General features: G+C 40.7%; 1 protein-coding gene across 1 annotated transcript; it reads right to left on the reverse strand.

Moving 5' to 3' along the window:
- Positions 1-36,278: 36,278 nt before the first annotated feature.
- LOC122797904 (gastrula zinc finger protein XlCGF57.1-like) lies at positions 36,279-164,984 on the reverse strand. The gene is made up of 2 exons (XM_044066423.1): positions 164,734-164,984; positions 36,279-37,422 (listed from the first exon to the last, which is right to left on the reverse strand). Exons 1-2 carry the CDS (start codon positions 164,982-164,984, stop codon positions 36,279-36,281), a joined length of 1,395 nt encoding a protein of 464 aa, XP_043922358.1.
- Positions 164,985-288,358: the final 123,374 nt, after the last annotated feature.

Consider the following 288,358-nt stretch of genomic DNA (forward strand, 5'->3'; position numbering starts at 1 on the left):
CCGTCTGTACCTTGCTGGTGCCAGTGTACACCTGTAGGTTTGCTGTTCATTAGCAGGAACTAGGCCGGTAGACAAGGTATTCTGAATTTGGGACACTGCAAAATGACACTCGTGGCCCATAGTTGTCAAGCATCTGCAAAAAGGCTGAGGATTTGGAGGGGTGTCATCCTGAAACACAACAGTGAACTGAAGCATACAGCCAAAGTTCACTAAGAATGGCTGTATCTGAACACAGTCAAGGTCATGCATTGTGCCACACATAACCTTGACTCCACAGCAATAGTGAAGTACTGTGTGACCTCCAAGGGCTGTGCACATGAGCTGGCCTTGCAATCTAGCAGAGTTAGGGGATATTTGTAGGGCAGAGTGACCAAATAATGGCAAGTGAAGATGAGCCATGCTAATATGCACCTCCCAGGAATAGTGACTCCTGTAGATCACTTAACAGGTATGCAACAAACCATCATGTTAAGGGTGTGCACACTTATGCACCCCATATATTGTATGCATCCCAAGCAACATCTGCACAACTAACACATTTGTTTGATACTGCATTTGATTGCACAGGTCATATGTCACATATCAGGTGTGTGTAATGTTAACATTTGCAGTATTGTGGTCCCATGGCATATCGGGGAAGAGGGTGGCATGTCAATAAGGGTTTGTACACTCCTCACAGCCACAGTAAGCTTTGTAGGTTGTCAGTATAATTGGATTTTATTGCTCATACATACACTGCTAATGATGAGATCTGCAAATCGGATTTCAGGCATTCACTATTGACATCTGCCCTCATATCAACCCAGGCATGTGTCAGACAAACACATAGGGTCTGTGAGCAACAGAGCAAACATAACTGCCACACATATACACAGTCAGCAATGGTGTATACACTTGTGAAGTATGGTGCACAGTACATGGCAGGGTGCTGAACAGGTGCACAGCAATACTGTGTACATGGGTGCAGTGTGCTCCAGGGGAAGGGGCATCACCTAACACAACTTATGCATCACAGAAATGTATAATGTTGGTAACAGGGATTGAATATAGCTGCAGTGCATGCTGTTGAGTGCCATATGTCATGCATGTTGACAGTTGGGTAATATGAGTTCTGTGTAATATCTTTGTGCCACCTCACCTGTAAGTGTGTGTGTGTGTGTGTGTGTGTGTGTGTGTGTGTGTGTATAGAGGTAAGCAATGATGTACAGGTCTTAAAGTATGTTTTCTGTTTTCCCCTCACAGGTGGCGAGGTGGGTCAGGGTCCCTCCTGCAGGCAAACTGATGTTAGTGTCCATATAGACTCTGACAATAATGATAGGTATGGTGAGGCACAAGCGGGGTTGTCAGGGGCTGAAGTTGTGCCATCAGTTGGCATCCCACTGTTAACCACCCCATCCCTGCACGCAGTCACATTGCCTATACATACCCCATCACCAGTGGCCATAGATGAGGGACAGTTGGCGGGTGGTGGCATGGGACAGGACAGTGTGGTGACTATGGCAAGTGTGTCTGTAAACAGCAGCCATAGCCGGATGAACGGTGAGGTACCACACAGGCAGATGTACAAGGGTGCTCATAAAAGGGCTGCTGGCCATCATGCCCCTGACAGAAGTGCCACAGCAGGTGTCACAAGACACATGTTTTGGGCCATCATGGAGGCACAGGCATGTATGGAACATTATACCAGACAGGGTCTGAAGCTCCAGAGGGCTACCCATTCTGCTGCTATTGACAACATCCGTGATGTCGCAGGTGCCCACCGTTATTTTGCAGAGGTCCTGGATAGATGGATGAGATGGTGGGAATCCTCAATCGTGCAATTTCTGTGTTAGAGCATATGGTGAGAGTAGGGTGACAGCCACGTAGACCTAGGTCAGCAACACCAACAGTTGGAGGTCTATGTGGACGTGCAACGAGTCAGAGTCGCTCTTGTAGTGGCAGTACCAGCACCAGCACTGCAGGGGGGTGCTGTCCACACCACAACACAGCAGGCCACGTGCACGTGGCCCTGGCCGGTCCCAACAGGGACCCAGATCCAGCAGACATGTGTCATCATCAGAGGAGAGTAGCATATCTGGCCTTATACCTGGCAGTGCCCATGGAACACCCTGGCAGGCACAGTTCTCATGTCTGTGGCCAGAGATGGTGAACTGAACACCCTGCCATGTATGGTCTGCAGCTGTCTAACAAACCCCTGTATAGGGCTGCCACTTGGCCGAACTGTGTGCATACATACATACACACATCACCAACACAGCTAGGGTGCCTCCATACCTACACACACATCTGCACAGACCAATTAATAATGAAACCCCCTAACACACACACAATGTCAATCAAACAGCTCAGCCTAGGTCTCTGGCAAACCCACAACACACCCTGTGCATATGATACCTGTGCCACATCCCTGTCATCCATACCATCGATGCAGGGACAGGCTAATATGGTTCTGATGCACAGGGTGAATGTACTAAGGTGTAGCAATGTAATACTGTGTAACATGTTTTCAGCAGGAAAGTTTAATGCTTACATGTCAGGATGTGTAGCTGTCCAGCAATGATGTATTATAGCTGTTATTAACATTGACTGATTGTGGTCCCCATAATGTATTCAGTTTGTGTTCTAGGTGTCTATGTGTCAGCACGATGTTGGTCTGCTGTTGTTTCCTACAAGGGGTATGGCACTGTGGTGACGTACTGACTGTGTCATATCCTGGATATAGCTGAACACAAGTAACAGGCCTGTATAAGAGTTACTGTATGTGCCACATGGCTGATAGGTCTGAGGGGTGTATACAGGTGAGTGCAAGATGACTGATGTTAGCAGCTCTTCTACAGTGGACAACAGTAAGTGTACTGGGTGACACACACCACATGTTTGTGTATAACACACACAGAGGCTTTGGTGTTGATGCAATACACAGAGAATATTGTACACATGGATGTACTTAATTTTGCAGTGAACCCATTTTAGCCAATGTAATTCCACCAAGACACAATAGGCAAAACATCACATCAGTAAATAATCAGTCTGCTACTTTAATGTCATCGACGATGGTACTGGCAGGGTATATGTCCCCTTCCCAAATGTAGTGCAATCCCAGCGTTGGTAAACATAGGTGTGATGGTGTGGGTGGCACAGCCCTACACTTTGGAGGGTGTGGGGTGGTGTAGAGCCGCACATAGAGTGAGTGACTACCTAACCTGTTAACATACGCTGTACAGTATTACAGCAGATTAACCGTGGGGATATACACAACAATAACCCCAATGAGGGTGGATGTGTCTACAACATCAACAGCCAACTATATATACCAACTCCAGTATCGCTGTACAGCTATACAGTGGGGAAGAGGGCATTTACACATCTACTACTAGTTTTAATGGAATGAATTTCCATGACATGATTCCTTTGAAATGTTAGCATTTGCCAGTCAGCTCTCAGAGAGATGACCTTCTGGGACATGTATATTCTGCAAACTGAAGTAGATCCCTTCAGTTATACACACACACACACTTACTTGGTAACACTGAGAGTAGAACCCCTATCTAGGTACTTAGTGCTACTAATGTGTTTGGCTTTAATTGCACACACCACACAGCTTTTAAGATGAGGTGTGTCCTGAGTCTTTTGTTAAGTGAGGAACATCACCAGGCCTTGTACAGTATGGTAATGGTGGATGTACTGGGTGTTAATGGACAATACATAGTATGCCATACTATCATATATGCACTGACAAACACATAACAGTCATAGACACATCTGAGAGACCTGGGTTTATCAGTGCTAACTACCTTGTCAGTGAGTCCATTCTGTTACAGATAATTTGCACACAGCACATGCATCATTGGGCTGGATAGTGTACTCAGTTGTCTGTATGGTTGATGGTGACAGTGGTCCTCATACAGTGGACCTTGGGACATGTACTGGGGGTACCATGATGTAAAGACAGTATACCTAAGTACCCACACCCCACACTGGATATTTTACTCACTGAAACCCATGATAATACTCTGACATACCCACAATCACACACTGACCAGGACTGCAATACAACCCCTTGTATATCTCATCAGCGCTACTACAGGCATATGCATTTATTGCACATGCCACAGGGATAGTAGGGTGATGGTTTGTCATGGCTCTCCTAATGTTAGCAACATCACTATGCCTTAGACTGTATGGCCAGGTGTATTGTATTTGGAGAATATGGCCTCAGAATGCTGTATCCTACAAATATACACACTTGCACACATACACATACTTGCCAGGATTCAGAGGGTAACCCATGCCTATCTAGCCATTTGTACAACTGTGTTGTGCTGCCACTGCAAGCTCCAGGTAGCCCACAGGTTGAAGAGTGTAACAAGATACATTTAATGTGCATTACAGCAGCAGACATTTCTAACTATGGCAATGGGGGTTGTAGTGTGTGAGATGGTCCTCAGGGCATTATCAACTGCAGATTTACAAACACACAAACACTGTTGTTCTCAGCAATGCACACTGACATATTTGTCAGGACTGGGGTCCATACATGCAGGTGTTCCTAGGTGTGTACCAGGATATTGTCCATGGAGAGATGAGAAGAGTAGTGGATGTGGGTACAGTGGCATCATGCCACCTGACATTTGTCAGCAGGCCATCTATCAACTAATGCCACGTGAGTGATCCTCAGGGTAACTGTTAAATGCAACATCCAATCATCTGGTTGTCTCTTGCAGAGGGGCAGTTAGGTGCTCCAAATGACATGTATGCAACATATATTACATAACATGGCCAGTTTCTGGGTTGGAGACCTGTACTCAAGCCTGTTCTGTTGACTGTGGTAGTCTAGTTGAGAAATCTATGGCATTTGGTGCATACAGAGTGGGGTTTTCTAGCTGTGGCATTTATAACACAGCTGGACAGACATGTCAGTGTCAGTCAATCATAGATTGCCTGTGAGCAGCCCAGATGGATACCTGACAACCGTACATCTGTACAGAGGACATACAGAAATAAGCTAGCCAACAGGTTATGCATTAGGACTAATGTTTTGCCAGATATCTGACATTGATAGGTATGCCATTACTACATGACAGCAGCCCTCAATAACATGTCCTATACACATAGTAGTCTACAGTTAATATCCACATATCAGATCAATATCCAGTAGAAGTAGTTAATAACACACATGGTAGTCAGTACTCACAGGGGTGTATGGTTCCACTACTACAATCTGCATTCTACTCTTAGTTGGGAAATCACTGTTAACAGTAGTAACGTAATGATACAATACATGCAAGTGTGATTGCATATAACCTGGAATACTACCCATGTATGAAATACATAGAAAAGGGAAAGATTGTTCTACTAGCCATATATACTCAGGTGTCCCAGACAGTATACTCACACCCATTGCTACTGTAATGACAACACTTAGAAGCATGTTATGTACATGGAATTAAATACTTATTAAAGATGTTATTTTATCAGACTGGAATGTGATCACTGGTTACCAAGGCAAAGATATGCTTAACAGGTGTAACCATTGCTTAAATGTAAATGCTAAGCTGATTTGCACACTGGTAAGCGAAGCCTACATGGTGTAAGTGCCTATTTGTTTAACCATACATTAGCAGCGCTTACCATTGGGCAAACCCGCGCAAACACGCTTAAAGCTCCTCAAAACTGCTTTAACCACTCTGTATCCAACAGTCCTTGTTCTGCCTAGCAACAAAATAAACAGCCCTTGCAGGTCTTGAACCCAGGACCCTGTACACTATAGTCACAGCAGTTAACCACTAAGTCATCACAGCTGTGAAGATGGTTGTTTTTTCCAATATATCTGTCAGTACAGATACAGAATTGTATTGAACAACTGCTTTGACTTCTACAATTGTGTACTACTTGTTAGTGATATTAGTGCTGAAGCAAGTATATTATATCTAAATATACACATATCAGATAAATATGGTGTGATACATCTGGGAAGGTCTATACAACAGTCATGTCTACACATAAGGCTACATCTATATATATATATATATATATATATATATATATATATACACACACACACACACACACATATGTATATATGTACATATATATCTGTATATTGATTTATATAATGTATATATATATATATATATATAAATATAAAATGTGTGTGTGTGTGTGTGTATATATATATATATATATATATATATATATATATATATATATATATATATATATATATATATATGGGTTTCCCTCATTTGACTGAAAGCTCATTTCACTGACATTTTAGTCAGACCAAATGACTGAAACTTCATTTCACTGACAATTAGTACTGGCAGTGTCTAGAGCACTGTAAGGCAAGTAAAAGGAATATGTCCTTTTCCCCACTGTAGTGCAATCCTGGAGTTAGTATATATAGTTACGGGGAATGTGGGGGCACAGCCCTCCACACTGGGGGGTGTGGGGGGGCAGCCCCACTTTGGTTTTACTAAACAATATAAAACCAAAAGCAGAGAATATAACATGTGCCCCCCACACCCCCCTAACTATACATACTAACTCCAGGGTCGCACTACACTGGGAAAAGGACATACTTCTTTTACTTGCCTTACAGTGCTCTAGAAACTGCCAGTACTAACTGTCAGTTAAATGAACTGTCAGTCAAATGAAGTGTCAGTGAAATGAAGTTTCAGTCTTTTGGTCTCAGTCAAATGAGTGTCAGTCAAATGAGCTTTCAGTCAAATGAAGGTAACCCATAAATATAAACTATATATATATAAAACATATGCGCATAACACTGTACTGGAGTCATACCTCAGCACCAATAGTCACAACCTCTTAGTGCAAGGGGATGTCTGTAAGTAATGCAGGTATAAATGTGGAATGTTGCTACAGTTACAGGGGTTGTATTAACATACATGTTGTGTGGGAAGTCACTTCTGATATTGGCATGTATGCCATCAGTTAGTGACAGACATCATAAGATCATCATAGTGAAGTACCACACAAATCACAGTAATGATCCTGTGTAATACAGCAGAGATATGACCAATAAACGTGGACAGTCTGACACAATATGGTCAGTGCAGAGGTATACACAGAACTCCTTAGTGCAAGATGTGTGGACCAAGCCTGACAAAGTGGATGTTTACAGCCATGTAAATGGGAATATCACAAAAATACTGGAATAGATAAGCTCACGCAGTTGATGCATTCACACACTCCTGTCTGTCCTAACACATATTAACTGGAGGAGCAGAGGTCCCAAGCCCACGTAATTTACACTACTTAGTGACATACATCTTTACACCATCCCACTGCTTTTTTAGCCATACACAAGTTATGGGGGCCAGGCAACATTTCATCTGACAAATATCTGGACATAACATCACACTAGGTAAATACACTGAGCTGTTAGGCATGTCACAATGCACTGTGCAAACTACAGGCAGACTGCCACAACACTGACCCAAGTTTCCTATGGGGGATACACATGTGCTTGCAAATATAGCAGGCATGTAACAGCATGGAGTAACAGACACCAGTGTGAAAGTGCATACCCACAACCAATCTGAATACAGTCACATTATGGCAAGCCTAAGTAATATTACAGTATATGTACTATGTGAACAACACCATTCTCATATGAGCCACTCACACAGTAACCCTACATATATCTGGCCAATACACAGTGTAGTCTGATGCCAGACTGTGGTATGGGACATGTGTCAGTCTGGCCCTACAAACATGTACGCTGATAGGGTAGCATAAACTGGAGTAGCATGCAACATTAGATAGAACAGGACCAAGAACAATGACATTTACCACAGTCTGTACACAGGCCAAGTAACATATTCACAATACACATACTGTCAACAATCACCATAAGTACACAGACTTCACTACTGTACACACTACAACAGAATGTCCAGGTTTTGTCCTCAAATATGAGACCTACTATGCATAACATGTCTAGCAGTCTGATATATCACTGGCTTGTTACCAGGTATGAGGTAAGTAAATAATGATGTACTGTACTTATGCACCTCTTACTGCAGGATATATGGACAGAGGATTACAGACTTGGGGGAACAGAGGCACAAACAGCACCAATATTGGCATATTGCTGTGATAATCTGAGAAATTTCCTGGTGTAACAAGGTTTGTTGTAACATATCTCTTCTGAGGGATATGAAGTCAGTAACTCACATGGATGTCACCATGTACTGACTGCAATCATCAGAGTATGCTACTGCATATCGAAAGATAGGAAATGTGTGAGTAGCACAACACATTTAAGACTCCAAACTCTGGACAGTCTGCAGATAGCCCTACAGGTGAGAGGTTCCTCAACCACATAACACTGTCATGCCAGACTTTAAATCATGCAGAATAGCCATATCCACACAAACCCTGTTAAACCAACATTACTTCAAATGTAGAACAGTAATAGTAGATAAAAAACACAAGTGAACCAAGCACAACGACTACTGCAGTTCAATCTCCACAAAGGCAAAACTCAGTCCTGGATAAAATAGCTCCTTCTTTATTCCAAAAATATAAATTGTGAAATGAGATTTCAACATACATAGTAGCAGCTCAGTTTTTATAGTGTGAACATTCATCTAATTGAAACAATTAAAATACTAATTGAAAACAGCCATCTCTTTTAACTATCATGACTAAATCTTAAAGTTACAAACCCCTATATACAATTGGATATATTGTGAACCAGTTAATATATAGTATAAACCAAAAAGAAAAAGACATAGAAAAATAATAAAAATAAAATAGAATAAAATAAAATATATAATAAGCAGAAACATTTAACAATATACAACAGACATTGTCCAGCTATGTATTTAGAAATAAAAACAGCTCAGTGCCTTCCTATATTTCTACCAGTCATTAATATTAAATGACTCATTGGCTACCTCATAGTAATAAAATATCATAACTACAAATACAAATATACATATATCATAACTACCTATATAAATAACTAAATAAATACATATATGTACCTAAATGCTGGAATACAGGGTATCTATAGCTCTACATATATAGCAATCCAATATAACATACAGATCCTACATATATCTACATATAGTATATGAATACCAGCATATATGCATATATTCAACCTATTAAAGTGCATAGTGCATATTTTCATTCCCACCTAACTATAGATTAAATCATTAGATATGTAAACAATTTATCATAAACATATAAGATATCTAATATATAGGTGCTACAGTATAATATATCTGTCACCCTAAATGCATAATAATTCAATATGTCCTATATATTATATACATATTGTCAAATATATATATATATATGCATAACGCCATAGATGCGTGTATACAAATAATAATAATAACTAATAAAATGCATTGTGCATGTATTCATTCCTGACTGGCTATGTGGCAAAATATTAACTTGCCAACCTCTTGTCATATACCCTTAAAGTGCCTCATGCTTATCTTATATAGATAAATAATATATATACCTCAATTCAACATTTCATAGAATATTGAACAATAATATATCTAAAAACTACCTACCATGCAAACATTAGTATAAATATATAAAGTGCAACGTGCCTATCTTCTATACATACATTTACCATTGTATATCATGTGTAAATTCTTCATAAAAATCAGAGGTCATAAAAACCTTTGGTAGCAAACCACATGAAATGTGAATAAAAACCATGCACAGATATTATATCACCCAAACATAAAGTACTAGTTATTGTCTACTTGAAGTGTTGAATGCTATATATAAAGGAGCATCCAACATTGTTGCTAGTACTATGTGCTATCTATATACTTCTACATTATGATGTCATATAGATCAGCATACCACATAATGTAACAATCAATATATGTACAGAAATAAAAATGAAAATACAAAAATATAAAATATGCATATAAAGATATATTTAACCATATATAAATACATAATCTAAAAACTGCATACAATATTAATATCTAATTGATATATTACGATGGTCACAAAAATCATTAACCCTTTAATGTCATCTAAAAACTCATCATCAAGTATATTAATTTATTAATTCGCCAACTTCTATAGTATAGCAAGGCTCCTACCTATTATCTTATAGAATCTATATGAATCTGAAAATATATCAACCAATAGAGCATTCCCTATAGGAATCATCGTAATATTGGAGCCATAGGGACACACTGGTTTAACCCAGGTGGATAATGTGCTCTCATTTTTAGAATCCAGTTTAATTCCTTTCTTTCAAGGATATTTGTCATCTCACATCCATTGCTATCTTTTTCCAGCACTTGTAATATTCAAAACCTAAAACTATGTGATGTATTTAGTTTTACATGCCTAGCCAGTGCATTAGTTTCAATATTTTTCTTTATGTCATGTGTATGATTGTAGATTCTTTTCCTAAATTCTCTTTTTGTAAGTCCTATGTAAAATGCTGTACACTTTACACATGTTGCTAAATATATCACATTACATGTATTGCATGAGAGAGGTCTGAATTCATAGTTCAAAGTTGGATGTATGAACTCTTGGACAGTTGTAATAAATCGGCACATATTGCATTTATTGCAAGCAAATGTTCCCATCAAAGCCAATTCTGGAACTATATGCATCCCTTCCTTGTGTGTCTTGCAAAGTAACCTTTTCAAATTTTTATTATTCCTGTAGATGAATCTTGGTGTTTCTCCTATCAGCTTCATTGTTTTCTCATCTATAGTTAATATCGGCCAATGTTGTTCAATGATTCGTGTAATGCTCTTATTATCATTCGTATATGTTGTCAGGAACTGTATCTTTTCCTGATATTTATAATTGGACCTTCTTCCACCATCATTATAGTATCTCCACCCCCTACTTTCCAATGATGGCCCTTCTATATTGCCTAATACCTGATTTTTAATCTCCCTCACCATTGTCTTCTAAAAAGTTGTTCCATTACATCTGCCTCTATCTCCAAATCTGTTGATTTCTTGCACAGTCTGTTAAGTCTTATAAATTGACTTTTCACGATTCCTTTGAAAACATGCCTGGGGTGCATGCTGTCATAACTAAGAAGAGCATTTTTCCAGCAGCTCTTCCTATAAATTCTGGGGATAACTCTACCTTCCTCAATCCTTAAGTTCAGATCCAAGAAATTTATTTCTGTAGGGGATACCTCCATGGTGAATCTAAGGAAACTGGTGGTACTTTCCATATATTGTAATAAGGTGAGAAAATGTTCCCTTTCTCCTTCCCAAATAATTATGATGTCATCTACAAATCTTGAATATAAGATAACATTCTTAAACATGGGATGGTTAAATAAATATTCTCTCTCCCACCTGTTTACCACTAGGTTAGCGTAGGTGTTAGCACATGGTGTGCCCATGGCAACACCCCATTTCTGAAGATATAATTGGTTCAGAAATGAAAAAACATTATTTGAAAGAACCATATCTAACAACTGGCAGATTAATATACTTTTATTAGTACTAATTTCAGGATAGAGTTGCAATAGCTCCCTAACGCTTTGTATTCCTTGCTCATTTGGGATGCATGTGAAAAGATTTTTAATATCTAGAGTAATAAGCAGATGAACCCCAGGAGTTAGTTTCACAGTAAGCTTATCTAGCATTTCCAACAGCTGATAGCTATCTCTTAATATAGTGGGGATTTGATTCATGATCGGTCTTAAACTTTTTTCTAAAAAAATAGAAATGTTTTTAGTGGCCCATCCTTCCCCATCTACTATGGGCCTAAGTGGGGGTGGAGATATCCCTTTGTGCATTTTGGGTAGTGCTTTTATATGTGGTATCTTTGGTGACTCTATAGTAAAGTAGTCATACAATTGCTTGCTGATTTGGCGACACATCAACATATCATCATATTCATCCTTAATACGACTAAGTATTCTTTTTAGGGATGTAAGAGAGATTTCTGTATTTGTATCCTGATCACTCAACATTGATCGCATTAGTGTATTATACTGTTCAGTATCAAATATTACCAAACCTGTGTCAAAATAATAGAAGGTTCTCTTGTCAATGCTTGTAATGATAGCCTCTCATCAGTTTTCATATTGAAATACATACATTTCCTGTTACCCTGATAAAAATAGTCATAGAAACTCTTTTCACACAGTTTGACGAAACATTCTACATGGCGGCAATACATACTTTTCTTTCTGTAGCATGTTGCATCATTCTTATTTAACTGATTATTATTACCTTCATTGTAAAACAACAATTTAAGTGCTATCTTGCGACTAAAAATTCTAAGATCAATTAAAATATCTTGGAGGTAGCTGGAAAGATAAGCCTCTATTAAGTAGGCTTATATCAGATTTACTCAATACATAACTAGACATATTAAAAAATAAATGCATTGATGGAAAGTTTTCTGTAGAACAGTAATACTTACATTCTGTCCCCATGTCTGGAACATCCCCCTCCTGTTTATTGGCCTGTCTCCACAGTGTATGTTGTAAGAGGTATTTCCAACTACCCTTTGTGATGCTGTTTGTCAAACACCCACATGAAGTCCTGCTCACAGTGAAGGAAAAGGGCCAACACCCACATGAAGTGCTTAGTTATAGGAGTGTGTTTCCATGCAATTGGCTATAGGAATGATACCATAGCTGCTCCACATGCAATTAGTAAATGGGGGATTGCAATTTGTGCACAGGCCATCGGCTGATCATGAACATTCCTTACAAAACTCAAGCTGCTGCCTATGCAAAACAGATGTACTCTTCCACATCCACCAGAAAGGGGCAGAGAGAGAGACAGAGACAAAGTAATAAAGTAAGGGTGTAAGATAGCAAGAGCCAAGTGTGTTTGTGTATGATCTGTGGGTAGAGAGTGGTATCTGGGTATTATAACAGTTGTTTATTAATCCATACTGTCACACAGTAATTGCACATGACTGTACACATTTATGGCTGAGGATTGTCTACAACAACCTCTACAGTATTTGAAAACTATTGGCTTTGTAATATGGACAATGGGACATATAGGTCCTCAATATAATGATGTAGCAAAACCCACACTGCAGTGGATCCTGTCAGTACCCACTCACCCCAACACCCACACAGGATACTAATGACACATGCACAGACACACACTTACCAGTACTGAGTTTCAAACCCCTACCTGACTATGTATTGCTGTTACAGTGTTATGCAGTTATTGCATGTGCCATGGAGCCTACACGTTGGAGAGTTGTCCAAAGGTATCTTTGAAGGTGAGTGACATCAGCAACAGTGCAAAGAAGGGATAAGGGAAATGAAGTACATGTGAATGTCCACAAAAGCAGGTGTTAATGGAGACACGCACACACTCTGTCAGGGATACACACACATCATCACAGTTGGCAGGATCAAGATTAGAACCCCTACCTAACTAGTTTGCTACACTACAGTATTACACAGTTATCACAAGTGCCACAGAGCTTATATGGCTGATACATGGCCAAAGGGTTACGTCAAGGTGAATGACATCAGCAGGCATGCTAAAGTAGGCCAATGGGAGGTGTAGTGATTGTGAATCTCCGCACACACACACACTTGCCAGTACTGGGATGCATAGGTTCATTGCTTCGCAGGTGTGTAGTAGGTGGATGGGCCTGACAGCTGTACAAGGCTAGGCAAAGGGAATCACTTGGCATCAGGCCACATGACAATGGTCTCCAGTGTGGCCCAGGGGTGTAATCCCAGGAGTGGTCCCTACAGGTGGGTATTGTATTCACTATCCACTTATCTGGGTTACTATTGTGGGTGGCCAGTGATGTGCACTGCTTCCCATGTATGTGACCTATATTCCAAAACATGGACACTGTCTGGGTTGTGCACATGTCCCACATGCATATTCTTTGACATGTGGATGTGTACTTTAGGTCTCTGGGGCATGTTGTGTGTACAGATTGTTATCTTCTGATGTAGCATTCCTGACCTCATTTGGGGAGACTTGGCTATGGAACTGAGGTCATGTTTGCACCTACACTGACAGCATGATACAGGTATTCAGTGGAGTTAGTGGCATCTGTCCATACAGGGCATGTGTATAAGGCATGGTATACCCTTTGTGGGTTACATTTGCAGACTCTACAGTTGTTGCAATTGTCCAGTGGGGAACATAGAAAAAGGACCACTGTAAGCATTTATTTGCCTACTGTAGGGATAGAACAGGGTGCCATGTCCTTTTACTTGCTGGATAACACACAGTCAGTAGATGTTACACATTACAGTACTTTCTGATGTTAGTGGCAGTGTTGTGGTCAACAGACTTGTAGTCCACTGCAATCACATCATGGTTGCTATCTGTGAGACAATATGCAGTGAACTACCAATATAGTGGTTGTTGCCTAGCCAAGTGTGTTTGTGTATGAGACATGGGTGAAGAATGTTCTCTAAGTAATACAAGGGTTGGCTATATTGTTCACCTATTCATAAGGTCACATGTAGGTCTATGGATTGTCTATACCAGTCCCTCTGCTGTTTGACATCTGTTGTCCTTGTAAGGTGGACATTGTGACATATAGTAGGTCCTCAATATAATAATTTAGCAAAACCCACCCCAAAATGCATCCTGTCATTACACAATCACAGCAACCCCCACACAGGATACTGATGACAGTCAGACACAGAAAACACACTTGCCAGTACTGAGATTCAAACGCCTACCTAGCTATGCATTTCTACTACAGTGTACCACATTTATCTCATGAGCCACAGAGCTTATTGGATGAATGTTGTCCCAAGATACTTCTAAGGTGAGAAATATCATCAGCCCTTGGTAAATACTGGCACTGGGTGATGTAGTGGGTGAGAGATCTCAAAAATAATTTTACCCTAATCACACATTTACATTTGTCAGGGGTGTGGTATGTTACACTATAGCATTACGCAGTTATCGCACGCACCACGGAGCTTATAGGGCTAGCCCTTATCCAAAGGGGTATTTCAAGGTGACTGACATCAGCAGGCTTGCTAAAGTAGGGCAATGGGAGGTGTAGTGACTGTGAATGGCCTCAAAATCATTAATCTCCACACACACACACACACACACACACACACACACACACACACACACACACACACACACACACAGAGTTTCACAGTTGCCATGTCTGGGATTAGAACTCCTACCTAACTAGCATGTTACACTATAGCATTCCACAGTTATTGCATGTTCCACGAAGCTTATAGGGCTAACCCTTGTCCAAAGGGGTATTTCAAGGTGACTGACATCAGCTGGCTTGCTAAAGTAGGGCAATGGGAGGTGTAGTGACTGTGAATGGCCTCAAAATCATTAATCTCTACATACACACACTTTCACAGTTGTCATGTCTGGGATTAGAACTCCTACCTAACTAGTATGTTATACTATAGCATTACACAGTTATTGTACGCCCCACGGAGCACGGAGATTATGGGGCTGATAATTGGCTAGAGGGTTATTTCAAGGTGACTGACATCAGCATGAGTGCTAACATGGGCTATGGGAAGTGCAGTGTGTGTGAAAGGACCATAAACCATTCCTCTGGGAACACACACACAACACTCAGTCACACACAACGTTACACTTGATAGGACTGGGTATACAAATGCTAGATGAATACTGATTTGTACAAACATGTTACGCAGTTATCACGAGCACCACAGACACTATAGGGCTGAGTGTTTCCAAAAACAAATGTGTACAGTGATTGACATTGGCACATCATGTGATATTGGCTAATTGGATGTGTGGTGGGTGGGACAGGACTCATGATGGCAATCTCTTTGTCACTGTCTGCCTCTCTCTTTCCCACATCTGTGTGTGCGTATGTTTGACCTATTATAGTGTGTTGGCCTTGGATATGTGTGAGTATTCCTATCATAGGTAGGTACTAGGCTATCGGCCCTGGGACCTATACAAGCCCAACCAAAAAGGTACCCTGGCTTTTGCCACCCAAGAAAATTATTTTCCTGTGCCACTGTCGAGTAGAGCCAAAGAAGTGATCCCTGGGGTGAATTTCCTATTTCTCATCCAACCATCAAGATTTTTCTTGAAGAGTGCTAATGAGGAGCTTTGTTTGATTTAGATAGGTAGTTTATTCCAGAGTATGGGAAGTCTCTGGGACAGGAATCTATCCCTCAGGCATGTTCTGTTTATTGTGGTGACAAGGTTTAGGTCCCTAGAGCGTGTAGCTCGGAAGTATTGGGATTTCTTTAAGTGGAGTATGTCCAGCAGCTCTGGGTTTGACATAGCTTTGTATGTTAGGCAGAGATCACCTCTGAGAAGGCGATATGCGACGGAGTAAAGCTGGAGTTTTTTGAGACAGTCTGTGTAGAACATCTGTTTGAGGCCGGTAATCCTCTTTGTGAGGTATTTCTGCGGCCTTTCCAGTTGTTGTAGATGTCTTGTGAGGTACATACCAAAAGGGGCGTTGTACTCTATAATGGGTCTAATGAGTGATGAGTAGAGGGGAACAATTACCTCTTTTTTTCTGGATCAGAAACCTTTTGTGGTGAGGTGTGCCATGTAGAAAGATTTCCTGACTACTGTGGCGATGTGATTATCAAAGGAGAGACTACTGTCCACCTGTATCCCAAGGTCTCATCACACTTTCGGTGTTAAGTATACTACCGCCTATGTTGTAGTTCATGGGTACAGAGTTTTTACCAAAGGGGATGACAATGCACTTTTTGGCATTGAGCTTAAGGCCATGGCTTTGACACCAGGCATCTGTCTCAGTGAGGCCCTTTTGTAGAATGTCCACATCATTAGGAGTTTTGATTATGGCTCCTAGTTTGCAGTCATCTGCGAACTTCATTAGCCAAAAACCTTCTGTGTTAGCCTGTACTTCAGAGAAGTAAATACCAAACAGGAGAGGACCCAGGACTAAACCCTGTGGTACTCCACTTGTCACTGGTCTGAAGTCGGATTAGGAGTCTGCTACTTTCACTGTGTGGGTTCTATCAGTGAACCAGTTGGCAACCCATCTTGTGGCATAGAGATTTATACCTAGTTTAGTGAGTTTATCTATAATTCCAGAGTGGGGGGATGGTGTCGAAAGCCTTGGCAAGATCTAGATAGGCTGTGTGAACCACCTTACCCTTGTCTACGGCTTTGGTGACTGCTTCAAAGAAGTCTATCAAGTTTAGGAGACATGATCTACCTTTTACAAACCTGAACTGGGTTGGCTCCAGAGATTGGAGATTACCAATGTCTTTGTAAGTTCCATGATGATACGTTCCATGGCCTTGCAGACCAGGCTCGTCAGGCTAATGGGGCGGTAGTTCCCGGGGTCCGTGGTGGCTCCCGCCTTGTGGAGTGGGATAACTGTCACTGTGCACCATTCAGCAGGCACAAAGCCTGAGATGAGGCTATGATTGAACATGGTACTTAGGTGGGGTGCCAGTTCATTCTGTAGTTCATGTAGAACGCAGCCTGGGATATCCAATGTTTGTGCAAAGCATGAATGGTGTGCAGTGTGGTGTGTGTGTGCACAGACATCTGCGACTGACAGATATGTATAGTCCACTGTTGTTGTCAGACATTGGCTTCATTTCTCTAAGTGTTGGAGCATGTCCAGTATGACCTTCTGTAGTTTGTTGTCAGACATGGTATTCATTTCTCTAAGTGTAGGAGCATGCCCAGTATAACCTTCTGTACTGAGTGTGTGAATCCTTTTAGGCTGTACTCCAGTGCAGGATTTTGTGTTCTACACCTACAGCTAGCAACCTGTTTCTGCAGGATATCTGTAGATAGGTTGACAATATGGAGTCACAATGGGCAACAGATAGTGGGATACTGTAACTATTGCTGTCTGTGCTGCTTGTGTTACATGGTAGGTGTTAGAAGAGATAATGAGACATGTACTGTTTTACACTGTGATGTGTTATGTCATCAACTGCCAACAGATATACTTATTTGCTCACAGTTATTTCCAGGGGAAATACAAGATGAATGAAGGTATATCCAGTATTGTGGTCTGCAGCCTACATATTCTTGCACATGCATGCCATTCTGAAGGAATACCTGCAGGCACTTGCAGATGGATCTGTGTAAATGGTCCAGCACCTTGGTAATGTGGTGGCTGAGGATCCCCTGCTTGTTCATCTATCAACATAACAGAATGGCCATATCCTGCTGTGGCCACACCTCTCAGCTGTACAGATTCACCCAGGTTACCCAGAGGCTGGCCTCACATATCTGGCGAGTTCCCCTTCACATTGTGGTTTACGAGCGGGTTTGTAGCCACCCATTACTGGGTTTGCAGGCAGGGGTAGCTACCTCACTAACAGGCAACAATGCATAAAATTGCAAAATACCCTATCAGAATACCAAACCAACCAAACTGGAGTACCACAAGCGTCCATTCTTGAACCTTTACTCTAACATATTTACCAACAACCTTCAAGCTGCTTCTCCTCTTAGCTCCATTATCCAGTATGAAGATGATACTACCATCATCTCCTCCTCAAATAACCTGCAACACCTCTAATAAATAACCCAAGATACCTTCACCATAATCAAAACCTGGTTAATCGAATCACAACTACTTCTTAATGCCAAAAAAAGCTTCTACTCTTCCTAGCAAAACCCCTCTCATCTGACTCTCACTTTCATATTTTCTCCCAAAGCAACACAGAAATTAAAATTGTATCCCATTGACAATAAACTTACATTTGAACACCATAATGGTAATGCCATTAAAAAACACTGTAAATTAGGAGCCCTGTACAGACAAACATTTCACAGACAGCACCACCAAGAAAGCTCTTGCCAACACTTACTTGCTCCCCTCCGTGTTATACGGTGCCCCCATTTTTACTAACCTGCACTCATCTCTATAAAATAAACTCTAGTCCTGCTACCATAAAATGCCAAATTTGCCACAGGCAGCTCATACCACTCACATTACTGCCAAGCCTTAAATTAATTAAACTGGCTGCAATTTCCACATCACCTTAACCTCATTCAACTGTCCATAGCACATAGTATTGTCTATAATCCAAACAACTGCTCTGCCCTTAAAAACATTTTAATACCCTATAGCCCTACCAGAATGCTTTTATCTGAAAATAAACAACTCATAACTGTACATGTACCTAACAAAAGAGACGGACCTTGTCTTTACACATACACTGTCGCTAAACTACAGAACTCACTTTCAGTCAGTATAAACACCATTAGCTGCTTCAATAAATTTAAACTCACCCTAAAGAACTACCTACTAAATACTAAAATCTGCCCCTGCACATATCCAAATACATAAACATCCTACTCTCCTTGAACTTTCTGCTAGCTAACCCCAATCTTTACCCATCAAAACAAGTGGGGAAACTCTTTTTAATCTAGAAGTTATTTTAAACAACTCTATTCTTACTATAAATCTCACTAACCTTGGGTCTATATTATGTTATCAAAACACTAAATGCCAAAAGGCTAAATACTCGTAATGGTCGTTCACTGAATTGTTTGTTGTGGGGGCTGTGCCCCCCACTAATTATATATACCAACTCCAAGGTCGCACTACAGTGGGGAAAGGGCAAAGATTCTGTTCCCCACTGTACTGCAACCCCACAAAACACACTTCGATGAATGGCCGTTTCGAGTATTTGTCCATTCGACATTTAGTGTTTCGATAATGTAATAGGAACCCCTAACCTATTAGGGTCCCCTAATGATAATGAACATCAGCTGTGTATAAGCCCTGTGTTTCTAATGCTTAGTCAAACACTCTGCTTGTGCTGCCGAGATCATAACAAGGCGAAATATGCATAGCCACAGCTAGTGGGGTTTGGCTTTATTGGCCTGAAATTGTCCATTAAAATGATGAAGCAAGGAATGCTCATTTGCATATATCCCATGTGCCTCTGATACAAAAGGTTTGGGAGGTCACTTAGTGGAAGTTCTAGCTTTGCTGGAGTTTTCATTTTGTTTTTACTGATTAGTTTTTCAGTGACCATTGTTTTAGTTTGTTGTTTGGGATATTTTTGCAGTGACCCTAATGATAATAGACATCAGCTGGGTATAACAGCCCTGTGTTTCTAATGCTTAGTCAAACACTCTGCTTGTGCTGTGCTGATGAGGTCATAACAAGTCAGAAATATGCATATCCACAGCTAGTGGGGTTTGGCTTTATTGGCCTGAAATTGCCATTAAAATGATAAAACAAGTCATGGGCATTCAGAATTGTCAATGAGCTGAAACACCTGATGTTCTTAAGGCTCATTTGCATATATCCCATGTGCTTCTGATACAAGAGGTTTGGGAGGTAACTTAGTGGAAGTTCTAGCTTTAATGGAGTTTTCATTTTGTTAATACTGTGAACTATGGATCTCTTTTTCATAACAGCAGGAGGCTGTGGTACTACAAAAATAAGTGTTCCACTTTGAGAAAGAAAAGGCTAGAACTAGGAAACAGTGGACGAGTCAGGTTTCCTGCTGTGAGCTGTGAATCAAAACAGCAGCAGCTGAAATTACCTTTAACACTTTCACAGCTAGGGAAATGTGAAAGGGGAGGCAGATGATTTGAAGAACTACAACACAGGCATCACAAAAGAGTGCAAATTAAAATCTCTGAAAAGAAGCAGCAGTAAAAAGTACTCAGAAGGTCTGTTCTCGGGCCTTTATCTGCCTTTGTTTTTTTAAGTAGTCATTGAACAGCAGGAAATGTTACTTCAAACTGACTGGCTGAAAGACACCAGTATATGCATGTAAAATCAAAGCAGTCACTGTAGCTATGTAACAAAGAAGCCTGTGTGATGAAATATATTAAAGACTAACACCGCATTGTGGGATAATGAGAGGATTAGGAAACAAAGTCTCTTCATGATGCTAGACCCCAAGAGGTTAGACTCTGAAATTGCATATAAAAATATTTAAAAACCTATAAGTAGTCCCAGACTGGTGTTAAAGTGTAGGAAACATCATGACTTGATTAAATAAACATGTTTATTTGAGTCTGAGGGTACAGTTCTCCTTTAAGGAGGAGTACAGTTTTTAATGTTAACCAGGTTGGCATCCATTTCTTAATTTTGTTGCAGTTTCTCTGTCTGTCACTTGATCACATTTTATAACCCCTACATTAGGACTCCTGTTTCTTTTTACATTTTCTATCCATTCAGCATCTTTATGTTGCACAGGGTCTTTGTAAACATTTCTCAAAAATGTGTCCGTGTCTCCTTTTTTGTTGCTGTTTATATTCCTTTGCTTTGTTTTCAGTTTTCTATACACATTTTTTCTGGGTCATCAGTGATGTGCTTACTTTGTCTTTTTCCTTTATATTTATCAGCATATCTTCTAAGTTATTCTGTCTGTGTTGCTATTCATAATTTACTATTGGCAATACTATATAATAAATCCTGGTCTGTTTTGATACTGTTCATTGCTTTTACCACATCTATTTTTCATAATCTGTTCCCTCGTCTATACTCTTCTAAAAGTGATACGTCTTGTCTTAATTGCTGTATAGTTTTCTCTATTCTATGCTTCCATTGTGGTATTTTATTTCTTCGGTCAGTTTCCTTAATTGCTCTATGTTTTGTGGTAACACTTTATCTGTTAACTTAGCTGTGCAGTAATATATCTTATTTAGTTCTGTTATATCACATGGATTTCTCTTAACAGTCCTAATTAGTGTATCCATCTGTTTTATCAAACTTTTGAAATGTTGGGTTTTATTTACTTTCTGTAACCTATTTCCTTCATTGATCAAAATATAGCTACCCATCTCTACTGAGTCAAGCAGCTCTTTCCTATATGATTTTCTTATAAACTGAGAGTGCCTTCTTTGCTCTCCATTTCCTGATGGTATTCTATGGAAAGTAGAACATCTTGTTGTGACATATTCTTTTCTGTTACACCCTGCTTCATCTACTGCTCCTACATATCAGAATTCATTGGCCCAAAACTCAACAATATTATCTGTGTCAAAGTTGCCACTAATTTCTTCTCCTTCCTTTGCTATGTAACTTCAAATGGACTTTTGTACTGGTCTCCTACAGAAGGCTCCAGGGCACTGCCAAAAAGTAACAAATTGTTAGATGCCTCCCACTCCACCTGCATCTCCTTAATTTGGGGACTTACTGTTTCATTATGCTGTGATATTACTTGTGTTGAATTTTCTATATTAAACCTTTCATTTCACAGATACACAAATAGAAACTGACACTGTGGATTATCTTCTCCCTTACCAATCCTCTTTTTTCTACTTCACAGTTTTTCTTATTTTCATACTGTGAAATTTTCCATATCCAGATGCCTTTGCCTGTACTTCTCTTCAGATATCATTGGTGTTGATTTTGCTAATATTAATTAGCTTTGCTTTCTCCTTCACTTTAATAGTGCTCCACAACAGATCTCTATTTCCATGTCCATCTATCTTCTTCAGATACTTCCCACTCCACTTACTTATCCTTAGTGTGAAAACGTATTGTTCCATCATGTTGCAAAACTGCCTGTGTTGGATTTTCTTCACTAAATTCTTCACTTTGCATTTAATTCTTAACCTTCAATTTGTTTAATTAAATTGTACCTTACTAATCCTCTCACTGTATTGCAATTTATCAATACAAGGTATACATCTGTGAGCACTCCTTTATCCATGAATGTAGGTTGCTCTCAAATGCTTTTTTGTAATCTATCCATACTTAGCTTCTTTCCCTTTTTACAGATTTGTTTATGGCTTTATTTAGCAACACCAAATAATCTTTTATTACATATGACTTCCTTAGGTTACACTTTTGCGCTACTGCCATAACTGACCTTTTTTTTCTAAATGACTTAAACTCTACATCAATTCTAGTTCAGCTTCTAAACCATTTAATTCAACATAACATACATGCTGAAAGCCAACATGGCTTTAGGCCATTCCACAGTACTACTACTGCCCTCTTATCTTTTACTGACACCATAAACAAAAACCGCAATGACAATGTTCTCTCTTCCTCTCTATTTATTGATCTCTCAAAAGCATTTGATATGGTAAATCACTCTCTACTTATAAATATTCTGAAATCACTCTCTCTTGATACTTTGGCTGTACAATGGTTTTCTTCTTACGTCAGCAATAGGCAACAAGCTGTGCTTTGGGAGAATAAACTATCATCCCACCTTCCAGTCTCACTCGGTGTCCCTCAAGGCTCCATCCTAGGCCCTCTCTTATTCTCAATATTTATCAATGATCTCTACCTAGCTATTCCTCAGGCAACATGCATATACAATATGCAGATGATTCAACTTTAATCTGTGCAGCTGAATCTTCATCAGAATTACAACCCTAACTCAGAAAATATTTAACATAGTTGAGACTTGGTTCATAAAACGTTGCCTTCTCCTGAATCCCAAAAAAACAAAGCTCCTTCTCTTCACACCTACCCGTATATCCATGCCCTTAGATTTCTCTGTCATTTCTAACAATGGCACCCTCATATCCCCTGATTCTACCACCAAACTCCTAGGAATAACTATAGACAATCACCTCAGCTTTGATAACCATATTAACAATACTATAAAAACAGTCAGCAGAAAAATGGGCTCCCTATACAGGATTAAATATTTTCTCACTCCAACCGCCAGAACTACTATTGCCCACTCTCATCTAATCTCAACACTCCTCTATGCCTCACCTATTTACACCAACCAATCAAAGAAGAATCTTCTTAAACTCACTACATCTTACAACAACATTGCCTGATTTGCTACTGGTAATCACTTTAGAACTCATCACTGCCAGAATCTAAAACAACTAGGATGGCTTGAACTGCAAAATCAGCTTCATTTTAACCAACTAACCATTGTTCATAAGATCCTCAACCAGCCCAACAACACTCCTATACTCTCAAACCTCATTACCCCATATAAAAATCTTAATTCCTTACGCTCAGCTAACAAACCTCTACTTAGTATTAATAAGTCTAATAACATGGCAGGAAACTCAATTTTTTCTAACACAACAGGGAAATACTGGAATCTTCTACCTAGTGATCTTATATGACTTCCTTCCCTACCTCATTTCAAACAAAAACTCAAAATATACCTTAGAACACACTGGTTGTGCCCTTGCACTAATCCTGACTAACATATAACTTCAGTGACTAAGTTTCTCCTAACTCCTCTTCAATTATAATTTAATGCTCTTTCTGCAAACTTTAGAAAAATAGCAAACACACTTTAGTGATGTTCTACCTCACATGGATATCTCATTCAACATGTTATCAATACTCTTATACAACCATTCTCATGAAATTGTAAACCTTAAATTTAATCTACCTCACGTGAATATGTTATCCCATATTATTGTAAATATTTGTCTTGTAATAAACTGTAAAATGCTTGTATCTACTGCTATGTTAACTTGATTGTAACCTGACAAACACTTTTTGTATTTGTAACCTTATACATTTTGTTATAATGTATCTGTCTTTGGAGCTTTTCTCCCCCGGCCTCTATTGAAAATGGACATATATCCAGTTAGACTAGCCCGGTCAACAAATGTAAAATAAAAAATAAAAATTTGTACATCATTAGAAGACAAGTTATTTGTCCACAGTTTTAAGATGGCTTGTAGGCTAATGCTCAAGAAGCATCATCATTTTTTTTCGGTTGTTAAACAGGCTGGTGTCTCTTCAAGATGCGCACGTAAATAATTTTTACCCAAGGCTAAACATCTGTGTAAAGATGTTAATTTTAGCCAAAGGTTAGGCATTGCATTTGGACCAGAGTTTTTTTTTTCTTTATTAGGAGGATTTCTTAATTTTGCTTCAATTTCTCTGGCTGTTACTTCATCCCACTTCATATCCTCTACATTTGAAATCCTGTTTTTTATTTTTTCTATCCATTCAGCATCTTTGTTATGTTCCACACAATTTTTATAAATATTTCTTAAAAATGTATATACTTCGTTTTTGATGGTGTTTCTACTCCTTTTGTTTTATTTCCAAAATTCTCTATAAAACATTTTGGGTCATCAATGAATTGCTCGTTTTGTACTTTTCATTTAAAATTTTCAGCATAACTTTTAAGTTTTACTGTCTGTGCTGATATCTTGAGTTTATGATTTGCAGCAATGTATGACAGATCCTGGTCTGTTTTGATACTGAGCATTGCTTTTACCATGTCTATCTTTCTAAGATATTTCTGTGGCTCGTTTCCCTCCTTCCTTTTCTTTTAACAGTGACACTTGTTATCTTATTTGCTTTACAGTTTTCTCTATTGAATGTTTCCATGCTGGCATGTTATTTCTTCAGGTCCTTTACCTTATTGCTCTACATTTTTGTGGTAACACTTTGTTTTAATTTAGCTGGCCAGTAATACATCCTATTTACTTTGGTTATACCCCATGAATTTCTGTTAATTTTGACTACGGTATTCATCTGTTTCAACAAACTATTAACATTTTGGGTCTCATTTACTTTCTGTACTCTAGTTCTTTCATTGATCTTAACATGCATATCCATCCATATTAAATCAAGCAAGTCTTCCTTTAGGTCATTTTCTTCTAAACTGCGGACACATTCTTTGCTGTCTCCTGCAGTTATTCTACGGAAAGTTCCAGCATGCTTTCCTGAGACATCTTGTCTTCACTGCATCCTGCATCATCCATTGCTCCTTCATATGTGAACTTATTTGCCCATCACTCCACAACACACTGAGTCACAGTTGCCACTATTTCCTCATAATTCCCTTGCTGTGCAACTTCAACTGAACTTCTTAATGATTTCCTATTAAAGGCTCCACAGCATCATCATGAGGCAAGTGATCACATTTTTCCAGTTACACACCAGTTTCTCCTAAATGTGGGGACTCATGTTCCATCATGCTATGTCATCACCGGAGTTGGATTTTCTACACTAAATCCTTTACTTCCCAGATAAACCATAACTTCAGTTTCTATTTCTTTAACTTCTCCGTTACTAATCCTCTTTTCTACTTCACCTTTTGTTTTATTCATTTATTTGTTGTATTGTGAAATTTTTCATATATGGGTATGTTTGCTAGTACTTCTCTTCAAATGTCTTTGCTACAGTCTTTTTTGTACTGATTACTTTTGCTTTCTTCTTTGCATAAATACTGCACCACATCAAATCTCTCTTTCTTTCTCGTTTCCATATTTCTTCTTCAGATAGCTCCCATGCAACGAGTTTCTTCTTAATCTGGGGACTCACTATTCCATCATGCTGTGACTTCACCTGTGTTAAATTCCTGTACTAAATTCTTCACTTCTCAGGTACAACATAACTCTAGAACCTCAAAGCACAGCACGACACAACCACTGCAGGGTCCAAAGAACTTTATTTCACAAAGGTTTAGCTCTTTCTTCCCTCCTGTAGGGACATCCTCAGAACAATGCATAAAATCCCACCCAGCCTTTATATAATGAACATCACACCCATTAACTAATTAGATAATTAAACAATGAACTAGTCAATAAACTATTAAAGCTATCCACTAAAAATGCATACATAAATACATTAACACAAATGTTAAAAACACTAAAATACTTTAACCCACAATATTATTAAACTTTAAGATACATGTAATGGCTGTAGTTTCATTGATTCCTGGAAACTCAGTGGCATTTAGCCATTTAAGTTCACATATATCCAGTACAGGGTCTATAATTCTACCCTAGACATCTTTGGTTACCTGCTGTATAACCAATAATTTAAATGTATGGTCCCTATGTGAATGGATGTGTCTACTTAATGCATTGGTTAGCTTGCCATGCCTAATATCTAGAAGGTGTTCAGCTATCCTATTTTTAAATTGCCTGCACGTTTTTCCTACATAAAAAACAGGACATGATTGGCACTTGGCCACATATGCCACATTTTAACTATTGCAGTATATATAAAGGGGTAATATTCAATCTATACCATTCTGCAGTTTCTAAAATATGTGAGCAAAATGAACACACATTACATTTAAAATTACCCTTGATCCTATGTTGATGTCCACCCAACCTATAAGTACCAGCTTCCAGTATATTTTTCAGAGATCAATCCTTCTTAAATACCACCTTGGGCAGGGGCCCAACCTTATTCCCTATATTGTTATCACTTTTCAAGATTTCCCAATTCTTGAGAATATCCACAAACTCAGACGCATCCAAATTAAAGGTGGTAATGAAGCTAGTTGAATAATTATTTACTTTCCTAACTTCCCTGGACTGCATACTAAATTTCCATCCCTTACCATTTGCTAGTAAAGGTTGGTAAAATCCAGATTCACGCTTGACAATTATCTCCTGTTGGACTTTATTTAACAGGTCAATGAGGTACCCACTCTTTAAAAATAATGGGGATGACGTCAGATGCCAGAGCCAATAAATAGCATCAATGAAACTATCAACAGTTCCAAAACCAGGGCGGTGAAGGAGTCAGAAGATCTGAAAAATTAAAAGGTAGAGACCAGCAATTTCACTTTTTGGAGAGCAACTACAAGGATTTTGCTGCCCAGGGTGCAAGGCCAAAAACCAGGAGTAGGAGTCGGAGGTGGAATAACTAGCTAAGAATGTGGGCTTCACCATTTAAACATGTAAGTGTTTACAATGACACCAGTGAAATCATTAATGGCCACAAACAATTAAAAAAAAAAAAAAAAAAACTTTAGATAATGTTAGATTAGATACAGTGAATAAGACTAGTAATGTTTCATCTTTCTGTAGTATGAATGCCTTGTTTGTTGACTAATATACAAGATTCTGTGCCCATTTTTTCTGTCAGACTTTGCAGTAACATGAATCAACAAGTCCCTGAAAATAGTGACATTGGTATAGTCAATGAAGCTGTGAATGGTCTGTTTTCTTGTGTTTTAAATGATTCAGTTTATGCAGAGTGATTTAATAGTGACTTGGCATCTCAAATGAATGTTGGTATTAACTCCAATGAAGCACCGCAAATTGGTGCTATGTCCTGTCCTCACGGCATGAACGTCAAGAATATAAAATTACCATCGGGCGTTTTCCGGACTAAATTTTGTCCTGTTTATGATAGTATGGGTTTTAATGAAAATAGCAATTGTGTCTCAAATGTTTTTAATGAAGTAGATGCATCAAAAAGAGCAGATGCTAATGTTTTGGAAGGTCTAAACATAAATAGAACTCACTGTTTGAGTAATGTCAACACATCTATGGTTTCGAGTTTTATTGGTGATGATATTGAAGTAAATACAACACAACATACTGTGCTTTTTTTAAATGACTCGTTATCAGTTTATTCAATGATGGCAGATACAGAATCTACCAATGGTAGTGATTCCAGTGTTAATATTGAAAAGTTGTGTGAGTTTGGCTCATGCTGATAAACTTAATATGGTTTTGAGCCCTGCAAATTTTGTGGAATGGCCAATAATAATGTTGTTTTAAGCTCAAATGAAGTTAGTAGTTCTATTAGTCATGTTGACACAACTAATAAGTTAAGTAGTAACACTGAACAGGATTTTGATGTTTTTAGTGTTTTAATGCATATTTACATGACAATATAAATTTGCAGGAAGTATCTAATAATGTTGGGTTCATAGTAGATGAAACGTTAAATATTTTTAAACCTAAAGTAATTTTAAATGATGTCCAGGATTTCAAGGTCAATAATTATTCTACTAAAGATATAGGGGTTAAACATGCCAACATTTTAGCTAAGGAGTTCACCTATGTACCTAGTCGGAAGGGAAATATAGCTGACACTTTAGTGTAAGCTTTACTTGTAAGCTTAATCTGAAAATGTGGTTTAATGATACTGATGCCAATGTAGATACACAGATAAACAGGCTTAAAAAAACAAGTATTTTTAATCCCTCCATGAATAACCAAGTTAAAATATATAAACAAATTTGTGAAAAGGAGATTAGGTGAAAATGTAAACAGAATAATCTTACAGAGTATGCCTCTAGCCTTACTAGTGATGAATGGATTTTGTTAGAAAGGTTGGCTGAGGACTTAAATATTTGTGTCATGAAGCCATACAAAGGAAGTGGTGTGGTTATTATGGATAGGAGTGTCTAGTTGAATGGGATGAATATTATATTAACAGATGGTATTTATGAAGAGGGTTCCCTTAACGAGATACATATAGCATATAACAAAATAGACGTATTTCTTGAAGATATGCTATATCAAGGGCAAATTAGAGAGGATGAATATGCCTGTAGGATAAACAAATTTCCAGTGATATCAAATATATTCGCCATTCCCAAAATCCATAAAGGACTTAGTAATCCCAAATTCAGACCAATAGTGAATGGGAAAAGATCCAAGACCCACTTCATAAGCATATTTTTGGATTTTCATCTTCAGAGGGGATTAAAAGTATTTACATACATTACTAAGGACTCTTGGCAATTTTTGGAAGGTCTGGACAAAGTTAAAATCAATGGTGACATTATTATGGTCACCACTGATGCGTGTAACCTATTTTCTGTGATTCTGCACCCAAAAGGATGCGAGTGGCTCAAAAATCAACTCTTGAAAACTGGTCTTTTTGACCAGGATGAGATAAACAAGTTTGCTTTGTTACTGTAGGTGGTACTTAAAAATAATTTTATATACTTTGAAGGATAGTACTACAAACAAATAACAGATGTGGCAATGGGGGCAGCATGTGCCCCAATATGTTCGAACTATGTCATGTCATATTGGGAGCAGGTACACATAATAGATGATTATTTCTATAGTAAAATTTTATACTATACTCAGTTTTTGGATGATTTGTTTATCATTTGGAAAGGAATGGAGGTTGAACTCCAATTTTTTCTTGAATATGTGAGCAATTCAGATGAGTTTTTGAAGTTCATTCACAACTATAGTGACACACATATCACATATTTGGATGTGGATTTGAGTTATAATAAAGATGATAAAAAATTAACATCAACCATCTATAGAGAACTAAACTTTTCCAATTCCTATTTGGAATTTAATAGTTGGCATCCTGCTCATCATAAAAAATCCATAGTCAAAGGGCAGATAGTGTGAGCTGCCCGTATGGTTCCTACGGATAAAGAGTTTTTGGATGAACTATTATTTATTAAGCAGTTATTTTTAAAGAGAGGGTACCCCCATTGACCTGTTAAATAAAAATCCAACAGGAGATAATTGTCAAGCGTGAATCTGGATTTTACCAACCTTTACTAGCAAATGGTAAGGGATGGAAATTTAGTATGCAGTCCAGGGAAATTAGAAAAGTAAATAATTATTCAACTAGCTTCATTACCACCTTTAATTTGGATGCGTCTGAGGTTGTGGATATTGTTCTCAAGAATTGGTAAATCTTGAAAAGTGATAACAATATAGGGAATAAGGTGGGGCCCCTGCCCAAGGTGGTATTTAAGAAAGATCGAGCTCTGAAAAATATACTGGAAGCTGGTACTTACAGATTGGGTGGACATCAACATAGGATCAAGAGTACTTTTAAATGTAATATGTGTTCATTTTGCTCACATATTTTAGAAACTACAGAACGGTATAGATTGAATAGTACTCCTTTATATATTGATGGTCACTTCAACTGCAACAGTCAAAATGTGGCATATGTGGCCAAGTGCCAATCATGTCCTGTTTTTTTATGTAGGAAAAACATGCAGGCAATTTAAAAATAGGATAGCTGAACACCTTCTAGATATTAGGCATGGCAAGCTAACCAATGCATTAAGTAGATACATCTATTCACATAGGGACCATACATTTAAATTCTTGGGTATACAGCAGGTAACCAAAGATGTCTAGGGTAGAATTATAGACCTTGTACTGGATATATGTAAACTTAAATGTCAGTTATGGCTAAACACCACTGAGTTTCCAGGAATCAATGAAACTACAGCCATTACATGTATCTTAAAGTTTAATAATATTGAGGGTTAAAGTATTTTAGTGTTTTTAACATTTGTATTAATGCATTTTTAGTAGATAGCTTTAATAGTTTATTGACTAGTTCATTGTTTAATTATCTAATTAGTTAATGGGTGTGATGTTCATTATATAAAGGCTGGGTGGGATTTGATTCATTGTTCTGAGGAAGTCCCTACAGGAGGGAAAAAAAAGCTAAACCTTTGTGAAATAAAGTTCTTTGGACCCTGCAGTGGTTGTGTCGTGCTGTGCTTTGAGGTTCATCAGTTTATCAGTTGGTTGAGGACAATATAACTCCAGTTTCTATTTGCTTAGCTTCTACCTTACTTATCATCTGTTCTACGTTCCCACTCAGTGTTCTTTTTGTATTGAGAAATGTTTCCATATCTGGGTGCCTTTGCCTGTATTTCTCTTCAAACTTCTTTGGAATGACTTTCTTTATTGATTAGTTTGGCTTTCTGCTTTGCATAAATACTGCACTATATCATAGCTCCTTTTTTTCATGTCCATGTTCCTTTTTATACGTTTCAAAAATCTCTAGGTTTTGTTTTTATATTTTCGCACACCCTCTGTCATTTTTTTCCAGGCGGCGCAAATTTCTTTGTCTATGTAATGTTTCTCATAGATCTGTTGAATTAATGAACACAAATTTGCATTTGAAGCTTTTGACAGTTTTTCTTGTACAAAAATGTTTTCCTCTAATTTTTCTCTCAAACTTTTTGAACATCTTCAATGTGGAAATTATGGGCTTCTTGTACAATAGTAACAGTGCATAATTTTGTCCTTATCCTCAATAGTCCACTCTTATCATCCTCATCATTCTTTTTTCGTCTGTTAGCTTTTGTGGTATTTGTGGGCTACTTCCTTCTATAACTGCAGAACCATCCTTCCCCTACCCAACACTATTGTAACAATGTTTTCTTGTCTTGAGAATTCTACACTATTTTTCCCAGTCCTGGCACTACTGCACATGTCAGGATTGGGCAATTATTTTATCTGGAGACTTGTACACTCAGCTGTCTTTTTAATTTTTTAACCTACTTCTCTCTATGATATACTCTATATAAATCACTGTCTATATATGTCATCTTGGTGAAATTTTGCAAAAAAAAAAAAGGTTTCATCATGTGAAGGTACTCACCAAGAATTGAGGATAAGTTCAGTCTGAACAATACTACTCCTTACCCTGCTGATTTTATCATCTCTCCATTTCTTGCCGTTTAATTTCCCCAACTGGGTTTCTAGTGCCACGCTGGGAGTGGACCACATTGTTAAGTCAAAGTATGATTAAAGTTCATGAAATCAGTATTGTTTCAATCTTTGATTTTAGCCAAAAGTGCTTTTTGCAGCACCCGCTGTGTGCCCCAACCTGACTCCGTCTGTAATTGTCAAAGAGTTAAACATATTGGTAGCATATCTAAATACAATGGTAAATTATTTTTTATGAAATATGTTGCTCTTACTACTATTTGGACTCTCTGGGTATCCTTCCACATTACCCTCTTTTTGCCCGAAAATCCTGGTTATTTTATGACTTTGTGTCTCTCTGTATGTAAGACACTAACACTGTAATCAATGGGCGTAACAATTTCAATGACTGATGCTACTATTGTCTTATTTTCCTGGACTACTATATCTAGTTTCCGAACCTTTGGTAATGGGTGATCTCGTGACAAACTACATAATTCTCTATAATGCTTTACGGCTCATGTTTCCAACGCTTCTCAGTTACTTCAATACTTGAATGCTTGCACGATCCCCAACGCAACACTCTTGCACATTACGCCTTTCAGTAAAAAGGCCCTCTGCCATTTGTGTATCACACACAGTTACAAGATGTGCGACTGCTTCCAATTCTGTATTACAAAACCTGCATTTGTCTATTTCTCCATGTTCAATGGACTTTGTAAACTAATGTGTACGTAATACACTATCCTAGGCCACCGATATTAACTTTTTGTCTTTTGGTTTAAATTCACTTCTCCTTAACCATTCATGCTTCAGATCTTTATCGACATGAGGTGGTTCCAGGAATTTTCTGTATTTGCAACTATACTTATGCGTTTTCCACATTTTTTGCCTTAGCACAATGGCACTAAATATAAAGAACACACTGATATTGCCAATATCCTGGCAGATAGGTTCAGTGCTAACTTTACCCCCCTCTCACCCTCCAAAGGGCCCATCTTAATACTGGAAGAATGCAAAGCCCCTATAATCATGGATGAACAAGTAAAGACCACACTCTCCAATACCAAGAACACAGCATCCATGGGTCCAAACAACATCCCAGGCTGAGCACTGCATGAACTACAGAACAAACTGGCACCTCACCTAAGTACCATGTTCAGTCATAGCCTCACCTCAGGATATGTGCCTACTGAATGGTGCACAGCGACGGTTATCCCACTCAAAGGAGGTGTCACCACAGACCCCGAAAACTACCACCCCATTAGCCTGATGAGCTTGGTCTGCAAGGCCATGGAACGTATCATCTTGGAGCTTATAAGCAAAGATATAGGTAACCTCCAAACCCTGGACCCCACTCAGTTTGCATTTGTAAAAGGTAGATCATGTCTACTAAACCTGATAGACTTCTTTGAAGGAGTCACTAGAGCCATAGATGATAGTGCACGCAGCCTATCTTGACCTCACCAAGGCTTTTAATACCATCCACCCACTCTGGAATTATAGATAAACTCACTAAACTGGGTATAAATCCCTATGTCACAAGATGGGTGACCAACTGGCTCACTGACAGAACCCACACAGTATAAGTAGCCGACTCAAAGTCCGACTTCAGACCAGTTACAAGTGGAGTACCACAAGGTTCGGTCCTGGGTCTTCTCCTGTTCAGCATCTACTTCTCTGAAGTGCAGACTGACACAGAAGGTCATTGGCTAACAAAGTTCACAGATGACTGCAAACGGGGAGCCATAATAGAATTACCTAATGATGCAGACACTCTACAAAAGGGCCTCACAGAGACAGAAGCTTGGTGTCAAAGTCATGGCCTCAAGCTCAATGCCAAGAAATGCATTGTCATTCCCTTTGGTAAAAACTCAGTACTCATGAACTACCACATAAGCGGTAGCTCACTAAACACTGAAAGTGTGATAAGAGACCTCAGGGAAACAGGTGGACAGTAGTCTGTCTTTTGAGAACCACATCACCACAATAGTCAGGAAATCTTTCTACATGGCACACCTCATCACAAAAGGGTTCTCCTCTAGAAAAAAAGCGGTTATTGTTCCTCTCTACTCATCCCTCATCAGACCCATTATAAAGTACAATGCCCCGTTTGGCATGTATCTCACAAGACATCTACAACAATTGGAAAGACCACAGAACTACCTCACTAAGAGGATTACCAGCCTCAAACAGATGCCATACGCATACCGTCTCAAAAACCTCCAACTCTACTCCATCACATATCGCCTACTCAGAGGTGATCTTTGCCTAACATAAAAAGCTATGTCAAACCCAGAGCTGTTGGACATGCTCCACTTAAAGAAATTCCAACCTCTTCGAACCACATGCTCCAGGGCCCTAAACCTTGTCACCACAATAAACAGAACATGCTGGAGGGATAGATTCTAGTCCCAGAGACTTCCCATACTCTGGAACAAACTACCCCATTCATGTCAGGCAAAGCTCCTCATTGGCTCTCTTTAAGAAAAATCTTGACGACTGGATGGGAAATAGAAAATTCACCCCGAGGATCACTTCTGTGGCACTGCTTAACAGGGGGCACAGGAAAATAATTTTCTTGGGTGGCGAAAACAAGGGAACCTTTTTGGTAGGGTTATATAGGCCCCAGGGCCAATAGCCTAGTACCTACCTATGAACCTACAAACCTCATCTGATCCTGCACTTTATAATCTTTCTTTTGTTATATCACACATTCAGTTACTACCTGATTTTTGTTTACTTCTGGTTTGATTTCCATTCCCTTGACACTGAAATGCTTCCACTAAACTAAGGAGGGACGTCATCTTGAACTTTTTCTCAAGTTTTAAAACTTTCACTACGTTTGGATCTTGTGAGGTCAGCAGTTATGTATGCAGTCCTTCAATTGCAGATCTATACATGTAATCATTTTGAAGAGGCCCATACGTCCTTCAGAATGGGAATATATAATCCTGGTATGCACTGATTTTTATAAATCATTTTATAAACATGAAGCCTTTTTCTTGCTTTGCTGTCCAACTGATTCAGTGCCTTGTAAGGCCAATCACCCCAAAAAACTGCAAGTTAAAACAGGAATAACAAGTTGGTTTACAGCTTTTACGTCATTCCTAGATGTCAGGACTGTTTTCAGTATTAGTCCTGTAAAATATTCCTTGTTAAATTTTACCTGAAGCATTTCTCCCAGGGCCTCCGCTGAAAATTGGCTTCGTTACAAGTTGGACTTTCCCGGTTAACAAATAATAAATAAAATAAAACAATTTGCATCTGTTCATGTTTGTCTATCTTTCATCAATTCCAAAATATTTATACATTCCCTCCTGGTCAGAATCATTTATAAAACATTCCTATCCCAGATTCATATTTTCTCACTGTTGCAGCCTTCCTGCTTTAAAGGTTACTTTGCACATTCATCAAGACTAAATGACATTCTTATATCATATGAGAAAGGTTATACCACTTGCAGTTGTGCTTTCAGTTCCTTATCTGATGAACTATACTGTTTTAACTCATCCACAAAAGGATGATGAGAAATCTTTCAACTTTGTTGTTTTCTGGGAGCCAAATGTAAAAGTGAGCTAATGTGTTAAGTAGACAGCTTAATGGGGTAAGGGTAAGACAAAAGAACAAAAACAGCAGCGGTGACAGAGTCACCATGGAATACCCCCCTTTGTATTTTTATCCATGGGATAATAATCTGTTCTTTATCATGGCTTAGCTGCAAAGTGGTTTGTCATTGTTTCATGGTCACTATAATTTGATTGATCAATGTAGGGTGTATCTTATACATTTGTAAGCATTCCTTTATCCATGAATGTGGGATGCTGTCAAATGCGTTTTTGTAGTCTATCCATGCCATACTTAGATTCTTCCTCTTTTTACAATTCTCTATTATGACTTTTAACAACAAACAATCCTCTGATCCATATAACTTTCTGTTTTTTACCCTTCTGTTCTATTGCCATGACCGAGTTTTCCTCTACATGACAAACTCCATCAGCATCAATTTCAGTGTACAGTTTATACATCGTTGGAAGGCAAGTTATTAGGCTACAGTTTTTAGGATATCTTGCAGGTTCACTCTTAAGGAGGAGTATCATTTTTCCTGTTAACCACACTGGTGTCTGTTAGGATTGTGCATATATATATAGTTCTTACTTGGGGCTAAATCTTTGTATAAAGATGTCCTGTACATTTGAAACTCTTACTGTTTCTTTTACCACTTCTATCCATTCACCATCTTTAAGTTACAGAGGATCTTCATTGATATTTCTCCAAAATGTGTCTTTCTTCCTGAACATTATGCTTACTTGTAAAACCCTTGTCACACATGGGACATTTATAGGGTTTCTGGTCTGTATGAACATTCTGATGCATTGTCAGATTCTGCTTACTTGTAAAACCCTTGTCACACGTGGCACATTTATAGGGTCTGTGGTCAGTGTGAATACACTGATGCAGTGTCAGGCTGTGCTTACTTTTAAAACCCTTGTCACACGTGGCACATTTATAGGGTCCCTGGTCAGTGTGAATATTCTCATGAATTATCATATGACCCTTCATTCTAAAACTTTTATCACACAAGCTGCATTTATAGGGTTTTTGTGCAGTGTGGATACTATGATGACTTATCATATTACTTTTCAGTCTAAAACTCTTATCACATGTGGTGCATGTATAGGGTCTTTGCCCAGTGTGGATAGTCTGATGAATTATCATATAGCTCTTTCTTCTAAAACTCTTATCACAAACGTTGCATTTATAAGGTCTCTGTCCAGTGTGGATAATCTCATGACACATCATATTGTATTTAGATTTAAAACTCTTCTGACATATACTGCATTTATAGGATTTCTGTCCAATGCTGATGCTGTTATGTACTTGTAAGCCTTCATTTGTAAAATGCTTGTTATATTTGGTATAGTCATGCATTACTCGGTCAATGTGGTTCAAGTGACATTTGTCCTTCCTTGACTTCTCCACATATGCCTTGTCAGAAGTTGTGCATTTAAAGGTTTTCTGTCTTGTATGAGTACTTTCATGTACTTCAAAACTTTTATTACCTATAAAATCTTCATCATCCGCTGCATAGCTGTATAGCCTCTTCCTGCTGCATATCTGTTCTTCTATTAAGTTATTTTGTCGTTTTTTACTGTGAATTAATTTATCAGACTGGCTGCTACAACGAAACACCAAACTGTTCCCACCATTACTTTTCAGATGCATTTCAATATTATTGATAAACTCATCACTGCTTTCCTTATAGTTATCATTTCTGGTTTCAAACGTCACGGTTTCTTTCCTTGTCATTAACATCTTATCTGGGAGAGCTTTGTCATGTTCAGCGTCATGGTGTTTCCTGTGGAATGGCTGCAGACGGTGTATCTTGGTGAAATCTGCATTCCTGTTGACTTAAAAGAAAATAAGTTAGAGTGTTAGAATATGACCGTGCACAAATGTAGACAGAAAATCATGTAAACTTTTTATTAATCTCTAACTGTAGCAAACAATGGACTGTTGCATAAAATTTCAGTAATGAATGTTTCTTCAACAAGAACAAGCCTGTTCAGTTGTCCCACTGTAGCTTCAAACTACATTTAACAATGAAAACAAGCAATATGCTTTTGTGCCTGCAGTGAATTGATTACCATTTAGTAAATGACTGCTTCTGGCTGAAAAAGGTGGGTTCTTTACTTTGCACAGTGCTTTACACTTTTACCCACACTGTAGTGCAATGATTTACCTATGCAACTGAGGAGCAAAAAATGGTCTTTACATTAAAATTGATACCAAAAAAAAAAATTACAACTGTTACAAGCAGCTACTTACAAATGTAACTTGTTACAGTTACAATACCACAAAGTAACCACTTCAGTGCTTCACGTGTGACTAAAGAAGAAGCATTAGCATTCATAAAACTCTCAGTTTGGTAAAATAGCCCTGGTTTTGCCTTGTGTTTTTGTCCTGTCTCCCTGCTGGGAAATAACTGAAAATAACTGTTACTCAGAAATGACACAGATTAGACTATCATATGTCTTGTTGTTCAGAAAATGGATGTTGGTGCTGTTCTGTTAACTTTTTACATGAATTTAGAGTACCACATAAAATTGTCACCAATTTTAAGATGTTTTCCCCTATTATTTTTTGTTTGAGCAAAGAAGTTGAGAGCTGTGCTCCAAACTCAAAATCTAGTGGCTAGACTGCAATACCTACCTTACCTGTCAACACTCTTCCTGATTTTCATCGGCATTTTCCCTGTATCCTCTTCTGGGAAATAACTGAGGATTTAAGTCAGTCAGTTATACTACTCATCAAAATGTTATACTTATTGTTTAGAAAATGCATGTTGATACAAAACCAGCGTTCCCGTTCTTCTATGCTCCCAGACTCCCACAATCCAACCACTTGATCAGCAAAAAAGGCCAAAAAGGAAAAAAAAAAAAAACATTTTGACTTTGAAACTATTGAAATCAGCTTCATACAAATGTAAGATGTAGTTTTGCTCATAATTAAAACTGTCATGCACAGAGAGCTTCTCCAAATACAGTAATGGCATTCATTAAAGAGTGCTCATTCTGCACTGCATACCACTGTCACCTGCAGATTGCACCCCTCTGACAGCTGCCCCTTTTGCCCTACCTAGTTATGGTTCAGCAATTACCTCTTTGTGCACAAGGGTGCTTTCTAATAATTCCTGTAACTCCACCCTGATATTAACAAATGTCACCTTTAGTGCATCTGCATACACATACTGGTGTTGTTATAGATTATATATGCTCATGCCATTGTGTTACCCAGACAAATAAATAGAATTTACATCCTGCTGTCCTAGAAAGGTGACAGCCTTGATGCAGCACGATGTCCTTCTGAAGGTTTTATAGTAACTTACAGGCTCTAAAAGTGCTCTTGGTCTAACTATTCCCTTGTTTCAGTCTGTTTTTTGCTTTAGCTTCCATAATAAAGATACCTTCACAGATACTGAATATTTAAATACCAGTCTGGACCTGCCCACCATGTTAGCAATGCAAGTTCTGCCTGACTGCTATTAATTTAAGGCTTTTTCATGTGGATAACATTGATGCAGTGCATGGAAAACCACAATTATGCTCTGAAATGAGAAGAAAGCTAGGATTAAGATCCAGTCTCCAATGATAACCAGCTTATTATGTGTTTGAGATGTGGTTGCCAAGAAATTCACCTCGAGTGAAAATCTGGAGGTGAATCTTGGCATCCATGTCAGGAACACATGATACAAGTTTATGATTGGTGCCTGCTCATAATGGCATCCATGTCAGTAACACATGATACAAGTTTATGATTGGTGCCTGCTCATAATGGCATCCATGTCAGGAACACATGATACAAGTTTATGATTGGTGCCTGCTCATAATGGCATCCATGTCAGTAACACATGATACAAGTTTATGATTGGTGCCTATTGGCATCCATGTCAGGAACACATGATACAAGTTTATGATTGGTGCCTGCTCATAATGGCATCCATGTCAGTAACACATAATACAAGTTTATGATTGGTGCCTGCTCATAATGGCATCCATGTCAGTAACACATAATACACGTTTATGACTGGTGCCTGCTCATAATGGCATCCATGTCAGTAACACATGATACAAGTTTATGATTAGTGCCTGCTCATAATGGCATCCATGTCAGGAACACATGATACAAGTTTATGATTGGTGCCTGCTCATAATGGCATCCATGTCAAGAACACATGATACAAGTTTATGATGGATCCTGCTTCAACATGTATTTTGTGAACAATAAGAAGCATGAAATTCTAATATCTGGCATTACTGACTAGCTGTTATCTTCAGTGACTGAAAAAAAAATAAAAAAATATGAGGGGCATGGCAAACTCACAGACCTTTTACAAAATCAGGGACAGTTGACAGGTATGGAAGGCAAACATTATTATATTGGAGGCCTGTAGCACAAGAGATGTAGCCGGCTCATCTAGTGCACAAAGCCATTCTTCAATATGGCACCCCTCAACATTACTGAGGAGCAAAATAAAAATTGTCTCATCTGAAAGGCAATTAAAAAAAAAGTCTCAAATCAAGTACCTGACAGACCAGATGGCATAATGGTTAAGGTCTTTGTCTCCCATGCACAAGGTAAAAGGTTCAATCTTGACTTTTGGCCAGTGCCTGTTCGGAGTTTCCATGTTCTCCCTGTTTCTCTGTGGGGCTCCTCCATGATAGAATACGTGCTGTTTCCATGTCAAACTCACCAATGAATGGAGGTGTGGGCAGCAGTACATCTGTACATGGTGCCCTATAGAGGGAAGAGTTGTACAGACCAATCACTTTGGTACTCTACTGTGGTGAGCAGTATCCTCAAGATAGCAGAACACGGATCACATACTGCGTACCGTGGCAGGGCTGGCCACTTGACAGTGTAAAATATGGCTCCAGGTGATTTGATCATGTTGACCAATATCAACAAATGGGCATGGGTATTGGCCAGTGACAAGTGGGCTGAGGACCCAGCTTACTCCGACCTACAACAGGGACCCATGTTAATGGTGGGAGGGCAGTATGTGCCTTTCATAAAGCCTAGCAGCCCTGAGTCAGTAAGCTACTGGACGGCCAGTATCTTGTTGCCCAGCCTGGGTTATCGGGAATAACTCTGGACATAAAACAATCAACCTGCAAAACACGAACTGAGAATTGCTACACTTAATGTAGGTTCACTGACAGAAGACAGCTTGGAAGGGGTTGACATGATGATGATACGGAGGAGGGTGGACATCCTATGTATCCAACATACAAGATGGAATGGCAGTGCAGGGAAGCCACTTGGCTTGGGATCTGAGTCTATGACTCTGGACAAGGACAGGCTAGAAATGGTGTGGGAACTGTAGTGAGAAAAAGTCTTCAGAAGGCAGTAAGGGATATCATCAGAATTAATGACAGATTCATGGCAGTCATATTTTAGTGTAATGATAGTACAGTATTCATAATCTCAGCCTATGCCCCACAGCAGGGTTGTGATAGTGAGGAAAAGAGTGCATTCAGACAACAGGTGTAGGACCTACTAGATAAAGCAGGACAACATGAATTGGTGTTGATAATGGGGGACTGGAATGCACATATTGGGACAGACAGATATTAGCACTGTCTGGGTCCATGTGGGTGGGGTAACAGGAACAAAGGAGGAGAGGCCATTCTAGACTTCTATCTGGCAAATGGCTTGATAGTAGCCAACAGATGAGACATGAGACAATGAGAGACAGTCACAAGAGCATGTACATAAAGTGACCAACATGCAACTCCCGTTGACTTCCTCCTAGTAAGAAAAGAGCACTGGGGTAGAATTAATGATTGCAAAGTCATTCCCAGTGAAACAGTCGGCCCACAGCATAAACCACTGGTTGCCACAATCAGCTGCAAGCAGTGGTCAGAGAAGGCTCTAAGGTCAACAGAGACCAGGCTGACGACCTGGAAGTTGACTGAAGAGAAAGTACAGCAGTTCAAGGAATTACTCAGGGCATTAGCACCCCAAGAAGAGGAGTAAATAAGTGGAGTTGAAGAAGAATGGCAGCGCCTAAAAACAGCATGTGCAAGGACTACAGAACAGATATGTGGCCGAGCCAGCTATGGAAATAAGGTACATAAGGAAAGCTGATGGTGGAATGTAGAATTCCAGGAAGTCATCAAAAGAAAAAAGGATTGCAAGAAAAAGTGGGAGTCAGAAAAGACCAACCAAGCTAGGAAGGAATATGGTTGACTAACAAAAAAGCTAAGAAAGGGGTTGCAATAGCACAGAACAGGGTATTGGAGGCACTCTACCAGCTTTTGGAAAGTTACTCAGTAGGTGGCACAAAGAAACTTTATCAGCTTTCAAGGCAAGGACAGAGAAAAAGAAGATAGTCAGAAACCCTTCATAAGGGTTGCCAGTATCAACCTGCTCACCAGTCCACAGGACACCACAGACAGATGGAGAGAGCATTTCCAGCAGAAACAGTACTGCCCCAGACACAGCCTACAATGAGAGACGAAGATGAGCCCACCCAAGAAGAAGTAACAAGGGCACTAAGGAAAATGAAGTCAGGCAAAGCAGCAGGCTCAGATGAGTCACAGCAGATGTGATAAAGATGCTGGGTGAGACAGGGGAGAAATGGTCCTGAGAGTATTCACAGCAGTTTGGCATGAGCATGCTTATTCTTCAGACATCTGGGATAAGCCTTTCTCTCCAGTGTACAAGAACAAAGGGGACATACACAATTGTGGACAGTACAAAGGCATCAAACTCCTGTCACATTGCTTGAAAGTTCTGGAGAGGGTGACTGATGAATGGATACACGCAGGAGTAGAATGCAAGATGGGAGATGAGTAGTTCAGATTCATACCAGGACGCAGCACAACTGACCGGATGTTTGAAGTGAGACAGATACGTGAGAAGAAGCTAGAGATGAGGACAGAGTCCAACTGGACATTCCTAGACTTGGAGAAAACATATGACAAGGTCCCAAGAAAGCCAATTTTTGGCAGTACTGTGGTTTGAAATTCATAGGATGATACTAGGCTAATGGCCCGGAGGCCCTTGTAAGCCTAGCCAAGAATTTTGCCCATGTTCCCCCAAAGTCAGGATCTGTTTCCTCTGTCCATCAGGAACACAGGTGGGATCTCAGGGGGTGTATTTTCTGTTTCCCATCCAGTCATCCTGGTTCTTCTTAAAGAGGGCTAGAGAGGTACTCTGCTTGACATGGAGAGGAAGTCTATTGCATAGATGGGGAGGTCTTTGGGACACAAATCTATCCTTCCAACAAGTTCTATTAATATCACAGACCACACTGAGGCCTTGCTTGCAGTTTGCGTGAGAGGAGCTTGACTTACAGATATGCAGCAACTCCATCAAGGCTGGGTCTGAGATGTTCTTCTATGCCAGACACAGGTCACCTCTGAGCAATCTGTAAGACTGAGGAGAGGGACAGGGCTTTTAGCCTTTCTGTATAAGATAAGTGTTTGAGACCCTGGATTTTCCTGGTCAGGAACCTCTGTGGTCACTTCAGCTGCTGCATGTGCTTGGCAAGGTACCTGCCGAAGGGGGCATTGTACTCGATAATGGGCCTGATAAGGGAGGAGTACAGGGATGTTATGAACTCCTTGTTCCTGGATGAAATAACCTTATGACTTGGGCCATGAAGAAAGCCTTCTGTACAACGGAGGCTATGTGGTAGTCAAAAGTCAGGTTGCTATCAACCTGGGTGCTCAAGTCCCTCATGGCAATCAATGTGGTAATTAGTGGGGACTTTATTTTCCCCAAAGGGGATAATAATGCATTTATTGGGATTCAGTTTGAGGCCATGCTTCTGGCATCAGTCATTAGTTTGGGAAAGGCCCTCTTGGAGGATGTTCACATCGTGAAGGGAATTTAAGACAGCACCCAGCATGCAGTCGTCTACAAACTTGGTCAGCCACAGACCACTGGCTTTGCCATGCACCTCAGAAAAGTATATCCTAAACAGTAGAGGCCCCAAGACCGATGCTTGGGGAACATCGCTCATTACAGGTCTCCTACTAGAGGTGGCTTCCCCTATTTTGACTAAGTGGGTTCTATCAGTGAGCCAGTTAACTACCCATCTGGTAACATACGGGTTGATGCCTAGCTGGGAGAGTTTATCTATTATGCCTGAGTGGGGACAGGTGTCAAACACTTTGGCTAGGTGAAGGTAGGTGGTGTGCACCATCTTCCCCTCGTCCATGGCTTTGGTGACCGTTTCAAATAAGTCGACCAAGTTGAACAGGCATGATCTCTCTTTGACAAAACCAAACTGTATGGGGTCAAGCATTTGGAGGTTGCCAATGTCCTTGTTTATAAGTTCCACGATAATGTGTTCCATGGCTTTGCAGATCACGCTAGTTAGGCTGATAGGCCTATAATTGCCTGGGTCAGTGAACGCTACACCTTTGTGTAGAGGGATGACAGTGGCTGTCCTCCATTGCAGAAACATTGATAGAATTAATGCAGCAATGTACAAGGACCCAATGACTCAAGTATGAATATTGTTTCATCTCACACAGGAGTTCCCAGTGGGTGTGCAACAGGATTCAGCTCTTAGCCTACTGCTGTTCACACTGGTGATGGATTACATTAGCAAACAGGTTGGAGGGGACAGATCAACAAAGTTGCTGTATACGGATGATATGGCATTACATGCAGACTCTCAGCAAAAACTTCAGGAAAGGATAGGGGAACGGAATGCAAAACTAAAGGTGCATGGGTTGAAACTAAGCACAGATAATACAGTGGTAATGGCAGCAAATTGGGGAAATTAGAAGAAGCTGAAAACTGAGATAGAAGGGGAAGACAGTGGAACAGGTTAATAACTTCAAGTTATCTGGGAGGCGTGGTTGCCAAGAAGGGAAGTCTGAATGAAGAGGTCAAAGCTAGAATCAGATGGACTGCAGCCAATGGGCACAGAGTGTCAGTTGTAGTGAATGACAGAAGAATGTCAAAGAAGCTGAAAGGTAAGATGTACAAGACAGTGGTGCAACCAGCACTACTGCATGGTACAGAAACCTGGGCAGTAAAGGCAGAGAACATGAGCAAGGTAGAGTTGATGGAAATGAAGTGCCTGAGAAGGGTGGTAGGATGCACACTGTGGGACAGACAAAGAAATGAGGACATAAGAGCAGAAGCCAAAGTAGCTCCAACTGTAGAAAAGATCAACGATAACGGATTACAGTGGCTCAAACACATGTGCACAAAAGCAGAAGACAACCTGGTGAATATGACTTGGTTAAGAGAAAATGAGGACACCCAGCAAAGAGGTGAAGAGATTGTGTAACAGAAGATCTACAACAATCAGGCAGGAGTGCATCAGTGAATTGAGAGAGATGGTGACAGTTAACACAATACCCCAACCCCATGTAGAAAATGGAAGAAAGGGGGCTGATGATGATGATCCAATCAGGTACCTGGGGGCTCCTGAAATGCAGGAGCCAATTAGGTTCTGTTTCTGTACCCTGCCTCCAACCCTCTTTCGTCAGATTATAGATAAAAAAGAAATAAAATATATTTTTTTACACTGTAGCAAACAGTTTATACCATACACAGAGTGCTACAGTGCTCAGCTTTTAATGAAAAAAAGAAACTATTTTTTTTTTATTTTCAACTGCATCAAACAGCTTGCTACAAATATAGCAAGTATTTCATACAGTTTAGACTACACAGAGAATGCTGCAGCACTCATGTTTGACTATAAATGCAATACTAGCTTTTAAAAGCCGGTATGCGCTACAGAGTAATCGGGATAAAATGGCCAATCATGCCCCCCAATGCTCTGCACCCAGGACAGTTCCCTCGTTCACCCCACCCTTGCTACTCTACTGTGTAGTATTAATGACTTTAAAAGCTGTTAGACACTTCATTCTACTACATTTTGTGTTTGTATGTGTAGCAAAATAGTGTCAAACAGCTTCTTACTGCTGCTTTACCTTCTGCCACCATTCTTTGCCAGTCAGTATTATCTGCTGTTAGTCTCTAGCACATGACAAAGATTTTAATCACCCAGGGTGCTGTTAAGATCATATCTCACGTTAAGGAAACATTTAAGTTTAGACTTTTTGCAGTTTCAGAGCATAGTCAGGGGACTCCATGACCTTCAAGCTTATTAAGCACTTCTCCAACATCAGAAAGGTGCTTAAGCTTTTTGTTATGCAAGTCTGACAACTGTTAAGCTCTTTTCTCATGGTAGAACATGTCTCTGCCCAGTGATGGCCAAGATATAACCATGGCTGAAGCTAAAACTGCTTTAAAAGCTGTTAGATACTTCAATTTACTGCATCACATTTAAACAAAAAGTTGGCAAAGCAAAACATTTAACAACTTTTAAAGCTGTTGGCTCCTCAAAAGTGCATTTCACCTAGACTTTTTTTTTTCTTCAACTGTTAGTACGTTGAAATGATGAAACCAAATGCACCAGAAATAATTATGACTGCGTGTCTCTCATGACAATTCTTATATGTTTGCAACATGGATACCAAAATTCATCTGTTGAGCTTCGTTTTATTGCACTTTTGAGGCTACTTTCTTTACATCCACATCTCAAACAATTTGAAAATTTGTGATGATCAGAGATCTGATCAGATTCCTCACCATTTTGCCTGTGTGCTTCCTGCTTCCCGATTTTAATCCACAGCTTGCTTGAACTCTTTTTAATTTGATCTGAGTTGATTAACTGACCAGGTTAGCTTCTCCTTGCTTTGGTTTTTACTTTGATCTGAGTCGATTAAATGACCAGGTCAGCTTCTCCTTGCTTTGGTTTTTACTTTGATCTGAGTCGATTAAATGACCAGGTTAGCTTCTCCTTGCTTTGGTCAGCTGTTTAGCTACGTTAAGTATAGCTGCTATGACATTCTGATCTCCGATTATATCACCAATCTAATTTAAAGACTTTGTTGTAAAGTGATGGTTCCCTGCATTACAGCACTCATCTGACATTAAGAGAATGCCGAACTGCTGCATTAATAAAACAGTTATTGGATCAGCTGTGAAGAGGACGGGAAAATATTTCACCTTGAGCTTTTGACATTCTTCTGCATTTGGGAATATTTAACATCTGGAGTTTCATATTAAACAACCACACATCATAAGGGACTAGAACTCCCTTGTACATGTAATTCTAAAGCATTTTATTTTTCATTTAGTAGCCTACTTATCCAAGTTTAGAGTTTTTATTCACATTATGTTCAGCTACCTACAAAATGTAGTAAATACATTGTAACTGTTAGCATTTACATTACTGTTTTGTTTCATAGGGTGGAAGATTGGCTTAATGGTTAAGGTGCTTTCCTTACAAACACAAGGTGCAGGGTTTGATTCTCACATGGGGTAACTGGCTAGGCTTACAATAGCCTGAAAGAGCAAGGTAGCCTAGTATGAACCTATGAATAAGTTTGCATAACTACAGATTGTCTCAATACAGTAGCAATGTTGATCATACATACCCCTTTTCACTGTTACTCCCTTATGTAGTACAACACATTTTTATTATCTTAAACAAGAACACTGATATAACTTAGGCCTCTGGTGAGGAATTCTAGCAAATTTAGAATACTTAGAGCAAAACACTGATGTGTACTGTGACTTGTATGAGCTGAACAGAATGGAAGTGAAAAAAAAATGGAATTTACTTAAGGATAAAATATCACAACTCATAATTGAACTTTCATTTCATTAGCATGTTACAAGTGGTAAAGTTGTACATACTTCCCAAAGTGCTCTATATTTTTCACCATTTCCCACATGCAATTTTTCTGACTTTAACAAACAATGCCAGGGTTTAACTGGCAATTTTCTAAGGGACGGCAACCCCCCCCCCCAAGAGTAAGCAGAGAAACATTAAGGATTTCTAGATTTAATTTTAGATTTGGCCTAACGAATCTGCAGGCATATGGGGGGGGGGGGGTGGCAACTGCTGGATGTTTCTATGAAAATGAAAGATCTTGTATACCCCCCATTTGGACCTCCAGAGAAACAAGATTAGCAAGCAACAAACCCCCAATCAGCTTGAAGAAACATTCATACAAAACATATGACCCTACAGGGTTATACCTGTGATTAGAAATTAATGTTTGGAGTCCAACATGCATGGGTAAGCATGTTCTGTATACTCCCTATTTGGAATAATCCACATCTCCTGACTGATAATAAACCCATATTATGGGCAGACTGAACAAATGCAGGGGTATGTTTTTGGAATATATGGCATCTAGAAGCTGATCAGTGTGCATTTTTGGAAACTTTACTTGCTCAATACCCACAGATTAAGATACAAGTCTAACAGTACCTACACATAGGTCTTGCCTGCTGTAAGAAATAATGGCAGAGTGTTTATAATCTCCAGTTTGCAAATAAACAGCATAAATCAGTTGGTGCTAAAACACTCAAAGGCCTATTTTCCCAAGCTAACACACAGGTGGGAGACATACTCTAGGAAATGTTTGACAGAGACACAGTGGCAGTATCATTTAGATTTTATGAATGCAAGACTAATTTTGCTGCTAGCCTGGTATACATATGGTAAGCTAATACAGTGCTGGCATGTCACTCCAATTCAATTACGTGGAATCCGGGTTCTACTTCCCAGTGCTGGACATGCAATGCAGATTGCAGCCACCTTGTACAGACCTACCCCAAAGTGGGTAAACTCTGGTCTACACTGATTTACAACATTACTCTGGTCTATACTAATTAATAACATCATTCTGGTCTATGCTGATTAATAACATAAATATGCTATCATAGACAAGGATACCAGAAACTGCTGAAGCATCTTTCTGGCTACTAAATGTTGTACTTACATGGATCAAATACAGACAATGCATTACTTATTGATCTGCTGTGTATCCTTAAACATGCTGTCTCTCATTTTTCAGTGATGGAAAAACATTACTTATGATTTGTTAAAGAAATTCCACATTAACCTGTCAAGTGAAGAAGTGAACTATAGACATTGACAGTGAAACTTGTAATAAAAAGTGGTCTGCATATCTATACCTATTGGACTTGGCATATCAACAATCAATTCTTAATAATGCATACCTTCCCTTATGTTCTGGAGAGTCTAATAACACTGCTTTTTGGGTGTTTGACTAATTGATAATTATAGTACAAAGACACCATTTATAATGGCTTAAATATTATGCAAAATAATATGTTCTTATAGTTTGAATAAATTTGATTGTAATACAAAAAAAAATAACAACAAGCTACATGTGAAATCAATTCATGCCTATCAAGGACTGCTTCAAAATCAGCCCTACTTACATCACAGAAAAGAAAAAAATACCTCCAGCAGGATAGACAATTGGAGCCTTCTAAAACACCAAAATTCCAAGCAAAAGTAAAAAAAAAGTTCCAATGACCAAGGTGCTAAGACGTGGTGACTTTATAAATTTTACGGAAGAGAGGGAATTAGATTTGTAAGTTTTGTGCTGATAGGAAATCAGGGTTAAATGACAGGGTCTTGAAATCTAGAGATTTGCATAAATAACTGTTCTAATGTTTTTATTGGCTGTATAACTGTTTAAATTTTTGATTACAATGATGTTTTTGTATTCAGTCTGACGAAGAACCTTGTGTTTGAAACACTAAATTCATTTTGCTACAACCGCCTTCGTCACTGGAAGTTTTTTTACTTTTGCTTGCTACTTACATCACCTTTAATCTTCTCTAACACAAAAATTGTTAAAGTCTTCGTAATGTAGGCATTCTTGGCATCTCCCTTCTTTATAGCTCTCGTGTGTTCAGCAATTATTCCAGTCATTAAGTAGTTTGGGTTTTTCTGTTTTACAAAAAAACTGAAGGTTATATAAGAGGAGTGATTTTGTAGCAGTCCTTGACAGGCATGAATTAATTTTTCAGTTCAGATTCAGTTCTTTTTGCCATCCTGGTTTAAATGGCAGCCTTTAAATTAGTGTACTTCTTAAATCTAAATTCAGTGCATTGTGAGACAAACAGGACTGGGCAAATTTACTTATCTGACCTTTCTTAAAGATAAATAATTTGTGTGTGGGTATTGCATCACTGTTTGCTGAAGTTCTTATTACATCTGTATAAAGAAAGTGCTCATATTTATTAAAAGTGTTGTGTTCCCTTACCATCTGTTGCATTCTATTTTTGTGTGTTGAATTTTACATTACATGTTGGTAGCTCTTCATTTTAGTCATTTATGATTTAAGCTACTAGGACTTAAGTTTCATCTGTTTCATTTATTTGCACACACCAGGGTATGACAAATGAAGGAGTCACACTAGAAGAGACTAATGACACCATGGAGGCTCACTCAGAACAGGACAGCAGACACACTAATACAAACTATACTAACGTATTTGATAAGCTCAAAGTTTTAGTTAAATTTTATACCTCTCCATTCAAAGTTAACGATGTTGATGAGGACCCAGTGAGTAATTCTGATTGTTTTTTGTGGGCCTTTCCAGTGTTGCAGCTGGACTTCACCACATCCACGTATGTAAGATTTGCCTTCATTTTCATATCCCTTAAGAATTTTTTGTTTTCAACACTAAAAGCTTTTATCTTTTTTGTTGGCTGCCTCAAACTCACTGTCTAGTTTATCACCAGGAATGGCTGTAGAGCAGCACTTAAGCTGTAAGGCTTCAGGTTCACTTAATAGCTGTTCCTTCTGTATGTCATTATATTTAACAAGCACCTACACAAGTTCTTTGTTTACTCTCTAATACATTTGTGATCACTCTTTAATTAAATCAGAGTTATATTCCTTACCAATGCTTTTTTTTTTTTTTTTTTAATAGCGAACCCCTTTCTTTAAAGTATACATTACCCCACTGGAGTGCCTTGTGTCATCTCAACTTTTTTGATGGTCAATGCTTTGTGATTCACAGACTTTAAAAGAACCCCACTACATTTAATCCATATAATAATTTTACCTCCAATACTTTTCAAAATTATGTGAAATGGGCTTTATATAAAACATTTTAGTACTACAAATTTTCACAGTAGGACGTTTTATAACATTTAAATAAAAATGAAATGAGCTTTACAAGGACTAGCTAATAAAACTTTCAGAGTAATAATTTTCATAAGGGTAGTAGTACTGGCGTGATGAGACGTGTAGAGTCCACTACAAGATGTTAGCCAATGTACAGCAATATTAAAGGGTCAGTCACAGTCTTGTCAAGCGTAAATACAAGGCTATTGATAACTTAATGGTTAAATTAAATAAAGGCTTTCAGTTTCAAATAGTTTGATGTTTTAGATTCAAATAGTTCGATGATTAAGATTCAAATAATTTGACTTTCTAACAGTTAAGAATACTAGACTGCCCATAATCTCTGGTACACCTAAAACACACAAACGCCTAATCAATCCACCTTTTAGACCTACTGTGACAATCCGAAGTTCCAAAACCAAACCTTTGACAGCCATGGCTGAGCATTTTTTTGCAACCCTTGCGTCGCTCTCCTGTTTTGGACACAATAGAAGAGTCTTCGTGGGTTCTATTCAAACGGCTTTATTTTATACAAAAACATCACTATAGAAGTTTACTGACTTTAACTTAAGTAACTTGTATACAAGCTAACAACTGCAATCATATATGCTCTCTCAACAAGGCACTAGGGATTGCACGTCTGGAATTTATACGTGTACATACAGCCTTGACATACTTCTTAAAGATACAGCACACATCACTTGTATTCTGATCTACATTCTCCCTCTTTGAGAAATCGATCATACAATGCTATGAGTCTATTTAGCATGCAGAAATCACAAGTAATTCTTTGTCATGCATTATGCTATACTAAACATATATATATATATATATATATATATATATATATATATAAATACACACACACAATGAAGTCCACATATTTCACACTTGGCTTAGATACTCGTCCATATCGTGTGAAATAAAACTGGGAATTAGATTTAGCATCTGTAACTGTCTCTGCAAAATGACCTGTGGAATGTTCGGAACATTTTCTGGAATGGAATCAGAATTTTGAACACATTCTGGTATGGGAACAGTGTCTGATTCACTCTTAGATTTGGAGTCTGCCTATGCCTAAGACCGGCCGTGTCAGCGTAGTGACTGTGGAACACCTCAGATGAAAAAGTTAGGTCTGAAAGATACAATCTAAATAAGTAAGGGCCTAGGACAGGGCACTGTAACACTCTGACTGTAACTAAAGATTTCACTTGTCCAGTTTGCTGTATCATACTTGCCATGTCCTACTTGTAGACATGTAGTTATCCATCTTATCATCTTATCAAAAGTACATCAGTACCTAGTCATACTAATTTATTGATTAGTGTTTTGTGTATGACCCTGTCAAATGCTGAAGTCTATATAAATTACATCACAGCACAATTTGTCATTCATAGCTATTATATTGTTATAGAACATCATGTTACAAGTGGCAAAGATCTGTTTTCAACATATGCATGCTGATACATGGTTTCAAGTCCCAACCTATCTAGTTCTGACAATAACTTATCCAATATTACCTTCTCCATTATTTTTCCACACCATGAAAGTAAACATAAGGGTCTAAATGACTCTGGGTTTGTCCTACTCCCCTTTCTCTTAAAGACAGGTTTAATAAGTGCATGTTTCCAATCCTGAGGAATCTCCCCATATTTATACAACCTAGTGAATAATAGATATAATGGTACTGTAAATTCTTGCTGAAGTGTTCTCATGTCATTGTTACTAATTCCGTCTCCACTCTCTGCTTTGGTTGAATCCAGTTTGCGCAGTTCTTTCTAAATATACTCTAATTTGATTCTAGTATCTGGGGTTACCTGGATGTCACTAGGACAACTTATCACCCCTTTTGTGGAGCCAAACTGTTTTGTGTAAGATTTTGCAAATATATCTATAATCTGTTGTGCCTGAGAATAAATTTTAAAATCTGTACAGTCAATGTGTGTATCTTTATTCCTGCCACATCTTATGTATCTATAAAAAGGTTTCCTATTATGTTCAATATCTTTATATAAATTTTCTTCAATTTTTTCTTGATCTTGTCTCATACTATGCTTAATCTGTTTGTCCAGGTTGTTTATCTTAGTTTTCAAAGTTGTAGTTCGACCTCTCTTAAATTTCTTATTTTTTTTTGTCTCTCACCTTAATCAGATATCTTGTTCTAATGGTAATATATCCCCCTGATGTTGTATGCCTACATCCTGATGTTAAACTTTTTTTTGATTTTTTTCCACTCAATTTCTCTTTCAAAACTTTCCACATTCCAGCTGCAGTTTTCCACTGCACACCTCACTCCAATTAGTTTTACATAGTGACTGTTTTGCTTCCATATAATCTGTAATTAACCTTCTGTGCATTGGCTTAGATTTCAGTTTAGCAGAATTATCTAGCAACAAATTAACCTTTATAACCCCATGATCACTGCACATCAGTGGTGGTAAATGACTTGAAGTTACAGTAATTTCTTTGGGAACACAAACAATGCCTAGTATGTTCCGTCACCTGGTAGATTTTTTAACAATCTGAAGTATCTGTTGTTCCTGAATATGTGTTGTGAATAATTTCCTTACTAATGTTGTTGAATCATTATTCCAGTCTGTTTCTGGTAAATTGAAGCCCCCAGCTAATATTATTCTCCCCCCCTGTGTTTCATGCAAAAAATGTATGAATTCCTCTAGGTCATCTGCACTTGACTTTGGTGGCCTATAAACTCCAACAATTGTTACATGTTCCAGGGTTGTCTTTATCACAGTTACACAGTCTATGGTATTGGTGTGATCATTGAACATGCAATAATCATGCATGCTTCTAAACATGCAATAAACACAGGTCTCATAACCATCTTTAATCCCTATCATAACACCTCCACCTGTTTTTTGTTACAATGTGTTACAGTGCAAACATTTATACCCTGACATAACTAGTTTCCAGTCATTGTTCTTTAACCATGTTTCACAAACAATAACATCAATCTTGTGGGAAAGTAGAACATTTTCCAATGAAAAATAATATTCCTAGCATTAACATCCATCAAAGATACATCAAATATTGATATCTGTGAACTGTTAAATTTTTGACCTGGCAAAAATCCTGTCTACTGTTTGTCAACTACTGCAAAATATCTGCTGCACAAATTCTCTTCCCTGATCATGACAAATGCACACCATCCTGTCTGAACACATGTGCCCAAAACTATTCTTGGATGCTCTATACATTTCCATTTTTTTAAAAACATGACATTTTTTCCATGTAGGTATTTACCCCTAAAATCTTTTCATTCACAGTAACCTGACTATCCTTTCTCTGGGTGATTTGTGAAAAATATGTCCTAACACCAGTACTAGCCATATTTGCTTGAAAAAAAATGAATTATCTTGGCAGCTTCATCTTAATTCAATATATTGGCCAGGTTTGAATGAAAATGTGTCAATTAGTAGTCTACTAAAGATAAAAGCGTTGAGTAGACACTAATTTTTGGACACTAATATTTGAATATTTATGATGTATTTGCATTCATGGGTCATATATATATATATTTTTTTCCTATTTTTACAATTTTATTCATATTTATTTCATATGTATTGCATTTTTATATATTTTCATATGCATTTTTAGGGTATTATTATGCATTTATAGTATGGGATTACATTACTCTGATTTAATACATATATCTTTTTACTATATTTATTTAGCTTGGTTTTGCCTATTTCCGTTTAACCACATATATATTTATTCAATTACTTGCTCATACATTTTATGTGCATTCATCATTTTTAGTATATGTATTCTATATACTTTATAAGGTAGCGATTATATTATAGGAGATGAAGTTCTTGTTTTATGCTTTTATAACTGGTATGGTACTGTTTTGGTCTCGGCACTCTATTTTAATATTGTCACTTTAAAAATGGTTAATCCTGTTAGCAGGAAATTATGTAATCTGGGTCTTGGTTCTTGTTTTTAAATCTAGTTTTGTTTTTTTCTAGCTTTATCTGATGAAGTCTCTTTGATTGTCAAAAATTGAGACAAAAGCACTTATCTTGTTGTTTTAACAATAAAGGATTTGGTTGCCCTAAGGAGAAGTGTTCGTGGTCATGTTTTGCCTACCTGCCTTCTACCTGGCTTTCCAAAACTAGACTTGGATGCTCTATACATTTCCATTTTTTAAAAACAGGACATTTTTTCCATGTAGGTATTTACCCCAAAAATCTTTTCTTTCACAGTGACCTGACTATCCTTTCTCTAAGTGATTAGTGAAAAATATGTCCTAACAGCAGTACTAGTTATGCTATCTAAGAGGGCTGTCACTTCCTTACTGACAGAGAATCCTTGCAGGTGACATCATTTCTACCAACATGAATAAAAACAGAGCTGTACTTCCTTACATTAAGGCATTCCAAAGCTTGGCTCACATCTTCTGTTTTTGTTCCTAGCAAGCATAACACTATTCAATGTTCATTATCGTCTCTGCAAATATAAGTACTGGTTCCTCTAATAAATGAATCTCCAATTACAATAATCTTTGCTGTCCAGCTCTGAAGAATCTTCAACTTTGAATACAGTAATATCTGCTCTATCAATCATTACGAAGGATAGATCTTCATCACCATTAGTCATTAATCCCACTGTTTTCATTGTGTATTAAATTCTCACCCAGCTGGTATTGTAAATCCCCAGCTTGGGCCATGTAGTCAATATCTGTCTTTCTCTTCTTTTTTCTTACAGTAATGTTCTTCAATCCTTCCACGTTCAATTTTGATTTTTTCCTTTTAACCTCCTCCTTGCTTCTTTTTTCTATCTTCTCCATTGGAAAAATTATGCCTTTTTCTGTAGACTGAGGGTTTTTTGATAGAAAAATATTCTTCCCTGTAACATGTGTGTAACAATAACAAAGCAGTGTCCTTTTTACTACATGTTCTTTTTCCTTTACAGTCATTAATCAGTTTCTTTTTCTGCCTTATTTGTTGTGAACTTCTTCCTTTCTTTGTTTTTTGTTCCCTTCTAAACAAACTGGATCCTCAGATTGCTGAATACTTGCATCCAGAATTCCAAAGTTATCAGGGGCATCATCTTGTTTCATATGTGCTGAATGACCTTTGCAGAAAATAGATGTATTATTTCCTAAATGTGTTCTATTTGTTCTACGCCTAATATTATTTAATTCATCAGTCCAGTCATTAATAAATAAAACAGTTCTCCAAGCTATGCCAATTGCACAAGTGCAATCATCACCATTAAGTCTAGATTTACTTCTAACAAAGGTAAGCAAATCATCCACTTTTTGACACGAGGAACACAGATCACCACTGTTTATGCATAGCATTTATTACATTGTACAAGATATTTGTGCTTTAGCAAATCATTAATTGCACTCATTTAAGGAATCCATATTCAGCTTCTGATGAATAAATATTGCAAAGGAAAAGAATCAAAATCAGTAACCACAGAATTCAAAGACAACGTAAATCAACTTCTACGACAAAAAAAAAAAATTAGCCCAGCAATATCCAAGTAAACAATTAAGTACGGTAATGTTGTTCTAACCATACAAGATCTACAAGCCAGACAAAAGTTGTGATTCCTTTTTCGCTCACAGTAGCACTTCTTTTTAAGAATAAAGATAAATCACAAACCAAGATAGGATTGTTTAGATATGCTCAGGATTTTCCTCTCTGCAGTCTGTGTAAATTTATAGCTGTTTAGGCCCCTTGGGGTGGCAACAGCCTGCCTGTATAAAACGTTCCCTTTCTAACAACCAACAGTGAACTTGAATGTAAAACAAAATATGAATCAAAGTAAATCTTCTTAACAAGAAGTCCCTTCCTACCTACAAACAGTGATAAATACAAGAGAAATTCAATTAAAACTTCTCTTACCAGTCAACCCCACAGTAAATCACAAGCCAATTTAGGATTGTTTAGATATGCTCAGGATGTTCCTCTCCATTCTGTGCAAATTTATAGCTGTCTAGACTTCTTGGGGTGGCTAGAGATTGCCTGTCTAAAACCTATCCCTTTCTAACAACCAACAGTGAAATTAAAGGAAAACTCCAGGCTCAACTACAATTTAACTCAACCCCAAGTATTTTTCTTTCCCTGTAAACTCATCCCAGCAATCAGAAGTTAGCAGAACACAAAAAGAAGTTTGTCAGTTCTACATTTCTGCCTTTCCGTAGCATAGGGCAGGAAAGCCCATCCCCCATCCTTTGGTATCGCATTCCTTCAGGTGGAGTTGGTCTCTACCTTCCTGCCGTACCTTTGACACAATCAGGTCAGTAGTCTTCTCTCATCTTGATCCTCCCACAATGTGACATCACCATTATGTAGCCTGGCCCACTTATCTGCTACCATAAACTACTGTAAAACTTCTTGTAGAACTGTATTCTGTCCCCTATTTCCATCTGGAGCAAAAACATCATTGTATCAAGGCATTTTTCCAGCAAGACAGCAGCCAAAGTCCGTTGAGCACACACAGAATATCCTATATTTGTTTCATTAAGTTATTACCTAGACTGCATAAAACTATCTTCCCACAATTATGCACAAAAGTATAAAAAATTATTTTCCTTTTGTTCTCTGCTTCTGCATTATCATGTTGCTGCAAATGTATTTTAAGTTATTTACAGGTTTTGTGATCCAGTTTGTTGGTCTCCGACTATCCTGTTGTAGTGTGTGCATGTATGTGTTTGAGAAGTATTTCTGTCTGCATGTGTGTGAGTGAATGCGTGCCTGAAAGCAGTATGTACGTCTGTGTGCATGCAGAGCAGGTTGTGTCCGTGAAACCTGTGTGTGTGTGTGTGTGTGTGTGTGTGTGTGTGTGTGTGTGTGTGTGTGTGTGTGTGTGTGTGTGTGTGTATGAAAGCAGAATGTCTGCTTGTCTGTGAGTATGAGAGAAGGGTGTGTGTGTGTCATGTATCTGGCAATCTACTTAGGGTGCCAGAAAAAGGAACATCTTTTTTTTTTCTTCTAATAAATGATGGAGCGGAGCAGGGGGATGTAGATCTAACTGTAATAAGCCGATTGCTTACAGTGTATCGATCGGCTTACTACTGTGGGGTCTGTTTGTTTTTTTTTTTTTTTTGATTTTTATAAATTTTAAACAATGGGTACCTTGGGAAGTTTAATAACACAAGGGGGTCGGGATTCATAGACAAATACAGCATAGCAAAGTGCTAATAAGCTCGTGTACTGGCTATGTGAAGAGTACGGGTAATTCTAAGGTAATGAGTAATAAGCATCTTTTTAACTCAGAGCTACCCAGTGCAGGAAACTCAAATAATACTGGTTCGCTACGCTTTAAATCCCAGTCCTTAATGAAAGGAAATTTTCTTCAGAAAGAACTTTTAAAATGTATTACCGCAGATTGTTTAAGCAATAAAGAAAACGATCTGACACTTTTCATCACTGTTTTTCTTTTATACACACAGTTTAACTTTTGCTTTGTCCTAATTAAAAAAATATATATATGTATGTGGATAATTTTTTTCAAAAGAAGGTGTGGTTAGCGTAATACTTCATCATCTTGCTAGCTTGTGATCTTTCACAGTGCAGGGATATAAAATACAAGGATATCCTTCCATTATTGTAATATTAGTCCTAGTAACTTCATGCTGTTTTCTTAATTCCATTTAAAATCTGTATAAATAAATGAATTTGTTAGGAAAGAAAAAAGTCTCATTGCAAACTCACAAAAGTCCTATTCAGAAATAGCATAGCAAAATGCAGAAAGATGTCTCTTTTCAAGTACCAATTTATCAGGAAATTATGGGAAAGGAGTATATTTCTCCTGGCAAAAATAACAATGCTTTGGCACTCTACGATTAGAAAACACAGTGGCATGCATGTCTTGGATAATGTATCTGGGTTAATAAGCTGGACTCCACTAGACGTAAATGTATGTTTTGGCCCTATTATTATCTTATTCATTTACTAAAAGTGGAAAATTTGACTTGTGTTCTGAAACACTTACCTTAACAAGAAATTGCTGACCGCGGTGGTGGTGGTGCTGTGGTAGTGTTGTCGCCTCTCAGTTAGACGTTGCCCATTCGATTCACAATTAGAGCGTCTTCTGTGTGGCGACATGCTTGAATGGGCATTCCTTCGTTGAAGGTTGTGCGTTAGGCCCGGCAAGCCAGCACGTAAAACTCTACTGCCAATCATTAGCAGACCGGAGTTCCGCTCTGGCGACCCCTAACCGGGAAAAGCCAAAAGACACAAACAAATAAACAAACCTTAACAAGAAATTGCTCATGTTATAACCCAAGGGGATTATACCAAATAATGTGACAAGCAACAGAATAAACTTCTTAAAACAGATCCAGAGGACTTGTTACTCTTTTCTCAGACTTTTTCTGTCTTTGCTTGTGTGTGTGTGTGTGTGTGTGTGTGTGTGTGTTTGTGTATTTGTGTATATATATGTATGTATATATATATATATATATATATATATATATATATATATATACACACACACACACACACGCATATATTTTATATATATATATATATATATATATATATATATATATAGACAGAGAGAGAGAATCTTGCTTGGTCATCTGTTGTAGAACTTTTGCTTTTTTATTTCACTTAATGTTGCTTCATAACTGTGAGAGAAGGTAATGCAAGCAGACAATGAATGTCTTACAAGTTATACTATGGTTAAGAATTATCTTGACTTAAAAGATATGAATGTCTGAAATTTCCTGGGAGCCTTGCATTTAAAATGAATGCATCACATGATTCCAAATTAAAACCTGTTGACACCCACGCATGCAAGGCTGATGTTAGTAACACTTTGCTGTTAGTAGAAATGTAGCTGTGACCTGTATATAAAAAGTTAACTCTGCTAAACAAAATATACCCTCGCATGTAAAATGTTCTTAGTTGGAGCTTTAAGTTAATTTAAAATAAACAATTTAGAAAAGATGGAGGGAGAAGAGTTCTGTAAAATAATGGTATTTGGGAGTTAAGTGACTAAGCATGGTACTGCTTACCTAATTAATATAAGGAAATATTACATTGATAGGAATGTAGAGCTATTTTTTTTAATGATGGGTTTCAGCCAGATGAAGAGGATATCATATTCATGGTCACAAAAATTAGAATTATATGCTGTATATTTTAAACTAATATTGTAGACTAGAGATGGAAATAATAGTGGAATGCGTTCAGCAGAACAAGTTGTGAGATTCTAGTTGTGGCTGTACTGACTCAAGCACCGTATATTTCTTTCTAAGTGTTCAAAACCTAAGATTCTGAGATCATGGTCTTGGGAAAAAGGAGACTTCTCTGGTTACTTCCATAACAAGGTTTAATAAATTGGTTCTATCTTAGTAGCCTCGGCTGTAGAATGCAATAAAAGATTAAGTGGTAATGGTCTGTTACGCATCTTTGACATTAATTGAGATAGTAAAAAATTTAAATATTTGGACCCAGAACAGCTGAAAACTTAGTTTTAAGCAACTGCATGGTGGAATGTGCAATACAAACAGATGTCTTCGAAGAGAGTTGGGGCATAATCGATCCCAGTGATGCTGCCTAGGTGTTATTAGAAACAACTTTATATAAAATTCAAAAGACTAACATTAAATCAGAAAAGTTTATGTCTAAAGCATTCAAGAGGGATAGCGTAGTTGGTGAGAAGCTTCATGACCATGTGGACATCATTTTGGCAACACGGTGGGAATAAAAGGCAGAAAAGGATTGCCTTGTTATTCTGAAAGTGAAGTTAGCAATGTCTGGATATAAACAAATTGAGCAAGAGAAAAGGACTAGGAGAAATAATATGCATGTGACTGGAGTTTCAGAGAGAGTGGAAGAGCATGACTGTATCATGTTCATGAAAGGCAAATTAACAGCCTGGACTAGCTTACAAGAAGACTGTATTACAACTGAAAAAGCACATCAGCTTTTTTTTTTGTTTTGTTTTTACTAGAGCCAGTGAAAACTGCTGAGAAGTATATGGATAGTGCGGTTTTAACCTGTGCGTCTGATTTCAGTGACTTGGCATTCTTCCGTTATTGACATGGGCCCTTTAGGGGGTGAGAGGGGGGAAGTTAGCACTGAACGTATCTGTCAGGATGTAGGCAATATCAATTGTGCTGTACCTCAAAGCAGATATGACTGTTGCCATTGAGATTCTTGACATAACTATAGAATGCCTGGTGGTTGTCTTTACAATCGGTGGTGATTTTTTTATGCAATTAGCTTTGGAGGATTTTATGAGGGATCTCAGATCCTCGCTGAGGCTGACAAGGGAGGCTTTCCAATCATGGGATTTTACTCTTTTTTGCAAATGTTTCTTTCTTCTGTTGTAGAGTTTGTTTATGGCAGGGGACCACCAGATGACCTTCCTTTTTTGGAGGATAGCATCTTTGTTATATTTGAGATGACATGAACCATGCACTCTTCTATGCAAAACCCATTACAAGAACATTTTGACATGAGACTGCATTGAAAGAGGAGTATCCACAGACAGACATTCTCATATGGTTGATAAATCAACCCTGATAGAGGAATAAGAAAAGCCATAGGATAGTAACTCAAACAAATATTGTAAAACCAAGGAACAACTAGCCCCGAACGGGTGCTGGTTATGTTGTTGGCACTAACTAGAAAACCTTTTCCATTTGCTAATATATGGTTTTCTAGTAACAGGATTTCTTGCCTCCATTAGTGCCTGCTGCATGTCCTCAGTAAACCGTTGCCTAAAAGCAGTTACGACTGCATCATGGTCCAGTCTGTGAGGAAGCTTGTGGTAATTGCCCTTGGCCATTTCCAAAGGAAGGGAGAACCATGTCTGCCTGGAAGGGAGTCACCACCATGATCTTGGGGGATTCCTTCTGAATGTTTTCAGTTACTTTACACTAGTTTTAAAATGACAGGAAAAAACAAGTGATCCATTTAAAAGAAAGTTACAGTCTCGAGATAGTTCATTACAAGTCAACACTCCTAAGTTTCCTGGAGATAAAAGTAATAAAGCATTGACAAAATTAAGAAGCTTTTTTCCCCAAGGGAAATTATTTTCCCAGCAAAGGGAGGCAACGGCCCATCATTGATCCCCAAATGCATCTGAAGAGTGTACCCTTCAGCAGAAGAAATCCTTTTATGTGTCACATTTTTGTAGAAAGCCCAGATTTTTGTCACAACTTTTTGGTCTGTTCCTCAGAAAATGTGTGTTTTTCTGGTAAATCAGTGGCATGATCTAAGGAAGGAAGTCACTAAATAATGACTAATATTTGCATTTCATACTTCAGATCCTTCAGAAAATGTATGTTAGAACAAACACAATTACTCTATCAACTTTCTAAGTTTACAACAGCAATAAATATAATATGTCCCTGTTTTTAAGCCTTTGTTCCCCCATTTGGATGGCATGTGTCTATATTTCTTACTGTAAGAGGTCGAGAGGTATGATCATCCCTTATTTTTTCATTATTTTCATGTTTTTAGACAGAGCTGAGGCGATTCTGATCTAACTGTAAGAAGCTCGTCACTTAGAATGTATCGCACAAGCAAAAATAAAAATAACAAGTTATGCTAAAGACCTGTTGTACCAAACCAGATAAATACGAAAAATAAAGTACAGGTCACCGCTGAATTATTCTTTGTAGAATCTCCTTTATTAAAAGTAAGCGCTTTCGGAATAATCCTTCATCAGACATAATGCAAAGTAACAAAAGCAGCCATATTTAAAACACAGATCATCCAATCACTTACTCCTAAAAGCCCGCCTTTTTTGTAAAGCAGGTTTAATTGGTAAAACATCGTTAAGACCAGATGGTCTATGTGCTCTTAAATCTACTATCCACTTGGATTCAGCTAATGCTGTTCTCTGCTGAATGTCCCCCCCCCCTCTCATTAGTGGCAATATTTACAATGCATCTGAACTTAAAAGTGTGTGTGGGATTAATCTCTATATGTCTGAATAAAGCATTGCTCGCTTGACATGTTCTAATATTACTAATATGCTGTAAAATCCGAACCTTCAGCATGTTATTTGTCATACCTACATAAAAACTTTCACATTGTTCACAATTGGCCATATATACTAAGTGTTTTGTCCTGCAAGTAGCCCTCCCTTTAAATATGAAAGTTTGTATCTTATCAGGATGTCTAAATTCAGTGTCACTATTAATATATTGACAAGCCTTGCAGTTACCACAGGGATATGTACCTGCTCTAATATCTATTGTAGGTCTCTTATTCAAGTATGTCTCCTTACATAACAGGTCCTTGAGATTGTTGTTTCTCCTATAATTAAACATAGGACGTTCTGCCACTACGTCCTTAAGACGAATATCACTTCTTAGGATATTCCAATTGTTCTGAACTATATTACATATGTCTTTAATATTACTACCATACGTTAAAAGTATTTTAGGTTGTTCCTTCCTGCTACTACATAATCCTGTATCTATTTGTCTGCCAATAACAGGACCTTGCATCCATGGCCTATTCTTTGTCTTCCTATGTAATACATTGTTACTAACCACCTTACTAACCATATTCCTCTCATAACCCCTATCCAAAAAATGTCCACTCAGCCTAGAAAGTTCCTCATCACAGCAAGTATCTTCAGAACATACCCTAGATATCCTACCACTTGGCTCTTGACAATATTGGGAAAGATATGCCTCGGGTGCATGCTGTCATAGGATAACAATGCATTTTGCCAACATTGTTTCCTGTACAATTTCGAGGTGAAACCAAGGTTACTCTGTTCCACACAAACATCCAGGAACTCTATCTGAGTAAAAGAAGTTTTGGCACTAAAGGTCAAAAAAGTGGTGGTGGTGTGGAGAAAGGCTAAAAGGCTCTCAAAGGTAGAAGTGTCCCCATCCCACAAAATAAAAACGTCATCCACAAATCTGACATACAAAACTATGTACTTATTCCATTCCTGATTATTAAGAATTTCCTTGGTTTCCCATTTGGACATAACCAAATTTGCATATGTATTAGCACAGGGGGTGCCCATAGCTACCCCCTGTGCTTGTCTGTATATGGACCCTGGTCCTATAAAGACATTGTTGTTCAATACCAAAGCTAGTAAATTCTCCACAACCAGTCGCTTATGCTCAGTTGCTCCCAATCTACTTATTACTTCACCCACTGCTGTTATCCCATATTGTTGTTCAATAACAGTAAACAAACTGTTGATATCCAGTGTAGCCATCAATAATCCACCATGTTTGAACTTGGTGGCCGCAGCTAATAGCCCCAAGAAATGCCCTGTGTCTCTTAGAATGTTATCTATCTGTTCTAAATATGGTTTAAGTATAAACTCCAACCATATAGAAATATTCTCAGTGACCCACCCTCTCCCCGAAACAGCTTTTTTCCCCAAGGGAAATTATTTTCCCAGCAAAGGGAGGCAACGGCCCATCATTGTTCCCCAAATGCATCTGAAGAGTGTACCCTTCAGCAGAAGAAATCCTTTTATGTGTCACATTTTTGTAGAAAGCCCAGATTTTTGTCACAACTTTTTGGTCTGTTCCTCAGAAAATGTGTGTTTTTCTGGTAAATCAGTGGCATGATCTAAGGAAGGAAGTCACTAAATAATGACTAATATTTGCATTTCATACTTCAGATCCTTCAGAAAATGTATGTTAGAACAAACACAATTACTCTATCAACTTTCTAAGTTTACAACAGCAATAAATATAATATGTCCCTGTTTTTAAGCCTTTGTTCCCCCATTTGGATGGCATGTGTCTATATTTCTTACTGTAAGAGGTCGAGAGGTATGATCATCCCTTATTTTTTCATTATTTTCATGTTTTTAGACAGAGCTGAGGCGATTCTGATCTAACTGTAAGAAGCTCGTCACTTAGAATGTATCGATTGGCTTACTACAGTGCAGTGCTTTTTTTTATTCTTTTAATTTATTTTTTTTTGGCTGTTGCTGTGAGTCCAGTAATTGTTAAATCATTAACAAGAAGGGTATAAAGTAGTATAATTCACAATTCAACTAATCTCTTAGAAGACAGGAAACTTAATCAGTTACTGTAGATTCAGCTCATTGTTAACTGCCAAATTTGATTACTGGACGGGTATACTTAGCAGATGTATCACCACATCATAATAATAAAATTTCAACAACTGACATTCTGTGATGAATTAAATTGACAAAATATATCCCCATGTTATGATTTTATTATAAAACAATAAAAGGTACAAACTTTGAGACCGAATATGTCCTCCATCTGCAAATTAAAAATAAATTGTTAGACAGATACAGGCAATAATGTATAAAAAGGCAAATGACATTCAGTTTATTTGAAAACTCCCAGGGGGCTAGTACTAATGACACCACTGGCAAGTAAAAAACAGCTAATGATTCTGCACATAGTCTTCTGTTAAAAATTGGTAACTGTTCCCGTTTTTAATATGGTTTGAAAACAGTATGATATTTAAAACACAACTTTTCTTCTCATTCAATAACAGTTGCCAGTGCATTTCACATAACAATTGAAAGGAAATAATGTCATTTGATGCTCTTTTGAATTAGTTGCAGTATGTGCTGTGATGGCCGTGCCCTCGCCCAGCAATCAAGGAGCCACAAACCTCACCACTAACACCAGGGAGGGTGTCTCATATAGGAGAAAGGATAACAAATACACACAGTAAGGTACAATTTCCCTTAAGTGCACACAGAGATCACAGTCAGTCTGGGGCTGGCTGCTTCCTTGCTCCCCAGGTCCCCAATAAGACTTCCCACTGGCACAGCTATAGCATCCAGATCTCAACCTAGCTGGCAAGCTAACCTCCAGCACCCTCTCTGTCCCACCAGTGCTTCGTGTCCCTGCCCAGGTAGCTGACACACACCCATACTTTGAGATAAGTATTTATACAACTTCACAGACACTCCTGGTAAAGGTTGACACAGATTCTCTAGCTGTGCCCTTTACCCAGACTATACGGTAATAATATATTACTATAGTAATTACTGCCACCACCAGCTAATACTTATCAGCTACCCAAAGGCCCTTAAAAGGGTGTCCAATTATTACTGTGCAATATTACTATACAACTGGTAGTATAGCCCAGGGCTAATGCTATAGGACAGGCATAGACAGTAAACTCTATAAATATGCAATGTACTCTAGAGCTTAACTTGTCTCTACACAAACCAGCCACAGTTGAAAAGGGTTTAAAAATATTTAATAATAAATACTAAAAACACAAGACAATACTACTACACCACGGTGCCCCTCAAGAGTTCAGAGATCACACAGAAACTTAAAACAATACAGTAGAAAAGTTCTGATATAACAGAAAAAAAACAAGTCTAATCTTTATAGTCCTAGCTATTTCTACAAGAAAACACACTTCTAAGATAACTTACTTAAGAGCAAGGAAGTGCTGAGTTAGATGGTCCAAGATCAAAATGCTTAATAATCTCTGGTTCTCACTGTTTAAATTGAAACTGCAGCTCTGATAAAACATTACATCATTTGTTTACACTTTCCTGGTTCCCAGGCTGACAGAAACTGTACTTACATTCTTTTACACTTACAGCAATAAAGGGCATTCCATGTGTACATTCTGGTCATTAACTTTAGCCTTAAAACAATAGGCAGGATGCTTACTCCAGACTCATCAACTCTAAATTCCAACTTCAAAGGACATACAAAACATAATTTTAATTTCAAAGAACATTTGAAATGCTTGGCTTAGTTTTCCTTACAGCAGATGGCAATGTTTCTACAATCTTGAAGTTCATATTTTACAGTGTTTTCTTTCATTTATCAAACAAGCCTGTATTTTATATTTATATTTACAAATGCCAGAATTATGTATAAAATTCTATTTGACTAGGCTGGCAGCCTTCACCCATCAAGTTGTGAAAACCAAGTCTGTCGTTTTCACTGGCACTCAAGTTGAAAGTGAGCTGCTGTTCTTTCAAATCTGAATAAGTTACATTCCAGTTTTTAAGCAAAAAATGGTTCAAAGGTTCATCGGTTCATAGTTGTGTAATAGCCTGATGGCCCTGGAGCCTTTACAAGCCTAGCCCTTAGAAGTACCTTAGCATCTTGCCTCCCTAAGTTAGTTCCCAGTGCCTCTATCAAGTAGAGCCACTGCAGTGATTCCTGGGATGACATTTCCATTACCCATCCAGTCATCACGATTTCTCTTTAAGAGGCACAGCAAGGTGCTCTGCTTGACATGTATGGGAAGTGTATTCCAGAGCATGGGCAGTCTCTGGGTGAGGAATTTGTGCCACCAGCATGTTCTGTTGATTGTAGTAATTGGAAGCCAGGCAAAGATCACCTCTTAGTAGGCGATATGAGACAGACAACAGCTGTCTGTCCGTGTACGGTATGTGTCTAATGACTAGGATCCTCTTCGTGAGGTACTTTTGTGGCCTCTCCAGCTGTTGCAGGTGTCTAGTGAGGTACATGCCAAATGGGGCCTTGGACTCAGTGTTTGGTCTAATGAGGGAAGAGTAGAGAAAGAAACTCCAGCTTTTCCGAATTTTGTCAGAAGCATGACCCTAGCTTACGTAGCTGTGATGCTATTGGTTGTACAAATGTGCCAAAGGTCCATCATGGTCGGAGCTAAGCATGCCTTGTATAATAGGCACAGATTACCTCTCAGCAGTCTGTATGAAATGGGATATAGACATATGTTTTTGAGGTAATCTACGTAAGACATGTTATTTACATCCTGTACTTTTTTGAGAGGAGCCTCTGTGGACATTCTAGTTGCTGCATGTGCCTCAGCCAGTACATACTTAAGGGAACATTGTACTCAGTAATCCATCTGATACCGGAGGAATACACAGGAACTATGCCCTTGCTGGACCTAGATGCCAACCCTTGCTTGTAACTGAGCAACACAGAATGGTTTCCTTCCAGTCAGACACATGTTGGCCAAAAATAAGGTTACTGTCCACATATATCCCCACATCCCTGAGTACTGTGTCTACTTTTAGATGGTTGTTAGGAGTAAGTTAGTTTTCTGGGGGGTGATTTCCCTTAAGGGTACCATTATGCAATTTTTGGACGTTCAATTTTAAGAAATAGCTTTGCCACAAATTATTTTTCTGTGTTACCCCTTCTTATAGGATGTCATCATCTTGGGTGCGGGTGGCAGGAGCGGCCTTAGGTCAACTGGTGCCCTAGGCAAAAGGGCTCCACAGTGCCCCCACCACACTTCTCAGTGCCCCCATCCTGGTCTACCTGCCCCAAATAAATACTGGAAAAGTGCCCCTGATAGACCGGCGTCCTAGGCAGATGCCTAGTTGGCCTATGCCTAAGGCCAGCTATGGCGGGTGGATTATGTGTATGATTCTAGTGTTCAGTCATAGAAGTATACTAGGCTAATGATTACCATGGCCTTTATAAGCCTAGCCATGCAGTTCAGCCCAATTGAGTCCCTATAATAGGTATCAACTGTCCAGATTTTGGCTTCAAGTTTTTGGTCCGCTCTTCATAAAATCTGTGGGTATCCGACAAATAAATGAGGACTGCAGTCTTTGAATATTGACACATCTTAGAGTTTCTGATTTTATATCCTCCAGAAAAAAACATACTAACACAAATTGTTTTGTACTGTCTACTTTCTAAGCATTTAAGTGTAATACTTATAATCTGTTCCTATTTTTAGGCCTTTGTGCCACCCTTATTTTGAGCTCTCTCCAGATTTCTTGAGCTAAGAGGTATGGTCCCTATGTATCATGGGCATTTAGTTGAGGGGTATGTTTGCTAGGAAGATACTGTGTGCCTCTGTCTATCACAGACATGGGGGCCAGACCTGGTATGAATTTTCAATTGGCCATCTATCGCTCAAGGTGACGTTGAATATGGATAGGGGTACACTCTGCTTCACATAGAGGGGCATCTTGCTCCAGAGCATGGAGATTCTGTGAGACACATATCTATCTCACCAACATGTTTTATTCATGTCATAATCAAAATGTAAACCCTTGGATCTAGTGGTTCTGATACTGTTTGTTAATGCCATGTAAAAAAAAGTCCATCAGAGCTGGATCGAAGAGGCCTTGTCTGCTAGACATAGATCACCTCACAGTAATATGTGGGAGACTCAGTATACAGATATGGCTTTAAGGTGCTCCAGACAGGGCAATGAGGGCAATGTGTTTATACCCTGGATTCTCCAGGTAAGGAACCCTTTGGGGGCATTCCAACTGTTGCATATGTCTGATCAGGTACATGTCAAAGGGGGCATTAAACTCAATAATCTGTGTGATAAGGGCAAAAAACGGTGGCACTATAACTTCCTTTCACCTTTTATCTTGCATTTTATTATTTAAGGAATTTCAAATTGCATTTACTCTAAAGCCTCAGAGATGAACTCATGCTAGGCCACAGTCTGTAGACACAGGCATCTTCTTGACTTGCTATCAGTTTCGTGCTATGAAATACTATTTAAAAAACATTAATTAGCTTAGAAAGCGTTTAATACACATTAGCATTTTACCCTAAGCTGCATATGTAAAATTGTCAAGAGGTGTTAGCTCTCCCTCAAGCCCTGACTGTGCTGCATGCTTTGAAGTGAAGAAAAGAAAAATGCTCCTCCTTTCTTTATTGTTGTCTGTCTCCAGTTGAGTATTTCCACATGAAAGACCTCTCTCACCCCCCCCCCAAAATGGCTTCCTGGTATTCAATCCTTTCTGAGTCACCTGGGCTTGATAGTTGTCCGTCTCCGCTATTCAGTCCTTTCAGAGTTATCTTGGCTTTATTGTTGTCTGTCTCCAGTTGAGTATTTCCAAATGAAAGACCTGTCTCACCCCCCCCCAAAATGGCTTCCTGGTATCCAATCCTTTCTGAGTCACCTGGGCTTGATAGTTGTCCGTCTCCGCTATTCAGTCCTTTCAGAGTCATCTTGGCTTTATTGTTGTTTATCTCCAGTTGAGTATTTTCACATGAAAGACCTCGCTCACTCCCCCAAAATGGCTTCCTGGTATTCAATCCTTTCTGAGTCACCTGGGCTTGATAGTTGTCTGTCTCCGCTATTCAATCCTTTCAGAGTCATCTTGGCTTTATTGTTGTCTGTCTCCAGTTGAGTATTTCCACATGAAAGACCTCTCTCACCCCCCAAAATGGCTTCCTGGTATTCAATCCTTTCTGAGTCACCTGGGCTTGATAGTTGTCTGTCTCCGCTATTCAGTCCTTTCAAAGTCATCTTGGCTTTATTGTTGTCTGTCTCCAGTTGAGTATTTCCACATGAAAGACCTCTCTCACCCCCCCCCCCAAAATGGCTTCCTGGTATTCAATCCTTTCTGAGTCACCTTGGCTTGATAGTTGTCTGTCTCCGCTATTCAGTCCTTTTAGAGTCATCTTGGCTTTATTGTTGTCTGTCTCCAGTTGAGTATTTCCACATGAAAGACCTCTCTCACCCCCCCAAAATGGCTTCCTGGTATTCAATCCTTTCTGAGTCACCTGGGCTTGATAGTTGTCTGTCTCCGCTATTCAGTCCTTTCAAAGTCATCTTGGCTTTATTGTTGTCTGTCTCCAGTTGAGTATTTCCCCATGAAAGACCTCTCTCACCCCCCCAAAATGGCTTCCTGGTATTCAATCCTTTCTGAGTCACCTGGGCTTGATAGTTGTCTGTCTCCGCTATTCAGTCCTTTTAGAGTCATCTTGGCTTTATTGTTGTCTGTCTCCAGTTGAGTATTTCCACATGAAAGACCTCTCTCACCCCCCCAAAATGGCTTCCTGGTATTCAATCCTTTCTGAGTCACCTGGGCTTGATAGTTGTCTGTCTCCGCTATTCAGTCCTTTCAAAGTCATCTTGGCTTTATTGTTGTCTGTCTCCAGTTGAGTATTTCCACATGAAAGACCTCTCTCACCCCCCCAAAATGGCTTCCTGGTATTCAATCCTTTGTGATTCACTTTGGCTTAATATTTGTCTGTCTCTGCTTGAAAACTTGATCATTAACGCAATATCTCACATATCAAAAGGCTTTCTCAGCAGTGACTCATTTAGTAAGGGACTCTAAGACCTGAGGAAAGTTTAAATTTCAACAAGAAACAATACTAAAAGTTTTCTATTTCAAATGCACTGCTGGTTAGGTGAACCTATACAAAAATTTTAGGACCGGTTGAAACCTCAATGCATCAAATTGCTTTTTTTTTCTCTCAGAGCACCCCCACCCCCCCACCTCCATAGAAAGAGTTTGTTTTCAAGATATTCTAAAGCTTGGTGACACACAGACAGAGAAGACTGACTGTGTGGTGGACAGAACCAACAGAAAAACATTTCTTCAATTCAAAATGGAATTGTTTGCTTGCCTAAAGTACATGCTAATTTCTGCAACCAGCAACTTATATGTGACTTAATCGACCCCCAAGGACATAACGTTAAATCCACCTGACCATACCATTCTCAAGCAGCACAACTAAAAAGCATTTAGCTGTATGCATGTGTATGAATATGCACACAACACATTATTTATTTATATCCAGTTTGATAACCGGGGAGGTCCACTGGGCCCTTTTTCAGTGGAGGTCCGGGGAGAAAAGCTGCATATTACATAAAAGTAAAGAAAAAGTAATATTACATAGTGAGACTTAGAAATGTAGAATTGCAAAATGGAAGAACGTTAGTTACATTACTTGCATACTAGATTAGAGAACAATTTGTACAGCATTTAAGTTGGACAGAGGCAGTAGATCATCTGCACTTGGTTATAAAAACTAACAAATTGTAAATAGGTTCATACATTACCACCTGGCTTTCTACCCGTGAGGGCCATTTTAAACCTAACCAAGTATCCCATGTGAGAATCAAACCCTGCACCTTGTGTCTGTAAGGCAAAAACCTTAAACATTAGGCCAGCCTCCCACCCTTGATCTGTAAATAGTTATAAGAACTAATCATTTGAAGGAGTGCAGTAAATACAATTCTCAGCAGAATAGGGGAGAAATAAAGGTAGAAAGTACCCTCTTTGCTATGTACACATTTATGGTATTGATGTATCGAGAGCGAGACAGTTGTACAATAGAAGAAGTGGCGTGCATAAAGTGTGGAAAGTACAGTATTTGCTATGTATGCATTCATGATACTGATGTATTCAGAAAGATGCAGTTGTACAGTAGAAAAAGAGGAGTACATACAAGGCAGTGTTGATTTTCTTTGTAAAATAGCATCAACATTTACGTGTCAGCAGTAATGAGAATTATTTCTAGATGGGACAGAGAGAAGGGAGATAGACTACTATGTACAACATTTACAATATGTACATTCAAGGTACTGATGTTATATTATGTTGTATTCAGAGAGAGGCAGCTGTTTAGGAAAAGAGACTCAAGTAAAGGCACATGTATAAGAGGTACACGTGGAAGTGTCATTAGTAGGTTAGGCATTCAAGGTACTGATGTTATATTATGTTGTATTCAGAGAGAGGCAGCTGTTTAGGAAAAGAGACTCAAGTAAAGGTACATGTATAAGAGGTACACATGGAAGTGTCATTAGTAGGTTAGGCATTCAAGGTACTGATGTTATATTATGTTGTATTCAGACAGGCAGCTGTTTAGGAAAAGAGATTCAAGTAAAGGCACATGTATAAGAAGTACACGTGGAAGTGTCATTAGTAGGTTAGGTAGGTAGAGTGCATTTACATTTCCAATTATGGGAGAGGTAGGAATGGAGCTGGGTTTTTAAGTGTTCAAAGTTTTCAGAAATTCTTAGAGAGGGTGGGAGAGAGTTCCATTTTTTGGCTAAGGAAAAGGATAGGAGAAGATGACCAGTGGGACGTTTTGGCTTGTGTACAGGAAGTAGATTTTGGTGGGCAGGTCAGTTCTGTGAGGGGAGTAAGATGATATCATGTCTGTTAGTGCTGGGCACGTAGTTGGTTTAAAAATTAATTTATGGGCTGTAATGAGTTGGAGGTAGTCAAGGTGGTTGGGAAGTTCTAGTCAGTTTAGCAGGTGGAGAGATATACAGTGGTGGGAGGAGTATTTAGATTTAGTTGCGAATTTTGAGATTTTGTTGTAACAGATTTCCAGTTTGGAAGACAGTGGAAGATAGACTGGTTAGTAGGGGAGCACCATACAATAAAGATGGCAGTAAGTTTGTCATTGTGAGTGTTTGTCTTGTAGGAGAGAGAAAGTGGGAGTTTCTATATAGCATGCCAAGTTTCTGATGTGTTTTTTTAATGTACAGTTTAGCTGAATATGTGTATCACGTTTCAGGTGTTCATCAATAGTAACCCCAAGAAGTTTAGCAATAGGAACAACTTCTATGGTGGAGTTGGCATGGCTGATAATTTTAAAAGAGCGTTTGTCAAGGGGGAGGGATTTGGAGGGAGAGAAAAGTAGAATTTTGGATTTGCTGGCATTTAGACAGAGGTGGTTTTGAAGCATCCAGTTCTCAGTAGTTGAGAAGGCAATTTGAGTTTTTGTTTGGAGCTCTTGGAGGTTAAAAGCAGAGCAGACGAAAGTTGAGTCGTCTGCATATTGCACTATCTTAGTGTTAGGAATGGCGGCATGGAAATCATTAAGAAATACATTAAAGAGCATTGGACCAAGTATGAACCCCTGGGGTATACTGGTTGGGGTACGTAGGAAGACTGAGGTGCCAGTTTCCCATTTCATGGCCTCAGATCTGTCAGAGAGGTAGCTGTTGAACCAGGTTAGGGTATTTTGTGATAGAGTAAGGTTAGAGAGGTGGTTTAGAAGGTGGGTATGCAAGACAGTGTCAAATGACTTGGAGAGATCTAGAAGGTCTGTAGATACAATCTCTCCAGAGTCAAGGGACAAACACACACATATATATATATATATATATATATATATATATATATATATATATATATATATATATATATATGGCGGCCATGGTGGTGCAGCTCTGGTTCGATCCTCGGCTGGGGTGCCTTCTGTGCGGAGTCTGCATGTCCGCCCTGTGGTCGTGTGGGTTTCCTCCCACATCCCAAAGACATGCTGTAGGTGGATTGGACACTCTAAATTGGCCCTAGGCATGAGTACGTGCGTGTGCTTTCTGTGGAAGGTTGGGTGCCAGGCTGGCAACTCGACACTGTAAAACTCCACTGCCAATCATAAGCGGACAAGTGATCTGCTGTGGCGACCCCTAACCGGGAAAAGCCAAAAGAAGAAGATATATATATATATATATATATATATATATATATATATATATATATATATATATATATATATATGTATGTGTATGTGTGTGTGTGTATTTTATTAGCAATACTAAGATATATATATATATATATATATATATATATATATATATATATATATATATATACACATACTGTGCGTGTGTGTGTGTGTGTGTGTGTATATATATATATATATATATATATATATATATATATATCTATATATATATATATATATATATATATATATATATGTGTAGAGAAAGAGATTGCTAGATATAAATACATATTTAGATATACCTTACTTTTACCACAAGTATGATATGTAATACATGAAAAAATATGCTTGTCAAGCAATATATGTGTGAGATTTTTTCCAACTGCTTCTGTTTGGGTCTGTTTACTTATGAGCACGTATATACGTGTCAATATTTGTATGTATATCAGTATTTATGTATTTGAAAGGTGCTTACTGCAATAAATGTGTGTATATATATATATATATATATATATATATATATATATATATATATATATATATACACACACACACATATATATATATATATATATATATATATATATATATATATACATACACATGGGTTCAGTTCAGAAACTCAAAATACTGAAAGCTCGAATTTCAGTATTTCGAGCCCAAGAAGCCAAATCCACATTATAGCGAAAGTTTAGAAGCGAGAAATTCAAAACCTCGAATACTGGAGGTTTTGAATTTCACGCTTCTAAATTTCCGCTACGGTTATGTATTCAGGTAAGTGTGTGTTAAGGGGTTTGGGTAGGGGCTATGGTGTGTGTCAGTGTGTTTTGTTGCTGTGGTGTGTGTGTGTGCGAAGACAAAGTAGCTTATGTGGTGGTGTTTTGTGTGTGTTTGTATGTAGTGCGACCTCGGAGTGTGAATATTTAAGTGGGGGGGGTATGGGGGGGTGCAGAGTGGCTTGCCCCCCTGCTTTCATGTAGTAGAGTGATTGTGTGTGTGTTTGTGTGGTGGATGGTGTGTGTGTGTGTGTGTGTGTGTGTGTGTGTGTGTGTGTGTGTGTGTGTGTGTGTGTGTGTGTGTGTGTGTGTGTGTGTGTGTGTGTGTGTGTGTGTGTGTGTGTGTGTGTGTAGTAAAACTGCAAAATTCAAAACTTCCAGTATTAGAGTTTTTGAATTTCGCGGTTTTTAGTTTTCGTTGTTTTGTGGATTCCACTTCTTGGGCTCGAGATACTGAAATTCGAGATTTCAGTACTTTGAGCTTCTGAAGTGAATCCATATACATACATTTACAATGGATATACATAGTGTATACACCCCTGTTAACATGCCAGGCTTTTGGTATATAATAAAATGAGATCACAGTAAATCATGTCAACACTTTTCCAACCTGTAATGTGACCTACAACATGTACAATTCAAGTGAAAAACAAATCTGTTGATTGGCAGAAATATAAAAAGTAAAAATGTACAAGAAGCCAGTTGCATAACAGTGCACACCCTAAAACTAATACTGTGATGAAGCACCTTTGGCCATAATTACAGCATTCAGGCTCCTTGTGTACACACCTGCCATCAATTAAGGAGACTCAGATTAACCAGAAATAAAGTTCATCTGTCCTACTAGGATTTTTGTGACATTTATCGATCAATTTATTCAACTGACATTTGTTACCTGTGTTGGTCCAACAGGGCACAGCCCTTTTTCAGTATTGACCAGAGAACAAAAGCTCCAGTATTGCAATGCATAGCACCGACAAAAGTTACAAGTCAAAAATGTAATCGAACAAGATCAAGTATTAATTAACCAATGAACATAATAAGTTCTTATTTATTTTTAACACATTCCATAGAAACATTAGAAAAGTACAAGTCAGAGATATTTCCACTGATGACTATCCAGGATAATTTATTTATTTTATTTTATTTATTTTACATTTGTTGACATGGATAGTCCGACTGGATGCATGTCCATTTTCAGCGGAGGCCCGGGGAGAAAAGCTCCAAGGGTAAGCAGATACAGCATTACATATTACAAACAGACTATTTACAGAGATTACATAAGTAAACAAGTTAAACAAGTTCCACAGGCAACAGTTAATCCTGAGCGCAAGTCAGGATTAAATTAAATTACACAGTAAACTGGTTAACAGATTTTTACACATTCTAGAGAGAGTTAGCCAGGCTTGATACATTGACATAGCCAGTTATGTGTTTTAGATAAGTGTTTATTATTAACAAAGTAAGAGCAATGTACAGCAGATTTAGGTCGTGACTGTGTAGACACGAAACGGGTATATAGTAAAATAGTATTAGTGAAGAATACGTGAGGTGAAAAACTACCAAGATATATAAGGTTGATAGGTTCATAGGTGTGTACTAGGCTAATGGCCCTGTAGCCTTTACAAGCTTGGCCCATAGGATTACCCTGGCATTGTGCCACCCAACCTAGTTCTCAGTGCCTCTATCAAGTAGAGCCACTAAAGTGATCCTTGGGGTGAATTTTCTATTTCCCATCCACTCAGCAATCTCTCTCTTGAACAGGGCCAGTGAGGTGGTCTGTTTGGCATGTATGGGAAGTCTATTCCGTAGCATGGGCAGTCTCTGGGTTATGAACCTGTCCCTTCACCTTGTTCTGTTGATTTTGTTAAAGAGGTTGAGGTCTCTGGAGTATGTGTGTGTTGTGGAGGGTTTGGGATTTCTTTAGATGTAGCATTTCTAACAGAGCAAGTTCAGACATGGCTTTGTAAACCAAGCAGAGATCGCCTCTACGTAGGTGATATGAGACAGTGATTAGATGGAGTTTTTTGAGACTGTTCATATAGGACAATTGTTTAAGGCCTAGAATCCTCTTTGTGAGGTACTTTTGTGGCTTGTCCAGTTGTTGCAGGTGTCTAGTGAGGTACATGCCAAATGGGGCCTTGTACTCGATGACTGGCCTAATGAGGCAAGAGTAGAGGCAGACAATGACCTCTTTCTTCCGGGATGCAAATCCCTTAGTAATGAGATGTGCCACATAGAAGGACTCTCTGACCACAGTGGCAACGTGGTGGTCAAAAGAGAGGTTGCTCTCAGCCTGTGTTCCCAGATCTCTTAGAACGCCTTCTGTGTTCAGTGGGCTACCATCAATGTGGTAATTCATGGCAACCGTTTTTTCCCAAAGGGGATGACGCCACATTTGGCATTGAGCTTAAGGCCATGATTCTGACACCAGTCATTGGTCTCAGTGACATTTATCTGTAGGATGTCAACATTACTTGGTGAGTTAATAATATCTCCCAACTTGCAATCATCTGTGAACTTTTGCAGCCAGAGTCCCTTCGTGTTGGCCTGGACTTCAGAAAAGTAGATACCAAACAGGAGAGGACCCAGGACTGAACTCTGTGGGACTCCACTCATGACAGGTCAGCAGTCTGACTTAGAACACACAGTGTTAAAGTCACTGAATCCATCTGTGAGCCAGTTTGCAACCAACCTAGTGATATAGGGGTTGATGCCTAGCTTACAGAATTTTTCTAAGATTCCCGAGTGGGGAAAGGTATCAAAGTCCTTGGCCAGATCAAGGTAGGCTGAATGGACCACCTTGCCTTCATCCACAGCTCTGGTGACTGACTCACAGAAGTCGACCATGTTGACCAGGCATGATCTACCCTTCACAAAACCAAACTGTGTGGGATGCAGAGTTTGGAGATTCCCTATAGCCATGTTTATTAGGTCCATGATGATGCGTTCCATAGCTTTCTATATTAGACTCTTCAGACTAATGGGGCGACAGTTCCCAGGGTCTGTAGCTGCTTATCCTTTGTGGAGAGGGATGACTGTAGCAGTGCACCATTCCTTAGGGGCAAAGCCTGAGATGAGGCTGTGATTGAACAGGGCACACCGGTGAGGTGCCAGTTCACTCTTTAGCTCATGTATAACGCAGCCAGGAATATTGTCAGGTCTCAGAGAAGATATATTCTTGGCATTGGACAGTGCTGTTTTAACTTGTGCAGCAGTAAGACTGGGTGTCTGGCAATCTCCTGCAACTGTGACAGGTCCTATGGGGGGTAAAGTTGTCACTGAATCAGTCCACCAGCATATTGACGATATCTGTTGGCTTGGTATAGAAGGTACCATTATGCAGTAGCTCACAGCAACTCTGGGTATTGCCGGGGAGATTCTTTACATAATTAATAAAAGTCTTGTGGTTGTTTTTATTATCTGCTGCTAGTCATTTTTTCATACATAGCTTTAGAGAATTGGATGAGGGTTCTCAACTTTCTGCTGAGCCTGCGAATGGAATTTTTCCTTTCTTGGGACTTCCCGTTATTCTGCATCAGTGTCCTCCTTCTGTTGTATAGTTTGTTTATGCCAGGGGACCACCCTATTGGCTTCCTTTATTTGGAGGAGAGCATCTTTGTTCTTTTGTCTATGGCAAGATCCATGCATTTCTGTATGTGTTCGTACAGTCCCTCGGTGTATTATTCGGCGGTCATGCAGCTATTCTCCAATTACATGGGTGCCGTGAATCTAGCCACCTCTGCTTTTACGAGTCCAAACTTACCTTTGGGGAAGTTTTTCACAGTGGTTATCTTTGTGGGGGCTGGGAGGGATGTTGAATTCGAAGGTAATTACTTTGTGGTCGGATCGAACCAGGTAGGAGTTGACTATTGGTGTAGAGCAATGGTCACCCATGTTGATAATGACCAGGTCAAGATGTTGCTACCTCTAGTGGGGTAGGAACAAGTTTGTCCTGGGCATTGGAATTAATGAATTCCCGGCAATGTCGGGTAAATGTATTGGTACATGAGGGGCAGTTTCAGTTGCCAAGTGCGAGTGTTAGGTTGGACCCCAATATTCTGCATGAGTGCTTAGGAACGTGGAGTTTGAGTCTTGGAACATGGTTGGGGACCTACAGCAGGTTAAGACCTTAACTACTGTCTTACCCAATGTTAGCTGCACCTCTAGTATTTGTGATGCATTATGTTGGGCTAACAGTGTGGAGGTCTGCGCATCCATTATGAATATGGATACACCACTGCCTTTGGAGTTTTGGTCCAAGTTCTGTGGCTGAAAGGTCTGGAATGAGTTACTCCCTGGTAGCGCAGGGGTGCTTTCTGCTGCCTTCAACCAGGTCTCTGTTACAGCACCAATGCCGATGTTCTCCATTTTAAGGAGTGCTTCAAGCGAGTGAATTTTGACATTTAGACTTCTAGCATTGGGCAGCATGACCCTTAGATTGCATTTTGTAGCTGTTACGGTGGTAATTTTGTCTTTGTAACACCGCCTAAAAAAGGCACTACAGGGGTGGCAAGAGCCTTAGCCAGTATCCGGAAGCCCTGGGGTGGCAGATGCAGGTCATCTCTGGCAAAGCATCGAGTTCTGTCAATCATGCCATACCAAGGAGACAGACAATGGATTCCCTTAGAATGACACGAGAAAATTAGCCAATTTTTGAAATCATAGGTTCATAGGTTGACAGATGTTTGAGACCCTTTATCCTTTTTTGCTTGTACTATGGTAACATTCTGGGTGATGGTAGGATGCTGCTCAGGGCTAGGATCCAAACTGCCTGGGCTACATAATCCAAGAGCTCCTACGTGTTTCTTTTAATGTAGTCCATGGAGCTACGTCTCTGGACATTCACACCCACATGCACAATGACCGAGTCATATTTGTACCTGTTGTTGAGGGACCTGAGTGCATGTGTTATGTGGCAGATCTTGTAACCTGACAGGCTGCTGGCTGTTACTTACTCCTTATTCAGCCGAGTGAGTGGTACATCACTGTGCCTCACTAGTGAGTTACTTATGACTAGCGTTTGGGCATGTTGTTTTGCCTTTCGGGCTGTGGTTGCATGGCACACTGTTTAGGAGAGTAATGCATCTCGTGATTAGTATTATCTTTTGGTGGTTGAGTGCATTTCAGCCTTGGAAGTCACTGCTACTTGGGTAGATTTTGATTGAGAGCCTCCACAAAGGTGGATGTGTGTTTTTTTAAACAGCAGATGTTGTAAACATTTATGCTATCTTGAATGTGTGTATATGGACGGGTGGTATGTCATGGCTTGGAAAATTTAATTGATTTATTTATTCCAGTTTGATGACCAGGGAGGTCCACTGGGCTTCGGGGGCCCATTTTCAGTGGAGGCCAAGGGAGAAAAGCTCCACAACACAAAGTTTACTTACATGAATAGTTTCAAAGACAGTTTGCATTACAAATAACAGGTTGCATTCAAAAAAGAAAAGAAAACAAACAATTACAGTTTTGTTCAGGAGAAAAAGACAGGCATATAGCATAATAGCTAGATTTTACTGTTTAGTTACATATACAATCTACATTTGAGAGCGAGGTTAGGAAGGTAAGAAGGTTATCCAGGAGTAAAGGGGGAGGAGAGCTTGAGAGGTATGGGCTGAAGAGTACAGTTGAATTTCCTGTTTAGACAGAGGTAGGAATGAAGTTGAGTTTTAAAGTTATTAAGGTTGTCACAGGTCTTCAGTGTGGAGGGCAGAGCATTCCATTTTTTAGCTAGGGAAAAGGATAACAGAAGCTGACCAGCTGGGACGCTTGAGTTTTTGTGAGATATGCAATATTTCCATTAGTCAGGGGAATACAGATATAACCCAGCCACAAGGGATGTACAAGCCAGTGCAGTTCTTTGTGCCGGTCCCAAGCCCGGATAAATGGGGAGGGTTGCGTCAGGAAGGGCATCCGGCATAAAAGTTTGCTAAATTATATATGCGGATGACAGTACAGAATTACATACCGGATCAGTTGAGGCCGGGTTAACAACGACTGCCACCAGTATTGTTAGCCAACAGGGTGCTGGCGGAAATTGGGCTACTGATGGCAGAAGGAGAGAGGAAGAAAAGGGGGAAGCATGCCCGAAGGCAGGAAGAGAGGAGAAAGGTTAGGAGTGTGGTAGTGAGAGTAGGAACTTTGAATGTTGGCAGTATGACTGGTATAGGGCGAGAGCTAGCTGATATGATGGACAGAAGGAAGGTTGACATATTGTGCGTGCAAGAGACCAGATGGAAGGGGAGTAAGGCTAGGTGTATCGGAGGCAGGTTCAAATTGTTCTATCATGGTGTGCATGGGAGGAGAAATGGTGTAGGGGTTATCCTGAGAGAACAGTATGCCAAGAGTGTTTTGGAGGTGAAAAGAGTGTCGGACAGAGTGACGTTTATGAAGATGGAAATTGATGGTGTAATGATGAATGTTGTTAGTGCATATGCTCCGCAAGTTGGGTGTGAGATGGATGAGAAATAAAAATTTGGGGGTGAGTTGGATGAAGTGGTGATGACTGTACCCAATAGTGAGAGAGTGGTGACTGGAGCAGATTTCAGTGGGAATGTTGGTGAAGGAAACAGAGGGAATGAGGAAGTGATGGGTAGGTATGGTGTTAAGCAAAGGAATGCAGAAGGTCAGATGGTAGTGGATTTTGCAAAAAGGATGGACATGGCTGTGGTGAATACATATTTTAACAAGAGGGAGGAACATAGGCTGACATACAAGAGTGGAGGAAGATGCACACAGGTTGATTATATCCTATGCAGGAGGGCCAGTTTGAAGGAGATTGGGGACTGTAAAGTGGTGACAGGGGAAAGTGTAGTTAGGCAGCACAGGATGGTGGTCTGTAGAATGACATTGGTGATCAAGAAGAGGAGGAGGAGTGTGAGGGCAGCACCAAGGATCAAATGGTGGAAACTGAAAAGGGTGATTGTGAGGTGGAGTTCAGGGAAGAGTTAAGACAGGCACTGGGTGGGAGTGAAGAGTTACAGAATAGCTGGGTAACTACAGCAGAGCTAGTAAGGGAAACGGTTAGAAAGGTGCTTGGTGTGACATCTAGACAGAGGAAGGAGGACAAGGAGACCTGGTGGTGGAATGAGGAAGTACAGGAAAGTATACAGAGAAAGAGGTTGGCGAAGAAGAAGTGGGATTGGCAGAGAGATGAAGAAAGTAGAGTAGACAGGAGTATAAGGAGATGAGGTGCATGGCAAAGAGAGAGGTGGCAAAGGCTAAGAATAAAGCATATGAAGAGTTGTATAAAAGGTTGGACACTAAGGAGGGAGAAAATGACCTGTACTGACTGGCTAGACTGAGGGACCGAGCTATGAAAGATGTGCATCAGGTAAGGGTGATAAAGGATAATGAGGGAAACGTACTCACAAGTGAGGAGAGTGTGTTGAGCAGATGGAAAGAGTACTTTGAAGGGCTGATGAATGAAGAGAATGAGAGGAAGAGAAGGTTGGAAGATGTGGGGATAGTGAATCAGGAAGTGCAATGGATGGATTAGCAAGGAGGAAGTAAGGATAGCTATGAAGAGGGTGAAGAATGGAAAGGCTGTTGGTCCAGATGACATACCTGTGGAAGCATGGATGTGTTTAGGAGAAATGGCAGTGGAGTTTTTAACCAGAGTGTTTAATGAAATTTTGGAAAGTGAGAGGATGCCTGAGGAGTGGAGAAAAATGTTTTGGTACCAATTTTTAAGAATAAGGGTGATGTGCAGAGCTGTAGTAACTACAGAGGGATAAAACTGATCAGTCACAGCATGAAGTTATGGGAAAGAGTAGTGGAAGCTAGGTTAAGAAGGGAGGTGATGATTAGTGATCAGCAGTATGGTTTCATGCCAGGAAAGAGCACTACAGATGCGATGTTTTCTCTAAGAGTGTTGATGGAGAAGTACAGAGAAGGTCAGAAGGAGTTGCATTGTGTCTTTGTGGACTTAGAGAAAGCATATGACATGGTGCCTAGAGAGGAGTTGTGGTACTGTATGAGGAAGTCGGGAGTGGCAGAGAAGTATGTAAGAGTGGTACAGGATATGTACGAGGGTAGCGTGACAGTGGTGAGGTCTGCAGTGGGAGTGACGGATGTGTTTAAGGTGGAGGTGGGATTACATCAAGGATCAGCTCTGAGCCCTTTCTTATTTTCAATGGTGATGGACAGGTTGACAGACGAGATCAGACAGGAGTCCCCGTGGACTATGATGTTTGCAGATGACATTGTGATCTGTAGGGAGCAAGTTGAGGAGACCCGGGAGAGGTGGAGACATGCTTCAGAGAGGAGAGGAATGAAGGTCAGCAGGACTAAGACAGAATATATGTGTGTGAATGAGAGGGAGGATAGTGGAATGGTGAGGATGCAGGGAGCAGAGTTGGTGAAGGTGGATGAGTTTAAATTCTTGGGATCAACAGTTCAGAGTAATGGCGAGTGTGGAAGAGAGGTGAAGAAGAGAGTATAGGCAGGATGGAGTGGGTGGAGAAGAGTGTCAGGAGTGATTTGTGACAGACAAGTACCAGTAAGAGTGAAAGAGAAGGTCTACAAGAGGGTAGTGAGACCAGCTATGTTATATGAGTTGGAGACAGTGGCACTGACAAAAAGGCAGGAGTCAGAGCTGGATGTGGCAGAGTTAAAGATGTTAAGATTTGCGCTGGGTGTGACAAGGGTAGACAGGATTAGGAATAAGTATATTAGAGGGTCAGCCCAGGTTGGACGGTTTGGAGACAAAGCCAGAGAGGCAAGATTACATTGGTATGGACATGTGCTGAGGAGGGATGCAGAGTATATTGGGAAAAAGATGCTAAGGATGAAGCTACCAGGTAACAGGAAATAGGAGGGCTTAAGATAAGGTTTATGGATGTGGTGAGAGAGGACATGCAGGTGGTTGGTGTGATAGATAAAGATGCAGAGGACAGGAAGAAATGTAAAACAGATGATCAGCTGTGGCGACCCCTAACGGGAATAGCTGAAAGAAGAAGAAGACGACGACGATGGGTAACACAGATATAGTCTTGATTGTGCTAGGAACAAAGGAGTGTGTAACCAAACTATTCACTCACATTGCTAAAGGTGCCCTGTTCATTAAAGCATTACTGTACTATAGGGTGAGGAAGGGTATGTATTGCAGTGTCATGGTATCCTGTAGGGAATGACATTCTTTTCACGTGACTCTTACACAGTTCAACTCTGTAACTGTTCTTAGTTTCTGCAATGTCCTGTAGTGTTTCCATTCATCACCACCATTTCTGTGGAATCAGTTGTCCTAAGTGTGTAACAGCTGTGAAACACAATGAAGTTCATCCTGCTCCCAGTTTTTTTTTCCATAATAGCTTTTTGCCTGTTTGCTGACTATGACTAACTCATGTAACCAGATGGTGTTCTTTGCTTACCTGTTGTAATATGCACTTGTATTTAGTGAATTTACTGTTTAACAGAAATCCTTGCATCTCTTTTGAGACATCCTTGCCCTCCAAATTGTTTAGTACACTGAGCCCTCCTGCTCTGGTTTCTGTTCTTTTTTACCAAATATAGAACCAAAGTAAGGTTAGTAGCACAGTGGTGCAATGAATAGTGCTGCTGTCGTATATACTTGATGCAGTTCACTTATTGTATGGGCTGTTTCCTGTGTATAACCTGCATGTCTTTCCTGCATCGGTACCGGTTTCCTGTTATGTTGCTTTGATTTCCTCCCACATCCCAAAGACATGCTGTAAGTTACTTGGCAGTTGTCCGAACTGCTTGGCTGAGACACTGTGTGTGTGTGTGTGTGTGTGTGTTTCTTGGTTCAGTTCAAAGAAATTTTATCTACGTAGTGATTTTTTGCTTGAGTTGATTGCATATAGTCTTTCTGAATCTGATGCTGTACCCCTCAATTTACAGATTGGTTTGTAAAATGATATCCTGGACAGGAATTTGTACACTATGGTTCATGTAACATAATTTTTCCTTTGATGGCTATTTATCCTTTCATGTGTCTCACTATTTGGATCCATTTACCTATCAGGGTTCTTGTCTGCCGAGATATGGAAATACTCCATATCCTACTCATTATTAGGTCACATGATCAGTTTGAGTACATTACGGTGATATTTGGAGTCATTTTATATCACTCCATTTTTTCAACTCTGTTTCTGACTGACAGCAGCCTGCAGTCCTAGTGAAGTTGGAGGAGTTAACAGGTATTCAAATTTCCCAGCCAAGACTTTTTGGTAGGATGTATCTGTTCTCCAAGCACCTTTTTCTCTATTTGCATGGCAAAGCACTGTGGGAATCTGCCATTATAACCACCACAGTCAAGGGTAAGGACTGACATAACACTGGCTGAGGGTTGCCTGGATAATGGCCTTCTACAATCAAGTACTGCCCCATTGGGGAACAAACCATCTGGATTTTTGGTAATCCGACTGGTGGGTGAAATTAGAACTGTCAGGCTGTGATTGCCTGAGGTTCAACTGACTCATTACAATTCCTACAGTGAGTTGATCTAGAAGTGATCATTTTTTGGTGGGATTTTCTCCTTCAACTTGCTGCAATGATGGATATGGTATATAAAAATTGGTGGGGTGGGCTTGCCACCCACATAGGGGTATGTTGAGGCCTTGCTTCTTGTAAAAAGTCTCAATTAGTGTTTTTGGTAAGTTGCTTTTGCAATTGTCAGTTTGGCGCTTCGGACTGTTGGTACATATGCTTTTGTCCACCAGTGGTGGAAGCAGGTTTACTACAGGAGGGATGATGGCTGTCTGGTTGAAAAAAAATTATCTAGAAAAATGTCAGATCGACTTATTACGAATACTATCTGCATAATAGATCTGAAACTATCTCCATATTTATTCCAAGCTCCGACACCACATACATATATCTACGAGTGTCCAGTACCACATCATGCTGCTACCTAGATGTCTGTTTTTTATACGTCCTCAAATTCTTTATGCTAACTCCTTTACTTAAATTCTGTCAAAACAGTATTTCTGATTCTAGCACTACAAATGCGTATATGTCCTGAATTACATGGCCCACAAAAAGTATGTGTATATACATTATCGGAAATACATACCTGCATGTGTTAATGTGCGTGCTGATGTGACATATGTCAGTTTAACTTGACTACACAGTATCTTTTAGAACTATGCATTCGGCATGCATGATAAGGGATCTGTTGTGAAGACAGTGACTGCATTCATATGGAATCATATCTCACTAACTTACTTGGTGAGCCTAGAGAGTGTTTTGGCTGTAGCGGACACCTGTTTTTGACAACTGGCTGTGACCCATATACTGCTGATAAATGTTTCTTTGACGCATAACCAGATTATTACTACTGTGGGAAGCAGTGTCTAACTGCAGTCTCTGTCTGATGCTGGTTTTTGGGTTTCTGATTTTCCGTTTCAACACTGTGTGCCAACAGCTAATGATTTTCATGCGTAGGAATGCAGCCTGTATTAACTCTAACTGAAGAGACTGGATTTTTACGTTGAGAAAGCAGTGTGCCACTGTAAGTATGACGTAATTTGCCATGGACAAATACAGAATGCATTGTAACAGTATTCATTTCAATTCTTTTAGTGTGGGTACTGTAATGGAACCAGATCAATGCACAGTGCAGCAAGGCATGCGCTTGCAAAGGAGAGGGAATGGGAGGGTTCACTGGCAGTCAGCTGATTACATTTTGTGGTGGTGTAATAGAAACACTTAGTTGCAATGGTCATAGTCTGGTGAATTGGCGTGGGGTGGTGTGTGACACCCAGCTACGTTGGATGTTGTAAGGGAAGGAAAACCCAACAGTTATGGTCTGCTGACTTGAAGTCATAGCAGTGTGAGACTATTACGAATGTCTTATGTGCTTAGGGAAGGGAAACGCAATGATTGGTGGACGGACTGCTTGTAACATTAAAATGAGAAGCAGTGGTAGGTCAATGCTACTAATTAGCGGACGTGCAGTTGATGAATTACTATATCTTGTAGCAAACATTCATGCACATAGTTAATGGCATTAAAAATCTTGTATCCGAATTTTGGCACACTGGATGCAAGCACACCCGTAGGATAGGTACAGTGCTGGTCGAGCATGGTGTTGCATGTGCAGAACTATTTCGTATATGCAGCTGCATCATTATTTTTATTTGAGAGACTTTACTTTTAAGGAGAGTTTGTTAGTTGCAGGAGGGCACTGAATTTCATAAGGCCATGCACAGAGATAAAGACCAGAATCAGACTCAGCAAAGCCGGTGCATGTATGAAGCATGTAGTGTAACCCAAAAATACATTGAGTTTATGTAACTAGCAGGAAGCAATTTTCATAGACACTCTTGCACAATCACTGAGAAGACATTGATTGTTAAACATTAGTCCCTAAATGATGTGGACATCCTACAGAAGGGCCTCGCTGAGACAGATGTCTGGTGTCAGAGCCATGGCCTCAAGCTCAATGCCAAAATGTGTAGTGTCATCTCCTTTGGTAAAAACTCTGTACCCATGAACTACCACATAGGCAGCAATCTACTTAACACCGAATGTGTGATGAGACCATAGGACCCAGGTGGACAGTAGTCTCTCCTTTGATAGTCACATTGCCACAGTAGTCAGGAAGTCCTTCTACATGGCAAACCTCATCATAAAAGAGTTCTCATCCAGGAAAAAAGAGGTCATTGCTCCCTTCTACTCGACACTCATTAGACCCATTATAGAGTACAACGCCCCTTTTGGAATGTACCTCACAAGACATCTACAGCAGCTGGAAAGGTCACAGAAGTACCTCACAAAGAGGATTAGTGGCCTCAAACAAATGCCCTACACTGACCACCTCAAAAAACTCCAGCTTTACTCCGTAGCATATCACCTACTCCGAGGTGATCTCTGCCTAACATAAAGCTATGTCAAACCCAGAGCTGTTGGACATGCTACACCTAAAGAAATCCCAATCCCAATCCCTCCAAGCTACATGCTCTAGGGACCTAAACCTTGTCACCACAATAAACAGGACATGCTGGAGGGATAGATTCCTGTCCCAGAGACTTCCCATACTCTGGAACAGGCTACCCATCTATGTCAAGCAAAGTTCTTCATTAGCACTCTTCAAGAAAAAATTTGACGAGTGGATGGGAAATAGGAAATACACCCCAGGGATCGCTTCTGTGTCTCTGCTCGACAGTAACACAGGAAAATAACTTTCTTGGGTGGCATAAGCCAGGGAACCTTGTTGGCTAGGCTTACGTAGGCCCTTGGGCCAATAGCCTAGTACCTACCTATGAACCTATGAGCCTGATTAGCAAGTGGGTGATGACATGGCACAGGCATCACAATGTTCGAAACCCTGTGTAGCAGTTATGCCCTCCTAACAGTGTTAATAGTCCAAGCCTTTGTGTAGTGTGATCCCTGTCACCTGTGCAGACGATGATGGCTGGTACCCTTGACACATTGTAAGTTGTGTGACCATGTACTAAAGTCTGATGCACAGTGTGAGACAGCGTAACATTATGCAGCAGTCACAAAGTCGATGGCAAAGGGGTTTGTGTGATGTTATACATGTATTTTAGGTATCCTTAAGTAATTTGTAGGGCCTACACACATTTACACAAAGGGGAGAGCGCTATGCTTTTGGATCTCTGGTGGCAATATTTAGGAGAACTTGGGCTAAGATGTGCAATATTGCCAAAAGGCCACACAGCACTGCCTGGTACAGTGAATTGTAATAAGGCAGACAAGAAAATTATAGAGGCAAAATTGTCATTCTGTACTCATGACACTGACAGCAATATTTCACTTCTGTGTGCTTACTGCCTGACTTGACAAGTTTAGTTAGTACAACTGCAAATTGGATGCTGCAATCCTTAATTTACTGAAGGGTGTAAACCCTCCTACGTGGTGTTTTGTGCAAACTGCACGTCTCTTTTGTTGTTTTAAAGAGACCGAAGCAAAATTAGTAATGTGAAAAATATGAATAACTGTGTTTGGCTGAGTAGAGTCTGCTGCCAATTAACAGCTCAATATATGACCAGTGTAGCAGTAAGACTGGAAATGTGCACAAAGACAGACAGGGAGTGCCTCAAAGTAAATTTACTAATACGGGTAAAGGAATAGACTAGGATTGCTAAATAGTTTCAGCTGAATTAGAGAAGATCATCTTAAGCTCCCAAAATGCATCAGTTATCTGCATTACGCAAGTGATACATACATGCACAACATAATTAGTAGCCCCCCCCTTGGAAAAAAAAAATCACTGGATGGAGTATAGAATACAGCAAGTTTTCAGTACATTCCTTTGACTGTGCCAGCATCATAGACACAGGCTTGCAATCTGCTGTTTTGCAGTCCTTTAAAATATGTGGAGATGATGCAAATGTCAGGAAATTACAGAAACAGTATGTCACTAGATTGGTGTTCCTCAAAGAGATTGGAAAGCAACAATAAGTAAACATAATAATGTCTTGTAGAAAGAGGGGGAAATAAAAAAACACAATGAAATACTCAAAAATTATCTGAAACTGGCTTGCGAAAATTAAATTGAAATTGTTTAAATAAATCTGTCTGCTGCTGCCAAACAAATTAAATAACTAAATGATTCTGCAGGCAGAGGGGAAGACATTTGAAATGGCACTCCCTTCCTTTCAATTCTGAGCTGTCAGTTGCAGTGACAGTTTTCACACCTCTGCAGTAGTGCGGGAGGAGGCGACTGTCAATTCATGGTTGACTACAAAAGAACACTTAGAACAAAGGCATCCAGTTTAGCTACAACTCTGTCTGCTGCTAGATAACTTCAAATTATACTGTAAAGCAAGCTCTGAGCTAAACATAAATGAGGGTGATTAGCAGCAGAAAAGAAGCAGGCCTAACACAGAAGGAATACAAACTGACAGTGAGTCAGATATTTCCCATTATATGTCAATGGCATGGGATTTCAGTACCTTTCCTGTCTGGCATGAGAAACAGAAGAAGACTTGAAATGCTTTTAATTTAGAAAGGGAAGAAGGAAAGGAAGAAAGAGATCATGATATAGCAAGCCCCATCGGTAGCCATATTGTGGTAAACAGACTAAAATTACAAATAAAGCACTTAAGAATCATTTTTAGGTGTTAAAATAGGTCTGGAAACAAAGATAGACTGAAAAAAAAACCCATATTTTTTTTAGTTCTAGGGTGGAGTTTTCCTTTAAAGGTTGTTCTTCTTTCGGCTTTTCCCGGTTAGGGGATGCCACAGTGGAACTCCGGTCCACTAATGATTGGCAGTAGGTTTTTTACGGGTGCCAGCTCGACACCCAACCTTCAATAAAGGCACACCCATTCTACGCATGTCTGTCAAATGCCACTTGACCGCGGGGAGGACATGCAGACTCCACACAGAAGGCGCTCCGGACGAGAATCGAATGGGAGAACCTCTTGCTGTGAGGCAACAATGCTACCGCTGCACCACCACAGCTTGGAACAATAAAATATGAATCAAAGTAAATCTTGTCAACATGCAGTCCCTTCCTACCTACAAACATTGAAAAAAACAGTGATAACAAATGTAATATAAATTCAAATAAAACTTCTCTTACCAGTCAACTCCACAGTAAATCACAAACCTAGATATGATTTTTAGATAAGGTCAGGATCTTCCTCTCTGCAGTCTGTGTAAATTTATAGCTGTCTAGGTCCCTTGGGGGTGGCTAGAGCTTGCCTGTCTAAAACCTATCCCTTTCTAACAACCAACAGTGAAATTAAAGGTAAAACAACAAAATATGAATCAAAATAAATCTTGTTAACAAGCAGTCCCTTCCTACCTACAAACAGTGGTAACAAATACAATATAAATTCAAATAGAACTTCTCTTACCAGTCAACTCCACAGTAAATCACAAACCTAGATACGATTTTTTTAGATAAGCTCAGGATGTTCCTCTCTGCAGTCTATGTAAATTTATAGCTGTCTAGCTCCCTTGGGGTGGCTAGAGCTTGAATGTATAAAACCTATCCCTTTCTAATAACCAACAGTGAAATTAAAGGTAAATCGATAAAATATGAATCAAAGTAAATCTTGTTAATAAGCAGTCCCTTCCTTCATACAAACAGTGAAAAAGCAGTGAAAATAAATACAATATAAATTCAAATAAAACTTCTCTTACCAGTTAACTCCACAGTAAATCTCAAACCAAGAGAGGATTGTTTAGATATGCTCAGGATTTTTCTCTCTGCAGTCCATGTAAACTTCTCGCTGTCTAGGCCCCTTGGGGTGGCTAGAGCTTGCCTGTCTAAAACCTATCCCCTTCTACTCAAGCTGTTCAAAGCTGCAGTGCTCTGCTGTGATATTGGAAAAAGATAAGTGCTTATTTTCAACTGTTTCTGCGCTTCTGTTTTACTGTATATCTGTGTAATCTGTGCAACTGTTTTTTAGCCTCCTTTTTTGTCTGTTAGGGCTGAATATCTGTTGCTGTTTGTGACCTTTTGAGCATGTAGTGAAATCTTTTGTCTAGAGAGGTGCAGCTGTTTTCTTTGTGGCAGAAAGAACCAGTCTAGTTTAATCTAGCTAAAAATATTCCTGCAACACTCTTATTTTTTTGAGTGGATAATTGGGCTGGTTTCTGTTTCTCTGCCTTTAATAGCCAGTGTTTTAAATCAGTTGTACTTATTTGCTCAAGCTGTTCAAAGCTGCAGTGCTCTGCTGAGATACTGGGAAAAGATGTGTGTATTTTCAACTGTTTCTGCACTTCTGTTTTACTGTATATCTGTGTAATCTATGCAACTGTTTTTTTTGTCCCACCCACCCACCGAGCTGTTGTGGTGGTCTTAAGTCTTGGTGGCTTTGAGTTGCCCACCTCTTGTATAAAGTTGATACTGGACATGTCCTCCAGTCACATTACATCAGCTCATCCTATTGTTTATAGTGAGAACTTAGTAAAGGCCCACCCCTTTAGCTTCTGAACCTTGAATTATTTCATTATCTTCCGTCTCTTCACTTTCTACTAAAAACTGTACCTCTTTCTACTTCATTTTGCTGCCTGTGCTTAGGAGTTCAACTGCATTTAGTTAGCTGTATTTATTACTGCTTGTTGGTAGCCTCACTAAATTGATGACAGGATTCTGCTGAATCGCTGCTTTATTTGTGCTGTCTGTTAGTACTGTGCTTTGTGAGCTACTGTTTCAAGCAGTCTACTGATTAACTATATTTCATTGCTATCTACTGCAATCCATTACTGTTTAACTGCATTTTACTGCATTTCGTTGCTGTTTAACTGTGTTTTTTTATACTGCAAAAAGTGATTAATCTGTGTTTCATTGTAAGTTTTTTTCTTGTTGAGTTCTTAACTTTAAAATTCAGTAGCAAAGTCTAGATACAGGTCTGTGGCATTCAGAGCTTCAGCTGCACGGTTATTAACCCTTTTGAGTTATTCCAGCTACAAGTTTTCCCTTCGTAGCACTTGTGTTATCATCTAGTAGTACGACTCGTAGACCTTCCTCCCTTTACCCTCTTAGCTCTTTCAGTTTCTGACAAATATGGATGGACAATTTCCTACATTTTCTCCTGCCAGTCTAGTCAATATGGACATCCTGAGACAGTGTAGCAACTGCCTCATGTACATAGGGTTGCCATCTGTCCCACTTTGCAAGGGACAGTCCCTCTTTGGGCAGTTGTGTCCTGCAAAAAAATTGAAAAAATGGCAAATGTCTTGAGATTTTAGGAGAAAAATATTTCCTATATTTTCTTTAATGTTGTTGTGTCTTTCGGCTTTTCCCGGTTAGGGGTCGCCACAGCAGAACTCCGGTCCGCTAATGATTGGCAGTAGATTTTTACGTGCCGAGTTGCCAGCCCTGACGCGCAACCTTCAACGAAGGTACACCCATTCACGCATGTCCACACAGAAGACGCTCTAGCTGAGAATCGAACAGGACAATGTCTTACTGTGAGGCGACAATGCTACCGCAGCACCACCACCGCAGTCTTCCTATATTTTCTTTAATAGTTGCATAAAATAGTTATTTTGTATCTGAAACACCTAAATGTTATAAGAAACAGAATAAGAAACTTAAATGCTACAAGAATAAGCTTTTATTCTGGCAAAAAAGTGAAGTTCTGTCCTTTGTACTTGACATGGGTATGTTTTGCCCTGCAAAATCTGATGTTTCAACAAAAAAATGTCCCACTTTGGGCATTTGAAAAGGTGGCAACCCTACATGTACACAGACAACCCTCTACTACTAGCATCTAGGAACACAATTTGTGAGAGATGCAAATACATCAAGCACCTAGTGTCACTGCTCTCTCCCCCACAAACCAGTATATCTGGTACTGAGAAGGTTGGCAACATAAGCACCACACCTCAAACACCATCCACACCTACACAACACACTCCCACATATGCGGAGGCCCTCAACAAAAGCATACTCAAACAAAAGAGACCTCTGAGGCATAAACGCACTCTAACTCCACTGCTCTCCACACCACACCTAGTCCACACACCTGTATCTCACAGCCACTAAGGCCTAAACATAAACCCAACATATTAATCATAGGAGATTCCATTGTAAGACACACAGATGTGCCCCTCACCAGGCTGGATAAGGAAAAAGTCATGGTTAGTTGTCTGACGGGAACCAGAATCCACTATATCACCAATGCACTCAAGTATCTCAACAGGTACTGTTATGACTCTGTCATAGTCCATGTTGGGCTGAATGACTTGAGACGTACCCCCCCCCCCGGACTATATTAAGAGAGACATGGTTGAGCTCGCTGAGTATGTGCTCCAGGCAGGTATGTCCCTAGCCTTAAGCAGCATTCTACCATCATGCAGAATGATGCCTCAATATAAACAGAAAATGCTTGGGAGGTCACGTCCTTTCGTGTTTTTCAACAGTTTGTGTACGTTTCTGTGAAGAGAAAATGACTGACTTTAACAATTGGCTTAGTTTCTGATGTCATTCCAAGGGGATCCAGTACCTGATAGCCTGGGATGACATGATTGACAAGCCATGATGCTTTGTCAGAGATGGCCTGCATCTGTCTCCTGGATCTTGCCTACCCCATAGTGCCTTTTTTAGGCAATGCCATGAGGTCAAAACTACCAACATGAAAATTTCATCAAAATGTAAATTAAAGGTCATGCTGCTAAACGCTAGGAGTCTAAACATGAAACTGCACTCATAGCAAGCATTCTTAACCCTGGAAGAAGCTGACATTTATGCAGTCACAGAAACCTGGTTCAAAGCTAAGGAAAGCACCCCAGCCATACCCAGGCTACTTATCCTATCATTCATTCAGACCCCAAGCCATGGGCAGCAAAACAAAAGGAGGTGGAGTTGCAATATATAAAATATATACACACCTCTAGGCCGGTCAAACAATATGATGCACAGGAAATACTCCAGGTGCAGTTAACAACTGACATGACCCCTATTCAAATCATAGCTAGCTACAGGCCCACAACTCTGACTCAAGATGCCCACTCCACCTATCTGGACCTTTTTGAATCTATCAAGATTCAACCCTTTACCCTGCTCCTGGGCAACTTTAACTATCCAACCATAGATTGGAAGAAATACTCATGCCAAAACACAAATGCCCAGAGATTCCTTGATTTCATCAATGTAAATGCCTTGGAGCATTTGGTTGACACTCCCACAGGAGGTGAAAACATCTTGGACTGGGTATTAGCCAACATGAGTAACCACTGCAGCATCCCTACAGTGTCATCATCTCTGGTAAGATCCGACTACAAAGCAGCCACTTTCGAAGTCACCATCTCCCCTTACCCCCTCTAGCTAGGGTCAAACAAAAAAACTTCTCCAAAGCTGATTACACCCTCCTGAGGGAAGGTATAAACAGCTTCACAACCCCCTCCCCCTCTACAGAAACTGGCACATATGTCCAAACTTACACCAAAGTACTATATGAGCATTTATACAGCTGCATGGAATCAGGAATACCAGACAGGACGAAATCATCCTACTCAAGGAAGAGTAAACCTGTCTGGTGGACATCTACAATAAATAAATTCTATAACAAAAGGAAAAAAAAATTGCTGTCCAGGACCAAGAAGGAGCAGGTGTCTAATTGGAAGCAATCTCTCCTTAGCCTGAACAAGCAAATAAGAGCACTAGTGAAATCCTCCATAGCAAACTTCGAGTCCAAACTGTCCATATCTACTAAAGACATTCGTAAGGCTTTCTTCACATATGTCCACAGTCTCAAGGGAGCCACCCAAATCTGCTCAGAATAGGTGGTCAAGGACACCACATACACAAACCCTGTAGATATAGCCAATCTGTTGGAAGACAGGTTCACTGAAAACTTCACTCCTCTGTCTCATCAGTAAAACAGGGCATCCCCAGTACCTGACCCCCCTCCCCTTATCTCTAGGGAGCAAGTCATCACTGCCCTCTTAAAGGCAGAAACTACAGCCTCCATGGGACCCTATAACATCCCAGGTTGCATCCTACATGAACCCATGCAGGAACTTGCAGCACCATTAGGCACCCTATCCAACCAAAGCCTGAGTACCGGCTTCATCCCAGCCGAGTGGAGGACATCTACTGTCATCCCTTTGCACAAAGGTGGAGTGTCCACTGATCCAGGAAATTCTAGACCCATCAGCCTAACTAGCCTGCTCTGCAAGGCCAAGGAGCGGATTATCATTAACAAGGACATTGGCAATCTCCAGACACTTGATCCGACACAGTTAGGTTTAGTCAAGGGGAGGTCATGCCTGTTAAATTTGGTCGATTTCTTTGGGACAGTCACCAAAGCCAGAGACAAGGGGAAGACAGTGCACGCCGCCTACCTTGACCTGGCCAAGGCCTTCAATACTATTCCCCACTCAGGTATAATAGATAAACTCTCTCAAATAGGCATCAATCCATATGTTACCAGATGGTTAGCAAACTAGCTCACTGATAGAACCCACCTAGTCAAAAGAGGGGAAGCCACCTCAAGTAGTAGACCCGTAAAAAGCAGTGTACCCCAGGGATTGGTCTTGGGGCCTCTGCTGTTTGGGATATACTTCTCAGAGGTGCGGGCCAAATCTAGTGGGCTACGGCTGATCAAGTTTGCAGGTGAATGCAAGCTGGGTGCTGTCATCAGTTCCCCCTAGTGATGTGGACATCCTCCAAGTGGGGGGCACCCAAACAAATGACTGGTGCCAGAAACATGGCCTCAAACTGAATGCCAAAAAATGCATCATCATCCCTTTTGAGGAGAATGACGTCCCCACAAATTATCACACTGATAATAAGGCATTAAGCACTCAGTCAGTCATGAGGGACTTGGGAACCCAGGTTGATAGCAAACTGACTTTTGACTACCATATTGCCTCCATTGTACGGAAAGCTTTCTACATGGCCCAGCTCATTAGTAAGGGTATCTCATCCAGGGACATGGTGGTCATAACATCCCTGTATTCTTCCCTTACAAGACTGACTATTGAATACAATGCCCCTTTCGGCATGTACCTTGCAAAGCACATGTAGCAGTTGAAGACCACAGAAATTCCTCACCCAGAGAATCCAGGGCCTGAAACATCTAACTTACACAGATCGGCTAAAATCCCTGTCCCTCTACCCAGTCTCCTACAGACTCCTCAGAGGTGACCTCTGTCTGGCATAGAAAGCAATCTCAAACCCTGCCCTGATGGGACTGCTGCATATTCGCAAGCCAAGCACCACTCGAGTAACCCACATGCGAGACCTCATCCTGTTCTGCGACATCAATAGGACTTGGTGGGACAGATTTGTGTCCCAAGGACTCCCCTTTTGGGAAGTAGACTCCCTCTCCACGTAAAGCAGAGTACCTCATTAAACATTTTTAAGTGAAACTTGGGTAACTGGATGGGGAACAGAAAATACATCCCTGAGTTTCTACCTATGTCCTGGCTGGGCAGTGGCATTGGGTGCTGACTTGTTGGAACATGGGCTAAATTCTTGGCAAGGTTTGTAAGGGCCTCAGGGCCAATAGCCTAGGAACTTCCTATGATCCTATGAATAGTGAAATTAAAGGTAAAACAACAAAATGTGAATCAAAGTAAAGCTTGTTAACAAGCAGTCCCTTCCTGCTGACAAACAGTGAAAAAACAGTGATACCAAATACAATATAAATTAAAATAAAACTTCTCTTACCAGTCAGCTCCACAGTAAATCACAAACCAAGATAGGATTGTTTAGATAGGCTCAGGATTTTCCTTTCTGAAGTCTGTGTAAATTTATAGCTGTCTATGCCCCTTGGGGTGGCTAGAGCTTGCCTGTCTAAAACCTATCCCTTTCTAACAACAGTGAAATTAAAGGTAAAACAACAAAATATGAATCAAAGTAAATCTTGTGAAAAAGCAACCCGCTCCTACCTACAAACAGTGAAAAAACAGTGATAACAAATACAATATAACTTCAAGTAATACTTCTCTGCTTCTCAGCGCTCCTGTTTTGAACAAAATAGAACAGTCTTCGTGGGTTCTGTTGAAACAGCTTTATTTTTTACAACCACATCAATATAGAGGTTTACTGACTAACTTAAGTAACTTATTTACAATCTAACAACTGCAATCATGCATGCTCTCTCTGTAGCTGCTCTTACAAAATGGCACTTAGGATTGCACGTCTGGAATTTTACGTGCATGTACAGCCTTGACCTGCTTCTTAAAGATACAGCACACACATCACTTACACTCTGATCTACACCTTGGTTGGCAGAATAGAGCATTTGGTCAAAGATTACTTTGTTAATACAATTAGGATGCTGGAAAGGGTTAGGAATTATTTGTTGGCAACATTAAATGTCTTTATACGGTTATCCCCAAAGCAGAGTGATAGGATAATGCTTGAACTGTTTTAGATAAGCAAAAAAGTTTAGCTTTAAACGTAGATTTATTATGTACCTTATTAGAAAAGGTGGTGAGCAAGATTTTTATGGGTTTGGAAAAGACATTTGCCAGTAGGTTACAGTGATGGCTATGGTTGCCTTGATGGTACTTACTTATGTAACTATTTTTCTCACTGCCTGGAAGATTGAAAAAGTTTGACACTTGACAAATTTAAGTTCTGTAAAGTATATTTATGCTTTATAGATGTTACTTCATTTTAATGAAAGAACTGAGTTTGTTCGTATTATGAACAGCTATCAGACTGTCTAAAATTTAAAGTAAAATAGGGGCATTTTGAAATCGATATTTTGGATACAACAGTGTAACAATGAGCAAGATGGACTCTACACTATGTTGTTGTACAAGAAGATCAGGTGAACAAATACTTACAGTAGTATGCTAGCGCATTATGAAAGGAATAGTGAAACGTCAGCTGGTCAGTACCTATAGGCTAATCAGGGAGGATTCGGTATTTTGGAAAAAATGTCAAGAATTATTTATTTATTTTGTTTAAGACAGGTGTTTTCTGGCAGTGATTACACAGGAGACAGTGAGTGTGCTGACAGACAGGGGCAGTACACACAAGTGTTTAAAATCCCTTCTCTAGGATAAAAATTTTACTATGGCCCAATATTACTTATTGATATGGTAGAGAATTTATCAAAAAACAGAAACAAAAATAAAAGACAAAATAACATTTGTATTACCTACAATGTTTAGAAAACATTTCTGCTAATCCACTGGAAAGCTGCACCAGTGCAGATTCTAGCATATGAAGAAAGGCTTGCATTTGTAATAATACATGTATTAATTAACAAGACAGGCAGGTGATTTCATGCTCTATTATATTAGATTTTGTGGCTTTTCTACCTTTCCATGTGTTTGGTCACTTCACTGTTAACTTTTTCCAATAACCTTTTAATATCTGTACTGTGCTCAAAGACAAAATAGGGACTTCACAAAGTTTTTTTAGCTATATCAGTAGGACTAAACACCCCCAACCAATTTTTACAAAAAGTCCATAAACACATCCCTGTGAAACATCCATTCCTGATGATTTGTCCTGGATATGCTCAAACAGTCTGCCACTACAAACCACCTGAAGAGCCAGGTGATGGTAGACTGCAAAGTCCCAAATCTGAACAGCCAGCCTGCAAAGAAGGTAAGATTTTGTGCATCTTTGCTTATTGATATACCACATGATTGTGCTATTGTCTAAGAAAACCTTTAGAGGACCTGGTACCCAAAGGTAGTAAAAGGCCTGGATAGCTAGGAGTAGAGCCCTCATCCCACTGATGTTGATATGCTCTATCATCTGTTGACGGGAACAAAGACACTGGACTTTCAGGTTGTTGGAGGAAGCTCCTCGACTGAGATCAGAAGCATCCATGTGCAGTTCCTGCATATGGGGAGGAATTGTAAAGGAAACCTAGATTTAGGAAAATCTGATGAATTCACCAGCAGATCGCAAGCTTGAGACAAAGCAAGAGAGGGACTGGATACTCCAGAGGGTGGCAGTGCTGGAGACAAACAGTCTTGAGAAGGTACCACTGAAATCTCCTGATGTAGTGTTTGACAAAGGGAACAATGGGAATGATGGATGTCATATACCCCAAAGCTCGGAAAAATTCCCTTGCATGAAGAACTGGAAGAGGAAGAACAGACTGGAAACAAGCAGTCAAAGAGAGGACCTTTGGAGGTGGGAGACAAGCCAACACCGGAATGATATGAATCCTGCAACCCAAGAACACCTGACCCTGAGAGGGAGTCAACACTGACTTTGAGTCTGTGGTGGAACTCCACACTGTGAAGACAAAGCATAATGAACTGTAGATTTTGAAAGAGGAACTGTTGAGAGGCAGCTTGAATTAGGCATTTAAATAAGGGAATATCTGAATTTCCTGAAGTCTGCAGTAGGCTACCACTGGGACGAGACATTTGATAAATACCCTTGCAGCTGTACAAAGATCACAAGATAAATCAGAGAAAGTATAATGAGAGGAAGAAACAGAGAAACATGCAAAGTTCCCAAAGAGAGGATGATTAGGGATATGGAGGTGTTCTTCAAATCCAGATATACCAGAAGAGCTTACGGAAGCAAAAGATAGAAAAGTGTTGAGAAAGGATAGGTCTAGAATGGGCCTCAAAGACCCCTCCTTCCTGGGAATCACAAACATTCTGGAATAGAAACAAAAATGTTCCCTGCTGAGACAATGTACCAGGTTGGATGGTTCCCTGTTCCACCATTTCCAACAGAACCAAAGAAAATTGAGGAAGCTGTCATGGAGGATGCTGAAGAATGCTAGAAAGTGGAGGGAGGGACTTCCAAACCATAAAATAACCATGCTGGATGATGGAGAGAACCCCTGCATCTGTGGTTATCTGTGGCCAAATAGGAAAGGAAAGGGTTAGCCTGAGAGACAGAGGAAGCTAGCCGAGGGGAAGGGGAGAGCTGATTTCAGACAAAGACAGATTTGTCAGGAAAGTAAGGCTTTTGGCCTCTAGAACTCGGAGTGGGTTTATATGGGAAAATCAGCTTAGTAACATCCTTGATCCTAGCAGGTTGTCTACAGACAAAAAGAAGATTTAGAAGGATAGTGTCTCTGTAACTTGGGTACAGGATAAACAAAAATATGCTTCATGTCTAGCATAACTTTGCCCTTATCCTGAAGGGTTTTAAACAATTCGGCAACAGCAGTGCTAAAATATTCTGGTTGTCTAAGGGAGAATCTAAAAGCTTGCCAGCAAGGTCCTCAGGTAAGGCTTTAAGGCGCAGTCAGGAATATCTCATGACAGAACCAAAGGCAGCTGCCCTAGAAGAGGCATCAGCTGCATCATAGTTGCATTTAACAGAATGACAATCTTGAAAAAGCCTGGTATGCTTCCAGGTGAAAGCGCTTGATGTGGAATTTTTTATCATTTCATTAAAACAGAGTTTTATTTAAGTCATTTTGAACTTTTTGTTCCTGTTGAGCCTTTGGATACATAATTTTGTTCTTAGAATGACGAGCTACCTGACAGGCCAAGCTCAGAACAGGATGAGCAGAAGTCTTACTGTTCGAATCAGGTATGTAAGTCATACCCTCCCTAAGCTGAAATAGAAGAGACAGGTTATATCTAGTCATGTGGGTCTGATAATTAATGGCCCTAAACGCCAAAGTAGGAGAAGTGTACATTTTTCCCATACCTCTCCATAGCATGGCTGTGTTTGTCAGAAGGTGAAAACTTGGAAGATGACAGAAGTTTGTATGGCTTACATGTGGACATACAAACAACAGCAGGATCAGATGAAGGAATTTAATACGCGTATTTATGATCCTTATGGACTTTATAAAATCTGTATGGCATCTTAGGGTTTGAGAGTCAGGAGCCTGAGAAGCTGCCGTTTGTCCAAAAGGGCAGCTAAAACAGGAGGAACTGCAGAAGGTCTAGGGGAGTCCATTTTCAAGAGTTCATAATATCTATTTTGAACTTGAAAAACCTGGGAACAGTGCCACTTAAAATGTTCCATCATGCAGACCCCTGTATCCCCAAAATATAATTCTTGAAATGGAGAGTCAGGGGACAAAGAATCTTCATCAGACTCCAGGGCCACAAAAAAGTGGATCTAGGAGGAATATGCTAAGTATTTTTAAAGAGAGTCCAGCTCTTCATTAGAAGAATCAGAATCCCTAGGTTTCTCGGAAGGGGTGGAAGTCATAAAAACACACTACTTTCAGACTTAAAGTATGATGGCGCAGTGGTAGCGTTGTAGCCTCACAACAAGAAGTTCTCCAGTTAAATTTTTGGCTAGGATGCCTTCTGTGTGGAGTCTGCATGTTCTCCCTGTGTTCATGTGGGTTTTCTTCGGGTCCTCTGGTTTTCTCCCACATTACAAAGATATGCATTTAGAGCATTTCTCTCTGGGCCTCTGCTGAAAATTGGCTTTGCTCAAGTCAGACTTTCCCGGTAAACAAATGTTAAATGAAATAAATAAAAAAATAATATAAATAAATATCGAATAAGTAAAATCCAATGACTGATCCTTGCTGTATACCCTCATTTACAAAATGAATCCTACCATTATTTTTTCATTACATAAACCAGGTTGTAATACATAACCACTCTCTTTATACAGTTTTATTATGTTATTGATAGTTTCATATAAGAGGAATGCTTTTAACATACTATCTTTATTGGGTTTAACTCATCAAAACAGAGGTTTAGGACACATAACATGCACATGTCTGAATCATCTTTCAAGACAATTGTAACTTGTACAGTGTTGATCCTAAAGCAAGAAACATACCAAAGAAACTGACAAACCATTCTTGATCTTCTCTAAGCAATGAATAAAACTTAATTCTTACACTTGATCACATTATGTGATCAAGTACAATTACAAAAAAATATGTTACTAGCCATTGGATAAAGATGAACTCATGCTATGGGTTGTGAGGGTGGCCTAATGGTTAAGGCGTTTGCCTTATAAACACAAGGGTCAGAGTTCAAGTCTCACAAGGATAATGGGCTAGGCTTAAAATGGCTCGCAAGGGTAGTTAGCCTAGCACTAACCTATGAACTAACCTATGAACTTGCATTCACTAGTACTCACTCTGTTTTATTATACCTGTTCTGCTGTATGACTAAGCCTTGTTTGCTAGGCTAATGACCACAAGGGCCTTTTAAGCCTAGCCATGCATTCCAAATCTCTGACAAGTTCTGATACTCTTGATAAGTGCAAGCAGGGGCTTGGGAGATGAAACATTTACAATCTAGGGCCAGGGAGATGAACCATTTACAGACTGCCTGTGTCCATTAGAGACATAAGTGACAAACCAGGGATGAATTTCCTGTTCCCCACCCAATTGTCCAGGTTGCACTTGAATTGGTTTAGGGAGGAACACTGCTTCACGTGGATGGTAAATGAACATTGGGTTCATTTGTGGGATACACTTTCCAGAGTTTAAAAAGGCAAGATAGGAAAGTGTCAACCAGTGTTCTCAGCCAAACAGTTTCAGTTTTACTCATCTTCAGCAACTGATTGGATAGGCCAAAACTTTTAGTTTGTATCCTCCAATACTGATATGCTAAGAGCCAGTTCCACTTCCTGTATGAGGTTGTTCCACGTTTACTTAATTACAGGGCAGTGATATAACAAGTGCATACAATTTGCGTTCTCCTACTTACAATGCCAACATCGACTGCCCCACTGTTGTCAACTCTTGGACAAAAGCATCAGTGTCCAATTGCAATTATAAAATACAGCTATAGAGAAATGCGCCAATAGGGGCCATTCCCTATTAGGTAGACCTGAAGGGCATCTTAATCACCATAGGTTTGTAGATTCTCTAATACGACACTCCACTCGGAGGATATCAGCCAACTGGATGCTGATGTTTCCAAGGAATATATATTTAGTTTTACGGACCACCCACTGCACCATTACTGGGCACCAAATTAAGTATTGTAGCAATATATTCATTGTGAACTAAAACCTTTTCAAACAGCAAGGATCTGGGGAACCGCAGCTGAAGATATTGCCACCATTGTTGGGTCAGTGATGGAAGCTGCTGTTTAATGCTCTCAGATGTGTGGAACTGTTGCGTAGCAGCATCCCATAAATCTCCAATAATCAGTATGTCCACTACCATCCAATGTTTCCACAGTATAATATTCCATTCTAGCTGTATAAAACGGTTTTGCTATCAGAATGTTAAGTAAAAGAGCACCTTGGCCCCTCTTAGCTCTCTTGATCGCCCAGAGTGATCAAACCAATAATCTGTACCTTCTGGGTCCCAAACTTTGGGAATATGATCATAGGTCCATAGATTATTACAAGGATAACTGGCCTTGTGGACCATTTTAAGCCTAGCCATTTAGCCCATGTGAAAATCAAACCCTGCACCTTGTCTCTGTAAAGTAAACAACTTAACCATTATGCTAACCTCCCACGTGTTATTGTATTACTGCTACAGAAAACCAGAGGGGAGTATTATTACTTCCAGCACTACTATAATACTCTCCTATTATAACAATGACTTCTATATCCATAGATAAAAGAAAGACCAAAACACCCTATTGCCATTTGTAAAGCACTGTTGTTTTAGAGGAGTTCAGTAGTAATCATTTATCACTGAGCTGAAGTTCGAGTTCAAGAGAGGAGACAGCATGGCTGGAGTGTAACAGGACCATTTCATCACCATAAAGCAGGAGAGCAAGATGGGCAAGTCAAAAGGAAGTATGTTAATTTAGACAGAAAAGACGAAAGGTGCCAAAATAGATCCTTGAGGGGCACCTTTCTGTAGAGGGACTCAAGTGGAGGTTGATTAATTGAAATTAACCGAGAAGTAATAGTTAGATATGTCGTTTTTGAATCAGTCCACTCTGTCAACGCTAATGCCTATTTCAGCAAAATGGTCTAGGAGAGTGATTGACAAGATCAAAGGTACTGGCGAGGTCAATACAATTGTTCTGGTAATCAGGCCTTTTTTCATTCCAAGAAGAATGTTGTCACTGTGTGTCCAGATGGCTGTGGATGTACTGCAACCAGACCAAACGCCACGCTGCTTTGAGAGGTGATACTGGTTGATGCACAGAGTAAGTTGCAAATAATGTAATTTCTCCAGAATCTTTCTTTGGGTACAGAGACTAGAAAAGGGACAATAATCTGATGGCCTGGAGGGCCTGGGCTTCTTAGGGAGTGGTTTTACAGTGGCATTCTTCCACATATTAGGCAAAATATTAAACGTAATACACAGATCGCAGATGTGCATCAATGGGTAATGATGTGGTCTCTAAGTGATAAACAGACCATGGGTGAAGGGTATCTGTACTGGGAGGCTACTGAGTTTAATCTGCTCAAGCAGTGGGTAGATGCCCTTGGATGTGGTAGTTCTGAAGTAAAATGAAGGGATGTATGGAGGCGAGGTGGGAGTATCAAATGCAGTTAGGGACTGGCTTGAGAAAGAGCTGGGAAGGTTGCTAAAATGAGACAGGAAATCATAGGCAGAAAGTTGAGAGGATGTGGAATTCATGTAGAGAAGCCTCTTCTGGCCTTTGAGATAGCTCTCTCTTTCCAGAAGTTCTGCGATTATTTTATTAGTCAGGTTTGGTATGATTTCATCACGTGACTTTTATGATGATGTACAGTTTCCTTCACAAGGTGGTGTAGCTTGCTGTAGAGCTGCCTGTTTGTAGCAGTAAGAGATGCTTTCCGAGAATGCCAGGCCTCGTCTCTGAGCTGGAAAAGGCTTTAAGCTTGTAAGTTAACCAGTTGTTAGTTTAGGTTTGTATAGTATTTGGACTGGATTAACAGGAAGCAGGAGATTTACAGGTTAGTCAGTACAGAGGTGAGCAATTAAGCAGCAGTGTTAGGGTCAGATGAGTTCATAACTGGTAACCGTTCAATTAAGGAGAGGGTGCATTTAAGTTTCTTAATGTTGTTATTTGATTTATTCCAGAAGATATGAGCTTTGGGGTACATTTACAAATGGTTGATGGATACAAAAACTAATAGAGCAGGGGTCATTGAAAGATGCTGGGTGGATGGATGATGTCAGAGATAAGAGAGGGTTCATTAGTTAATATGAGACTTAGGAGGGAGTGGTGAGATGTATTGAGGTTGGGTTGAACTATATTAGAAGAATATTTAGGTCACTGAAAAAGGGATTGAACAGTTTGCATCTGAAGTCTCCAAGTATGAGATTTTTGCTGGTATGTGTGGAGAAAGTATTTCTTTTAGTAGGTATTTTAGTTTGGGGAGTGAGAAGGGAGGTGGTAGATATGCTACCATGAGATGTAGTGTGGTAATCTAGCAGGGAAGGAATGGATACCAAATTATATTTTTCCTTCCTAGTTACTTCTTTCTAGGCTATAGATCTTTATCTAATTTAATGTTTGTGTTACAACCTGCACAAGTGTTTGGTTTATATTATCACACTTGTCTCTCATTCGTTAAACTCAATGTTGCTGTCTTGAGTCTCTTCAGAAAATGGGTGTTTTGCTGTTGGATGAACCTGGTTAACTATAAATAAATAGCAAGGAAAAAAATCTCGAACGTTTTAACAAATGCATAAGTTAATGAAGGACAGAGAAAGTGAGTGTAAATTATAATTATGCTGCAGACATATGTTAAAACATTGTGAAAGTTGGTTTACAGCATCAAGTTGAAAAGATATCTGATATGAAAAAAATGAATCCTTGATGTTTAATTACATAAGAAAGGTAAAACATTAAAAGATAAGGTTGATTATAGAATAAAACTTGTGGGAAGTTATTAGATGTTCTTCATCTCACATTGCTGCAGTCCTTACATATGGGTAGTCCGCTGTCCTCGGTCGGCCCGAATACCAAAGTATTAGGCTGACGTCGGTCAAGGCGCTTAAAACTGACATCAGGACGTCAGGGTACAAAAGCGCATGACCGACGTCATATCCTCAGTCTTTTTTGCCGCATGGTCCAATGCAGAAGCAGCATTGCGAGTGCCGTTCGGCGTTCTGAAATTTTTCGAGTTCGGAGTTTCAGACCGAATCCAAGTTGGCTAAGTACCCGTTAGAATATTTTGTTTTTTCTTGCCTCAGTGTATTACCGGATGTCAGAAAAAGTGAATAACTGTATTTCTTGTGGGAAACAGATACCGCATAGGGATTATCATTCTTTGTGCATTCCTTGTTTGGGGCCTGAGCACGACGTTGTCGGGTGTCGCTTTGTGCTAGGTTCAATAAGCGCACTATTGCGAAGGTTAGATTGTGCTAGGCTGGTCTTCGAGCGGTGCAATTATAATATGCCGCCGGATTCTCCGGCCGCTTCTAAGAAGCGCAAAGACAAAACAGTTAAATCCAGGCAAGATGAGTCGTCCGTTCCGGACGCCGGTTCTTTAGAGGCTTCAGTGGAACCGGTGGTTCAGACGGAGACTTCTCTGGAGTCTCAGGGGGAGACTTTGATTTTGCAGGATGTGGCCTCTCAAGAGGCAGGTCAGGCTGAAGGGGCTTCTCAGGTTACTGTACTCCCTCCCTTCCTAGGGTGGTTAGGCCCTCTCCTTCTGTTTCCAAGGCTTCTCCCAGAGGCAGGCCAGGTTTAGCTTCTGTTGGTGTCACTCCTAGTTCAGCAGGGTCTGTGCCTAAGAAGCACATGCTTAAAATGGCAGAAGATTTGATTACTCTGATTAGAGGTTCTTTGCCCCCTCCTGATAAGAGGCCTAGGGTGGAGCCAGAGTTGGGAAGTTTTGAGCAGGCTTCGATGTTTCAGAGTCTTCGGCTGAAGACTTGCAGGAGTACTCTCCTTATTCTGATTCTGATGCAGATGATTCCACTCCTTCTGCTTCTCCTCCAGAGGATTTTTCTTTTCAGAGACACTTCATTCTATGAGGGAACATTTTAAGTGGGAAGGTCAGGACTTCTCTGATTCTCGGAAAAGGCTTAGGGAATTTTTGCTTTTACCTCAACATAGGCCCTTGGCTATACCCCCTGTTCTGGATGTTGTGGAAGATGTGTTTTCAGAGGCTTCGCTAATCCTGATTCTCTGCCTCCTCGCCTGTTAAACCGGATAGGTATTACAGGGTGCCTGAGGCTCATAAATATCTTTATAAGAGTCCTAGGGCGGACCCAGAAACTATTAGTCAGGGACCTAAGGGTGTCAAGGCCTCTGTTGTAAAAAATCCGGTTCCTCTAGATAAAGAGGCCAGAGCTTTGGATAGATGGGGAAAGAAGGTCTATACATCTTCTACCTTAGCTATGAGGGCTTTGAATTGCCAGTTTCATATGTTGAAATATCAAAACTTTCTTCTTTCTCAATTGAAGTCTAAGGTGGATGCTCTGGCGGAAGGCATTGAGTGTAAAGAATTACAAGATTTGGTGCATGTCTCTGAACAGGTGGGTAAGCATTCATTACAATGTGGTTTTGATGCTGTGCAGGCCTCGTCTAGGGTGGCTGCCACTGGTTCAGTTCTTCGCAGGCACACCTGGCTGAAGGATCAGAATTTATCTGACCATGTTAAGACAAGGATTTTGGATGCTCCTTTGCAGTCTGATGTGTTGTTTGGTTCACCTGTGGAGTCAGTCTTGAAGAAAATGGAAGACAAGGCTAAGTCTATGCAGGCTGTTAAAGATTTTTTGCAAGTTCAGCCTCCGAAGTTTAGTAGGAATTGGCCTGCTAAGGGGTGGACGTATCCTTCTTATGATTCTCAGTCTAGGGGTAGATCTAGACGTGGTAGGGGCAGAGCTCAGAGTTCTTTCAGACCTAGAACAGGGAGTTCACCTGCACAATCTTCGGGTGAGGGCAGGGGCCAGTCCTTTCGTAAACAGGCCCAATGACCTACTTTTTCAGCTGCCAGATCCTTCTTGCCTGGCAGCACCTTTGGGAGGAAGGTTGGCACTCTTCAAGGAAAATTGGATTTTGATTACCCAAGACAAATGGGTATTGGATATCATACACCAAGGTTACAAGTTTTATTTCCATACCTTGCCTCCTTTCAAAGGCATGCCAGACGTTCCTCCTCAGCAAAGACTAGAGGCTCACAAACAAATTTCTCTACTACTTCAAATAGGGGCCATACAACCGGTCCCTCTGCCAGAAGTGGGCCTAGGATTTTATTCTCGCCTGTTTCTAGTACCAAAGAAAGGAAACACGTGGAGACCAATTTTGGATTTATCTATCCTCAACACATATCTGGACATTCCCAAGTTCAAAATGTTGACGTTACAACAGCTTTTACCTCTGCTGGGCAAAGATCACTGGATGGTGACTCTGGATCTCAAGGAGGCTTACCTTCATGTTCCTATCAGGCTCAGTTGCAGGAAGTATCTGCGTTTTTGGGCTGGGACTTTTGATTATCAGTTCTCTGCATTGCCCTTTGGCTTATCTACTGCGCCCAGAGTGTTCACGAAGGTTCTGGCTCCAGTGGTAGCTTTCTTCAGGCTAAGAGGAATACAAATCTATCCTTATTTGGACGATTGCCTGATTCTGGCCCAAGGAAAGGACGAACTTCTTCATCATTTACAGTATGTGATGGCAGTGTTAAGATGCCTGGGGTATTCTGTGAACGAAATAAAGTCCAGTCTAGTACCCTCTCAGGACATGTGCTTTCTGGGTGTGAGACTGAATACAGCATCCCAGATGGCCTTTTGACCCCGGACAAACAAAAGAATCTTTCTCTTTACTTCCACCAATTGTCTCGTCAGTCCAGGCTGACTGCAAGGACAGTCCTTCAAGCCTTGGGGTTCATGGCATCTTGTATTCTGGTACTTCCCAATGCCAAACTGCATATGAGGAAGCTACAATGGTATCTCAAAATGTATGGACGCAGCACTGCCAAGATATGGACACTGTCATTCAGATAATACCTTGCATTCAAAAGGAATTTTTGTGGTGGGCTCAGGAATGTCACCTAAACAAGGGACTCTCTGTGACCCGACCAGAGGCGAGTCAGATTCTAACGACAGATGCCTCAGACAAAGCTTGGGGAGCTCATCTAAATGGAAAATGGGTACAAGACACGTGGCCTGCCAGACTTCAACATTTACATATCAACTTGAAGGAGATGTTAGCAGTCCAATTTGCATTGATAGCTTTCAAGGATTTACTTCTTCCAGGGCAGGTGTTGATTCAAACAGACAACACAACTGTCATGTGGTACATCAACAAGCAAGGGGACGATTCATATCCTCTATGCAGACAAGCAATGATTTTGTGGGAGACTGCTCTCAGTTTACAGCTAAATCTTCAGGCAAGGTTTCTGCCAGGAGCACAGAACTCCTTAGCAGATGTGTTGAGCAGACAAATTATGGATCCCCACGAGTGGAAATTGGATCCTCATGTATTTCAGAAATTGACAGTGTTATGGGGAACTCCAGACATAGATCTGTTCGCTTCTCCACTAAATTACCAGCTGCCAAAGTTTTGCACAAAAAGGTTTCATCCCACAGCTTGGAAAGTGGATGCTCTCTCATTCAATTGGAGCAATCTTCACGTGTATGCCTTTCCACCTCTGCCTCTCCTCCCAAAGGTACTCCTGAAGGTCAGACAGGACAAGCCAACCATGATTTTAATAGCTCCGGATTGGCCTCGACAGCACTGGTACCCATTACTGAGAAGTCTGGTGCAGGAGCCTCCATGGCCTTTGCCTTGATTCCTCACCTGCTGTCTCAGGAGAACAGTCATTTACTCAATGTCAAACTTCACTCTCTACATCTAACAGCCTGGCATATTCTGTTTTAAACCCTGGAGGGTCTCAGCTTCCACAACAAGTTTTGAATGTTATTTTGGAGGCCAGAAGGCCTAGTACAAGGAAAGTTTACCAGATAAATGGAGGAGATTTTTATTTTGGAGTACAGCAAAGGACTTTGATGTTTCTAAACCTAATTTAAGTGTTGCTCTTCAATACCTTACTGAGTTATTGGACAAAGGTTTGTCCTTCTCCTCTATAAAGGTTCATGCTGCAGCAATTTCTGCTCACTATGACTGTGACCCACCATTATTTTCTCATCCTTTGTTTAAGCAATTCCTTAGAGGGGCAAAGAATATAAGACCCCCACGAGAGCTCCTACTCCTGCTTGGGATCTCAATTTTGTGTTGGAGAAACTCACTCTACAACCTTTTGAGCCTGCAGCAACTGCAGAGTTGAAATATTTATCATGGAAGACTGCTTTTTTGTTGGCCATTACCTCTGCGAGAAGGGTTTCTGAATTACAGGCCCTTATGGCGGTTGAGCCTTTCTTAATTTTCCACAAGGATAGGGTGTCTTTGCACTAACCCTTCTTTTATGCCTAAAGTGGTTTCTAGTGTGGCTTTAAACCAAACTATTCATTTGCCTACTTTTTATGCAAACCCCCAAAATAAAGGGGAGAGGATTTTGCACACTTTGGATATACACAGACAGTTGCGATATTATTTGAACAGAACTAAAGGGTTCAGGCAGTCTCAGCAGTTGTTTGTTTCTTTTGCTTTGGGTTCTCAGGGCAAACCTGTTTCAAAACAAACTATTTCTAAGTGGATTGGTTTTGTATTGCTTTCTGTTATTCCCATCATGGTAAGGAGATTCCAGCTGGGATTAGGCCTCATTCCACTAGGGCTACTGCCACTTCTACAGCTTTTAAGGGGTGGCTACTAAAGATATTTTGGAAGCAGCTACTTGGAGTTCAGTGCATACTTTCTCTAAGCATTACCACCTTCCACTTTACTCTAAATCTAGGGCTGGATTTGCCACTGCAATTTTACAGGGCATTTTGGCTGCCCCTAATGCTTTATAGTTTTGCCATCCTCCCTTACCTCTGCTTTGGGATTCTACCCATATGTAAGGACTGCAGCAATGTGAGATGAAGAACATAGTACAGTTTTGTACCTACCATAAATGTAGATGTTCGAAGATCCACATTGCTGCAGTCCAATTTACCCTCCCTCCTTCCCCTCTGTAGTTAGAGGTGGTGGTGTGGTTTGGGTTGTACATATTGTAAATATGGTTAGTGCAGGGGTGGTTGATTATTTTTTGCTGGTTTTTGGCTTTGGCCTTTCTTGTTAGGGCCTTCTGACATCTGGGGCAAGAAAAGACTGAGGATATGACGTCGGTCATGCGCTTTTGTACCCTGACGTCCTGATGTCAGTTTTAAGCGCCTTGACCGACGTCAGCCTAATACTTTGGTATTCAGGCCGACCGAGGACAGCGGACTACCCATATGTAAGGACTGCAGCAATGTGGATCTTCGAACATCTACATTTATGGTAGGTACAAAACTGTACTTTAATGGTCTACGTTAACCAAGGAAAGCTATAGACTCGTATTTAAATACTTGGCAATCAGTCTGCAAACCATTTCAAATCAAGCCAGAAAACCCAATTCAAAATTTCCCTCTAGCCTCAAGGAGGGGAAGAAAAAATAAACTGGGAGAGAATTTGACACTGCCCATCCAATTACCTAGGTTTACCTTGAAGGCATAAGGGTGCTGGACATGCAGCAGGACTTTGAGAGGCGAGGGATACACTGGGGAAATTAATCTATCATACCAATGTGTCTTGTTTATCTACTGATGAACGTTTAGTTCCTTTAACAAGGTATATGATGTACCACTAGTTCTATGAAGGAATGGGAGGGAATATAGGGTTGGATTTTTCATTGCACAATAGACTAGACAAAAATCTTCACAGTATAAACCATCTGGAACACTTGAGTCTGTTGAAGAGCAAACATCATCATCCAGTTTACAGTTATCTGCAGACTTAGTTAACCACTGGATTACTGGCCTGAAGATCTGAGATATATATGCCAAATAGGAGAGAGCCTAAAACTAAGCTTTCAGAAATGGCACCTGCCACTCTAACCATATGGATTTATAATGAGAGTTACAATCTCGATTACAAGACCCAGCTTTGGATTATGTCAGAAAAAACCCATAAAAGTAAAGGGTTAGGAATCCATACATAAATTAATTAAACTGGACTGAACTGAAATGCGACACAAGACCTCAACCCTCACCACAGAAAATGCCAGGTTACAGACATTTAAAACAGACCACTGTATAACAAGACCCTTGTTATTTTGTTTAACAGTACTTGAATAATTAACTTGCAGCAAGGAAATATAAAATGTTACAGACCCATTTTTCTTAGGCGGCAATAGAGAAACCAGAATTAAGATGGCCCATTCCTATTGTACAGATTAAGATGTGAAACATTACAGAGAGTTGAAGTACCACTAATCTCCTTATCCAGACTTTCCAGTTCTGTCGATCTCTTAAGACTGAGGCTGACTGAATACCTGCTGTGTTTTTGCACTTGACAGACAAACAAGTTATGTACTTGCCATAACATTAGGTCCATGTTGCCTGATTTTTCATCCGGTTCAAACATATGGGTTGGATCCAATCAGATCTGACCTTGGCAGCCATTCTGAAGCTTCTACAGATCCAGAGCTCTGACTTCTCCCCTACCTGTAATTCCCTGGACTCCATCTTAGCAGCTCAGATCGAGTTTGTTCCGCTCTTTGTCTCATATCTTAACACTCCTATAGAAAAAAGTCTCTAATGTTGATAGTTCCAATCTGCTGAGGAAGAGAGGGTACAGTGTCACATGACTATGCAGACAGGAAATAAAGGGTCTACTTAATCTGGGAACAGTGTCAGATGATTGTGCACAGACAGGGAATAAAAGGTCTACCCAATCATCTCAAAGCCACAGGTGAGAATCTGGAAGGGAGCAGGAAGGAGGGAGTTTGAACCAGATAAAAATCTGACAACATGGATCTAATGTTATGGTAACTACATAACTTTTGTATCCACTGAAATCTGTTTTCATCCACTTTAATTGTATGGGACAGAATCTCAAGCTGGTCAACTGGGAGTTATCAAGGAAGAACATTCCTGAGTATGGTGGAACTGAAAAAAGAACATGACCTGGATTGTACATCTAATTTACAGTGAGACACAAATGTGCATACCATAGACCAAGTGGCTGCAGCACAGATGTCATCAGTGGAAAGTTCTCTAGAGAAGGTTGTTGAAGTAGAAACTATTTAAGTTGCATAAGCCTTAGGTTTACCTGGCAAGGGCAAATTCTTCTTATGACAGACAAGGGGAAATACAATCTGACAACCGCCTTGACAAAGTAACCTTCGCCATCGCTTTTCCAAACTTTGGTTTTGAAAATGAAATGAACAACTGATCATCTCTTCTGAACTGTTTTGTTCTATAAATGTAAAATATGAGTTATCTGTGGACATCTAACATATGCAATATATATTCTCCTTTGTTTGTACATCTGAAACAGAGTACAAAGGCTTAGCCCAGACAAAATCACTTTAGCTATCTATATCTAGATCTAGATCTAGAAGACTCTCTGATACCCTCCCAGTGGGAGAAATAAAGATGCCTTGTTTAAGTTTCAAGTAGTTTATTTTTAGAACAAGAACACTCATCCATCTACCTACTTAGCCGAATAAACTACTTGAAACTTCAGAAAGGCTAAAGTGATTTTATCTAGATTAATCCTCTGTACTTTGTTTCTTGTTAGTCCTATCATCCTCTGGGTCACAGGTGGGATACCAGACCTGACTCAAGCTTTCTGGATTACTTTTGTTTTTTGTCAAAATATCTGAGAAAGAATATTGGTTAAGTTTATGGACTGGTTCAGGTCCACTTTGGAAGCCACCTTATGAATGAAGTACGCACTGGTTCTAAGAGAGACTCTATCCTTGCAAAATGCTAAACAGGGAGGCTTACATGAGTGTGCCTGTAACTCTGAAATTCATCTGGTTGATGTAACTGCCACTAGGAAAACTGTATTCAAAGTAAGGAACTTTAAATTGCTCTGGCTACGAGTACAAATGGAAACTGAGTCACAGCCTGCAACATAATGGTGATGTCCCATGGAGGGACTGGGTGTCTAATCGGAGTATTAGTAGGAAAGTGCCCTTCAAAGAAGCTTTAGAGGATTTTAGTAAAGGTATATGAGTGTGCTTGTGTCCAATATGAAACAGCCACTATTTGAGACTCTATGGTGGAATACCCGGAATCTTTATCAAAGGGCTTGGATAAAAAATCTATTATAGATGGAACAGGCACTGAAAAAGGGTTGAGCCCTTTAGAAAAGACCCAGATAGAGAATCTCTTGCATTTGCTGTGGTATGTCTTTCTAGTGACTGTTTTTTAAGAATCAGAAAGGATATGAACTGCCACAGAAGGAAAGCTGGTATCTCTGGCTACATTTAAAATGGAAGGTGCCATGCGGTTAACTTCATGGACTTCTGATCCAGTGGAGCAGTCTGGATGACTTAGTAGGTTTGGATAGTGATCCAACATCCTTAGGGGATGTTCCAGTAAAAGCCACAGGTATGGGAACAAGAAGGGGCAATGAGGATCACCCTGGCTTTGCACTGTCTTGCTGTATGAATTTGTTCATTAGGGGCAAAAGAATAAACGCATATAGGGGATTCGAGGGCCATTTGTAGACCAAAGTTCTCTCAGTGAATGACCCTGTGGAGGGATTAGGGCAAAATACTTGCACATTTGTTGTTGAGATAGGAGGCAAATAGGTCGCAGCAGGGATGGCCCCAGCAAGTGAAGATCGAATGTGCCACTTCAGGATTGAGAGACCACTTGTGAGGCATTAGACTAGTTCTACCCAATTTATTTGGTACACTGGTTGACCCAAGGATATGTGTTGCTACTAGAAAGCAGTGTGAATACATTCCTCATTGCCAAACTCTCACGGCCTCTTGACACAGAAGATAACAACTGTTACTCCCAGTTGTTGATATACCATGCCCCCTACCATATTTTTCATCCATATGGAAATCACATCCTTGGAGTGGAGATCCTGGAATGGCTGTAACACTTGTAGGACTGTCCTCAGCTCCAAGACATTGATGTGAAGATTAACCTCCAGGGATGACCATGTACCTTGGACCATTCTCCCTTCAAAGTGCCACTTGACCCTAAAAGGGAGGCATCCATGGTTACCACCATTATCAATGAATCTGTGTGAAAAGGGTGCCCCTTGGTTACCTTTGCAGATGTTACCTACCAATCAATGTGTAGTCTGCAAACTTGAGTAATTTAAATCTTTGCATGCAATGGATGACTGGACTGCGGATCACTGTACTGCTAAAGTCTACTGCAGCACTCTCATAGAGTAGCCAGCTAGAGGAACGTTTAGACTTTAGGATATCATTGGCCTTAAAACTTGCAGCACTAACTTTGCTGGTTGTGATGGCAGGGCCCATACACCAAGCAACCAGACAGGATGCTAAGAAAATAAATATATAAACAGTTATAAAGTCACATACACACACACTAAACTAAATACTCTATAGAACTATATTTATTATGACATTATATATATATCTGGGTCTACTTCAAATCATCGAAGTTGCAGAACACAGAAACTAACATGGCTGAAGACCAGATCATCGAAGTTCATGATGAGAGTGGACCCCATTGCTATGTCAAAGTACGATTAAAGTTTAAGAAATTAATAATGTTTCACTCTTTGATGTTAGCCAAAAGTGGTCTTTGCAGCACCTGCAATATGCCCAGTAATGACTCCTCCTGCACTTCATGCACAGTTACATGCATCAGTAGCAATTAGTGTAATTTCTTTTTTATGTGACCCATTGCTCCTACTACTATTGGAGCTGTCTGGGTATCCTTCTTCCACACTGCCTTCATTTCGGCTTGCAAATCCTGGTATTTTGTAACTGTGTGTCTCTCTGTATGTAATACATGGTAATCACTGGGTGTAGCAAATTCAATTATCAATGCTACTTTTGTCTTCTTTTCTTGGACTACTATATCTGTTTTTCTCACAACTATTTTTTGAACTGTTGGTAATATGTCATCCCATGTGATATTAACTTCATCATCTTCTATAATGCTTTGTTGCTCACACTGCCAATGCTTCTCAGCTACTTCAATATTATAATGTTTATACAATCCCCAGTGCAACAGTCTTGCCACATTATTATGTTATTCAGTATACAGGCCCTCTGCCATTAATGCATCACACCCAGCAACAAAATGTGTGACTGTTTCCAATTCTGTTTTACACAACCTGTATTTGTCTGTTTCTCTGGCATATTCAATGGACTTTGTAAACCACTGTCTACATAGTCCACTAGCCTAGGCCACCAATATTAAACACTCGTCTTTTGCTTTAAATGCACCTCTCCTTAACCATTCCTGTGTTAGATCCTGAATGACATGAGGTTGTTCCAGGAGTTTTCTGTACTTCCAACTATATTTATACATTTTTCAAATTTCTTGCCTTCTCATCTGATCCTTTACCTTATATTCTTTCTTTTGTGTTTTTGGCACTTTGGTGCCTGATTTTTTCTTGCCTACCATTCCCACATTGACACCAATATGCTTTTGCTGCAATAAGCAGGAAAGTCATCTTAGACTTGTTCGCCTCATGTTATAAAACTTTCACTATATTTGGATCTTATGAGATCAGCAGATATGGATGCAGTCTTATGATTGCAAATCTGTACATGTAATCAAATTTGAAGAGGCCCATACCTCCTTCAGATCAGATTATACATAATCTTGGTATAGGCTGATTTTTTTTTATAAATCATTTGCTAAGCATGAAGCATTTTTCGTATTTTCCTGTCCAACTGATCTAATACCTTTTGGGGCCATTCAATCACTCCAAAACTGAAAGTTGGAACAACTTCTTCTCTTTCGGCTGTTCCCATTAGGGGTTGCCACAACAGATCATCTGTTTCCATTTCTTCCTGTCCTCTGCATCTTGCTCTGTCACACCAACCACCTCTCTCACCACATTCATAAACCTAAACTTAGGCCTTTCTCTTTTCCTTTTACCTGGCAGCTCCACCCTTAGCATCCTTTTCCCAATATACCCAGCATCCCTCCTCAGCACATGTCCAAACCAATGCAATCTCGGCTCTCTGGCTTTGTCTCCAAACTGTTCAACTTGAGCTGACCCTCTAATATACTGATTCCTAATCCTGTCCATCCTTGTCACACCCAGTGCAAATGTTAACATCTTTAACTCTGCCACATCCAGCTCTGACTCCTGCCTTTTTGTCAATGCCACAGTCTCAAGCCCATATAACATAGCTGGTCTCACTACCCCCTTGTAGACCTTCCCTTTCACTCTTACTGGTACCCGTCTGTCACAAATTACTCCTGACATTCTTCTCCACCTATTCCACCCTGCCTGTACTCTTCTTCACCTCTCTTCCACACTCACCATTACTCTGAACTGTTGATCCCAAGTACTTAAACTTATCCAGCTTCACAAACTCTACTCCCTGCATGCTCAGCATTCCTCTATCCTCCCTCTCATTCACACACATATATTCTGTCTTAGTCCTGCTGACCTTCATTCCTTTCCTCTCTAGATCCTATCTCCACTGCTCCAGGGTCTCCCCAACCTGGTCCCTAATCTCACTACAGATCACAATGTCATCTGCAAACATCATAGATCACCAGGCCTCCTGTCTGATGTCATCTGTCAATCTGTCCATCACAAATGCAAATAAGAAAGGGCTCAGAGCTGATCCTTGATGTAATCCCACCTCCACCTTAAATGCATCCATCACTCCCACTGCAGACCTCACCACTGTCACACTATCCTCATACATATCCTGTACCACTCTTACATACTTCTCTGCCACTCCTGACTTCCTCATACAATGCCACAGCTCCTCTCTAGGCACCCTGTCATATGCTTTCTCTAAGTCCACAATGCAACTCCTCCTGACCTTCTCTATTTTCCTCCATCAACACTCTCAGAGCAAACATCGCATCTGTAGTGCTCTTTCCTGGAATCAAACCATATTGCTGATCACTAATCATCACCTCCCTTCTTAATCTAGCTTCCACTACTCTTTCCCATAACTTCAAGCTGTGACTGATCAATTTTATATCTCTGTAGTTACTAAAGCTCTGCACATCAACTTTATTCTTAAAGACAGGTACCAAAACACTTTTTCTCCAATCCTCAGGCATCCTCTGACTTTCCAAGATTTCATTAAACAATCTGGTTAACCACTGCCATTTCTCCTAAGCACCTCCATGCTTCCACTGTCATTGGGTCCAACAGCCTTTCCATTCTTCATCCTCTTCATAGCTGTCCTTACTTCCTCCTTGCTAATCCGTTGCACTTCCTGATTCACTATCCCACATCATCCAACCTTCTCTCTCTCTCTCATTCTCTTCATTCATCAGCCCCTCAAACTACTCTTTCCATCTGCTCAACACACTCTCTTGGCTTGTGAGTACGTTTCCCTCACTATCCTTTATCACACATATTTGCTGCACATCTTTCCCAGCTCAGTCAGGAAGAACAAACTGGTTTATAGCCTGGACTTTGTTCCTAGATGTTAGGGCTGTTCAAAGTATTAATTTTAGTAAGGAATATTTTAGAAGACCAAGTTTTATTTGCAGTTGTTCCCGTTTTATTGTTGATCCTTCATCAATCTCCAATATTTATACATTCCTTCTTGCTCAAGTTCTTTTATATCACATTCCTGTCATAGGCTGATATTTTCTTGGTACAGCAGCTTTCCTGCTTTAAAGTTTAATTTTGCATTTATCAAGACCTAATGACATTCCTATATCATCTGAGAAAGTTTTGATCACTTGCAGTTGTGCTTTCAGTTCCTCATCTGATGAACTGTAATCTACCTATAATTATATTTATAATCATCTACCTGGTTGTATGGGTTGATCACTGAGACAGATAGACATTGTACCTGTTGTGGAGTATTTGCTAGGGTCTGACTCCAGGATCCAGTCTAACAATGAATTTGATGTCTTGTTATAATGCGTTGAGCTATTAATTAGTTGTATAAAACCAAATAAGTTCCGCTAGATGTAAGGGAGTTAAAATTTAAGTACAACCAAAAGGCAATCACATCACTTAATAGCACTTTTTTTGTGAAATTGTTATGAATATCCAATGTAGGAGATCTTCCAGTATTTGTTTACAATTGTTTAAGTTCAGGAAAGTAAAAAGAAGCTCTGCTGAACTGAATTTTGGTACTGGTTTGGTGCAAGGAAATGTGGTAGTTGTTAGGGAAATATTAAATCAATACTACCACATTTCCTCTTTATACGGGAGGTGTAATTTCAGAGTTGCTTATGCTGGATTTAAGCCAAATTTCAGTTACAGTGAAAACATGGGTAATCCAGCCTTGTAGTTTGGCAATTTTATTTCTTCTCCTTATAACATTTATGGTACTAACACAACAGTCCCGAACCCAATTTAAGTGCGACATGGACAATTGGATGGTATACAGGAAATTCATCCATGCTTTGCCACCAATGTCTCTAATGCACAAAAGCAGCCTGTAAACGGTTCAGTCTCCCAGGCCCCAGCTAACAAATGTTTCAACTCCCAAGCTGTTACTTACATGTACCAAGGGTATCAAAACTTTTCAGAGACTTGAGATGCACAGCTAGGCTTAAAAAGGTTGCAGTGGTCATTAGCCTAGGCCACACCTATGAACCTATTAAAGATACAAAATGAGGCCATACAGGACAGGACATGAGGATGTTAAAGGAGATGCACATAATTGTCTGTAATAACTGTGAGAGTGTGAGTCACTTTGAAAAAGACTGTGTGAAGTTTAATGGCAGTGAAGAATGTAGGAAACAGGATAACCACCTGTGGCATTGGACTGAAGGAAAACAATGTGTCTGAATTAAAGGATGGTAAAGACAGACAGACTTTGCTGAGTAAAAAAGAACAAACCAACTACAACATGAGCATATTTTGTTTGCATTTTCAGCTAAGACACCAATTTGCTAATTTTGATAATAACTTACTTTCCACAGTGGTTTAGGGCCATTCCGGACATTGCTATAGTACTTACCTTGCAAGATAATGTAATATGTTATGCTTGTCTACCTAGTACAGTGCAGTACCAGTGTTTTCTGACTGCCTACTTGATTTTTTGTGTTTGCTATATCTTCCTATGCTTTTGTGTGCCTCTGTGCTCTATTTGACTGAATAGTGGGTCAAAGTATATTCCACAGACACAAATCAGCGTAACTGAACTGTGAATACATTCTTCTTTTCTGCATAGTATCCAGACACATATTACCTACAATCTTAACTTGGGAGTACACAGATACTCAAACAGTATCACAGTTTTCTTATGGGGTAACATGCTGCATCAACAGCCAGTACCAAAGTGCTGCTATGGGGTAACGTTCTGCATCAGCAACCAGTATCACAGTGGTGCCAAGGGGTAACGTGCTGCATCAACAACCAGTACTACAGTGCTGCTATGGGGTAATGTGCTGCATCAATAACCAGTACCACAGTGCTGCTAAGGGGTAACATGCTGCATCAGCAGCCAGTACCACAGTGCTGCTAAGGGGTAATGTGCTGCATCAACAACCAGTACCACAGTGCTGCTAAGGGGTAACATGCTAAATCAACAACCAGCACCACAGTGGTGCTAAGGGGTAACATGCTGCATGAACAACCAGCACCACAGTGCTGCTAAGAGGTAACGTGCTGCATCAACAACCAGCACCACAGTGGTGCTAAGGGGTAACGTGCTGCATCAACAACCAGCACCACAGTGCATCAACAACCAGCACCATAGTGCTGCTAAGGAATAACATGCAGCATCAACAACCATTATCACAGTGCTGCTAAGGGGTAACCTGCTGCATCAACAACCAGTACCACAGTACTGCTAGGGTATAATGTGCTGCATCAACAACCTGTACCACAGGGCTGCTAAGGGGTAACATGTTGCATCAACAACCAGTACCACAGAACTGCTGAAGGGTAACATGCGGCATCAACAACCAGTACCACAGTACTGCTAAGGCATAATGTGCTGCATCAACAACCAGTACCACAGGGGGGCTAAGGGGTAACATGCTGCATCAACAACCAGTACCACAGGGCTGCTAACGGGTAACATGCTGCATCAACAACCAGTACTACAGTGCTGCTAAGGGGTAACATGCTGCATCATCAGCCAGTACCACAGTGCTAAGGGATAATGTGCTGCATCAGCAACCAGTACCACAGTGCAGCTATGGGGTAATGTGCTGCATCAACAACCAGTACCACAGTGCTGCTATGGGGTAATGTTCTGCATCAACAACCAGTACCACAGTGCTGCTAAGGGGTAACGTGCTGCATTAACAACCAGTACCACAGTGCTGCTATGGAGTAATGTGCTGCATCAACAACCAGTACCACAGTACTGCTAAAGGGTAATGTGCTGCATCTGCAACCAGTACCACATTGCTACTAAAGGGTAACGTGCTGCATCAACAACCACTACTACAGTGCTGCTAAGGAGTAACATGCTGCATCAACAACAAGTACCACAGTGCTGCTAAGGGGTAACATTCTGCATCATCAGCCAGTACCACAGTACTGCTAAGGGATAATGTGTTGCATCAATAACCAGTACCACAGTTCTGCTAAGGGGTAACATGCTGCATCAAAAATCAGTACCACAGTGCTGCTATGGGGTAACATTTTGCATCAGCAACCAGTACCATAGTGCTGCTAAGAAGTAAAGTGCTGCATCAACAACCAGTACCACAGTGCTGCTAAGGTGTAAAGTGCTGCATCAACAACCAGCACCACAGTGCTGCTAAGGCGTAATGTGCTACATCAACACACTACCACAGTGCTGCTAAGGGGTAACGTGCTGCATCAACAACCAGCATCAAAGCGCTGCTAAGGAGTAATGTGCTGAATCAACAACCAGTACCATACTGCTAAGGGATAATGTGCTGCATCAACAAACAGTACTACAGTACTGCTAAGTGGTAATGTGCTACATCAACAACCAGTACCACAGTGCTGCTAAGGGGTAAGGTGCTGCATCAAAAACCATTACTGCAGTACTGGTAAGGGGTAACGTGCTGCATCAGCAACCAGTGCCGCAGTACTGCTAAGAGGTAACGTGCTGCATCTGCAACCAGTACAACAGTGCTGGTATGGGGTAATGTTCTGCATTAACAACCAGTACCATATTACTGCTAAGGGGTAACATGCTGCATCGACAAACATTACCACAGTGCTACTAAGGGGTAATGTGCTGCATCAACAACCAGTACCACAGTACTGCTAAGGCATAATGTGCTGCATCAACAACCAGTACCACAGGGGGGCTAAGGGGTAACATGTTGCATCAACAACCAGTACCACAGTGCTTCTAAGGGGTAACATGCTGCATCATCAGCCAGTACCACACTGCTAAGGGATAACGCGCTGTATCAACAACCAGTACCACAGTGCAGCTATGGGGTAACATGCTGCATCAACAACCAGTACCACAGTAGTGCTAAGGGGTAATGCTCTGCATCAACAACCAGTACCACAGTGCTGCTATGGGGTAATGTTCTGCATCAATAACCAGTACCACAGTGCTGCTAATGGGTAATGTGCTGCATCTGCAACAAGTACCGCTAAGAGGAAACATGCAGCATCTGCAACCAGTACCACAGCGCTGCTAAAGGGTAATGTGCTGCATCAACAACCACTACTACAGTGCTGCTAATGGGTAACATGCTGCATCAGCAACAAGTACCACAGTGCTGCTAAGGGGTAATGTGCTGCATCATCAACCAGTACCACAGTACTGCTAAGGGATAATGTGTTGCATCAGCAACCTGTACCACAGTTCTGCTAAGGGGTAACATGCTGCATCAACAATCAGTACCACAGTGCTGCTATAGGGTAACTTTTTGCATCAGCAACCAGTACCAGAGTGCTACTAAGAAGTAACATGCTGCATCAACAACCAGTACCACAGTACTGCTAAGGTGTAAAGTGCTGCATCAACAACCAGCACCACAGTAATGCTAAGGCGTAATGTGCTACATCAACACACAGTACCACAGTGCTGCTAATAGGGTAACATGCTGCATCAACAACCAGCACCACAATGCTGCTAAGGAGTAACGTGCTGCATCAAGAAACAGTACTACAGTACTGCTAAGGGGTAATGTGCTACATCAACAACCAGTAACACAGTGCTGCTAAGGGGTAAGGCGCTGCATCAAAAACCATTACTGCAGTACTGGTAAGGAGTAACGTGCTGCATCTGCAACCAGTGCCGCAGTACTGCTAAGAGGGAATGTGCTGCATCTGCAAAGTGCTGCTAAGAGGTAACGTGCTGCATCAACAACCAGCACCACAGTGGTGCTAAGGGGTAACGTGCTGCATCAACAACCAGCACCATAGTGCTGCTAAGGAATAACATGCAGCATCAATAACCATTATCACAGTGCTGCTAAGGGGTAACCTGCTGCATCAACAACCAGTACCACAGTACTGCTAGGGTATAATGTGCTGCATCAACAACCTGTACCACAGGGCTGCTAAGGGGTAACATGTTGCATCAACAACCAGTACCACAGAACTGCTGAAGGGTAACATGCGGCATCAACAACCAGTACCACAGTACTGCTAAGGCATAATGTGCTGCATCAAAAACCAGTACCACAGGGGGGCTAAGGGGTAACATGCTGCATCAACAACCAGTATCACAGGGCTGCTAATGGGTAACATGCTGCATCAACAACCAGTACTACAGTGCTGCTAAGGGGTAACATGCTGCATCATCAGCCAGTACCACAGTGCTAAGGGATAATGTGCTGCATCAGCAACCAGTACCACAGTGCTGCTATGGAGTAATGCTCTGCATCAACAACCAGTACCACAGTGCTGCTAAGGGGTAACGTGCTGCATTAACAACCAGTACCACAGTGCTGCTATGGAGTAATGTGCTGCATCAACAACCAGTACCACAGTACTGCTAAAGGGTAATGTGCTGCATCTGCAACCAGTACCGCTAAGGGGAAACATCCTGCATCTGCAACCAGTACCACATTGCTGCTAAAGGGTAACGTGCTGCATCAACAACCACTACTACAGTGCTGCTAAGGAGTAACATGCTGCATCAACAACAAGTACCACAGTGCTGCTAAGAGGTAACATTCTGCATCATCAGCCAGTACCACAGTACTGCTAAGGGATAATGTGTTGCATCAATAACCAGTACCACAGTTCTGCTAAGGGGTAACATGCTGCATCAAAAATCAGTACCACAGTGCTGCTATGGGGTAACATTTTGCATCAGCAACCAGTACCATAGTGCTGCTAAGAAGTAAAGTGCTGCATCAACAACCAGTACCACAGTGCTGCTAAGGTGTAAAGTGCTGCATCAACAACCAGCACCACAGTGCTGCTAAGGCGTAATGTGCTACATCAACACACATTACCACAGTGCTGCTAAGGGGTAACGTGCTGCATCAACAACCAGCATCACAGCGCTGCTAAGGAGTAATGTGCTGAATCAACAACCAGTACCATACTGCTAAGGGATAATGTGCTGCATCAACAAACAGTACTACAGTACTGCTAAGTGGTAATGTGCTACATCAACAACCAGTACCACAGTGCTGCTAAGGGGTAAGGTGCTGCATCAAAAACCATTACTGCAGTACTGGTAAGGGGTAACGTGCTGCATCAGCAACCAGTGCCGCAGTACTGCTAAGAGGTAACGTGCTGCATCTGCAACCAGTACAACAGTGCTGGTATGGGGTAATGTTCTGCATTAACAACCAGTACCATATTACTGCTAAGGGGTAACATGCTGCATCGACAAACATTACCACAGTGCTACTAAGGGGTAATGTGCTGCATCAACAACCAGTACCACAGTACTGCTAAGGCATAATGTGCTGCATCAACAACCAGTACCACAGGGGGGCTAAGGGGTAACATGCTGCATCAACAACCAGTACCACAGTGCTGCTAAGGGGTAACATGCTGCATCATCAGCCAGTACCACACTGCTAAGGGATAACGTGCTGTATCAGCAACCAGTACCACAGTGCAGCTATGGGGTAATGTGCTGCATCAACAACCAGTACCACAGTGGTGCTAAGGGGTAATGCTCTGCATCAACAACCAGTACCACAGTGCTGCTATGGGGTAATGTTCTGCATCAATAACTAGTACCACAGTGCTGCTAAAGGGTAATGTGCTGCATCTGCAACCAGTACCGCTAAGGGGAAACATGCTGCATCTGCAACCAGTACCACAGTGCTGCTAAAGGGTAATGTGCTGCATCAACAACCACTACTACAGTGCTGCTAAGGGGTAACATGCTGCATCAGCAACAAGTACCACAGTGCTGCTAAGGGGTAAAGTGCTGCATCATCAACCAGTACCACAGTACTGCTAAGGGATAATGTGTTGCATCAACAACCTGTACCACAGTTCTGCTAAGGGGTAACATGCTGCATCAACAATCAGTACCACAGTGCTGCTATAGGGTAACTTTTTGCATCAGCAACCAGTACCACAGTGCTACTAAGAAGTAACATGCTGCATCAACAACCAGTACCACAGTACTGCTAAGGTGTAAAGTGCTGCATCAACAACCAGCACCACAGTAATGCTAAGGCGTAATGTGCTACATCAACACACAGTACCACAGTGCTGCTAATAGGGTAACATGCTGCATCAACAACCAGCACCACAATGCTGCTAAGGAGTAACGTGCTGCATCAAGAAACAGTACTACAGTACTGCTAAGGGGTAATGTGCTACATCAACAACCAGTAACACAGTGCTGCTAAGGGGTAAAGCGCTGCATCAAAAACCATTACTGCAGTACTGGTAAGGAGTAACGTGCTGCATCTGCAACCAGTGCCGCAGTACTGCTAAGAGGTAATGTGCTGCATCTGCAACCAGTACAACAGTGCTGGTATAGGGTAATGTTCTGCATCAACAACCAGTACCACAGGGCTGCTAAAGGGTAACATGCATCAAAAACCAGTACCACAGGGCTGCTAAGGGGTAACATGCTGCATCAACAACCAGTACCACAGTGCTGCTAAGGTGTAAAGTGCTGCATCAACAACCAGCACCACAGTGCTGCTAAGGCGTAATGTGCTACATCAACACACAGTACCACAGTGCTGCTAAGGGGTAACATGCTGCATCAACAACCATTACCACAGTACTGCTAGGGTATAATGTGCTGCATCAACAACCTGTATCACAGGGCTGCTAAGGGGTAACATGTTCCATCAACAACCAGTACCACAGAACTGCTGAAGGGTAACATGCTGCATCAACAACCAGTACCACAGTGCTGCTAAGGGGTAAAATGCTGCATCAACAACCAGCACCACAGTGGTGCTAAGGGGTAACGTGCTGCATCAACAACCAGCACCATAGTGCTGCTAAGGAATAACGTGCTGCATCAACAACCATTATCACAGTGCTGCTAAGGGGTAACGTGCTGCATCAACAACCAGTACCACAGTACTGCTAGGGTATAATGTGCTGCATCAACAACCTGTACCACAGGGCTGCTAAGGGGTAACATGTTGCATCAACAACCAGTACCACAGAACTGCTGAAGGGTAACATGCGGCATCAACAACCAGTACCACAGTACTGCTAAGGCATAATGTGCTGCATCAACAACCAGTACCACAGGGGGGCTAAGGGGTAACATGCTGCATCAACAACCAGTACCACAGGGCTGCTAACGGGTAACATGCTGCATCAACAACCAGTACTACAGTGCTGCTAAGGGGTAACATGCTGCATCATCAGCCAGTACCACAGTGCTAAGGGATAACGTGCTGCATCAGCAACCAGTACCACAGTGCAGCTATGGGGTAATGTTCTGCATCAACAACCAGTACCACAGTGCTGCTAAGGGGTAATGTGCTGCATTAACAACCAGTACCACAGTGCTGCTATGGAGTAATGTTTTGCATCAACAACCAGTACCACAGTACTGCTAAAGGGTAATGTACTGCATCTGCAACCAGTACTGCTAAGGGGAAACATGCTGCATCTGCAACCAGTACCACAGTGCTGCTAAAGGGTAACTTGCTGCATCAACAACAAGTACCACAGTGCTGCTAAGGGGTAACATTCTGCATCGTCAGCCAGTACCACAGTACTGCTATAGGGTAACGTTTCGCATCAGCAACCAGTACCATAGTGCTGCTAAGAAGTAAAGTGCTGCATCAACATCCAGTACCACAGTGCTGCTAAGGTGTAAAGTGCTGCATCAACAACCAGCACCACAGTGCTGCTAAGGCGTAATGTGCTACATCAACACACATTACCACAGTGCTGCTAAGGGGTAACGTGCTGCATCAACAACCAGCATCACAGTGCTGCTAAGGAGTAATGTGCTGAATCAACAACCAGTACCATACTGCTAAGGGATAATGTGCTGCATCAACAAACAGTAATACAGTACTGCTAAGTGGTAATGTGCTACATCAACAACCAGTACTACAGTGCTGCTAAGGGGTAAGGTGCTGCATCAAAAACCATTACTGCAGTACTGGTAAGGGGTAACGTGCTGCATCAGCAACCAGTGCCGCAGTACTGCTAAGGGGTAATGTGCTGCATCTGCAACCAGTACAACAGTGCTGGTATGGGGTAATGTTCTGCATTAACAACCAGTGCCATATTACCGCTAAGGGGTAACATGCTGCATCAACAACCATTACCACAGTGCTACTAAGGGGTAACGTGCTGCATCAACAACCAGTACCACAGCACTGCTAGGGTATAATGTGCTGCATCAACAACCTGTACCACAGGGCTGCTAAGGGGTAACATGGTGCATCAACAACCTGTACCACAGTACTGCTATGAAGTAATGTGCTGCATCAACAACCAGTACCACAGGGTTGCTAAGGGGTAACATGCTGCATCAACAACCAGTACCACAGTGGTGCTAATTGGTAATGCGCTGCATCAACAACCAGTACCACAGTGCTGCTATGGGGTAATGTTCTGCATCAACAACCAGTACCACAGTGCTGCTAAAGGGTAATGTGCTGCATCTGCAACCAGTACCGTTAAGGAGAAACATGCTGCATCTGCAACCAGTACCAAAGTGCTGCTAAAGGGTAATGCGCTGCATCAACAACCACTACTACAGTGCTGCTAAGGGGTAACATGCTGCATCAGCAACAAGTACCACAGTGCTGCTAAGGGGTAACGTGCAGCATCATCAACCAGTACCACAGTACTGCTAAGGGATAATGTGTTGCATCAACAACCTGTACCACAGTTCTGCTAAGGGGTAACATGTTGCATCAACTATCAGTACCACAGTGCTGCTATAGGGTAACGTTTTGCATCAGCAACCAGTACCACAGTGCTGCTAAGAAGTAACGTGCTGCATCAACCAGTACCACAGTACTGCTAAGGTGTAAAGTGCTGCATCAACAACCAGCACCACAGTAATGCTAAGGCGTAATGTGCTACATCAACACACATTACCACAGTGCTGCTAATGGGGTAACGTGCTGCATCAACAACCAGCACCACAATGCTGCTAACGAGTAACGTGATGAATCAACGACCAGTACCATACTGCTAAGGAATAACATGCTGCATCAACAAACAGTACTACAGTACTGCTAAGGGGTAATGTGCTACATCAACAACTAGTAACACAGTGCTGCTAAGGGGTAAGGCGCTGCATCAAAAACCATTACTGCAGTACTGGTAAGGGGTAACGTTCTGCATCTGCAACCAGTGCCGCAGTACTTCTAAGAGGTAATGTGCTGCATCTGCAACCAGTACAACAGTGCTGGTATAGGGTAATGTTCTGCATCAACAACCAGTACCACAGGGCTGCTAAAGGGTAACATGCTGCATCAACAACCAGTACCACAGTGCTGCTAAGGTGTAAAGTGCTGCATCAACAACCAGCACCACAGTGTTGCTAAGGTGTAATGTGCTACAACAACACACAGTACCACAGTGCTGCTAAGGGGTAACATGCTGCATCAACAACCAGTACCACAGTACTGCTAAGGAGTAATGTGCTGCATCAACAACCAGTACCACAAAGCTGTTAAGGAGTAACATGCTGCATCAACAACCAGTACCAGAGGGCTACTAAGGGGCAACATGCTGCATCAACAACCAGTACCACAGTGCTGCTAAGGGGTAACATGCTGCATCATCAGCCAGTACCACAGTGCTAAGGGATAATGAGCTGCATCAGCAACCAGTACCACAGTGCAGCTATGGGGTAATGTGCTGCATCAACAACCAGTACCACAGTGGATCTAAAGGGTAATGTGCTGCATCAACAACCAGTACCACAGTGCTGCTATGGGGTAATGTTCTGCATCAACAACCAGTACCACAGTGCTGCTAAAGGGTAATGTGCTGCATCAACAACCACTACTACAGTGCTGCTAAGGGGTAACATGCTGCATCAACAACAAGTACCACAGTGCTGCTAAAGGGTAATGTGCTGCATCAACAACCACTACTACAGTGCTGCTAAGGGGTAACATGCTGCATCAACAACAAGTACCACAGTGCTACTAAGGGGTAACATGCTGCATCATCAGCCAGTACCACAGTACTGCTAAGGAATAATGTGTTGCATCAACAACCAGTACCACAGTTCTGCTAAGGGGTAACATGCTGCATCAACAATCAGTACCACAGTGCTGCTATAGGGTAACATTTTGCATCAGCAACCAGTACCACAGTGCTGCTAAGAAGTAACGTGCTGCATCAACAACCAGTACCACAGTGATGCTAAGGCGTAATGTGCTACATCAACACACAGTACCACAGTGCTGCTAAGGGGTAACGTGCTGCATCAACAACCAGCACCACAGTGCTGCTAAGGAGTAATGTGCTGAATCAACAACCAGTACCATACTGCTAAGGGGTAACGTGCTGCATCAACAACCAGTAACACAGTACTGCTAAGGGGTAAGGTGCTGCATCAAAAACCATTACTGCAGTACTGGTAAGGGGTAACGTGCTGCATCTGCAACCAGTGCTGCAGTACTGCTAAGGGGTAACATGCTGCATCTGCAACCAGTACAACAGTGCTGGTATGGGGTAATGTTCTGCATCAACAACCAGTACCACAGGGCTGCTAAAGGGTAACATGCTGAATCAACAACCAGTACCACAGGGCTGCTAAGGGTAACATGCTGCATCAACAACCAGTACCACAGTGCTAAGGGATAACGTGCTGCATCAGCAACCAGTGCCACAGTGCTGCTAAGGTGTAAAGTGCTGCATCAACAACCAGCACCACAGTGCTGCTAAGGTGTAATGTGCTACATCAACACACAGTACCGCTAAGGGGTAACATGCTGCATCAACAACCATTACCACAGTACTGCTAGGGTATAATGTGCTGCATCAACAACCTGTATCACAGGGCTGCTAAGGGGTAACATGTTGCATCAACAACCAGTACCACAGAACTGCTGAAGGGTAACATGCTGCATCAACAACCAGTACCACAGTACTGCTAAGGAGTAATGTGCTGCATCAACAACCAGTACCACAGGGCTGCTAAGGGGTAACATGCTGCATCAACAACCAGTACCACAGGGCTACTAAGGGGCAACATGCTGCATCAACAACCAGTACCACAGTGCTGCTAAGGGGTAACATGCTGCATCATCAGCCAGTACCACAGTGCTAAAGGGTAACATGCTGCATCAACAACCAGTACCACAGTGCTGCTAAGGTGTAAAGTGCTGCATCAACAACCAGCACCACAGTGTTGCTAAGGCGTAATGTGCTACATCAACACACAGTACCACAGTGCTGCTAAGGGGTAACATGCTGCATCAACAACCAGTACCACAGTACTGCTAAGGAGTAATGTGCTGCATCAACAACCAGTACCACAAAGCTGTTAAGGAGTAACGTGCTGCATCAACAACCAGTACCAGAGGGCTACTAAGGGGCAACATGCTGCATCAACAACCAGTACCACAGTGCTGCTAAGGGGTAACATGCTGCATCATCAGCCAGTACCACAGTGCTAAGGGATAATGAGCTGCATCAGCAACCAGTACCACAGTGCAGCTATGGGGTAATGTGCTGCATCAACAACCAGTACCACAGTGGTTCTAAAGGGTAATGTGCTGCATCAATGACCAGTACCACAGTGCTGCTATGGAGTAATGTTCTGCATCAACAACCAGTACCACAGTGCTGCTAAAAGGTAATGTGCTGCATCTGCAACCAGTACCGCTAAGGGGAAACATGCTGCATCTGCAACCAGTACCACAGTGCTGCTAAAGGGTAATGTGCTGCATCAACAACCACTACTACAGTGCTGCTAAGGGGTAACATGCTGCATCAACAACAAGTACCACAGTGCTACTAAGGGGTAACATGCTGCATCATCAGCCAGTACCACAGTACTGCTAAGGAATAATGTGTTGCATCAACAACCAGTACCACAGTTCTGCTAAGGGATAACATGCTGCATCAACAATCAGTACCACAGTGCTGCTATAGGGTAACGTTTTGCATCAGCAACCAGTACCACAGTGCTGCTAAGAAGTAACGTGCTGCATCAACAACCAGCACCACAGTGCTGCTAAGGAGTAACGTGCTGAATCAACAACCAGTACCATACTGCTAAGGGATAACGTGCTGCATCAACAACCAGTACCACAGTACTGCTAAGGGGTAAGGTGCTGCATCAAAAACCATTACTGCAGTACTGGTAAGGGGTAACGTGCTGCATCTGCAACCAGTGCTGCAGTACTGCTAAGGGGTAACATGCTGCATCTGCAACCAGTACAACAGTGCTGGTATGGGGTAATGTTCTGCATCAACAACCAGTACCACAGAGCTGCTAAAGGGTAACATGCTGCATCAACAACCAGTACCACAGGGCTGCTAAGGGTAACATGCTGCATCAACAACCAGTACCACAGTGCTAAGGAATAACGTGCTACATCAGCAACCAGTACCACAGTGCTGCTAAGGTGTAAAGTGCTGCATCAACAACCAGCACCACAGTGCTGCTAAGGAGTAATGTGCTACATCAACACACAGTACCGCTAAGGGGTAACATGCTGCATCAACAACCATTACCACAGTACTGCTAGGGTATAATGTGCTGCATCAATAACCTGTATCACAGGGCTGCTAAGGGGTAACATGTTGCATCAACAACCAGTACCACAGAACTGCTGAAGGGTAACATGCTGCATCAACAACCAGTACCACAGTACTGCTAAGCTGTAATGTGCTGCATCAACAACCAGTACCACAGGACTGCTAGGGGGTAACATGCTGCATCAACAACCAGTACCACAGGGCTACTAAGGGGTAACATGCTGCATCAACAACCAGTACCACAGTGCTGCTAAGGGGTAACATGCTGCATCATCAGCCAGTACCACAGTGCTAAGGGATAACATGCTGCATCAGCAACCAGTACCACAGTGCTGCTAAGGTGTAAAGTGCTGCATGAACAACCAGCACCACAGTGCTGCTATGGTGTAATGTGCTACATCAACACACAGTACCGCTGAGGGGTAACATGCTGCATCAACAACCATTACCACAGTACTGATAGGGTATAATGTGCTGCATCAACAACCTGTATCACAGGGTTGCTAAGGGGTAACATGTTGCATCAACAACCAGTACCACAGAACTGCTGAAGGGTAACATGCTGCATCAACAACCGTACCACAGAACTGCTAAGGGGTAATGTGTTGCATCAACAACCAGTACCACAGGACTGCTAGGGGGTAACATGCTGCATCAACAACCAGTACCACAGAGCTACTAAGGGGTAACATGCTGCATCAACAACCAGTACCACAGTGCTGCTAAGGGGTAACATGCTGCATCATCAGCCAGTACCACAGTGCTAAGGGATAACATGCTGCATCAGCAACCAGTACCACAGTGCTGCTAAGGTGTAAAGTGCTGCATGAACAACCAGCACCACAGTGCTGCTATGGTGTAATGTGCTACATCAACACACAGTACCGCTGAGGGGTAACATGCTGCATCAACAACCATTACCACAGTACTGCTAGGGTATAATGTGCTGCATCAACAACCTGTATCACAGGGCTGCTAAGGGGTAACATGTTGCATCAACAACCAGTACCACATAACTGCTGAAGAGTAACATGCTGCATCAACAACTAGTACCACAGTACTGCTAAGGCGTAATGTGCTGCATCAATAACCAGTACCACAGGGCTGCTAAGGGGTAACATGCTGCATCAACAACCAGTACCACAAGGCTACTAAGGGGTAACATGCTGCATCAACAACCAGTACCACAGGGCTGCTAAGGGGTAACATGCTGCATCAACAACCAGTACCACAGGGCTGCTAAGGGGTAACATGTTGCATCAACAACCAGTACCACATAACTGCTGAAGAGTAACATGCTGCATCAACAACTAGTACCACAGTACTGCTAAGGCGTAATGTGCTGCATCAATAACCAGTACCACAGGGCTGCTAAGGGGTAACATGCTGCATCAACAACCAGTACCACAAGGCTACTAAGGGGTAACATGCTGCATCAACAACCAGTACCACAGGGCTACTAAGGGGTAACATGCTGCATCAACAACCAGTACCACAGTGCTGCTAAGGGGTAACATGCTGCATCAACAACCAGTTCCACAGTGGTGCTAAAGGGTAATGCGCTGCATCAACAACCAGTACCACAGTGCTGCTATGGGGTAATGTTCTGCATCAACAACCAGTACCACAGTGCTTCTAAAGGGTAATGTGCTGCATCTGCAACCAGTACTGCTAAGGGGAAACATGCTGCATCTGCAACCAGTACCACAGAGCTGGTAAAGGGTAACGTGCTTCATCAACAACCACTACTACACTGCTGCTAAGGGGTAACATGCTGCATCAACAACAAGTACCACAGTGCTGCTAAGGGGTAACGTGCTGCATCATCAGCCAGTACCACAGTACTGCAAAGGGATAATGTGTTGCATCAACAACCAGTACCACAGTTCTGCTAAGGGGTAACATGCTGCATCAACAATCAGTACCACAGTGCTGCTATAGGGTAACGTTTTGCATCAGCAACCAGTACCACAGTGCTGCTAAGAAGTAACGTGCTGCATCAACAACCAGTACCGCTAAGGTGTAAAGTGCTGCATCAACAACCAGCACCACAGTGATGATAAGGCATAATGTGCTACATCAACACACAGTACCACAGTGCTGCTAAGGGGTAATGTGCTGCATCAACAACCAGCACCACAGTGCTGCTAAGGAGTAACGTGCTGAATCAACAACCAGTACCATACTACTAAGGGATAACATGCTGCATCAACAAACAGTACTACAGTACTGCTAAGGGGTAATGTCCTACATCAACAACCAGTAACACAGTACTGCTAAGGGGTAAGGTGCTGCATCAAAAACCATTACTGCAGTGCTGGTAAGGGGTAACGTGTTGCATCTGCAACCAGTGCCGCAGTACTGCTAAGGGGTAACATGCTGCATCTGCAACCAGTACAACAGTGCTGGTATGGGGTAATGTTCTGCACCAACAACCAGTACCACAGGACTGCTAGGGGGTAACATGCTGCATCAACAACCAGTACCACAGGGCTACTAAGGGGTAACATGCTGCATCAACAACCAGTACCACAGTGCTGCTAAGGGGTAACATGCTGCATCATCAGCCAGTACCACAGTGCTAAGGGATAACATGCTGCATCAGCAACCAGTACCACAGTGCTGCTAAGGTGTAAAGTGCTGCATGAACAACCAGCACCACAGTGCTGCTATGGTGTAATGTGCTACATCAACACACAGTACCGCTGAGGGGTAACATGCTGCATCAACAACCATTACCACAGTACTGCTAGGGTATAATGTGCTGCATCAACAACCTGTATCACAGGGCTGCTAAGGGGTAACATGTTGCATCAACAACCAGTACCACATAACTGCTGAAGAGTAACATGCTGCATCAACAACTAGTACCACAGTACTGCTAAGGCGTAATGTGCTGCATCAATAACCAGTACCACAGGGCTGCTAAGGGGTAACATGCTGCATCAACAACCAGTACCACAAGGCTACTAAGGGGTAGCATGCTGCATCAACAACCAGTACCACAGGGCTGCTAAGGCGTAACATGCTGCATCAACAACCAGTACCACAGGGCTGCTAAGGGGTAACATGTTGCATCAACAACCAGTACCACATAACTGCTGAAGAGTAACATGCTGCATCAACAACTAGTACCACAGTACTGCTAAGGCGTAATGTGCTGCATCAATAACCAGTACCACAGGGCTGCTAAGGGGTAACATGCTGCATCAACAACCAGTACCACAAGGCTACTAAGGGGTAACATGCTGCATCAACAACCAGTACCACAGGGCTACTAAGGGGTAACATGCTGCATCAACAACCAGTACCACAGTGCTGCTAAGGGGTAACATGCTGCATCAACAACCAGTACCACAGTGGTGCTAAAGGGTAATGCGCTGCATCAACAACCAGTACCACAGTGCTGCTATGGGGTAATGTTCTGCATCAACAACCAGTACCACAGTGCTTCTAAAGGGTAATGTGCTGCATCTGCAACCAGTACTGCTAAGGGGAAACATGCTGCATCTGCAACCAGTACCACAGAGCTGCTAAAGGGTAACGTGCTTCATCAACAACCACTACTACACTGCTGCTAAGGGGTAACATGCTGCATCAACAACAAGTACCACAGTGCTGCTAAGGGGTAACGTGCTGCATCATCAGCCAGTACCACAGTACTGCAAAGGGATAATGTGTTGCATCAACAACCAGTACCACAGTTCTGCTAAGGGGTAACATGCTGCATCAACAATCAGTACCACAGTGCTGCTATAGGGTAACGTTTTGCATCAGCAACCAGTACCACAGTGCTGCTAAGAAGTAACGTGCTGCATCAACAACCAGTACCGCTAAGGTGTAAAGTGCTGCATCAACAACCAGTACTGCTAAGGGGAAACATGCTGCATCTGCAACCAGTACCACAGAGCTGCTAAAGGGTAACGTGCTTCATCAACAACCACTACTACACTGCTGCTAAGGGGTAACATGCTGCATCAACAACAAGTACCACAGTGCTGCTAAGGGGTAACGTGCTGCATCATCAACCATTACCACAGAACTGCTGAAGGGTAACATGCTGCATCAACAACCGTACCACAGAACTGCTAAGGGGTAATGTGTTGCATCAACAACCAGTACCACAGGACTGCTAGGGGGTAACATGCTGCATCAACAACCAGTACCACAGGGCTACTAAGGGGTAACATGCTGCATCAACAACCAGTACCACAGTGCTGCTAAGGGGTAACATGCTGCATCATCAGCCAGTACCACAGTGCTAAGGGATAACATGCTGCATCAGCAACCAGTACCACAGTGCTGCTAAGGTGTAAAGTGCTGCATGAACAACCAGCACCACAGTGCTGCTATGGTGTAATGTGCTACATCAACACACAGTACCGCTGAGGGGTAACATGCTGCATCAACAACCATTACCACAGTACTGCTAGGGTATAATGTGCTGCATCAACAACCTGTATCACAGGGCTGCTAAGGGGTAACATGTTGCATCAACAACCAGTACCACAGAACTGCTGAAGGGTAACATGCTGCATCAACAACCGTACCACAGAACAGCTAAGGGGTAATGTGTTGCATCAACAACCAGTACCACAGGGCTGCTAAGGGGTAACATGCTGCATCAACAACCAGTACCACAGGGCTGCTAAGGGGTAACATGTTGCATCAACAACCAGTACCACAGGACTGCAGCAATGTGGAATGAAGAACATCTGCTGAAGAGTAACATGCTGCATCAACAACTAGTACCACAGTACTGCTAAGGCGTAATGTGCTGCATCAATAACCAGTACCACAGGGCTGCTAAGGGGTAACATGCTGCATCAACAACCAGTACCACAAGGCTACTAAGGGGTAACATGCTGCATCAACAACCAGTACCACAGGGCTACTAAGGGGTAACATGCTGCATCAACAACCAGTACCACAGTGCTGCTAAGGGGTAACATGCTGCATCAACAACCAGTACCACAGTGGTGCTAAAGGGTAATGCGCTGCATCAACAACCAGTACCACAGTGCTGCTATGGGGTAATGTTCTGCATCAACAACCAGTACCACAGTGCTTCTAAAGGGTAATGTGCTGCATCTGCAACCAGTACTGCTAAGGGGAAACATGCTGCATCTGCAACCAGTACCACAGAGCTGCGAAAGGGTAACGTGCTTCATCAACAACCACTACTACACTGCTGCTAAGGGGTAACATGCTGCATCAACAACAAGTACCACAGTGCTGCTAAGGGGTAATGTGCTGCATCATCAGCCAGTACCACAGTACTGCAAAGGGATAATGTGTTGCATCAACAACCAGTACCACAGTTCTGCTAAGGGGTAACATGCTGCATCAACAATCAGTACCACAGTGCTGCTATAGGGTAACGTTTTGCATCAGCAACCAGTACCACAGTGCTGCTAAGAAGTAACGTGCTGCATCAACAACCAGTACCGCTAAGGTGTAAAGTGCTGCATCAACAACCAGCACCACAGTGATGATAAGGCGTAATGTGCTACATCAACACACAGTACCACAGTGCTGCTAAGGGGTAATGTGCTGCATCAACAACCAGCACCACAGTGATGATAAGGCGTAATGTGCTACATCAACACACAGTACCACAGTGCTGCTAAGGGGTAATGTGCTGCATCAACAACCAGCACCACAGTGCTGCTAAGGAGTAACGTGCTGAATCAACAACCAGTACCATACTACTAAGGGATAACATGTTGCATCAACAAACAGTACTACAGTACTGCTAAGGGGTAATGTCCTACATCAACAACCAGTAACACAGTACTGCTAAGGGGTAAGGTGCTGCATCAAAAACCATTACTGCAGTGCTGGTAAGGGGTAACGTGCTGCATCTGCAACCAGTGCCGCAGTACTGCTAAGGGGTAACATGCTGCATCTGCAACCAGTACAACAGTGCTGGTATGGGGTAATGTTCTGCACCAACAACCAGTACCAAAGGGCTGCTAAAGGGTAACATGCTGCATCAACAACCAGTACCACAGGGCTGCTAAGGGGTAACATGCTGCATCAACAACCAGTACCACAGTGCTGCTAATTGATAACATGCTGCATCATCAGCCAGAACCACAGTGCTAAGGGATAACATGCTGCATCAGCAACTAGTACCACAGTGCTGCTAAGGTGTAAAGTGCTGTATCAACAACCAGCACCACAGTGCTGCTAAGCCATAATGTGCTACATCAACACACAGTACTGCTAAGGGGTAACATGCTGCATCAACAACCATTACCACAGTACTGCTACGGTATAATGTACTGCATCAACAACCTGTATCACAGGGCTGCTAAGGGGTAACATGTTGCATCAACAACCAGTACCACAGAACTGCTGAAGGGTAACATGCTGCATCAACAACCAGTACCACAGTACTGCTAAGGCGTAATGTGCTGCATCAACAACCAGTGCCACAGGGCTGCTAAGGGGTAACATGCTGCATCAACAACCAGTACCACAGGGCTACTAAGGGGTAACATGCTGCATCAACAGCCAGTACCACAGTGCTGCTAAGGGGTAACATGCTGCATCATCAGCCAGTACCACAGTGCTAAGGGATAACATGCTGCATCAGCAACCAGTACCACAGTGCAGCTATGGGGTAATGTGCTGCATCAACAACCAGTACCACAGTGGTGCTAAAGGGTAATGCGCTGCATCAACAACCAGTACCACAGTGCTGCTATGGGGTAATGTTCTGCATCAACAACCAGTACCACAGTGTTTCTAAAGGGTAATGTGCTGCATCTGCAACAAGTACCGCTAAGGGGAAACATGCTGCATCTGCAACCAGTACCACAGAGCTGCTAAAGGGTAACGTGCTGCATCAACAACCACTACTACAGTGCTGCTAAGGGGTAACATGCTGCATCAACAACAAGTACCACAGTGCTGCTAAGTGGTAACGTGCTGCATCATCAGCCAGTACCACAGCACTGCTAAGGGATAATGTGTTGCATCAACAACCAGTACCACAGTTCTGCTAAGGGGTAACATGCTGCATCAACAATCAGTACCACAGTGCTGCTATAGGGTAACGTTTTGCATCAGCAACCAGTACCACAGTGCTGCTAAGAAGTAACGTGCTGCATCAACAACGAGTACCACAGTGCTGCTAAGGTGTAAAGTGCTGCATCAACAACCAGCACCACAGTGATGCTAAGCCGTTAATGTGCTGCATCAACACACAGTACCACAGTGCTGCTAAGGGGTAACATGCTGCATCAACAACCAGTACCACAGGGCTACTAAGGGGTAACATGCTGCATCAACAGCCAGTACCACAGTGCTAAGGGATAACGTGCTGCATCAGCAACCAGTACCACAGTGCTGCTAAGGTGTAAAGTGCTGCATGAACAACCAGCACCACAGTGCTGCTATGGTGTAATGTGCTACATCAACACACAGTACCGCTGAGGGGTAACATGCTGCATCAACAACCATTACCACAGTACTGCTGAAGGGTAACATGCTGCATCAACAACTGTACCACAGTACTGCTAAGGCGTAATGTGCTGCATCAATAACCAGTACCACAGGGCTGCTGAAGGGTAACATGCTGCATCAACAACTGTACCACAGTACTGCTAAGGCGTAATGTGCTGCATCTATAACCAGTACCACAGGGCTGCTAAGGGGTAACATGCTGCATCAACAACCAGTACCACAGGGCTACTAAGGGGTAACATGCTGCATCAACAATCAGTACCACAGGGCTACTAAGGGGTAACATGCTGCATCAACAACCAGTACCACAGGGCTACTAAGGTGTAACATGCTGCATCAACAACCAGTACCACAGTGCTGCTAAGGGGTAACATGCTGCATCATCAACCAGTACCACAGTGGTGCTAAAGGGTAATGCGCTGCATCAACAACCAGTACCACAGTGCTGCTATGGGGTAATGTTCTGCATCAACAATCAGTACCACAGTGCTTCTAAAGGGTAATGTGCTGCATCTGCAACCAGTACTGCTAAGGGGAAACATGCTGCATCTGCAACCAGTACCACAGAGCTGCTAAAGGGTAACGTGCTTCATCAACAACCACTACTACACTGCTGCTAAGGGGTAACATGCTGCATCAACAACAAGTAACACAGTGTTGCTAAGGGGTAACATGCTGCATCATCAGCCAGTACCACAGTACTGCAAAGGGATAATGTGTTGCATCAACAACCAGTACCACAGTTCTGCTAAGGGGTAACATGCTGCATCAACAATCAGTACCACAGTGCTGCTATAGGGTAACGTTTTGCATCAGCAACCAGTACCACAGTGCTGCTAAGAAGTAACGTGCTGCATCAACAACCAATACCGCTAAGGTGTAAAGTGCTGCATCAACAACCAGCACCACAGTGATGATAAGGCGTAATGTGCTACATCAACACACAGTACCACAGTGCTGCTAAGGGGTAACGTGCTGCATCAACAACCAACACCACAGTGCTGCTAAGGAGTAACGTGCTGAATCAACAACCAGTACCATACTGCTAAGGGTTAACATGCTGCATCAACAAACAGTACTACAGTACTGCTAAGGGGTAATGTCCTACATCAACAACCAGTAACACAGTACTGCTAAGGGGTAAGGTGCTGCATCAAAAACCATTACTGCAGTGCTGGTAAGGGGTAACGTGCTGCATCTGTAACCAGTGCCGCAGTACTGCTAAGGGGTAACATGCTGCATCTGCAACCAGTACAACAGTGCTGGTATGGGGTAATGTTCTGCACCAACAACCAGTACCACAGAGCTGCTAAAGGGTAACATGGTGCATCAACAACCAGTACCACAGGGCTGCTAAGGGGTAACATGCTGCATCAACAACCAGTACCACAGTGCTGCTAATTGATAACATGCTGCATCATCAGCCAGTACCACAGTGCTAAGGGATAACATGCTGCATCAGCAACTAGTACCACAGTGCTGCTAAGGTGTAAAGTGCTGTATCAACAACCAGCACCACAGTGCTGCTAAGGCATAATGTGCTACATCAACATACAGTACTGCTAAGGGGTAACATGCTGCATCAACAACCATTACCACAGTACTGCTACGGTATAATGTACTGCATCAACAACCTGTATCACAGGGCTGCTAAGAGGTAACATGTTGCATCAACAACCAGTACCACAGAACTGCTGCAGGGTAACATGCTGCATCAACAACCAGTACCACAGTACTGCTAAGGAGTAATGTGCTGCATCAACAACCAGTACCACAGGGCTGCTAAGGGGTAACATGCTGCATCAACAACCAGTACCACATGGCTACTAAGGGGTAACATGCTGCATCATCAGCCAGTACCACAGTGCTAAGGGATAACGTGCTGCATCAGAAACCAGTACCACAGTGCAGCTATGGGGTAATGTGCTGCATCAACAACCAGTACCACAGTGGTGCTAAAGGGTAATGCGCTGCATCAACAACCAGTACCACAGTGCTGCTATGGGGTAATGTTCTGCATCAACAACCAGTACCACAGTGTTTCTAAAGGGTAATGTGCTGCATCTGCAACAAGTACCGCTAAGGGGAAACATGCTGCATCTGCAACCAGTACCACAGAGCTGCTAAAGGGTAACATGCTGCATCAACAACCACTACTACAGTGCTGCTAAGGGGTAACATGCTGCATCAACAACAAGTACCACAGTGCTGCTAAGTGGTAACGTGCTGCATCATCAGCCAGTACCACAGTACTGCTAAGGGATAATGTGTTGCATCAACAACCAGTACCACAGTTCTGCTAAGGGGTAACACGCTGCATCAACAATCAGTACCACAGTGCTGCTATAGGGTAACGTTTTGCATCAGCAACCAGTACCACAGTGCTGCTAAGAAGTAACGTGCTGCATCAACAACGAGTACCACAGTGCTGCTAAGGTGTAAAGTGCTGCATCAACAACCAGCACCACAGTGATGCTAAGCCGTTAATGTGCTGCATCAATACACAGTACCACAGTGCTACTAAGGGGTAACATGCTGCATCAACAACCAGTACCACAGGGCTACTAAGGGATAACATGCTGCATCAACAGCCAGTACCACAGTGCTGCTAAGGGGTAACATGCTGCATCATCAGCCAGTACCACAGTGCTAAGGGATAACGTGCTGCATCAGCAACCAGTACCACAGTGCAGCTATGGGGTAATGTGCTGCATCAACAACCAGTACCACAGTGGTGCTAAAGGGTAATACGCTGCATCAACAACCAGTACCACAGTGCTGCTATGGGGTAATGTTCTGCATCAACAACCAGTACCACAGTGTTTCTAAAGGGTAATGTGCTGCATCTGCAACAAGTACCGCTAAGGGGAAACATGCTGCATCTGCAACCAGTACCACAGAGCTGCTAAAGGGTAACGTGCTGCATCAACAACAACTACTACAGTGCTGCTAAGGAGTAGCATGCTGCATCAACAACAAGTACCACAGTGCTTCTAAGTGGTAACATGCTGCATCATCAGCCAGTACCACAGTACTGCTAAGGGATAATGTGTTGCATCAACAACCAGTACCACAGTTCTGCTAAGGGGTAACACGCTGCATCAACAATCAGTACCACAGTGCTGCTATAGGGTAACGTTTTGCATCAGCAACCAGTACCACAGTGCTGCTAAGAAGTAACGTGCTGCATCAACAATGAGTACCACAGTGCTGCTAAGGTGTAAAGTGCTGCATCAACAACCAGCACCACAGTGATGCTAAGCCGTTAATGTGCTGCATCAACACACAGTACCACAGTGCTGCTAAGAAGTAACGTGCTGAATCAACAACCAGTACCATACTGCTAAGGGATAACATGCTACATCAACAAACAGTACTACAGTACTGCTAAGGGGTACTGTGCTACATCAACAACCAGTACACAGTGCTGCTAAGATGTAAGGTGCTGCATCAAAAATTAGAAGTTATGTACATACCATAACGTTCCATGCTAGTTGTCTTCTCTAGCCTTCTTTCTTGCTGGATGGGTTCGGAGCCGATCCTCTGCTCCGACTCGGCACTTGCTAAGCTCGAGAACTCATTTTACCAGCTCGAGGCAACCCTATATCCCATGATGCAAGGCGTGACTACCTCAGATCTCGTTTGGTAGCTAGAAGAAAACCCTGCCAAAAACACTTCTTCTCCAGGAAGAAGATTACTAACTGTAGGAGAAACTAGGCCAATAGCCACTAACAAAAATGACTCTTCCTACTGGCAACTCTTGGAAAGAGTGACAACACCCCCAACAAAAGGAAGGTACAACCTCAAGATCAGTCCAGGCCAGGGGGAAGGAGGGATCAAGAAAGAAGGCGAGAGAAGACAACTAACATGGAACGTTATGGTATGTACATAACTTCTAAATGTTAAGTTGTCAAACTCACCTTCATTCTTGCTGGATGGGACCGCGTCCCTAGTACCTCTATCCTGGGTGGCTCAATGGAACAGACTCTTGAGAACTGTGGAACCAAACCTAGCCCTGTCCCTGGAGGCCAAGTCCAATTTGTAATGAGAGACAAAGGTGTGAGGAGTGGCCCAAGTGGCTGCTGCACAAATGGTGTCAATAGGTAGCCTACCCTGAAAAGCTGTGGATGTGGACAGGCTCCTGGTAGAATGTGCTTTTGGTTTTGAGGATAGTTGCTTGCCTTTAAGATGATAAACATAAGAAATGATAGAAGACAGCCATCTGGATAAGGTCACTTTAGAGACTGGGAGACCCTTTCTGTTCTCTGCATAAGAAAGAAATAGTTGATCAGATTTTCTGAATTGTTTAGTTCTGTCCAAATAATATCTGAGCTGACGATGGACATCTAAGCAATGAAGTTTTTGTTCAGCTTTGTTTGAATAATTAGGGAAAAAAACTGGCAAATCAAAAGATTGGTTAAGATTTGTCTGGGAAGCAACTTTGGGCAAAAAAGATGGATTAGTTCTTAAAGACACCCTATCTTTGTGAAAAACCAAGTAAGGGGAACGGACACAGAGGGCCTGAAGTTCAGAAACCCTTCTAGCTGAAGTAACAGCAACCAAGAAAATTGTTTTCCAGGAAAGAAACTTTAAGGAGCATGTAGCAGCCGGTTCGAAGGGGGGTAGAATCAAGGATGCCAGCATTAAATTCAAATCCCATTGCAGAGGAGGATCTCTGATTGGAGGCTTCAGGAGAAATATACCTCTCAGAAAGGCTTTGCAAAGCTTGTGGGACATAATGCTTTGATCCGCTAACCCAACATGAAAATTAGAGATTGCTGCCAATTGGACTTTTACTGTAGAAGAAGAAGACCCCGATTGAAAAATCTCTGCTAAGAAGTCCAAAACTGAATGCAGTGGAGCAGTAAAGGGATCTATGTGTTTAGACTTTGCCCAGAAAGAAAAACGTTTCCACTTACTAGCATAAATCTTTCTGGTGGTGGACTTTAGAGAAGCTACTATGATGTTCCTAACAGGGTTAGAGATCATAGGAAGCCTGGCTAAGGAAGGAAGTGGAGCAACCAAGCAGTGAGGTTGAGAGAATGAATGGCCCGGTGCGGTTGACCCGACTGGTGGGTCAGAAGATCTGAAACTGGGTCCAGATGCCAAGGCTGGGCCAGGAGATGACGATGCAGGGATGGAAACCAAATCTGTCGAGGCCAGTAAGGGGCAATGAGGATCAACTTGGCTCTCAATACGGTAGCTTTCTGAATAACTTGTGGTATCAGTGGAAATGGAGGAAAAGCATACAGAAGTCCCCGGGGCCAATCCTGGGTTAGAGAGTCTCTCGGGGAATGGCCTGGTAGAGGAAAGAGGGTGAAGAAGTCCGGGCATTTGCTGTTTTTGGGTGTAGCAAAAAGGTCGCAGGAAGGGAAGCCCCACTTCTGAAAAATCTCGTCCACTACCGATTGTTTGAGAGACCACTCGTGTGGCATGAGAATAGCTCTGCTCAGTCTGTCCGCTAAAAGGTTGGATCTCCCGGGGATATGCATTGCTATCAGAAACCGATGAGAGGAGATTGCCCATTGCCAAAGTCCGAGAGCTTCGACACAGTGGTTAGGACCTGGTCCCGCCCTGCTTGTTGATATACCAGACTACAGACATGTTGTCCGTCTGAACTGCAATAGTCCCTAAGGGAAGAAAGTCGCTGAGGGCTTGCAACGTTAAAAGCACTGCTCTCATCTCTAGGACATTTATGTGCAGATGGTATTCTATGGGTTGCCAAGTCCCATGGACCATCCTGCCCTGATAATGCCCCCCCCACCCGATCAGAGAGGCATCCATAGTGACTGTGGCAACCGGAACTGGGGGAACAAAGAGTCGGCCCTGATGGAGCAGAGGAGAAGACATCCACCAGGTTAGATGACTCTTGCACGACTGCGTGACAAAAATCTCATGACTCATGGGGAGTTGCTGGAATGACCATTGAGCGAACAACATCCACTGCAGAAGACACATGTGGAAGCGGGCTAATGGCAGAAGAACAATGGCCGCAGCCATAAGACCCAGAACCTTCAGGACAAATTTGGCTCTGATCTTCTTGCTGAGTAATATGATCCGAACATACTTCTGAATGTCCAGAATTCTTTGTTCTGTGAGTCTAGCTGACATGCTGACAGTGTTTAATTCTGCGCCTATAAAGGTAATAGATTGGCAAGGCGACAGAGAAGATTTTTTGAAGTTTATTGAAATCCCCAATTGCTTGCAGGTTTGCAGAGTGTAGTCTCTGGCCTTGAGAAGTTGATGCCTGGTGGTGGCAGAGAGGAGCCAGTCATCTAGATACGGAAACACCTGGAATCCTTGACGTCTCAGATGAGCCGTAACCACTGCCATACATTTGGTAAACACTCTGGGGGCTGTAGTGAGGCCAAAGGGCAGGGCTCTGAATTGAAAATGACTGGACCCCAGCCGAAAGCGGAGAAACCTTCTGGAGCGCCTGTGAATCTTTATATGATAGTACGCATCCTGAAGGTCTATTGAGCACATCCAGTTGTCCTTGCCCAAAAAGGGTAGAATGGACTGAAGCGTGACCATCCAGAACCTTGCCTTCTTGACAAACTTGTTTAGTTTGCTGAGGTCTAAAATTGGTCTCCAATCTCCCGTCCTTTTGGGGACCAAAAAGAATCTTGAGTAGATGCCGGATCCTACTTGGTCTGCTGGCACTATTTGGATGGCTCTTTTTGCTAGGAGCTTTGATACCTCCTGTTTTGCCAATTCCCTTAGACCGGGTGAGATGTCTGGAAGGGAATGATGAGGAACAGGATACCTCTCGAAAGGGATATTGTAGCCCTCAGATATGATCGACTGTACCCATTTGTCTTGAGAGAGGGAACGCCAGGCTATTGGGTACAGCGACAATCTTCCCCCAACTGCCTCCAAGGGTGGGCAGTCGGGCAACACCTCAGGGATGCTGGAAGGGTTTATCAGGAGAGTCTCCCTGCTACCCTGATTCTGCGGACCCCTCTGCCCCTAGGGCGGCGCCTATTATTACCCCCTCTGCCTCTGGGGTAAATTGACCACGTGTGTCCGCATGACTCCTTGAGATTTACGGAACCACATTTTCCCTCCCTTCTGACCCTTTGGATAGGGTCTTGAAGGGGTGGAGAAATGGACTCCTATGGCAGAAAGGGTCTTGCCGTCTTGCTCACACCTGGTCAATGTATCCTTCACCTGCGGCCCGAACAAAGCCGAACCGTCAAAGGGGGTATTGGTGAAGGACACCTTAAAAGGGTCTGCAAAATTACAAAGCCGCATCCAGGCCTGACGCCTAAGTGCCACTCCTGTGCCTGCGGCCCTACTCGCCCCATCGGCTGCATAAGAAATGAGCCGCATGGAGGAGTTAGTCAAAGAATTGAGGATTCCTAGCTCTGAGGCAATTTTTTCCTGAGCCCCAGTTGCCGAAGGATCCTGAACCACTTCACCTAGTTCCTTCAACAGGGACGCCCTTAGAAAGAAACTGTTTGTCTGCAGGGGCTGTAATGAATTTGGAGGGCCTCCTAGGAACTGGTTCCACAGAATCCGGGGCTGCCCTCGCCTTCTGAGCCACTACTTGCATGAGTGTGTCGAAAGGCGGAGACACCCAGGAGGTGGAGGGTCGAGATCCAAAAGCCTCCAGGTATACCGACTCATCCTCGGAGGGGTCAATGGAAGGCCAGTTCCCCCTCTGCTTAAGGAGTTCCAGGATGTCTGAAAAGGAGACATCCTCAGAGGGGGACCGTGGGGAACCCTCCGACTCATCTAAGTCGGTATCTGATGTAGTAGACTCAGGGGAGTCTGTGTGCTTCCTCTTACATGTCCTCTTACGTGGGGGTTCTGCTGCAGGAGAAACCTCGGAAGAGGAAGTTCTTCCCAATGGGGAAACCTGGGGCGATGGATCTCTGGGTCCGGGAGCAAGAGACTGGCAAGAGACATCAACAGGCACCGAAGATGGAGGAGCTAACGGAATAGACCGTTGAACTAGCTCAGGGGCTAGGACACTCCTCATCACCTCGAAGGCTCCTCTCCCAGGGAGGCCAGAAGAATCCCACTCCGAAGAAACAGGAATCCCCGGCCCCACCAAAAGAGAAGGCTCCAAAGCCGATGTCGGTGCTGAGCTCACCAATGCCGAAGCTCCAAGAGGGAGAGCAGGGTCGGACAAGGGTCCGATGCCACTCACCCCCTCGGAGCCAACAAGGGAGACTCGACAACCGGATCCCTCCAAAGAAGGTCTCATGGAGGAGATCAGAGCCGAAGATGTCGGAGCCAAAAGGGGAAGTATCGGCTACGGCGCACCCACGGTCACCGTTCCGAGAAGCTCCGGCTCCGAACTCTGAAGGATTGTCGGAGGAGGAAGTTCAGGGGGATGAGAAATAGCAGACGTCTGTTGAGACGGGCTATGGAGCATGTGGACTAGTGCCTGTGACTTCAACAGTCTGCTTACCACCCTCTCTAAATCGTGGTCTGACAGCCTGGAAGATCTTGAAGATCGGCTCCGCTCCGACAGAAGAGGAGATCCCGGGGCCGAACGAATCGACTCCAGGGAAGGAGACCGAGATCTCTTCCTGGATGGAGCCATCGGAGCCGAAGACCCCTCGGCTCCAAATGGAGCTGAAGACTTGTCGGCTCCAATACTGGATAAAGACATGTCGGCTCCGGCCGGAGCCGACAAAGTAATGGGTATTTGTGTGTTGGAGCCAGACGGAGCCGACACAACAACCTCCAAAGTGGAAAGATCAGCTCCGGCCGGAGCCGATCTCGACTCTGAAGGAGTCGGAGCCACAGCCGAAGGCTTGGAAACTACAGCCTGGGCTCGAGATGGCTTAGAGGGTTTAACCGACCCAGCCTTGGTCGGAGAACCCTCTGGCTTTAACAAGCCATGAAGAATCAATTTATTTCTTTGTTCCTGCAGGACTCTCTGGCTAAAGGAGTGACAAATGGCACAGGAGTCCTGCAGGTGTAAAGGCAGCACGAGTCACACTTCTTGAAGCCTGAGACCTTCACTTCTTTAGACATAATTATGTCCAAAAACAGACAGACACACAACAGTCACACAGTTAACCCCCAAAAAACACACAACACACAATCTGACAGGAATTAACTGTGAGGGAGGCTTAAGGCCTGAAGAAAGGAAATAAATCCTAACACAAAGGAAGGGGAATATAGGGTAGGAGATTATGTATAAGTATAAAAAATATACCCAATAAAAGACAAATAGGAAATAAGGGAGAAAACCCAGACTAATCTTTAACAAATTGAAGCTTTACCTGAGCTGGTAAAAAGGAGACCTCTTCGCGAAGCGGCAAACGAGATCTGGGGTAGTCAAGGCTTGCATCATGGGATATAGGGTTGCCTCGAACTGGTAAAATGAGTTCTCGAGCTTAGCAAGTGCCGAGTCGGATCCGAGGATCGGCTCCAAACCCATCCAGCAAGAATGAAGGCGAGTTTGACAACTTAACATCCATTACTGCAGTACTGGTAAGGGGTAACGTGCTGCATCTGCAACCAGTGCCGCAGTACTGCTAAGGGGTAATGTGCTACATCTGCAACCAGTACAACAGTGCTGGTACGGGGTAATGTTCTGCATCAACAACCAGTACCACAGGGCTGCTAAAGGGTAACATCCTGCATCCACAACCAGTACCACAGGGCTGCTAAGGGGTAAAATGCTGCATCAACAACCAGTACCACAGTGCTGCTTAGGGGTAACATGATGCATCATCAGCCAGTACCACAGTGCTAAGGGATAACATGCTGCATCAGCAACCAGTACCACAGTGCTGCTAAGGCGTAATGTGCTGCATCAACAACCAGCACCACAGTGCTGCTAAGGCGTAATGTGCTACATCAACACACAGTACCACAGTGCTGCTAAGGGGTAACATGCTGCATCAACAACCATTACCACAGTACTGCTAGGGTATAATTTGCTGCATCAACAACCTGTATCACAGGGCTGCTAAGGGGTAACATGTTGCATCAACAACCAGTACCACAGAACTGCTGAAGGGTAACATGCTGCATCAACAACCAGTACCACAGTACTGCTAAGGAGTAATGTGCTGCATCAACAACCAGTACCACAGGGCTGCTAAGGGGTAACATGTTGCATCAACAACCAGTACCACAGTGCTGCTATGGGGCAACATTCTGCATCAGCAGCCAGTAAAACAGTGGTATTAAAGGGTAAAGTGCTGCATCAACAACCATGACCACAGTGATATTATGGGATAACATTCTGCAACAACAAGCAGTACCACAGTGCTGCTAAGGGTTAACCTGCTGCATCTACAACCAGTACCACAGTGCTGCTAAGGGTTAACCTGCTGCATCAATGACCAGTACCACAGTGCTGCTATGGCGTATCATGCTGCATCAACAACCAGTACCACAGTGCTGCTAATGGGTAAGGTACTGCATCAACAACCAGTACCACAATACTGCTAAGGGATAATGTGCTGCTTCAACAACCAGTACCACAGTACTGCTAAGGGGTAACATGCTGCTTCAACAACCAGTACCACAGTGCTGCTAAGGGGTAATGTGCTGCATCAACAACCAGTACCACAGTGCTGCTAAAGGGTAATGTGCACCATCAACAACTAGTACCATGGTGCTGCTAAGGGGTAAGGTGCTGCATCAACACTCAGTACCACAGTGCTACTAAGGGGTAACCTGCTGCATCATTGCCACAGTGCTGCTAAGGGGTAACGTGCTGCATCAACAACCAGTACCACTGTGCTGTTAAGGGGTATGGTGCTGCATCAACAACCAGTACCACAGTACTGCTAAGGGGTAATGTGCTGCATCAACATCCAGTACCACAGTGCTGCTAAGAGGTATGGTGCTGCATCAACAACCAGTACCACAGTGCTGCTAAGGGGTAACCTGCTGCATCAACAACCAGTACCACAGTACTACTAAGGGGTAACATGTTGCATCAACAACCACTACCACAGTGCTGCTATGGGGCAACATTCTGCATCAGCAGCCAGTAAAACAGTGGTATTAAAGGGTAAAGTGCTGCATCAACAACCATGACCACAGTGATATTATGGGATAACATTCTACAACAACAAGCAGTACCACAGTGCTGCTAAGGGTTAACATGCTGCATCTACAACCAGTACCACAGTGCTACTAAGGGTTAACCTGCTGCATCAATGACCAGTACCACAGTGCTACTATGGCATAACATGCTGCATCAACAACCAGTACCACAGTGCTGCTAATGGGTAAGGTACTGCATCAACAACCAGTACCACAATACTGCTAAGGGATAATGTGCTGCTTCAACAACCAGTACCACAGTACTGCTAAGGGGTAACATGCTGCTTCAACAACCAGTACCACAGTGCTGCTAAGGGGTAATGTGCTGCATCACCAACCAGTACCACAGTGCTGCTAAAGGGTAATGTGCACCATCAACAACTAGTACCATGGTGCTGCTAAGGGGTAAGGTGCTGCATCAACACTCAGTACCACAGTGCTACTAAGGGGTAACCTGCTGCATCATTGCCACAGTGCTGCTAAGGGGTAACGTGCTGCATCAACAACCAGTACCACTGTGCTGCTAAGGGGTATGGTGCTGCATCAACAACCAGTACCACAGTACTGCTAAGGGTAATGTGCTGCATCAACATCCAGTACCACAGTGCTGCTAAGAGGTATGGTGCTGCATCAACAACCAGTACCACAGTGCTGCTAAGGGGTAACCTGCTTCATCAACAACCAGTACCACAGTACTACTAAGGGGTAACATGCTGCATCAACAACCAGTACCACACTGCTGCTACGGGGTGATGTGCTGCTTCAACAACCAGTACCCACAGTGCTGCTAAGGGGTAACGTGTTGCATCAACAACCAGTACCACAGTGCTGCTAAGGGGTAATGTGCTGCATCAACAACCAGTACCATAGTGCTTCTAAGGGGTAAAGTTCTGCATCATGCTACAACTTTTGTCTTTTAACCAAGTACATCTTCAGAGTGTGAAGATCTACACTCCCCTTCCCTTACGACAATAACTCCTCCTTCAATCATAAATGAGGGAGCTTAAAGTAGGGCTTTGTTGGTACAAGAAAAATTGTTTGGAGTTGCTTCAACTGATACCACATTTACTGAACTCAGTATGAACTCTAAAAGGCTGGGACCATCATGGCCATTACATGAAGCAACACCACAGCATCATATAAGCTGTCTCTGTAGAACAGGGATTTTGCTCAGGTTCTCGCTGCACAAAACTGTTTAAAATATGCATCAACATACATAGTACCAATTCATTCTGGCACCCTGTATGTTAAATTTAATGGCCATCTACCATGTGATTGCCAGGGAGTACTAGACCACAGGTAGAAAACCCACCCTCCCCCCAGAAATGTAACAGCTGATGAGAACCACTTCTTTTTACTCAACTCCTCCTGCCTTCTCCACTGCCCAAACTGCTAATCAATCTTGGTTTGTCTGGGTGACAGTCAGTGCTATGTCCCTGTATGCCACAGAGCTATAGTGTTGTCAGACATTCAGAGGGCTGATGCATATTTCCCTAGTGGGCACACTTCATTTTAAAACTCACCCTGAACTATTAACTTACTCAAGTGTGAGAACAAAGGAACACTTTGTCATGTACTTACTAACAATAGAGCACTTTGTCATGTAGTTAGTAACAATGGAACACTGTCATGTACTTACTAACAATGTAACACTTTGTCATGTACTTACTAACAATGGAACACTGTCATGTACTTACTAACAATGTAACACTTTGTCATGTACTTACTAACAATGTAACACTTTGTCATGTACTTACTAACAATAGAGCACTTTGTCATGTAGTTAGTAACAATGGAACACTGTCATGTACTTACTAGCAATGTAACACTTTGTCATGTACTTACTAACAATGGAACACTGTCATGTACTTACTAACAATGTAACACTTTGTCATGTACTTACTAGCAATGTAACACTTTGTCATTTACTTACTAACAATGTAACACTTTGTCATTTACTTACTAACAATGGAACACTGTCATGTACTTACTAACAATGTAACACTTTGTCATGTACTTACTAACAATGTTAACACTTTGTCATGTACTTACTAACAATGTAACACTTTGTCATGTACTTTCTAACAATGTAACACTTTGTCATGTACTTACTAACAATGTAACACTTTGTCATGTACTTACTAACAAGTTAACACTTTGTCATGTAGTTAGTAACAATGGAACACTGTCATGTACTTACTAACAATAATGTTACCAGGACGTTTTTTCTCCACTATCAGTCTTCCTTCAGTGTCATTAGGTAGGATGGTCTCATCTTTCCTGATCAACATCCAAAGGTGCTCCACTGGGATGTGACATCCTGAAAATAAAAATGGGAAGGAATTGTACAGTTAGACTGCATCCTTCCAGAATTTAAACACAGCAAAAAAAAAATGATACAAAATAAACAAGAAAAGAGCTACTGTTAATCAATAACTGTGTATAAAGACTGGCCATTACTGGAATTCTTCTGTTATGTTACTATTGTATTTTTTTACAAGTCGACTACCACACCATCTCTTTAACTTCTCTCTCTTCTTTTGTTAGTATACACACAATTTCTGTGCCAAATGCTTTCTCAGCACTGAAATTCGGAAACATTTAGCTCCTCTAGTATTCATTATTTATTTTACTTGTTAATTAGCTGAATGTAGTGACTCAAATAACACTTTGTCATAAACTGTGTTAGCAGTTGAGTGAAATAAAATTACATTTAGTGTAGTCATGAGTTACAATGCAAACAGAGGGTAGAAAATCTCTCTATTATGTCATGCTCATCAGACTGTACTAATTAAACTAGTAACTGCAAAACTAAAATGAGTCTACACTATCGTACCATTTAGGCAAAGATATTTCTCTTATGTTTTAATGCACCGCAGTCTGTGGCAGGTTGCAATGATGCATGAAATACACAAGCATTTCAGACAGGTGCAGGGGTTGTTTAACAAGCTCTAGGTTCAACATTTTTCACAGAAAAGTGCGCATAAATTCTGACTAACATCTAGAGCATTTACGGAAACTGTATTCCAGATAAAGAGGCTAGAGTGGAGAAAATGATGCAGCTTAGGCTAGTTTGGGTTTGGAGAACAACAGAATCGTGCATACCTAGAGAAGGAAGAGAGAGATAAAGTAGTATCCCGACGATGAATCCTCTGCCCACCTGCTGGGCACATGTCACAAGTGACCATCCTGTAAAATAATCAGCACAGGTCATTGTCTTCTCACACCTCAACTGGCAGCCATCCAGCCAACCTTCCTGAGAAAAGAAGAGATTGCTCACTTAGTGAAGACAACAAACTTTAAAGTTTTAATCTGTAAAGACAAGATCATGAGCAGCTGATCCAAACGGACCCAAACACCCGGCTGTATGGCATAAAGGGAAGAGGACCGAACTGTGGGCAACATGATTCAACTTCAAATAGTGGCTAACATACTGAAGAGTTGGCAGGGGAAAGGTGGAAGTGAATGGCAGCTCATCTGTCTTGGAGGGAATGATTGGTTGCTCCAATCAGCCAATCATCAACAAGCAAACAATAAATAAAGCTAAAGAAAGGATAAGTGAGCTTGGTCCAGCCAAGATAGTGATGAAACCCTCTGCATCATGAGTGTGAAAGCATGGACATTGGGTGATCACATCACTCACCAGAGGATGGGGAGGGTTATAGGCAAAAAAGTCCTGATGAACGCCAGATCAATAGTGCTTCAATTAACCTTCTTTTCACAGGAAAGAATGCACCAACAGTGTGCAGGAAGCTGATGGTTGTACGGCAGCGAACAAAAAAAAGAAACAAACTGTTAGGAGACATCAAAAAGAACTGTTAGGAGACATCAAAAAGACCCAATGTCAACAATTAGAATTTGACCTATAAAATCATACTAAGACTTCTAGTGGTTGGGATAGCCTTGGAATGTCGCTATTGAAATAGCAAGACTTTTACTGTGTTAACTGTAGAAGATTACCTTATTCAATGTATTCATGACACTGCATAACAGTATGTGAGCTTGAATTTCTCTCTTTCTGGGCATATACTGTAAACATGTGAAATCAATGCAAATTTTCTTTAAAAAAAAAGATCCAACAACCAGTGTCTTTCCTGACCAGAGTGCTTAAGATCCCTGTTCATACTGCAGTAGATTTCAAGATGACGGCGACGCTTTGCTGAGTAAAAGTCAAGTAGAAGTAGCTGAATTAAGAACTAGATTAAGACAAACATCTATACATTCAAAGACCTAAACAAGGGTGCAGCCTAGATAGCTAACTGAGAGCACTGAATTTTGAGAGCTCCATAAACTAGTATAATAATATAGGAAATTTTTATTATTTTCAAGTTTAAAACGTCAGAAATCTATAGATAAACTACTAAACTACATAAATATCAATTTTGGTGGAGATATACAAAACAATTTCCTGTCAAGTAACTTGGAGATATATTGAGTCACTGAATATGAACAATTCAAGGAGCTCTCATCCAGATGCTGCTTTGAAAAAAAGAACTACAGTTGATGACATCTACCTTACAGGAACTATCTTTGAAGGTGGATGGTTTTAAAAATGACTTAGAAAACCTCAAATTAAATTCTCAAAAACAGACATACTCTTAAGGAACTATTACAGCAACACCATACAAAAATAACAAATATAGAGACTTCTCTAAATAACATTGAAGGGAGACTCAAAGAGGAAGAATTCCAAAAAGAATTTCTGCTTAAACAGAATACATGGCTGCTTAACAAATAGATGACTTAGAAAACAGGAAAAGGAGAAACAACATAAGGATCTTTGGTCTGCCTGAAGACACTGAAGGAGAAGACATTATTTCATTCTTAACAACCTGGATTCCTGAATTTTTAGACTTGAAAGAGATGCTTTCATTTGGGATTGAAAGGGTGCATAGAGCACTGAGGAAACCTGCTTCTAACTCAACAAATACTCCACCTAGATCCATAGTTATAACATTTCTTTCATTTCTGGACAAGGAACTTTTAGTTATGTACTTACCATAACTTTAGATGTATGGGATCCATCTCGCCTACATTCTCTACAGATGGGTTCGGAGCCGATCCTCGGCTCCGACTCGGCAGCTATACAATAGAACGCAGTCTCTTATTGGCTGAGTTACCTCGTATCCCAGGATGCACCACTACTGCTTCCCCAGATCTTGTTTGTCCACACACATGCACACACACATAGACTGTTGTTATAACATTGCCAGGTGTTTCAAGAGAGGAAGACGTTGAATTCGGATCGTCCGGTCTCTTCTGGTCTACGAGGCAGGGGGAAGGAGGGTGGGTTATTAGGAATGTAGGCAAGATGGATCCCATACATCTAAAGTTATGGTAAGTACTTAACTAAAAGATGTAATGTGATCCTATCTCACCTACATTCTCTACAGATGGGACAGCGTCCCTAGCACCTAATTCCTGGGTGGCTCACTGGAAAACGCTCCTGAGAACCGTGGAACCGAAGGAAGCTCGACCCCTAGATGCCACATCCAATTTGTAGTGAGAAATAAAGGTGTGTAGAGTAGACCATGTAGCAGCCGCACAAATGTCACTAATAGAGAGCTTGGAATGAAAGGCTGCCGAAGTGGCCATAGCCCTGGTAGAATGAGCTTTCACTGGAAGTATAAGCTCCTTATTTGAAATGAGATAAATATGACTGATACAGTCTCTGATCCACTTGGCAATAGTGACTTTCGTGACGGCTTTACCCAATTTACTATCCGAAAAGGACACAAACAGTTGATCTGATTTTCGCGCTTGGTGTGTCCTATCCAAATAGAAACATAATTGTCTGTGCACGTCTAAGCTGTGAAAAGTATATTCAGCTCTGTTTGAATACTTAGGGAAAAAAAACGGTAATTCCAGTGATTGTTGCAAACAAAAGTTAGAACAAACCTTTGGTATGAAGGATGGGTTTGGTCTAAGAGATACTCTATCCTTGTGAAATACCAGGTATGGTGGTTTGACACATAGGGCTTGAAGTTCTGAAACTCGCCTGGCTGATGTAATAGCAACTGGAAGAGCAGTCTTCCAAGAAAGAAATTTTAAGTCACAGGTTGCTGCCGGCTCAAAGGCAGATGAGGTTAATGCAGCTAACACCACGTTAAGGTCCCACGGTGGTGCAGGATGAGATATAGGGGGCCGTAGAAGCCAAGCTCCTTTAATAAAAGCTTTGCACAACTTGTTGCTCATTAAAGGTGGTTCTACGCTCTCGTGAAAATTGGAAATAGCAGCCAACTGAACTTTGATGGTAGACACCGAACAACCTTGGTTGAACAGGGAAGCTAAAAACTTCAGAACCTCTGACACCGAGGCTGTCATAGGGTCTAATCCTTGGAGTTGGGCCCAAATAGCAAACCTCTTCCATTTATTGCTATACATCTTTTTAGTAGAAGTCTTGTGGGCTGAGGACAAAATATGCATGACTTCAGGGTCGAAAGAATGGCTCCTAACTATGGTCGGAAGAGGAGTAGCCAAGCTGCTAACTTCAATGAATGGAGGGACTGATGGAGCTGTCCTGACTGATGCGTCAAGAGGTCCGGAACTTGGTCCAGGAACCAGGGACCCTCCAATGCATATTTGTGAAGAAAGGGGAACCAGACTTGATGAGGCCAGTATGGGGCGATTAGAATCATTTTGCTTTCCAAGTGAATCGCCTTCTGAAACACCTTGGGGAGAAGGGGAACCGGTGGAAAAGCGTATAGCAGACTGGGGGGCCAAGCTTGGACTAGAGCATCCTTGGGGATCTCCCCCAGAACTGGGGTGAGAGAGAAGAACTGCTGGCATTTCGCATTGAGGGGAGTTGCGAAAAGATCGCAACAAGGAGCTCCCCATCTCGTGAAAATCTGTGTTACCACTCTGTCGTTCAAGGACCACTCATGAGGGGAGAGAATAGTTCTGCTCAGTCTGTCGGCTATCACGTTGGATCTCCCCGGAATGTGTGTTGCCACTAGGAAATGTTTGGTAGCAATCGCCCAATCCCATACCTTCATGGCCTCTCTGCAAAGGGGGTAAGACCTGGTCCCTCCTTGCTTGTTAAGTACCAGACTACCGACATGTTGTCGGACTGAATGGCAATCGTACCCTGGGGGAGGTGATCGTGCAGTGCTTGCAATGTTAAAAGCACCGCCCTCATTTCCAGGATATTGATGTGGAGAAGAGACTCGTCGGTGTGCCATGTGCCTTGGACCGACCTGTCCAGATAATGTCCCCCACCCTGTCTGGGAGGCGTCCGTAGTCAACGTGGCGAGGGAGTGGGGAACGAAGGGTCGCCCTAGATTCAGGTTGGAGAAAAGAAGCCACCAACGAAGATCCTGTTTGCACATCTCTGTGATCAATATGTGGTGACTGAGGGAAGGTCTTGATAAGACCACTGGACTGATAGGAGCCACTGGAGTATCCTCATATGCAACCTTGCCAAGGGGACCAGAAGAATGGTGGCTGACATGGAACCCAACAGCTGCAGAACCATTCTCGCTGGAGCGATGTCTGAGGAGTAATGCCGAACCTGAGACTGCAGCATTGCTATCCTTTCCGCAGGAAGATAGACTCGCATCTGCCTTGAGTCTATTTCTGCACCAATAAACAGAATACGCTGCGGTGGCAGCAATACGGATTTTGTCCAATTGAAGGTGATTCCTAAGGAGTTGCCTAGAGAGATAGTGGCTGCTAGAGTTTTCAAGAGTAGATGCCTGGAGGTGGCAGTTAGGAGCCAGTCATCTAGGTATGGAAACACCTGGAATCCTAGACTTCTCAGGTGAGCAGTCACCTCCGCCAAACATTTGGTGAACACACTGGGGGCTGTGGTGAGACCAAAGGGCAGTGCACGGAACTGGAAATGACCGTCTCCCAGTCTGAAGCGCAAGTGTCTCCTCGACGCCTGATCTATCAAAATGTGATAATAGGCGTCTTTGAGATCTATGGAGCACATCCAAACACCTTTCTCCAAAAGCGGGAGAATGGATTGCAAGGTGACCATCCGGAATTTGGACTTTTTCACTAATCGGTTTAACTTGCTGAGATCCAAAATGGGCCTCAAGTCCCCGGTCTTTTTTGGTACCAAAAAGAATCTTGAGTAAGTCCCTGATCTGGCCTGGTCTGCGGGGACAGGTTGGATGACTCCTTTTTGAAGCAGCTTCGATATTTCGCTGGCTGCAAGATCCCGTTGACTGGATGGAGGGTCCAGGATTCTTTGGGATGGTGGGGGGGGGTTGAGAGAAGGGAATGGTGTAACCTCCGGCGATGATTCGGAGCACCCATTGGTCCTGAGTGATATTTTCCCAGGCCTTTAGGTGCCTCGAAAAACGACCCCCGACTGGCTCGGGAGTTGCACAGTCAGGTACTCCTTCAGGGATGCTGGAAGGAGGAGGAGCCACGAAAGGACTCGCGGTCTCCAGTGTTGCGGGGGCCTCCGCTGCCTCTGGGACGGCATCTCCCTGAAAAATTTCCCCCTCCTCTGCCTCTAGAAGGGGAATCGCTCTGCTGTGATGTGTAAGGCTTTTGAGACTTACGGAACCACATTTTCCCTCCTCTTCTAGCCTTGGGATAAGGTCTGAAGGAAGTGGAAAAACGGACCCCTACGGCAGTTAAAGTCTTACCCTCCTGTTCGCAGCGAGTCAAGGTGTCCTTTACCTTGGGTCCAAATAGTGAGGATCCATCAAAGGGGGCATCGGCAAAGGAAGACTTAAAGGCCTCCGCAAAGTGACACAGGAATAGCCAGGCTTGTCTCCATAGAGCAACACCTGTTCCCGCCGCTCTGCTCGCTCCTTCGGCTGCATAAGAAATGAGCCTCATGGATGAGTTGGATAAGGAGGACAGGGTAGCCAACTGGGAGTTAACCGTCTGGGCCAAATGCTCAGGTAAGTTACCGGAGAGGGTATCCGAAAGCTCCTTGACCAGATCCCTCTGCAGTCTCGTGAAATGTGTCAAGTAGTTCAGAGACCTTAATGTAAAGGTCGCTGAAGCAAGGGTACGCTTCCCGTACCGATCCATGCTCCTAGACTCCTTATTAGGAGGATGGATGGACGTTGAAGCTTCTGCCACATCTTGCTGGGTGGCAGATGCCACCACCAAGGCATCTACAGCCACTCCTTTCGAAAGAAAGTCCTTATCAGGGGGAGATGAAAGGAATTTATTGGGGTGAGCTGGCACCGGTTCAACAGAATCCGGGTGTTCCCACGCCCTTCGAGAGATCAAATCCAGAAGCTCATCGAAAGGTGGAGACACCCAGGAGGCAGAGGGCTGAGCCCCGAAGGCCTTGAGGAAAACCGACTCCGCAGCAGAAGGGGGTTTGGACTGCCAGTTGCCTCATTGCTTAAGGATCTCCAAGATGTCCGCAAAGGATACATCATCCGAGGATGACTTGGGGGACCCTTCCGCATCATCGAGGTCGGTATCCGAGGTGAGAGACTCATCAGGGGAGTCGATGTGCTTCCTCTTGCACTGTTTCTTCCTCGGAGGTTCCTCCGAAAGCGTTTCGGAGGGACCTCCAGGAAGAAGGGAACCCCCTGGGGGTAACCTCAGGCCCAAGGGCTCTGCTGTCATGAGACAGGGGGACTGCAAAGGAGCCAGTCTCCGTGCCAAGGGAAGGTGGTGGTGAGATGGTAGAAGTGGCCAGAGAGGATTTGGCCAAGGCACTCCTCATGGCCTTGAAGGCGGGACCCCCAGAGTCCTGGGATGGTTCAATCCCCAAGGCCACAACAGCAGTCAGAACTCCCGCAGCCGACGCACTGAGAGGAAGGCTCGGAACTGAAAGGATCGGTCCCGAAGCACCCCCACCGGGGCCGACAGAGGAGGTCCGCGTACCGAACCCCGACCCGAAGGGTGGGGTTGGAAGTTAGGGTCGGACCCGACCTGACAACCTCCACTGGCTCCACCAACACTGACTCCAACGGCACCAAAGCTGTTGGAGGAGGAACCAAGATAGCAGGATGGGAAATCGGCTCCGGAGCCGACTGGGCTGGAGCCGAGATCAATTTTGCAAAGACCGGAGACTGAAAAAGCCTTTGAAGCACCCTGTCTACATCCGAATCAGACATCCTCAACGACCGAGAAGAGACCGACCGGGTCCGAGTTGACTTCTCCATCGGCTCCGAAAGACTGGGGGACCGGCTCCATATGGGTTTGAGAAGTATCAGCGCCGAGGGAGATTCCACTACCACTGCAATTTTCCTCGGAGCTGATGGGGACTTCGGCACCGAAGGGGAAGAGTCTGAGCGGGCAACCCTCATCGGCTCTGAAGGCAGTGGAGCCGATGGAGATGACTCGCCTCTCGACGCCTGAGCTCTCGGCTCCGAAGCCAGAGGAGTCGAGGCTGGAGACATCGAGGCAGACCGTTCTGCCCTCGGCTCCGAAGTCCGTGGAGCCGACGGAGAAGCCTGCCGTGACTTTTTTGCTGCCGGATCCAACGGGCTGGTTGGAGCCGAAGATTTTTTCTTCCTCAAAGGGGAAGAAGAAGATAGGGCTTCCTCAAAGGAAGGGGTAATAAGCCCTTTCAAAAGCAACTTATTTTTCCTCTCTTGGAGGAGGCGAGAGGAAAAAGCGTGGCAAATGCTACAGGATTCCTGGAGGTGCTTCGGGCCCAGACAATAGACACACAAAGAATGGTCGTCCGTAATGGACATTTTATAATTACATTTGGAACATTTTTTAAAACCTGATTGTCTATGTTCCTTCGACATGGCTGTCTAATTCAAATACACTAACTTCAACAAAAAAAACTACACAAACGACAGCCTAGACTCTAACTAAAACACCTAGGATAGGGCAAGGCCCCTCTAACTTAAACGGGATCACTTACCACCAAAAAAGAAAATACAATTTTACCACAAAAAACTTTAAATACGCAGTCACACAACAACAAGTAGCTGTTAAAACAGCTTTTGGGTAAGTTTTAGCACAAAACTAGACAGAAATAATCTGACTAAGAGGCACTTAGCTCAGCCAAGTCCGAGACCACGTCTATGCTTCAGAAGCGGCAAACGAGATCTGGGAAGCAGTAGTGGTGCATCCTGGGATACGAGGTAACTCAGCCAATAAGAGACTGCATTCTATTGTATAGCTGCCGAGTCGGAGCCGAGGATCGGCTCCTAACCCATCTGTAGAGAATGTAGGCGAGATAGGATCACATTACATCTAATATTAAAATCTGCTTGGAGAAAATCACCCTTAAAAATACAATCAAAGCCTGATAAGGTTTGACAATGATTATTCTTCCAGAATACTAGAACAAAGGAAAAACGTCTGGCCAATAATAAAACTGTTGAAACAAAACAACAATAAAGCACAGCTGGCCTTTTCAGCCAAGATAAAAATACTTTTAGCCAATGAGATGAGAAGCTTTAATGACTTAGAAGAAGCTACTATATTCATCAAAAACAACATAGTGTCCACCCCAGAAGAAATAGAATGGATGACCCCTACTCTTAAAAGAATAAAAGAAACAAATCCTTGGACTGAAGCTAGAAAGAAGAAACAAAAAACTGATTGTAAGATAACTGTCCCAAAAAAAAAAAAAAACTCTTTCAACTACATCTCTCAAAGTATCAACTGATATGGTATATCACTTGTCATCTGTTTTTAGTTAAAAAGGAGGGTTTTTTAAACAACTGAGGAATAGTAATGATTTATTCAGAATGTTCAAAAAGTCTAGTAATTCTTCACAAACAAAGGTAGGTCAAGATGGGCTACTATTTACATTATATATAAGCCAAACAAAGCAACATATAACATAAACATAGACGTTTCTATTCCCCTACTTGAACTCATTGAATACTTATCTTGTTAATTTTTCATTGTTTTTACTTATAATAATTTAATTAGCTAATTCAACAAGGTACCATTCATCAGAGTTCAGACTCAAATGTAATAAGTTAACATCACATATAATAGCAGTAACAGTAGAGTGTTTTGAAAAAAAATGCCATCATGGAGACTAATGCCTTCTTCAGTTAAAGTATGATTTAGAAATGTTGTGTATCCTAGTTAAATAATAGCAGCAAGCTCTTAGTACAAATGTCATCATTATTCTGTCTAAATATAGTTAATATCAATTATGGCAGGTATCACAGCTACGAGTGCTGTTTGATCAATCCTGATATGGTGTGCGTGGATGCAGCCGTGCCTGGCAGCTAGTACAAATGTCATTATTATTCTGTCTAAACATAATATCAATTATGGCAGGTATAATAGCTTTGAGTGCTGTTTGATTAAGCCTAACATGGTTTATGTGGCTGCAGCTGTGTATGGCAGCCATTATATGTTGCCATTTTCATCTCTGGGAAGCTGTGGGTTGTGGCTTGTGATTGAGGTTTACTGATGCTTGTGTATTAGAAAGAGACATTTGGTGTTTTAGCCTGGAACCAGGGGAAGGGGGTGAATAGAACTGTGATTTGGAATATTTTTGCAGAGAATGGTTTGTTTGTATGTATGCTGAGTGGGAGGTAGGAGGGCTGGAGGAGTGTGTTGTCTCTTGTGGCGGCTTGTTGGCAGATTTTTTTTGTTTTGATCTGTTTGCTCTCTGTTCTTTTCCTGGCTGCTGCCTCGCTGAAAGGGAGGGAATTTAGGCTTGAAGTTGCAGTGACGTGAATCTTTGCTTCAGGTGCATCGTGAGCCTCTGGTATGCAGTACACAGACACATTAACAGAAACAGATGTTCCCAGGTTGCTGTAGTAACAGAAACAGAGTGACGATAATGCTTAACGGCTCTGAGGAGGCTCCAAGATGATTCTCAGTAATGACATTTTTGGTTTAAAAAATAAATATATATATATATATATATATATATATATATATATATATATATATATATATATAAATAAAAGGGTTGTTTTAAACCACATGTACACATACTGATGGTCTCCCAACACTTTGTTTAGCTCATTAAGTTGATTCTTGATAAAAAAAAAACAAAAAAAACCCCACAATAGTTATGTAATGTAGTCGGCTGAATTTAGAGATTAAAGACAGGATTTAATAACATGGGCTTGTGTACAATAACACTACTGTTTCAACTTGTCATAAATGACATACACTACATTGAACATCAAGAGGAAGCATGATGATTTTCTTATATAAGTAAATAAGCATAACAAGTCATGGAATTGCTTTAACTCGAATTGTAGTTTTTGTAACCCATCTTGTAACCCATCTTGACCATATATAATACTTAAGCAGTTACCAAGGTAACTAATATTTTATACATGACATCAAACTGACAAAGTTGTTCAAGAGAAACAACAGACATTCAGTTTAATAACATGGGCTTGTGTATAATAACACTACTGTTTAACTTGTCATAAATGACATACACTACATTGAACATCAAGGGGAAGCATGATGATTTTCTCATACAAGTAAGTGTGCATAACAAGTCATATAATTGCTTTAACTTGAATTGTGGTTTTGTAATCGATCTTGACCATACATAATACTTAAGCTGTTACCAAAATAAGTACTGTTTTATACATGACATCAAACTGACAAAGTTGTTCAAGGGAAACAATAGAAGCCTGAATTAGGAATGTCACAGAATGTAACAATCACATTCTGAACAAATAGTATTAAATTGACAATAATCACTCAGTTTAACCTTTGCTGATTATACAAAATAGAATGTTGCCATTTTAATCTAAAACCTTTCAGTATATGCCATAAAATGGCAATTTATGAATATGGAAAGGGAACTTGTAATCATTAATCAAAATAAGTGAATTTGTTGTTTTTAACCTAAAATTTCACTCATTTTATAATATGAAATGACAGATATGAACATCCTTGTGTGTAGGACATGGGAAGGAAGATGGATACACTGATAATTAAAATGCACTAACCATCATCAATGTTTACATAAAACAAACTTGATGCTTTAAGTAAGTTAGCAACAAACAAAGTGATTACTTAAATGCTGGTAAACAATGAAATATAACTTCTGATATATCCAGTAAAATATATTGTATTATGTTGTTCATCCATCGTTGTCGACGATGACCAAAGACATCACATCAAGGAGGTTAACAGAGTATGGTGTGTCTGTCTGTGGCTGATCAATCCAATGCGGGCTTAGAAAGCTCTACTGCACATTGGGCACAAGTGGTCATTTGAGTTGGTTGGCAATGAGTTAGCTGCGGATTTACGCAGCTCACGCTTCCTCTGTACCTCTGCGGTCCTGCTCTGCTCATAGGAGATAGCACCTTTGCTGATGCAGTTTCGCCAGGCGGGGCGGTCTTGCGCTAGGATTTCTCAGGAGTCTGGGTCAATGCCAAAGCTCTTCATAGAGACTTTCAATGCATCCTTGAAGCGCTTTTTCTGCCCACCTTGTGTACGTTTGCCTATTGCAAGTTCACCATAAAACAGACTCTTGGAGAGGCGTGTGTCTGGCATACATACATGGTGGCCTGCCCGCCTGACTTGGGCTCTCCTCAGCAGGGTATAGATACTTGACAGGGGACAGCTGTGACTGGAATTTTGTCCTGACAGGTAATTTTCAGCAGCCTTCTTATGCAGTTCATATGGAAGCAATTCAGCTTTTTGGCATGATGCTCATGCACAATCTTTGTCTCACAGGGATACAATAATATGGGCAGTATAACTGCCTTGTACACCTTCATCTTTGTGGACAGTTTAATGCCTCTCCCCTCCCACACTGACTCCCGCAACCATCCAAATGCAGAGCTTGCCTTGGCGATGCATGTGTCTACCTCGTCATCAATGTTCACAAATCTGGAGAGTGTGCTGCCAAGGTATGTAAACTTGTCAACAGCCTTCAAGATCTCACCTTCAACGGCGATAGTTGGTTCTGCATACGTCTTCTGCAGTGCAGGCTGATGCAAAACCTCAGTCTTCTTAGTATTAATTGTGAAGCCAAAGTTTCTGCAGGCAGTGGAATAACAGTTCATACTCTGCTGCATCTGGGCCTTTGTGGCAGCATTGAGTGCGCAGTCATCTGCAAACAGGAAATCAAGCAAAAAGTCCTCTTCAACCTTGGTCTTGGCCTGTAGCCTCTGCAGGTTGAACAGCCTGCCATCAGCCCTCTATCTAATCTTGATGCTGTCTTTTTCATCACTGCAGAAGCCATCTGCCAGCATGGCCAAGAATATCATGCTGAACAGCATGGGTGCCGATACACAGCCTTGCTTAACTCCACTGGTGACTGGGAAGGCATCAGAGGAGTCTCCATCGTCCAGTACTCGAGCAAGCATGCCATCATGGAACTGGTGCAACATACTGATAAATTTGCCTGGGCAGCCAAACTTCTCCATGATCCGCCGCAGCCCCTCACGACTAATGGTGTCAAAGGCTTTAGCCAGGTCCACAAACATTGTATAAAGGTCCCAGTTTTGTTCCTGGCACTTCTCCTGAATTTGATGTGCTACAAATATGTCCAGTTTCCCTCGGCCTTCTCTAAAGCTGCACTGACTCTCTGGCAGGTGTCCATCTTCCATGTGTTGAATGAGACGGTTGAGGACTCTGGCAAGAATTTTGCCGGCAATGACCAGGAGAGAGATTCCTCTGTGGTTGTCACAAGACTGCCTGTTTCCCTTTCTCTTATAGAGATGGACAATGGAGGCATCATTTAGCTTCTGATGGATAACTTCCTGTTGCCATATGGTTTGGAGCAGCTTGGTGAGCTTCTGTAACAAGACTGGTCCCCTGTCTTGTAGATTTCAGCAGGAATGGAGTCAGACCCTGGTGCTTTACTATTGGAGAGAAGCTTAATTGATTCCTTAACCTCTGATTCCTTTGGAGGTTCTTCCAGGGACGTGTTAATGGCTACTTGCAGCATGCAGTCAATGACTTCAGTATTGATAGAGGAAGGCCTAATCAGGACATTGTTAAAGTGCTCAGCCCATCTTTCCAGGATGGCTTTCTTGTCAGTAAGCAGGGTGGACCCATCGGCACTGAGCAGTGGTGATGTTCTAGAGGACTATGGCCCATAGATATGGTCTTCAGGGCATCATAGAAATACTTGGAGTTGTTGCTATCAGCATACTGCTGGATCTCATCTGCCTTTCTGCTAAGCCAGGAGTCTTGTATCTCTCTGAGCTTTGCTTGCACCTTGCTTTTGATGGAGTTATAGGCTGCTTTCTTGAAGACGGATGTAGTGTCTTCCTGGGGGGATCTGAAGGCTTCACACTTCTTATCCAGCAGCTTCTGAATGTCATCATTATCATCAAACCAATCCTGGTGTTTGCATGTGTTCAAGTCCAAATGAGCGAGAGCAGTGTTGTAGACCACATCACTAAAGTCTGCCCAGTCCTCTTCTATGCTGTTGGTGCCAAAGCTGAGTTAGTCAAGTTTACTGTCGAGGTCCTCCTTGAGGTTCTGGTGCACAGAATGCTGTTCTAACTTGCTGACATTCAGGCGCCTATTGGTCTTTTTCCCCTGTGGGCGCCGCCTAGGCTGAATGTTGAGTTTTGAGAGGATCTATTTATATTAAGTAATACATTTTGAAAGCCTTAATAAGGGTGAATGTGTTAAATAACTGTGTGCTATAATCTTTTACTGAGGTTTTATATATGATACATCCTACTTTACTATGATTGAATTGCTTGTCAGCTACCTTTCACGAAAATATTAATGGCTTATACAATAAGTAGACATTTATATCAAATTCTAATTCTGTCTAATCTACAATAGTACTATATCTGTTCAAAATAATATAAATATTGCTTATTCCTATTACAAATATTCTCCATATGATAATTCAATTTATGGAGCTCAGATGTTCTGGATTGTCAAGGTATGAGTGATAATCTGATGGACTTGGGTTTATCCATCAGATTAGGAATTATTTTCATTCCATGGCTAGTGCGGATCTTAGTTTTGTTAACATTTATTAATTTAAATTTATTTCACAAAAACATTTTTAGTATGCCTGACCAAAACATTACTTTACTGGTAAACACTCAAAGTATAAAACTGATAATTTCCTTTAAAAGCTCAAACATATACTTTATAGTTATCAGAGGAAAATGTTTAATAGTCACAATAAAACAAAAAATACATAGTCTACATAACCTAAGGTGGATTTAGCTTTATTATCTTTAAATACCAATGGCTTAAACAATGTGAGCAAAAGATCAAATCTACTGAAATATTTAAAACTGAACAAAGCATAAATAGTCTTGCTTCAAGGAACTCATTTCAAAACAAATGACAATTACAAATGGAATCCCAAGGAATATATGATATTGGCGCAATCCACTTATAAGACAAAGACAAAAGGGGTAACAATTTTATGGAAAACAAATGTGATTAACCCAGAAATCATTTAGAAGTATGAAGATAAAGAAGGCCTTATGGCATTAGTAATAGTTAAATATAATAACAGTACATGAGCCCTAGCCAATCTATACTGGTTCCCACGCACTGGATTAGGAATGGTTAAAAAACACTTGGATTTCATTTCCAATAATTATAAAAGCAATTTAATATTAGGAGGAGATTTTAACTATATATTTGATATTTCTGAAACTACAAATAAAAGACCGCTGCATACATCTGCTGTATCAAAAGCTTTAAACAAGTGGGTAGAATCATTTCATCGTATAGATACTTTCAAATTTAAAGAAGATAAATCTTTGTTGTTCTCCCATCAAGATCACAGATTTGATACCCAAACTAGAACAGATAAAATATTTGCTGCCCATGACTTACTCTCTAAAATCATTAATTTCTCAATCACTCCCTGCCCCCTTTCAGATCACAATTCATTGATACTAAAACTTCAAAATGGGTACAAACCATTAATCTTTAACTCCAGAATTCCAGCATATATAACTAAAATTAAAGAGTTCAAACCATGGTTATCTGAATTACAGTTCTTCTTAGATATTAATTACACCACAGAGATAAATAAAATAATGATATGGGACTCATTAAAAGCTTAGATATATGGTAAAATCCTAACTTGGTATAAAAAAACAGAGAATGGGATGCTGAATTATTAGATCTACAATCCAAACTTTTGTCAGTAAAAGCTGAAAAAAATCAAAATAATTTGGAGATGAAAAAGAAAGTAGAAGTATTAAACAATAAATACAACAAAATTCCAACACTTAAAACTAGTTTAGCTTTAAAAAAAAACTAAAAATTAATACCTTGGCCACTTCTCCCAAATAAATGCACAATTTATCCACAAGAATCAAAATACAATCAAATACAATCAAATACAATACAATACAATCAAAAGCTAATAACATTAAAAGTATCTACCATGAAAAGAAAGGGAAAAATATCTCAGATATAGGTGACATTCTTGATGCCTATAGAAATCATATGGAACATTTCCAAAAAGAAAATATACATATCGAGCAATTAAATCTGGATGAAAAATGTTCTAACATAAAAAAATACCAGAAAAATTAAAACTAGATCTGCAAGCACCCATATCCAACAAAGAAATTTCAGATACAATAAAAGAGGTTAAAATAAATAAAGCTCCAGGTATAGATGGCATAATTATGGAAATATATAAACTTTTTCCTTCAAAGATACTATCCCTCTTCCATAAAACTCTATTAGAAATTCAGTCACATGCTTTAATACTACCCTCTTGGAGATATTTCTTAATCACACCAATCCTAAAGGAAAACAAGTCCCCAAACCTCTGTATCTCATATAGACCTATATCATTACTAAATAATGACTATAACATATTTATGACAATATTAACTAACAGAATGAAAATACCATTATCCAAAACAATACATAATGATCAAAACTGGATTTATATATCATAGACACACACCTGACAATATTAAAAGGATAATTTTTCTTATAGATTACATTAATAAAGATAAATACTCATAATTGTCTTAGATATAGAGAAAGCCTTTGATTCCCTAAATTGGGACTATTTATTCAAAATTCTGGTGTTATTTGAATTTTCTCCTTCCTTTGTTCATCTACTAAAGAAAATATATATGCAAATAATTTAGTGTATGTTAAGCTAGGTCCTTTCACCTCTGAATCTATACATATAACAAAGGGTACTAAACAAGGATGTCCCATGTCACAGATTCTATTTGTTTTGGCTACTGAAATATTGGCAGATTCAATACATAACAATACAAAAATCAAAGAAGTAGAGGTTTATGAACAATACAATTCTAAAGTAATGCTATTTGCTGATGAGATATTATTAACATTATCCAATACAAAAGAGACATTAGAAGAATTAGATATTTTAATTGACACATTTTACAGGACTTCAGGACTCCATTTCAATAAATCAAAATCAAAATTTTTATTTTTAAATAAAAAAAAAGAATTGCAGACAAAGGGGGATCACATTATAGGGAAACAAGAATCTACCTTAAATATCTAGGAATTGAGTTATGCAAGGATAATAATGAATTAATCTAAAAAAACTAGAATAATATAATCGATACAATTAAAATCTCTGTGGAAAAGTAGAGCAAAATAATATTAACATTTGAAGATAGACTACAGTTAATAAAAATGGTTCTACTACCCAATATTCTATATATAGCTTTGGTAATACAACTGTCACCAGAAAGGAATATACTCAAAGAAATAAACTCATGCCTAATAAAATTTTTATGGTTTCCTAAAAGAAACAGAATAGCTTTAATACAGCATATCAGACCATGGAAACAGGGAGGATTAAACTTTCCTGATATAGAAACATACATAAAAGTATCAATATCTAAAACAATCTCACACTGGATGTCCAAATTATTCTGCAAATTGGAAAGAATTGCTAACTGTAATATCAATAAATGAATTTGAGTTACAAAACAAATTTCAAATAACAGATAAAAACAAGTTGCAATGGCACATATTATGTATTAGTATGCAATAAAACATAACTAAGCCCACTAAAACATGTAGGATTATTACATTGAGTCATTTAGGAAAATTATTAATGCAACTATAGATTTAAAAATCTCGTTTGATCTTTTAACACCATTCATAGTTACAAACAGCAATCCACATACAATATACAGAGAAATAATTACTTCCTGGGAAGAGAAAAGGTTTGTCTGTTGGTTTCAATGTATCAAAGAACTAAAAGTTCTGGATATGCAAACAATAGAAACAACATATAAAATTCCACAACAAGATTTGCTAACTATGCAAAACATTCTGACATATTCGCAAGATTTATGCAGAATAATTAGTAATTCTTCATTTAAAGAAATACCTAAACTTAAGAATTACCTACATGAAATCATATATAATGATTATGACATGGGAAATAGTATTTTGAAATTTTACAAGATATTGATAAATTATAAAACACCTAAATCCTCATATTGAAATCATATTACAAAAGTACACTCATTATAGCTAATGGAAGAAATTAAATAAAATATTTTATTATCAATAAAATATACATCCTTTACACAATACTGGAAAGTTTTTAATTGGAAATGCTTGCACAGAGCATTCTTAACTCCAGATAGAATTACTAAAATTAATTCTTCCACAAAGGGAATATGTTGGAGGACTGAGCAAATACACAATGCAGATTGGAATCACATTTTTTTCATCTATGTTAAAATTAAGCCATTTTGGAATGGTATTAAAAACATTTTACAAACTTTATTCAATGAATCGTTTAACTTATCTAAAGCTCTAGTATTATTAAATGTGTATGAAGGTCCTCATTTGAATGAGTCAGATATATATCTAGTATGGACAATACTTGCAACCTCAAGGAAGTGTATAACAATAAGATGGAATACAAACAAAATACCAACTTTGGAAGACCTCTGCAGCCTACTGAAGACCACAGCATTGTTGGAAATTAAAATTAAAGAATTAAGGATTCATCCTAAGCCATTTATTAACAATCCATGGAAAAAAAGTCTTATTGTCACTTTACAATAACTGAACAGATACACTCTGATAACTGGATTGTTATACCTGTAAAGTAATTGTATGTATTGAGCTCTGTTATAGTGTCAGGCTGATGTAAATAGTGTACATAGTTACTTAAGATGTTATATACAAATACTACGGAATTTATTCAACTGTATTTGAAAAATAAAAAATGTTTGAGAAAAAAAAAGACCTGAACAATTTCAAGGGCATACTACTGTAAGAAGAAACATCCCAGATTAAAGAAACTTGAGTAATCCTTGGTACGATACCAAAGATTATGGACTTGTTTTTAGGACAGCTGATCCTAGGGTCCTGCATAGCAAACCTTGTATGACTTCTGCAAAGTCTCTGCCAGGCCTGTGCTCCGACTTGCAAAAAGATGCAGGACATGATTGTCAGCAAGAAAAGTACATTTAGATCCTTAACATATCAGGTATGATTGCTAATAAACAGTGAGCCAAACGAGCTGGAACAGAAAAATTCTAAGCATTTCTTGGGAAATTCCAAGTAGATCTGGGAAAATATTTCACATTGACTGCATGTGAGTAGTTGATACATTTCCTAAATGGTTAGAAGTATTTTGTACAGCTGAAACTATGTCTCAGGCTACCATTAGCCATGTAGGAAGACAATTTTCTGCTTATGTTTCACATGAATATATTGTAAATGACAACAGAACAATTCACATCAGAAAAGTTCAGATGTCTCATTAAAGAAAGAGGAATATTAAATTCTTAATGATAGAACAACCATGCTGTTTTGTTAAGCAAAATGGAATATTCCATTTATTAGTGCAAAAGAGTTAGTAACCATAAATCATTTAGATGAAAGATTCATACAAACTTTCAAAAGTGTTAATGAATACATTTCAGTGTTAGATAATATGCAAAAAAATTACAAAATGTCAAATTTTCTGTTCTTGTACAAACAGCATACTACAATTTGTGACAACTGTCTGTGGGATTTTTTTTTCTTAAGTGGAGATGTGAGAAGCAGACTGGAATTGATGAAATCTATTCTGAGACGGTCTGAAAAAAACATGTTCTCACAAAAATTGTTGTATAAGCAATAGATAGTATTTTAAATATGATTTGTTATATTACTGGGATGCTAATGCAGGAGGGCCAAAGTGGATAGCATCAGTGTTTAAAATTCTGGCTCGGTTCATTATAAAATGGAAGGAAGACATTCCAAACTGTTGTACAGGAGGCACTTGATCAGAGGAAATCAAAGACTTCTGTTACCATATCCTGACATTTCTGAGGTACAGAATGTGTCTTAAAGTTCTACTTAAGTGAATACTCCAGAGATAGAACATGTTGCATCTAGTCCCGAAATAAATTGTCTGAAGACTGTCATAGCAGAGAACAAATCGAAAATCTGTGGTGATGATGTCTTGCCAGAGATGAAAGTTCACAGGGAATCTACAAACCTCCTAGTCATATGAATTCTAGACTGAAGGAACAATTACCTCAATTATAGCACTGATAAAAATACATTAGTAACTTTTAAAACAATGTATTTGTTACAAAGAGGGAGGGGTAATATGGCGGACTGAATAACACATTATTTAGTATGCACACCATAAATATGTATACTTGGCTCTAATGAGTTAAAGTGAAAGTGACTGACTTGTGGTGCAATTTGACCAGGGAGGGATTTACAATTTGTATAGAGCAGAACTGTCCTATACTGGTATGGATCAAGTCCAAGATTTTGTCATATCTGTTCAGGGTGCAGGCTAACTGATCCTGACAGTTTGTACTGATGAAGTTCAGAAATCTCTGAGCATACACATTAGAGAATGTATGTGTCTCCCAGTTAATGGAGGAGTAGTTAAAGTCACCTAGGAGTACTCTACCTTAGAGTTAAAAAACAAAATCTGCTTTTTTCACTCTGCCTTTGTTTTCTGAGCTATTTTAACACCTCAAAATCACTCTGAGTGCTTCTCATAGAATTATAATTTTTTTCCACAAATGGCTACCAAAGGGCCTTGACATATCAACGTGACCATTTCTCTTTCCCATAATCCATTTCAAATCTACTCTATATGAGTCATGCTAGACACAACAAAGTATTCCCATGCCACTGACATATTATGGGACTAGTGTCAGTCACGGTCATCTTACACATCTTCTGTAAGTGGGCTGCACCTTTTATCCTGGATTGACCCTCATTTATGTGCATCCTACAGTCTTATTACTCTATACTAAGGATCAGACAAAAAAGTAGCTGAATAGTTGGCCTTTGTTCAAAGTAACCTTCTGTAGTCCAAGACGAACTGAACAGTCCCCTCTCCACATACTAATCCTGAGGTGTCAAAACTGTCACTGCACTGAGAGATCCTTGCAATTTCATGTGTAACCAACAGCTGCTACTGCAAAGGAATGGAATTCTGTTCCATAGTGCTTACAGGGGAAAGATTTTTATTTTTTTTCTGCCTGAATGCTGTAGAAAATGCTTTATTTTCATTTATTTTCATTTGTTTTATAACTAATAAGTTATTTTTTTTTCCTTACTAAGCAAGTCTACAACAAAATATGACCAACTTCCTATTCCTTAACTCTGGATAACTAACTTTTTCTGACATCGGTTAGAGCAAGAAAAAAGATCCCCAATGGGGTACTTAGCTTTAGAAGATTTCAGGTTTGAAACTCGAAAAAAGAAAATTTCAGGTAGCGGCCGACCGGCACATGCGAACTGCTTCTGCTTCAGGCGCCTGCATGGCAAGAAAAGCTGATGTCATGGCATTGGCTGTATGTTTTATACCCCTGACGACCTGACGTCATGGAAGAAGTGACAGCACCCGACACAGAAATTCCAAGACTCTGGTATCCGGGCTGACTGAGGGCTACCTGCAGGCAGATAACCCAAGTGTGATGACTGCAACAGTGAAACATGAAGAACATCTGTAACTGCACTGAGAGATCCTTGCAGTTTCATGTGTAACCGACAGCTGCTACTGCAAAGGAATGGAATTCAGTTCCATAGTGCTTACAGGGGAAAGAATTTTATTTTTTTTTGCCTGCATGCTGTAGAAATGCTTTATTTTCATTTGTTTTATAGCTAATATCATGTTATTTTTTTCCCTTACTAAGCAAGCCTACAACAAAATATGACCAACTTCCTATTCCTTAACTATGGATAACTATTTTTTTCTGAAACACAGATGCCTTGTGGCATTATATTTTCTATCTTTTCCTGCTCATACAGTGATTTGTTAAATACAGGAAAAGCATTCTTCTACAGACCTGACTCCTACGTAATGACACAGTGAAAAGAAAGGACAAGAAAATAATTCTTTATGCCTAGTCCATGTAGTGGGAGGTTTGTTTTTATTCAGGGAGGGCAGAATATTGTAGGACATTCTTCATCAGATTCATTTGTTTTATAACTAATGGTATTTTTTCTCCTTACTATGCTGTTCTGTAATCCTGTAGCCACATATTATCAACTATCTATTCCAGTGATGGCGAACCTATGATATGCATGTAAAGGTGACACGCCACAACATTTTGGGAGACACACCAGCGTTCACCAACACTCGAGTTACAAAAGAAGCTGAATGAACAAAAATACAAGGAAATATGTGACCCTGCACTTATTTATTAGAAGCAGCAACAAAAAAGTCGTTAATTGATGTTAATCAAATCAAATGCAGTGTGTTCCATTTTTTTTAGTTCAATTCAGAATTACTGTTAAAAGCAGGGTAATTTTTTAGTGCACTATTTTAAGCGCAATTATCAGTGTACATATCGTTTTCAGTAAGTCACTGATTTTTCTTTTACTTTTATACTACATAGCAACACACAAGATTGGACTGTATTTTTTTAAAATAAATGAAAATGCAAATAATTCTCTTTTGTTAGGGGGGGGGGGGGTGACACGCCAGTAGAGCCAAGATAGGCATTTACCAAATTGTTGACATGCCAAGCCCAAAAAGTTCACCATCATTGGTCTATTCCTTACTTTGGTTAACTTTTATTTATTTCTTTTTCGCAGCACCAATGTCTTCTGGCCTTATGTTTTTTTTTTCTCTTTTATGTTATTCTTCTCACCAACAGATTTGTTAATGTGCAACACAATCACTTTTCAACAAAACTGCCTCCTTGATAATGACACAAGTACTATTTATGTTCTGGGCTTTATAAGATTTAGAAATTACTACGTGTACTTTTGCAATAAACTGCACTCCTGATGGATACAACCATCAATGAAGTTTGGCTTGCAGCAACCAAATTGTGAACTTGTGATGTCTGGCAGTATGCAGAGGACTAAAGTTCTGCTTGCATTGCTAAGAGTGCGTGGTTTGAATCTTTCCACCTTCATATGCCTACTGTGTGACCTTGAGCATGTCACTTAACCAGGCAGTGCTTTGGGGCACTTGAGAATTTGGGTTACACTCATCAGTGGTCTCCAGGACTGCATACAAAGCTACTTTATATAAATCTATACCCCCTGACCCTTTATTCCTTTTTCACACCACAACTATCACCATACTGTTTCTATTTTAATCTTCTTCAGTCTGTTATTGGCTATGGTGGCTGTCAGTTTCAATAACTATCCAAATACATTCATAGCTTTTCAATGTATGTTAATCTTTTATGTAATATTTTTCTCAGTCACAACCACTTAGTGGTGACATTTATAATATATAAAATGTTTCCTTTCTGCAATGTCTTTTCCTGCTCCTTTCTAGTCCATTTACAGCTTACCTCCCCAAAGTAGATTACACCAAATTACATTATCTAGGATATTCTCTTACTCATGTACCCTTTAAGATTGGTTTGTTAGCTGTGAATGTTTTGCTGTTTCATAGTTTCTACAGTTTACTGTCTGCCAAGCAGTTCTGTAATAATCTCATGTGAGATGATGGAAAACTATTTGAAATGTCAGGACCACTACAGAGATTCCCAAAATATGGAGACTAAACTGCCAAAAAAAAGAGACTTACATATACCAAATTCAAGACGGCCATTTTAGTGAATAGTTCCTGTTCTCAAAGGTAAGGAGAGCTGGTGTCTAAATAAGTTGGGAAAATGGGAGGCTTGCCCCAACATACACACATGGAGGAGTATATGACTTAACCCCACCCCCAACATACACTCATGGAGGAGTACACAGCTTGCCTCCCTGCCAAAAAGAAATTTAAAAGGAGAAGTGCGATTTTCAAGATTCATTCTTCAATGGGATTTTCAGCCTTTTTTGGGGGGATGTTAATACAGCATTACAAAGTGGTGACATTTCAATACAGAGCTGAAATGCTTACTAATACTTACTGCTACTAAAAGAGGGCAGTCTTCTGACCACCCACTAATATGTCACTCTACCCCCTAGTAAACTACACAATTTTTGGACTATAGAATGTTTATGTTTTTATGACCCATTACTTGGTTTCTTGACGACACATCTTGACATGAGCTGAAAGTATTTCTTTTTTAAACCTCAATCAGCACAAATTGAAGAAACTAGAGCTGGCCATAATTTGATGAAAAATAGATGTTGCACATTAAACATTTTCAGTAAATGGTTTGGTGATCAATATGAACACAGACAATGCCAATGAGAAAAGCACAACACAGTTGTCAAATAAAATGCTTCAGTCACAAAATGTCTGCATTTTCCTTGTACAAAAGTAAAAAAGCACAGCACAAACTCAAGAATGTCAGCTCATAATCTATCTTCTGCACCACCTGCACAGTCATAGGAAGTATAGTATGTTGTTACTGCACCTAATATTTTTAAGAAGCACTGTAATGCAGCTTGTCACCCCATTTTCTCCCGTTGTTTCCGAGTGTTGAACAGGGTCTGCTGCATCACCTGGGCTCCTGTCAAGTCCCACCTTGTCTGCTCTCTGTGCTGTGCTCCTCCCATTCAGTTCCTATGTCAGTTGTTTTCCTTACATATCAACACCTACCATATTTATATTTGTAATGCATGAATGCCACAATCAAGCACCCTAAGGTTAATAAACTGATTAATGAAAAATGGAGTATTTGGTTTCCTTGCATTAACATTTCACTCTCTCTTTGCTTAGTAATGTAGTTAAACTCTGCCTGTACCTGTCTAGTGGCTGTGGAAATGAAAATTATAAGTGGCCGGCCTGTTTAGTGTTCCAATAGCAGAGGATTTCAGAGTAAAGTGGAAATACAAACAGCACCCGGGGCTTCAGCCACATCACTACCGTTGTTTATTTACTTACTTATTTGCATTTGTTTACCGGGAAAGCCCACCTAGGAATTAAAACTTCCTTTTCAATGGATAACCACGGAGAAACGCTCCGTGGTTACATATATAAAGTTATTATGACAATGTGAAAATCATCTATTAAAGCAAAAGTAATTAAATTTATAACACAGACATCAAGATTTAACTAATGAATTAACTGCACTGTGCAATACACATAAATTAAAGTGAGTCTTTTAAACCACAATATATAGGTTCATAGGTTCATAGGTTCATACTAGGCTATCTGCCCCTAGGCACATTTATAAGCCCTAGCCAGTATATTTTTTCATCACCATCACCATTTAAATTAATTTTTTTGCTTTTTTTTTCCTTGTTATACTACTGTGCTACTGTGCCTCAGTGACACAGTGACACCCGGGTAAAACCTATGATCTCCCATCCCATCTCCAATCCAAGATGAAGAGAGGAGATGAGGAGTCACTCTGCTACTCTGCTGGCTGGTTTTTTTTTCCAGTTTGAAGAAGTGAGCTCTTATGAATCTGTCCCCTCCAGCATGTCCTATTGTTATATGCTGATGCCTCCACTGTGCAATACAAATATTTATTTTTTTTACATGCAAAGGTTACCTAATTGCAGACTGGGAGGTGAAGTGTCACTAGTTGTATATGCACATCTGTGAGTGCACACACACACACATATACACAGACACACACTCTTACAAATATAATCTATTTCTCCATTATTCGCATATACAAGTTTCTATACATACATGTAAGATGTGTGCTACACAAATTTACTTCATATATAAACAATATATAGTGTAGTGTCAGTGGCGCATCAGTTCGCACACTCGCCTTTGCTGCACAAGGCTGTGGGTTCTATTCCCACAACAGGTAAATTGCTTGCTAACACTGCAGTACAGCATAAGGGAGGTGCTGCACTCCTGAGTGTGGTGTCCTTTGGTTGAGATTTTAAACTGAAGCCTTATCTGCTTGAGTCAGTGGTAGCTCAGGTGGATGTAAAAAGATCCCACGGCATCCACTGAAAAGAGTAAGGGAAGTTTCCTGATGCCCTGGGGGTAAAACCACCTCCTCGGATCTCCACTAAAAAAAGGCTACTAGCCTAGTGGGAATAACCTGGGTAACAAAGGATAAACAAAATGAAATAAAATTAGGTAATTAAACTACTTCCAATTTCCCTTCCCTACTGATTTTAATGAAGGGGCACATATCACATGTATGCTAAAGTGAAGTTAGCTGTATATCTTGATTATATTTCCTTTGTAGACTAGAAATTGCTCATGATTAGGAAATTAGTTGATTTAATAGCAAAAACTAAAGATAAGTCATTGTTCTTTACTCATTATTCTTATGTGCATGGGTTGCAAACTAGAACTGATAGGATTTATGCCTCAGCAAATTATTTTAAAACTATTCCTTGTCCTTTATCTGATCATAATTCACTAAGTATTACTGTATTCATAGATATACAATGACATTTCATATTATTTATAGAAACCCAGTATATGTAATGAAACTGAAAGAGCTTAAAACTTAACGTAAGGAACAAATTGAGACTTTTTTTTTATCTTTGAATGATAATGGTCAGGTTAATAAAGTCATACTATGGGGCTCCTTAAAATTCAATTAAAGATAAAATGGGAAGATGGGCTAGTAATAAAATGAAAGAGTAGGTGAAGAGTTATTAGAAATCCAAAATGAAATACACAAAAAGTGAGGTTTGAACAACAAACAAAGAAATTAGGTAATACTGGCATCATTAAAATTAATGAGAAAGTAACAGTTTTAATGCATAAAGTGGCAACATATTTAAAATAGATTTAGAAAAAATAAAATTGTACAGTTATTCAATAACTTCAAAAAATATATACTGATTAAAAAATACTTCTAATAGCTAAACAAACATCTTTATTAAATTACCACTTATGACATAGGCAATCATACATTTATATAAATGAAAACAAGCCATATTGACTTATTTTTAGCTGCAAACATTATACATCAATTATAGTCTATCCAGTTATTGTCACTCAAACATTACATAGATCATTCAAATCCTGCCTTCTTTTAAACTTCACACCTCCTCCAAAATGTTACTCTAGATATATTGTTCCTAAAATTCCCATTTTATTTTCTATATAATTTGCTCCTACCCTTTTCTAAAGATCCTGTTTCCACTTGTTTTATCTGTGTTACTATATTTACTACTTCTAGAACAATTGTCTTAGACTTTGATTTCCATTTTCTAGTAATTGCTTTTTGGCAACCACCGTAATTAGACTCAGCAAGGCCTTATGATGTCTAGGCAATTCCAATTCTGTATCATAGCTCAAAATATTATTTCCTTAGTTATATTAATTTGCTTGCCCAGTATTTCAGACAGAGTAGTCTGCAGGAATTTTTAAAAGTCAGCCAATTCATTACACTCCCAAAAATATGTTTCCAATTACCTCTTTCTTCCCCATCACACCTCCAACATTTGCTATCTACCCAAGGAACAATTCTTTGGAGACTACCTGGGGTATAAAATACCTAGGTAAACACTTCCAAGCAAAGATCCTAAATCTTCTAAACTTTGTTGCATAGGTATGAGACATAAAAATATCCCCCACTGTTTCTTAGTGAATTGCTTACCTAATCTCTCTCTCCAATCCTTTCTAACCTCCTCTGATTGATTCTTACAGTTATCATGCAATACTTTATATACTCTATTAGTTATCCCTTTTTAACAGCAGCTTCTGTTCTAGATTCTAAAAACTTTACCAGTGCTGGTTCTTTAGTTAGGATCCCCCTATTTCTTTCTCTTTTCCTATACTTGGATATCGATTCTTGATAGAGAAAGCAATATGTAGCCTGCAATCCAAATTAATTCTTGGCTTCTTCAAATTCTATTACCTTTCCTTCTCTAATTATTTGCTCTCAATATACCTTGGTTCCTTTGCCAGTTTTCTCCAATAAATTCCAGCCCCATCATGCTTACTGTCTGTATCCCTAATTGCAGTCATCCCTATAAGCAGAATCTCCTTTCTCCATTCCTGTATTGGCTTAGGATCATGGGAAGTTACTAGGTTATTGGCCTTGAGGCCTTTACAAGCCTAGCCAAGAATTTAGCTCATGTTCCAACAAGTCAGCACCCAATGCCCCTGTCCAGCAGGGACACAGGAGGAATCTCAGGAGTGTATTTTCTGCTCCCCATCCAGTTATCCAGGTCGCGCATGAAAAGGGTTAATGAGGTACACTGCTTGACATGAGCTTGACAGGGAGTCTATTCCACATAAGGGGGAGTCTCTGAGACACAAATCTGTCCTACCAACAAAGACCTATTGATGTCACAGACCAGGTTGAGGTCATGTGTGTGGGTTAATCGAGTGAGTACTTTGTTCTTAGAATACTTTCTCTTAATTTATAACTATAATATTCTGTATGGTTATTGTTATTCACCTTAAGGACCTGAATCCAAAATCCCAGTCTTTCCCCATTTCTTGAGCTCCCCCCTGTTTCGTCATCCCTTTCCACTTTGAATTAAAAACAGAAGTTGAGATGTTAAGCAAAAAGGCATACATCAATAATATCCGAAAATCATCACACTAATAAGGTTACTTCAGACACAGAGAAAATGCTTAATATTTAAAAAAAAATTCAATGAGGATCTTAAAGATAAAAATAGTAATCCTGATGATTACAAAACTGACAAGTATTTAAAGAAAAATGTTACTAATAAACTTAATGACCAACAAACATTTCTTATGAATAAGCCTATTACCCTAATAGAAGTTACAGAAGCTTAAAAAAGGGAAAAATTATGACCACTGGAGCTTTCAGTATGGGATTACACAGTCTGCTTCCATTAAATATTTTAGAAATGCTGAGTGATGTTTTCAGGATAATTCAGTGACCAAATAAATCCTCCCTCATGAATATTTTCTGTAATCCCACCGATACTTAAACAAGGAAAGGATAAGTGAGTTTCCTCATATCGACCTATTTAATTATTAAATGTAGAGTGTGAAATATTTACACCCAGCTTCACTACAAGGTTAAGAGAGAGAGAGCTAGATAAATTAATAAAGCTCAAACAAGATTTATAGTCAATAGATTAACTTATAACAATACAAAAAGGGTAGCAACTATCTTAGCAAAAGGAATGAACAAGAAAATAACCCTAATTAGCACAGATAGCCAGAGAACCTTTGATTCTGTAGACTGGAACTACTTGTTTAAAACTTTAGAAGTGTTTGTATTTCCAGAACAATTTACTGGAATATTAGAAAAATGTATAGAGACCCCAAAGCATATATTAAAATTGAATGTTACATTTCTCAAAGATTGACTTCAAACAAAGGCACAAAGCAAGGATGTCCCTTGTCCCCTCTACTACTTGCATTATTTATTGAACCCTTAGCTAATACTATAAGAAGCAATAAAAAATGGATGGATTCTCAGTTAACAAGGATTGTCAATCTAAAGTACAGATTTTTACAGATGATATTTTACTAACTACAGAAGATTTAAATTATTCAATTGAATAAATAGATTAGGAAATTGAAAAGTTTCAAGCAGTATCACTACTGAAATTTAATAATAATAATTACTAAAAATAACTGGGAAGGAAAATAACCAAAATATTTAGGGAGAAAAATCGATGTCAGTAAAATTATTAATAATAATTTTGAAAAAATAACTGAAGTGTTACTTCTTATTAAAAAAAAAATAATTACTGTATTTTTTTCCAAAGATAGGTTAGTACTTATTAAAATTATTATATTACCCAAGATTATATACATATTGCATTCAATAGCTTTAATACCTGACAAAATACTTTAAAGAAAATGGAAAAAATTTAACTTCATTCTTATAGTATCCTAAAAAGCTGAGAATTGTTTATATGAATCATATCAGATTATGGGAGTATGGTGGTATTAGCATCCAAGATGCAGAATCTTATTTTATTGTTGTAACCTTTAACTGTATTATACACTGGATAGACTCAACTTATACTAGTCAATGGAAAACCATTCAGGAACAGATTATACTAAACATTTATAAGTTTATTAAATATGATAAATTAGAAATATGTAATTATCATTTCATCTGATTAATAAAATTTACCTTTGAATGAAATTTATTTCTGTCTTTAGGCTCTGTTTATAAGAAGTCAATTCTTAAAAGAGGTATTTACTTATTACTTATTTGCTTTTGTTTACTGGGAAAGTCCGACTGGGTTAGTACCAATATTCAGCAGAGGCTTGGGGAGAAAAAGCTCTATTTGCTTAGACTGTATTATACTCAGTTCCTGTTAAAATGCAGAGTAGTTACATTTCTAATTACTTTTATACACAAACATAGTAATTAGTAAGGACACATGGAAGGCAGAGTAGTTATATTTCTATTTGCTTTTATACACAAACATATTAATTAGTAAGGACACATGGAAGGCAGAGTAGTTATATTTCTATTTACTTTTATACACAAACATATTAATTAGTAAGGACACATGGAAGGCAGAGTAGTTACATTTCTATTTACTTTTATAGACAAACATATTAATTAGTAAGGACACATGGAAGGCAGAGTAGTTATATTTCTATTTACTTTTATACACAAACATATTAATTAGTAAGGACACATGGATGGCAGAGTAGTTATATTTCTATTTACTTTTATACACAAACATATTAATTAGTAAGGACACATGGAAGGCAGAGTAGTTATATTTCTATTTACTTTTATACACAAACATATTAATTAGTAAGGACACATGGAAGGCAGAGTAGTTATATTTCTATTTACTTTTATACACAAACATATTAATTAATAAGGACACATGGAAGGCAGAGTAGTTATATTTCTATTTACTTTTATACACAAACATATTAATTAGTAAAGACACATGGAAGGCAGAGTAGTTACATTTCTATTTACTTTTATACACAAACATATTAATTAGTAAGGACACATGGAAGGCAGAGTAGTTACATTTCTATTTACTTTTATACACAAACATATTAATTAGTAAGGACACATGGAAGGCAGAGTAGTTATATTTCTATTTGCTTTTATACACAAACATATTAATTAGTAAGGACACATGGAAGGCAGAGTAGTTATATTTCTATTTACTTTTATACACAAACATTTTAATTAGTAAGGACACATGGAAGGCAGAGTAGTTATATTTCTATTTACTTTTATACACAAACATATTAATTAGTAAGGACACATGGAAGGCAGAGTAGTTATATTTCTATTTACTTTTATACACAAACATATTAATTAGTAAGGACACATGGAAGGCAGAGTAGTTATATTTCTATTTACTTTTATACACAAACATATTAATTAGTAAGGACACATGGAAGGCAGAGTAGTTATATTTCTATTTACTTTTATACACAGACATATTAATTAGTAAGGACACATGGAAGGCTATCACTTCTGCAGACATTTTTAGGTAGTCTGATGGTAAATGGTCTACAGCCAAGGAAGTAGTTTTAGTTTAAGGAACAACTTCATTATGAGTGAGGTAGGTACTGGACTAAAATTTGTGTGGCTCTGTAAGTGAACAGTGTGCAGTCTAATTTGGGCGTGGAGGTTGGAGATCCAGACTCAGGACAGTAGCCCAATACCTCTATGCTCTTAGTGTCAAGGTTGTGTTTTGGGGATTATTCATTGAAACAGACTGGGTAACAGCATCTACTTCATACTTAGTGGCACTGGGTGCCACGCGGTCATCACAGTGGGGATACGGTCTGTCATACTGTCTCTTTATAGAGTGGGAGTTGTGATCTCGCCAGGGTAGAACAGTTTACTTAGTGATTTTTATGTTTGTCTTCTAGGTTGGTAGAGCATGTTTGCTTATCCTGTTTGACATGGAGTTTTTCAAGGTTTATACGATGTCTAAATTGCTGGAAGGCATTTTGAGTTGTATTTTTATACCAGTTTGTCCAGACTATAGCCCGTTTAATCATGATTTTTTTTGTTTCATTTGTTAGCCATAGTGCGGGCTTGGACTTTACTTTTGTATTATGTACTGGTGCTAGATTATTTAAGGTCTGTAAGAATATGTTATTAAAATGTCCTACAGCAGTATCTAGTGGCATCATTCTAAGTACATTCTAGTTAAATTGTTTTAATGTTTCATTGAAAATATCTTGCTGAAATTAGTTGTATTTTGTATTTTGATTATAGATAATATGTTTATCTAGGTTATGATGAATTCTAATGGCACATATTGGTATGTGGTCACTTATGCTGAAAGGCAGCCTACTTTTGTCAGTTTGTCTGGTTTGTTTGTAAGAATCCACTGTCTCCCTGAAAATTTACTGATTCTTGTGGGTGTGGTTATTTGACATTTTATACATTTATGGATTCAGTGGGGGTAGTGTAATTTATGAGTTGCCAGTCTATATTTAAGTCTCCAAGTATTACAGTTTCATGGTTAATTTGTTGGGCTATCCAATATAAGATGCTTTCAGCAGTATTAATGTTATTCTTTGGTGGTATATAAATTGCTGTTAAACATGTTGTTTTCCTATTGTTTTTAAGACTGTTATTAGAAGTTTAGCATTGTTAAATTTGGGTATTTCCTGTGGATGTAAGGTGATGGTTAGAGGATTTTTATAGATGAACGCTACACCACCTGCACGCTTGTTTTGCATGGCATGCCTGAGTATATTGTATCCTGGGGGGGGGGTCTCATTATCCTTTATTTATTTGTAGTAAAATGACTTCTTCAGTCTGTTGGAGATGTAGTGAAGATGTAAAAGCTGACTGGACACACGTTTATGGACTGTGAAAAATGAAATGCATCCTGGGAAGAGATAAGTATGTTTTTTTAAAGGGGTTGTGGTCTAATAATTGTAATAATAATAACTAGATCAATAACACTAATGAATGTTCCACTTCCTTTATCTGTAAAAGCCAAACAATAACAAAAAATATTCTGGAATTTCCTGGTAGTAGCTAGAAAAAGGTATTTAAAAAACGGAAATCAAGCTCAGTTCTTACATTCAAAGAATTTTTTAAATTTAACAGCAAAGAGGAAGGCCTAAGATAAGGTTTATGGATGTGGTGAGAGAGGACATGCAGGTGGTTGGTGTGACAGAGCAAGATGCAGAGGACAGGAAGAAATGGAAACAGGTGATCTGCTGTGGTGACCCCCTAACAGGAACAGCCGAAATAAGAAGATGATGATGATGATGATTATGTAAAACTGAAAGAAAAGTAATCAGAATAAGATCTATAAATCATACGAAGGCTTTCAGTGGTTGGGATTGCCTTGAAATGTTGCTAATGAAATAGTAAGACTCTTACTGTGTTAATTGCACAATATTACCTTGATAATTCAATGTATTCCTAACATGGTATGCAACCTTGACTTTCTTTATTTCTGTGTATATTTTGTAAATATGTTGACTGAATAAGAATTTTCATTTAAAAACAGCATGGCTACATTAGAAGCAGCTGTAAATCAGTGTAAGATCTCTTCCTCAATGTGGAAAACACAAGCCCCCAGCACCCCCAAGGATTCCCCCTTAAAATTATATACACCAGCTCCATGGTTACATCACAGTGGAGAAAAGGGAAACCCCTGAAAAGCATACTGCTGGCTCACACAATACAATACAAGGTGATGAAACTCTCTGTAAAAATACATCCTCGCACTGAAAACATGTGACAGTTGCCAATGATGACTAGTAGGTATGCCCCTTGCCTTCCCTGTCCCCTATCAAGCTGAGCCCCCATCAGAACTACAACCTATCCTGCCTGTCCACTGTACACTGCCAGACTGCATCCCCACATGACTGAAAGCTATCCTATCCTGTCTCTTCTCTATGAGGTTGAACCCACATGCAAAACTGCAACATACCTTCCCCTATCCCATGTGCCTTGTCAAGCTGAGCCCTCCTGCAGGACTGCAACATGACCTGTCTTTCCAACCTACCCTGTCAAGTTGACCCCCCCCCCCCGGGTGTGAGCTACTTATCATGGCTTGTGCAATCTTACTCAGACACCCCACTTCTTTGCCTCAATGTCTGTTGCCTCTATGCACCCTTCTGTAGTCAATGTAGTCCTAAGGTCCACTACCAGTAATTCTGTCTGCTTTCTGCTTCCTCATATAAGCTCATAGGTAGGTACTAGGCTATAGGCCCAAGGGCCTACGTAAGCCTAGCCAACAAGGTTCACTGGCTTACGCCACCCAAAAAAGTTATTTTCCTGTGCCACTGTCGAACAGAGACACAGATGTGATCCCCCAGGTGTATTTCCTATTTCCCATCCACTCAAGAATTCCAGAGTATGGGAAGTCTCTGGGACAGGAATCTATCCCTCCAGCATGTCCTGTTTACTGTGGTGACAAGGTTTAGGTCCCTACAGCATGTAGCTCAGAGGGATTGGGATTTCTTTAGGTGTAGCATGTCCAACAGCTCTGGGTTTGACATAGCTTTATATGTTAGGCAGAGATCACCTTGGAGTAGGCGATATGCAACAAAGTAAAGCTGGAGTTTTTTGAGGCAGTCAGTGTAGGGCATTTGTTTGAGGCCAGTAATCCTCTTTGTGAGGTACTTCTGTGGCCTTTCCAGCTGCTGCAGATGTCTTGTGAGGTACATTCCAAAAGGGGCGTTGTACTCTATAATGGGTCTTATGAGTGTCGAGTAGAGGGGAACAATGACCTTCTTTTTCCTGGATGAAAAACCTTTTATGATGAGGTGTGCCACATAGAAGGACTTCCTGACTACTGTGGCGATGTGACTATCAAAGAAGAGACTACTGTCCACCTGGGTCCCAAGGTCTCATCACACATTCAGAGTTAAGTAGATTGCTGCCTATGTGGTAGTTCATGGGTACAGAGTTTTTACCAAAGGGGATGACACTGCACTTTTTGGCACTGAGCTTGAGGCCATGGCTCTGACACTAAGCATCTGTCTCAGCGAGGCCCTTCTGTAGGATGTCCACATCATTTGGGGACTTGAATATGGCTCCTAGTTTGCAGTTATCTGTGAACTTCATTAGCCAGAGGCCTTCTGTGTTAGCCTGTATGTCAATGAAGTAGATACCAAACAGGAGAGGTCCCAGGACGGAACCCTGTGGTACTCCACTTGTCACTGATTTGAGGTCAGATTTGGAGTCTGCAACTTTTACAGTGTGAGTTCTGTCAGTGATCAAGTTGGCAACCCATCTTGTGACGTAGGGATTTATACCTAGTTTAGTGAGTTTAGCTATAATTCCAGAATGGGGGATGGTGTCGAAAGCCTTGGCGAGGTCAAGATAGGCTGTGTGAACCACCTTACCCTCATCTACGGCTTTGGTGATTGCCTCAAAGAAGTCGATCAGGTTCAGGAGGCATGATCTGCCTTTCACAAACCCGAACTGGGTGGGATCCAGAGTTTGGAGGTTACCAATGTCTTTATTTATGAGTTCCATGATGATACGTTCCATGGTCTTGCAGACCAGGCTCGTCGGGCTAATAGGGTGATAGTTCCTGGGATCAGTGGTGGCTTCCCCTTTGTGGAGTGGGATAACTGTTGCTGTATGCCATTCAGTGGGCACAAAGCCTGATGCGAGGCTATTATTGAACGTGGTGCTTAAGTGGGGAGCCAGTTTGTTCTGAAGTTTGTGTAAAACGCAGTCTGGGATGTTGTCCGGTCCCATGGATGCTGTGTTTTTGGCTTTAGAGAGTGCAGCTTTTACCTGCGTAGTTGTGATTACAGGGACTCTGCATTCTTCCTGTACAGATATGGGGCCCTTTAGGGGGTGGGGGGGGTAAGGTTAGCACTGAACCTATCTGCCAGGATGTTGGCAATATCAGCTGGTTCTGTAATTTACGTGCCGTTGTGCTGTAACTCAGAGCAGATCTGGGTGTTGCCATCGAGATTCGTGACATAGCTATAGAATGCTTTGTGGTTGTCCTTAGAATTAGTGGCAGTGCACTCACTTATATTCTGATTCCCCAAGTTTCTCCCAACAATATATTCCACCTAAATATGGGGAGCACTATTTTTATTATGCTAAAATGGGGCTTATTGTGCAGTAATTTTGTTAATTAGGTGATTTGCATGGTTGCCTTTAAATCATGCCTAAAACGGTATGGTTATCACCCCTACTCTGGGCTACAATGCCCATGACTGACTGCTTCTAGGCTGTGCAGTAATGTATGCTGTGAGCATGTGCACAGCCACTGAGAAGACTGGCCATAGTGCTGTCAATTTGCATCATGCTAATGACCATTTGCAGTGTGTTACTATTAATGTGCATCTTGCTCTCTTGCTGCCCACTGATGCAAATCATGTGATTGCCATGTACACCACCATGTACACCAGGTTACTATTTTTACCTGGATAAGACCTAGAGAGTGGACGTGTCTGAACAGGTACAAACACGGACAGGGATCCTGCCTGGTGCAGCATGGAGTGCAAAACCTTTCTTCACCTTCTGCATAAGGTCCACAGGGATAACATGCTGGGATACAATGAGGGTCCCCTTTGTAAACATGATGCCTCGCATCAGCTTGCAAAGGCAATGAGTTATACCACTGACATCACCCACCCTGACAAACAGTACACAACTGTAGCAGCACCAAACAGAGCTTCCTTGTTTTGGGGAAGTGGAGGTTAGGAAGAGGGAACCACCTTTTATGGTAAGTGGCCTGGCCTTGGTTTGGTAGTATATTAACTCTTGAACCTGTAGCTGTAATTACTTTCTGTTATCCGGGATCTTCTGTGCTCAGTACTGTTTGTTTTTTTTTCCAGCATCTCAGCAGACAGGATAAATGGGATGGCAGGGCAGAGGAGATGAGACCAGCTATCCAGGCAGTAGGATAAGTGTGATGTACTGTTGACAGCAATGTGTTCTACATTAATAAACTGTAGCACACATTAATTATCTGGTGTATGTGTGTCCTTTCTCCCTTTGTTTCACTCCATTTATTTTTCTGCAGCATCAGTCATGGTGCAGTTAGTGGTTGGGCAGAGACTATTGTACCAGCCACTGTGTTCTTTGTAGTCCTCAGGCCTGCCTTTCTGCATCCTTACTAAGGTCATCCTGGGAAAGGTAACATGGAAGGCTCAAAGTTGGCCTCAGTAGCTACATCTCAATAGGGGTTAGAAGGCTCCCTGACTAACAGTGGTATTTAGGCATCTCCCTGGGTTACACGATAGAAAGTGCAGCAACTGGTTTGGACTGGTGGCTAGATATCTGCATTGGCACTCTGGTGCAATCCCTTGTGTGAATGACAGACTCATACATCTGGATAACCCCATCCATCAGGTCACTGAAGATACACGCCACCCATGTTGTTAGCCACAGAGGTGACAAACTTCTGCAGGGTTCCCTTCTGGGCTGCTTTTACAGGCCCTCCTTACCTCTCCACCATTGTCATTTCCCATCCCTTTCTGTCCAGTTTCCATTCTCTGTACACTGTCCAGTCCGCTTCATCACCAGCTGTCCTCCCTCTTTTAGTCAATCTCTCCTTACTGCTGCACCCCAATGTGTCACTACCTTCACTGTCGGTTATATATATATATACTATATGTTTGTGTCTTCCCTGCTTCCTTCCACATATCTTCTGTACTACCTACACATTCTTCTTGCTGACTTCCCTCTCAACCCACCTCCTTGAGCCTGTAACTGCAAAAAACAAGTACACATCAGTCTTCTACGCTTGTTGTCCTTAGATGTGTTCATCTGCTTTTTTGTTCATCTGTCTTTTCTTGCCCATCTCTGCCTGTCCTATCTTCCCATTTCTTCCCCACTTATAGGGCAACATGACTTCTTTGCTTTGCTAGCCTTGTACAGGCTTCCTCCAGTGGCCATTTTGTAATTATGGGGTACTTCAAGATGCATGCGAATGTACATGGAGTGGCATATGTCACCTGCCTGATGCTTTCTAAGGTAGTTCCAGCAGTATGGTTACGGTCATTATTGTAGATGCAAAGATTCGCTATGCAGCAGTGTCCACTGTGTGAAAACTCTCTGCTGACACTCATGCATGCCTATTCCTTGCTGGACTGTGTCTTACTACATTCATTGAGCTATTTATAACTGTGCTATAGGGATAGTTATTTCTGAATTCACTCACCTAGGTCTCTCTTTCTCTCTCTTTTTTCTTCTCCTTTTTTGCTTGTAAAGCATTCACGAACTGCATTTATTTATTTGCCCTTCATTGACCAGATTATTCACACTAGGTTAGTGGTCTCTTTTCAGGGGAGACCCAAGGTGGCATTGATATTCACTAAAGGAAATTTGGTCCCAGCACTGGGGAAATTCACCTGTTCTCTTCAGTAACAGCCATGGGATGTTTTACAATCACACAAGCTAGCCATGGTAGTTTAATTTTCAGAAAGGAGCAAACATTAACAAAATCTAACAAGTTCATAATTTCCCTTTACATGACACTATTCAGACAATTAACTGCATGCCTCAGTTACAACTCTGAGATCACTTCTTACCTATAGAAAGCATGTTCTCAAAGTTCTGTACCATCACTTCCTTGTGTAGCTCTTTCTCCTGTTTATTCAGCATTATCCATTCTTGTTCTGAAAACATGACAGCGACATCTTCAAATGTTTCTGGTACCTGTTAGCAGATGGAATTTGTTCATACAGATATCTTAATAATAATAAGAATGTAAACAATGTAACATGTACAACAGTTGCACTGGACAATGTTCTAAATTTAATGAATCTTCCACTTTTCCTATCCAAGGATACCTTTTTGAAAACTCAACAGTTCAAGAAGGGTTACCAACCACGCTAAACCACGGTGGCCAGTTATGTGTATTCAGTCCCGCTATAACATTACCTATACAAGATGAATAAGTACTAATTTATACAGAAAAAAATAAATTATGCAAGCAGTAATGCCCCACAGGGTGGACACAACAGGGGAAATGACAGACTCCTCTGGAGTGTTATGAAGTTTGATGCTGCAGGTGGAGGGCCTTACCACCCCTGGAAGGTTCATCATTTCCCAATAACTCTTCCTACAGGGCACTATTGAGCTTAGATAAAGGACTATATTTTAAATTATTTTGCATTTCTTTTATTAGTATATAAATTTTATTATATATTTTTAATGCAAAATAGTTCCACTTTATAATGTTTCAAAGTTGCTATAAGATATGTAGCTGTTCAAAATATTATACATTCAGAATATAAGCATTTAATAATATATATATACACATGCACACACACCTAAATGCACCCAGAATATTATTGAATGTGCTTACCTCAGATGTCCTATTGTGATCAAAGAAACACATAAATAGCAGCATTAGTAATTTATTTGAAGCCGTTGTTACCAGCCATATACATTGCAAAGAATTAGAATTCTCCTCTAATAGGCACGGATGTATTCAGCTCTAACACACACACATACATGTCCTTGTAACTGCTACTGCAGTCACTTGTTAGAATGATTCATTTATTTTTTTTCAATTTGCTAACAGCTTTTTAAAACCCCCAGTTAGCAAGGGGAAAGGAAAAGACACATCCTTGTAACTGCTGCTGCAGTTGCTTGTATCACTTCCATTTATTTTTTATTTATCCCTCCCTTGCTAACTATGGCTTGCTAAGGACCTTGGTCAGTGATGGGAAAGGTAAATGCAGGCCATTGCAACTTCTTATTTATTTTATTGCTACTTGTTTGATACATAAGTGGGCTGGTCTATCAACCCTTTTAGACCATGACCCAGAATCTACAGCAGAAAAGACAGCAATTCATGCAAGAAAAAGTAAGACATTAAATTAAAATAATATATATACTTCATTCATCCAACCAATAACATCTACAGGAATGCCTGAATTAAAAGAAATGGTATATACAACTGGTATGAGACAGAAGAAAAAATGTTGTATACAGGAATACAAGGTGGTAAAGGCTGCCATTTTCCATACGTGATAAAAGCGATATCAAATTTGATTAAGGGTTAGAAGATAAAACAGGAGGCACTGTCCATTGTCATGGTAGCAGATGCAACCTAGTCTGACGAGGTGATTTTTAATAATGCCTTTTAACTTTGTAAAGGTTACATGGTTTCAGATTTCATTAGGCAAGTGGTTCCAGGTTATAGTCTTGAGAAAGGTCATTCTCCTACAAATGTTTCGAATCTTGGACGTACAATGTAAAAACAATGGAATGGTCTCCTGTGCTATGGAGGCTGGATGGATTATGTTGAAATGGTAGACTGACTTAGAGTGGGGCAGCAGCCTTGCTTAAAGACCTTGCTGCTGCAGTTACGTATTGATTTTTCCTTTTTGTGCGTCTCGCTTACCACCTTTTTAAGAGTTATAGTTAGGGAAGGAAAGGCAATGGAAGCTGTGAAGAAGACTTCTGTCTCAGCAGTGGTATTTGGAGCTAAATTAGGTGTGCTACTTTTAAACAGAGCTTTACTCCTACATTATTACCTGCTTGTGTAACACTGAGTGCCCAAAGGAGATACATTTTTGTCCAAGCCCATTGCCTAAATGGATGTATACCATACACAGTTAATGCGATGTATTCGTATTAACAAAGAACACACTCTGCTTGGGTAGTGAACATGTATTAATTCCAGGAATTCATCTGATAACCAAGATCACAGATTAAAGATACAGGTCTATTAGTTAAATTATATCAAAACAATTCCAGTAGCTATTTCCTTGTAGTCAATTTTGTTTTAAATATATATAATTTGATATGAATATGCAATTTAAACATACATAATAAGTAAAAAAAAAAAAGTCACACACGCACACACTAACACTTGTGAGTCTTGACTGTTGTACTTGTGTATTATAAATTAAATGCCATACACTTGAGTTGTTTGGTTCTACAATATTGCTAACCTCATTACATTATATAAATCATATATAAATAATGGCTCCTTTAAATATTAGGCAGGCAGTTATCTCACAGCCATTTTATGTTAAAGCGAGTTAAATGTATTAAGATAAATAGTGAATTTTTTTTTAGTGCGTTACTTTTTCTGATGCACAACAGACAAATATCAAATATCAACCTGGTCAACAAAGTGTAAATAAACTGCCTGCACTAAGTACCTGGTCAACAAAGTGTAAACAAACTGCCTGCACTAAGTACCTGGTCAACAAAGTGTAAATAAACTGCCTGCACTAAGTACCTGGTCAACAAAGTGTAAATAACCTGCCTGCACTAAGTACCTTATTGTATTTTATTTTTCCCCATTTAAGCTGCTGCAGTCTGCAAACTTATCACATCTAGTCAATTATAATTTTCAGTCTTTCACAAACCAATTTTTGTCTTCACCTGTACTGTTACCTTTTCATTTAAAACTACTGCAGTGACTACTTCTGGCTACCTGCAGTGTCAAATGCTATTCTAGGCAGGTTCTCGGACAATCAGTGCAAAGATAATGTGCAAAATTAATAAGTAGAACTTTAGGGATGATGGTGCTTGTATTTCATGTTTGAATCTTCTTGTACTTCTAATTACACCATTTTGTCAAACACCATCTGCTTCCGCACCCATGTTACTCGCCCTTAACAAGGTGCCCTCTGATGTACATCATTTACCCGTGTTACTGGCCTTTAACAAGCTGCCCTATGGAGTACATCATTTACCCATGTTACTGCCCTTTAACAAGGTGCCCTGTGATGTACATCATGTACCCATGTTACTGCCCTTTAACAAGGTGCCCTCTGATGTACATTTACCCGTGCTACTGCCCTTTAACAAGGTGCCCTCTGACGTACATCATTTACCTGTGTTACTGCCCTTTAACAAGGTGCTCTCTGATGTACATCTTTTACCCATGTTACTCGCCTTTAACATGGTGTCCTCTGACGTACATGATTTACCTGTGTTACTGCCCTTTAACAAGGTGTCCTCTGATGTACATCATTTACCCATGTTACTGCCCTTTAACAAGGTGCCCTCTGATGTACATCATTTACCCGTGTTACTGGCCTTTAACAAGTTGCCCTCTGATGTACATCATTTACCCATGTTACTGCCCTTTAACAAGGTGCCCTCTGATGTACATCATTTACCCGTGTTACTGCCCTTTAACAAGGTGCCCTCTGATGTATATCATTTACCTGTGTTACGGCCCTTTAACAAGGTGCCCTCTGATGTACATCATTTACCCGTGTTACTGGCCTTTAACAAGGTGCCCTCTGATGTATATCATTTACCTGTGTTACTGCCCTTTAACAAGGTGCCCTCTGATGTACATCATTTACCCGTGTTACTGCCCTTTAACAAGGTGTCCTCTGATGTACATCATTTACCCATGTTACTGCCTTTAACAAGGTGTCCTCTGACGTACATCATTTACCCATGTTACTGCCCTTTAACAAGGTGCTCTCTGACGTATATCATTTACCCATGTTACTGGCCTTTAACAAGGTGCCCTCTGATGTACATCATTTACCCGTGTTACTGCCCTTTAACAAGGTGCCCTCTGATGTATATCATTTACCCGTGTTACTGGCCTTTAACAAGGTGCCCTCTGATGTACATCATTTACCCAGGTTACTGCCCTTTAACAAGGTGTCCTCTGATGTATATCATTTACCCATGTTACTGGCCTTTAAAAACTGCCCTCTGATGTACATCATTTACCCATGTTACTGGCCTTTAACAAGGTGCCCTCTGATGTACATCATTTACCTGTGTTACTGTCCATTAACAAGCTGCCCTCTGATGGACATCATTTACCAGTGTTACTGCCCTTTAACAAGGTGCCCTCATGTACATCATTTACCCATGTTACTGCCCTTTAACAAGGTGCCCTCTGATGTACATCCTTTACCCATGTTACTGGCCATTAACAAGGTGCCCTCTGATGTACATCATCTACCCGTGTTACTGGCCTTTAACAAGGTGCCCTCTGATGGACATCCTTTACCCATGTTACTGGCCATTAACAAGGTGTCCTCTGATGTACATCATTTACCCATGTTACTGCCCTTTAACAAGGTGCCCTCTGATGTACATCCTTTACCCATGTTACTGCCTTTAACAAGGTGCCCTCTGATGTACATCATTTACCCGTGTTACTGCCCTTTAACAAGGTGCCCTCTGATGTACATCCATTACCCATGTTACTGCCTGTAACAAGGTGCCCTCTGATGTACATCATTTACCCATGTTACTGGCCTTTAACAAGGTGCCCTCTGATGTACATCATTTACCCGTGTTACTGCCTTTACCAAGGTGCCCTCTGATGTACATCATTTACCCATGTTTCTGGCCTTTAACAAGGTGCCCTATGGTGTACATCATTTACCCATGTTACTGCCCTTTAACAAGGTGCCCTCTGATGTACATCATTTACCCGTGTTACTGCCCTTTAACAAGGTGCCCTCTGATGTACATCATTTACCCGTGTTACTGGCCTTTAACAAGGTGCCCTCTGATGTACATCATTTACCCGTGTTACTGGCCTTTAACAAGGTGCCCTCTGATGTACATCATTTACCCGTGTTACTGGCCTTTAACAAGGTACCCTCTGATGGGCATCATTTACCCATGTTACTGCCCTTTAACAAGGTGTCCTCTGATGTACATCATTTACCCGTGTTACTGCCTTTAACAAGGTGCCCTCTGATGTACATTTACCTGTGTTACTGCCCTTTAACAAGGTGCCCTCTGATGTATATCATTTACCCATGTTACTGCCCTTTAACAAGGTGCCCTCTGATGTACATCATTTACCCAGGTTACTGCCCTTTGACAAGGTGCCCTCTGATGTACATCATTTATCCGTGTTACTGCCTGGAGAAAATATACTAGACCTGATCATCACAAACATGGGGACAAAATGCTCCACACCGGAAGTATATCCCTCATTGGTGAGATCAGACCACAAATTAATCTTACTGGAGATCCACATCCCGCCCCCACCCCCAGCAAAAAAGACCATAGTGAAGAACTTCTCAAAAGCAAACTTCACACTTCTTAAGACTGGAGTGGTATCCTTCAAGGCCCCCGAGCCAGTGGAAACCACAACCCACGCTGCTGAAACCCTTACAAATGCCTTCTACGAGCACCTCCAGGAATGTATGGATCAAGCAATCCCTAATAAAATCAAGACCCTTTCCACCAAAGGCAGGCGCCCAGTCTGGTGGACCCCAGCCATAAACAAACTCTACAACAAGAGGAGAAAGCTACTACATGACAGAGCAAAATCCCTAAAAGGGAAGGCATCTCTGATCAATACTAGCAAAAACTACGATCACTCATAAAATCATCCAAGGCCAACTTTGAGAGAAAAATCGCTAATGACACAAAAGACAATCATAAAGCCTTCTTTAGCTATGTTAGAAACCTGGGTGGAAACTCCCAGATATGCTCAGAATTAGTCCAAAATGATAAAAAATCACTGAACCCACAGACATTGCCAACATACTGGCAGACAGGTTCAGTGCAAATTTCTCCCTCCCTCCCCCAAAGGAGAAATATCTATCCCACCAGAGTCTAGCCTCCCAAACATCTCAGATGCCCAGGTGAGAGCTGCTCTCTCTAAAGCAAAAACACAGCATCAATGGGACCGGACGGTGTCCCCGGCTGTGTGCTACATGAACTCAATGAGGAACTAAACCCACACATAAGGCTGCTGTTTAATCTTAGCCTTACTACAGGATACGTGCCCAAAGAATGGCATCGGCAACTGTGGTCCCACTCCACAAAGGCGGTGCTTCTACGGACCCTGGAAATTACCGCCCATAAGCTTGATGAGCCTTGTCTGCAAAGCTATGGAGAGGATCATAATGGAACTCATAAATAAAGACATTGGGGACCTACAGACACTGGATCCTACCCAATTTGGCTTTGTCAAGGGCAGATCCTGCCTCTTGAACTTGGTCGACTTTTTCGAAACAGTCACTAAGGCCATTGATGAGGATAAGGCAGTTCACACAGCCTACCTTGACCTAGCAAAAGCGTTCGACACAATACCCCACTCGGGCATCATAGAAAAGCTCACCAGCTTAGATGTAAACCCATATGTCTCAAGATGGGTTGCAAACTGGCTCAAGGACAGAACACACAGGGTTAGAGTTGCTGGTGCCATGTCAGACTCTAAGCCAGTCACGAGCGGTGTCCCACAGGGCTCAGTCCTGGGCCCCTCTTGTTCGGCATTTATTTTTCTGAAGTGCAGGCAAACATAGGGGATTGTGGCTGACAAAATTTGCAGATGACTGCAAACTGGGCACCATAATTGACACTCCATCAGACACAGACATCCTCCAGAGAGGTCTCATAGAAATGGATAACTGGTGCCAGAGCCATGGCCTTAAGCTAAATGCCAAAAAATGTATAGTCATACCCTTTGGGAAAAACAAGGTAACCCCTAATTACCACATAGGTGGTAATCCATTAAACACGGAAGAAGTTATCAGGGACCTGGGGACCCAAGTTGACAGTAACCTCTCTTTTGACACTCACATTGCCAAAGTGGTTAGGAAGACCTTCTACATTGCCCACCTGATCATGAAGGGATTCACATCCAGATCAGGAGAGGTCATTGCACCCCTGTACTCTTCACTTATCAGACCAATGATTGAGTACAACGCCCCATTCGGAATGTACCTCACCCGACACCTGCAGCAGTTGGAAAGACCCCAAAAGTTCCTCACCAAAAGGATAAAGGGGCTCAAACATATGTCATACGATGCCCGACTGAAGAAACTCCAGCTCTATTCAGTCGCATACCGTCTGCTCAGTGGTAATTTGTGCCTGACATACAAGGCCATGTCCAACCCGGAATTAATGGACATGCTCCACCTCAAAAAATCCAAATCCACCAGAACCACGAGAGCAAGAGACTTAAACCTCAACACGGATATAAATAGGACGTGCTGGAGGAACAGATTCATCACCCAGAGACTCCCTACACTATGGAACAGAATCCCAGTCCATGTGAGGCAGAGCCCCTCACTGACTCTGTTCAAGAGAAATCTTGACAAGTGGATGGGAGATCGTAGGTTTACCCCGGGAATCATCTCTGTATCACTGCTGGACAGAGGCACAGCAAACTAATGGGTATAGTATTCTCATTCTAAGGGGTAGTGAAAGCCACACACACTCTGGTTAGGCTTATAAATGCCCTAGGGCAGATAGCTTAGTATAACCTATGAACCTATGAACAAGGTGCCCTCTGATGTACATCATTTACCTGTGTTACTGCCCTTTACCAAGGTGCCCTCTGATGTATATCATTTACCCATGTTACTGCCTTTAACAAGGTGCCCTCTGATGTACATCATTTACCCGTGTTACTGCCCTTTAACAAGGTGCCCTCTGATGTACATCATTTACCCGTGTTACTGCCTTTAACAAGGTGCCCTCTGATGTGCAGCATTTACCTGTGTTACTGCCCTTTAACAAGGTGCCCTCTGATGTACATCATTTACCCGTGTTACTGCCTTTAACAAGGTGCCCTCTGATGTACATCATTTACCCGTGTTACTGGGCTTTAACAAGGTGCCCTCTGATGTACATCATTTACCCGTGTTACTGGGCTTTAACAAGGTGCCCTCTGATGTACATCATTTACCCATGTTACTGCCTTTAACAAGGTGCCCTCTGATGTGCATCATTTACCTGTGTTACTGGCCTTTAACAAGGTGCCCTCTGATGTACATCCTTTACCAGTGTTACTGCCTTTAACAAGGTGCCCTCTGATGTACATCATTTACCCATGTTACTGCCCTTTAACAAGGTGCCCTCTGATGTGCATCATTTACCCATATTACTGCCCTTTAACAAGGTGCCCTCTGATGTACATCATTTACCTGTGTTACTGCCTTTAACAAGGTGCCCTCTGATGTACATCATTTACCCATGTTACTGGCCTTTAACAAGGTGCCCTCTGATGTACATCATCTGCCCATGTTGCTGCCCTTTAACAAGGTGCCCTCTGATGTATATCATTTACCTGTGTTACTGCTCTTTAACAATGTGCCCTCTGACATACATCATTTACCTGTGTTACTGCCCTTTAACAAGGTGCCCTCTGATGTACACCATTTACCCGTGTTACTGCCCTTTAACAAGGTGCCCTCTGATGTACATCATTTACCTGTGTTACTGCCCTTTAACAAGGTGCTCTCTGATGTATTTCATTTACCCATGTTACTGCCTTTAACAAGGTGTCCTCTGACGTACACCATTTACCCATGTTACTCACCTTTAACAAGGTGCCCTCTGATGTATATCATTTGCCCGTGTTACTGGCCTTTAACAAGGTGCCCCCTGACATACATCATTTACCCATGTTACTGCCTTTAACAAGGTGCCCTCTGATGTGCAGCATTTACCCATGTTACTGTCCTTTAACAAGGTGCCCTATGATGTACATCCTTTACCAGTGTTACTGCCTTTAACAAGGTCCCCTCTGATGTGCATTATTTACCCATGTTACTGCCCTTTAACAACGTCCTCTGATGTACATCATTTAGCCATGTTACTGCCCTTTAACAAGGTGCCCTCTGATGTACATTATTTACCCGTGTTACTGACCTTTAACACGATGCCCTCTGATGTACATCATTTGCCCGTGTTGCTGCCCTTTAACAAGGTGCCCTCTGATGTATATCATTTACCCGTGCTACTGCCCTTTAACAAGGTGCCCTCTGACATACATCATTTACCTGTGTTACTGCCCTTTAACAAGGTGCCCTCTGATGTACACCATTTACCCATGTTACTGCCCTTTAACAAGGTGCTCTCTGATGTATTTCATTTACCCATGTTACTGCCTTTAACAAGGTGTCCTCTGACGTACATCATTTACCCATGTTACTCGCCTTTAACAAGGTGCCCTCTGATGTACAGAATTTACCCGTGTTACTGGCCTTTAACAAGCTGCCCTATGGTGTACATCATTTACCCATGTTACTGCCCTTTAACAAGGTGCCCTCTGATGTACATCATTTACCTGTGTTACTGCCCTTTAACAAGATGCCCTCTGATGTACATAATTTACCCGTGTTACTGCCCTTTAACAAGGTGCCCTCTGATGTACATCATTTACCCGTGTTACTGCCTTTAACAAGGTGCCCTCTGATGTACATCCTTTACCCATGTTACTGCCTTTAACAAGGTGCCCTCTGACGTACATCATTTACTTGTGTTACTGCCCTTTAACAAGGTGTCCTCTGATGTACATCATTTACCCATGTTACTGCCCTTTAACAAGGTGCCCTCTGACGTACATCATTTACCCGTGTTACTGCCCTTTAACAAGGTGCCCTCTGATGTACATCATTTACCCGTGTTACTGCCCTTTAGCAAGCTACCCTCTGATGTACATTATTTACCCGTGTTACTGCCTTTAACAAGTAGCCCTCTGATGTATATCATTTACCTGTGTTACAGGCATTTAACAAGCTGCCCTCTGGTGTACACCATTTACTCATGTTACTGGCCATTAACAAGGTGTCCTCTGATGTACATCATTTACTCGTGTTACTGGCCATTAACAAGATGCTCTCTGATGTACACCTTTTACTCATGTTACTGGCCATTAACAAGGTGCCCTCTGATGTACATCCTTCGCCTGTGTTACTGGCCTTTAAAAAGGTGCCCTCTGATATACATCATTTACCCATGTTACTGGCCTTTAACAAGGTGCCCTCTGATGGACATCCTTTACCCATGTTACTGACCTTTAACAAGGTGCCCTTTGATGTACATCATTTACCCATGTTACTGCCTTTAACAAGGTGCCCTCTGATCGGCATCAGTTACCCCTGTTACTGACCTTTAACAAGGTGTCCTCTGATAAACATCATTTACCCCTGTTCCCTCATTCATCAGTAGGATTAAGACTTAACCTCACCTCCTCCCCCTCTGCACCTGTGCTCTAATTCATTCCTATCCACTGTGGCCATATTATACTCTCACTGTCCCATCCACTGTATCCACATTATACTCTCACTGTCCCATGATTTGTCTGTTTTATTTTATCCCACCTTCCTCCATCTGTACCTGTTCTCCAATACATTTACTATCCCATTATGCATATAATGCTCTCTCTGTTCGATGATTTGTCTAATTCTATCCCCTCCCCTCTGTACCTATGTTGTCATTCATTTCTATCCCTTTTATGCACATGATGCCCTCACTGTTCCATGATTTGTCTGATTCTATCCCCATCTCCTCCCCCACCTCTACCTGTGCTCTGTAATTTATTTCTATCCCTTATAAAGCATGTCATGCTCTCACTGTTCCAGGATTTGTCTGATTCTGTTCCCTCTCACTACTGTACCTGTGCTCTGTAATTCATTTCTATCCCTTTTATGCACATGATGCCCTCACTGTTCCAGGATTTGTCTGATTCTATCCCCTCTCACTACTGTACCTGTGCTCTGTCATTCATTTCTATCCCTTTTATGCATATGATGCCCTCACTGTTCCAGGATTTGTCTGATTCTATCCCCTCTCACTACTGTACCTGTGCTCTGTCATTCATTTCTATCCCTTTTATGCATATGATGCCCTCACTGTTCCAGGATTTGTCTGATTCTATCCCCTCTCACTACTGTACCTGTGCTCTGTCATTCATTTCTATCCCTTTTATGCACATGATGCCCTCACTGTTCCAGGATTTGTCTGTTTATTCTATCCCCTCTCACTACTGTACCTGTGCTCTGTCATTCATTTCTATCCCTTTTATGCACATGATGCCCTCACTGTTCCAGGATTTGTCTGATTCTATCCCCTCTCACTACTGTACCTGTGCTCTGTCATTCATTTCTATCCCTTTTATGCATATGATGCCCTCACTGTTCCAGGATTTGTCTGATTCTGTCCCCATCTCCTCCCCCACCTCTACCTGTGCTCTGTAATTCATCTCTATCCCTTTTATGCATATTATGCCCCAACTGTTCCAGGATTTGTCTGATTCTGTCCCCATCTCTTCCCCCACCTCTGCCTGTGCTCTGTAATTAATTTCTATCCCTTATAAAGCATGTCATGCTCTCACTGTTCCATGATTTGTCTGATTCTGTTACCTCTCACATATGTACCTGTACTCTGTAATTAATTGCTGTTCCTTTGTGCATATGATGCCCTCAATGTTCCATGATTTGTCTAATTCTATCCCCATCTCCTCCCCCACCTCTACTTGTGCTCTGTAATTTATTTCTATCCCTTATAAAGCATGTCATGCTTTCTCTGTTCCATGATTTGTCTAATTCTATCCCCTCCCACATCTGTACCTGTGCTCTGTAATTCATCTCTATCCCTTTTATGCATATTATGCCTCAACTGTTCCAGGATTTGTCTGATTCTATCCCCTCTCACTACTGTACCTGTGCTCTGTAATTCATTTCTATCCCTTTTATGCATATGATGCCCTCACTGTTTCATGATTTGCCTGATTCTATCCCCATCTCCCCCAACACCTGTACCTGTGCTCTGTAAATCATTTCTATTCTTTTTATAGGTTCATAAGAAGTTACCAGGTTAATGGTTTAAGGGTCCTTACAAGCCTACCACTATAACCCAATTTTACCCACTATATGGCCCTTAGGGACAAGAGGATGGTATAGATTTGTGCCTGTGAATTGAGTATCTTACAGACTGCCCCTCTCCATAAGGGACACAGACACTATAATGTACTGAACTGCTGATATTCTCCTGCTACACTAGTGTGTATACAGTATGTAGTTAATAGTACTGGGCCTATAATATTCTCAACATCCAACCTCTTATATATAAAACTGAAACACATCCAGATCCATACAACCTTTTACTGGTGTACAGCCTCTGGTATTCAAACCTCTTAAGCCAAAGCTGCACCTGGGGGCCTGTAAGGATAACTTGTTCTAAATAAAGCTAACTCCTTGGATGAGTCACATTGCAATACAGCTGTTTATTAATTATCACATCTTAATCTATGGTTGTGCCATCTCTTATCTTTGTAGACCTGCCCTGACAGCGCTTCTGTTTCTGAACACATCCCTGGTTTTACTGTTCCAAACCTACATAACTGCATCTTTGAACTTAGTTCAAACTTGCTAACTAACTGCAAGACCACAGGGATTTCCTGACAGAAATTAGGCAAGGGCAGCATATGCTCTCTGGTAGAGTATGTTATTGCTAAAATAGATACATAGCCACTACTACCATATAAACATTGTATAAGTGTGTCTTCTTAAATGTACATGGTGTGCACACGTACAGAAGGCATAGCCAGCATTACCCTACCTGATATCCCATAAAAGCCTGTCCAGGAGCTCTGTATATATCTATAACGTAGCATTTATCCTAATGTAGCATAAGAATAACAGCCTGTATTTGCTAAATATAGTTTTAAAAGCTGCCATTTCATCCTTCATCTTCCCCTCTCACCCTCTGCCTTTCCCATTACACTCAAAGGGAAAGTTAAGACATCTTTAATTGAAAAGAACAAACTCTGGCTAACAATATTATACTACACTGTTAAGCAACACACATTTTAATGGCTGCCATATAATTTTTAAGCCCACCACCCTCTGCATTAAAGTTCATCATCCTTAACTCAAAGGAGCAAACTCTAGCAAAGAATATTACACTACACTGTTGAGTACTATACCCTTTAAATCTGCTGTGCTTTGAACTTTTATACCCTTAAAGCTGTGTACAACAGCTGGGTTGAAGTACTGACCTGCTATGAGTGTAGTCCACTGATTTATTCTTTTGGGATCTTCAAACATTCTCAGGAGATGTATCCTGCTCCATTCATTCTCACTTCACTCATGCGCACTCTGCTTACCTACCCTCAATTCCTACCCACCCCTCCTTGCTCTACATTTATTCTGCACCATACCCCACCTCCTAAGAAATCTGACCACTCAATATTACAATATTACAAAACTCCTCCCCCCACAGTATATATATACCTAATCTCTTATTCATCTCAGGTTCTCTCTCACCCATCCCAACCAAACCCTTCCAGGTTTGACCACTCATAGGTTCATAGGTTCATAGATTAGTACTAAGCTAACTGCCCTTCCAAGCCATTTTAAGCCTAGCCAATTATCCCTTGTGAGACTCAAACCCTGCACCTTGTGTTTGTAAGGCAAACACCTTAACCATTAGGCCACCCTCCCACACTCAATGGCAAGACAGTTAAAAACTCCTCCCATAGTATATTACCTCATCTCTTAATCATCTCTGCCTTTTCAGTACATCCCAAACAACCACTTATTCTTTTAACCCACCCCAGTCCTCAACTTTTCCATCCAAGACCTCTTCCTAAAGTTTAGCCCTCTACCACCTCTCCCCAATCAGTAGCTCTTGTAAACAAAATGCTGCTCCTTATACTATTCTAAGAAATTCTAGTACTGATGTCCCGCTTAACATACTATCAAGTTCCCTTACACTATAAGTTCATTGGTTAGTACTAGGCTAACTGCCCTTTTGGGTCATTTTAAGCCTAGCCAATTACCCCATATGAGAATCAAACCCTGCAGTTTTTTCCTTTAAGGTAAACACCTTAATCATTATGCCAGCCTCTACAACAACCCCAACCTCCAGCCTCCAACTTAACCTAGACAATTAAAACAACTATTCTAATATGTATCCTAGTCATCTACCCACTACTCTCTATTTTAAATACAGAGTACTCTACTGTGATCATCCCTTCCTCAAAAGAAAACATCTGCTCTTACCCACCCTTAGGAATTCCAAATTTTTGCTAAGGAACTAGGTGTTGGGATATACACAAAATCTTGTCCCTAATAATCTAATCACAAACCTCAAAAAAAAAAAGAAGTTATGAATTACTATAATGTTCCATCTGCGTTGTTCATCTACATTCATTCATTACCGATGGGTGCCGGTTCCCTCCTTGAAATTGAGTTGGCTGTAGTAACAAGCCTGCACCAGACAGAAAACTCTCGAGCTAAGCCTTTACCCATAGTGCCCCTCTCCACATTACCTCAGATCAAGTTTGCCTGTAAGGGCAGGACAGGTTTTAGAAAGAAAAGGCAGAGGCTTTTTCTGACCAAATTCCTTAGAATAAGAAGGACCATAACTGAACCTCCAAGAATCTTTAGAAGGGGGATGGTGGGAGGGTTGTAATGAATGAATGAATGAAGATGAACAACACAGATGGAACATTATGGTAAGACATAACTTCTTTATCTGATGTTATTAATCTTAATCTTTATTCATTCCTTACCGATGAGACAGAGTCCCTAGCTACCTTGTTTCCTGGGAGGCGTCATGGAAGAATGTTCCTGAGTACCATTGAACCAAAAGAGGCTCTCCCCCCTGGAGACTATATCCAGTTTGTAATGTGTAATATAAAGGTATGTTGCTGCTGCACAAATGTCATGCATGGAGGCCCTTGCACAGAAGGCCAAAGAAGTTGCACTAATCTTGTGGAATTTGCCTTGATCTTAGATGGCATAGTGACTTTGTTAATGGTAAATACACAAAGAAAATGCAATATTTCAACCATTTAGATAAGGTAACTTTGGATACTGACTTTCCCATTCTTGTACTAGAGTAAGATATAAACAGTTGGTCAGATTTCCTTATGGATTTCATCCTGTCAAGATAAAAATTTAGATGTCTGTGAACGTCGAGCAAATGCAAAGTATATTCACTCTTATTTGAGTAATTTGGGAAGAAGACTGGTAGATCAATCATTTGGTTCATAGTTAAATCCAAACTAACCTTAGGCAAAAAGGAGGGATTAATCCAAAGAGATACTCTGTCCCTAGCGAAGATTAGAGAGGGATGTTTTGTAGATAAAGCTTGCAATTCTGAGATCCTTCTAGCTGAAGTAATGGCTACCAAGAACAGAGTCTTCCACGACAGGAATTTTAAGTCACAGTCAGCCGCAGGTTCAAAAGGGAAGCTGGTTAAGGTTTGGAGTACCAGGGTCAAATATCATGGCTCAATAGGCTATTTAAAAGGTGGCCTAATATGTGTAACACCCTTCAAAAAGGTTTTACAGACCCAGTGACAGAATAAGGAGGTGCCTTCAAACCCATTATGGAAACTGGAGATTGCAGAAAGGTGGACTCGAATGGAGGAAGCTGCAGCTCCGGAGTCAAGGAGATTTGATAGGTAATCTAAAATTATGGGTATAGGTGCTGAAAAAGGATTAATTTCTTTCATACGAGACCATGTAATGAAGCATTTCCATTTACTGAGGTAAAGTTTTCTGGTGGCCGGTTTATGAGAAGCCAGAAGAATATGTCGAACTGGAAAGGATAGATTGTTTTGGAAGTGGAAAAGCCAAGCTGTTAGCTTGAGGCTCAATATATTTGGATGAATCGGACCCTGTGGATGCGACAGCAATTCTGGAGTTGGATCCAGAATTCATGGTTGATGCACTAAGTGAGGCCATAGAAAGGGGAACCAAATTTGTCGGTGCAATGAGGATTACTTTGCTTTTCAACCAAACAGCCTTCTTTAAGAATTGCAGGATCAGAGGTAGGGGGTGATAAGCATAAAGAAGTCCGTGGGCCAATCGTGTAGAAGAGCTTCCCTCAGAGACTCCCCTGTAGGGGAATTAGGACAAAATAGCTGCTCAATTTGTAATTTGCTGGGGATGCAAACAGATCCTAGCAAAGCTGACCCCAACAGCTGAAAATCTTTGCCGCTACAACAGGATTGAGGGACGGTTTACTATTGAAAATGCGAACGGCACTTGGGCGACAGTCGGATAGTCGAACGTATAAGATCGTAAACACGGATGTCGAAGACATAATAATCAATCTAGGAACGGTTTTAACATGGGTCGAGGTAGGGAAGATGTTTGTAGTAGGGAATAATACTGAACACCTACCTTGACCCATGTTAAAACCGTTCCTAGATTGATTATTTTGTCTTTGACATCCTTGTTTACGACCTTATACGTTCGACTATCCGACTGTCGCCCAAGTGCCGTTTGCATTTTCAATAGTAAACCTTGAGGGACCACTCGTGAGGCAAAAGAATGCATCTGCTCAACTTGTCTGCAATTACGTTGGAATCCCCAGTAATGTGCATTGCTATCAGAAAGTGGTCGGAAGCTATCACCCATTGCCAAATTCTCATGGCTTTTCGGCATAATGGGTAGGACCTGGTTCCGCCTTGTTTGTTGATGTACCATACTATAAATAAATAAGGTAACCCGGTCACCAACACGATAAACAACCTTGAAATTAGACAGTATGATGACCCAGAAGGTAAAAAGTACAGTTTTGTACCTACCATAAATGTAGATGTTCGAAGATCCACATTGCTGCAGTCCTTACTTATGGGTAGTCCGCTGTCCTCGGTCGGCCCGAATACCAAAGTATTAGGCTGACGTCGGTCATGGGCGCACAGCCCTGACATCAGAGCGTCAGGGTATAAAAGTGCATGACCGACGTCATATCCTCAGTCTTTTCTTGCCCCAGATGTCAGAAGGCCCTAAAAGGAAGGCCACAGCCAAAAAACAGAGTACCTTCCCAAAAGATATGCCCAACTACAGCCATCACCCAAACCATATAACCATGCTAAGCTACAGAGGGGAAGGAGGGAGGACTGCAGCAATGTGGATCTTCGAACATCTACATTTATGGTAGGTACAAAACTGTACTATGTTCTTCATCTCACATTGCTGCAGTCCTTACTTATGGGTAGAATCCCAAAGCAACGGGAAAGGGAGGTTGGCAAAATCATAAAGCATTAGGGGCTGCTAAAATGCCCTGTAATATTGCAGTGGCAAATCCAGCCCTAGACTTAGAATAAAGAGGAAGGTGGTAATGTTTAGAAAAAGTATGTACTGAACTCCAAGTGGCTGCTTCCAAAATATCCTTTGTAGCTACCCCCTTAGAAAGGCAGTAGAAGTTGCAGTAGCTCTAGTGGAATGAGGTCTGATCCCAGTCGGAATCTCCTTACCATGATGGGAATAACAAAAGAAATACAAAACCCAATCCATTTAGAAATAGTTTGTTTTGAAACAGGTCTACCCTGTGAACCCAAAGCAAAAGAAACAAACAACTGCTGAGACTGTCTGAGCTCCTTGGTTCTGCTCAAATAATAACGCAACTGCCTGTGAATATCCAAAGTATGCAAAATCTTCTCCCTTTATTTTGAGGATTTGCATAAAAGTAGGCAAATGAATAGTTTGGTTTAAGGCCACACTAGAAACCACTTTAGGCATAAAGGAAGGATTAGTACGCAAAGATACCCTATCCTTATGAAAAATCAAGAAAGGCTCCACTGCCATAAGGGCCTGTAATTCAGAAACCCTTCTTGCAGAAGTAATGGCCAACAAAAAAGCAGTTTTCCATGACAAATACTTTAACTCGGCAGTAGCTGCAGGCTCAAAAGGTTGTAGAGTAAGCTTTTCCAACACAAAATTGAGATCCCAAGCAGGAGTAGGAGCTCTACGTGGGGTCTTATGTTCTTTGCCCTCTGAGAAACTGCTTAAACAAAGGATGAGAGAATAAAGGAGGGTCACAGTCATAATTAGCCGAAATGGCTGCAGCATGAACCTTTATGGAGGAGAAGGACAAACCTTTGTCTAATAACTCAGTAAGATATTGTAAGGAAGCACTCAAATTAGGCTTGGAAACATCAAAGTCCTTCCCTTTGCTCCAAATAAAAAATCTCCTCCATTTATCAGCATAAACTTTCCTTGTACTAGGCCTCCTGGCCTCCAAAATAACATTCAAAACTTCGCACCAAAGCACACCAACAAACCAGGAAGTAAAGCAAGCTGAAAAAACCGGCTGAACAAAACGGAACTTCTGTACCAGTTCAAAAGTAATTTAAAAATGTATTCTCCAAATCCACTTGCCCACTTGGGACTTATTAGATAGTCGATACTTAGGTGTACTTTAAAATTATGTATTTGTATAATAACATTTTACACAATATTGTATTAAATAGGGTACATTGAACTAACACAATTAGCCAGAACCTTGTGTTATGATTTTATTTTAAATAATTTTGTATAAACTTGCAATATATAGTATTTTAATTGCAGTACTAGCACTTTAAAATTCTAATGGCAAATTAATCATGCTAATTGCAAACATATGGATGGATTTAAAAGTTGTATTGTAACGAAGAATTTTTGTCTGATGAAGTTCAACTATTTTGTGGAACGAAAAGCGCATGTAGCGCTTCACGTTACTTGGTTTTCCTTGCTTTTATTGCTGCCAGTGTGCAAGTGGATTTGGAGAATAAATTTTTAAATTACTTTTGAACTGGTACAGAAGTTCCGTTTTGTTCAGCCGGTCTTTTCAGCTTGCTTTACTTCCTGGTTTGTTGGTGTGCTTTGGTGCGACGTTTTTTACTTGCTGGGAACCGGAAGGAGAAATGGAAGATACAATGGAAAAAGGTGAAGCCTCTCAGGGTAACCTTACACAATTGCTCCAATTAATCAACTCTAGATTGGACCGCTTATCGGAGAGGGTCGATAATGTCACCAGCTCCAGCGGAAACTTGGGACCTTCACAAACGGGCGCTAGTACATCAACTGTGGATGTACAATCTGCTTGCAGTAACAACGGTTTGGCTTTACCACAGCGAAACTTGAATGGAGTTAACAACGGCAACACAAACCGCCGGAGCAACCAGGGTACGAATAATGGAAATGGTTTCAACATTGGTTCTTGGCTAAATAATGAACTGGACATGGACATTTTACAGGCAAGTAACGAAGTTACTAACTTGACTGAAGACAGCAGTTCATTGATGGACAAATTAAAAATGTTTGACTCTAAATTGTACAGAACAAAAAAACTACAACTTGAGTTGAACTATTTAAACAAATGTTTAAAAGAACAAATTGTCCCAAAGGGGCTGAGACACCACTCATACCCTGCTGGATTGGTTCATGGTTCAGAATTTTTTAATGACTTGACTAATTTGTTTAATAAGCATGGTTTAGAAGTGATTTAGTGTATGGTGACTCATTACCAGACTAACCTTGACATATTAGTAAAAGAGACTACAGCACTAGAACAAGATATAAAAAAAGACGTGGAGTTTAACAGAAATGCATTTGAATATGATAGAATCTTGTTTAGTATTGCTCAGCAAATGTCAAAGTTAAAAAACAACAAAATAAAAAAACTACAGAGAGACTTGAAAGCCTACCAGGAAGGTGTAGCATATCCTAAACCAACGATGCCCCAAAGAGCCCCAAATAAATCTAAGGGCCCTATTAAACAACCTTCCTATAGGGAACAAGGTGGGCAACAGTTTACTAATGAGCCTTCTAGTCATATAGATACAGGGGGACGTCTAGACTCTGAATTTGAAGTTACTGAGGGTGACATGTTTGAGGAAGAACAAAGCTGTTCAAACATTCATAACGACTACATTGTAAATAATAACCAACATGAACATCAGGTAGTGCAAAAAAACTACAAACGGGGGAGGGGGGCAAATTGGAACACAAACCAAGTGCAAGGGTTCAAAAAGAAGTACAACACACGCAGCAACAACAACAACTACAATCAACAGAGATAAAATTGTATGAAATATTGCACAACAGTGAGGGAGATTTTTCTATTTACAACTTCACTGAATGTAATATAGATCATTTATTGGTGGAGCTATTTGCTAAGGGGCTGACTTTTGTCCCATCTAAAAAATGTGATATTGCAGATTTACTTGTGGACTTCAAATTATTCATTCGAAAATTAAATCTGAACCTGTTATTTGGTGAACCTTCAGAAATAGTTAACAGCTTGAGAATTGCCAGTACATATAACCCCCCCCCCAGAACAACACACTAAACATTTTTGAATATTTATGTGAGAACGAATTTAGACAAACCCTAAAAAACTCAAAAAGAACACATTTTAATATGTCACTGGAAGAAAAAGCACTTTTAGATCTGTTAAGGGAACTGCCTGGTAGATTCATGAAGCCAGATAAAGGTGGTGGCTTAGTGGTACTTTATAAGAATGATTATGTTAACATCATGTTGCAATTGTTAGGAAGTAATACCTACCAGCCAGTTAGTAGAAACGAAATGAATCAAGCACATAGTAGAATTAAGATGTTCCTGAGTGACTTATACACAGACGAGTTACTAACAATGGAACAATATAATTATGTAACTATGTTGGCTCCGAGGATCCCAAGGATCTTTGGGATACCTAAATTGCATAAAAGTGTTGCTAACCCACCTTTTAGGACATTAGTAGATGCAAGACAGTCTGTCACTTACCCATGTGCCAAATTAGTGGATAACTATTTAAAAAAATATGTTAAAGCAGAACACCAAATACTAAAAGACTCATGGGATTTTTTACAACACATGGAAACCATAAAATTTGATGAAAAGATCAACTTCTTAACAATTGACATAGTAAATTTATACTCGTGTATTCCGCAAGACCTGGGGACCGAATGGGTTGTGGATTTTATCAGGTCAAAAGGGGCTGATAATAATGAATGTCTACTGATTGAACAACTCTTAGATATTATTTTGAGAAACAACTTTGTGTCATTTGAAGGAAAGTTATTTGTGCAGGAAATTGGAGTGGCAATGGGCTCACCTGTAGGGTCTAGTTTTGCGAACTTGGTTCTAGCCCATTGGGAGAACAACATTATTTTTAGCAGTCATTGGAAAGAAATGTGTTATAGTTACAGACGATTCTTGGACGATATATTTATCTTATTTAAAGGTAATAAAAATGAAGCAGGCCAGTTTGTAGAATTTTTAAACTCAACAACATCTTTCTTGAAATTTACTTACAACTTTCAAGAAAGCTCTACTAACTTTTTGGATGTAGAAATGAAAAAAGACAAGGGTAGATTCATAGCAAAAATCTTTAGGAAGGCCACTTACTCTAATAGCTTTCTTCACTTTACCAGTATGCATCCAAAAAGCTGTCGTAAAAGGACAACTGGTTAGGGCGGCGAGGATGATCACACTGGAGAGTGAATTTGAAGATGAATGTGACCTGTTATACAAAATGTTTACAAAGAGGGCCTACCCTAGGTCATTTCTTGACAATATCTTCCAGGAAGTGAAGGAAAAAAGAAGAACAGGGTTTTACTCACCACTTCTGAAGGATGGCAGAGGTGGAGGTAAATCTAGTCTTAATGAAATTGTAGATCAAGTTTCTACAACTAACATTCAACATGAACCCTCAGAAAAAACTCTATTTGAGAGTACTTTGACAGACAAAGGCGGGCATAGTAACTTTTCAATTGCTTTCACATTTACATATTGTTTAGAAGCAATTGATATAGGGAAAACAGTAAGGAAATACTGGTGTTACCTCTCACTGGACAAAAATGTTTCTAAAATTCTGAATTTTAACCCTGTAATAACATATCGGAGAGGTACAAACATGAAAAAACTATTGGAAATTAAAATTGACAAACCAAGAATGGGAGGGGGAACTAAGAAATGTGGCTCATGTAAATACTGCAAGCACATTTCAACATCAAACTCATTCACAATAAGATCAGTAGTTTATCATGTAAAGGGGTTGTTTAGCTGTAATTCTAAAGGCATAGTCTACCTGGCACAATGTATACTATGTCCGTCTTTCTATGTTGGTAAGACGGACAGGATCGAATATATGAACATTTATACGCAATCACAAAGGCCAAAGTAGAAAATGCCTTAGCTAGACACGTTAGTAACAACCATGGTCATTCCTTCTCCTTTATGATTATTGACGGAGTAAACAAACAATACTCAGATACTAACTGTGCTAATGAAAACTTTTTAAAGTTGGAATTAGAGAAAAAAGAACTTGCTTGGCAGCTACGGTTAGCAGCATGTAGAGAGCCAGGAATTAATGAGTCATGCTCTATAGCATGTATTTTGAAACTTAAAAATCTTATGAGATAATATTTAGGCTAAATGTCAATATACAGAATTTTTTTAGTTTCAAAAAACACAATAGCTATGATGAATTTTATTCAGAATATAAGTTTTATATTCTAGAGGTTGAACTAGAAACGTATTGTTAACACTGTCTTCAGTTAAATAAGCTTAGATATAGCTAATTTTAAAGAAAGGTTAGTTACATATATATTACTTTCTATAAATTATAAAACTTTTTGTAGTTTTCAACAGAATGTGGACAGTTTAAGAAACGCTATAAAAATTATTTTTAATACATCTATACTTAGAGTAGGGACTTATTAGATAGTCGATACTTAGGTGTACTTTAAAATTATGTATTTGTATAATAACATTTTACACAATATTGTATTAAATAGGGTATATTGAACTAACACAATTAGCCAGAACCTTGTGTTATGATTTTATTCTAAATAATTTTGTATAAACTTGCAATATATAGTATTTTAATTGCAGTACTAGCACTTTAAAATTCTAATGGCAAATTAATCATGCTAATTGCAAACATATGGATGGATTTAAAAGTTGTATTGTTTTTGTCTGATGAAATTCAACTATTTTGTGGACTTAAAAAGTATGTAGCGCTTTGGTTTTCCTTGCTTTTATTGCTGCCAGTGTGCAAGTGGATTTGGAGAATAATTTTTTAAATTACTTTTGAACTGGTACAGAAGTTCCGTTTTGTTCAGCCGGTCTTTTCAACATTCAAAACTTGTTGTGGAAGCTGAGAACCTCCAGAATCTAAAACAGAATATGCCAGGCTGTTAGATGCAGAGACTGAATTCTGACATTGAGAAAGTGATTGCCCTCCTGAGACAAAAGGTGTGGAATCAAAGGCAGAGGCCATGGAGGCTTCCGGACCAAACTCCTCAGTAGTGGGTACCAGTGTTGTCGAGGCCAATCCGGTGCTATCAGGATCATGGATGGCTTGTCTTGTCTGGCCTTCAAGAGAACCTTGGGCAGAAGAGGTAGAGGTGGAAAGGCATATACATGAAGATTGTTCCAACTGAATGACAGAGCGTCCACCTTCCAAGCTGTGGGATGAAACCTGCAAAACTTTGGCAACTGGTAATTTAGTGGAGAAGCGAACAGATCTATGTCTGGAGTTCCCCATGACACTGTCAACTTTTGAAATACCTGAGGATCCAATTTCCACGAGGATCCACTATTTGTCTGCTCAATACATCTGCTAAGGAGTTCTGTGCTCCTGGTAGAAATCTTGCCTGAAGATTGAGGTTGTAACTGAGAGATGTCTCCCACAAAATCATCGCTTGTCTGCAAAGAGGGTACGAATGAGTTCCCCCTTGCTTGTTGATGTACCACATGACAGTTGTGTTGTCTGTTAGAATCAACACCTGCCCTGGAAGAAGTAAATCCTTGAAAGCCATCAATGCAAATTGTACTGCTAACATCTCCTTCAAGTTGATATGCAAATGTTGAAGTCTGGCAGGCCACGTGTCTTGCACCCATTTTCCATTGAGGTGTGCTCCCCAAGCCTTGTCCGAGGCATCCATCGTTAGAATCTGACTCGCCTCTGGTCGGGTCACAGAGAGTCCCTTGTTTAGGTGACATTCCTGAGCCCACCACAAAAATTCCTTCTGAATGCAAGGTATTATCTGAATGACAGTGTCTAGATCCTGGCAGTGTTGTGTCCATAGATTTTTGAGATACCATTGAAGCTTCCTCATATGCAATTTGGCATTGGGAAGCACCAGAATACAAGATGCCATGAACCCCAAGGCTTGAAGGACTGTCCTTGCAGTCAGCCTGGACTGTAGAGACATTTGATGGAAATAAAGTGAAAGACTTTTCTGTTTGTCCGGGGTCAAAAAGGCCATCTGGGAAGCTGTATTCAGTCTCACACCCAGAAAGCACATGTCCTGAGAGGGTACTAGACTGGACTTTGTTTCGTTCACAGAATACCCTAGGCATCTTAACACTACCATCACATACCGTAGATGCTGAAGAAGCTTGTCCTTGTCTTGTGCAATAATCAGGCAATCGTCCAAATAAGGATAAATTTGTACTCCTTCCATCCTGAAAAAGGCTATCACTGGACCCAGAATCTTTGTGAACATTCTAAGGGCAATGCAGAGAACTGATAATGTAAATTTCCAGCTCGAAACGCAGGTACTTCCTGCAACTGGGCCTGATAGGAACATGAAGATAAGCCTTTAGATCCAGAGTTACCATCCAGTGATCTTTTCCCAGCAGAGGCAAAAGCTGTTGTAATGTCAACATTTTGAACTTTGGAATGTCCAAATAAGTGTTGAGGAGAGATAAATCCAAAATCGGTCTCCTTCTTTGGTACTAGAAACAAATAAAACCCTAGACCCACTTCTGAAGGAGTACTGGCTGTATAGCTCCCATGTGAAGAAGTAATGAAATCTGTTTGTGAGCCTCCATCCTTTGCCGAGGAGGAATGTCTGGCATACCTTTGAAAGGAGGCAATGTATGGAAATAAAACTTGTAACCTTTGTTTATAATGTCCAACACCCATTTGTCTTGGGTGATTAAAACCAATTTTGCTTGAAGAGAGCTAGCTTTCCTCCCAAAGGAGCTGCCAGGCAAGAAGAATCTGGCAGCTGAAAATGCAGGTCATTGGGCCTGAAGGACTGGCCCCTACCCTCACCAGCAGATTGAGCAGGCGAACTCCATGTTCTAGGTCTAAAGGTACTCTGAGCTCTGGATCTACCCCTAGATTGGGAATCAGAAGAAGGGTATGTCCACCCCTTAGCAGGCCAATTTCTACTAAACTTAGGAGGTTGAACCTGCAAAAAATCTTTAACAGTCTGCATAGACTTAGCCTTGTCCTCCATTTTCTTCAAAACAGACTCCACAGGAGGACCAAACAAAACTTCGGACTGTAAAGAGGCATCCAGAATTCTAGACTTAACATGCTCTGATAAATTCTGATCCTTAAGCCAGGCATGCCTACGAAGAACTGAACCAGTGGCAGCCACTCTGGAAGAAGCCTGCAAAGCATCAAAGCCACACTGCAAAGAATGTTTCCCCACCTGTTCAGAAACATGCACCAAATCTTGCAATTCTTTACACTCTATGCCCTCTGCCAAAGCATCCACTTTAGATTTTAGCTGAGAAAGGAGGAAATTCTGATATTTCAACATATGAAACTGGCAATTTAAAACCCTCATTGCTAAAGTAGAAGAGGTGTACACCTTCTTACCCCATCTGTCCAAAGCTCTAGCTTCCTTATCTAGAGGAACCAGATTCTTTACAACCCTGACTAATAGTTTCTGGGTCTGCCCTAGGACTCTTATATAGATATTTATGAGCCTCAGGTACCCTATAATACCTGTAAAACATCCTGAACAACATCCAAAACAGGAGGGTCTATGCTGTGGTAAAACAAGAACTCTCTAAGCCTCTTTCTGGAATCTGAGTAATCCTGTCCTTCCCACTTAAAATGTTCCCTCATAGGGAAGCAGAAGGAGTAGAATCCTCTGCATCGAATAAGGAGGAAAATCTTGAATATCTTCAGCAAGACTCAGAATCATCTGAGGCCTGCTCCAAACTTTCCAACTCTGGCTCTACCCTGGGCCTCTTATCAGGAGGAGCAAGGAACCTATAATTAAAGTAATCAAATCTTCTGCCATTTTAAGCATATGCTACTTAGGTACAGACCCTGAAGAACCAGAACTAACTCCAGAAGGAGCCCTAGAAACAGTAGCAGAAGGGAGAATAGTAACCTGAGAGGCCCCTTCAGGATCCACCTGTTCCACTGCAGTCTCTAAAGGACCGGCATCCGAAATGGATGAATCATCCTGCCTAGGCTTTACAGGATTTGTCTTTACGCTTCTTACAAGCGGCCGGAGAGGAGGAGGGCGCGGCCAATTATAATATTACGCTTGCCACACCCAACTACGTCGTGGGTCCGGTCCAAAGAAAGGAGGAAAGCGGTGGTAATTTCTGACATCGGTAAATAACTGAGAGGCAAAAAAAACAAAAACTCTAGCAGGAATTATAGCCGGAACTGTATGTCTCTGAAACTCCGAAAAAAAAAAAAAAGCTGAGCGGCGCTGCTTGCCTTCTTCTGCATCAGAGACCATGCGAAAAAAAAGAGGATATGGCGTGGGTCGGTGCGCTGCGGCTCTGATGTCAGGACTGCAGCAATGTGAGATGAAGAACATCAATAAAGCATAGAACCGAAGCTGCCACAGGAAACAGAAGTTTAATCCACAAGCCACAAACAGTACACATAAACGCCTCCAAATACACAGTACGCTTCGTTTGTCCTACTTCATCAGATGTGGGTTGCTTCCAAAGCTAACACCTTTTATAGAGCACATTGTTTCAATTAACAAATCAGCTTTGCTAAGCAATCAACTTGTAATTGAGAAAAGTGAAAAAGTGCTTTTGTGCTTTTAACCTGATGTTAACATTTTATGTTTTATATGATAAAAATTTAAAGGTGTGTGTCAATACATTACTAAATCACATACTCTTATTATAAATAACCATTCACTTTTAAAACTGTGTTCAATTTTGGTAAAATGCATGAATGAATTCAAAAATACTAAATAAGTAAAAAATGAAATGAAACTTTCCTTTGATGAAAGAAATACTTCTGCAAAAACTAATCCATTTAGCACCATCTAGTGGCCATACAAAGATTTTGCAAGGAACAACAAAATAACAAACCATTCCCTTTTCCTTAAAACATAACTTACATAAAGTGAGTTCTAAAAATGCCTACTTTAATATATGATTGGTCTATAAATACATACATATGTTAAAAATTAATTTATTACTGTTTGATTAAAAAAACTTATTAAAAAACATGTTATTAAAATTTGATGTACCATACTACTGACATGTTGTCGGACTGGATGGCAATCGTTCCTGAAGGGAGGACAGATTGAAATGCTTGCAACGCTAGAAGCACTGCCCTCTGTTCTAGAATGTTGATATGCAAATTGGCCTCTATGGGTGACCAAGTGCCTTGGGCCGTCTTTCCCTGATAGTGCCCCCCACCCGATCAGGGAAGCATCCGTGGTCACTACAGCTTTGGGCTGGGGAGGGGAAAATGGTCGGCTCCAGAGGATCTGTTCAGGCTTCATCCACCAAATTAGGTCTTGCTTGCATCGATTGGTTATTCTGATCTGAAAGGACATGAGTAGTTCCAAGGGGGACCATTGCATTAACAGTAGCCACTGAAGAAGCCTCATGTGTAATCTTGCCAATGGGACCATTGTAATGGATGCTGCCATGGACCCTAATAGCTGAATAGCTCGAGCTGGTACTTTTTCTCAAATGAGTACCACTCGTAATTGTGATCTGAGTCTCTGTAGCCTGTGAAGGGGGAGGCAGACTTGACAAGACCGGGTGTCGAACTCCACTCCTATAAATTCCAGTCTTTGAGATGGAGTAAGCTTGCATTTGCCCTCGTTCACTGTTATTCCTAGTTGGTTCAGTAGCTGCTGGTTGTAGTTAATCACTGAAAAAAGTTGATGCTTGGTTGGGGCGGTGAGGAGCCAGTTGTCTAGATATGGAAACACCCAGAATCCTTGCAGTCTCAAGTAAGCTGTTACCACTGCCATGCATTTGTTGAACACTCTGGGCACTGTAGAGAGGCCAAAAGGCAGTGCTCAAAACTGGCAGTGATTGGCTCCCAGCCAGAAGCGGAGAAATCTTCTTAAGCATTTGCCCATTTTTATACGGTAATACCTGTCCTGAAGATCTCTAGAGCACATCCACTTGTCTTCTCCCAGAAAAGAGAGTACAGACTGTACCGTGACCATCCGGAACTTTGCTTGATCGATAAATTTATTTAGGATGCCAAGGTCCAGAATTGGCCTCCAGCCCCCTGTTTTCTTTGTCAAGAAGAACCTTGAGTAAAAGCCAGATTCTACTTGGTCTGGAGGGACTGTCTGGATGACCCTTTTTCGAAGCAGCTTTTGAATTTCTATAGCTGTGAATTCCCTTTGATTGAGTAGAACATCGGGAATGTGTCTTAACTCATTCCCTCAAATACAGATCTTTTGAGTGTGTATCTAACTCCCAGTGGATGTGGTTTGAGCCTTTAAAAAAAATTAAGTTTTCACTTTACAGTTTTATGAAATATTCATTGACAACAGTCAAATATCAATAGAGTTGTGTTTGCCATCATGTATGCTTCAAGATCAAATATTCTGATAACGTGTATATAGCATGGTTTTGGAATTATTAATGCAAATATGAACAAGCAATATTTGACACCTAGAGGCACAGTAGGAGTTAACTACAGAAACACCTGGAATTGCACTCGGCTGTAGTGAGTTAAAGGCCTTGGGAAAATATTTAAGGGGATGTGATATCCTCTGTTTATTATAGTCTGCACCCAGGAGTCTGTTGTTATTTCTTGCCAGGCAAAGTGGTGCACAGAGAAATGTCCCCCGAATGCCTCCAGAGGTAAGCAATTGGGCCGCTCTTCAGGAGCTCTGATAGGACTGTCCTGAGAAAGAATCTCTGGATCCCTGATTATGTGGACCCCCTCTGTCTCTGAAGGGGCATCTTCCAGTTGAATTCCCCCCCTCTACCCTGGGGTGAAAACTCACAATACGTGCCACAGAAAGGACCTCGGGATTTTTTTTACCACATCTTTCCACTACTCTGATTCCTAGAATAGGGTCATTGAGGTGTAGAGAAACATACGCCCATGGCAGACAAGGTCTTACCATCCTTCTCACACCTGGCTAAGTTGTCTTTAACCTTCGGGCCAAAAAGAGAGGAGGCCTCTATGGGGGAATTTAGGAAGGAAGACTTGAAAGGGTCTGCGGAATCACATAGACGCATCCAGGCATGACGACTCGCTACAATGCCAGTGCCTGCTGCTCTATCTGCCCCTTTGGTTGAGTGCGAAATCAACATCATCGACGAATTTGAGATGGATTCCAGGGTAGCAGGCTGTGAGGCGACTTTGTACCATACCTCATAAGAGACTGCTCCTGCAAGGGTTTCTGAGAGTTCTGAAATTATATCTCTCTGAAGCCAAGTAAAATGTGCCAGATAGTTCAGGGACTGAATAGCGAAGGTCACTTTAGAAAATACCCACTTCCCCAATCTGTCTATCACTCGAGACTCCCGTTAGGGGGATGGACAGCAGTGCTCTCCTCGATGAGCTCTTTCTTCATGGCCGCCACCATAACCATAGCATCCACAGGAAGGCCCTTGGACCAGTGTGGATTGACCTCCAGTGGTGAAAGAATTCTATCTGGTCTACGGGGGATATGTTCAATGGAATCCAGACTCTTCCATGCATGCTGCACAATGAGTTGGATGAGCTCATATGCAGGTGGAGTCACCCAGGATGAGCTCATATGCAGGCGGAGTCACCCAGGATGAGCTCATATGCAGGCGGAGTCACCCAGGAGGTAGAGGGCTGGGTCTGGAAAGCCTGCAAGAACACAGACTGCTCAGAGGAAGGGGGGGTTAGACTTCCAAATGCCCCACTGCTTCAGGGTCTCTAAAATGTCTGCAAAGGAAACATCGTCAGGGGGTGACCATGGGGACCATTACACCTCATCGTAATCCATGTCTTCTGTCAAAGATTCCTGTGGGGAATTAAAGTGCTTCCTCTTGCACGATCACTTGCGAGGCACCTCTTCGAGGGGAGTATCAGAGGAGGTACCTGCAGAGGGGGAATCTTGTTGAAGGGTGTCTTGCAGCTCCTGAACCCGGTGTCCATGAGTAGAGGGCTGCAACAGCTGTGAGTCAGTGGAGGGGGTGGGGCTAATCTCTGATGCTGGAGGGACCAACTGGGAGCCTTCAGAGGCCAAGGCCCTCTCCATCACCTGGAAAGCGGGCCCTCCTAAAGAGAGATGGAAGCCTGGAAACAAAAGAGACAAACTCAGAACCGGGGTCACATCCCACCCTGAAGAGCCCACCATCAAGGAGGAAGCCACAGGAGGAGGAGGCTCCATCAAAGCTACCGGAACCATACAGAAGGGTGATGCCACATCAGGGAACTTGGTGCTGACAGGACAATCTCGTACCCGAGGAGGGCCCAGCTCCGAAGATGCCATAAGCCAAAGGGTAGTCCCAGGCACCATGGTAAGGTCTACCACCTGTGCCGAAGAAGCTGGAACCGGGGTCGGTGCTGGTGATGGATGCTCCAGAACCTGCAGGAAGGTCAAAGGAGGAAAATTTTGTGGAGTCCTTGGAGCAGAACCCTTAACTCCAAATGGGAGGGAGGGTTTAGATGGAGTAGAGATTCCTCTGGCCGTTAGGAGCTGATCCACTAGCCTCACTACATCTAGTTCAGAAAGACTCTTAGAGGAATATGTAGACATCCCCAAAGGTGAAGTTGGATGTTCTAAAAAGGAGCTGTGTTGTTGGCCATAAAAAGGGTCCACTGAGGGGTAGTACCTTATTCTAGGAAATATATCACCTTTCTGTACCGAGGTCGAGGGACCAGAATAAAGTACAAGGAGGGGGGAAGTGACTGGATCTGGAATAACTATTGTTGGCACAAAAAGGTGAGTCAGCACCGAGGTAGTAATTGTAGTTGTCAGTGCCGTGGTCAGTGCAGATAATGCTATTGATGCTGAGGAAGTAGGGGATGGCGCAGAAGTAGCTGGTTGGCTCAGAACTGAAGACAGAACCGAGGAAGCAGATTCAGGCCTCAGAACTGACAGATGTGCCAATTTAGGGGCCTTAGACTTTGGTTCAGACTGCTTTGACTCATGATGAGAAGAGGGTAATGACTTGATCCTCTTTTTTATGCTCTCTCTTAGGAGATGGTGAGGCCTCTGACTCAGAAATACCCTCTGTGAAAGGTGGTTTCAACAATCCTGCTAGCATAAGTTTATTTTTTTGCTCCACAAGTATACAGGAGCTGAAACCTTTACAGATCTGACAAGGAGGTTTCTCAGAGAGGTGAGGAACCCCTAAGCAATAAACACGTGATAAATGGCTGTCTACATTAGGCATCTTTCTGTTACATTTATCACAATGTTTAAAACCTTTCTTATCAGACATACTGCAGGACAGTATCAGTAAACACACAGAAGAAATCCCAGAAACTAAATCCAGTAAACAGAGTAAAAAAAAAAAGACCTCGTTTGTTATTCTAAGAATGAAGAAAAGAGCAGACGATTTACCAGCAATGGTGAAAGGAGTACCCAAACGGGACGGGTAAAGAAAGTAGGTACCAGCAGAGGAATACCAAACTTGGTATGAAGTTTCAAATTTAAACTAGAGGGACACAAAAACTACATAGGGAAATGCAATAACAAGAGAGAAAGACTAAGGAATAAGCTAGAAAATGATAAAAATTTGTAACATTTTTAGCGACTTAGCTGAGAGTCTGGTCTGACACATCTTGATTTGTACGAGGCAAACAAGATCTGAGGTAATGTGAAGAGGGGCACTATGGATAAAGGCTTAGCTCGAGAATTTTCTGGCTGGCGCGAGCTTGTCACTATGGCTGACTCGGTTCCGAGGACGGAACAGACACCCATCAGTAAGGAATGAATGAAGATCAACAACATCAGATCACCAATTTCTGCAAGCACCATAACCGCCCAGATAACTCCCCTCCTTCAGTTACAAGCCTTCCCTCCTCTAATGCATCACTCGCCCCTTATACAAAGGCATCTTCCAGCCAATCCAATTCCCATCTGCACACAAACCATTCTCCCACGTCTTCAAGCACAGGTCCAACCAAAACTCTAATTCTGGCAACATTAAATCTTCATAGTATTTGTAATAAAATTACCGATCTACACACCTGGATTTCCCCAGATATCCTAGCCATCACTGAATCATGGCTTAAAACCAATATGTAAAATACATAAATACTACCTCCTGGTTATAACATTAGAAGGACTGACTGACCCCACAAAAAAGGGAGATGAGTTACCCTACAGTACCCCAGATCTTATAACCTGTCTTCCAATTCCAACTTCATCCTTAAATTTCACTTAAACAAAATACATCACTTTTAAAGCTAACCTTTAAAAAATCCCATGTAATACTGCACTTTACATCCCCCTGGAAACAACATACCTATACCCATATAAATTTCTCTCCTGGGATTTGTGCTGTTTATGAAAAAAAAAAATCTTCCTAGGCGATGTCAATATTGACTGGCAAAACTTAAGGTCCCTCAACTGGTCTATAATAAAAACCCTCCCATTAGATGATGCATTACAACTTTTAAGTACTTTTTAAGCACCCTAAATAACCCTATTTCTCTACTTATAAAAAGAATAAAAGTTACACACTCCCTCTGGATATCAATTTTGCCAAAAACATTATGCATACCAGAACCAATGCTTGGGGAGAGTGGCTAAATAAAAAAAACAAATTGATTCAGGGAACTTCATAATCAAGCTAAAAAACAAATATAAGAAATAATACTATGAACAACTACAACTTAATCATCAAAATTCTCAAAAAAATTCTGGTCCTCTATTTATACACTACTCAGTCCTGGCTAAAAAAAGATGTGTATCCCTCTCAAACCTGCTCCCCCTCAAAATAGTAACTACATTTAATAAATAATTTATAGAGAGAATTTCTGTCCTCACCAACAGGACATCACTCTCCCCTAAACAAACCCATAACATATTACCAACTGCCCCCCCTCCACTAACACATTAACCTTTGAAAAATATGAATCCAAACAATCCTTTGCCACAAATGCTAATAAATTTACCTTAAAACCTGTAATCTACTATAAAAAGTGCTACTTAAAAAGTACAGTTGTGTACACTTACCATAAATGTAGATGTTTGAGTGTATTCACTGTTGCAGTCATTACATTAGGGTAATCTGCTGGCAGGTTGCCCTCAGTCGGCCTGAATTCCAAAGTCTTGGGTCCTGCATCAGTTTCTGTCTTCTCTTCCATGACGTCAGGTCGTCAGGGGTATAAAACATGCAACCAATGCCATTTACTTTAGATTTTAATGCCCCCGATGTCAGGTGCCCCCAAAAAGGTAGCAATATTATAAATATTTATATATATATATATATATATATATATATATACATATATATATACATGCATCAATATAAACTTTACCTTCATCTACAAGCAAATACACCACATAGGTTGTAAAAGATAGAAAAGGAAAGATAAACAGTAGAGATGGCGGGAGGGTAACCTGGACTGCAACAGTGAATACACTTGAACATCTACATTTATGGTAAGTGTACACAACCGTAATATGTTCTTCGTGTTTCACTGTTGCAGTCATTACATTTGGGTAGAATCCCAAAGCTATAGTTGGGAGGCTGGAGCTAAACAGCATTAGGTGAGGCTATAAGGCCCTGCAGCGGCAAAGCCTGCCCTGGACTTAGAGAGGCAAATGGTAATGCTTTGTAAAGGTGTGAACAGAACTGCAAGTAGCAGCCTCTAGAATGTCCTTGGTTGGTACTCCTCTGAGAAAGGCAGCTGAAGTAGCTGCAGCCCTGGTGGAGTGAGACCTAATGCCCTTGGGCACAGGCTTGCCATGGTGTAAGTAACAGAAACAGATGTGTTAGAAAAATATGCATTCACATATTCAGACATATATAAGTTGTGTGGTTAGATATATAACTTGAACATATATGAAATATATAGATTGAAAAATAGAGTAATATGTAATGCATTTAATTCTGTTTTACTAGAATAATAGTAGAAATAAACTCGCATATTATTGCTTGAAGCATAAGCTGCAGTGTGATTAGAAACTTGGCCTTGGCAGCTCGGCTGGCTCATTTCTGTCAGTAAAGATTATTTTGCAAAGTTAGAAAATAATGAATCTGTGTGCATGTGTATCTTTTCCTGCTTCCACCAGAAGAATGGCCTTGTGCACTATCAGAGATAATGTCCAGCTGGTGAACAGAGAGACAAAGAAATGTATTAAAGAGACATTCATCCATTGTATTCGAGCTAATCTAAGAGCCTTGAATTGGCTACATCCTCGGAAGGACATTGTGATTGACCAGGTGCTTTGCAAGGCTGTAATATTCTCATGGGAAAAGATTTTGAAAAGCACTATCTCAGCACTTTTCATAAGTTACTATGATGTAAAGACCCTGTCACTGACCACGTCAGTGAGGTGGGCAAAAGCTGATTGTAAATGATATAAAATGGCAAACACTGCCTAAATAAAGTTAGACAAAATTCTGTACAAGTTTGTGTATGGTTTTTTGCCTCCTAATGTACATTAGAGTAGTTGTAAATTAGATACTTGAGTCTCCTGCATTACTGTTTGTTATTGACTGACATTGTTTTTAAATGCCAGATGATTTTTACAGTCTGATTTTAACAATTTATTTAACATTTTGGTCCTTCGAGCCGGAATTCCCTTGGTAAGCTGCAGGTCACAGAGTGCATGAGTGGTGATAAATCTGCGCAGGAGAAGCTGCCAAAACAAAATGGTTCTTCTTAAAGTGAAAAGACCTCCGACTGAATTGTTGTGTGTAAAGAGGCTGTCCACTTTCTGATCTGTGGCTGAAAAGCGGAAGACTGGGCCCCAAGGAAAAAAAGACAGTCAAAGCGGGAGGCTCAGGTAAGAAGAATTTCCCTCTTTGTCTTTGTTTTAGATCAGGGACCAGGTTACACTGTGCTATTGCTAAGGTTTGTGATAGCAGGGAGAGAGAGTCGGTATTGTATCTTGAGTCATAGATCAGGGAATAACAAAGCAAAGTAAACAGTCATTCTAGACACTACTGTGGATATGGGGAAATAAGATACCACGTGGTACAAGAGAAGGGTTACGTAACAGTCTTTTTAAGACATGAGAAATCAGTGCACTAAGAGATCACGAGATCCGCCCTAACGGATAATGTGAAGCATATGCAATTGCAGTAAGCAGATAATGTGAGATATTTTGCAAAATGTGTTAACAACTATAAATTTGATAGTAAACTAGATAAACTTTCACTAGTTAAACTCCTTAAACAAGCTTTAATCTGATGCAGGGCGTCAGGCAAAAGAAAAACAGCACCAACTAGGCATACCTCAAGCACATAGGTGGATTGAGGAAGCAAATTGTAAAAAAACAAAAGCTTAAATTCTGAAACATTTTTAGACAACAGGGTGAAAGGTCTGACAGACAGAATCTCTGAAAAATGAAAACTTAGAGCAGACTGGGCTTGCATTAATTAATGCATACAACAGAAAAATGAGACAGTAGATGGATATTATGCTAGATTATTAAAATGCTTAAAACAACAATTAAAAAAATACATTTTTAAAAGGTTGCATTGCCCGCTGTTAGTAGCTTTATTACAAGGCATATGATAGATCACTGAACAAGCAGGCTGCAAGCCTTACTTGAGTATGCTAGACGTACTGAAAGACACTTTAATAGTAAAAAAAAAAAAAAAAGGCACAAGTCTTCACTGCTGAAGACGGAGCTGAAGTATTTGTATTACAGTCAGGTAAAAAGGGCATCTAGCTAGGGACTATAAACAAAATAAGAAAGCAATGACAGAAGATAAAGGAGATGTGGACTGACTATATGATAGTGGTAATAACCAAAAATCATCAGGAAAGGTTAATAAACAGAAAGAAAATGTGAATGTAGTAGTGGGAATAGAGGAAGTACAAACAGATGTAGAGGATAAAAATGAAAATAAAATTTTAGATTTAGCATTGTTGAGCCTGGAGCTCTACCTAGCAAATACAAAACCAGAAGTAACACTTCTGGTGGAGGGAAAAAAGGTCAAATTCCTGTGTGACTCAGGAGCGTCACGGACTTTGATACACCCCTCCAAGATACCAAAACATTCTGAATCACCTGATTATATATTAGTAAAAGCAGCAAATGGACAGCTATACAGGGAACCACTTTCCCATAATATAGCAATAACTGACCCTGTTTCAAGTATGACTCAGAAAAGTAAAATTGTAGTTTCTGCAAAAATATCCAGTAAACTTACTGGAAAGAGACCTTGTGCAAATATTTGGCATAGCAGTAGTTCCTACCATGCAGGGTATGGAAGCACAAAGACAAATGGATGCTTTTGTGGTGTGATCAGAGGGTAAAGCCTATTATTGGTACAGCCAGGACCTAGTTATGATTGGTCCAGGGGCAGTAACCAAAGAACTGATAAACGTAGCCATCAGTAAGGTACCCTCCCTTGACACTGATCAGCAGCACTTGTTACATTGTACTCCATACTACTGTAGCACACCAGGACCTGATAAGGAATATAAGTAAGAATCCTGCTGACAAATTAATATTACAAACTTTATGCTGAGATACTGAGGGAAACAGTGTAGTAAGCTGTTCATTACCTCAGGAGTTCATGAGATTATATAAGTCCAATAGACTGCCACATGTCAGCTTGACAAAAAACAAAAGTGTTAAATGGGCAGACTTAGAAAAAAAAAAGGTAACAAAATGGGAAAACAGACTGATTTAGAAATGTCAGGACAAGGGATATAAAAACAAAACTGAATTGGTTGACACAGACACATACAGCTGTACACTTGCAATCTAGTAAAGACAGCTGATTAGCATTTTATTAAAAGAAAAAGAAGAGGCCTTGTGTAAAATTCCAACAACTCTGTGGTCAACAGGCAAGTTAAATGTAGGGCTTATTCAAGCAGCAGGACCAGTTACAATTACCCCAAAGTCAGCTTTTAGACCACAGAAAAGACAATACATTTTGGAAAAGAATGCAAAAGTAAAAATTAAGCCTATAATAAGCAGCATTACTCAAAAAAAGGAGTACTGGTAGAATCTCCTGATTCACCATGTGATACACCCCTATTTCCTGTTAAAAAAGCAAACGGGGAATGGCAGATGGTACAAGATTTATAAGCTGTAAATAATGCAGTAATACCTAGAGCACCCACGGTGCCAGACCCACATACCTTGTTAAATGATTTAAAGCCACAACAGAAGTATTTTACTGTGGTAGATATAAGCAATGCTTTCTTTTCAATACCTATACATCCTGATAGTCAATATTGGTTTGCATTTACATTTCAGGGTAAAAGGTATACATATACTCGACTACCACAGGGTTATTGTGAGAGCCCAATAATATTTGCACAAAAAATGGCTAGCAACCTGGCAGGGTCTACCCCACCAGAAGGTAGTCAAATTTTACTTTATGTAAATGACATCTTGCTAGCAGCACCCAGCAGCAGTGCAGGGTGAATACAGTAGCATTATTAAAATTTTTAGTAATACAAGGACACAAAGTAAACAAAAGTAAGTTACAACTTTGGGAAAAAAACACAGGTTAGATACCTGGGATATGTGATATTCAATAAAGGTAAAATACTAGATAATGGGAAAGAGAAAAGAAAAAAAACAGCAATTTTGCAAGCACCCAAACCAACAACTAAAAAAGAAATAATGTCTTTCTTAGGTACAACTAATTTTTGTTGAAGCTGGGTACCAAATTATTTTACGATGGAAAACAAAAGCAGAAATGACTTTCTGCAGGTTGAAGCAGTGAATAGCTTCTTCATTAGTTTTAAGACTTCCAAGTTATCACAAACGTTTTTTTTTAGACCATAAATTGTAAGCAATGGTACATGACATCAGTATTAAAGCAACAACATGGGGATAAGCAATGCCCCATAGCTTACTATTCATCACAGTTAGACCCAGTGGTGCAATCTTTGCCTCACTGTGTACAAGCAGTAGTTGCAGCAGCAATGGCAGTGCAGGCTTCAGCCTCAGTGGTGTTATTCCACCCTCTCACATTGAGAATGCCTCATGCAGTTGCAATAATTCTGCTACAAGAAAAAGTTGCATACCTTTCTCCTGCTAGACATCTTTCATGTATGACCATACTGCTGAGTCAACCTCATATGAACAGTTAGCTTTACCTAGACAAGATCTTACAGATATGCCCTTGGATGATGCTGAGGTGACATATTACGTGGATGGCTCATGCAGAAGGGGTCCTACAGGGAAAAATCTGGTGGGGTATGCAGTAGTTACAGACACTAAAAATCTAGAAGCACAAACTTTGCCACACAACTTGTATGCTCAAGCAGCAGAACTGGTAGTTTTGACAGGAGCATGTATTTTAGTAAAAGGCAAAATGGTGAACATATATACTGATAATCAGTATGCTTTTTCTACAGTGCATGTGTTTGCACAACAATAAAGAAAATAGAGGGATGATTACATCCAGTGAAAAACCTATTAATCATGCAATTTATTTTGGAGCTATTAGAGTCTATTCAGTTGCCTACCAAAGTAGCTATTTGTAAATGTGTAGCTCATACAAAACAACAGGATAAAATTTCAAAGGTAATGCATGAGCTGGTGCAGCTGCAAAGCAAGCAGCCTCAGACTCAGAAACTTTATTTTTAAATGAGAAATTACAACCCTTTGAGATTTTAGATTTAGACATGTTAAAAACAATGCAAATGCTTACTACAAAAGCAGAAAAACAAAACTGGGTAAAACAAGGTGCAATTTTTGAGAATGGACTGTACATTTCCAAAGGGAAAAAAAAAAAAAAAACAATATTGCCGTCTAATTTATTTAGATATGCAGCTTTGTTGAGCCATGGGCAGAGCCATGTCTCAACAGGGGGGATGGTACAGTTAGTAAATAAAATATTCCAAACATATGGATACATAAATTATACAATAAAATTTTGTGCAGCTTGTCACACTTGTAACAAGCACCATGCACAAGGAGCATTTAGAAACAAGCAAGGGAGTTTCCCTACACCACCATATCCATTCCATACTATTTGTATGGACTTCATAGAGTTGAATAAATGTGAAGGAAAGAAATACTGTTTAGTGATCATAGATATGTTTTCAAAATGGGTAGAAGCTTTTCCAACCAGGAATCGAATGCAGCAACAGTGGCAAAGGCCCTAGTAAAGGAAATAATTCCTAGATTTGGCATACCGGAAAGAATCTATAGTGGCAATGGGACACATTTTGTCAATCAGACAATTCAACAACTTGGGAGATTTTTTGGGATTTCCTTAAGGAATCACTGTGCTTACCACCCACAGTCAGCAGGACTGGTGGAGAGGTACAATGGGATTTTAAAAAGCAAGTTAAGAAAGTTGATGAGTGAGACTCAGAAGAATTGGATTTGCTGTTTACCTCTAGCATTGCCGAGCATGAAAACAGTAACAAATGTAAAGGGTTTGATCCCCTTTAAAGTAGTATTTGGAAGGGCATATTATGTGCCTCAGTAAAAGCTCTCATGCCTGCAGAGCTGGAGGCTGACAGTTCACTAGCTAATTATATAAAGAAACTGTTAATAAATAAATCTGTTTTGCAGTTTAACTCTTTTTCAGACAAAAGAACTTTCAGCTGAATAAGAACTTTGTGACTGATACACAAGGGCAAAATGTCTAAGAGTAAAGCAAACAAAAAGCAGAGCAACCCAAGAACTATTGCATAATTATTTTGTTAACTGTGCATTTGTTGACTATAAGTGTGACAATTTTTCTCTTATTGTGGTTTTTCCTGCACTCAACCACACAAGTGAAAGTGAGAAGACGTGATGAACTGTTTATAGACTGGCATCCAAACTTTAACACATACCTGACCATGAAGCTTGTGCATACAGAAACTATGCACATTTCAAATTGCTGGGTTTGTACAGCTATACCAACAGCATATAAAAGACTGTAACGTCCACTGTCCCTCTGGGGATAAAATGAGACTTTGGAAAGTTTTTTTATACAGAAACTGTGAGATCACAGGACAAAATTGCTTTATTTTTACCTGTCACACAAAAAGGAGTTGTATGTTTCTACAAAGTGATACCCTCCAGGTGGGCTGGAGTAATGGTAATATAACAATGTCTTATAAATGTTACATTAAAGTCAAAAGTGGGGGTACTGTTTGTAATACTAACCATGATTCATATCCGGGTTCAATGAAAACTACATTAAATGCAGTATGTGACAATCCAGTCTTAACTAAGCAATTGTCTATTAAGGATAGAAAAATGTTTCATGCAGGGATAACACGTATTAGTACCAAAGTAATGATTTTATTTGTGGGAAAAAGGCATATGAATGGTTACCTGAGAATTGGTCCGGCAGTTGTTTTTTGGGTTATCTGGTTTCAGCAATAAGACATACTGCAGAATTACCTTTGGGTAAAATACAAAACGTAAGAAAAACAGCTCGAGAATCTGAAGGTCCAGTTAAAAAACCTGTGAATCCAGTTGGTAAAATCGAAGCTGGTTGAAAAGACCATAATTCAGTGAAAGACAAAAGTAAATTGACTCATATGGACTTGGGCAACAGTGTTATATCCAGGGCAGGAATACCACCAGCCTATGGAGCAGTCAAATCGATCTGGGAGCTGAGGAAGCTGTCAAAAGTCATGAGCAATGCAACATTTCCACCCTAGAATTGGTGACTAATGAACTGAATGCAATAAAAACTGTTGTGCTACAAAATCGAATGGCTCTTTACTTCACCCTAGCGGCAAGAGGTGGTACACGAAGAAGAATGCTGTGCGTACATTCCAGACAACCAACATGAAATCAATGACCACCTAGAGGTAATTCAGCAAGTATCAGCAATGACTAAACCAGACCCAAACCCACTGACGGACTTTTTCCAGAATCTGTTTGGGGGTTCCATCCTATTAAACATTTAATTGCTATTTGTGTGGGTATACTCCTAATAGGAGCATGTGTTTACTGTGAAATTCCCTGCATGAAAAGATTAATCAAAAATTTGTTGATATATCTGTTACTAAAACTTTTTACCAAAGTGTTGAAATTGAAAGATTAATTTCAGATGATGCTTTTCTGAAATATAAAATAAATGACTTACTTAGCTGAAAGTCCTTGAAAAGGAAAAGGCTAAGAAATGAAATGATATTGTTTATGTTTCAAATAGAATGAAATGCATTAACAGGAGGGAGAATGTTAGAAAAATATGCATTCACATATTCAGACATATATAAGTTGTGTGGTTAGATATATAACTTGAACATATATGAAATATATAGATTGAAAAATAGAGTAATATGTAATGCATTTAATTCTGTTTTACTAGAATAATAGTAGAAATAAACTCGCATATTATTGCTTGAAGCATAAGCTGCAGTGTGATTAGAAACTTGGCCTTGGCAGCTCGGCTGGCTCATTTCTGTCAGTAAAGATTATTTTGCAAAGTTAGAAAATAATGAATCTGTGTGCATGTGTATCTTTTCCTGCTTCCACCAGAAGAATGGCCTTGTGCGCACTATCAGAGATAATGTCCAGCTGGTGAACAGAGAGACAAAGAAATGTATTAAAGAGACATTCATCCATTGTATTTGAGCTAATCTAAGAGCCTTGAATTGGCTACATCCTCGGAAGGACATTGTGATTGACCAGGTGCTTTGCAAGGCTGTAATATTCTCATGGGAAAAAGATTTTTGAAAAGCACTATCTCAGCACTTTTTCATAAGTTACTATGATGTAAAGACCCTGTCACTGACCACGTCAGTGAGGTGGGCAAAAGCTGATTGTAAATGATATAAAATGGCAAACACTGCCTAAATAAAGTTAGACAAAATTCTGTACAAGTTTGTGTATGGTTTTTTGCCTCCTAATGTACATTAGAGTAGTTGTAAATTAGATACTTGAGTCTCCTGCATTACTGTTTGTTATTGACTGACATTGTTTTTAAATGCCAGATGATTTTTACAGTCTGATTTTAACAATTTATTTAACAAGATGCAATGGCTAATCCACTTTGAAATTGTCTGCTTTGAAATAGGCTTTCCTTCTGATCCTGCAGCATATGACACTAGTAATTGCTCAGTTTTTCTTAGAGCCTTAGTCCTGCTCAAGTAGAATCTTAGCTGTCTGTATATGTCCAAGGAATGCAGAATTCTCTCCCCTTTGTTCTGCAGATTTGGATAAAAAGTTGGCAGATGAATTGTTTGGTTTAGAGCCACACTGGAAATGACCTTAGGCATAAAAGTAGGATTTGTCCTCAGAGACACCCTGTCTGGGTAAAATATGATTAAAGGCTCTACAGCCATGAGGGCCTGTAGCTCTGAAACTCTTCTTGCTGAAGTAACTGCTAGTAGCAGAGCTGTCTTCCATGATAAGAACTTTATATCAGCAGTAGCAGCTGGTTCAAATGCAGGTGGGGTGAGCTTTTCCAACACGTAATTGAGGTCCCATGCAGGTAATGGTGATCTGCTGGGAGAGCTTAAATTTTTGGATCCTCTAAGATACTACTTTAGTAAAGGATGAGAAAAGATTGGTGGCTCTGTGTTGTAACGAGCCGAAATGGCAGAGGCATGGATTTTGATTGATGAGAAAGATAGGCCTTTGTCAAGCATCTCAGTTAAGTATTGTAATATCTGAGGAATATGTGGTTCTGCAGTTCCTTGTGCTTGATTCCAAGCACAGAATCTCTTCCATTTGTCAGCATAAGACTTTCTAGTACTAGGCCTTCTGGATTCCAAAATGACATCCATCACAGCTTTACTGAGAGGTGTCGTTTGTATAATTACATGATGAGCCATGCTGCCAGGTTCAGAGTCTGTAGTTGATTGTGCAGGATCTGATTGTTTTGCTGGGACAGTAGTTGTGGTTTTTGAGGCAAGGTCCAAGCTGGGTATTGAGACAAGTTCCTTAGGATTGGGTACCAGTATTGGCGGGGCCAGTCCGGGGCAATTAATATCATCTTTGGCTTCTTTTGTCTGACTTTTAGGAGGACCTTGGGTAGAAGAGGCAGAGGAGGAAAGGCGTAAACTGATAGGTTTTTCCAACTGAAGGACAGGGCATCCACTTTCCATGCTTGTCTGTGATAAGTCCTTGTGCAGAATCTTTTCAGTTGATAATTTTGAGGAGAGGCAAATAGATCTATGTCTGGGCTCCCCCATTTCTCTGTTATCATGCTGAAGACTTGTGGATTTAGTTTCCACTCGTGAGGATCCATAAGGTGCCTGCTTAAATCGTCTGCCAGAGTATTTTGTTTTCCTGGCAGGAATTGAGCTTGAAGATGTATTTGGTAGGTCAAAGCTGTGTCCCACAGTGCCATGGCTAATCTGCAGAGGGGTATGAGTGTGTACCCCCTTGTTTGTTATATACCACATGACTGTGGTGTTGTCCATCTTTATCAGTAGTTGTCCTGAATGAAGTAATTCCTTGAAGGCTGTTAGGGCATTTTGAACAGCTAGCATCTCTTTCTGGTTGATGTGTAGATGCATTTGACTTGGTGCCCATATATACTGAATGCATCTTCCTGCCATGTGGGCCCCTCAGGCATAATCTGATGCGTCTGTTGTTAAGGTTTGGCTTGCAGGGGGTAGAGTGAAGGGCCGTCCCATGTTTTGGTGACAGGTCTTTGCCCACCATAGAAACTCCTGTTGCAGGCAGGGAATGAGAGGAATCATTGGTTCCAGACTGTGTGAATGTTGACTCCATAAACTTTTTAGGTACCATTGAAGTTTCCTGATATGCAGTCTTGCATATGGAATTAGTAGAATGCAGGATGCCATGAAGCCCAGAGCCTGCAGAATTTGTCTTACAGAAGACTGAGTTTTTGTTGCCATCAGTTTGAAGTAAGTAGTCAGTTGCCTTTGTTTGTCTGGCGTGAGGTAAGCCATCTGGGCAGTTGTATTCAAGCTTGCACCCAGGAATGTTATCTTTTGAGAGGGTACCAGTTATGATTTCTTTTTGTTTATTGTGTACCCTAGGCATGTTAGAAGCCTTTTCACAAATGCCAGGTGTCATAGAAGCGTGTTCTTGTTCCCTGCTTGAATGAGACAGGGGTTCAAGTACGGATATATTTGAATACTTCTTTGTCTGCAAAATGCAATTACTGGTGCCAGGCATTTTGTAAAGACCCTGGGTGCAGTAGATAAGCCAAAGGGCCGTGCTAAATAAAAAAAAAACTTTCATTGATTCAGGGAACTTCATAATCAAGCTAAAAAACAAATATACAAAGATAAGAAATAATACTATGAACAACTACAACTTAATCTTCAAAATTCTCAAAAAAAATTCTGGTCCTCTATTTATACACTACTCAATCCTGGCTAAAAAAAGATGTGTATCCCTCTCAAACCTGCTCCCCCTCAAAATAGTAACTACATTTAATAAATAATTTATAGAGAGAATTTCTGTCCTCACCAACAGGACATCACTCTCCCCTAAACAAACCCATAACATATTACCAACTGCCCCCCCTCCACTAACACATTAACCTTTGAAAAATATGAATCCAAACAATCCTTTGCCACAAATGCTAACAAATTTACCTTAAAACCTGTAATCTACTATAAAAAGTGCTACTTAAAAAGTACAGTTGTGTACACTTACCATAAATGTAGATGTTTGAGTGTATTCACTGTTGCAGTCATTACATTAGGGTAATCTGCTGGCAGGTTGCCCTCAGTCAGCCTGAATTCCAAAGTCTTGGGTCCTGCATCAGTTTCTGTCTTCTCTTCCATGACGTCAGGTCGTCAGGGGTATAAAACATGCAACCAATGCCATTTTCTTTAGTTTTTAATGCCCCCGATGTCAGGTGCCCCCAAAAAGGTAGCAATATTATATATATATATATATATATATATATATATATATATATATATATATATATATATATATATATATATATATATATATATATATATATATATATATATATATATATATATATATTATATATATATATATATATATATATATATATTTACATGCATTAATATAAACTTTACCTTCATCTACAAGCAAATACACCACATAGGTTGTAAAAGATAGAGAAGGAAAGATAAACAGTAGAGATGGCGGGAGGGTAACCTGGACTGCAACACTGAATACACTTGAACATCTACATTTATGGTAAGTGTACACAACTGTAATATGTTCTTCGTGTTTCACTGTTGCAGTCATTACATTTGGGTAGAATCCCAAAGCTATAGTTGGGAGGCTGGAGCTAAACAGCATTAGGTGAGGCTATAAGGCCCTGCAGCGGCAAAGCCTGCCCTGGACTTAGAGAGGCAAATGGTAATGCTTTGTAAAGGTGTGAACAGAACTCCAAGTAGCAGCCTCTAGAATGTCCTTGGTTGGTACTCCTCTGAGAAAGGCAGCTGAAGTAGCTGCAGCCCTGGTGGAGTGAGACCTAATGCCCTTGGGCACAGGCTTGCCAGGGTGTAAGTAACAGAAACAGATGCAATGGCTAATCCACTTTGAAATTGTCTGCTTTGAAATAGGCTTTCCTTCTGATCCTGCGGCATATGACACTAGTAATTGCTCAGTTTTTCTTAGACCTTTAGTCCTGCTCAAGTAGAATCTTAGCTGTCTGTGTATGTCCAAGGAATGCAGAATTCTCTCCCCTTTGTTCTGCAGATTTGGATAAAAAGTTGGCAGATGAATTGTTTGGTTTAGAGCCACACTGGAAATGACCTTAGGCATAAAAGTAGGATTTGTCCTCAGAGACACCCTGTCTGGGTAAAATATGATTAAAGGCTCTACAGCCATGAGGGCCTGTAGCTCTGAAACTCTTCTTGCTGAAGTAACTGCTAGTAGCAGAGCTGTCTTCCATGATAAGAACTTTATATCAGCAGTAGCAGCTGGTTCAAATGGAGGTGGGGTGAGCTTTTCCAACACGTAATTGAGGTCCCATGCAGGTAATGGTGATCTGCTGGGAGAGCTTAAATTTTGGATCCTCTAAGATACTACTTTAGTAAAGGATGAGAAAAGATTGGTGGCTCTGTGTTGTAACGAGCGAAATGGCAGAGGCATGGATTTTGATTGATGAGAAAGATAGGCCTTTGTCAAGCATCTCAGTTAAAAGTATTGTAATATCTGAGGAATATGTGGTTCTGCAGTTCCTTGTGCTTGATTCCAAGCACAGAATCTCTTCCATTTGTCAGCATAAGACTTTCTAGTACTAGGCCTTCTGGCTTCCAAAATGACATCCATCACAGCTTTACTGAGAGGTGTCGTTTGTATAATTACATGATGAGCCATGCTGCCAGGTTCAGAGTCTGTAGTTGATTGTGCAGGATCTGATTGTTTTGCTGGGACAGTAGTTGTGGTTTCTGAGGCAAGGTCCAAGCTGGGTATTGAGACAAGTTCCTTAGGATTGGGTACCAGTATTGGCGGGGCCAGTCTGGGGCAATTAATATCATCTTTGGCTTCTTTTGTCTGACTTTTAGGAGGACCTTGGGTAGAAGAGGCAGAGGAGGAAAGGCGTAAACTGATAGGTTTTTCCAACTGAAGGACAGGGCATCCACTTTCCATGCTTGTCTGTGATAAGTCCTTGTGCAGAATCTTTTCAGTTGATAATTTTGAGGAGAGGCAAATAGATCTATGTCTGGGCTCCCCCATTTCTCTGTTATCATGCTGAAGACTTGTGGATTTAGTTTCCACTCGTGAGGATCCATAAGGTGTCTGCTTAAATCGTCTGCCAGAGTATTTTGTTTTCCTGGCAGGAATTGAGCTTGAAGATGTATTTGGTAGGTCAAAGCTGTGTCCCACAGTGCCATGGCTAATCTGCAGAGGGGGTATGAGTGTGTACCCCCTTGTTTGTTATATACCACATGACTGTGGTGTTGTCCATCTTTATCAGTAGTTGTCCTGAATGAAGTAATTCCTTGAAGGCTGTTAGGGCATTTTGAACAGCTAGCATCTCTTTCTGGTTGATGTGTAGATGCATTTGACTTGGTGCCCATATATACTGAATGCATCTTCCTGCCATGTGGGCCCCTCAGGCATAATCTGATGCGTCTGTTGTTAAGGTTTGGCTTGCAGGGGGTAGAGTGAAGGGCCGTCCCATGTTTTGGTGACAGGTCTTTGCCCACCATAGAAACTCCTGTTGCAGGCAGGGAATGAGAGGAATCATTGGTTCCAGACTGTGTGAATGTTGACTCCATAAACTTTTTAGGTACCATTGAAGTTTCCTCATATGCAGTCTTGCATATGGAATTAGTAGAATGCAGGATGCCATGAAGCCCAGAGCCTGCAGAATTTGTCTTAGAGAAGACTGAGTTTTTGTTGCCATCAGTTTGAAGTAAGTAGTCAGTTGCCTTTGTTTGTCTGGCGTGAGGTAAGCCATCTGGGCAGTTGTATTCAAGCTTGCACCCAGGAATGTTATCTTTTGAGAGGGTACCAGTTATGATTTCTTTTTGTTTATTGTGTACCCTAGGCATGTTAGAAGCCTTTTCACAAATGCCAGGTGTCATAGAAGCGTGTTCTTGTTCTCTGCTTGAATGAGACAGGGGTTCAAGTATGGATATATTTGAATACTTCTTTGTCTGCAAAATGCAATTACTGGTGCCAGGCATTTTGTAAAGACCCTGGGTGCAGTAGATAATCCAAAGGGCAGTGCAGAGAATTGGTAATGCATTAAGCCAGCCTTGAATCTGAGGTATCTTCTGCATGACTGTCTTATTGGGACATGCAGGTATGCCTCTTTTAGGTCTAATGTCACCAGCCAAGCATTCTTGCCCAGCATGGGCAGAAGCTGTTGCAAAGTGAGCATTTTGAATTTTGGAATGTCCAGGTATGTGTTCAAAATCAATAAATCCAGTATTGGCTGCCAGGCCTTGTCCTTTCTGGGTACCAGGAACAGTTGAGTAAAAACCTTGTCCTTTTTCCTGTTCTGGTACTCTCTGAATGCCCCCATATCCATGAGGGACGTAACCTGTTTCTATGCCTCTGCCCATTGTTTTTTTGGCAGATCTGGCCAACCATTTGTCATTGGCAGAGTGTGGAAATGGAATCTGTATCCCTGTGATATGATGTTTAGTACCCACTTGTCCTGGGTTATTAACTGCCAATTTTGAGCAAAAAGTGCTAATTTTCCCCCTATGGGTGCTGCCAAAAGATAAGTGCTTGGTGTAGGCAGAGGGAAATCATTGGGATTGCTTTCTGTAGGTTTGCGCTTTATCTCCTCCAGATTTGGAGGTGGATGCGCCCCATTGCTTTGACCTGTATGAATCTTGAGCCTGGTACCTGGGACACTTAGGGTGTCTGGATTTGCCCCTTTGAGCTCTGTCTGACACAGGAAAAGGACCAATTTTTTTGTAGGCCAGTGTCTACCGAATCTAGGTGGCTGCACTTGTAAGAAATCTTTTACAGTTTGCATAGACTTAGCTTTGTCTTCCATTTTCTTTAAAACCTCTTCTGCCTTAATACCAAACAGAGAATCATGCTGTAAAGGTGCATCTAGCAATTTAGCTTTAACATGATCAGGCAATTTTTGTTCCTTTAACTAGGCATTCCTCCTAATCACAGATCCAGTAATTGCGGCCATGCAGGAGGCATCTAAAAAATCAAACCCACATTGCAAAGTTTGCTTTCCAACTTGTTCAGCTGCATACAATAATTCCTGCTATTCCTTGTTTTCTGCACATTCTGAAATCAACATCATTTTCTGTTTCAGCAATCTCATAACATGTTGTTGGTACTTAAGCATATGAAACTGACAGTTTAAGGCCCTGATTGCCAAGGTTGCAGATGTATAAACCTTTTTTCCCCATCTGTCCAGTGCCCTTGAATCTCTATCGGAGGGGGTAGGGGTTTTTGCTGTTGAGGCCTTAACTCCCTTTGGACTCTGTGAAATAGTTTCAGGATCAGCAGCAGGGTTTTTAAATAAAAATTTATGAGAGTCAGGGACCCTGTAATATCTGTCAGGCTTACTAGGAGCCGGAGCTAAGGAGTCAGGGGTCAGGCTTTACTCCGAAAACATATCATCCACAAAGTCTAAGACAAGGGGAATGGCTAAAGGGTTGTGCTGAGGGAGAAGGAGGAAATCCCTGAGCCTCTTTTTTTGATTCTGAGAAGTCTTGACTCTCCCAGTGAAAATGGTCCCTCAAAGTATGCAAGGTTTCTCCAAATGAATAATCCTCAGGAGGAGATGCAGATGGAACAGACTTCCTCAGCATCAGAATCCTCATAGGGAGGTAAAGATAATTCCTGATCAGAAGAGGAATCAGAAGAAATAGAAACCTGATCTGCAGATTCATAGTCAGTGTCTTGCCAAGGCCTCTTATCTGGAGGGGGATGGGTACCCCTGATCAAGGTAATAAGGTCTTCAGCCATTTTGTTCATCTGTTTTTTAGGCACAGAGGCCTGTGCACGTTTCTCAGGTGTCATTTTTTTAGTTGTAGAAGATGTCTTTGCCTTTGGCATTGCAGCTTTCATCGGTTTGGTATATAAATGTTGAGGTCAGAAGCCGGTGCCTGCTCAGCGGCTCCGGACCCATCCGAGGGAGATACATCCATCGGTCCAATACCTTGAGTATCTTGCGGCATGCTGGACTCCACATGGGTGTCAGTAGAGGCCTGTGACTCGAAGGTAGCGGGTATCAGTGGCTGCAAAAGCACCTCACTGAGTACCGGCGAACCAGCGATTGGCTTAGGAGAAGCTTTGTCATCGGTTTAGGATCTAGACTGCCTTTCTCTGTCCTTTTTTGTGCATTTTGTTTTTTGTGTACTCCGGTAGTCAGATTGCTATCCAACAACATTTATGGGTAGTTAAATTTGTTTCCAAAATACTTAGATGCAAAAATATACTGACGCTTAATAGTGCGTTGGTTAAATCTAGCACAAAACCGACAGCCAGGCACATTGTGATCAGAGCCTAGGCAAGGAATACAGTATAAATGGAAATCCTTATGAGGTATTTGCTTCCCACAAGTAATACAATTATTAACTTTTTCTGACATTGGTAAAAAGCAAGAAAAAAGTTTCCCCAACGGGGTACTTAGCTTTAGTGAAGACTTCTGTTCTGAAACTCAAACTCGAATATTTCAGTAGTCGGCCAACAGGCACTTGCGAAATGCTTCTGCTTCGGGCACCACGCGGCAAGAAAGACTAAAGAAAATGGCATTGGCTGCATGTTTTATACCCCTGACGACCTGACGTCATGGAAGAGAAGACAGCAACCCATGCAGGACCCAAGACTTTGGAATTCAGGCTGACTGAGGGCAACCTGCCAGCAGATTACCCTAATGTAATGACTGCAACAGTGAAACATGAAGAACATCTTAAATCTTGCTCCATAGCTGCCAACAACATCCCACCTGAATACCTCAAGAGAGCAGCAAAAGCTTAATCTTACCAGTAACTACCTTAATCAATAGATCCGTACAGGATTCTTATGTCTCATCTCTTTGGAAAAGATCATTTGTCACCCTACTGCACAAGGATGGAAACTGTACAGAAGTCTCTAAACTTTTGTCCCAGTGCAATCCTCTCCCATCTCTAAAAAATCCTACGGAAAATGTATCTGCACTCCACTTCTTCACCATCTTCTCTCAGAAAGTACAGTTGTGTACACTTACCATAAATGTAGATGTTCGAGTGTATTCACTGTTGCAGTCATCACATTTGGGTTATCTGCCTGCAGGTAGTTCTCAGTCAGCCTGAATACCAGAGTCTTCAGATTTCTGCATCAGATGCCATCACTTCTTCCTTGATGGCAGGTCGTCAGGGGTATAAAACATGCAGCCGACGCAATTACATCAGTTTTTCTTGCCCCAGATGTCAGGTGCCCGCACAATAGGAAGCAATTAAATAGTATGGTAATCCCCCCATCAAAAAGCAAATACACAAGAAAAAATAAATATACCAACAAGAAGGAAAGGTAGAGCCAGGAGAAGTCAGGGGGCTGGAGGGAGGGTAACCAGGACTGCAACAGTGAATACACTCTAACATCTACATTTATGGTAAGTGCACACAAATGTACTATGTTCTTCGTGTTTCACTGTTGCAGTCATCACATTTGGGTTGATTCTCAAAGCTAAGGAAGGGAGGAGGAAGTTAAAGAGCATTAGGACCAGCTATTATGCCCTGCAAGACTGCAGTGGCAAATCCAGCTCTGGATTTAGAAAAGATAGACATGTGGTAATGCTTGAAGGTATGTACAGAACTCCAGGTAGCAGCTTCTAGGATGTTCCTGGTAAGAACTCCTCTGAGAAATGCCGCAGATGTAGATGCAGCCCTGGTGGAATGTGATCTTATCCCCTGTGGGGTAGGTTTTCCATGGTGTTTGCAGCAGAAATGAATGCAATGGGCTATCCATTTGGAAATGGTTTGCTTTGAAATAGCCATCCCCTCTGTCCCTGCAGCAAAGCTAACTAGCAGCTGTTCAGATTTTCTGATAGGCTTAGTCCTGTCCAAATAGAATCTAAGTTGTCTGTGCTCATCCAGAGAGTGCAGTATTCATTCCCCTTTGTTTTGTGGATTAGGGAAAAAAGTAGGCAAATGAAAGGATGAATTTAGGGCCACAGTAGACACCACCTTGGGCATAAAGGAAGGATTAGTCCTAAGGGAAATCCTGTCCGCATGGAAGATAACGAAGGGTTCCACTCCTATGAGGGCCTGTAATTCAGACACTCTTCTTGCTGAAGTGATGGCTAGAAGGAAGGCTGTTTTCCAAGAAAGGAATTTCAACTCTGCTGTAGCAGCTGGCTCAAAGGGGGGAAGAGTGAGCTTTTCCAATACAAAGTTAAGGTCCAAGGCTGGAGTGGGAGCTCTCCTGGGGGGGGTCTTAAATTTTTGGCCCCTCTAAGGAATTGCTTTAGCAAGAGGTGAGAGAAGAGGGGTGGCTCAGTATTATAATGTGCTGAAATGACAGAGGCATGAATTTTAATTGACGAGAAGGATAGGCCCTTGTGGAGCATTTCTGTTAAGTACTGTAGAATATTAGGTAAGCTGGGCACCGTTGTGCCCATCCCCTGAGCCTGGCTCCAGAAAAGTACAGTTTTGTACCTACCATAAATGTAGATGTTCGAGTGTAGACACTGCTGCAGTCATTACACTTGGGTTATCCTGCCCTCAGGCGGTTCCCCAGTCGGCCTGAGTTCCAAAGTCTTGGTCTGGCATCGGTTGCTGTCGCTTCTTCCCTGACGTCAGTGCGCCAGGGGGATATAAGATGCAGCCGACTTCTTCAGTTTTTCTTGCCCCAGATGTCAGGTGCCCCCAAATAGGTAGGCCTTTCAAACTGCTAGTAAATTATAAATTAGAAAAGCAAACAACCATTTTTAATTAACAGCAAATACTTCCCTTTGGAAATAAGGGTAGATGACCTAGGTACGCACCAGAAAGTAAGAGTGGAAGGAGGGATGGTAACCTGGACTGCAGCAGCGTCTACACTCGAACATCTACATTTATGGTAGGTACAAAACTGTACTATGTTCATTGTGTTACACTGCTGCAGTCATTACACTTGGGTGGAATCCCAAAGCTGAGGTAGGGAGGATGGATCTATAAGGCATTAGGGGTGGCTATAAAGCCCTGCAGCACAGCAGTGGCAAAACCAGCTCTGGATCTGGAATATAAAGGCAAATGGTAATGTGTGGTGAAGGTATGTACAGAACTCCATGTTGCTGCTTCTAAAATATCCTTGGTAGTCACTCCTCTGAGATAGGCAGTTGAAGTGGCTGTTGCCCTGGTGGATGAGATCTAATGTTGCTAGGTACAGGTTTCCCATGGTGGGTATAGCAAAAACTTATACAGTGAGCTATCCATTTTGAAATAGTCTGCTTTGAAATGGCTTTTCCCTGTGCTCCTGCAGCGTATGTTACCAATAATTGATTTTCTGAAAGCCTTGGTTTTGTCCAAGTAGAAGCGTAACTGCCTGTGAATGTCCAAGGAATGTAGTAGTCTCTCCCCTTCGTTCTGTGGGTTTGGATAAAAAGTTGGCAAGTGAATAGTTTGGTTTAGAGCCACACTTGATACTACCTTTGGCATAAACGTAGGGTTAGTTCTTAAGGACACCCTGTCCTGGTGGAAGATGAGGAAAGGTTCCACTGCCATTAGTGCCTGTAATTCTGAAACTCTTCTTGCTGATGTTATTGCCAATAGCAGAGCAGTCTTCCAAGAGATGTATTTTAATTCTGCTGTGTTAGCTGGCTCAAAAGGAGGTAAAGTTAATTTTTCCAAAACAAAGTTCAGGTCCCAAGTTGGTGTAGGTGCTCTACGGGGCGGTCTCATGTTTATAGCCCCTCTGAGGTATTGCTTGAGTAAAGGATTAGAAAAAATTGGTGGATCCGTGTTGTAATGAGCAAAAATGGCTGAGGCATGAATCTTGATGGATGAGAAGGACAGGCCCTTGTCCAGCATCTCAGTTAAGTATTGAAGTATCTGAGGAATGTTTGGGACAAGAGGGTCAAGGCTGTGTGCTTGGTTCCAGGCACAGAATCTCTTCCATTTATCTGAGTAGGCTTTCCTGGTGCTAGGCCTTCTGGCCTCCAGAATGACATCCATAACAGCTTTGGAGAGAGGCAATGCTTGCTTGGTTAAGGAATTTTCCATGCAGCTACATTTAAGGTCTTTAGCTGGCTGTGAAGTATCTGATTGTTGTGTTGTGTCAACAGCTGTGGAATTTGAGGCAAAATCCAGGGTGGTTCTTGTGCTATGTTCTTTAAGATTGGGTACCAGTGCTGGCATGGCCAGTCTGGTGCAATCAGGATCATCTTTGGCTCTTCCTGCCTGGCTTTTATGAGTACCTTTGGAAGGAGAGGTAAAGGAGGGAAAGCGTATACTTGTAGTTTTTTCCAGCTGAATGAGAGGGCATCCACTTTCCATGCTTGTGGATGGTAGCTCCTTGTGCAGAATTTCTGTAGTTGGCAGTTCATTGGGGATGCAAACAGATCTATGTCTGGTTTCCCCCATTTTTGTGCTATCATTCTGAATATTTGTGGACTCAATTGCCATTCATGAGGATCCATGATGTTTCTGCTTAGGTCGTCTGCCAGTGTGTTTTTCTCTCCTGGCAGGAATTGTGCCTGCAGATGAACTTGGTAGTTTATAGCTGTGTTCCACAAGGTCATGGCTTGTCTGCAGAGGGGGTAGGAGTGTGTGCCCCCTTGCTTATGTACCACATAACTTTGGTGTTGTCTGTCTTTAGTAGTAGTTGTCCTGGATGCAGCAGGTCCTTGAAAGCTATAACAGCATTTTGTACAGCTAGCATCTCTTTTTGATTGATGTGAAGATGTCTTTGTTCTGCGGGCCACTCGCCCTGAATACATTTTCCTGCCATGTGTGCTCCCCAGGCGTAATCCGATGCATCTGTTGTCAGTGTCTGCCTGGCTGTGGGTTGAGTAAAAGGCTGTCCCTTGTTGAGGTGACAAGCTTGAGCCCACCATTGAAACTCTTGTTGAGGGCAAGGAATTAGTGGTATAACGGTTTCCAAACTTTGACAGTGTTGAGACCATACACTCTTTAGGTACCATTGTAGTTTCCTCATATGCAGTCTGGCATATGGAATTAGTAGTATGCAAGATGCCATGTAGCCCAAGGCCTGCAGAATTTTTCTTGCAGGGAGTTGGGTCTTTGTTGTCTGGTGTGAGATAAGCCATCTGGGCCATTGTGTTCAAGCTGGCACCCAGGAATATTATCTGTTGTGAGGGCACTAGTTTTGATTTCTTTTCATTTACTGTGTACCCCAGGCAGCTTAATAACTTTTTTACATACGCCAGATGCTTTAGAAGAATGTCCTTGCTCTCTGCTTGGATTAGGCAGTCGTCCAGGTATGGGTAAATTTGAATTCCTTTTTGCCTGCAAAACGCAATTACTGGTGCCAGGCACTTTGTGAAGACCCTGGGTGCAGTAGATAAGCCAAAGGGCAGTACAGAGAATCGATAGTGCATTGAACCTGCTAGAAATCTGAGGTATCTTTTGTAGTTTTGTCTGATAGGGACATGCAGGTATGCCTCTTTGAGGTCCAAAGTCACGAGCCAAGCTTTCTTGCCCAGCATGGGAAGAAGATGCTGTAGTGTCAACATTTTGAATTTCAGAATATCCAGGTAAGTGTTCAGAGAAGAAAGGTCCAGAATGGGTCTCCAGGCTTTGTCCTTTCTGGGAACCAGAAAGAGTCTTGAGTAAAATCCTTGTCCTTGCTCTTGTGGTGGTGCTTTTTGAATAGCTCTTATGTCCATGAGTGCTGTAATTTGTTTTTGAGCCTCTGCCCATTGATTTGGTGGCAGATTTGGCATTCCTTTTAACCTTGGAAGAGTGTGGAAGTGGAACCTGTAACTTTGAGATATGATGTTGAGAACCCATTTGTCTTTGGTGATGCAATGCCAATTGTGATAGAAAAGAGCCAGTTTTCCTTCTAAGGGGGCTGCCAAGAGAGAGCTGTTTGGCAGCTGTAGTGGGAAGTCATTGAGACTGTTTTTTTTATAAGGTTGAGGCCTGTCTTCCCCTTCTTTTTGGCTTGGTGTTCTCCATTGTCGAGGTCTGTAAGGGCCTTGTGTCTGACCTCTACCTCTGGGATGTCTATATCTGCCCCTTTGAGGTCTGTCTGTGACTGGAAAGGACCGATTTTAGTTGGCCAATTTCTGCTAAAACGAGGAGGTTGAACCTGTAAGAAATCTTTGACCGTTTGCTTAGAGTTTGCCTTATCCTCCATCTTTTTTAATACCTCCTCTGCCTTAACTCCAAACAACACATCCCGCTGCAAAGGTGCATCCAGTAATTTGGCCTTAACATGATCTGGTAGCATATGTTCTTTTAACCAAGCATGCCTTCTAATAACAGAGTCTGTAACTGCTGCTCTACAGGAGGCCTCTAAGGAATCAAAACCACATTGCAAAGTATGTTTTACCACTTGTTCAGCTGCATGCAATAAATCCTGCATTTCTTTCAAATTAGGAGGATCTGAATCTGGAAGCATCTTTTGTTTCAACTGAGACATTAAAAATTGCTGATATTTTAGCATGTGAAACTAGCAATTCAAGGCAAGTAGCAGATGTATAAACTTTCTTTCCCCAACTGTCTAATGATCTGGAATCTCTGTCAGAGGGGACTGGGTATTTAGCTGATGAGGCCTTAATCCCTTTGGGTCCCTGAGAAATAGTTTCAGGGTCAGCAACAGGGCTTTTGTACAGAAATTTGTAAGAGTCAGGGACTCTGTATTATCTATCTGGCTTAACTGGGGCTGGTGGTAAGGAGTCAGGGTTTAGGCTGGAATCAGTGTATACATCATCCACAATTTCTAACACTGGCGGAATAGCAAGGGGTCTGTGTTGAGGCAATAAAAGGAAGTCTCTGAGCCTTTTCTTGAATTCTGAGTAATCCTGACCCTCCCAGTGGAAATGCTCCCTCATGGTATGTAAGGTCTCCCCAAAGGAGTAGTCCTCAGGCGGAGAGGCTGATGGAATTGATTCCTCAGCATCAGACTCCTCATAAGGGGGTAAGGAATATCCTAGGTCTGAGGATGAGTCAGAGGAAATGGACACCTGGTCAGAAGATTCATAGTCTGCCTCTGGTCTGGGCCTTTTATCTGGAGGGAGATAGGACCCTCTGATCAGGGTGATTAGGTCTTCGGCCATTTTTAGCATTTGTTTCTTAGGCATGGAAGCCTGCCCTGGAGATTGCTATGTCTGTTTCTTTGCTTTTAAGGGAGGCTTAGACTTAACAGAGGGTTTAATGGTTAACTGGGTGGGTCTAAATACACCCTCTGAAGCTGTGGATTGCTCAGCTACTTCGGTTCCCTCTGTAGGATTAATTTCGGTAATCTGAATACCAAGAGTGTCCGGAGGCCCAGCCAGCTCCACGTGGGAGTCGGAGGCGCTTTTTATGAATTCCGGTCGTCATATCAGTTATAATATCATATAATATAATATAATATCAGTTTCCTGATCAGAAGAATCAGATAGAAAATCAGTTCTAGGTCTCTTAGAGGGGGAAGTCTGGCTTCCCCTAATTAAGGCAATAAGGTCTTCAGCCATTCTAAGCATTTTTTTTTTGAGGCATATGGGCCTGAGCCTGGGGTTTGGTCGTCAGTTTTCTAGGCGTAGTGTGAGTTTTTGGCCTGGATGAAAACTATGGCGTCTGTTTAATATGAATGTCTATAGGCTTGAATACACCCTCAAAAGCCGGTGCCTGCACAGCAGCTCCGGACTCATCCAAGGTAGAGACATCCACAGGTTCCATAGTCAAAGAAGCATCTCGCAGCATACTGGACTCTGAATGGGTCTCAGTAGAGGCCTGCGAATCTGAGGTAGCAGGTATCAGGGGCTGCGAAAGCCCCTCACTGAGTACCGGCGGACTGGTGACTAGCTTAACGGAAGCATCGTCGGCAGTTTTGGACCTATGTGGTCTCTCTCTCTCTTTATCTTTATGTTTTTTCGGAAGATCGGTAGTCATCTGGCTTAACGAACCCATTTCGGAGTACACAGATCGAGTACGAAAGTAAATGACTGCAAAAATAGCCCGACGACAAATAGTTCAGGCGTTGAACAAGGCACAAAACCGATAGCAAGGGACATCATGGTCTGGGCCTAAACAGGGGATGCAGTAAGAATGAAAATCTCTATGAGGTATTTGCTTTCCACAGGTAAGACAATTGTTAACTTTTACTGACATCTGTTAGAGCAAGAAAAAGGATCCCCAATGGGGTACTTATCTTTTTTGAAGACTTCGGGTCTGAAACTCGAAAACGAAAATTTCAGGAGTCAGCCGACCGGCACTTGCGAACTGCTTCAAGCACCGCATGGCAGTAAATACTGATGTAATGGCATCGGCTGCATGTTTTATACCCCTGACGACCTGACGTCAAGGAAGAAGTGACAGCATCCGATGCAGAAATCCGAAGACTTTGGTATTCAGGCTGGCTGAGGGCTACCTGCAGGCAGATAACCCAAATGGGATGACTGCAACAGTGAAACACGAAGAACATTAGCTCTTATCCAGTACTCAACATGGTTTCTGCCCTGGCCATAGTACAACTGCTGCACTATTATCCTTTTAGATAATATAACAAAAAGGGATTCTAGCAAACTTATCTCTTCCATATTTCTGGATTTGTTCTAAGCCTTTCATACCATCTCACACAGAAACCTCCTTCAACAACTGCACCATCTCACCCTATCCCCTCCTTCACTTCAATTATTTAAAAGCCAGCTATCCCAATACACAGCCAACTGTTAGATGGCAGCACATACTTTCTCTCTTTACCTCCCAGTTATCACTGGTGTACCCCACTTCTCTAATAATATTTTCATAAATGATCTCTATACCTCTTCTAGGCAAGTATCACTTATATAGTCTGCTCATGATTCACCATTAATATGCTCATCTGACACGTTACTGAAATCATACAAGAAGCCTTCACCTCTGTTGGTTTCGCCACTTCCTTGCAAGTTATATGTCCCCCACTATGACCCAGGAAATCCATTACATGTATTTAAGCCTAATAAAGATAGTTGCAAGACAACCATCATCATATTTATGGGTGACTCCAACCACCCAAATGTAAACAGGGAATCATGCATGACCCCAAACAAACAGGCCCAGAGATTCCTCAACTTCGTAAATACACACACCTTGGACCAGGCAGTCCACATGTACAAACATGTGAGACTTGGTGCTCACATACATAGGTTCTTAGGTTGGTACTAGGCTATCGCCCCTAGGGCCTATACAAGCCTAGCCATAACAATTCCCTGGCTATTTCTTCCCACGGTATTTACTTCCCTGGACACCTGTCTAGCAGGACGACTGACGTGATCCCCAGGGTAAATTTCTTTTCTCCCCATCCAGTCATCAAGGTTCCTTTTGAAGAGGCCCAAAGAGGCACTCTGCTTGACATGTATGGGCAGTCTATTCCAGAGTTTGGGGAGTCTCTGGATCAGGAACCTATCCCTCCAGCATGTTTTGTTCATTGTGATGACATGGTTTAGATCCCTGGAGCGTGTGTCTCTGAGGGATTGGGATTTCTTTAAGTGTAGCATGTCCAACAGCTCTGTGTTTGACATGGCCTTGTATGTTAAACAGAGATCAGTTCTGAGTAGACGATATGCAACAGAGTACAGGTGGAGTTTTTTTAGTTGGTCAGCATAGGGCATCTGCTTTAGGCCTGTGATTCTTTTAGTGAGGTATTTCTGCAGCCTTTCCAGTTGTTGTAGATGTCTTGAGAGATACATACCAAATGGGGCATTGTATTCTATAATGGGTCTAATAAGGGATGAGTACAGTGCGACAATGACCTCCTTTTTTCTGGATGAAAAACCCTTAGTGATGAGGTGTGCCACATAAAAGGATTTCCTGACTGTTGTGGCGATGTGATTATCGAAGGTGAGACCACTGTCCACCTGTGTCCCTAAGTCCCTTATCACACTTTTGGTGTTTAGTGTACTGCCACCTATGTGGTAATTCATGGGTACATGTCTTTTCCCAAAGGGGATAACTATACATTTCTTGGCATTAAGCTTGAGCCAATGGCTCTGGCACCAAGCATCTGTTTCTGTAAGGCCCTTTTGTAGAATATCCACATCAATTGTGGATTCAGTAATGGTTCCCAGTTTGCAGTCATCTGCGAGCTTTGTTAGCCAGTGTCCCTTAGTGTTGGCCTGTATTTCAGGGAAGTAGATGCGAAACAAGAGCGGTCCCAGGACAGAACCCTGAGGTACTCCACTTGTCACTTGTCTGGAGCTGGATTTGGAGTCGGCTACTTTTACAGTGTGGGTTCTGTCAGTATGCCAGTTGGCAACCCATTGAGTGACATAGGGATTAATGCTCAGCTTAGTAAGTTTATCTATGATTCCATAGTGGGGGATGGTATCAAAGGCCTTGGCGAGGTCCAGATAGGCTGTGTGGACCACCTTACCCATGTCCACGGCTCTGGAGACTGATTAGAAGAAGTCAGTCAGGTTCAGGAGACAAGATCAGCCCTTCATGAACCCAAACGGCGTGGGGTCCAGTGTTTGAAGGTTGCCAGTGTCTTTGTTTATATACATGGGTGAATAATGCAGTCCCAAGTGTAAAGTCTTACCTGGTGAACATGGATAAAGTGGTCTCCTTTGAAAAAATGTAGACCCATGTCTCCTGCTATACTTTTAGCATTTAGAAACTATTCAAAGGCAAACTTCATATGATTAAGTGATATGCTGTAAAACTGCAAGCCCCTTAGCTATGAGAACAAAGCTGCCTACATGGAATTGTTCATGAAAACACTGTACAATCATGTTAATGGATACATAGAGACAGATGTGCCTACAAGAAATGAACTCAGAACAAACACAAAAAAACAAGCCACCTTGGTAGAATTTTATTTTTATTTATTTTACAATTTTTAACCGGGATATATGTCCACTTTCAGTAACAAAAATATCATTACATATCACATGTCACAGATAGCATAATAGAATATTTACATAGAACCTAGAGACAAACCATACAGAAATTACATATAGAATTTTTTTTTTACATTAAATCGATGAACGACCATTTTTAATAGTTTCTTAGGAACAGTTGTTCAGAGTAGATAAATCTGAAAGTTGCAGTACAAGATAGGTTACATAGCAGCTGTACACAATCTGGAGAAAAGATTAAGCCAAGCTTGATACAACAGCATTTCCATTTTGATCCCAGGTATTGTTTGAGCTTACTTTTAAACTGACCTAGTGAAGAGAGTGTGGTAATCTCAGGAGAGAGAAAGTTCCATGATCTGCCTACAGAGTTTGTAAAGAGAGAGTCGCCGGCTAGGTTATTAGTTTTACATGTCTGGATAAGGAGTCGGTTGGAAGAATGTAATGGTCTAGGAGTTGTTATACAGGAGGACCAGATTTTTGAGTGCAGGGGTGTTTTCAGAGTTGTATATAATTTTGTGCGCCATAACCAGTTGGTTATATAAGATTAGACTAGGTAGTTCAAGCCATCCAAGCTGAATTAGATTGATACAATGATGTGTCCTGAAAGGCAGCCCAGTGGCAAACCTGGCGATGTGATTATAACAGATAGTGACTTTGTTCAGGACAGTCTTGCTAGCATTACGGAGAAGAGGGGATGCATACAAGAGAGTAGAAAGTAGCTGAGATCGAGCAATGGCAACCTTGGCTGGGGGAGTCAGGAAGCTTTTTATTCTGTACAATGAACCTAGTTTTTTATTGATGGTTTTGATCAATTGGTTAACATGTAGGTCGAATTTTAAGTTATCAATAGTGACACCTAGTAGTTTAGTAGAGTGGTCAGGTGAGATTATTGTGCCATCCTTTGCTTTAATTGTAAAGTTAATGGCGCTAGACCTTTGTGTTGGTGGGAATAACAGCATTTTAGTCTTTTTAGGATTCAGTATCAGGAGACGTTTGGTAAGCCAGTTTTCTATTGTGTTAAAGGTGGTCTGGGTAACTAACTGTAACTCTGTAGGGGATGTTGCTGAGCAAATCAGTGTAGAGTCATCTGCATATTGGATACAGCTGACTTTAGGTATGACAGTGTTCAAATCATTGATGAAGATGGAAAATAACAGTGGCCCTAATATAGAACCTTGTGGTACTCCCAGGGTGTTAGGTAGCAGGGTAGAGAGTTTGGTCTGCCAAAGTACAGCCAGCTGTCTACCACTTAGGTAGGAATTAAATCATTGAAGGGCTTTGGGATCTAGACAATGTGATTGCAGGGTATGGATTAATAGTTGGTGATCGACCATATCAAAAGCTTTGGACAGATCCAAAAAAAGAGCTGAAGAAATATGGTTATTATTACGATTAAGGTTTATAGTATTGGAAAAGACTAGTAGGGCTGAGGTAGTGCCATGATGAGGTCTGAAGCCATGCTGGGTATCTGCCATGAGGTGGTTATTTATTAGGTGGTGCATGAACTGTTTCTGAATACATTTTTCCATTATCTTTGCTAGGGGAGAGAGTATAGCTATAGGCCTATAATTGGAGAATTCAGTAGAACTACCTCCTTTATGAAGAGGGATTACATAGGATATCTTCCAGATATCACAAATTTTTGCTTCTACTATGGTGCGAGTGATAAGTAATGACACTGGGTAGGCAATGGCATCAGCTGACTTTTGTAGGTATTCAGCCGGAAGTTGGTCAGCCGAGAGTGTGGTGGGTTTTAGTTTTCTGATTCGGGTATGGATAAGCATAAACAGATTGTACAACAAATGGAAGAAAATCATTGCAAAAGTTAGGAAATGTTCAAACTAAACAAAACTCAGAAGGCAAACTGAGTCCACCAAAGCCAATTTTAAGGTGAAAATAGCCCCTCAGGCCAAAGACCACTACAAAGGCTTTTTTAACAATGTATGCAAACTCAAAGACAATATACAATAGCGTGAAGAACTAATTATAAATGGAGTAACTACACATAACTAGAATATATAGAAAATCTGCTGACCACAAATCCAGCTCCAACTTTCTCCCTGACCCATCAGGAAATACCATCAAACATAGCCCTCCCCCAATCATCACCAGGAAACAGGTCCTTAATGCACTCTCCAAGACTAAGAACCCCACATCAATGGACCAAGACAATACCCCAGGAAGTCTCCAGAGTAGCATGACATACAAACTTTCATGACCCCTGGAGTCACTATTTAATCACAGCCTACAGTCAGACTCTGTGTTATCTGAATGGATAACTGCAACAGTTCTTCCTTAGCATGACAGCGGGCCATCTACAGACCCTGGAAACTACAGACTGATCAGTCTGACCAGTCTCACTTGCAAAGCCATGGAAAGAATTAGTATGGAAATGATTAATAATGACATAAGAACAGACACTGGATCAAACCCAGTTAGGTTTCATCAAGGGTAGATCATGCCAACTCAACCTGGTGGACTTCTTTGAGAAGATCTCCTAAGGCAATGGATGATGGCAAAGTGGTGCATACTCTCTATCATGACACGGCTAACACATCTGATACAATACCTCACTTGAGTTCATAAAGAAACTTAAAGAACTAGGCATAAACCCTTATGTTACTCATTGGATAGCCAGCTGGGTCTCAAATAGGACCCAGAAAGTTAGGATAGGGGAATTCACCTCAATAAAAAGTTCTGTTGCTAGCAGAGTCCCTAAGGGTTCTGTGCTGGGTCTGTTCCTTTCTGGTATCTACCTCTTGGAAATCAAGGCCAATTTCAATAGTCTCTGGCTGATGAAGTTTGCAGATGACTGCAAACTAGGAGCAATTGTAGATTCCCCTCAAGAAACAAATATGCTTCAGGAAGGGCTATCACAGACATAACTGGTACCAGAGCCACAGTCACAGACATAACTGGTGTCAAAGCCACAGTTTATGACTCAGTGCCAAACAATGCATAACTGTACCCTTTGGCAAGTTGGCTTCCCAGTAAAATTCACTGATAACCACAAAAGATGTACAAAGCAACAAACCAACAAGTAAAAAGTAAAAAAGCACCAGGCTGCTGAATGATTCTTCCCTTATTAAAAATAAATAGTGATAGATTAATACCTTCATTTATTGAATCAATTAATAATACTACCAGTTTTTTAGAATTTACTTTTAAATTTGATAAGCATAGTATTTATTATTTGGACATTACTATCTCCCATTCAGATAATGGGGCATTACTATCTCCCATTCAGATAGTGGGTTTCAATCTAATATTTATAGGAAAAGCACTTTCTGTAATTCTTACCTTCATTTTTCTAGCTGCCACCCCATTTCACAAAGGAGGAGCCTTATAAAAAAACAGGCCATCAGGGTAGTTCGAATGACTTCCTCGTACAGTGACGTTGAATAAGACTTTAGAAAGTTAACTAATATGTTTGTGGAAAGGGAATATCCCATCATTTAGTGGAAGATATTTTGACAGGGATATTAAAAGAATGGGGCAAGAGATACCAGCCCTTATTAGGCAATAATTTGCAAGATCAAATTGCAGATAATGTTTCCTCCTATAATAATAATTTTGAAAAATCTTGTACTGTTCAGTACAGTCCTGTTTCAAAGGACTTAAAAGATATTATATCTAGAAATTGGAATATTTTAGGATTAATGGTGAAGTAAACCGGGTTGTGAGTAGTAAGCCCTAATGGAGAATAAAATTGATGGTAAAAAAAAATGTTAGTGTAGGAACCAAACCTTGTGGCAGATGTTCACAATGTTCCTATATTATTAAAAATAAGGACATTCAGTTGGGTAACAGTATGATGAATACAATAAGATTTATGAAAGGCAGCTGTTACATGGAGAGGGTTGTATACCTTGCTTCCTGTCACACATGTGGAGGATTCTATTTCGACAAGACAGAGTGTGCCCTAAAGAGCAGAATTTATGAACACAACAAAGACATAAAAAATAAAAAAAGAAACTAATGTCCTATATAGGCATTCTAAAGTATGCCCGGGTTTATCCCACTTTTTATTTGGATTATTATGATTAAGGATTATGAAAAAGGAGATGGATATGTAAACAACAGGAATTATAGACAAAATTTTCAGAGAGGTTGGAACCCAGAATATTGGAATCAACATTCAACGTACCATCGGGGGGAACATACAGGGACAGGTACAAGCAGAAGGAGGACCACTGGTATTAACAAAAAATAGTTCAAAAGCAGATAATGCTAATAAAATAACTGTTAATGGAGTAATCCATAGTTGCAACAACTTTAAAATTTATAATTATTCCAACCTTACAGTGAACAGAGCACACTTTTACCTATTGTCAAAGGGTATGAAATACATACCCACACCCCAATTTAGATTAGTGGACTATTTATGTGAAGTTAAATTGTTCACGAGGAAGATTAATCTGTCTATCTTGTTTCAGGATAAGAATAGCAGGAGACAACAGGGGTTGGCTACTAGAGAAAGTAAGTTAAAGAAAAAAAGTACTTTTGTCCCACCAATGAATCCTAGAGTTGAAATGTATGAAAAACAAGTATTGAAGGATATATATAGACTTAAGAATAAAAACAAAGCGAAGAAAATAAATGACAATGTGTCATCGGAAGAATGGGAAGTACTAAGAAATTTAAGAGCGGACCATAAAATTTGTATAATGAAACTGGATAAAGGGGGGGTGGTGGTTATTTACGATATGATAGAATATTCCAACAAAATGTTTGATATACTAACACTGCCAGGGAATTACCAAACTGTATCTCTGAATGAGATCACCATAGCATACCAACATATCGAATAATTTTGGATAGACAACCGAATAAACTCAGAGGTGTACAACTTTTTTATGGTACAACATCCTGTGTTAGCAACATTAGTTGGGATTCCTAAGATACACATAGGTATAAAGGATCCCCATTTAGACCAATTGTCTCAGGGAGTCAGGCAAAAACATTTCCCCTAGGGGTGGCTATTGATACATGGTTGAAGGATATTTACAACTATATCCCACATTTAGTGAAGGACTCCTGGGATTTTTTAGGAAACTTCCCTATTCAAGAGGATTACAAACTTTTGTATGTAACGATTGACATTATATATTTATTTTCTTGTATTTCTAAACATCCAGGATTGGAATCTTTTTGTAACAGCATAAGGAAACATAGATTGGGACAAGATAAACCTGATTATGCACTGTATGTCTATGGTACTTGAACACAACTATATCTATGAAGGAGAATATTACAGACAAAATAGGGGTGTAGCAATGGGTTCAGCGTGTGCACTGATATTTGCAAATTTAGTCATGTTGGATTGGGAGGAAACAGTGGTATTTCCTAATAGTATGCTTAAATATGTGAAGCATTACTCAAGGTTTCTTGACGACATTTACATTTTGTGGAACGGCAATTTTGATGAACTAGGTACATTTATTACCTTTTTGAACTCAAGTAGTGAATTTTTAAAATTTACACATTCAGTTAGTACTAACGGAATAGCATACTTAGATACATTCATTTCCCATGACAATGAAGGATTTAAATCATGGATATACAGGAAAAACACATTTTGTAATGATTATTTACAATACACGAGTAATCATCTGAGAAAATTACTATACAATATTTACAAAGGGCAGTGCATAAGGGCAGCCTGTATAACATCTAGATATGACGAAATGATAGAGGAAATGGAATTCTTAACTAGATTATTTGAAGAAAGAGGTTATGACAGGGAAATGATGAGAGATGTAAAACAGTATGTTATTCAGCAATGGGGTAAAAGATACCTACCACTGTTAGGGAAATATGAAGGAACGAGAGGTAGTATAAATAATATTAATAACATCAACAACACAGGAGGGAAATATCAACGAGCATGTGTTTTGGAATACAGTCCCTATGTACACCAGATTAAGTGAATTATGGAATCTAATTGGAAAGTTTTTATGGTGGATCATGATTCGGTTGGATACGTAGGGGAAAGACCATATTTTGTGTACAAAATGGGAAGTAATTTAAAAAGACGACTAGAGAATAGCGAGTTGAACAAAGATGGTAATAATATAGATAACCACCACAAGGCTACTAAAAAATGTGGCAATTGCAAACAGTGTGGGGTTATAATGGAAGAAAGAGAGATAACGTTAGATAATATAAATAAGACTAAAATTAGGTTTAAGTACGGTAACTGCAACACCAACTTCATTGTCTATATGGCAAAATGCAGTGTGTGTCCTGGATACTATATAGGTAAGACCAAAATGTCCTTTAAAAAGAGGATATACGACCACCTATACAGTATTAAGAGAAACGACAGTAATAATGCACTATATAGGCATATTGAAAGTTTAGGAGAAAGACACAATTTCAAATTTGCCATTTTAGAGCACATTAAACATAACCCAATGGGAGGTAATAGAAAAGATATTTTGAGTTACAGAGAAGTATGGTGGCAACTTTTTACCGATGCTTCAAATACAACAGGATTGAATGAAAATATATCGATTAAACCTATATTAGTGAGCAGAATGTTAAGAATGTAAGAATGGAAACTTGGGTTAACATAACATAAACATATACAACATACATTATACATGTTAGGTAATTAAGAGGATGGATAAATATTATAACTGTTAGAGGTTTTTATTATACGAGGTTGTATAACAAAATCATCGATGCACACTTAAATAGTAATTTGAGAAATTATATGTCATTTCATAATATATAGTGTGGGAAATTCAAGCACCAATGGATTTGCAAACAATAGATTTTTATTTTTATTTTTAACATTTTTATTGTAACAATGAGAGCGAATTGTATAATATAACATGTTTTTATTATATAAGAAATTAACAATTTGGAATGTTTATATAATGATTTGAGAGTGTTCAGTGGGGAAAAAATGGAGTGATATCACTTTAAGGGCAACTGTAAGATTCTGGCGCCAAAAAAGTTATTTAAACACTTGAGCACCAAAGTATTATTGTTCTGAAGAAGCCTACACATTGTAGGTAAAAGCGCTTAACTTATTAAGTAGCTGAAAGTTTTTATATTGTAACAAACAATTGGACATTTTATTACATGAACATAGCGAGTTTGCATTGCAATAAAAGTCTTTTCAGGAGTCTGCATTGCGTTTCCTCTGTGTTTTCACGTTGTTTTACATAGAAGATAGTGGGGTTTATTTGGGATTTTGGAAGTTATAACAATTGAGCCCAGAGGTGGTGACTAGAAAAATGTACTTAATGGGAGAGAATTTTATTGGCAGCTAAGTTTCCACCCGTTATTAATTTATTTTATTTTATTTGAAGTTTGTTTGCCAGGATGGTCCATTGGGCCGAATGAGCCCATTTTCAATGGAGTCCTGGGGAGAAAAGCTCCATAGATACAATGTCAAATATACAAGTGAGAATAATGTAAAATACAATAAAATAACATAACAGTTTGTTAAAGTGTCAGAGTAGTACTTATAAGCACAGGAAAATGTTAATAGGTTCATAGGTTCATACTAGGCTATCTGCCCTAGGGCATTTATAAGCCTAGCAAGAATGTGTTTGGCTTTCGACACCCATTTTAAATTTATTTTGCTATGCCCTTTTTCGAGGTTAGTATACTGTGCCTCTGTCTAACAGTGACACAGAAGTGATACCCGGGGTAAAGCTACGATCTCCCATCCACTCATCAAGATTCCTCTTGAAGAGAGTCAATGAGGGACTCTGCCTAACCTGGACTGGGATTTTATTCCAGAGTGAAGGGAGCCTCTGGGTTATGAATCTGTCCCTCCAGCATGTCCTATTTATTTCAGTGCTGAGGTTCACGTCTCTCGAGCTCGTAGCTCGATGGGATTTGGATTTTCTGAGGTGCAGCATGTCCATTAATTCCGGGTTGGACATGGCTTTATATGTCAGGCACAGATCGCCTCTGAACAGGCGGTATGCCACTGAGTAGAGCTGGAGTTTCTTTAACCGGGCAGCATATGGCATCTGTTTGAGCCCTGTGATCCTCTTGGTGAGGTACTTTTGGGGTCTTTCCAGTTGCTGCAGGTGTCTGGTAAGGTACATCCCAAAGGGGCATTGTACTCAATTATGGGCCTGATGAGGGATGAGTAAAGAGGCACAATGACCTCACCTGATCTAGATGTGAATCCCTTCATGATTAGGTGGGCTATATAAAATGTTTTTCTAACCACTTTGGCTACGTGGTTGTCAAATGAGAGATTGCTATCAACTTGGGTCCCCAGGTCCCTAATTACTTCTTCTGTACTTAATGGATTACCACCTATGTGGTAATTTGTGGGCACTGTTTTTGCCAAAGGGGATGACTATACACTTTTTGGCATTTAGCTTGAAGCCATGGCTCTGGCACCAGTTGTCTGTTTCTATGAGGCCCTTTTAGAGGATGCTTGTGTCGGATGGAGAGTCGATTATAGCGCCCAGTTTGCAGTCATCTGCAAACTTGGTCAGCCACAGTCCTTCCGTGTTGGCCTGTACCTCCGAGAAATATATACCGAACAAGAGAGGTCCCAGGACTGAGCCTTGTGGGACACCACTTGTAACTGGTTTGGAGTCTGACATGGCTCCAGCAATTCTAACCATGTGGGTTCTGTCCTTGAGCCAGTTTGCAATCCATCTAGTGACATAGGGGTTTATATTTAAGCTGGTGAGCTTATCTATAATGCCCAAGTGGGGTATTGTATCGATGGCTTTTGCGAGGTCCAGGTAGGCTGTGTGGACCACCTTCCCCTCGTCAATGGCCTTGGTGACTCTTTCAAAGAAATCAACCAGGTTTAAGAGGCAGGATCTGCCCTTAACAAAGCCGAACTGGGTAGGATCCAGTGTCTGTATGTCCCCAATATCTTTATTTATGAGGTCCATGATGATCCTTTCCATAACTTTGCAGACCAAGCTAGTCAGGCTTATGGGGTGATAGTTTCCAGGATCCGTTGAGGCACCACCTTTATGGAGAGGGACCACTGTTGCTGTATGCCACTCTTTGGGCACATATCCTGTAGTAAGGCTGAGATTGAACAGTAGTTTTATGTTTGGGTTTAGCTCTTCTTGGAGTTCATGTAGGACACAGCCCGGGACACCGTCTGGTCCCATTGATGCTGTGTTTTTGGTTTGGAGAGGGCGGCTCTTACCTGAGCATCTGAGATGTCAGGAGGCAGCACTCTGCTGGGATAGATATTTGCCCTTTTGGTGGGGAGGGAGAAGTTTGCACTGAACCTGTCAGCTAGGATGTTGGCAATGTCTGTGGGTTCAGTGTATTTTTGTCATTTTGGACTACTTCTGAGCATATCTGGGAATTACCACCCAGGTTCCTAACATAACTAAAGAAAGCCTTGTGATTATCCTTAGAGTCCTGGGCAATTTTTCTCTCGAAGCTGGCCTTAGACAATTTTATGAGTGCCCGTAGTTTTTGCTAATACTGATCAGTGATGCCTTCCCTTCTGGGATTTTGCTCTACCATTTAGTAGCTTCCTCCTTCTATTGTATAGTTTGTTTATGGCTGGGGTCCACCAGACAGGGCGTCTGCCTTTGGAGGATTGGGTCTTGGTTTTATTTGGGATTGCATGATCCATGCATTCCTGAAGGTGTTCATAGAATGCATTTATAAAGGATTCTGCGGTCTGGGCCGTATTTTCCACAGGCCCGGGGGCTTTGAAGGATTCCACCTCGGTTTTGAGGAGTGTGAAATTTGCTTTAGAGAAGTTTTTCACTGTGGTTTTCTGGGCAGGGGGTGGGGTCGGGATGTGAATATCCAGTGAGATTAGTTTATGGTCTGATCTTACCAGTGAGGGATACACTTCTGGTCTGGAGCATAGAGTCCCCATGTTGGTGATGATAAGGTCCAGTATGTTTTCTCCTCTTGTGGGAGTGGTAACACGTTGTTCCATAGCATTTGAGTTTATAAATTCTAGGAACCTTTGGGCTAGGGTGTTGGAGCTACAGTAATGCTCCCAGTCTATGCTTGGGTAGTTGAAGTCGCCCAATATAATGGTGTTTGGAGAGACCTTCATATTTTCCAGTGTTCTCAGGAAGGCCGAGTGGGGTTCCTGGGTTTGGGAGGGTGGTCTGTAGCAGGCTATAAACTGGAAGGCAGTTTTACCCACTGCTAGTTGCACATGGATAGTCTCTGATGCTTCGTGCTTTGCCACCAACCTGGAGGTGTGGGTATCTTTGATGAATATCGATACTCCTCCTCCTTTTGTGGTTCGGTCCAAGTTTTGGGCCTGAAAAGCTTGGTATGAGGTATAACCTGGTAGTGCTGGGGTGCTCTCGGGAGCCCTGAACCAGGTTTCTATTACTGCACAATATCCATGTTCTCCATGCTAAGGAGAGTTTCGAGTGCGTGCATCTTGAGGTTTAGACTTCTGGCGTTGAGTAGCATTACTCATAGTTTCTTATCCCTTGTGATACCTATGGAGGTGGGTTTGTCTTTTGAGCCTTGCCTAAAAAAGGCACTATGGGGGTAGCAACAGCCTTTGCCAATATCCAAAAGCCCAGGGGTGACAGGTGCAAGCCGTCCCTAGCGAAGCATCATGGCTTGTCGAGCATATCATCCCAAGCTGACAGGCATTGGATCCCCTTTGAATGACACCAGTACTTAAGCCAATTGTTGAAATTGATCATCTTGTCTTCATATTGTGGCATCATTCTTGGTGAGGGTAAGATGCTACTCAAGGTCAGGGTCATACCGGCCTGGGCTACATGCTCAGAGAGCTCCTTTATGTCTCTTTTCATGTAGTCCAGGGAGGTACGTCTCAGGTCATTCACACCAGCATGAACAATGACTGAGGCATATTTGTACTTGCCTTGGAGTGACCTGAGTGCTTGTGTTATGTGGCGGATCCTAGCGCCCGACAGGCTGCTCACAGTGACCCTCTCCTTGTTCAGCCTGGTGAGCGGGACGTCAGTGTGCCTGACGATATAATGCCACAGGAAAACACAGAAAAGCAAATGCAACCGAACATATCAGTTTACAATTTTGTTAGATTTCTATGTTCACTAGTAAAGGAAAAGAAAAAGTGTTAAGTAAGGTTGTAGTTAGTTGGTGTGTACAGGAGAATATTTACATAAGGGGTTAACTACAAATGTATGTTCTCATGGAAGGGAAGATTTGTAGACTGAGGGGTGAGTAGTAGCTGGAGATGTTATGCTGGATGGGTACAGGAGCATTCCCAGACTGATGATAGATGTAAGTGTAGAAGAGATTTAAAGATAGGAAGGCTGCTGGTACTGCGGATATGAGGTGGGAGGGAGTTCCAGAGGGGGGCCAGGGAAAAGGAAAGTAAGAGTTTGCCTGCTGGACAGGCTGGTTTGTGGAGTTCAACTTGGTTCTGAGTGCTGGTTCTAAGGGGTCTGTTTGGATGGTGCATGGTGAAGGTTGAGGAGAGTGAGGGGCAGAGTGAGGGATTGAAAATGAGCTTATGAGCATGAGTTAGTTGAGTATAGGTGAGGTAGTTAGGGAGCTCAAGCCAGTTTAGTTTGTGGAGGGCAGTACGGTGATGGGAAGAGGATCTGTGGCCGGAGGTGAATTTAGTGATTTTGTTGTAGCAGGAAGAGAGTTTTGTTTTAATAGAGGATTTAAGGTTGATTAGGAGTGGGGCACCATAAAGGAGAGAGGGGATGAGGTATGTGGTAGATAGGAGAAATCTAGTAGATGGAGAGAGGAAGCGGATATGCCGGTAGAACATACCAAGTTTGTGATGTGTTTTTTTAATGTTTGTTTGTATATGGGAATCAAAGGTAAGCTGATTATCAATGAGAGCTCCTAGCAGTTTGGCTTTGGAGACAATTTCTAGGGATGACTTATTTTGATTGGTTATGAGGAAAGAGCTTATGTCGATAGTTATGCTTTTGGATGGGGTAAATAACATGAGTTTGGTTTTTGATGGATTGAGAGCTAGGTGGTTATCATGCATCTATTTTTCAGTGGTTGAGAAGGCATCTTGAGTTAGTTTTATAAGGGAGGGGATGGAGTTTGCTGCATAGATAATAGTTGAATCATCTGCATATTGGACTATTTTAGCATTTGGGATATTATGGTAGAAGTCATTGATGAAGATGTTGAACAGTAGGGGACCTAATATGGAGCCGTGGGGTACATCAGTGACAGTGTTGAGGTAAGAGGAGGTAGATTTCTTCCATTTGACAGATTGTTGTCTGTTGGAAAGGTAACTGGAAAACCAGTTGATGCAAGAGTGTGAAAGATGTAGGTTTAGAGAGTTTAGACAGTAGGAGGGAATGGGAGATAGTATCAAAGGCCTTAGAAAGGTCCAGGAGGAGAGTGGAGACAATATAGTTAGAGTCTCTAGCTTTATTTACAGTTTTGAGGAAGGAGAGTAGAGCAGTAGAAGTGCTGTATCCAGGTCTAAATCCGTGTTGTGTTGGGGTTAGTAGACAGTTGTTGGTGAGGTATGGTAAGAGTTGTATGTGGATACATTTTTCTAGTAGTTTAGAGATGGGGGATAGGATGGCAATAGGTCTAAAGTTGGAGATGGTATTGTCGTTACCTCACTTGTGGAGGGGAATAATGTAGGCTTTTTTCCAGATTTGGGGTACATAACCTTCTTGGATTGACCGGTTTATAAGTATACAAATGGGGAAGGTGATGGCTTCAGAAGCTATCTTTAGGAAGAAGGAAGGGATATTATCGGGAGCATTAGAGCAGGGTTTTAATTTAAGAAGACGTTTTTTTTATAATAGATATGGGTATGGGTTTGGGGGAGAAGAGAGGGAGGTTGAAAGTGGAGGAGCCCAGGGAGGGAGGGGTAGTAGGAGTTGTAGCTGGGTGAGGGGAGTTATTAGTAAATGATGATGTTAATTTTGATATGGAATCAGTGAAGAAGCTATTAAACTGGAAGGCAAGGTCGGTGTCAGAAATATTTTGATCGGGTTGTGGGTTTTCCTTTTTGCCAGGGTTGAAGAGGGAGGAGATACTATTCCAGAATTTTTTTGGGTTAGTCTTGTGATTATTTTGGAGGGTGATATAATAGAATTTGCGGTCAGAATAGATATGTTTCTTAACTCTGTTGCGGAGTATTTTGTATTCGTTCAGGGTGGCTGGGGTTTTGTGCTTGTAGTAGTTTTTCAGGGCTTTATCACAAAGGCACATGGCAGCTATGGTGTCTTTTGTTAACCATGGGATAGTTTTGCTCCTGATTCATTTTGTTCTTAGGAGGGGCTAAAGTGTTGAGAAGGTTTTGAAATTATGTATTAAAATAGGTGACAGCTTTGTCTAGGGGTAGTGTATTTCGGGGACTCCAGTTGAATTCTTTAAGTAAGTCAGAGAAGGTGTTGGGGTTGAAGTCTTTTAAGGAGCGTACAGTGATGGTGGTATGTGCCAGCTGTAGAGAAGGAGAGTGATGGTGAGCAAAGGTAGGAAAGTGGTCACTAAGAGGGTCAGGGAGTGTACCGCTACTTGAGATAAGGTGTGGGTGAGATACTAGGATCCAGTCTAGGGTGCTTCCACAGGAGTGGTCCTTAGATGGTCTGGTTATTGAATCTATTAACTGGTGAAAGTTGTAAAGGTTTATATTTAGGGGATTAGTTGAGCATTGGATGGAGGACCAGTTAATGTTAACGTTACCTAGGATGACAGTCTCATTAGTAATGTTGGTGGAGAGCCAAGAGAGAATGTCTTCAAGAATTGGTATGTTATCACCAGGAGGAATATAGAGGGAGACTAAGCATATTGTTTTATGCTTGTTCAGGTGGAGTAGGGCTAGCAGTAATTCGGCATTGGCAAAATGGGGAACTGGTTTAGTATAAGAAGTAACTGAAAAGGAAGAGGAGTAGAGTAGAGCTACACCACCTCCTTTTTTGTGGGTTCTGTCTTTCCTGATAATATTATAGTTGGGGGGAGCTATTTCTGAATCTTTTATGGAGGGTCGTAGCCGTGTTTCGGATAATGACAGTATGTCAGGATTGTGATGGAGAAGCCAGGCATGGAGGTTAGGGATTTTGTTACATATACTTTGAGCATTTAGAGATGTGAGGGTATTTGTAGATGAAGGTGTGTTGGTGGAAGAGGGTCCAGGGTTAGGGTGTATGTCACCTGACAGTAGTGTGGCGATAACTTGGTGAAGATGAGAAGAAAGGTAATTAGAGAGGTTAGTGTATAGTTTTAGGGATGTGTGTTTTGTAAGAGTAGTGCAAGTTAGCCTAGGATTTATATGTTTGTAGGTGGACAGTAGTTTAAAGGGGAAGAGTAGGGAGGGGTTGCAGATGTATAGGTGAGGACTTATGGGGGTGGAGTAATGTTTTTGTTGTTTAGGTATTGAGCTGGTTATGTGATAGTGGGGGGAGTGAGTATTATGGAAGGGTTTGGTGATGTATGTTAGATAGGATAAGTTTAGTAGTAGTAGAAGGGTAATAGTTGAGGAAGGTTTAGTTAGCATTGCTAGGTTTTAGTGTTGGAGATGTAGAGAGTTGTTAGTGTGAATGGAGTATAGTATGTTTGGGAGTGGTTAGGTTATTGAAATGGTGGTTGGAGGTGTGGGTAGTAAGCCCTAATGGAGAATAAAATTGATGGTAAAAAAAAAAAATTAGTGTAGGAACCAAACCTCATGGCAGATGTACACAATGTTCCTATATTATTAAAAATAAGGACATTCAGTTGGGTAACAGTATGATGAGTACAGCAAGATTTATGAAGGGCAACTGTTACATCGAGAGGGTTGTATACCTTGTGTCCTGTGGCACATGTGGAGGATTCTATTTTGGCAAGACAGTGTGCCCTAAGGAGCAAAATTTATAAATGCAACAATGACATAAAAAATAAAAAAATAAAATAAAAGAAACTAATGCCCTATATAGGCATTCTAAAGTATGCCCAGGTTTTTTCTACTTTTTATTTGGGATTTTGGAAGTTATAACAATTGAGCCCAGAGGTGATAACTGGAAAAATGTACTTAATAGGAGAGAATTTTATTGGCAGCTAAGGTTAACAGCTAAGTTTCAACCTGGTCTTAACAACAGTATTTCTTTAAAACCTGTATTAAAAGAAAGGGCAGAAAGATTATAAACACATATTTAATAGTTTTAACATAAGTTCTGTTCTTGGCAATTTTTTGTTCTATTTTTCCCCTTTCTAAACGTATTAGTATTTTGGTATAATAAACCTATGTAAAAATATGTTTTTATTTAAATGGTTATTTTAAGGGATATATTTTTAAATACACTTGAAATGGTCAATTAATGAACAGCCAATGATAGGACTTTTTATAGTATTCAGATTGTGTAATCAATGAGACAAAAACATTCTGATGAAGTCTCCCCGAGGAGAGATGAAAGCGCTTAATGTTTGGAGTATTTTTAATAAAGGAAGAAAGGTTCAGCGGCCCGGATGCTTTTTTATTTTTTACTTCGCGGTAAAATTACCTCATTAATGATACTCTTCTAAGAGCATACCCAGTAGTTTAGGATTTGGAGATAGTAACCTACCTTTTGACCAACCCATGTCAAAGTTAGTAAAGAAGTCATGCTATATTACCCAGATTATAGGTAAGTGTATGGCATCTTGACCCAGTGAAGTCATTGTACTTCTATATTTGGCCCTCGTCAGATTCTTCATCAAGTATAATGCCCTCTTCAGTATGTACTTGTCCAGGCATACAAGGCAACTGGAATTTCCACAAAGGTTCCTCAGAAAAAAAGAATAGAAGCCATAAACAATATGTCTTATGCAGAAAGTTCTGACTGTACACTTTGTCGCCTACAGACTACTGAGGGTGAAGCTATACCTAGCATAAGTGGCATTCTTGGATCGCACTCTGATGGGCTTTTTGCATATCCACAAAACAAACAGCATCAGAACTACCATACCCTATCCAGAGACTTAAAATTTGTGAGGCAGAGTTTGCCATTTAACCTATTCAACAGTAACCAGAACCAGAGGGTGGGAAATCAGAAATGTACTCCTAGTCTGCCTCCTATGTCCCCAATGGACAGAGGCAGCCTGTAAACACTTGAAAACTCAGGCCCTAGATTTCACATAATCCTTAATATATACCCCATAAAACAACACATAGTCCACAGGCTATGGTCATATGTCAAATGTATGGCTGTAAGGAAGGTTTTGGCTTTGGTACTCCAGACGGAAATCAACATTATTTGGAGAAATGACCAACAGTTTGGAATACTGGAACAATGATCTAAGGAAGGACATCCTGTGGTAGCATGGCTAATATGGGAAACACGGCTAGGCTTAAAAAGGCCCTCATGTCATTAGCTTAGTGTACACCTAACAATCGATCAAGGATCAAGCTGTCGACACAAGTCCTAAGACACGCAAGGTAATCAAGCTATTACTAAGGCACTGGTTATCAAACTCGTGTGTTGAGGCACAGAAGGGAGGGCAGTTAGCTAAGCAACTCTGTTGTCCTTTACACACAGGATTGAACATGTAGAACTTTCTGGAAACTTGTGTATGTTACTGTAAACTATGGCTGTTTGCTAGACAGCTTGTCTAAATATGTTACTGCATACTATGGCTATTTGCTAGACAGCTTGTCTAAATATGTTACTGCAAACTATGGCTATTTGCTAGACATCTTGTCTAAATATGTTACTGCAAACTATGGCTATTTCCCCTTTTTAAGCACACTATCATACAAAAGCTATTCGGTTGAAAAGAGTACACCACCACCTTCATTAGCTTTTTAAGAAAATATACAAGTCACAAATTTTACAGCTTAAATGCAAAAATCTAATTAGTCAATTTAGGATTACAAACATATCCTCACTAGTAATCTTATCATAATAAGCTGTCAAACAGGAAACTCAATTTGTGCACATTAATGTCCCTATGTTTCTGCGATTCATTTTACTGTTTCAAGTTGGACCGTAAAGGAACCAAACTCATTAAATGGGACAGAACACATAGGTCCTCCACAATCCCCATACAGTTCACTGTGCGCGCTGCATTTCTCATCCCCATTGCCTTGGTCTTACACTTGACCCCTATGCAGCCACATGTGGCCCAGCATGCCACAACCCTAGTACTGAGGTCTTACATTTCTTTCCACTGCAGCCCCCTTGTCTGCTTAATACTTCTCATCCTCAGTACCATATTCCTGTCTTGATAACCATGCAGCTCCCTGTATTATTTGCATCCTCATCCCCAGCGGCACGCTCCTGTATACTATCTCATACATTCCATGTTTCTTTAACAATCACCCTGCACCCACAGCCCTGCCTGTATACTATCTCATACATTCCATGTGTATTTACCACACCCTCAGCACCAATGGCCCTGTCCTGTATACCATCCCATACATTCCATGTGTATTTAACACTGCCCAGCACCCACAGACCTGTCCTGTATACCACCTCATACACTCCGTACCACCCATGCCCTGTCTTGCATACCATCTCATCCAATCTATATGCATTAAACACTGCCCAGCACCCATGGCCCTGTACAATATACCATCTCCTACATTCCATGTGTATTTAACACTCCTGCAGAACACACGGCCATGTCCTGTATACCATCTCATACATTCCTTGCATATTTAACACTCCGCCAGCACCTATGGCCCAGTCCTGTATACAATCTCATACATTCCGTGTGTATTCAAAACTTCCCAGCAATTATGGCCCTGTCCTGTATATCATCTCATACATTCCATGTCTATTTAACACTGGCCAGCACCCATGGCCCGGGTCCTGTAGCCATCTCATAAACTCCATGTGTATTTAACACTTCCCAGCACCCATGGCCCTGTCCCGTATATTACCTCATACATTCCATGTGTATTTAACACATATACCATCTCATACATTCCATGTGTATTAAACACTCCCCCAGCACCATGATAAAGTTCTGTATGCCATCTCAAACATTCCATGCATATTTAACACTCCCCGGCACCCATCACCCTGTTTTGAATACCATCTTATATATTCCATGTGTATTTAACACTCCGCGTCACCCATGGCCCTGTTCTGTATACCATCTCATAAATTCCATGTCTATTTAACACACTCCAGCACCCATCGCCCTGTCCTGAATACCATCTTATACATTCCATGTGTATTCAACACTCCCCAGCACCCATAGCCCCATCTTGTATACTATTTCATACATTCCATATGTTATTTAACAGTTCTCAGCACCCATGGCCCTGTCCTATATAACATCTCATGCATTCCATGTGTATTTGACACTCCCCAAGCACCCATGGCCCTGTCTTGTACCCCATTTCATATACTCCATTTCTTTTTGACACCCCCCCAGCACCCATAATCCTGCCCTGTACACCATCTCATACACTCCATTTGTATTTAACACTGCCAAGCACCCACGGCCCAGTCCTGAATACCTTCTCACACATTCTATGTGTATTTGCCCATAATCCTGCCCTGTACACCATCTCATACACTCCATTTGTATTTAACACTGCCCAGCACCCACGGCCCAGTCCTGAATACCTTCTCACACATTCCATGTGTATTTAGCACCACCCAGCACACATGGCCCTGTCTTGTATACCATCTCATTCATTCCATGTGTATTTAACACGCCCCCCCAGCACCCACAGCCCTGTCCTGTATACCATCTCATAAATTCCTTCCATATGTAACACTCCCCCAGCACCTATGGCCCTGTCCTGTAAACAATCTCATACATTCCATGTGTATTTAACACTCCCCAGCAATCATGTCCTACATATCATAGGTTCATAGGTAGGTACTAGGCTATCGGCCCAAGGGCCTAAGTAAGCCTAGCCAACAAGGTTCCCTGGCTTACGCCACCCAAGAAAGTTATTTTCCTGTGCCCCTGTCGAGCAGAGCCACCAAAGTGATCCCCGGGGTGTATTTCCTATTTCCCATCCACTTATCAAGATTTTTCTTGAAGAGTGCGAATGAAGAACTTTGCTTGACATAGATGGGTAGCTTGTTCCAGAGTACAGGAAGTCTCTGGGACAGGAATCTATCCCTCCATCATGTCCTGTTTATTGTGGTGACAAGGTTTAGGTCCCTAGAGCGTGTAGTTCGGAGGGATTGGGATTTCTTTAGGTGTAGCATGTCCAACAGCTCTGGGTCTGACATAGCTTTATATGTTAGGCAGAGATCACCTCGGAGTTAGCAATATGCTATGGTGTAAAGCTGGAGATTTTTGAGACAGTCAGTGTAGGGCATCCGTTTGAAGCCAGTAATCCTCTTTGTGAGGTACTTCTGTGGCCTTTCCAGCTGCTGCAGATGTCTTGTGAGGTGTCTTCTGGTGTTAGTCTAAGGGGATCCAGTATCTGTCTGCCTGGGATGACATAATCGACAGACCATGATGCTTTGCCAGAGATAGCCTGCACCTGTTGCCCTTGGGATTCCGGATACTGGCTAAGGCATTTCCCACCCCTCTAGTGCCTTTTTTAGGCAAGGTTCAAATGGCAAATTCACCACCGTAACAGATACAAGTAAACAAAATCTGAGGGTAATGCTATTCAATGCTAGAAGTCTAAACCTCAAAATGCACTCATTGCACTCCTTAAAATGGAGAACATTGACATCTGTGCAGTGACAGAGACCTGGTTCAAGGCTCCAGAGAGCACCCCTGCATTACCAGGCTATAATTCATACCACACTTTTCGGCCACCTAACCTGGACCGAAACACTAAAGGCAGAGGCATGTCCATATTCATTAAGGATATCCACACCTCCAGGGTAGTTGCTCAGCATAATGCTTCCGAGATTATCCAAAAGCAACTAACTCTGGACAAGACCACAATCCAAACTGTAGCTTGCTACAGATCCACCACCATGCCCCAGGATTCTCACTCCTCCTTTCTTGATACACTGGAAAATATTAGGGTACAACCCAACACCCTAATAATGGGTGATTTCAACTACCCCACCATTAACTGGGAAAACTACTCATGTACCAACTCTTTTGCTTAACGTTTAACGTTTTCTGGTATTCATAAATTCCAATGCCTTGGATCAACTTATCCACACCCCCACCAAGGGCAGCAATATCCTGGACCTGATCATTACCAACATGGGCGACCGGTGTTCCACACCAGAGGTCAACTCCTAGTTGGTCAGATCCAACCACAAGCTAATTACCCTAGATATCCACATCCCACCCCCACCCCCTATTAGGGAAACCACTGTAAAAATTTCTCCAAAGCCAACTTAACGCTTCTTAAGACAGAAGTGGCAAACTTCACGACACCCATGCAGATGGACAATAGAGGTACGACTGTTGAATTCTACACAAATGCACTTTATAAGCACTTACACGAGTGCATGAATTGTGCTATCCCTAACAGAACCATGATGCTATCCTCCAAAAAAAGGAAGCCAATCTGGTGGTCCCCTGCCATAAATAAACTGTACAACAGAAGGAAGAAACTGCTGCTGCTGCTGCAAAAAAAGAGTAAAATCCCATGATTGGAGGAGTGCCCTGGTCAGCCTCAGTAAGAAGCTGAGATCCCTCATAAAATCCTCTAAAGCTAGTTACAAAAACAAAATTGCCACTGATTCTAAAGACAACCACAAAGCATTCTATAGCTATGTCAAGAATCTCAATGGCAACACTCAGATCTGCTCTGAGTTACAGCACAATGGCACTAAATATACAGAACCAACTGATATTGCCAACATCCTGGCAGGTTGACTGCTAACTTTACCCCCCCCCACACCCCCTAAAGGGCCAGTCTCTATACCAGAATAATGCAAAGTTCCTGTAATCACAGCTGCACAGGTAAAAAACACACTCTCCAAAGCCAAGAACACAGCTTCCATGGGACCTGACATCCCAGGCTGCATTCTACATGAACTACAGAACGAACTGGCACCCCACCTAAGTACCATGTTCAATCATAGCCTCACCTCAGGCTTTGTGCCCACTGAATGGTGCACAGCAATGGTTATCCCACTCCACAAAGGGGGAGTCACCACGGACCCCGGGAACTACCGCCCCATTAGCCTGACGAGCCTTGTCTGCAAGGCCATTGAATGTATCATCATGGAACTTATAAACAAAGACATTGGTAATCTCCAAACTCTGGACCCCACCCAGTTCAAGTTTTTAAAAGGCAGAGCATGTCTCCTACACCTGATAGACTTCTTTGAAGCAGTCATCAAAGCCGTAGACAAGGGTAAGGTGGTTCACACAGCCTATCTAGATCTCGCCAAGGCTTCTAACACCATCCCCCACTCTGGACTTGTAGATAAACTCACTAAACTAGGTATAAATCCCTATGTCACAACATGGGTTGCCAACTGGCTCACTGACAGTACCCACACTGTGAAAGTAGCAGACTCCAAATCCGACTTCAGACCAATGACAAGTGGAGTACCACAGCGTTCAGTCCTGGGTCCTCTCCTGTTTGGTATCTACTTTTCTGAAGTGCAGGCTAACGCAGAGGGTCTTTGGCTAAAAATAAAAAAAATAAAAAATGGAACTCTGTCCCCACTAGCATACAAAACACTTTGTCCAAAGCCTCCTTTAATGACCTCATCAGGCAACATCTCAAGCAAACTTGGCAGCACCATGATTGCTCCCCAGGCTCGTGAAAGTGGATAAGGTACACATACTAAACCTTGGCTAATGTACAATGTATGTACTGTACCTGTGTACTATGTATGTATTCTACCTATGTTCCAAATTTCAGCTGTACACCACAAATCTATTAATTACCTTTATTTTTAAATTAATATTTTCTTGTTTGTTCTCTCCACTGTAACTGTTGATGTGCTGCATACCACTGTAAAAACATGTCTATATTAATTTGTGTGTATACTGATCATGTCTAAATATCTAAATGTATCTGTAATTTTTTCTATGTGGAGCTTTTCTCCCCGGGCCACTGCTGAAAAAAGGCCTTTTCGGCTCAGTCAAGACACCCCCGGTTAACAAATGTAAAATAAACAAATAAATAACGAAGTTCGCAGATGACTGCAAACTAGGAGCCATAATCAAAACTCCTAATGATGTGGACATCCTACAAAAGGGCCTCATTGAGACAGATGCCTTGTTTCAAAGCCATGGCCTCAAGCTCAATGCCAAAAAGTGCAATGTCATCTCCTTTGGTAAAAACTCTGTACCCATGAACTACCACATAGGCGATAGTCTACTTAACACCGAAAGTATGACAAGTGACCTTGGGACACAGGTGGACAGTAGTCTCTCCTTTGATAATCACATTGCCATAGTAGTCAGGAAATCCTTCTACGTGGCACACCTCATCACAAAAGGTTTCTCATCCAGGAAAAAAAGAGGTCATTGTTCCCCTCTACTCATCACTCATTAGACCCATTACAGAGTACAATGCCCCTTTTGGTATGTACCTCACAAGACATCTACAACTGGAAAGGCCGCAGAAATACCTCACAAAGAGGATTACCGGCTTCAAACAGATGCCCTACCCAGGCTGTCTCAAAAAACTCCAGCTTTCCTCCATTGCATATTGCCTACTCAGAGGCGATCTCTGCCTAACATAGAAAGCTATGTCAAACCCAGAGCTGTTGGACAAGCTCCACTTAAAGAAATCCCAATCCCTCTGAGCTACATGCTCTAGGGACCTAAACCTTTGTCACCACAACAAACAGAACATGCTGGAGGGATAGATTCCTGTCCCAGAGACTTCCCATACTCTGGAACAAACTACCTATCTATATCAAACAAAGCTCCTCATTAGCACTCTTCAAAAAAATCTTGATGATTGGATGGGTAATTGGAAATTCACCCCGGGGGTCACTTCTGTGCTCTGCTCGACAGGGGCACAGAAAAATATTTTTTTTGGGTGACAAAAGCCAAGGTACCTTTTTTGCTAGGCTTATATAGGCCCTAGAGCTAATAGCATAATACCTACCTATCAACCTATATCCATGTTTGTGTAATTACTATGACTTGATGTAAAGAAAGCACTTACTACATACCTAGTTTTTGTGCCTACCATGTGCCCAACTTTAATGATATCAATCTCCATATTAAAACAGTACAAAAAAGGAAGAAAGAAGTCTTCAGAGCCGAGTGCCGCTAAAGGCTTTATTCACAATAATTTATACAACAACATTAAACGCTTTCGTCCCCTGAGTATCAAGGCTTCTTCAGAACACAAAATAAAACAAGCTACCCTCATTTTATATTAACATCAAAATTAAATGGGCGATTCCAAACTTATCACTTAGCTAATTGGTCTTAATTGAAATACTAAGCTAACCTAAATAATTGCTCCAAATGTACATTGACAGTTACTGTTTACTAGAAAAATGTTTAAAACATTGTTTAAAAACAATAACAAAAAATCAAAAACATATGGTCTCCCCTTGTTCTGCACCCAATAAAATCCTATGAATTAGCCCATAAAACCTTTCCAGAAACAAAATAGCATTGTATGTAAAAACTTGATAAGAACATTAGCTACTATTCTGTTCACCCCCCATAATATCACTATTTATCCTTAACTTCACAAAGAATAACAAGTCTTCAACTTGAGCAGGCTAGTGATTGAAATATTGTTGTTTAACCCAGGGGGTTGAGTGGCATTAGTTTTTATTTGCCACTTTAACTCTAAATACTATAAAAAAATTGTCAGTTGCCCCCCCGGGTCACCTAATTTTGCCTAGTCGATCACACATAATCTAAACAAATAGTCAGTGTGGGCTCTAATGTGCCTTACCAAGGCATTATTCTAGTCACCCTTACGGATGTCGTAGTAGCGTTCATATACCCTTTTCCTGACAGTTCTTTTAGTTTTTCCTATATAAAATGCTGGACTTAGGTTACACAAAGCCAAGTAAACAACTTTCTTACTACTACATATAAATCTCCGCTTAATATAAAACTTTCCGAACCAACTCATACTGACCATAGACCCTTCCAACATATACTTAAAATAATTACATTTGCCACATTTTAACATCCTCCCCATTTGTTTAGGTGTCACTCTTCTCTCTAAAATCATTTTGAAATAAGGGGCCTTCTTGTACACTACTACTGGTTTGGATCCTACGGTTTTATGCTGTTCACTATTCATACTAAATATGGTCCAGTTTCTTTCAACAATCTCTTTAAGTCCCTCAAATTGCCCTGTATAAGTTAAAACCAAACTGCGTTGGAAGGTACCCATTTCATTTCTTGGAATTAATGAATTATACATCCTCTCAAGGGTGAGGGCTTGGATTTTACCTAATACTGGTGAAAAATGACCCGATTTCCTTTTCTTCTCTACTTCTCTAAAAATTTTGTTAAGAAATTTCTCGGGGTACCCTCTTCTAGCAAACACAGCTTTCAAATTCATCATTTCAAACTGAAAGTCTTCATTGTTGGAAATCATCCGGGCAAGTCGCACACATTGCCCTTTACCTCAAAAATGTTTTTTTTTTTATTTTCAATTAAAAAACATTTACATAATATTTTTAAATATTTTAAACAACTATATACAATATTTACAATAGTCTGACTTTCAATTTTATACGCTGTATGTTATTAAATATAGAAAGTATTAACAGATCAGTTATCAGAGATACAATATTGATTTATGCAGTGTGTCCAACAAAGATATAACTTTCTTCCAACAATTATTTACCAATGGCCTGGGATAGATTTATAGTTTTGATTTTTATTTCCATCGATGCAGCTGTCTTCAGTAAAGTGTAGAATTCTTCAAGGTCGGGGATGTATTTGAATTCCACCTTCTGGTTACGCATTTCCTAGATATAGCAAGTATTGTCCATAACAAATACATATTTGTCTTATTCAGGTAGGGACCTTCATTTACATTTAGTATAATCAATGCTTTAGTTAAGGTAAAGGATTCATTAAATAAAGCTTGTAAAAAATGACTGATTCCATTTCAATATGATTTAATTTTATTACATTCATGAAAAATATGAATCCAGTCTGCTTTATTTGACTTTTCACACCTCCAGCAAAAAACTTTGTAGTAGTACTGATCAAACCATGTGTAGTAGTGCTGATCAAATCATTTGTAGTAGTGCTGATCAAACCATTTGTAGTGGTACTGATCAAACCGTTTGTAGTAGTACTGATCAAACCATTTGTAGTAGCATTGATCAAATCACTTGTAGTAGCATTGATCAAACCATTTGTAGTAGTGCTGATCAAACCATTTGTAGTAGTACTGATCAAAACCATTTGTAGTAGTACTGATCAAAACCATTTGTAGTAGTGCTGATCAAATCATTTGAAGTAGTGCTGATCAAAGCATTTGTAGTGGTACTGATCAAACCGTTTGTAGTAGTACTGATCAAACCATTTGTAGTAGCATTGATCAAACCATTTGTAGTAGTACTGATCAAACCATTTGTAGTAGTACTGATCAAACCATTTGTAGTAGTGCTGATCAAATCATTTGTAGTAGTGCTGATCAAAGCATTTGTAGTGGTACTGATCAAACCGTTTGTAGTAGTACTGATCAAACCATTTGTAGTAGCATTGATCAAACCATTTGTAGTAGTACTGATCAAACCATTTGTAGTAGTACTGATCAAACCATTTGTAGTAGTGCTGATCAAATCATTTGTAGTAGTGCTGATCAAAGCATTTGTAGTGGTACTGATCAAACCGTTTGTAGTAGTACTGATCAAACCATTTGTAGTAGCATTGATCAAACCATTTGTAGTAGTACTGATCAAACCATTTGTAGTAGTGCTGATCAAATCATTTGTAGTAGTGCTGATCAAAGCATTTGTAGTGGTACTGATCAAACCGTTTGTAGTAGTACTGATCAAACCATTTGTAGTAGCATTGATCAAACCATTTGTAGTAGTACTGATCAAACCATTTGTAGTAGTGCTGATCAAACCATTTGTAGTAGTACTGATCCAACCATTTGTAGTAGTGCTGATCAAACCATTTGTAGTAGTACTGATCAAACCATGTGTAGTAGTACTGATCCAACCATTTGTAGTAGTGCTGATCAAACCATTTGTAGTAGTGCTGACCAAACCATTTGTAGTAGTACTGATCAAACCATTTGTAGTAGTACTGATCAAACCATGTGTAGTAGTACTGATCCAACCATTTGTAGTAGTGCTGATCCAACCATTTGTAGTAGTACTGATCAAACCATTTGCAGTAGTACTGATCAAACCATTTGTAGTAGTGCTGATCAAACCATTTGTAGTAGCACTGATCAAACCATTTGTAGTAGTACTGACAAAACCATTTGTAGTAGCACTGATCAAACCATTTGTAGTAGTACTGACCAAACCATTTGTAGTAGCACTGATCAAACCATTTGTAGTAGCACTGATCAAACCATTTGTAGTAGTGCTGATCAAACCATTTGTAGTAGTGCTGACCAAACCATTTGTAGTAGTACTGATCAAACCATTTGTAGTAGTGCTGATCCAACCATTTGTAGTAGCATTGATCAAACCATTTGTAGTAGTACTGATCAAACCATTTGTAGTAGGGATCAAACCATTTGTAGTAGTACTGATCAAACCATTTGTAGTAGGGATCAAACCATTTGTAGTAGTACTGATCAAACCATTTGTAGTAGTGCTGATCAAACCATTTGCAGTAGTACTGATCAAACCATTTGTAGTAGTACTGACCAAACCATTTGTAGTAGCACTGATCAAACCATTTGTAGTAGTACTGATCAAACCATTTGTAGTAGTACTGATCAAACCGTTTGTAGTAGTACTGATCAAACCATTTGTAGTAGTGCTGATCAAATCATTTGTAGTAGTACTGATCAAACCATTTGTAGTAGTACTGATCAAACCATTTGTAGTAGTACTGATTGTTTTAATACACACATTGCCCTTTGACTATAGACCTTTTCTGACGTACAGGGTGCATACTGTCATAGTGCAAAAATGAATTTGAATAACTGGGTTTTTTATATATAGTGGAATCAAAACTTTGTCTATAATTCTTTCCAAGGGAAACATGCAAAAAATGGATTGAGTCGCCCTGAATGTCCATTGCAAAAGACAGAAAATTTGTTGTAGAGTGTAAAAATTCAAAAAATTCATGTAATCTAGTTTCAGTGTCAGTCCAGAAAAAAAATCATGCCATCAAGAAAACGACCATAAAATAGCCAACTATCGCTAAACTCAGAGTTAAGCAAAAACTGGTTTCCCAATAAGAGAGTACAGTATTCGTAAAAATGAGGACAAATGCTGCCCCCATTGCTACTCCAGTTTCTTGCTTAAAAATGTGGCCTTCAAAATATTTGTTTTCAAGTACAATTTCCATAAACTCTCTCAGTACCTCTAGTCTACTAGAACTGAGATTTGTATGTTTTTTTAAATATTCATAAAACTACTCAACACCAATTTCATGCAGTATAACTGAAAATAGGTCCTGGATGTCAATGGTTACAAATATTAACTCATCCCTGAACAAATCATCTGTTATTCTTTGCAAAAAAAATCCCAAGAGTCCTTCAGCAGGACAAGATTCACATCCAATATGCTTTTAGTGCAATAATCAATGTACTTAGCTATACAAAATTTTTTAAAGCCTTCGCCTCAACAATTGGATGTAGGGTGGGTTGTCTATAAACTTATGAATCTTGGGATCCCAAAGATTACAGGGATTTTAGGGTTTACTATGTGCACAAAGGCATGTTCATCTCTTGCAATCTGGTTGTTTAATAGCATTTCCTCCAATATCAAGTCAATTTTGCGAAATGCTACATTGAGTTCATTAACAGAGGTCTCTTCATAGGTATCGGAGATTAATAAGCTCAATATTTTGTTAATGTAGTCACTTTTATCCATTACTACTAATCCCCCACCCTTGTTGGATTTCATAACCCTCATTTGTTTGTTGTCCAAAATACTATGAAGCAAGGTCTTCTCACATTCAGTAAGGTTTCCGTGGGCAGAATTTGTCCTGTGTTGTCTCAATACTTCCCTAAAATTGAATTAACATAGTCTTTCAAATAATAAAACAGTTGGGTGTAGGGATGGGTTAAAAATAATTGGCCTTTTTAACACAGCTCTTGCATGCACTTGGGTTTGTTGATGGTCTTTAAAATAAAATAAAAAATTAATTTTGCGTGTGTATAGTTTTGATTGTAGCAAGACCTCATCCAGTTTGGTATCTGACATGGGCACAAAAGTCAAGCCCCTCTCGAATAAGTTAGAAGTCCCCACAATTGTTACAAACAACCGTGCATACATTTAATACTAACCCCTGTTGTAATCCCCCCTGTTCGATCTGTTCACACAGGTTCCTCCCCTCTGTCTCCCATTCCCTCTGTATTGTCGGGCTTTTTGGTCCCAATAATTGGATGTCACTGGTTGTGTTGTTCTGTTCGCTCTCTCTCAAGCTCTGTGAGAGTCTCAAAGGGGGAAAATCTAAAGGGTTGTCCTGTTCAGTAAGGCTGATGTCAACTAATACTCTAAAAATTCGTTAGTAGGTCCCCCCGGTTACCTAATGTTGCCTGGTCGATCACACAAAATCTAAACAAATGTCAGCATGGGTTCTAATGTGCCTTGCCAAGGCATTACTCTTGTCACCTTTACAGATGTCGTAGTAGTGTTCATATACCCTTTGCCTGATTATTCTTTTAGTTTTTCCTATATAAAATGCTGGACATAGGTTACACAAAACCAGGTAAACAACTTTCTTACTACTACATATAAATCTCTGCTTAATATAAATCTTCCCGAACCCACTCAAACTGACCATAGACCCTTCAAACATATACTTACAATAATTACAATTGCCACATTTTGACATCCTCCCCATTTGTTTAGGTGTCACTGTTCTCTCTAAAATCATTTTGAAACAAGGGGCCTTCTTGTACACTACTACTAGTTTGGATCCTACTGTTTTATGCTGTTCACTATTCATACTAAATATGATCCAATTACTTTCAACAAGCTCTCCAAGTCCCTCAAATTGCCCTGTATAAGTTAAAACCAAACTGCGTTGGAAGGTACCCATTTCATTTGTTGGAATTAATGAATTTTGCATCCTCTCAGGGATGAGAGCTTGGATTTTACCTAATAATGGTGAAAAATGACCTGATGTCCTTTTCTTTTCTACTTCTCTAAAAAAGTTTGTTAAGGAATTTCTCGGGATACCCTCTTCTAGCAAACACAGCTTTCAAATATAGCATTTCAAACTGAAAGTCTTCATTGTTGGAAATCATCCAGCAAGTCGCACACATTGCCCTTTGGCTATAGACCTTTTCTGATGTACAGGGTGCATACTGTCATAGTGCAAAAATTATTTTGAATAGCTGGGCTTTCTATATATACAGTAGAATCAAAATGTTGTCTACTATAATTCTTTCTAAGGGAAACATCTAAAAATTGGACCGAGTCACCCTGAATGTCCATTGTAAAAGATAGAAAATTTGTTGTAGAGTGTAAAAATTAAAAAACAATTAATGTAATCTAGTTTCGGTGTCAGTCCAGAAAAAAAATTATGTCATCAAGAAAACAACCATAAAAAAAAGTCAACTATCTTTAAACTAAGAGTTAAACACAAAATTGGTTTCCCAATAAGATAGTACAGTATTCACAAAAATGGGGGCACAGGTTTGAAGTTTGCACTATACTTCTTTGCTAGCACATTGGTAATGCCTTTTGCATTAAGGTACCTGGTCCTATTTAGTGTATGTTCTGTGTACTGCTACTTGGCTAAAGGAGGACTCATCCTTGGCTTTAGAAACTAGCATATGTTCAAGGGTTGCTTTCTAGTCCTAATAGTATTTTTCAATTCCCTGGTAATATTATCATTCTTTTTATCAGGAGTTTTGGATCTGCTGTATAACTTAAAATAGTTTTATGCTACTGGACCACAAAGGTGGTTGGTTTTTAAATTTTCCACTTTATTTCCATCTGGTTGGGATTGCTGTTTCTATGTATTTATCTAAGTGGCCACAGAAATCCTTTGAGAACAAAAATATTTCCTCCATGGGATCTGACAACAAACAAGCCCTCACCGAAACATCTCCAAATTGTTAAACTTAACCTTAAGTCACAGGGTTTGGTCCCAAATTATGGTGCATCACAGTGGGAATCCCCTTTCCAAACTGACCCAACTAAGGAACCTCGTATTTACAGATCCATTAGCCTTAACAGGTTGATCTGCAAAAGTATATAGCATATCATAACTGAGCTAATCAATTAAGATATCAAAAATCATATTTGGTTAGAACCCCAGCAAATCAGCACAGTCAAAGGAAAATACTGCCTATTAAAATTAGTTAACTTCTTTGAGAGGGTCACACAGGCTTAACTACCCATAGCAGTTGGTATCATACCCAAGTGGCAATTGTAAGCATGGCAAATGCTTTAAACATAGATCTTCAGGTGGTATGAAATGTATAAAGAAACTCTAGAAGCCTGCAAGGCAAAGACAGAAAGATAAGGAAGACAGTCATCAAACACCCTTCATAAGGAATTCCAGTACCATCCTGCTCGTCAGTCAACACAGCATTAAAGGCAGATGGAAGGAGTGCTTCCTGCAGCTTCTGAATGAAGAGAACCCCACAGAAGCTTCACTGTGTCTGACACGGCCTACAGTGAATGTGGAATAAGAGCTCACCCTAGAGGAAGAAGAAAGAATAGCACTACAGAAAAAGAAGTCAGGGAAAGCAGCAAACTCAGATGAAATTGCAGCACGTGTAACAAGATGTTGAGCGAGTTACGGGAGAAGAACAAGTGAGGGCACTCTTCCTGGTATAAAGAGAAAGGTGTATCCCAGATGACTGGAAGATGTACATACTAGTGCCAGTGTTCAAGAACAAAAAAAGACATTCACAAGCATGGGAAATATACAGGAAATATACTCAGGCATAATAGATACACTCTCCAAGCTAGGCATCAACCCATATGTTACCAGATGGGTAGCTAACTGGCTCACTGATAGAACTCAGTCAAAATAGGGGAAGCCACGTCTAGTAGTAGACCCGTAACAAGTGGCGTACACCAAGGATCAGTCTTGGGATCATTACTGTTTGGGATATACTTTTCTGAGGTGCAAGCCAAAACCAGTGGTCTGTGGCTGACCAAGTCTGCAGATGACTTCAATCTGGGCACTGTCATAAATTCCACTAGTGATGTGAACATCCTCCAAGAAGGCCTTAACCAAACTAATGACTGGTACCAGAGGCATGGCCTCAAGTTGAATGCTAAGAAATGCATCATTATCCCCTTTCGGGAAAATGGTGTCTCCACTAATTATCACATTAATAACACCATACAAAGCATGCAATTAGTCATGCGGGACTTGGGCACCCAGGTTGATAGCAACCTGACTTTTGACCATCGTGTTGCCTCCAGTGTACGGAAGGCTTTCTACATGGCCCATCTCATATATAAGGGTATTTCATCCAGGAACAAGGAGGTCATAACATCCCTGTACTCCTCCCTTATCAGACCCATTATCGAGTACAAAGCCCCCTTCAGCATGTACCTTGCCAAGCACATGCAGCAGTTGGAGAGACCACAGAGGTTCCATCCAAGGTCTCAAACACCTATCCTATACAGATAGGTTAAAAGCCCTGTCCCTCTACTCAGTCTCGTACAAACTGCTCAGAGGAAACCTGTATCTGGCATACAACGCCATCTCAGATTCAGCCTTGATGGAGCTGCGTATCCATAAGTCAAACTCCACTTGAACAACCCGCAAGCAAGGTCTCAACCTGGTCTACATCATTAAAAGAACATGTTGGCAGGATAGATTTGTGTGCCAACGACTCCCGCATCTGTGAAATAGACTTCCTCTCCATGTTAAGCCTAGTACCTCACTAGCCCTCTTTAAGAGGAACCTGTACAACTAGACGGGAAACAGAAAATATACCCCTGGGATCCCACCTGTGTCCTTGCTGGACAGGGAAAACAGGTGCTGACTTTGTGGGAACAAGGGTGAAATTCTTGGCTAGGCTTTTAACGGCCTCTGGGCTAATAGCCTAGTATTCTCCTATGAATCTAGGTGTCAAGCTTGCAAACTGCACAAATTTACTACAAAGGGTGTTTTACAAATGAATAGATAGGGTAGTAGGAGGTAACATGGGAGATAAGCAGTATAGGTTCAGATCATGATGCGTCAAAACTGACCTGATGTTTGCACAGGGACAGAAAGTTGAGAAGATACACATGAGGAAATAGTACAACTGTGTATTACTAGACTTGGATAAAGCACATAACAAGGTCCCAGAAAAGATGATTTAGGCACACGTGATAAATTCAAAATCCTGGAAAAATATTGGTTTAGCAGTTTGGCAATTACATAACCAAAACACAATTGCTTATGTTAACTCATCATAATTACAGTTGCAGACCCAAACTGACATAAGCGCCTCCTGTCCAACCATAAATATTAATGCTGTAAATATGACTATGTACTTTTTGACTTCCACATTCGGAAGCAAACTTTAAAGGCAGCAAAATAAACTAAAGTATATGCATGCATAAAGATGCAAGATAACACTTTTGTGTGAAAAGGAAAGTTCGTTTTGTGCATTTAAATGTTATCTTTAAGGAGGGAATGAGCTGTATGGCTCTCACCATGGGAGAAAAATGTATAGTCTGCCCCCCCCCCCCGACACAGACACAAAACACAAAATCAGCCACAGATTGCACAGACCTCTGCTTGGCTTTGGAGATTCCAACAAGGCTGAATAGGTCTACTTTCATGACCTATGTGTTATTTATGCTACATATATTTTACTGTTCTACAAAAGCACACATACACATAAAAATAAACAGAAAACTATAAAATTACATCTGGTTTCTACTGAAAATTACAGAACAAGAACATATTCTATCATAAGAGCAACAAATTCCAATTTTGATTTTATTTTTAGTGTTCTTTTGCACAACTATCCAAACCAAACAAATAACTATTCGCAGAAAATCTCATATGATATTTTTAATTTCTGCATTATGTGTAAAATTTTCTCTACCATATTTAGTAAGGACACCAGTCTGACTTTCCTGGGCAGCAAATGTCAATAAATAAATAAAATATTCTCATTCCATCTCCCAGTGTACCATTTACCTCTGACTTCACCATGTTTTTAAGTCCTCACCAATACAAGCTGCTGAATTAAGAAACTTGAAAAACATGCTTCCCTTTAGTAGTCAGAAGTAGAATCCCAAATGATATTTACTTTGCGTAAACTGGTTTCCTGTGCAGCTCCTGGTAGCTCAGAGTTCCTCACATGCAGCTTCGTACCCTCCTGTTCCTCCCCCTGTAACAAAAACTACACTGCTCAAACGTACAACCACAGCCTTAGGTTAGGACAATGGGTGTTTGTTAAAGGAAGCAGGGTTTTCTCATCAGCTCAGACATTCTTACCTCCAGCTTCATGATTCCCTGTTTCAGACTCCAATCCCACAAGCCACACTGTCCAGGAACTAAGTAATTGCTGTGTTGGAAGGCTAAAAATCAGATGGATAATAACATAAACAGTCTAACAAATTGAATTACTACTGTGAATCTCAACAGAGGATCAAAACTCTAGTCAAGTAACTTTTTGCACTCTGGCTACTGATTTCCTGTTCCTCTGTGAAATGTGTCCTACTCGCATGCTTGAAACCTGATTAATATTCATGATATAAAATTGTGTGGAAAGTGCAGGGGGTGGGGCATAACTCTCAGCTGTCCAGAATGCCGAAACTTTTGCCTCATACATTTGATCTGTTTCTATTACAATTTGTGGTTTTCTGACAAATTATTGAGAAATGAAGACACTAAGTAATGACAGATATTTTAGTTTCAGACTTTGTATACTTCACAAAATGCATGCTAATACAAAATCTGTATTTTAACAACATTCTCAGTTTATATGAGTAGTATTTAAAATCTGTGCACCTTAGTCACCCCACAAATATTTTTGGCTTTGTCCAGATTTCTTACACAATTTGGCTGGCAGGTATGTAGAGGAGTTTGTACACATTTTAGTAAGATTGTCATAAAGCTGGAAACAAGCCACTGGCCAAGGAAAAAGCACTAATAACAAGCCACCGGACAAGGAAAAAAACACTAATAAACAGGACATAAGGCTGGCATAGCCACTCCCACATTGTCAACAATGGACTATATGAATTTGTTGCAAGCAACATAGACCAAATTAATTACTACACATTACTACTGTATTCATTCTCCTGAGTGTTCTGTGTATCTTATTTGGAGTTAAGAGAGAAGAAGCTGGTGAGGTAGTTTAAGCCAGTTTAAGTGATTTAGTGAAAGACAATGGTGAGATTTATAAGTTTGGTGTGCAACGAATCTAGCAACCTTGTTGTAAGTCGATTCTAATTTTGCTAGGATTGAGGAGTTAAGATTACTGAGAATCTGAGAGCTATACAATAGGATAGGTAGGAGGTAAGCATGAGAGAGGGTTACTTTTGCATTGTTTGTGAGATACTTTTTGTTTTGATAAAGAAGGCCAAGTGTTTGGTGTGTCTTTTTAATACAGTTATTTATATGCAAGTCAGACTTAAGTTGGTCATATATAATGACTCCTATAAATTTTGTGCTAGATTCAACAATGATGGAAGTGTTATTGAGAGACAGTATAGAAAATGTGGGTTTAAGGTGTGGTGACGTCTTTTGGATGAAAGAGTAAGAGTTTTGTTTTTTTAGGGTTAAGAATAAGCTGGTTGTCAGACAGCCAGGTTTTGACTGAGTTAATGGATGCTTGAATAGCAGAGATAAAGTCAGAGGGAGTGTCAGCGATGGTGATGACTTATAAAAATAATGCTGATGACATAAAAATATGCAACAATCTCAATGCACAAAAAAAGGGTAAAAAATTGTAAAGGCATTTGCCAGTACTGGAAGAATGCTCTGAGTCATGGTCCATTAAATTCAGTCCAAAAGAAAAAAATCTGTGAGACACTAGCTTCAAATTAGTCTGCAGCTAGAGGAGGTGAAACAGTAGTAACAATGATGGAAAAGGACTCTCTGGGTATACATATCCAATTATGTAAAACTAAATAAGCAGTGTGGCAAGAGTGAGAGGGTCTCAAAGAAGGCAGGTATAGCGCTGATGTGCACAGGAAGTGGCACAGGCGGTAGGAAACAAGACGATATTATCCTTTTAAATTTCTCCAAGTCTTTTGGATTTCTAATACCATGAATGGAATGGACCATATTCCAAAGTCAAAGTATGATTAAAGTTCATGAAATTAGAATTGTTTCAATCTTCAATGTTAGGCAGAAGTGCTCTTCACAGCACCCGCAATGTACCCAGTAAGGGCTCCTTTTGCAATTCGTATGGAGTTACATGTATAAGACTCATTGCTCCTACTCCTCTTATTGGAACTGTCTGGTTATCCTTCTTTCACATTACCCACATTTCTGCCTGCAAATCCTGGTATTTATTACTTTGTGTCTCTCTGTATGTAAGAAACTATAATCACTGGGTGTAGCAATTTCAATGATCAATGCTACTTTTGTCTTCTTTTCATGGGCTACTATATCTCTTTTTCCTCGCATCAATTTTTTTGAACTGTTGTTAATAGGTGATCCCATGTGACATAACCTTCATTTTCTTTAATGCTTTGTGGCTCATGTTTCCAGTGTTTTTCAGCTACTTCAATATTATAATATTTGCACAATCTTCAATGCAACAGTCTTGCCACAATATTATGCATTTCAGTATACAGTCCTTCTGCCATTAGAATCTCACAACCATCAACAATCTGCTGGTGGGAGTTTGGCATAATGGTTAAGGTTATTTACCTTATAGACACAAGATGCAGGATTTGACTCTCACAGGTGGTAATTGACTAGGCTTAAAATGGTTTACAAGGGCTGGTAGCCTAGTACTAATCTGTAAACCTATGTGTGACTGTTTCCAATTCTGTTTTACAATACCTGCATTTGTTTGCTTCTCCCACATGTTCAATGGACTTTGTAAACCAACTTGTACATATCTTGTGCCACCAATATTAACCTTTCTTCTTTTGGTATAAATGCACCTTTTCTTAACCATTCTTGCATTTGATCCTTATCAGCATGAGGTTGTTCCATGAGTTTTCTATACTTGCAACTATATTTATACATTTTCCATATTTCTTGCCTTCTCATCTGATCCTTCACCTTATATTCTTTGTTTTTTTTTGGCACATTCAGTTGCTGCCTGATTTTTATCTACTTCTGGTTTGATTTCCATTCCTGCTTGATGCCAATGTGTTTCTGCTAAACTAAGCAAGGAAGTCATCTTAGACTCATTCTCATCATGTTTTAACACTTTCACTACATTTAGATCTTGTGAGGTCAGCAAATATGTATGAAGTCCTATGATTGCAGATCTATAAATGAAATCAATTTTGAGGAGGCCCATACCTCCTTCAGAATGCGGAATATATAGTCTTGGCATACACTGTTGTTTATTAATCATTTGATAAGCATGAGACATCCTTCTTGTTTCCTTATCCTACCAATCCAACACGTTTGGGGCCAGTGAATCACTCCAAAACTGTACGTTAGGACAGGAAGAGTAAACTGGTTTATAGCTAGGATTTTATTCCTAGAAATTAGCACTGTTTTCAGTATTAATTATACTCTTCTAAAATATTCCTTAATATGTTTTATTTGCATTTGTTTATGTTTTATTGTTGATACTTCATCAGTTTCCAAGTATTTATATACTCCTTCTTGCTTAAGTTCTCTTATATCACATTCCTGTCCTAAACTCATGTTTTCTTAGTGCTGCAGCTTTCCTGCTTTAAATGTTGTTTTTGCACATTTATCAAGCCCACGTGACATTCTTATATCATAGGAAAAAGTTTTGACAACTTGTAGTTGTGCTTTCAGATCCTCATCTGATGAACTATACAATTTTAAATCATCCAGAAAAGAAGACAAGAAATATTTACACGTTGTTGTTTTCTGGAAGCCAAACTGTAGCCATAACTTAATCTATTAAGTAGACAGCTTAATGAGTTAAGGGCAAGACAAAGGAGCAGCGGTGACAAATAATCACCTTGAAATACCCCCTTTGAATTTTTATCCCTGGAATAATAATTTGTCCTTTATTATGGCTTAACTGCAAAGGGTTTTGCCACTGTTTCATGGTAGCTGTAATATAATCGATCAATGTAGGATATCTTATACATTTTTAAGCACTGTTTTATCCATGAATATGGGATACTCTCAAATGCTTTTTTGAAGTCTATCCATGCCATACTTAAATTCTTCCCCTTTTTTCAGTTCTCCATTATGATTTCATTTAACAGCAAATGGTCCTTTGTTCCATATGACTTTTTTGTTACCTTTTTGTTCTATTGCCATTACTGAGTTTTCTCCTAAATGACTATAAACTCTGTCAGCATCAATTCCAGTGTATAGCTTATACATCATTGGAGGCCAAGTTATTGGTCTATAGTTTTTAGAATATGTTCCAGGTTCACTCAAGTAGGAGTATTGTTCTCCCTGTTGTTAACCAGGTCGGTGCCTGTTCAGGGTGCAAGTATAAATAGTTCTTACTAATGGCTAAATCTTCATGTAAAGATGTTAATACTTTTAGCCAGAAGTTAGGTACTGCATCTGGGCCTGGGGCTTTCCAATTAGAAGCTTTTCT

The sequence above is a fragment of the Protopterus annectens genome, chromosome 3.part1 (genome assembly GCF_019279795.1).
Source record: "Protopterus annectens isolate FY-2018-M chromosome 3.part1, PAN1.0, whole genome shotgun sequence".
In the NCBI taxonomy this organism is placed as follows: Eukaryota; Metazoa; Chordata; order Ceratodontiformes; family Protopteridae; genus Protopterus; species Protopterus annectens.

Coding starts and splice junctions, on each gene's coding strand:
- LOC122797904 (XM_044066423.1), bottom strand. CDS start 164,984: ATGCAGCAGAGTATGAACTGTTATTCCACTGCCTGCAGAAACTTTGGC. Junction 37,423..164,733: donor GCAAGCTCTGCATTTGGATG/GTTGCGGGAGTC, acceptor TTAAGTCAACAG/GAATGCAGATTTCACCAAGA.